The 288,358-nt window shown below is 38.7% G+C and overlaps 1 pseudogene; it reads left to right on the top strand.

Moving 5' to 3' along the window:
- Window positions 1-267,836: 267,836 nt before the first annotated feature.
- On the top strand, window positions 267,837-268,682 carry LOC129557090 (AP-1 complex subunit sigma-2 pseudogene; annotated as a pseudogene).
- The last annotated feature ends 19,676 nt before the right edge of the window (window positions 268,683-288,358 follow it).

The following is a 288,358-nucleotide window of genomic DNA, read 5'->3' as shown; positions in this document are numbered from 1 at the left end:
AGAAGGGTAAAAAGTGGAAGCAGTGACAGATTTATTTCCTTGGGCTCCAGAATCACGGTGGAGAGTCACTGCAGCCATGAAATTGAAAGATGCTTGCTCCTGGGAAAGAAAGCTATGACAAAAACCTAGACAGCATATTAAAAAGCAGTGACATCACTTTGCCAACAAAGGCCCATCTAGTCAAAGCTATGGTTTTTCCAGTAGTCATGAATGAATGTGAGATTTGGACAGTAAAGATGGTTGAGCACTGAAGAATTGATGTTTTTGAATTGTGGTGTTGGAGAATACTCTCGAGAGTCCCTTGGACTGCAAGGAGATCCAACCAGTCAATTCTAAAGGAGATCAACCCTGAATATTCACTGGAAAGACTGATGCTGAAGCTGGAGCTCCAATACTTTGGCCCCCTGATACAAAGAACTGACTCATTGGAAAAGACTTTGATCCTGGGAAAGATCGAAGGCAAAAGGTGAAGGGGTCGGTAGAAGATGAGATGGTTAGACAGCATCACTAACTCAGTGGACATGAATTTGGGAGATACTGGAGGACAGAGGAGCCTGGGGTGCTGTACTACAGCCCAGAGAATAGGACATGACCGAGTGACTTCACTTTCTTTCTTTCTATAGTTCCTCTTGGAGAAGGAAATGGCAACCCACTTCAGTGTTCTTGCCTGGAGAATCCCATGGATAGAGGGGCCTGGTGGGCTACAGTCTATGGGGTTGCAAAGAGTCAGACACGGCTAAGCAAGTCACACACACACATGCATATTATAGATAATCAGTCTCAAAATGTGTTCTATAGAACAAATGGAACTGATACGTACTGTGTACAAAGTTTTTATAGACTAACTAGATTATGAAATGCCACACACCATATTTTCCTCTAATAGATTCACAATGCACATTAAAATATTAGGGACTTATCTGGCAGACCAGTGGTTAAGACTCAGTGCTCCCAATGTAGGGGGCACAAGTTCCATTCCTGGTGAGAGAACTGGATTCATGTGCTACAACCAAGACCCAACAGCCAGATAAGTTAAAAAAAATACAAAAATAAATAAAATGAAGATGTTAAAAAAAGATTAAAATATTAAAATATAAGTACTCTTGTAAGGAAGAAGAAGAAAAAAAGAAAAGCCTGATTGAATGTTAACACAATGTTTTCCAGACTTATTTAGCTATGTAATACTTAAAAAAAAAAAGTAACACTGCTTTTCAGAATAGGTAAACCATATGAAATCACTTTGCTGTTTATTTGTCTTTATCAGACAAAATGAAATTCCCCGGGACAAGGCATTCTTGGCGTCAGTAATACAAAGCAGGTACTCATCTCAATAGGTAAAAATTAGTGAATAAAATACTACCAAGAAAGCTGATCGCCGAAGAATTGATGCTTTGGAACTGTGGTGCTGGAGAAGACTCTTGAGAGTCCCTTGGACTGCAAGGAGATCCAACCAGTCCATTCTAAAGGAGATCCATCCTGGGTGTTCATTGAAAGGACTGATGCTAAAGCTGAAACTGCAATACTTTAGCCACCTCATGAGACGAGTTGACTCACTGGAAAAGAGTCTGATGCTGGGAAGGATTGGGGGCGGGAGGAGAAGGGGACAACAGAGAATGAGATGGCTGGATGGCATCACCAACTTGATGGACATGAGTTTGAGTGAACTCCGGGAGTTGATGATGGACAGGAGGCCTGGCGTGCTGTGATTCATGGGGTCGCAAAGAGTTGGACACGACTGAGCAACTGAGCTGAACTGAACTGAAGAATATTTTTAAAATACTAGAGTTATTTAGAGTTGTGTTCAGAAATGGTTTTGACTAGAAGCTCTGAACATGACCTACTAAAGGTTGAAGCTTTTATTCTTCAAACCAACTTGATATTTTTATTGTTTGTTCACCCATTTGTTTTGTTGGTTATAAGTTCAGTTCCTTCCTGGGTTGGTTAGATTGCTCCTATCTATAAGGTACCTAAATCTTAGATTTCTGACCCATAAAATCACCACCACATACCTCATAAACACCCACAACTGATCTCCAGGAAAATAGAGGTGAATGCCACTGCTTCCTTGCTAAATCTGTACCTCTATTACAAAACAAATAAGACAAACAAGTACGCTGCCACTTCAAAGGAAAAAGACCTCCCAGAAACAAACAAAAATTATGCATCATGACACATTTGTTTCTCCTAATTGGTGTGTGTGCTTGCTAAGTTGCTTCAGTCATCTCTAACTGGGAGTGGGTATAAACATGGGGATCTGAGACACCTTCTATGAAGAAAGCATATTATTTTGTGGTTTGCAGTCAAGTGAGAGATACTCAGGGAATTTAAAAAATTACTAGTAATAAAGGGGGATATTAAAATTCTCAATTATTGATCTGAATTTTAAAATGCAGGCAATGTGAACTGCAGCTATTTCTGGACAAAGGGTGAAACTAACATATTCAATGCTTTCTCTCATAACATAAAAAAATGAATAAATGCTGAAAATTAATCCCTGATCATTCTTATAGAGTCAGGAGTCACTTTGATTATCTCAACTTTATTTTACATTCACTACTATACCCAGTTATCCACTATTTTAAGTGATTGCTTATTTCCTCCAGAATATACTAAGGCACACTCACCTCTGAATATTCTAGTTTAAACCCATTTTGGAAAAATACTCTTCACATTCATCAGAAACTTGTATCTATATTACCTTCTGTAAAATGTACTATGGGTTTAGTTTTGAGATATGTTATGAATCCCACTTCAAAAGGGAAAATCCAGGGGCATGAATATATTCATTTCAAAAATAAAAATGAAATTCTCAGAACAAAGAAAGACAAAACAATATACCTGAACCCATTTCTTGTTTGATTAATTATTCAACAGTAACATTTTTGTGGCAGAATTGTTTCCCCATTCAATAACTTTGAACCCAGTTCTACTCTGATAAAAAAACGTGGTAAATGTAAGGAAGCACTGAATATTACTTTTTAAATATTGTTGTAACTTGGTATAAGTGTAATTTAAATACAGCATGAAAATAAATGACATTTTCAGGTGTAATATGACATTGTTCCTATAAAATTCCAGTCTAAGTCATAAATCACAACTTTTGAATCAAATACCTAGGTGCAATGATGCATTTCTAGCATATAACTCATTTTAACAATGAAAAACCCATTGGCATGCAGGATTTTGTAATCAGAGGTTCTCAGCTGCTCACCTTAGAATTAAAATTTGAGTCAGGTACGGGCAAAATGAAGAAATCAGCATTGCCTCAGGTTTTATTTTAACCAAGGCACCTTCTGAATCTAATCAAATTTAGGTATTTGTTTCTTTGTCTGAACCACCAATTCCTATAATTGGGGTCCATTTAATTTATTTGAGGAGGCCTTACAAAAAGCTGTGAAAAGAAGAGAAGTGAAAAGCAAAGGAGAAAAGGAAAGATATAAGCATCTGAATGCAGAGTTGCAAAGAGTAGCAAGGAGAGATAAGCAAGCCTTCCTCAGTGATCAATGCAAAGAAATAGAGGAAAACAACAGAATGGGAAGACTAGAGATCTCTTCAAGAAAATGAGAGATACCAAGGGAACATTTCATGCAAAGATGGGCTCAATGAAGGACAGAAATGGTCTGGACCTAACAGAAGCAGAAGATATTAAGAAGAGGTGGCAAGAATACAAAGAAGAACTGTACAAAAAAGATCTTCATGACCCAGATAATCACGATGGCGTGATCACTCACCTAGAGCCAGACATCTTGGAATGTGAAGTCAAGTGGGCCTTAGGAAGCATCACTAACAACAAAGCTAGGGAGGTGATGGAATTCCAGTTGAGCTATTTCAAATCCTGAATGATGATGCTGTGAAAGTGCTGCACTCAATATGCCAGCAAATTTGGAAAACTCAGCAGTGGCCACAGGACTGGAAACGTCAGTTTTCACTCCAATCCCAAAGAAAGGCAATGCCAAAGAATGCTCAAACTACCACACAATTGCACTCATCTCACACGCTAGTAAAGTCATGCTCAAAATTCTCCAAGCCAGGCTTCAGCAATATGTGAACCATGAACTCCCAGATGTTCAAGTTGGTTTTAGAAAAGGCACAGGAACCAGAGATCAAATTGCCAACATCCGTTGGATCATCAAAAAAGCAAGAGAGTTCCAGAAAAACATCTATTTCTGCTTTATTGACTATGCCAAAGCCTTTGACTGTGTGGATCACAATAAACTTTGGAAAATTCTGAGAGATGGGAATACCAGACCACCTGATTTGCCACTTAAGAAACCTATATACAGGTCAGGAAGCAACAGTTAGAACTGGACAATGAAAAACAGACTGGTTCCAAATAGGAAAAGGAGTATGTCAAGGCTGTATATTGTTACCCTGCTTATTTAATTTATATGCAGAGTACATCATGAGAAATGCTGGGCTGGAAGAAGCACAAGCTGGAATCAAGATTGCTGGGAGAAATACCAATAAGCTCAGATATGCAGATGACAACACCCTTATGGCAGAAAGTGAAAAAGAACTAAAAAGCGTCTTGATGAAAGTGAAAGAGGAGAGGGAAAAGTTGGTTTAAAGCTCAACATTCAGAAAACTAAGATCATGGCATCCAGTCCCATCACCTCATGGCAAATAAATGAAGAATCAGTGGAAACAGTGGCTGACTTTATTTTTGGGCTCCAAATCACTGCCGATGGTGATTTCAGCCATGAAATTAAAAGATACTTACTCCTTGGAAGGAAAGTTATGACCAACCTAGATAGCATATTAAAAAGCAGAGACATTACTTTGCCAACCAAGGTCCATCTAGTCAAGCTTATGGTTTTTCCCGTGGTCATGTATGGATGTGAGAGTTGGACTGTGAAGAAAGCTGATCGCCGAAGAATGGATGCTTTTGAACTGTGGTGCTGGAGAAGACTCTTGAGAGTCCCTTGGACTGCAAGGAGATCCAACCAGTTCATCCTAAAGGAGATCAGTCCTGGGTGTTCATTGGAATGACTGATATTGAAGCTGAAACTCCAATAGTTTGGCCATCAGTTTGAAGAGCTGACTCATTGAAGACCCTGATGCTGGGAAAGATTGAAGGCGGAAGGAGAAGGGGACGACAGAGGATGAGATGGTTGGATGGCATCACTGACTCAATGGACATGAGTTTGAGTGAACTCCGGGAGTTGATGATGGACAGGGAGACTTGATGTGCTGCAGTTCTTTGGGTCACCTAGAGTTGGACACAACTGCATCACTGAGCTCACTGAACTGATAATTTTTTTAATAAATATTTAGAGAACTCCATATGTGCACAAAAAACTGAGTAGAATGAACGATAATTAAGATCAATCCCTGCAGTTAAAGAGCTGAAAGTTCTAGAAATGAAGAAAAGTCATGTACATAAACAGCATAATATTCCTGTTATACCATTAGAAGTTTCCAAAATTAAGGTATGAGGTGAAGGAGATATCATATACTTTTAAAGTAGGTAGGCTTCACTAGATAGAGTTGACCAAGGAGGTATTCAGGGGAGCAGCTGCAGTATGACCAATTTGGATAGAGGAATAAAATTATCAGGTATTTCTAAAGAAGTGGACAGTTCAGTTGCAGGATAGTGTAATGGCTTGAAGACTAGAATCACCTGAAAGGGAGAATGCAAAGAAACTGGAGTAAGAGGGTCTTGATCTAAGTTGAGGAACTTGTACTGAGTCAGGCAAGGAGCTACTGTTGACTCTTGCAGCATCTGGACTACAGGACAGACTGAAATGATGCTGTGCTACAGAAACGAGAACAGGATGATGGAAACAAAAAGAAAGGTTTAAAGATCAAACCAATAATCCAGACAAGGTTTCAGGAGAGCATGAACTCTGGCAGTTGTTATGACAGTGGAAACAAGGGGATGGATGCTGGAAACTTCAGAGAACTTAAAGCATAAAGACCTGGCTGCAGATTGTATATAGAAAAAGAGAAAGAGGTTGGTTCCAACACTCTGAATTTGGATACATATTGTAATACTATTAAGCAAAATATGGAATTCAAATGTATTAATGTATCCTCAGAAATAAGATAATGAGTTTGGTTCTGGATATTTTGAGTTTGGGAGTGCTAATGGTATCTGGTAGAGAAGACTGCAGGGAATTATAGATATTGATTGGGTTAATGTATAAATGTGGAAGTCATCTATGTACAGGTGATAGTTGCAATCATTGGGATAGGTGAGACAGCACAATTAGAGTACAGGAAATCCTACACCTAGAGTTTTATAAAAGTGTTTTAACATCTACTTTTGATGGAACAGAGAGAAGATCAAGAAAAGAGAAGGGCCAATAAATGAGAAAGAAACTAGCAAAAAAAAGAAAATACCTACAAACTGATTTAAGAAGGAATATGTTAGATGCTTTTGAACTGTGGTGTTGGAGAAGACTCTTGAGAGTCCCTTGGACTGCAAGGAGATCCAACCAGTTCATCCTAAAGGAGATCAGTCCTGAATATTCATTGGAAGGACTGATGTTGAAGCTGAAACTCCAATATTTTGGCCACCTGATGCAAAGAGCTGACTCACTGGAAAAGACTCTGATGCTGGGAAAGATTGAAGGCAGGAGGAGAAGGGGATGACAGAAGGTGAGATGGTTGGATGGCATCACTGACTCAATGGACATGGGTTTGGGTGGACTCCAGGAGTTGGTGATGGACAGGGAGGCCTGGTGTGCTGTGGTTCATGGGGTTGCAAAGAGTCAGACACGACTGAGTGACTGAACTGAACTGAAGCATGTACTGAAGGATATAAAATATTATTGGGAAATACTTAAAAAAAAACATAATTACAGGGATACATTGCAAGCCTGTGTGATGAGACTGAATATTTAAAGAATAACTACAGATGTCAAATGTCTTCAAACTACAGTGTATGTCAAAATGCAATGCAGATCAAATACCAACAGGACTTTTCTAGAAATTTGATAAAATTATGAGGATAGTTTAACTTGTTAAACGTAACACCAGATAAAGGATAATACTGACAGTTTAAATGCAGTGAAAATGAAAATTTCTTAATAAGAGAAAGCAAAACAGGCAGCCACAGAAAGAGGGATGATGGAGGAGATTAAACCTAAGGACCAGAATTAAATCAAATGACCCAGGAACAGTATGGTTAATTAACTCATTGGTGGTTTTCACCAGAAACAGAGAATTCAATGTATAATTGACATTAGTTAGTCCAAGGTCAATTTCTCATAAAATTTTCGACCTAGATTTGGTTTTTACTATTTACATTGTTTTCAGGTATATAGATTTGCTGTCTGGCAGACCAACGTTCTAATAGTAGTATCAGTTGGATCACATCTCTAACATATGGGTTGTTGCGAAGATTAAATGAAATGATACATATAAAGTGCTTAGCACAATGTGTGGCACATAGCAAGTACTCAATATAGCAACGGGTATTATTATTACATGCAATAGCCCCTCCAATTTCAGATAAGGAATTTGAAGCTGTGGTAATTAACAAAGATCTAACAGGAGCTGGCAGAACAAGAACTAAAATCCAGAAATTCCCTGAGGTCACAGGCTATATTTAAATCCTAGTAAGCTTTGTGAAGAAAGCTGATCACTGAAGAATTGATGCTTTTGAACTGTGGTGTTGGAGAAGACTCTTGAGAGTCCCTTATACTGCATGGAGATCCACCCAGTCCATCATAAAGGAGACCAGTCCTGGATATTCATTGGAAGGACTGATGTTGAAGCTGAAACTCCAATACTTTGGCCACCTCATGTGACAAGTTGACTCACTGGAAAAGACTCTGATGCTGGGAAGGATTGGGAGCAGGAGGAGAAGGGGACGACAGAAAATGAGATGGCTGGATGACATCATCGACTCGATGGACATGAGTCTGAGTGAACTCTGGGAGTTGGTGATGGACAGGGAGGCCTGGCGTGCTGTGACTCAAGGGGTCGCAGAGAGTCGGACAGGACTGAGCGACTGGACTGAACGAACTGAACTGAAGTTTGTGGTCCTGCTTTACTAACACCATGAACTATGGTCACCCTCCTGGGCAGGGGAGATAGAACAGGAGCCCACGTAAAGGGTAAAACAGAAGCTCGGCTTTCCTCGCTGTCTCCCTCTCTTTCCCGCTCTCTGGTTCAGCTGTAAGCTGAGTGACAGTGGCACGTTACACACTGAGTGACAGTGTTCTAAAATGCAAACTCAGAAGCTGTATAGTTGTTCTGTTCTTCCCTTCCATGTAGTTGGTATGTGTTGTTTAACAGTGAAAGCCGTGTTCTTTTTCGTTGTGTTAACATTAAATATTTAGACTACCCACCAAGTGATATTCAGAACTCAGCAATTTTAAAAAAAGCATAAAAAGGCTCCTAAAAGAACTATTTAGAATTCCTCTAGTTAGTAGTCACATACTATGTAATAGAGTTACAAACAGATCTTCCACTAGAGGGCTTTTGCTCTGGTTACAAGCCTTTCGTGGATTTCAGTGTGAGCAGTATGCGTGCTTAGTTTAGCATGTCTGGTATTCAAAGCAGGGCTAAGGAAAGACAGCAGCAGAGGAGGCCCGTCTACTGAATACCTGAAATGCAAGCCACGCCTCCCTGAGCCACGCCCCTCCACCATCCATCATGCAGCAAAAGCATGAGACACTATGATGGCAACAGGCTATTAATTAACCAAAGTAACCAAGGCTTTATTTTTTTCTCAAAAATAGGTAAATAAACACACAATTTATGTAAAGTCTCATATTGATGGTTCCATCTGTTTACAGTTCACTAAACAATATATCAGCCTTGATAAAAGAGATGGATCCTCTAGTTTTGAGGCAGGTACCTACCTCAGGGAAAGTTCCCTACTCTTAAAACAATCTAGTATAAATTCCCCCTGCACAATATCTTAAGAAGGAGGCGCAGAGTCACTGGAGGAAAACTTGTACTACATTTTATGACTTTGTAAGGCGGCTCTGCCTCTATCTTTAGAACACTCTCTGTGTTAAAGAGATCAACTTTTTATTCCTCCAACTTTCTATATAGCTTCTACCTTTGATCTTGGCTTTGCCCTGTGGAATTACACAGATTCACTCTGATCCCTTAGCACACAACAATATCATGACTTCACTCCACATATATAGTCTTTCTTTCGGTTTAAATATCTCTTATTCCTCAGGGGAAAACGTTGGGATTTAAAATTTATACCTAGGCCGTTACTGTTTCTATTAACAAGCAACACAGTGATATTCACAGAAAAAGTCAGTGTTCAGAAAACATTAAATCTATGTGTCATTCTTTAAAATACTATCTGAATCTATGTTTAAGTACCTTGATATTTAAATTTAAAGAGTGGGAAGCTATGTTGCAAACTTATTTATGATCAATATCAATATCGCTTAGTTATAAAGTTAAATAAAAAAAATAGCTGAAGATGTATTGACAGCATTAAAAGTGTGAAAAATTACTCTTAAACTAGAATAAGATTTAGAATAGAATATGATTTTAAAATATGTTGGAGTTCTATATACACATATTTAAAAAGAAAAGAATGGGGAAAATAAAAGTAAGCAAAATTCCTCCTCTTAACTATGTAGAAAGTAAAAACATACCATTTTGTTCTTATTTCACTAAAGAGGTGATTTTTAAAAAGTGGCAAAGTTCAAACAGTGTACACATAATTCCCAAAATGTTGAAAATAAAGCAAATAATCTTGGGTTATAGCAATAAATACATGGTACATTCCCAGTAAAATGTCTCTGATAACTTTACAAGGACAAATAAAATTCTAATATATATGGTTTACAAGAAAATCACTTAAAATAAAAGTAGAAACAAATATTAGAGTAGCAAAGAAGAACAAAAATTCCAGGAATGAGAGTACTAATTTTAGACAGAAAGTCAGATATGTTGTGAACACACACAAAAAAGTATCTGTGAGTAAACATAAAATATCCAGTAACAAACTTAACATCAAAGTGTACACAACAAAACTGTGAAAAATTCAATGATGATCAAACAGAAATACATCATTAGTAGGAAAATTCAACACATTCTTTCTCAGTTTTTTAATAGACAAAGTAAAAAAAATCAAAAATTAAGTCATAGGAATTTAAACAAGATTGATAAAGTAAACATAGAACCACACACCACCCTAATAGATAGTTCACCTCTTTCATGTGTTCATAGTTCTTTAATAAAAACTGATAACAGAAATAATTATAATTTAATTGACTTCCATAAAAGAACATCTTATACAGACCAATGATCAAAAAGAGGCAATCAAAGAAAAATAACAAAAATTCCAACAATGGACAAAAATTACTTCTCAATTCTCTTAGGTTTAAAGAGAAAATGAAAACTACAGTTGCACAACTGCGGGTTGTATTAGAAGTGAAAACAATTAAAATATCTCTTAGAAAAATACGAGATATTAACCAAATATACTCTCAACTTCACATGTATACCTTTAAAAGCTTTTTAAACAGACAATATAATAAAAGGAATAAAGAAAACTAAACTTTATATTAGAAGACACATGTACTCCAATGTTCATTGCAGCACTGTTTATAATAGCCAGGACATGGAAGCAACCTAGATGTCCATCTGCAGACGAATGGATAAGAGAGCCTTGGTACATATACACAATGGAGTATTTTTCAGCCATCAAAAAGAATGCATTTGAATCAGTTCTAATGAGGTGGATGAAATTGGAGCCTATTATACAGAGTGAAGTAAGACAGAAAGAAAAACATCAATACAGTATACTAACGCATATATATGGAATTTAGAAAGATGGTAACCTTAACCCTGTATACGAGACTGCAAAAGAGACATAAGTATATAGAACAGTCTTTGGGACTCTGTGGGAGAGGGTGAAGGTGGGATGATTTGGGAGAATGGCATTACAGTAGCACGTATATTATCATATGTGAAATGAATCACCAGTCCAGGTTCAAAGCATGATACAGGATGCTTGGGGCTGGTGCACGGGGATGACCTGGAGGAAGGATATGGGGAGGAGGGAGGTGGGAGGGGGGTTCAAGAAGGGGAACACATGTACACCCGGGGCGGATTCGTGTCAATGTATGGCAAAACCAACCAATATATTAATGTAAGGTTATTTGCCTCCAATAAAATAAAAAAAATAAAAAATAAATAAACTTTATATTAGAGACTTTGCAAACTATTCAACAGATTCAATAAAAGAAGATGAAAAATTATTTATATTTATATATACACAGAAATCAATTAATTCAAATGTGAAAAAGGTTGAATTCATAAATTAATTAAAAATTGACTCCAAAAAAATAAAAATAAAACAGGTAATCTCCACTAGGGAAGCTACTCGAAAATTAAAAGTGTAGATAGGTTTCTAACATTAGGAAAAGGGAATAGATCTCATGTCTGTCATACATGAAATTATTAGTTCTGTTTCTGAGGTCTAATGTCTTTTATAACCTAATATCTCATGTTTCAATTACAGTGGTTTTATAATGTTATTTGATATTTGATAGGGTAAATCCCTGGGCTTCCCTGATAGCTCAGTGGTAAAGAAGCTGCCTGCCAATACAGGAGACATGGGTTTGATCCCTGGGTCCAGAAGATCCCTTGGAGAAGGAAATGGCAACCCACTCCAGTACTCTTGCCAGAGAAATCTCATGGACAGAAAAGACTGGCGGACTATAGTCTACGGGGTCACAAAAGGGTCAGACGTGAGTGACCAAACAGCAGGGTAAATCACCACCTTAATAACTTAAAATACATTGAATATGACCACCAAGCTTTTATTTTTAGTAAATTTTAATTTGAAATTATTGAAAAACTCAACATTTATTGAGATTTTAACTGTGCAATAAATATATAAAATAATTTACATTTGTAAAGTTTCATCTTTCCACACAGGAAATGAATTTGAGGACCAATTTATTTCCACCTTCTTGTATGTTTAACAAAAATGCTTCGTTCTTTCTCTATAACATTCACCTATTTCTTACTACAGTCAACGCTTAAGTATGCATTACACATTTTGACATCAAAATTTTTCCCATCACAATTTCTTGCTTATTTTTAATGGTATGTAGCAGGGTTAGACTAACAAATCAAAAAGATAATAAATCAACTTTACTAGTGAAACAAATCATATATATATATTTTTTGACAAGTATCAGAATTTCAACTATGGCCATTATTTACTCATCACATTTCTTAAATTCCTATCATAGAAGACAATGAAAACACATAAAACGGAGATCTCAATATACTATTGGAAAAGTTTTGATCAGGATTGAACAGTGTAAAGCTTGAAGATAGAGAATAATGAGGTCAAGAGATTAGTCCTGGAGAGAAAGATGCTATCTCTATGATCAGAGAAAAACGGTAAAAGTATGCCAGGATATTATCGAATTAGAGGGTGAAGGGGGCCTGCAAGTTGATGGACTTCAGAAAATGAGCTTAAAATAGTACGTGTAGGAGAGAAATTTTCCCTGTATAGAAGTCATTCACTGATAAACCATTTCCAAGTAAAACTGAACTTTTAGAGGAATGATGTGGGAAAATTAATTTTTCTATTGAAATTAAAAATTATAGATATTTAAATTTTCTGAAACGTTAAAGGGATTTCAGATATTTTCATGAAAAGGAAGTGAGAAATTATTCTCACTTACAAAATTAAACAACAAATAAGATTAATATTTCCAGCCATGTCATACATTTGGAAACCTGCAAAAATAGTATCCTCAGTTCTAAGACATAGTACTCTCTTCCTTAATGTGTTTCAAAGGACATATTCCCATATAGATATAGTAAAACTTTCTATTTGTGTAATGATTTTGTAAGGCTACTTGCAAAGTTCTATTATCTTTCACCATATTCTGTGAGATAAGTAAGGAAAAGGGGCCATTAACTCCATTTTACAGATACCATCAAGACAGTTCCAATGACCCTTAGCATGCTTATGATGAAAAGGCCCAAAATATTCTGAATTCTGGGCATCTTATCAAGAGGATGCTTCTCTTGCTTTAGTTATATATCTAGCACTATCCTTTATACTAAAATGTTCTCTAATATTTTCAGTATTAGTATTTAAGGTTTATATTTCATGAAAAAAAATTAATACAAAACATCCTTACACTGTCAAATTCAAACCCCATGCTGCTAATGTCTATAAAACTATCTCTTACATATGACATCTTTTTCATGGAACTCAGAATGGAAAAAAGCTGAAAAAACAGCATTATTTGGAAAGAAGGCCATGCCAATTGCATTGCTGTGAATATTAATAACAAGCCTCCCATTTCAATGGAAAACACCTTAGGGTCATCCAAATCTGGAATGATCTCTTTAGTCTTTTAGGAGAACAAATTAAGGACTGGGGCTTCCCTGGTGGCTCAGATGGTAAAGAATTCACTGGCAATGCGGGAAACCCCGGTTCAATCCCTGGGTTGGGAAGATCCCCTAGAGGAAGGCATGGCAACCCACTTCAGTATTCTTGCCTGGAGAATCCCCACGGACAGAGGAGCCTGGTGGGTTACAGTCCATGGGGTTGCAAAGAGTTGGAGATGACTGATTGACTATGCAGCAGCATACTTCTCTTAAGACAGATAGTATAACAACTTAAGTATGTATGTTTCATATCTCCATTCATATAAACGACATGTACACTATAAACAACGTATATATCTTTGTCCTCTACTTCATCCCTTGTTAAGAAAAAAATGATAGATAACCTAACTAACTGAACAAAATTGAGCTACATTGAGTTTGGGCAGCTAAACATATTCTACTTCCTATTTGAAGAATTTTTATATTATAGCGGCCATTAGAGTCTTAAGTCAAATGATCAGAAGTTTAAGCATGTTTGGGGCAGAGGAAAAGCACTCCCTAAAACACCCAACATACAATAGTATGGGGAACAGAGCTGCCAATGGCCTGTGGAGTAGCATGCCTGTTTTATTGTGACTACTGTGATACATTCCTCACCCAAGTTCTGCATCTGTGAGAAAGGCACACTGCAGTGATAGAAAGCACAAAGAGCATGTGAAGGACTACTCTCAGAAATGCATAGAAGGGCAGGCTCAGAGCCTGATTGATAAAACAACTGCTATTTCAGCAAGGAAAGATACCTTCTATTCCATTCTCTGCTCCTCCTCCTGCAGGGGCAATGATCCAAGCTCGCCCCAGTCTCCCAGGACCTCCTTGCCCTGGGATGATGCTAGCACCCCACATGGGGGGCCCTCCCATGATGACAATGGTGGGCCCTCCTCCTCCTGGGATCATGTCAGTGGGACCTGCTCCGAGAATGAGGCTGCCTATGGGAGGCCACATACCTACGATGCCTGGGCCCCCAATGATGAGACCTTCTGCCTGCCTCATGGTGGTGCCCACCCAGCGAGGAAAGACCCGACCAGAAAGATAAAGAGATTGGGGAGACTCTTCATACCGATTTTTACATTACTTGCTTTACTTCATCAGAAGATCATGATGCTGTGACTTGGGGTGTTTTCTAAGAGCATAACAAGGAAAACTTGTTCCCCCTTCCTATCAAAGCAAGAGTGGTTTTGGAGGGAAGTAATGGGACCACAAAAAAAAAAAAAGCAATTTTCATTTGTATTGTGAAATGTGAAAATAAAATTTTCAACTCTCTAAAAAACAGTCTTGTGGGAAATCATGTAATCAACACATATATAAAAGCCTGACTTGATTAAAAAGGAAAACCAAAATGATAGGTATCACTGCAGAATAGTAGGGTGAGTATAAGTTTGACTGGCAGGGTTACTCCCATTTAATGCATATTAAAAGTTCCTGTGCTGATTCAGCCAGTGAAGGCAGCTTTCTTATTTAACAATGCTAGTGTTGAGAAATAGCAATTTTTATAAACAAACTAGAATTAGAGATCAGGCCTCAATCAACTTTGGCATACCAAGCTGGGAGATAGTTATTAATCATCTAAAAGGAAAAGCCAAATAATAAGCTTTCTAGAGCTACTATAGATCATGGTGTTACTTGGAACACCTCCTCCCCTCACCCAAAATATTTTTTGTTCAGTAGTTCAGTTGTGTCCAACTCTTTGTGACCGCATGGACTCTAGCACACCAGGCTTCCCTTTCCTTCACCATCTTCCAGAGCTTGCTTAAACTCATGTCCATTGAGTCGGTGATGCCATCCAACCATCTCATCCTCTGTCATCCCCTTCTTATCCTGCCTTCAATCTTTCCCAGCATCAGGGTCTTTTCTAAGGAGTCAGTCCTTTGTAATAGGTGGCCAAAATACTGGAGGTTCATCTTCAATATCAGTCCTTCCAATGAATATTCAGGACTGATTTCCTATAGGATGGACTGGTTGGATCTCCTTGCAGTCCAAGTGACTCTCAAGAGTCTTCTCCAACACCACAGTTCAAAAACTTTAATTCTTTAGCGCTCAGTCTTCTTTATGGTACAACTCTCACATCCATACATGACTACTGGAGAAACCATAGCTTTGACTAGATGGAACTTTGTTGGTAAAGTAATGTCTCTGCTTTTTAATATGCTATCTAGGTTGGTCATAGCTTTTCTTCAAAGGAGCAAGTGTCTTTTCATTTCATGACTGAAGTTATCATCTGCAGTGATTTTGGAGCCCAAGAAAATAAAGTCTGTCACTGTTTCCATTGTTTTCCCATTTATGTGCCATGAAGTGATGGGACCAGGGCCCAAGAAAGAAAATCTGTCACAGCTTCCACTTTTTCCCTTTCTATTTGCCATGAAGTGAGGAGACCAGATGCTATAATCTTTAGTTTTTTGAATGTTGAGCTTTTAGCCAGCTTTTTCCACTCTCTTCTTTTTCCTTCATCAAGAGGCTCTTTAGTTCTTCTTCCTTTTCTGCCATAAGGATGGTGTCATCTGCATATCTGAGGTTATTGATATTTCTCCCAGCAATGTTGATTCCAGCTTGTGCTTCGTCCAGCCTGGCATTTCGCATGATGTACTCTGAATATAAGTTAAATAAGCAGGGTGATAATATACAGCCTTGACATACTGCTTTCCCAATTTGGAATCAGTCCGTTGTTCCGTGTCTGGTTCTTACTGTTGCTTCAACATGTACACATGCAAATGTGCACAATTACATATATTAACTAACATGACTTGTGGGAAGATATTTTTTGGAAAAATAAGGTACAGAGTACATTTTACTTTAGAAAATACCTTTTCAACATTGTACCTATCAACCTATCTTCCTAAACTCAATTTGATTAATGTGGCTATTTATGCATAGGAAAAATCTCTGAAGCTTTACCAAAAGTTTTACTCAAAACCCTCTAGAGTAATGAGACCTAAAAATGTATACTTCTTCTGGTTAAAGTATATTTTCCTATGCTGAAAAGGAAGTTTAATGTATTTGATATACTCAGACCAGTGATTGAGTTTGGATAAGGACATTAATCTTTATTTTTCAAATTTTTTAGAATAACTGTGGCTATAAATGTGTCTAATAGGCTTATTACACATGAACTGCAGCAAGAATTGTTTAAAACTAAGAATGAAAGAAGAAGGGAAGTAATAGGATAGTCTTTCTTTTCTTCTTTTTTTCACAATCATGTGCTTTCCAAAAGAAGGTTCCTTAAAATAATGGGCCATAAGATATTTTTCTGGATTGAAGTAGGTTGATTGAATAATCAAATTCCACAGCCTAATGGAAATAATAAACCTGCTAAAGCCCAACTTTTCGAAAAAAAAACCAAAAACCACGAGCTTATTGGAGAGAATTTTGTTATCAGTGCTAAATGAGATCAGAGAAGGCAACGGCAAGCCACTCCAGTACTCTTGCCTAGAAAATCCCATGGATGGAGGAGCCTGGTTGGCTGTAGTCTGTGGGGTCGCTAAGGGTCGGACACGACTGAGCGACTTCACTTTCACTTTTCACTTTCACACATTGGAGAAGGAAATGGCAACCCACTCCAGTGTTCTTGCCTGGAGAATCCCAGGGACGGGGGAGCCTGGTGGTCTTCCGTCTATGGGGTCACACAGAGTCGAACACGACTGAAGTGACTTAGCAGCAGCAGCTAAATGAGATAGCAAGCATGCAAGAATAATTATTTTTACTTACTGTTCTCATTAAAGAAAAAAATGAGTTATCATTCTTTTAGTCAGAAATAAAAATTCTTTCCCTATCATTACCATTAACTTGACTTGTTTTATGATTTAAAGAAGAAATCCTTTAAAATTCTTTCTTGAAATAAAAGAAGGAATAGGTAATTTTAATCAAACAAAAGGGGGCACTTTTTCTTTGATCTAACAATTATCTTAAGTTTTTGACAAAAGCGCTACAAATATTCTGATGGGAAGGGCAATGTTTGGGTGCCATGACTATTATGCTTCAATTTAACATTCACTTTCAGACATGAAAAAATCTGACTATAAAGACAAGAAGAAAAAAAAAAGTTCTGTTTTCACACTGTGGTAAGAAACTGAAAGTTGACTAAAAGTGAGTCATACTCGAAGTCCCTGTCCTCACGGACCTTACAAACTGGTGGTAGGAAAGTAAAGGGTTTGGCATGTTGGTAACATCTCTTTGAGTTCTCATAACACAGTGACTTCCATGCCACTATTTTCAAAATATGCAGAGAGATGTTGATTTCTGGGAAGATGGAATGGATGTCCTTTCCCCTATTTCTCTCACTAAGTGCAACTAAAAATCCCATAGAGTATACACAAAGTGAACACAAAAGTTTGAAGGGCAAGATGGGTTTTCGTTTCCCCAATATATGCAGATTTGGAGCTGAAGAACCCAGTAGCATAGAAACACCAACAACAGGTGCAGACCCAAAAAAAGCCAACAGAAGTCTGTCCTCAGGGATGCAGGGGACACAGGTTTGATCCCTGGTCGGGGAACTAAGATCCCATATGCCAAGGCGAAACTAAGCCAGTGAACCACTACTAGAGCACCTGTGTGCTGTGAGGAAAGAGCCCGCGTGCCGCAACCAGGACCCGATCCAGGCAAATACATTATTTTCTTTTTAAAAGTCTGCCCTCCTGTGAAAGGGCCAGGCAAGGGGCTACTTAGCAAGACAGGAAATCTGAAGAAAATAATGGTTCTGCTCCAGGTAAAGACTACAGAAAAGCCTCTGACCCCACCTGTACTCATGCCAGCAAGGGCCGAATGGGGAGGCCAGGCGGCTATCCTGGAGGGACTGTAACAAAGCCAACACCCCCCCCAGAGTGGGGTCACACAGGGAGCTGAGGCTTTCATCTCTCTCAGTCAGTAAGGAGAGGTCAGTGGAGACCCTGTGAGGGGATGGTTCTTCCACCCCCACTGGGCAGTAATGAGGTGCATCTCCCCTTTGAGGGGTTGTCAGAGGAGGACTTGTGGAGAGTCAGGACATCTACCGTTACCCAGTGGTGGCGAAGCCATGCCTACCGTGGTGTCCGTGGAGAACACGTGGGGAACAGGCAGGCCCATCTCCATCCAGCAGGAGAGGAACCTACCCACCCATTCAATATATGCCTAGAGGTCACCTCCACCTAGAAGTAATAAGGTGCCTTCTCCCTTTCTCCAAGGGTAAACACAGATTAAAAAAAAAAAAAGAATTTTCCCTGGTGCAGAAGGGGACATTTTTCCATTCCCCTCCCTTTGCTTAGAGAATTTGCTTTAGAAAACTTTTATTTGTGATTCTTTTCTTGCCCCTTTGAGCAATATGTACATCTTTTTGAAAGCTAAATAAGCCTCTTGCCAGTGTTGAAGAACCTAGGAACTTTTTTTCCCCGCAAGGACCTGGCTGCCCTCTCTTTGAAACCAAATCATCAAAGAAGATAACACCTCTATCCCCAGTTTCCATGGAAGGACAGAAGCCTGAATTTCTCAGGATGGTGCAAAGCTACCTCCTGTCCTATAGATATGAGGAGTTTAATTCTCATTTGGATAAAGGCACTTAGGAAACACAGATTGTCACCCTAGTTATCAGGCCGATTTAGGATGAACTCTGTATGGCAGATATTAAGTCCTCTTATGTGAAAATTAGTTATCATTTATCCTGAAAACATGCAGGCTATGGATTGAACCTCCTGGTTATACAAAAGGCTGAGATTTCTTTCTGTTTTTGCAGTCTCAGAAGATTGCCTGTGATACGCATCACAGTCTGGTTTCAATTATTCAGTGACAAAACTGTTCTCTTGTCTCTCTTTGAGGAGAATTTTTTTCTGGCTTGGCAGAGTATTTTATTTTTGATTATATTTTACTAAGAGTAAAAGTAAAAATGATTATACTAACATACTGATGTTGAAGGGGCTCAGAGCAATCCTCCTCCCAAGTGTCACTTTTGCATATGAATTACATTGGCCTGAACTTTAGGACCAAAGACTCAGGAAACAGGTGTTTTGTTTTGTTTTTTATCTTCACCTTAACTGGCTAAAATAATTTAGATAGATGATCTGGTACAGGGAGAAAACTATCACAAGAGATTAAAAACACATGGGCCAGGTGTATTAAGCTAGGGGGAAGCCGGCAGGGCCTATTTGTTCAAAGTCCTCTCTGTGTCTACTGTCTCTGAATGGCAAGGCGAGCATTTGTTTACCAAATATTTGCTCTTCCCATCTTTTTGTGAACTGTCTTCCTTTCTCTTGAAACTGCACACTCCCGTCTCTTTTTCCTTAGCTCAGAATGGCAGATGAGCCTCAACTGCTTGCCTGTTAGGGAACCTCTCATCGTCTGTGGCTTTCCTGTACATACATCATTTTTTCATTACTTTTAGGTCAATTTAACTAACAGACCAGCCAAAAGAACCTAGAAGGGCAGAGGAAAATTTTCCTTCCCTGCAATAAATAAGTTAATGTATTATCTATTTATATCTGATACCTAAAATAAAGTAATATAATAGCACAATAATATATATTAATAACAGGGAAAATAAATCTCAAAATTTAAAAACAAATCAGGGACAGAGAGGGATAATATATAATCATAAAATGGTCAGTTCTTCAAGAAGTTGTAGCAATTTGAAAAGTGCCTACGTATGTGTGCATGCTCAGTCGTGTCTGACTCTGCAACCCTATGGACTGTAGCTCACCAGGATCCTTTGTCCATGGCATTTTCCAGGCAAGGATACTGGAGTGGGTTGTCATTCCCTTTCCCAGGGGATCCTCCCAAGCCAGGGACTGAACGTGAATCTCCTATGTCTCCCGCATTGGCAGGCAGATTCTTCACTGCTGAGCCACCTGGGAAGCCCCACAGAAAACAACAGAACTGCAGAATAGCACAGAGATTCTAGGTGAGATCTTATATCTGAAGTTGATCTCATTGGAGAAACATAGAGCGGAAAGAAGAGTGGAAGAGAGGATGGAATATTAAAGCAAGAGGAGATCTTGATTCCTACGTAAGTTCTATCACTAAATAGCTATGTGACCTTGGACAATTCGCTTAATCTTCTGAACCTCAGTTTCTGCATTTTTTGGAAAATCTACAGTTACATAGATGACAAGTTTCTTTCCAGTCTAAAAGTTTAGATCTCTCTGAGATTATGTAATTTTGTATGTTCTGGAAATGGATAATTTTGAGAACAAGCACAAATACTTATAATAAGAGTTTTTAAACTAAACTTTTTTTATATATTCTTAAAAGAATTTTGGAAATGGTTTATACAGAGATAATGATATAGATGGAATGGAGGTTAAGAAATCATGGTTAACAAGTTTTGAAACAAACCAGATTGTAAACATCTTACTCTGAAAATAGCATACCACTTTTGAAATGGCCTTAGCATAGACTAAAGAGCACCCTGAGCATAATGCCAAAATTCACACATGAATAGTAAATTATTTTAAAATGGGACCTATGGTTGAGAGAAATCAGCAGATTGTACTTCCATTCTAAGCCAACATTATTCTGACCTTGAATCATGAGTCATATTTCAAGAAAAACTCAGTCAAATTAGAGCAATCAGTGAAAATACATGTTCTATTTTACTACATATAGCATTATATATAGTACATATGTACTCACAGTTGTATATTATGCCACTATATATATTATAGTAGATATATATTATGCAATATAATAGTATCAGAAAATACTACTCTACTAAAAACCTTAGAGGGACTTCCCTGCTGGTCCAGTGGTTAAGACTTAGTGCTTCTGCTACAGGGGGAACAAGTTCAATCCCTGGTTGGGAAATAAGATTCCACATGCCCCATGGTCAAAAAGTTACATAAATAAATGGGCCAAAATATTTTTAAAAATTTATAAATAATTTCCTTCGACACCTACTTTATACTAGTGAGGAGATTAATAACAGCATTTGAGTGACATAGTGAGCAAAATACAAAATGAGGGGATCCTGGTATTTCATTATATCTATATCAGTTCGGTTGAGTTGCCCAGTCATGTCTGACTCTCTGCGACCCCATGGACTGCAGCATGCCAGGCCTACCTGTCCATCATCAACTCCTGGATTTTACTCAGACTCATGCCCATTGAGTTGGTGATGCCATCCAACCATCTCATCCTCTGTTGTCCCCTTCTCCTCCCACCTTCAATATTTCCCAGCAACAGGGTCTTTAAAAATTACTCAGTTCTTTACATCAGGTGGCCAAAGTATTGGAGTTTTAGCTCCAGCATCAGTCCTTCCAATGGATATTCAGGACTGATTTCCTTTAGGATGGACTGGTTGGATCTCCTTGCAGTCTGGGGACTCTTAAGAGTCTCCTCCAACATAACAGTTCAAAAGCATCAATTCTTCATTGCTCAGCTTTCTTTATAGTCCAACTCTCACATCCATACATGACCACGGGAAAAACCGTAGCCTTGACTAGACGGACTTTTGTTGGCAAAGTAATGTCTCTGCTTTTTAATATGCTGTCTAGGTTGGTCATAACTTTTATTCCAATGAGCAAGCATCTTTTAATTTCATGGCTGCAGTCATCATCTGCAGTGATTTAGGAGACCCCCCCCAAAAATAAAGTCTGTCACTGTTTCCATTGTTTCCCTATTTGCCATGAAGTGATGGGACCAGGCGTGCTGTGATTCATGGGGTCGCAGAGAGTCGGACACGACTGAGCGACTGAACTGAACTGAACTGATGGGACCAGATGCCATGATCTTAGTTTCCTGCATGTTGAGTTTTAAGCCAATTTTTTCACTCTCCTCTTTCACTTTCGTCAAGAGTCTGTCAGGAATATGGTCAAGTCAAGATGTAGCTGCTGCTATGCTGTGCTCAGTCATTTCTGACTCTTTGTGACTATGTGAATTGTAGCCCATTAGGCTCCTCTGTTCATGGGATTTTCCAGGCAAGAATACTGGAATGGGTTGCCATTTCCTCCTCCAGGGAATCTTCCCGTCTCAGGAATTGAACTTGCACCTCCTGATTCTCCTGCACTTCAGGCAGGTCTTTACCACTGAGCCATTGGAGAAGCCCTCAAGATGTAGATTGGGTATTAATTTAGAGTAACTTAAATAAATGGTGCCACGTTCCCTGTATTCAAAATAATTAAACAAAAGAAGCTAACATTTAAAAATAAAAGTTCTATAAGCTACGTGTTAACATTGAGATGGCTGGATGGCATCACCGACTCGATGGCCATGAGTTTGAGTGAACTCTGAGAGTTGGTGATGGACAGGGAGGCCTGGCATGCTGTGATTCATGGGGTCACAAAGAGTCGGACACGACTGAGCCACTGAACTGAACTGAACATGAAAAGTAAGTAACAAGTAAGTATTTTCAGAACAACTATCAAACCTAACTTCATGTTTCAACTTGCTAAAAAAAAATACATAGTTATTATTTTCCTCTATAAACAGGTGGGAAAAGTAAAGCAGAAAAAAATAAATGGATGTTTTCAAGTCATTATAGTACATATATTGATTTTCATGGAGCATTAGAACAGATGCACATTTCTTTCTTTGAGAGTACAGTTTCATTAAATCTTAAAAGTACACTGTAGGATATTGACAGATGCCCAATGAGAAATTCTGTCAACAAGCGTTTTTTGACCACTTAACTCTGCAGGGCTCTACACTAAACACAATGAGACGTCACAAAAGAAATGCAAGGCATGGCCCTTGGCTTTATGGAAATTAAAAACAAAGACTGGTGCATACTTTAGAATTTATGATAATCTGTTGTAGTAGGTGAGCAAAGGAACATTCTTATTTCCTTCACTCAGTCAAGAGGTAAATACATTCCTAGCTATTCTCAGCAGTAAGTTAAACGATTCCTCTTACTTGCATTATATTTTTGTAACCATGTTTTTAGTAGTTCCTCCTGGAAATTAAATAAATGTTAAATGAAGAAAATCTCTTCTCAAATTCAAACAACAGAATTGATTAAGATGGTAGGAATTAAAAATCCCAGGGTTTGGAAGCAGTCCAACTTGGGGCCAAACGGCATTTTCACCACTTTACCCACGTAGCCTGGGTAGCTTAACATCCCCTCTGATCTCAGATCTCATTTTCTTCATTTCTTAAACCAGGCTCATAAAATGCCAACCTAAGAGCATAATTGTAAAAAGTGAATTATACATAATTACATATTAAATTGTTTAGTATTATACCTAGTACATAATAGTTGCTTAATAAATTTTAGTCACCATTAACATTAATAATACTATTGTTATTTCTAAAATTTGGCAGAATATAATAAGGAACATTTATATTTAGGTATGGTTTCCCCTGTACTACTGGAATATGACAATAAAATGGGATTAAAAAAAAACTAAAATATGCAGAAAGTTTTCCCTAACTATTCTCTCAACACCTTATTAATATACTATATCCAGTTTTTCAGAATAAAGAGACTACTTTCAGGTCCCTTGTTTTATCTGCCTAGATGAAATATAGACATATATATTTATTTCACATCTAGTACAAAGAATATATCATCATGACACTCAATGAAGAAAAATCATAGAGTTTGTAGCGACTGATGACTTTCAGCAACACTTTAAATCCCATGAGAGGGCTCATTTCCAACATATCCATCTTGTAACTTATTTATAAAGGTTCCAGGAAATCTGTCCTTTTACTGAAGGACAGTTTTACTTTTGGCTAGAAAATAAAGTTCCCTGAAGGTTGCCACTCAAACAACCACTTTACAAACAACCAATAGGAACACCAAGTCTAATACATACATTCATGTAGAACCTAACTGTTCTACAGTTTGTCATTTACTGCTGCTGCTGCTAAGTCACTTCAGTCGTGTCCGACCCTGTGTGACCCCATAGACGGAAGCCCATCAGGCTCCCCCGTCCCCGGGACTCTCCAGGCAAGAACACTGGAGTGGGTTGCCATTTTACACTCCATTATTTGACCCGGAAACTGATACTTCTTCCTCTCAATTTTATGTCAAAATAGTTGTGAAAATAGATTTATATACAGCCCAAGGAAACTAATGAATTTTTTTGGTCTAGAGGCACTCGAGATTATATAACTATTTCTAGATTTAAAGTGACATCTGTACAGATGTTACAGATAGGAATCTGTTGCCTCCTTTATGCAAGGTAGAGTTCTAGGACCTGGGAATTTAAGGTAGGCAAGTTTTCTCATGCAGATTTCTTTAGTAATGTAATAGGCTGAAATGAACAAATAAATAGACTAAATAATAGACTAACAATGTAATTTCAGGTAGTATCATGAAGAAAAGGAAGCGCAGTAGTGGGATAAGAATGATGAAATATGGGGAAGGGGGCTGGGGAACTTTTGGAGAGCCACAAGAGCAGGAAAAGAACATTCCAGACAGAACGAAGAACAAGCATCGAAGAACACGACTGATACACTTGAGAAACTAAATTCATTAAAGTGAAACTAATACAGAAAAATCTTAATTCTTTTAGGTTAATTAGAGCAATATGAAAATTTTATTGTAGAAAAATTGGAACATACAGCAAAGTATAAAAACAAACATTTTACGTAAACTACTTAAAAAGTTTTGGTATTTGGGTATCTATCTTTTCAGAATTTTTAAATACTTACATAGAAAAGGGAAAAGCATAAAATACCCTACTGTATATAATTTTTATTCTACCTTTTTAAAAAACTTAACTGATTAGGAGGACCTAATCTATTCAGTCATTGAAGTAATTCATAGACATAGTTTATAGGGGCTGCATATTATTCCCTCATACAAAAGCAGTGTCTTTTATGCAATCAACTTCCCATGTTGGATCTTTAGGTTGTTTTTATTTTATTTTTCTATTTCTTTATTTGCTCCAAAAGAAATTCTGTAATCAGTATTTTTATGAAAATATCTTTTTCACAATTTTATATGGTTTCTCGGAAGTTGGAAGTAAGATTCATTTTTATCTTGACCATTAAAATAGTAAAGAGCCTGTCTTAGCCTCATTATACTCAATACACATTTAATAAAAAGCAAAATCTTTTAAACAGACTTTTTAAAATTTATTATTTTGTCTATCTGTCATTTATATACATTTGAATGCCCACTGGTCTTTTAAAAGAATTCATTAACACAGAAGACTGTTCTAATCTGCAGGAGAGTGGTCATTAAAGAAGAAAGGATTCTGTGATTTACAAGATATCACTATTGAAATGATCTCCCAGAGACTGACTAAAATTATGACTACCAGAAGTCTTTGACTCAGGATTTAGAAAAAAATGTTAGTTTCTTTACAATTCAGTAACAGAAAATAATTCTAAAGGTAAGATAAAATTTTAGCAATGATGTATCTATTGAAATTTGTACTCACAGCTTTACTTTGAGCTACCTTGACCTCCATATGTGTTTTACCAACTCTTTCTGATCCACATGCTTATTTATTGTCTTTCTAACTTATCCTAGAGCTATTTCTGCCCACTGGAGGAACAACATCAATAAACTGCAAGATTTTATTAGGTTTAGCCAACTAATGCTGATTTTTCCTGTTGGGTTTAATTTGTTGGTCTGCTACCATGTGGTTCTAATATATCATTTAGTGACCTTTCCTTCTCTATATTCTAGAGCCCATGTAACATTAATCCTTTTATGTACTTACATTGGAGGATGAATTCAGTGAAGAGGAACTAAAAAGCCCCTTGATGAAAGTGAAAGAGGAGAGTGAAAAAGTTGGCTTGAAGCTCAACATTCAGAAAACGAAGATCATGGCATCCGGTCCCATCACTTCATGGGAAATAGATGGGGAAACAGTGGAAACAGGGTCAGACTTTATTTTTGGGGGCTCCAAAATCACTGCAAATACTGATTGCAGCCACGAAATTAAAAGACGCTTACTCCTTGGAAAGAAAGTTATGACCAACCTAGATAGCATATTAAAAAGCAGAGACATTACTTTGCCAACAAAGGTCCATCTAGTTAAGGCTACGGTTTTTCCAGTGGTCATGGATGGATGTGAGAGTTGGACTGTGAAGAAAGCTGATCGCCGAAGAATTGATGCTTTTGAACTGTGGTGCTGGAGAAGACTCTGGAGAGTCCCTTGGACTGCAAGGAGATCCAACCAGTTCATCCTAAAGGAGATCAGTCCTGAATATTCATTGGAAGGACTGATGTTGAAGCTGAAACTCCAATACTTTGGCCACCTCATGAGAAGAGTTGACTCACTGGAAAAGACTCTAATCCTGGGAGGGATTTGAGGTAGGAGGAGAAGGGGATGGCAGAGAATGAGATGGCTGGATGGCATTACCGACTCGATGGACATGAGTTTGAGTGAACTCTGGGAGTTGGTGATGGACAGGGAGGCCTGGCGTGCTGTGATTCATGGGGTCGCAAAGAGTCGGACACGACTGAGCGATTGAACTGATAATTATGGCATTATTGATTAATGCATGAAAACAGACACAAAGCTAAGCAACCAAGGCAGTACACTAGAAGTTAAAGAATACCAGATTTTATTCCCTTGTGTTCCATTGACTTGGAAGACCAACTTGAATAGGCAACTTAACCTCCTTCCTAAGAAATAAACTCTTAACGGTGTTGCTTCTATGTTATCTGTCAATTGGGAATGATGCCTTGTATTGATTTTTTTCCTTAGATGATGAAGCATGTGTCTAATCAAGCTCATTTTAAAGCACTTCACAAATACAAAGGCTATAAAAATACTGAGTAAGGCTGCTATGCTCACTGGAATAAAAATGTTCCTGAAAAATATATTTCTAAGGGTTGTAAGAGAAAAATATCTCACTTTCATCCTAAGAGAGAGCTACCTCTGTGACTCTGCCCTTGTTTGTTGCCAAGGGTGAGAACTGAGCAAGAAATGTACAGGTACTAGGATAAATATATCTGAAGATAAATAGACACCTTATTTTCATATAAACATATTAAAAGACCATTATAGAAAACTGTGTGGGCCTAAAAATCATTGAAAACACACACACACACACACACACACACCCATCAAGACTCTTCCTTTAATATTCTGTTCAACTTGGGCTTCTTATATATGCTTCATTAAAAATATCTTCTAGGAATTTCTTCCAAGTCTGTTGAGACTAACAACTATCCCACCAGAGAACTCTCTCAGAGAGGCTTAGAAATAAATCTGAATTCCACAGTGTGATGGAAGCTGTGAACTATACCACAGAACATCTTTGACAGTCATTGGGGTATTTATTTTTCCTCCTCTCATCTGTACGTTCACTGACTTGCCAACTACACCAAAGCTTATACCATGTGTATAAGTCATATCCAAGAGGAATTACTTTTTTCTTCAAGCCTGGAAGTTTAGGCATGCATGGCTTTAACTTTTCAAACAAGGCAGTGAATATTTCATAAGTTAAGAAATTTAAAGAAAATCGCAGGAGGATTGGTCCCAGATCACCTTTATTTGTCTTTTGGCTATATATGTATGGGTTTTGTTTTCATTTTATTATTTAAAAATGCTTGTGCTTTTTTTAGAATTTGTCTGTATGCATGTGCAAAGCACAGCATGCCCTGAATAAGAAAAGGCTTTGTTCAGGTACTAGCCTGTGAGTGTTGTTTCCTGGTCCCCCTAGTCTACGTACCAGGATTCTGAAATTTAATAGACTCTGCCATTGAGAATACACACAATTTTTCCTTATAATGCCTACCAACTGGCATTATAGATATGTGACAATCCATGTACAAAATGTAAAACCAACAAGGACCTGTTGTATAGCACATGGAACTCTACTCAGTGTTATGTGGCAGCCTGGATGGAAGTGGGGTTTGGGGGAGAATGGATTCATGTATATGTATGGTTGAATTTCTTCACTGTTCATGTGAAACTACCACAACATTGTTAATTGGCTATGAAAGCAAAACTGAAAGTCGCTCAGTCATGTCTGACTCTTTGGGAACCCAAAGAGTACACAGTCCTGGAGAAGGCGATGGCATCCCACTCCAGTACTCTTGCCTGGAAAATCCCATGGGCGGAGGAGCCTGGTAGGCTGCAGTCCATGGTGTTGCGAAGAGTCGGACACGACTGAGAGACTTCACTTTCACTTTCATGCATTGGAGAAGGAAATGGTCACCCACTCCAGTGATCTTGCCTGGAGAATCCCAGGGACAGGGAGCCTGGTGGGCTGCCATCTATGGGGTCGCACAGAGTAGGATATGACTGAAGCAACTTAGCAGCAGCAGCAGCAGCAGACTATACAGTCCATGTAATTCTCCAGGCCAGAATACTGGAGTGGGTAGCCTTTCCCTTTTCCAGAGGATCTTCCCAACCCAGAGATTGAACCGAGGTCTTCCACATTTCAGGCAGATTCTTTACCAGCTGGGCCACAAGGGAAGCCCAAGAACACTGGAGTGGGTAGCCTATTCCTTCTCTAGCAGATCTTCCCGACCCAGGAATGGAACCGGGGTCTCCTGCATTGCAGGTGGATTCTTTACCAACTCAACTATATACCCCAATACAACATAAAATGTTTAAAATTTGAATAAAAAAGACAAATATGTGACAATCAGAATAAAATGAATCTTTGCTGAGATTAATTTTACCCAAAATACATGATTGTTGTAGGATATACATACACATTCAGACTCTTAATTCAATTTTCTTTTTCTTCCTTTTTATGTAATATAGGAAGGAAGGTACTGGAAGAAGAAATTGTTTTTTTCATATCCTGGAAAGGTTTGGGGATGAATTTCTCCCAGCTGTATATTAGAAGGAATGATAATTTTGCTTGCTAATACTTTGTATCTGGGTTTACAGGTCATATAAGGTCTACAAGAAAACAGAAGGTTTGTGAGAGAGAAGGAAGAGATAGAGGGAAGGAGAGAGAAGGAGAAGAAAAAAGGGAGGAGAGAGAAAGATGAAGAAGATGAAAAGAGTGGGGAGAGGGGAAAGAGAGACAGACTCATTGGAAGGAAAACAAAACAAGGCTTTTTCCTCAGATTAAAAGGAAACCATTTGAGGTTGATGGAGTAGGAAAGGATATAAATTGGTCCCAAAGATCTCAGAGGAATTGTTTAAGAAGGAAAAAAGGAAGTGAAGTTCAAAGAAGAACATTGAAAGAGACATTATCTGAAGGTCCAGAAACCACACAGCCCGGCCAGTATGTATCCACCTCCAACTCTGATTAGAGCAAGACTCTCCCTTTCCTGATCCCAAAGCCTTGGACAGTTAACCCTCCCATCTGCATCTGGAACTAACATCCTACATCCTGACTTTCCAGCAAAAATGATGGTCGTCTTTGCTACAGAGTTTAGCAGCATATCAGCAATATCATGTGATGTGGGCATCATATTTTTAAGATGCCTCAGACACTTGTAAAAGCAAGAATGAACAGGGGGCCCTCACACCCACCAATACTGAATGTGGGATGGACCAGACCTGAAAAAACTCCAGGCTTCATAAACTCAGAGCAGATAATGATAAACTCAATGGATAATGAATATGTTAACTGTCCTAAAGAGTGAATATTATGTATGATCATACACACAAAGATGACATATACTATTCAGAGTGGATCAGATGGCAACTTAAATTGTTCCCACTTGGAAAATGGTAAAACAGGCTGAACTGCCTGTGGGAACTAATACTGTTCTTGAATCTTCTCTGTATCATCAGCTAAATCTTTTCTCTCTTCCATCTTGCTTCAAACCCTATCCTGCTCTGTGTCAGAATGGTGACTGAATTAAAACTTTTCATACTAACTTCAGAGATTGCTTAGCCTCTAAGACACTCAATGAAACTATGAGCCATGTTGTATAGGGACACCAAAGATGGATGTGTCATGGTGGAGAGTTCTGACAAAATGTGGTCCACTGGAGAAGGGAATGGCGAACCACTTCAGTATTCTTGGCTTGAGAACCTCATGTACAGTAAGAAAACGCAAAAAGATAGGACACGGAAAGTTGAACTCCCCAGGTTGGTAGGTGCTCAATATGCTACTGGAGATCAATAGAGAAATAACTCCAGAAAGAATGAAGAGACAGAGCCAAAGCAAAAACAACACCCAGTTGTGGATGTGACTGGTGAAGGAAGCAAGGTCCGATGTTGTAAAGAGCAATATTGCATAGGAACCTGGAATATTAGGTTCACGAATCAAGGCAAATTGGAAGTGGTCTAACAGGGGATGGCAAGAGTGAACGTCAACATTTTAGGAATTAGCAAACTAAAATGGACTGGAATGGGTGAATTTAACTCAGATGACCATTATAACTACTACTGTGGGCAAGAATCCCTTACAAAAAATGGAGTAGCCATCATGGTCAACAAAAGAGTCCAAAATGGAGTACTTGGATGCAATCTCAAAAACGACAGAATGATCTCTGTTCATTTCCAAGGCAAACAACTCAATATCCCAGTAATCCAAGGCTATGCCCTGACCAGTAATGCTGAAGAAGCTGAAATTGAATGGTTATATAAAGACCTACAAAATCTTTTAGAACTAACACCCAAAAAACTAACACCCCTTTTCATTAGAGGGGACTGGAATGCAAAAGTAGTGAGTCAAAAAACACCTGGGCAAATTTGGCCTTGGACTACAGAATGAAGCAGGTCAAAGGCTAACAGAGTTTTGCCAAGAGAACACACTGGTCATAACAAACACTCTCTTCCAACAACACAAGAGAGAATCTACACATGGACATCACCAGATGGTTAATACTAAAATCTGACTGATTATATTCTTTGCAGCCAAAGATGGAGAAGGTCTATACCAACAGAAAAACAAGACTGGGAGCTGACTGTGGCTCAGATCATGAACTCCTTATTGCCAAATTCAGACTTAAATTGAAGAAAGTAGGGAAAACCACCAGATCATTCAGGTATGACCTAAATCAAATCCCTTATGATTATACAGTGAAAGTGCGAAACAGATTTAAGGGTCTAGATCTGATAGATAGAGTGCCTGATGAACTCTGGACGGAGGTTCATGACATTGTTCAGGAGACAGGGACCAAGACCATCCCCATGGAAAAGAAATGCAAAAAAGCAAGATGGCTGTCTGAGGAGGCCTTACAAATAGCTGTGAAAAGAAGAGAAGCGAAAAGCAAAGGAGAAAAGGAAAGATATAAGCATCTGAATGCAGAGTTCCAAAGAATAGCAAGGAGAGATAAGAAAGCCTTCCTCAGTGATCAATGCAAAGAAATAGAGGAAAACAACAGACTGGGAAAGACTAGAGATCTCTTCAAGAAAATGCGAGATACCAAGGGAACATTTCATGCAAAGATGGGCTTGATAAAGGAAAGAAATGGTATGGACCTAGCAGAAGCAGAAGATATTAAGAGGAGGTGGCAAGAATACACAGAAGAACTGTACAAAAAACATCTTCACAACCCAGATAATCACGATGGTGTGATCACTCACCTAGAGCCAGACATCTTGGAATGTAAAGTGAGTGGGCCTTAGGAAACATCACTATGAACAAAGCTAGTGGAGGTGATGGAATTCCAGTTGAGTTATTTCAAATCCTAAAAGATGATTCTGTGAAAGTGCTGCACTCAATATGCCAGCAAATTTGGAAAACTCAGCAGTGGCCACAGGACTGAAAAAGGTCAGTTTTTGTTCCAATGCCTAAGAAAGGCAATACCAAAGAATGCTCAAACTACCACACAATTGCACTCATCTCACATGCTAATAAAGTAATGCTCAAAATTCTCCAAGCCAGGCTTCAACAATACATGAACCATAATGTTCCAGGTGTTCAAGCTGGTTTTAGAAAAGGCAGAGGAACCAGTGATCAAATTGCCAACATCAACTGGATCATCAAAAAAAAACAAGAGAGTTCCAGAAAAACATCTATTTCTGCTATATTGACTATGCCAAAACCTTTGACTGTGTTCAAAAACTGAACTGAAAACACTCTGATCCACTTTAAGAACAGATTCTTATCACAGGTGAACAGGGACATTCAGTCTTGTGAGACAGACTCTTTGAAGTCACATTTCAGTTCAGTTCAGTCACTCAGTCGTGTCTGACTCTGTGACCCCATGAACTGCAGCACGCCAGGCCTCCCTATCCAGCACCAACTCCCGGAGTCCACCGAAACCCATGTTCATTGAGTCGGTGATGCCATCCAACCATCTCATCCTCTGTCGTCCCCGTCTCCTCCTGCCCTCAATCTTTCCCAGCATCAGGTCTTTTCTAATGAGTCAGCTCTTTGCATCAGGTGGCCAAAGTATTGGAGTTTCAGCTTCAACATCACTCATTCCAATGAACAACCAGGACTGATCTCCTATATGATGGATTGGTTGGATCTCCTTGCAGTCCAAGGGACTATCAAGAGTCTTCTCCAACACCACAGTTCAAAAGCATCAATTCTTTGGCACTCAGGTTTCTTTATAGTCCAACTCTCACATCCATACATGACTACTGGAAAAACCATGGACTTGACTAGATGGACCTTTTTTGGCAAAGTAATGTCTCTGCTTTTTAATATGCTGTCTAGGTTGCTCATAGCTTTTCTTCCAAGGAGTAAGCATCTTTCAATTTCATGGCTGCAATCACCATCCGCAGTGATTTTGGAGACCAGAAATGTAAAATCAACCACTGTTTCCCCATCTATTTGCCATGAAGAGATGGGACTGGATGTCATGAAGCCACAGGGCTTTGCAAATCATCAGGACTTCCATGTCCTCACACCAGAATGCAGGTCTGAGAGAAGTACTCAGGTTTATATCCTGGTGTTAGAAACATCCATTCAACAGATCTGCACCACAGAGTCCTCTCTCTCGCTGGCTATCTACCCACAAGCTGTGGCACAGGCGGATTTATTTCTTGAGTTTCTCTCCTCTAATGAATGCTCTGAGAGAAACTGATGCCTTGTCTCAAGGCAGCTTCTCTCTTAGTCTTATGTTCTGTTTTCTCTGGAATGTTGTTGATGTCTGGGGTTTCATAAACCAACTGGGAGTTTAATGTTCAAAAATAAATTCCACATTGAATGCTGCCTGAACAGAATTTAGTAATACTCTTGTGGCACCATCAAAAATCCTATGTCACCATTGGAAATCCTGGGTCTGTTTGTTTAAGGATTTAATGCAGCCATCTGAGTATCACATGTAAATATGCAACATGATGCCCTAGAACAGACTGCTTTATCAGCGGCACTTTATTTAACACTCTATTATGTATAGCTTGGCGACTATAAGATTAAATTCTTCTATGGAAACAGTAAGAATTTCATACAATTTGATGATCATGTTAATTTAGGAAATGCAAGTAATTTAGGAAATGCAAGTTATACTTGTTCACAAAGGTAAATGCAATAAGGGGAGCCTTCTATATTACTTAAAAATGAAATTTAGCATTTAAAATTATCTAAATTGGAAGGGATTTTTAAAGTCTTCTAGGCAAAGATAAATTCAATTTCACTTTTCCCTGCCATGCTTAAATCCTACCAATAACACTGACATGACAAGTCAATAAGAAAGCTCACAATATTTCTATTGTATTTACAATTATATTTGAGTCATTACATCTATCTTTGGGTTTGAATACAATAGGACTTTCCTCTACTGTGTAGATTTGTATCCACAAAATCTCACTATAGCTAACTCTGGGGAAAAAAAAAAATCTGGATGGGCCTTTCCATGTTCCCCAAAGGATTCCTTTAGATTTCAGTTTTTTCAGACTAAGGAATTGCCATTCATTTCTTACCAAGTGAAAAACACACCTAGAGAAAAAAATAACCTGCCTTAAAATTGAATGACACCATGTTACTGAAGCAAAGAACCAGGCCACTGCCCAGTGATGGTGATTATAGACTGCAATATAGAAAATTAGTATTTATTAAGAAGTGGAATATTCGATATATTAAGCTGTCATTAACAGTGGGTTTTATTATGAAAAGCAGTTTAATGGGCAAACTTTGGCCTCTAAAAGGTATAAATTAATTTTCTAATTTGGCAACCATTTTGCTAGTGATCAAGGGCAAGGCATTTAATTACTTTGCTCCTTCATATGTTGATATATATACACTTAGATTTTTAAAGGGAAGTATGAATTATATATAAAACTAATCCATTTATGTGAAGATACCAAGCAAAAATCAGAAAACAAAATATCTACCTGTACATCATCTGAGTAGGATCTTACTTTTAGGACTATTTTATCTTCCTGTGCTTGCTCCATTTTCTTAAAATGGATACAGTTATAATATGTGCTTCTTTGAGTTGTTAAGAGGAAGAACTAGATATGTTTATAAATCACTTAGAAAAGTATCTGATACCTAATAATGCATAGTGATTACTTGTATGATTATCATCTATTACTTAAAGTGCCCTACAAAGGATGAAACTTTTTCCTAATGTTGAGGATAATTGTCAAGAAAAAACATGGGATTTGATTCCAATTTTTCTGTAAAGTAAAAAAGGGAAAGAAAAAATGAGCCATGAAGTCATCCTTGGAATAAGAGTATAAGGAAACAATTCACTTATTGAAATATATAGAGTTATATTTTTTAAAAGTTATATTTACATAAAAGTCCTTTACAATTGCTTTCCAACTGCACGACTTTTCTCTGAAGTCTCATATTTTTCTCAGTGACCCCTTAACAGATCTGCCAAATAGTAGAACTACTTTGAAATGATGTTTTGAAAACTAGAAATAATGTAGGCTCCAGGGGGGAAAGAGAGGGGTACAATTGACCTGTCTGTTCTGATTAGAGCTACTAATTGAAGGTGGAGGTATATGTGCATAAAAATGCTATGCTCCAATAAGAAGGGAAGAAACCCAAAATACGTTTTAAAAAACTTGATAGAGATTCATAATGGCCAACGAAAGTTTAAAAACCATCTAGTAGAGAATTTTATTTAAGATTTGAGTCGTTTTTGGAATATTCTTGCTAGCTGGCCATTCAGATTATATTTTCATACCATCATATGAAACTGGAAATTTGCATGTGTGCTAAGTCACTTCAGTCATGTCCAGCTCTTTGCGGTCAGAGAGCTGTAGCTTGCCAGGCTCCTCTATCCATGGGATTCCCCAGGTAAGAATACTGGAGTGGGTTACCATGCCCTCCTCCGGGAGATCTTCCTGACCCAGGGATCAAACCTGCATCTCCCACAACTCAACGTAGATTCTTAACCATTGGACCACTGGGGAAGTACTAACTGGAAATTTACCATTTCCCAAATCACCTCAGGCTAAAGTTAGGCATGAGGAATGCTGTGGAAGTAGCCCAGGTTTGGGGTGTAGGACACCCTGGGTTCATATTCTGGCTCAGTCATACACATTGAGTGTCCTCCATAAAAACAGTGGTGCTAAGCGTTAGATTCCCCCCGTGTAAAAGATGAGTGGTGAACTCCACCTCTGATAGTTGTGTCAAAACAGTTAAGCCAGATATTTGATTAAACACTGATCCAGATGTTGATATGAAGGTGTTTCGCAGATGTGGCTAGCATCTGTAGTCAGTTCACTTTAAGTAGATTACCTTAAAAATGTGTGTTGATGTTCAAGACCACAGCATCAACTCCTGCTGAGTGGCAAGCCTACTGGCTTATTCTATAGATTTCAGACAGACTCAAGACTACGATAAACTCCCAGCAAAGTTTCCAGTCTGCTGGCCTACCCTACTGGTTTTGAACTTGCCTGCCACTAACTCATTCACTCTCTCTCTTTCTGTCTCCATCCATATAATTATTTGTATATGTATATGTGTATAATATATATACACAAATATATACTTACATACACACACATATATGGGGCTTTCCTGGTGGCTCAGATGGTAAAGAATCCATCTTCAATGCAGGAGACCCAGGTTGATCCCTCATTGGGAAGATCCCCTGGAGAAGGGAATGGCAACGTACCCCAGTATTCTAGACTAGAGAATTCCAAGGACAGAGGATCCTGGCAGGCTTACAGTCCATGGGGTCACAGAGAGTTGGACACCACTGAGTGACTATATGCATTTATATAAAGGGATTTAAAAATGTGGGCAAAAATAAATTACATTATTTTGTCAATGGTGCTTAAATGAAATTGGGAAGAGTGACCTCATAAGTTTCTATGAAAGCTCATGAGGTTTTCATTGTTTATAATAATATTTGAATTGTTACTGATCTCTCTCTCTTCGAAGGAATACTGTCTCACTGGAATAGCTCTTCTAAGGATACAAAGGTACTCAATACATCTGACTCCTCGATGGCCCCTTCCCAAACATTATCTGAAAATTATCTCCCCGTAGCCTCCCTTTTAGTCAAAGTTCTAATACAATAAAAACAATATCTGACCCTAGCTTGGATCTGGTTCTGTAAATAGTACGATTAAGTCAAGTGACAAATTTGATATGGAATGTAGATTAGGTAAAAGTAGATAAAAGTATCACCCTTAATAAATGCACTGCATTTATGTAAGAGAATATTCTAATTTTTAGGAACTACACACTGAAGTACATGACATATGAAACCTACTCTCAAATGGGTCTGGAAAACTTGTGAAAAAATAGATAATCATAAAGCAAGTACAGAAAATGTTAATGATTGCTGCTGATTCTGGGTAAAGAGGACAGAGAAACTCTGTTTTATTCTTATAACTTTTCTGAATGTTTAAGATAATGTTAAGACAAAAACTTTGGAAAATCCAAAAAAAAAAAAAAGGAAAATGGCATAGATGGACTCAAACCAAAACCTTGGCCTGATTAGCACCCCTTTCAGGGCACCTGAACTAATTGGTAGCTGACAACATATTTGTGTGTGCTCAGTAGTGTCTGACTCTTTGTGACCCCACAGACTGTAGCCCACCAGCTTCCTCTGTCCGTGGGATTCTCCAGATAAGAAGAAGCTGGTTGCCATGCTTTTCTCCAGAGGCTCTTCTTAACTCAGGAATTGAACCCATGTCTCTTCTGCATTGGCGCCACTCGGGAATCCCCAGTTGACAGTACCCTTTGGCTAAGTTTAAAGGCTTGAGCCTGTCGGGCTCACCAACAATCCTGTTCCTCCGACACTGGCTGAGCCAGAGTCACATTCCAAGTGGAAAGAGGGCGTGAGCATATGGGATGACCATAATGGAGGCTGAAGATGAAGAAGCACATGGTCATTCTGCCATCACTAGCTTATGTTCTCGTATGTGAATGATTTAATATTGGGTTTAAGACCGGATGTAGTTTATTAAAAAAAATGTCTTTTTTCTTTAACATACTTGCCATTTATGTATCAATTCAAGATGCTTCTTAAGTTCTAGCTCATTAAAACTCTGTCTTGAAACGAGACACCAAGATTACCCAAAAGGACCTGTTTGATGGAATAACCCCCTGGGGCCATTTACTTTGGGGCGCTGTAAAGAGGCCGTCATAAATGCAGTCCATCACTTGAACTGGAACCTGTTCCATGAAGAATGAACATTACTCAGAGGATTACTACAAAAAGCTTTACAACTTCCAGACGAGCTGTCCTGTTGTTTTCTCTGTGCAACTGATTGGGACCCACCTAGTGGAAAGACTCAATGGACACGAACTTGAGTAAACTCCAAGAGACAGTGGAGGACTTAGGGGCCTGAAAGGGTGCAGTCCACGGGGTCGCAAAAGAGTAGGACACGACTTAGCGACTGAACAACAGTGGAAGGGCAATGTTACGCAGACCCTGCTGTTTTAGAGCTAACCTGGAATCTTCAAGATCTCTCAAAACTCAGCTTCCTAGGAAATATGCATCTGGTTACACACCCTACAATTTCAAGTTCAGTTAACAAAACTAACAAGGATTTGCCTTGTCTTTTGTTTACTTCAGAATTCTGTCTGGATGTCCATCCATCTCACGGGATCTTACTTCTCTTTTTCTTGCTGTCTGAGGGCTGTGTCCTCATGAGGGACAGGTAGTCCAACCAGAAAGATAAACCCAAATCAGGTTCAGAACCTTGCTTTATTATGCTTCTTCAGAAACTACAGGAACTTGGGTAAGAATGTCTGTAACTGGCTGAAAACCTTTCCCTGCTCAGTCGTTCCTGGTTCCTGTGCCCTGAGTAAGCTATGGCCATTCTTCATGCCTGTCCCAGAGTAGCACAGACATCATTGTTCCACACCCCAGGACAGCCACGGACATCTGAATGTGATGTACTTCCTGTGCTCCCTTACATCTATATTGGGCAAACCTTTCACCAAAGTACAGAGGAAAAGTTAAAAACTGTGTTACTCGTGGTTTCAGAGTACAGGGAGGAACTAAAGAATGAATTCTTCTTCCAGAGCTCCAGATGGCGGAAAAAGTCCTGTTTGTGTAGAGAAGTCAAGGTGATGTCGTAACCATACCTTTTCTGCTGTAGCAAAGTTCCTGCCTGTCTGTTTCAACTTCAGAGTTAAGATGCTTCACAAGTCTCTGTTTTTGTTTAATTTGGTTTTTGTTGTTCTTGCAAAAGGGTTTATCCATTAGAATACTAACCATTTCTCCTTTTAAATCTTTCTCATTCTCTGTCTGGCGCTTCCCAGGTGGCTCAGTGGTTTAAAAAAAAAAAACCTGCCTGCCAATTCAGGAGATGCAAGAGATATGGTCAATCCCTGGGCCAGGAAGATCCCCTGGAGGAGGGCATGGCAACCCTCTCTAGTATTCTTGCCTGAAGAATCCTAGGCACAGAGAAGCCTGGCAGGTTACAGTCCATAGGGTTGCAAAGAGTCGGACATGACTGAGCAGTCATGCATGAATTCTCTGTCTAATCAATTTTACACAAAGTTGCTTAATTCCTCTTCCTTCATTTTACGCCTTTGCTTTAAAAAATAACTAAATAATAATAATAAAAGCATAGACCTTCACATACAGAAGGCATTTCAAATTTTATCTGGGCTTTAAACTTCTCTGGAAACTGCTGTAACTTTCCTTCTAGTAACTTTCTTCCTGTCCTTTTCCATGACTCTCCACTCCACTCCTGACACAGTGCCTCACATGTTCTTTTCCAAGCACACCATGTACTCTTCCATCTTGCTATCTTTGCTGATGGCAATCGCGAGTCTGCAGTGTCATTTAAACATTCACCTGAGAAAAGTCCACTAATCCTTAGGCTCAGTTTCAATGTTCCTTTTATGAACACTTCATGATTACCCCAGGCATACACTTTTCTCCTATTCTGTATCTCCAAAGTAGTTTTCACATGATTACATGCCTTTTCTTCCCATCGTGGGCAAGGGAATCCTAGTTTCCTTCCAGCACCTGGACTCAAGAGCCAGATAATAAAAGTCCAATTCTTGACTCCTCCATTTCCTGGCTCATGATCTGAGCAAGTTACTTATTAATCTCTGTGAGCCTCAGCTTTCTCATCTATAAAACATGTATTTTAAAAAGTACCCACCTTATATAAACAAAAACTAAATGTGTTGATATTATAAAAAGCACCTGGACTCATGCCTTGTGGCACAGTATCTGTCATATGAGTATCTGCCAATATGAGTGTTACTGGCATACACTCCTCCACACGAGCACATATATAGTGTTTTGAATATTGGTACTCTAAAAATACAGGTCAAACAAATATAAAATGAATCAAGGTAGATTTTGAAGATGTGTTCTTGACTTTATACAGAAATTCTTCTAAAGAAGTGACAGATTGGGGTAAACTGATTTTTAAGTGGATGATTTCCAGTTAATGATTTTTGGGGGTGGGTAAAGATGAATAAAAGTTTAAACTGCAAAAAGATCAATCTGTGAAGCTATCTGAGTTAAGGAATGCAAAATCTCATATTCATAAGATATTCAAAGTCATGCAGGAGAAGTTGATGACACACAATTCTCAAAAAGAGTGCATGACATAGCAAAGAAGATAAACCACCACCTTCCAGCTTAGAAGGCTATTGCATTTATTAAGCTGGGTGGTCTCATATGAAAGCCAGTGTGCAAAAAAGCAGGGGTCCTATATTTTAACTCTGATCTTATCAATGAATCCATTTTGAGTGTAAAAAGATTTCCTGTGTTGCCTAAAATAAAACCATAGTGAACTTTTTTCCAAGATTTTTTTTTTATGGTTTGTAAAATAATACATATCAAATTGACTCAAGGGTATAAAGTTAAATCATATTATTATGTTTTTCATCAATTGCCTTTACCAAAAGAATGAAAATACATGAGGTCAGGACTACATAAACATACAATACACATTTTTCCCAGCTGTCCAAATAGAATGCAAAGGACTCTTTGGGCATTCTACCTCAGTATTTGGAAAAGTAACAATGATTACTATATTCTTCAGTTACACATCATCTCCATGGAATAATAAATTCTGAATCCAGAGTTTGGTGAAGTCCTTTGAGTTTTCTCACTTATCTTTCTGATCTCAGCCACTCACTTCCCTCACCCACAGAGCAATGTAGTGGTCATGCAGAAGACCTGCACTCCTTAGAATGTACCTGCTTTTCCTGGACCTTCTATCTTCGCACAGGTAAAACCTCTTTTTCCCTCCTGCCATAGTCAGTTCTCACACATCCTTCAAACTTCAATTCAGGTATAATGTTTTCTCCTCTCTAGATTTTTTGGAGCAAAGTTGACCATGTCCATCTCTTAACAGTGCCACCATCATACCATTGCTTTCCTCCACTAACAATTACTGATTTACGTGTTCTTTTCTTGATCTAACTATGAAGCCCCAGAAGACTGAGTCATGGACCAGTTCATCCCTTAATCCCTGTGTGTAGGACAAAGTAGATCTTTAATAAATACTGTTTCAGTGAATTCATGGATAAACTCCTATCACTTTTTCTCAATGGAATTTTAAGTTCCATGTGTATGTAAATCCCCTACATATTCAAACTATCTTACCTTTACATAAACCAGATCTGTCTTATGTCCATTTAGAAAGTCACAAATGTTCATATATACTTTTGAAAATGTTTTTTTTTTTCATTCTAAATTCTCCGCAAAATTACTTGGGGGTTTTAGGGACAAAGTAACTGCTCTCAAACTTAATATTAGGACCTGAAGTTTGACAGCAAAGCAGGTTTTCTGAACTTGAGAACTGTCTCTAATCAACAATTCCTCCCACCAAATAGCTGATAACCAAAGTGTATTCCCATATGCACCGCCATCTATGGTACTGGAGTATTTTTTTCCCCCATTCATTCTTTCATGAACCCATTCACCCTTTCATGAACCCATTCACCAATCCATCTATCCATGTAGCCAACAATTGCTGTGTAAACACAGTATACCAGGCACTGCACTCAGGACTGGAGATCCAATGATTAAAAAGGCAGAGGACCTGTCTTTACATAGCACAGAGCACTCAGAAGAGAGGCAGGCCCATAAAAAGCACCACAGCCAAAGATTTCACAACGAGTTAAGTGCTACTAGAGAAGTGTGCCAGGCACGATGGTTGAAGTGCAACAAAAGCAGAGACCAGGAGAGATTTTAAAGAAAAATTTGAAACTATTTCATAAGCCATACCTCTCAGGGTCTGAAGAAACCCTGGCGTCATGCCAAATCATCCTTTCCACTGATTTCAGCCAAGGACCACGAACCGCATCCTAACTTTTCCACCGTGTCTCTCAGTTGTTCTCAGTGATCGCTGGGGAACACTTTATTTGAAAACCTGAGAGCCCTTTCCCCTTCAGCCAGCCTGCAGGGTGGCGGGAACATGGGAGCTGAGCGTATCAGTGCTCCTATCAAGCAGCTGAAAAAGTTGTAGCCCGTGAGTCATGGTTCTTTTCATGTGCTTCCAGGTCTGTGGGAGGCGAGGCCTTTGGCTGGCAGCACTGGCAATCCAGCACCTATGCCGATCACTTGGGGAAAGAAAGATGCTAACACCACCAGAAGAGCTACAGAATCCTCCTACCTCTCTCAAGTGTGCCTCTCCCCAGTGCCACAGGGAGGCCATGCCTCGAAATAGCGTGAGAGCCAAAACCCACATTTTCAGAAAAAAAAAAAAGGAACAAATAAATTAAGCTTCTGCCACCCACCTCCCTTCTGTACAGCTCAGGAAAACCAAGTGAAATAAACAAGCAAATTAGAGGCTGGTACGTGAGCGTCAGATCACGAATATGTTTTGAAGGCTCTGCCAACCATTTCTTCCTGAATTGGGTTTGTTCTGGTGGGGAAGATAATTAGTGATAATACTACTAATATTGATGCCTAAAGTCTATTGAAAATTTACCGCATACCAGACACTAGGCTTACAATTTGCACGCATACCTATTTAATGATACAAACAGAAAGTACTATAATCCAGACTTTTATCTGAGGAGTCTGGAGCTCGGAAGGGTCAAACAAATTTGCCAAATTTCACAGGTGTCATAGGTAGTTGAGCAGACCCTGTGACCACTAATATCTTAAATCTGTTGCTCTTAAACAATATGTGTGTGTGTGCTAAGTTGCTTTAATCATGTCTGACTCTTTACAACCTTATGGACTGTAGCCCTCCAGGGTCCTCTGTCCATGGGGATTCTCCAGGCAAGAATACTGAAGTGGGTTGCCATGCCCTCCTCCAGGGATCTTCCTGACCCAGGGGTCAAACCTGTATATCTTATGTCTCCTGCATTGGCAGGCGGGTTCTTCACCACTAGATTCACTAGGGAAGCCCGGTGAATCTAAGGAAAGCCCTTACCAATACGCTTTCCTTAAAATGAAGGAAAATATGAAGGTAGGATTGTCAGAAGCATAGATATTATTCCCTATCATAAAGTACTAAGCAACCTATAAATCTGTGTGATGTTTTTGCAATTCAACAACATAATGCTCTTGACCTAGAGTCATTCCCCTTAGTTCGAATTTGCAGGAGAGAACAAAAAATACTTAGGACTTCTAATATAATTAAGCACAGAGGAATAACACTTTTCCCAGTTACTGCGAGTTTGCTTAGGCAGTGTTTTAGTCAAATTACCACCTTTACGTACATGCACTTGCAAATACCCTTTTTACCCACTAAGAAATCAGTTTTAAGTTATTTAGCAAACTTTAGAATTCCCCAAGCCTAACGGGGGACAAATACTCTGTGTCTGTAGTCTGCAGTCTAACGGGCTCCCAAGTGAAGGAAAACACAGCTCTATAAGTAAATAAGAAATCGGGTATTTTTCATTTAACAGTTATTACTGTTCCTCAGAGACAACATAGAATGTGTAAGTAGTGTATGATAGAATAACTTCAAAAAATTATCATACCTGAAGGGAAGGTGATTTAACTGGCTTTTACCATTTTTTTCTATTTGAATTGGAAATTTAACAGGAACCAGCTCTCTAAGGAGACAGCAGGAGTGGCAAGTGGGGAGAAAAAGGCTTCCCTTGGTACTGTGAATGGCAAAGAAGAAAGAAACTCCAACAAGGATGCACTCATTCTGATGCTTTAAGTACTGGAGGGAGTTGGAGAGGAGAGAGGGTCTCCACAAAGCCCCTGAAACCTTTCTACTCAGGGTGCTCACACGTCATCAGCATGACCCAGGAGTTCTTTAGACAAGAGAATCACAGGCCCTATTTCTGGGCTTTTGAATTAGAATCTACATTTAACCTAATGGGGGCTTCCCTGATGATTCAGTGGTAAAGAATCCACCTGCAAACGCAGGAGACACAAGAGATGCAGGTTCAATCCCTGGGTCGGGAAGATCTCCTGGGGAAGGCAATGGAAACCTTCTCCAGTATTCTTGCCTGGAGAATCCCATGGACAGAGCAGTCTGATGGGCTACAGTCCATGGGGTCACAGAGAGTCAGACACAAATGAGCACGCAAATGATTTCTAAGCACAGTGATGTTTGACAACCACCACTCCAAACACACCAACAGAGTCTACTCTAAGTATCTGCCAGAGGCAGTGAGGGCTGGTGCCAGCTCAAAAAAACTGCAATCAGGTATGAACTTCCCTGCAACCCTACTTCTCCTCCCCACCCCCAATGTCATCAAATACCAACACCTGCCCTACAAACCCTCTAGCTGGACCTTGTCTCCAGTAGCTCTCTGCTCTTTCTTCTCTGCGGACATGCTCAGCTTACTCCTGCTTTCCAGCCTCTGTAGTTGCCCAACCTCCCGTATCTTTCTCCTTCTCACAGGTCAAGTTTCAACTTGAATGTCTTTTTCTAAGAGATGTCTTCCTAACAACTCTCTTTCATACTTTTCTGAATTTACTTTATTGATTCAACTTACAAACACTGAATACAATTTATTGATTGGTAGACTTTCTGCCATTGGAAGGACTGATGGTAAAGCTGAAGCTCCAATACTTAGGCCACGTGATGTGAAGAAATGACTCATTGGAAAAGACCCTGATGCTGGGAAATGTTGAAGTCAGGAGGAGAAGGGGACAACAGAGGGTGAGATGGTTGGACGGCATCGTTTAGTGGACATGAGTTTGAGCAAACTCTGAAAGATACTGAAGGACAGGGAAGACTGGCAAGCTACAGTCCATGGGGTCACAAAGGGTCAGACATAACTTAGTAACTTGAACAACAATACTTAGTATAAAAAGAATGAGGAGAGCCTTTGACAGCTGCCTCTCTAGGTTTTGATTCTTTCTCCTTTGTATGCCTATGGCCCCTGCCTCCGAACCTTGACTAAGAACAAATCACAAAGTGTATAAAAACAGGTTTCAGAAGAAGTGTTCTGGCCCTGTTTTGGATGATATTACAAGCAGCCCAAGGACCAGAAACCCTCCTGTTATTCCAACAAAAGCCACAGCAACTGGAGACGGGAAGTGTACTTGAGTCAGACCATGAAGGTTGGCACCCTCTCCTTCTCTCATCCTATAGAATCCCAACCCTGCTTCAGCTAGGAGAGGCACCTGGTCTCAGGCGCTGCCTGAGCACATCACTCGAATAAAGCCTTGAACCTCTCTGAGTTGCTTCTTTTGAGTTTTGTTAGATGCCTTCTCCTGTTAGAGTTATGGCCCTTTTCATTACTCTTGATCTTTCCAGTTCTCCACCATCGTCAGAACTTAGGGCTAATGCCTCTCACATGGCAGTGGCTCAATACATATTTATGGGATGACTTTTATTTCAAAAGGGATACCAACTCATTGTAAACTCCCAGTGTCACTGGTTTTTGTCTGTCATGTGAGCTGACCACATTTCCTCTTGCTCTTTGACCTCATTCCTTGGAAAGGATGATTTATTTCATACCCACTAGTTATCTTGCTCTTGAATGCAGCCCTAAAAAGTGACGTTCTTCATGATACTATTTGCACTGGTTTAATCGTCTTCAGTTCAGTTCAGTTCAGTCGCTCAGTCGTGTCCGACTCTTTGCGACCCCATGAATCACAGCACGCCAGGCCTCCCTGTCCATCACCAACTCCCGGAGTTCACTCAAACTCATGTCCATGGAGTCAGTGATGCCATCCAACCATCTCATTCTCTGTTGTCCCCTTCTCCTCCTGCCCCCAATCCCTCCCAGCATCAGAGTCTTTTCCAGTGAGTCAACTCGTTGCATGAGGTGGCCAAAGTATTGGAGTTTCAGCTTTAGCTTCAGTCCCTCCAATGAACACCCAGGACTGATCTCCTTTAGAATGGACTGGTTGGATCTCCTTGCACTCCAAGGGACTCTCAAGAGTCTTCTCCAGCACCACAGTTCAAAAGCATCAATTCTTTGGCGTTCAGCTTTCTTCACCTAATACTGTCAGTGGAAAAAGCAGAGTGGCTCTTTTGTACAGACAAATGAAACTGGGCTAAAATTTAACACACCTGAAAAAGAAAAGCCACAAAATTCTCTGGAGTCTTTCATTCAAGGAGAAAAAGATTGCTTTGAGTATTGGAAACTAAACTCCTAACAGTGAGCACTATTTCACAAGCCCCTAAATACACCAGAATGCAGGGAATTCAGAGAACCCCAACACAAAAATTTCTAAGCTACCCATCAGACAGAGCACCTTAGCCTGAATTCTGCCATATTGTGTCTATTTTGCTTTGCTCTCTACTATTTCACTTATTAATCATTTCTCTGCAAGAAGAGGTTGGGTTGTTATGACTTTGGGTAACCTAAGTCCAGGGAAGGGAGGAAATAGAAATGCCAACACTAGGACTTAATCCCTTAGCAGCAGCTGCACCTCAGGGAGTAGTTCCTGGCATCCCTATTAAGGGAGTAAGCCTGACAGAAAACGGTGCTCTTCCGACATGGTCATATTTAGACTAATAAACCTAGACACCAGGGCTAGAACTAATTTCCTTAGCAAATGTACCAGGCATAGCTATTAACTCCCCATGTAGAGAGCAATGGACAAAAGGTGAAGCCCACTTTCCTTCAGATACTAAACCTCATCTGATGGCAAACAGACTGAGCAGGGCCAAGACCTGAGCTACAGAGAACAGTTAAGAATCCATTACAACAAATCAGGGGCAGAAAAGATGGGGAGAATTGGATAAATTTGAGAGCTTAATGGAGTTACAGTTAATACTTACTGCAAATGGTGGAACACATGAACATACCTATAGAATTCATGTTACAATATAAGCTCAGTGATCTAAGTATAAAAACATAGTTCCAATTGTAAATATAAAATATTATTTCTGGGAGACTCGCTTATTTTCAATCATACCTCTGTTCTACCACTGTACGTTATCAAACTTCTATTGTGTTATTCCAAAGCCCATTTCTGAAAGGACTTTTTAAAGAACTAATGTCTCATTTATGAGGATTTTTTTTTTCTTCTGGAGATCTGAAAATGCATGGCTAATGTTCAAATCCCTTATGATTATACAGTGGAAGTGAGAAATAGATTTAAGGGACTAGATCTGATAGATAGAGTGCCTGATGAACTCTGGACGGAGGTTCGTGACATTGTACAGGAGACAGGGACCAAGACCATCCCCATGGAAAAGAAATGCAAAAAAGCAAAAATGGCTGTCTGAGGAGGCCTTACAAATAGCTGTGAAAAGAAGAGAAGCGAAAAGCAAAGGAGAAAAGGAAAGATATAAGCATCTGAATGCAGAGTTCCAAAGAACAGCAAGGAGAGATAAGAAAGCCTTCCTCAGTGATCAATGCAAAGAAATAGAGGAAAACAACAGAATAGGAAAAACAAGAGATCTCTTCAAGAAAATTAGAGATTCCAAGGGAACATTTCATGCAAAGATGGGCTCGATAAAGGTCAGAAATGGTATGGACCTAACAGAAGCAGAAGATATTAAGAGGAGGTGGCAAGAATACACAGAAGAACTACACAAAAAAGATCTTCACGACCAAGATAGTCACGATAACGTGATCACTGACCTAGAGCCAGACATCTTGGAATGTGAAGTCAAGTGGGCCTTAGAAAGCATCACTACGAACAAAGCTAGTGGAGGTGATGGAATTCCAGTTTAGCTATTTCAAATCCTGAAAAATGATACTGTGATAGTGCTGCACTCAATATGCCAGCAGATTTGGAAAACTCAGCAGTGGCCACAGGACTGGAAAAGGTCAGTTTTCATTCCAATCCCAAAGAAAGGCAATGCCAAAGAATGCTCAAACTACCACACAATTGCACTCATATCACACGCTAGTAAAGTCATGCTCAAAATTCTCCAAGCCAGGCCTCAGCAATATGTGAAGCATGAACTCCCAGATGTTCAAGCAGGTTTTAGAAAAGGCAGAGGCACCAGAGATCAAATTGCCAACATGCATTGGATCATGGAGAAAGCAAGAGAGTTCCAGAAAAACAGCTATTTCTGCTTCATTGACTATGCCAAAGCCTTTGACTGCGTGGATCACAATAAACTGTGGAACATTCTGAAAGAGATGGGAATACCAGACCACCTGACCTGCCTCTTGAGAAACCTGTACGCAGGTCAGGAAGCAACAGTCAGAACTGTACATGGAACAACAGACTGGTTCCAAATAGGAAAAGGAGTATGTCAAGCTTGTGTATTGTCACCCTGCTTATTTAACTTCTATGCAGAGTACATCATGAGGAACGCTGGGCTGGAAGAAGCACAAGCTGGAATCAAGATTGCCGGGAGAAATATCAGTAACCTCAGATATGCTGATGACACCACCATTATGGCAGAAAGTGAAGAGGAACTCAAGAGCCTCTTGATGAAAGTCAAAGAGGAGAGTGAAAAGGTTGGCTTGAAGCTCAACATTCAGAAAACAAAGATCATGGCATCTGGTCCCATCACTTCATGGGAAATAGATGGAAAAACAGTGGAAACAGTGTCAGACTTTATTTTTTTGGGCTCCAAAATCACTGCAGATGCTGATTGCAGCCAGGAAATTAAAAGACGCTTACTCCTTGGAAGGAAAGTTATGACCAACCTTGATAGTATATTAAAAAGCAGAGACATTACTTTGCCAACAAAGGTCCGTCTAGTCAAGGCTATGGTTTTTCCCGTGGTCATGTATGGATGTGAGAGTTGGACTGTGAAGAAAGCTGATTGCCAAAGAATTGATTCTTTTGAACTGTGGTGCTGGAGAAGACTCTTGAGAGTCCCTTGGAGTGCAAGGAGATCCAACCAGTCCATTGTAAAGGAGATCAATCCTGGGTGTTCATTGGAAGGACTGATGCTAAAGCTGAAACTGCAATACTTTGGCCACCTCATGCGACGAGTTGACTCACTGGAAAAGACTCTGATGCTGGGAAAGGTTGGGGGCGGGAGGAGAAGGGGACGACAGAGAATGAGATGGCTGGATGGAATCACCGACTCTGTGGACATGAGTTTGAGTGAACTCCGGGAGTTGGTGATGGACAGGGAGGCCTGGCGTGCTGTGATTCATGGGGTCGCGGAGAGTTGGACACGACTGAGTGACTGAACTGAACTGAACTGAATGTTTGGGTTAAAACTGACATCAAAGTATATTTGATAGCACAGTCTAATTTTTTTCACTGATTCCATAAATAACTTGGAAATTTTTCCCCAGTTTCTATTATCATGTTTAATTTGCTATTTGAACTGTAGAAATTGAAGATTTTCTTTCATTTGCCTCTTAAAATTGTATTTATATACCAATTATTTCAACTCCCCCAAAAATTTCATACACATTTTTATTAGAATATAATTTTTTGGGGGGCTATTCTTGCTAAGTCACACTGATTCAGGAAGATGAAGTGAAGTTAAATTTATGTTTTACATGAAGCAGTGAAAAGGGGCAGCAACAAGCCTGTTTCTTCATAAGTGCCCCCCTTTAACAACTTCCAACACAGACTGGTGCTTCTGTCTTCCAACCAACCTCAGGAACAAGGCTGTCCCCATTACTACTGTGATCCTTCCTCTGTTTGGGTCATTACAACAGTAGCTTATGCCCTTGGCACTTCTCCACTGTCTTCATGGCAACTTTAACAGAGTCTCTGAAACTAATTAAGTTAGGTGCTCACAAGTATTTAGACTAGAAAGAAGATTCCTCCTCTTTCAGTAGTAGAGAAATCCTTTATTGATTTCCTGTCAGGGGGTACCTTCACCTCTAAGCCCCAAGTCATGTCAATTCCCAGTCCAGGAGGCTGGTCTTGTCTACTCTGAAGTCCATTTTCTAAGTAAACCAAGCCAAGCCTAATCGCCCCAGTCTCATCTGCCATCAGAACTTCCTTTGCCAGCCTCATCCTCCTTCATAAAACCTATCTCCCTCTCCCTTCTTATCTCCTTAACACTTAAACTCCTAGGTCACAGAAGGCACAAGGATGTGTCATTTGTTAAAGTACAATGCCCATTATCTCCCACAGCAGTAACACAAAAAGGTGAACCACACAAGTATATATGATATTGGCAGATTCATCAAAACCTAACAAAATAAGAAAAAAAATAGAAATTTCCAGGCCAGCGTCTTCAAAAATATAAAGGTAAAGTGAATATCATTAAAAGAACTAATTTCGAGAAGTGAGAGATCACCATTAATGTTCTATCTTTATTTAATACAAAACCACCACTATTTTATCCAAGGAAATAGACAAGAGAGGGGAAAATACAATGGCAACCTGACCCCATTGTGATCAGGTCACTGACTAAAACAAAATTAGAAAAGGTGAAATGTTGTATTAGTTTGTGACCCACATCCAGACTAGAAGTCTGAAATCCTGGACCAACTGTTACTGAGTCATGTTGGGCAAGTTACTTAAACTCAGAGTCTCAATCTTGATTTAAGGAAAATAAACATAATAATACTTCCTCACAGAGCTTTTTGAAATTAAAAATAAAATATCTAAAGTGCTTACACTGTGGCTATGGGTCACGGTGTTATTACTATATGAAAAATTCTGAAATCTTCATACCAGGAGCCTTCTATTTTTAGAGTTTTGAGATGATGGAGATACAGGTTTCTTAAGTTTTGACTCCAGTATTCATTTATAGCCCAGCTGCTCACTGTCCCCTGATGTCACAGAGCTATCGCCAGTCACGGTGCTGTGTCCGTGGTCTCCCAAGAACCACGGACCAGAGGCACTTCTTCTTTGTCTTGGCTCATCTTCATCTTTCAGTCCGGCCACTCCCCACTGCCTTCCCTCCTGCTAGGTCTAGATCTAGTGCTTCCTGCTTCGTGAGGAGTTCCCAGATTGTGCTGCAGTTCTGTTAACTCACCTCCTGTAAATGTCTGTTAAACATGTAACCTGTTGGAAAGATGCCCTGGAGAAGGAAATGGCAACTCACTCCAGTGTTCTTGCCTGGGAAATCCCATGGACATAGGAACCTGGAAGGTTACAGTCCACAGGGTCATAAAAGAGTTAAGTCAGCGACTAAACAACAACAAACCTGTCACTTGCTATTCCCTGTGTTGAATCTTTCTACAGGTATTTTGTAGGGCAGAAAATGGCAGCCCACGCCAGTATTCTTGCCTGGAGAATCCCATGGAAAGAGGAGCCTGGTGGGCTATACAGTCCATGGGCTTGCAAAGAGTCAGACACACATGCGTTGAGTATTTCGAGTATCACCAAAGGGAATCAACATGGATTCAAAAATATGTCTAGCCACTACTATCATCTTCTGTTCCTCCTTCATCTTTGTTAGTAACACTGAGAGTTCAATTAGCAAGCCTAACTCCACTGGTTATTGATGTCTCTGTTAGACACCTGTGATGCTTCCAGGTAAGCATCTAGGTATCATATTATTCATTGGTTAACTGCACCCTTCAGTTCCCACACTGGACAATATTCCCAAGGCAGAGTCCAAGACAAGGCTTCCATCCTTTTTCTTATCTTCTATTAAAGGACAAAGGGCTTCTCTGGTGGCACTAGTGGTAAAGAACCTGCCAATGCAGGTAGATGTAAGGGACACGGGTTCCATCCCTGGGTTGGGAAGATCCCCTGGAGGAGGGCACAGCAACCCACTCCAGTATTCTTGCCTGGAGAATCCCATGGACAGAGGAGCCTCATGGGTTAATGTCCACAGCGTCGCAAAGAGTCAGACATGACTGAAGCAACTTACCACACACATTAAAGGATGAAAGCTTTTGCCAATAACTTACAGGATTGACAGCTCATGAATATTAATATCTCACCCAGTAATTTCAGTTTTATGTCACTGTTCTTCGTTTCTCCCTAAAACTCTCATATGAGTCAGTGGTGAAAGGAAAGGCTACGTTAGGGATTCATTCAAGTCACTCATCTCATCATGCCTCACCTGTGATGACTAAAACTTACTTACTGGGTCAGGTTTCTCTACTGATTCTCTTTGTTTAAACTGTATCCTTCCAGTAGGCCCCTCAGTCCTTCAAAACCACCAACTCTGGCTGCTGCCCCCAAAGAATATCATATTTCCAGGTATGAATCATGATCTTAAAACACACTACATTCACATCATTTATGAAATTAATAATTTACTCCTTCATTTTGTAATTTAACCTTTGTATGTGATTTTTATCTCCTCTCTGCATCTAGACCATAAGTCCTATCAGGACAGTGAAGGGAGTATGAAAAGCCCTTAGAAGCAAAGCACTGTCATGACATAGTAGATATTAATACATGTCTTTTGAATTTTGAAGAAATGTTTAATGGAGTAATAGAATCACACAGTTATATCAAGATGTAGATGAAAGTCAAAGAAAAATTTTTGAAGGTGATGCAGAAAACTCTCATTACTTCATTCAGCATTTATTGAGGAGCTACTAAATATTCAACACTTCAGCAGGCACTGGACTGCAATGTACATAAGATACACCAGCACTATAAGGAACCCTCAGTCTAAAAAAAGGAGTTGTTGCTGTTTAATCACTAAGTTGTGTCCAAATCTTTTGCGAACCCATGGACTGTAGCCTACCAGACTCCTCTGTCTATGGGATTTCCCAGGCAAGAATACTGGGGTCAGTTGCCATTTCCTTCTCCAATTAAGGAGTTAAATATGTTCCAAAGTATAACACTGCTTTAGTGCTTATAACAGACACAGATTTAGGGTAATATGAGAATACAAACATGCAAAGAAGCCCAAGAATGTTAGAAGTTAGTGAAATTTGATTCTTACAAATAAACACTGATTAACTCAGATCACCTGATGTATGATCACCTATGTGTGATTTCTCTTTCAAGTTTAGTTCCAGTAAAGACAAACTTTCTTTTCTCTTCTTCCAGGCAGAGGGTTCAGAGTGGAAATAAAATATCAAGAAGCTATTCAGATAACTGAATGAACTCAGGGGTTGGTGATGCTTTGGGGGCAGGTCCTTATGTACCCGGAGAAGGCAATGGCAACCCACTCCAGTACTCTTGCCTGAGAAATCCCATGGACAGAGGAGCCTGGTAGGCTGCAGTCCATGGGGTCTCGAAGAGTTGGACATGACAGAGCGACTTCACTTTCATTTTTCACTTTCAAGCACTGGAGAAGAAAATGGCAACCCACTCTAGTATTGTTACCTGGAGAATCCCAGGGATGGAGGAGCCTGGTGGGCTGCTGTCTATGGGGTTGCACAGAGTCGGACATGACTGACGTGACTTAGCAGCAGCAGCAGCTTTATGTATTCAGCAGTAATTATGCATGGCAATCTCGCCCATATCACAGAGAATGAAAGAACTGGGTCATTCTCCCTGCACAGGTCAAGCAGTGGTGAATAGTTAAATGCAATGCTCCAGGTCAGTGCCCAGTTTTACAAAGTGACTCTTCTCTCAAACAACCATGACCTATGTTTCTCTGAAAGCCACTGATTCTTCTCATGATAGAACCTGAGTTGACTCAGATTAGAATATTAAAACCCAGTGATTACTTTATGTGTAATAACCCTAATACTTATTTCCTTATTTTCATTAATAACAGTAACAGACACAACATGATGTTTATTATAATTGTTTATGGGTTTCCCAGGTGGTGCAGTGGTAAAGAAGCCTGCCAAGGCAGGAGATGTAAGAGACGGAGATTCAATCCCTGGGTCAGGAAGAGCCTCTGGAGAAGGAAATGACAACCCACTCCAGTATTATTGCCTGGAAAATCTCATGGACAGAGGAGCCTGGTGGGCTACAGTCCATGGGATCCCAAAGAGTCGGACATGATTGAGCATGTGGGCAAAGGGAAGGGATGAATATCTGCAGGAGTCCTTTTCAAGAACTTCATTACAATAAAAAAGCATCTAATCTGACCTGCCACCTCTGAGGAGTAGCTGCCTAAATTTATTATCAGACATGGGGAGACTTACTAGAAAAAAAACATAAAGTTAATGTAGACACAAGGGCACAACTGGGTGAAATGTACAACTAAACGACACTACAAAAGTCACTTCGTACCAGTAAGAAGATAATATTATTTTTAAAATAATAGAGTATTTGAAAAAGATAGGAATTTTACCCTAATGTTTGAAATATAATTTCAAATTTGAATTTTCAGTTTGATTTCTATAATAAATAAGAGATGGTATTCCCATCTTCAAGTGATGGGGGTACAAGACCACCTTGCTTGTCTGCTGAGAAACCTCTATACTGGTCAAGAAACAACAGTTAGGACTGGACATGGAACAGCTGACTGGTTCAAAACTGGGAAATCAGTATGTCAAGGCTGTATATTGTCACCTTACTTATTTACCTTCTATGCAGAGTACATTATGTGAAATGCCAGGCTGGATGAATCACAAGCTGGAATCAAGATGCAGGGAGAAATATCAACAACCTTAGATATGCAGATGATACCACTCTAATGGCACAAAGTGAAGAGGAACTAAAGAGTCTCTTCATGAGGGTGAAAGTGGAGAGTAAAATTGCTAGCATGAAACTCAATATTCAAAAAACTAATTTCACGGCATCTGGTCCCCTCACTTCATGGCAAATAGAAGGGGGAAAAGTGGAAGTTATTACATTTTCTTTTCTTGGGCTCCAGAATCACTGTGAACGGTGACTGCAACCATGAAATTAAAAGATGCTTGCTCCTTGGAAGGAAAGGTATGACAAACCTAGACAGCATATTAAAAAGAAGAGACTTTATTTTGCCAACAAAGGTCTGTATAGTCAAACCTATGGTTTTTCCAGTGGTCATGTACAGATGTGAGAGTTGGATCTTAAAGAAGACTGAGTGCCAAAGAACTGATGCTTTTGAACTGTGGTGCTGGAGAAGACTCCTGAGAGTCCTTGGATTGCGAAGTCAAACCAGCAAACCCTAAAGGAAATCAAGGCTGAATATGCATTGGAAGGACTGATGCTGAGGCTGAAGTTTCAATTCCTTGGTCACATTATGTGGAGAGCTGACTCAATGGAAAAGACCCTGATGCAGAGAAAGATTGAAGGCAAAAGGAGAAGGAGGTGGCAGAGGATGATATGGTTAGAGAGCATCAATCACTGACTCCATGTAATTAAATCTGAGCAAAATCTGGGATATAGTGTAGGAAAGAGAAGCCTGGCATGCTACAGTCCATGGGGTCACAAAGAGTCGGACAGGACTTAGTGACTGAACAGCCACAACAATAGTAAATAACAGATTGCATATCTTGTTTTAACCACTGAAAGCCTGTATTGACCACTAAACATTTTCAGGGTAATAAAAGGCCACATGCATGTTATTTTCTCAGTTCATCAACTCATTCATTTATAAATACATTATACACATTAAAGGACTATTAGATTTGTTTTTGTTTTCATGAGTGAATTTACTACAATAGAAAAGACCAGTGCCCAACCTAGGATGTATATAGTCTTCTGAAGATGGGAAAAAAGATGTGGACAGCCTTTAATACCGAGAAAGTAACATCAAAAAGATGCTCTGATACTGAGTCACGCCATCTGAAGCCAGATCTGCATGACTTGATTTTGATTTGTGACACACTTGTTTCTAGACTTAAATTCCAAGTGCCTTCCTGGCCGATTCAAACCACAGTTACTGGATTTCTGCAGGTAAAAAAAAAAATGTACATTTGAACCTATAACTGTTTCTAAACAGGAAACAAATGCCTTGTGGAAAAGGTAAGCTGAATTTCCTCTTGATCTTTAAAATCCAAACATTTGGGAGAACAACAATGTCTCGTTACAGGGTTCCATTTAAAGCATGCACCTGATTAAATTTCAGAAAGCATGTTAGATCCAGAGGCCAGTCAAAGACTCACCTGGGTGGAATATGATTAGACTTGGCAACTAGAATGGTACTTAATGCAATTACCTTCTGATTAATTAAAGACCATAGTTTGAAACAGTCAAGCTATTTCTAAGATATGAATCTTTTAGTAGTAAATACATCATATTGACGAGAATGAATTATGGGACACATCTCACCAGGGTGAGAGAAATATAACTCATAGGTGAACGATGTACAGAATTTAGGACAAATGAGATCAAACTGTAATTTACTATCCTTTCAGGACAGGTTTTTTTGGAAGGTCTCCAAATCATGTATTTCAGACGGTTCCAGCTTGATTAAGAATTCTATTTGATGAAAGATTAGATGGAGAAATCACTACCCTTTCTGCTGGTGAAGCGTGTTTTCATTCTACTACAAACTTATGCCAGGAAACAAATGTTATTTTTCAAATAAAAATTATTATGAGTTAGCTAAGATACTGTACTATAATAACTGTACTTCTCTGACTTATATTGTATCTGGTTTGATAATCAGATTTGCCTTAGCTATGTCCAGGAGATGCTTGGGAATAGAGTAGGAGACTTTCTATTAGGTACAGATTTGAGAATTTAAAAAGTTAGGATTTGGGGCTAGGAAATTCTCTGATGCCTCTTACAGTGTTTCTCATTTGCCAGCCACCAGCTATAAAAACCTAAGTGCAATGCATTCACTTTTGCATACCCATAGCGACATGTATCCAGAGAAGGCAATGGCAACCACTCCAGTACTCTTGCCTGGAGAATCCCATGGATGGAGGAGCCTGGTAGGTTACAGTCCATGGGGTCGCTAAGAGTCAGACACAACTGAGCAACTTCACTTTCACTTTTCACTTTCATGCCTTGGAGAAGGAAATGGCAACCCACTCCAGTGTTCTTGCCTGGAGAATCCCAGGGACAGAGGAGCCTGTTGGGCTGCCATCTATGGGGTCACACAGAGTCGGACATGACTGACGTGACTTAGCAGCAGCAGCGACATGTATCATTTTCAATTTTTAAAATCTAACACCTAGTAACTCAAAGAATATATGTACTCATTTGTACCTCAGTTATTGCATACAGACTAATTTTGTTCTTCTTGTGATTCCATTTATTATAGTTTCTTACTTGCATTGCAGGAGCAGGTAAATTATGTAATAGGGAAAAAAATGTTGAAATCCAAGATTTCGGGTACACTTTATTTAAGGCATGAAATGAAGAGAACAAAAGTGTTCATAGGTATATATAATATTGTGAAGGGTGTAGGATATACAGAGGGAAGTTTACTAAGCTTTAGAGCCCAGATGAATTCCAATAAAGTAGAATCCTAAAAAGCATTTAAACTCTTAAAACTTTCCTATCAAACTTAGTATTCAATCTACTTTGAATTGTTCATGTAAATACCATCACTTTTATGAAATCACATTTTCAAGTCACATTTCAATACCATCTGTAATATTTCCAGTGCTGGAGGTAGAATTTTTGTTTTCAATCCCAATAATTCACATCATATTTGCCAGCCCACATCATTTTTACTAGCTATTCTAGAACTCACTGTTCTTTTTAACCATACCATAATGGCATTTCAACAAAATAAAGGCAAAGGGGAGTCTAGAGTGTGATTTCCAGTCTTCAAAACTGACAAAGCATTGAGTGAATCCTGATATAATTGATAAGAAAAGGCATATGTTCATGCCTGCATGTCGCCTCTGTGAGATAAAGACATTCTGAGAAAACAAAGATGATGAATAAGAACTGGTCTCTGCCTTAGAGAACTTATATTCTCGTGAGAGAAACAGGTGTCTTATAAGTATGTTCTAGGAGTCACAATATACACAATAGGGGATGAAAAATAGTGTGCTCAGCTGTGAGGCCAAATAAGGGAGGAAGTGTGATGCACACGAAGTGTGAATCTCACAAGATAAACAGTCTGATCACAGAGAACTTCCCCATATATGATAAAGGGTATGGGAAAAACATATTGATGCTTACTTTTGCGTTTCGTTTTTTTAAAGAGGCCAAATACCAGAGAGATTTTTAATTGGTGAGCTATCTACACTTTATTGCTTAGATGCCCCCTCCTCATCTGGCCAACACAAATCATGTGCATCTTTATTTATTTATCTATTTTTGACCTCACCACATGTGGGATCTTCGTATCTTGACCAGAGATTGAACCCACACCCCTTGCATTAGAAGCACAGAGTCTTAACCACTGGGTTTCCAGGGAAGTCCCTGCTTTTGCTTTTGTTTTTGTTCAGACTCCATGAACTGCAGCACACTAGGTTTCTCTGACCTTCACTATCTCCCTGAGTTTGCTCAAAGTGAAGTGAAAGTCACTCAGTCGTGTCCGACTCTTTGTGACCCCATGGATTATATAGTCCATGGAATTCTCCAGGCCAGAATACTGGAGTGGGTAGCCTTTCCCTTCTCCAGGGGATCTTCCCAACTCAGGGATTGAACTCAGGTCTCCTGCATTGCAGGGGGATTCTTTACCAGCTGAGCCACCAGGGAAGCCCCAGGCTCTACTACAAAGCCACAGTCATCAAGACAGTATGGTACTGGCATAAAGACAGAAATGCAGATCAATGGAACAAAATAGAAAGCCCAGAGATAAATCCACACACCTATGGACACCTTATCTTTGATAAAGGAGGCAAGAATATTCAACTGAAGCCAGCTCTTAACAGGAATGTTGTCCAGGCTTTATTAAAAAATAAATTATATAAACTTACAAGTAGAGACTGGGCAGTATGGCCCGACAGGTCTCTGTGCCTACACGCGGGAATGCGCACAGGCGCACTGTGTTTAGCGGCGTCATTTAGCTACGACTCTTCTGGGCTGAAAGACTGGAAACCACGGAGCTTCCCAACTGGGATATTGTAGGGGGACTGCTTAGGTGCATCTGTAGCATTAGTATTGGGTTTCAGGGACTGTGAAGAGCCGAGGGGGAGGTGAGGTGTTTTTGAACCTCGTGGACTCTGTGCTGAAAAAGATTTTTGGTTTTGGGAGTAAGAAGGGCGAGTCGCCCTTAGGATCCTCCATCAGCCCGGGGAGAGATGGCGGTAATAGAATCAACTTCCAACCTGGGTATCGCATCCGAGACAAGGACCTCAGAAAGATCCAGAAAACTGCCTTTGTAGGAAACGTAGCCAAAGTGCAGCAGATTCTGTTGCTGGGGAAGAACAGCCTGAACGACAGGGACAAGGTGAACAGGACTGCCCTCCACTTGGCCTGTGCCAATGGCCATTCAGCCATTGCTCAAACTCATGTCCATTGAGTCAGTGATGTCATCCAATCATCTCATTTTCTGTCACCCCCTTTTCATCTTGCCCTCAATCTTTCCCAGCATCAGGGTCTTCCAAAGTACTGGAGATTCAGCTTCAGCTTCAGCTTTACTTTTAGTAAGATAATTCTTACTCTTTCTTTGAGGCTCAGTTCTGGTTCATCTCCTTCATGGAGCTTCCTCGAGGTTTCAGGTCCACCATGACTTTCTTCCTCTGAATCTCTGCAGTTCTTCTCATTCACCCAAGTTCCTGCCTGACACTTAAAAGTACTGCCTTTTCCCTTTTTTGATAATATTGCATATCTGCTCTGCTTGTTATTGGCATCATAAACTCCTTGAAGACAAAGCTAACATTTAAGACTAGAGATTTACAGAACTGCATTTAGTTTCAGATGTATACAAAGTGATGCAGTTATATATATCTGTATAACCTATAATGGAAAATAATCTAAAAATGTATATGTTGTTGTTTTTCAGTCGTTCAGTCAAGTCCGACTGTTTGCAACCCCATGGACTGTAGCCTGCCAGGCTCCTCTGTTCATGGGATTCTCCAGGCAAGAATAATAGAGTGGGTTGCCATATCTTTTTCCAGGGGATCTTCCCGACCCAGGGATCAAACCTAGGTCCCCTGCATTGCAGGAAGATTCTTTACCATCTGAGCTACCAGGGAAGCCCATGTATATGGTATATATATAAGTTTTCAGATTATTTTCCATTATAGAGTATTACAAGATACTAACAGAAATTGAGGCTGTAAGCCACTAAGCTATCACATTTAAAGAAATTGGGTAGAGACAGTCTGTAACATATGTGGAAAGGAAAGCGACTGAAATTAAGACTGCTTCACCAGGCCCAGTGCCCCTGCAAAAAAGACTAGCAAAAATCTCCTACTGATGGTGCTAATAATAGAGTCTGACAATAACTGCCTTTGGCTTCATAATTAGGCTGCATTTTGAAGGTGTAAAATATAGCCTGTGCCTGGAATTCTATCTACTACCAAGAGTGTGAAAGTGAGGTTACCCTAGAAAAAGTAATTTCCCGGTAAAAAGCACTCTGTCTACAGGAGTCGCCTTAAAATTGTAATGTCTCTTTCATTAGCAAGGAGAGGGAGAACACGGCCAGGTTTTGCTTGAACAGATGAAAAAAAATGATAACTTCAATGATGGGAGTAATATATCGGGGCTTCCCTTTGGTTCAGATGGTAGAGTCCACCTGCAATGCAGGAGACCCAGGTTCAATCCCTGGGTCGGGAAGATCTGGAGGAGGGCATGGCAAACCACTCCAGTATTCTTGCGTGGAGAATTCCAAGGACAGAGAAGACTGGTGGGCTATAGTCCATGGGGTCACATAGAGTCAGACAGACTGAGTGACTAACACCCACGCACACACACAGCATATCTAGAGAAGAGATGTCACTGGACATAATGATCTGTTTTAATTGAAATGTGGAGAAACCCAAAGAGAGAAATGTTAGCATGTTCTTCAGGCAAGGGGGATGGAGAAGTGAATGTAAGGAGCAGAGGAGGGGAGGAGGAGAAAGGAAAAGAAAGAGACCGTGGAAGGAGAGAGGAAAGGGGAAAACGGAAGAGGAAAAGAAGAGAAAAGAGAAAAAGAGAGAGAGAATGAGCATTTATCTGTCCAAGGTCTGTGTTCCTAACCCCAGAATTGTCATCCGGGGGAAAAGGAGGCTCAAAACCATTCACTTTCCTCTGCTTATCAATAATCCTCCATTCAAGGAAAAATGTAGCCCACGTGGTAGGCAAACCTAAATTCTTTCTTTTGGAGCCAGGTCTTATCACAAATAAGACACCTGCAAATGCATTTGGTTACAAAACTCTTCACACAGGGTACACATACCTCAAGGCCAGTTTTCCATAGAATACAAGTTAGAAAACAATCCATTTAAAGCAATCCATGTAAATGCTCTGTTAGGGGAAAGAAAGTCTTATATAGATGAAACAAAATATTATTCAAATGATTTTAACTTGGTCATTCAATAAGTTATAGGTATATGACTTTATATATACAACATCTATGCCAAGAAATATATATGAAGTGTGTACATATATTCATCTTTGTAGAAAAGGGGAAATCAGTTTGTTATTGACATTATCGTGAGCAAATATTTGTTCAGAATCAGGGCCTATCATAGCACCAGTAGTAATAGGCCTTCTGTAAAATGAAACACTATGGGTTCTACCTCTCAAATCCCTTTCAAATTCATGGAAAAGCAAAATACACACACATGTAACAAGAAGGAAATTACATAATATTATAAAAATTTCTTATACACTAGAGCAAATTCACACCTATGTATAAAGGCACAGAGATCGGAGTGTTAGTTTAAGAACTGAAAATCTGGATAATAATATAATGGAAAACTCACTCATGTTTATAAAGAGGAGATCTTTGGAGAAAAACTCACCCTGACACACATTAGCTGTGTGAGCCTGGGTAAATTACTAACCTTCCTAAGCCTCAGTTTTTTTCATCTTGAATATATATGTAATTTTGTCTACACTGCAGGGTTATTGATATAAACGACCTGTATTGATCCAAACATTCAACTTAGGGTGCTTGTCATTACTGCTTCATTGCTGTTGTTGCTGCTCGATTCAACAGGAAGAGACAGGACACATCTGTCTTCGTTACCCTTCCGTTCCCGTTTCCGCAGAAGGGACTTTGTAAAGATTGTCTCCAGCAGTATCTTAATTTCATGCTAAATCTTATCCTCAGGATGAATGAATCCTTTCCTCAGGGATTTCCTACCACTCAGTCCAAACCCTCTTGCACACATTTTGTCAAGCTGTTAACTCCTGGCCGGACTCCCCTCAACTTGCCAGTTAACTCCGCAATCCATCACTTCATTGCTACTTCTGTCACCACAGTGCCTCCCCAAATTTCTTTTATTTCACCATGGACTTCCTCTGCCCCTCACTGAGGGCGAGAATGAGCTGCTGATGGAAACTGAGCTGCTCTCCAGTCCTGGCTTGCAGCCGACACCCACGATCCAAACTTAAAAGGCCCTTCTGCCGAAGCCTGGTTTTATTTGCCCTTGGTTGATTCATTTTCCACGGCCCATTGCTGCCTTCTCATCTACACTGTCTTCCTTCATGCCCTAACTGATGATCTGGATTCTGCCTTTTACTGACAAGGCCAGGGTCACTCAAAACCAACAGCCTACAAAGCACTGACCAGAAGAAATTGCCTAGCATTTATCCCCACTAATCACCTAGTCTGGTTCTAAGATTAATCATGATAATTAAGCTTTGAAGTATTATTGTACTGTGTAAAATGCAGTATTAATTCTAAATTTTCATTTCAAAATTCATGGCTGTCTGTCTTATAAAACTCATGTAATACAGAAGAGGTTAAAGGCATAATTATATATACCACTTGATTAATGGCAGGGTCCTCTAAAGACAGTCTCTATGAGTGTGTATTAAAGAAGTATTCCCAAATAGAGAATCATGTCAACAGACAAGGACGATCAGTTTGCTACTGCAGGATACAATAGGCCTTCCACATTTGTGGATCCAATCAACAGTGGATGACATTTCACTGTACTACACCACTTTATACAAAGGACTTTGTGTGTGTTAGTTGTTCAGTCATGTTTGACTCTTTGTAACCCCATGGACTGTAGCCCGCCAGGCTCCTCTGTCCATGGAATTCTCCAGGCAAGAATACTGGAGTGGGTTGCCATTTCTTTCTCCACAGTATCTTCCTGATCCATGGATCGAACCCAGATCTTCTGAATTGCAGGCAGATTCTTTACCATCTGAGTCACCAGGGAAGCCCAAAGGACATTTAGCATCTGTGGATGTTTTTTATCTGTTGGGAGTAGACAGTGTCCTTATTTCCAATGTGTGTGTTTTTTTTTTTTTTAATTTTAAAGACTATAACTTGGCATGGAAAATCACTTTGGTGATCTTTGGTTAAAAAGAAAATGATATTTACTTCAATATCAGCAACATGATTACAACATGACCAATAACCGTGATAAACAGGATTTTATCTCAAAAAGTGTTTGAGAAACTTTTGAGTATCTCAAACCCATACTCATAGAACTGTCGTCATTCTAAGAAGGACCTTGTTGCTATAATTAGACCAAGATCTCTTCAAAAAGCCTAAGGAAGATAAATGCAAATATAAATAAATAATAAAAACCACCACCATCACAATACGTACTGAGTGCTTATAGGTATCAGGTACTCTGCTAAGCACCTTTACAACTCATTTACTTCTGGGAAAACTGGGTAAAATATTCTGACATTTTGCTGAAAACAAGTGGATTTCTAGACAGAACTGCTACACATATAGATTGCAAATAATAATAATTGGAACAATAGTGTTAAAATAATTAGAACATTGTGTGCTAAGTCACTTCAGTCGTGTCCAACTCTGTGCAATCTTATGGACTACAGCCCAACAGGCTCCTCTGTCCATGGGATTCTCCAGGCAAGAATACTGGCATGGGTTGCCATGCCCTCCTCGAGGGGATTGTCCCAACCCAGGGATCGAAGCCTCGTCTCTTGTATCTCCAGAATTGGCAGGCGGGTTCCTTATCACTAGCGCCACATGGGAGTATCCTCAATTAGAGCAATAGCTTTATTAGCTTATTTATAATGGATCGGATATTCTGCTGTCTTAGAACATGGTCTCATTTAATCCTCATGATAGCCCATGGAACCCCTACTGATAACTTTATACTTCCTATTGGAAATCAAAGTTCTGAGATAATAAATAACCTGTCCAGGATCATATAACTGGTAAGTGTCAAAGTTTGGATTCAAACTCAGCTCTTAATTAAAGCCAATGCTGATAAATATGATAGTATATTTACAGCCACAATTTGCTATATTCTGCCTCCTCAAAGTAGAAGAGAGTAGCTTGCTAGCATGGCAGTTTTTCAGTGAATTCTACCCAGAGAAATCCACATCCAAGAGCACAGAATGAGCTTCTTTCTTTCTCCCTAGCATTTGAAATCCATAAAAATAAAAATGCAAAGTCTGTGATAGCTTGTAAAAGAGAACCATGCTTCATTTATAAAGGCAAAGAGATATTTAGTAAAAGTTTTTCTCTTTTTTTCTGGCTTCTTACTGTCAGACTAAATCCTCCAAACCCCTAGACCTTGGGTACTATTATAAGTCACTGTGTGATTGAAAAAGAGCTGTTAGTAAATAATGGCAGTATTAAAAACATGGAACACTAAGATGCCCTTGATGTAACAGTAGACAAAAAAAAAAAATCAAATACCAATGGCCCCACTAACAAGAGAGAGAGATTTCCAACTCTTAAAGACACTGAAGTTACGAATTTGATTTGAAGCCCAAGTTTTGATATTCACGCATTCACTCAGCAGATAAGTTTATTGAATTAGTATGTGGCTCTGGAAATAAGATCCTAGAGAAGAAAGACAAAGACCCTAGTAACAAGAATATAACGTCTTAGTGAATCATATCCTCATTTCCTCAAGTAGGCATATTTAGAAAGAAATTCTTGTTTTGTTTTGTTTTTCCCCAGACCATAAGAGAAATTCTTTGAAAGACAGGTAATTCAGTCATGCAAAATGTACTGAATTCGGTGTATGACTGGGGAGCTGTATAACAACAGTAATGTTATGTAAAATAATTGGCGTGAAAGTGATGTTGTGAGTTAGGGGTTTCCTACAGCAGAGGTGTTAATGCACCCAGGCTCATTAAAGGGTTGCATCAAAGACTGTTGGGCTGCAGCTTCTTTTCACTCCCTTTGTGTCTTCTTCAGGCTCCCTTCCCCAGTTATTTTCCATAGCTTTAAAGTGTCCCCTATTATTTTGACTAAACGTGCCCTGTGATGGAGAGGACGTGATACTTTCAGCAGAATTACTTAATTAGGTTTAAGTAAGCAGTCTGGGCCAAGCAGGGTAGGTTTGCTTTCTAGCCATAAAAATGTGCCTGCCACGCATGCTGTGTTCCCAAGGAGTGAAACAGTGATTGATGTGATGATAAAACGATGAAGGGAAGGATAAAGCCTGAGAGATAAAAGTCTCAAAAGGGAAATAAAAGAGGGAAGCAGCTGCCCCCATCTTAATTGAAGCATAAATTTCAGGAACAGGATCTGAGGTTTAATTTCAAGCACATACTGGGGGCAGAGAGTGTGTGTGTGTACTCCTGTATGTGATGAAAACCATGGAAGTTAAATTATTTTCATCCTTTTATGAAGAGTTCTCATACCATTTTTAAAGCAGGAAAAATTGCAAAGTTAGAGGTTTATGGATTATCACAGAGAGGCGTTCATTTAGTCAGCATTTAATAGAGACCAACAGAATCAATGAACGGCAGGAACTTAGGCACCGGTGATACAGCAGACTTGAAACCATAACTTTCTGCACTCAGGGAGCTCAATGGTTTCAGTTTATCTCTTTTCTCTGCATATACTTTCCCTGCTTGTTCCCCTACCCTCTATCAGAATTCTTTTCTTCAGTTCAGTTCAGTTCAGTCGCTCAGTCATGTCCGACTCTCCGCGACTTACATTGCTTTCATATTTTTTATCCAAGATAGCCGTGCATGCAAAACACTACAGTCCAGCCCCAAACTGTATGTCCCACCTCTTTGTGCATTCACCCCTGCCCTCCAGTATCCAACTTCCATTCTCCAAACATAACATTTATTTTTACACCATGGTGACTTTGCCATATTTGCCCCTAGAATGACTTCATACACATTTCCTATCAATTAAAATTCTCCTCACTTTTCAACTGTGCAACTGAAGTATCTCTTAAGCCTCAAAGACCTTTTAATACTCCTATCAGTTTTAACAATTCTTCACTTCAGTTTCTAGAGTATTTTGCTTGAAATGCACCATTAAACTTTTTAGTTCATTTTGCCTGGAGTGAGCCATTTAGTGTCTGTTTTACTTTGTGTGAACTATTTGAGGACAGGGCTGGGAGGATCGCTGATTTGTTTCTGGCCACATACTGTTTTACATGTGGTTGAGGTTCAAAGGGCTTCCAGGTGGCTTGGACTGTAAAGAATCTTCCAGCAATGCAGGAGACCTGGGTTCAATCCTTGGGCTGGAATGATCCCCTGGAGAAGGGAATGGCTACCCACTCCAGTATTCTTGCCTGGAGAATTCCATGGACAGAGGAGCCTGGTGGGCTGTAGTTAATGGGGTTGAAAAGTTTCAGACATGACTGAGTGCCTAACGCTTTCACTTGACACTCAAAACATGCTTGGAGAGTAAGTAAACTTATAGCAAAAAATGTTTAACATTCATATGAGGCTTTTCATGATGGAAACAGCTGCATCCCTGAATTCTTAAAATTTTATTTTCAGAAGACCTCAGATAAGAATGGTGGCACAGATGAGAATGTCCACACTCTCTGCAGGGGGTAAAGGGCATACTGCCTACACAGGTAGGACTTAAATGTTTTCATGAACTACCTTGGAGACTACAAATTCCATTACAGGGGGCATGCTATTATCAGAAGTGCTTTGCAAAATCTGACTTTTTATAGCCTGTCTTTATAGCTCTATATTGCTTCTCTGTACAAGCATTCAGTAATGTAACATTGAGATTAGGTAAGCTTTTACTTTAAAAATGCTTTAAGAACTAGTACAGCCACTATGGAGAACAGTGTGGAGATTCCTCAAAAAACTGGAACTAGAACTGCCATATGATCCAGGAATTGCACTCCTGGGCATACACACCGAGGAAACCAGAATTGAAAGAGACACATGTACTCCAATGTTCATTGCAGCACTGTTAATAATAGCCAGGACATGGAAGCAACCTAGATGTCTATCTGCAAACGAATGGATAAGAAAGCTTTGGTACATATACACAATGGAGTATTATTCAGCCATTAAAAAGAATGCATTTGAATCAGTTCTAATGAGGTGGATGAAACTGGAGCCTATTATACAGAGTGAAGTAAGCCAGAAAGAAAAACACCAATACAGTATACTGACGCATATATATGGAATTTAGAAAGATGCAAATGATAACCCTGTATACGAGACAGCAAAAGAGACACAGATGTATAGAACAGTCTTTGGGACTCTATGGGAGAGGGTGAGGGTGGGATGATTTGGGAGAATGGCATTGAAACACGTATGTTGTCATATGTGAAACGAATCACCAGTTCAGGGTCGATGCATGTTATAGGATGCTCGGGGCTGGCGTGCGGGGATGACCCAGAGGGAGGATAAAAGGAGGAGGGAGGTGAGAGGGGGGTTCAGGAAGGGGAACTTATGTAAACCCGGGGCGAATTCATGTCAATGTATGGCAAAACCAACCAATATAATATTGTAAAATAATTTGCCTCCAATAAAAAATAATTACTTTAAAAATATGCTTTAAGAAAGAAAAAGTCCTTTTACGCTAAGGAACAGTGCAAATTTTTATGATTTTTTACAAACTTCTGAGAACAGAATTCACAAGCCTTGACATTCTTTTAACTTTATGGAGAAGCTGACATGCATCACCATTAAAAAAAAAAAATGCAACTGCCATTCTTACAACAGAGAACGAAAAGAAATTTCAAACTAATATAAGTATAAATCCATAATGTATACAATTTCTGTTCATTTTAAGACAGTCAACCTTTAACTGGGAAAATATTTGAATTCAGTCAAATCTTTTATGTCCAGAGGCCCCTTCCAAAGTTTTCATTTTTATATAGAAAAGTGGAATTTATTATCTCTGTATATCCTAATCAACAGGACTCCTTTAAAGGACTCTCTAAGAGAAGTTATGTTTCTTTATGATTCTTAGATCAAAAGTATTGCTGTACACTTTTCTCTATATATTGATGACATTTCAAAAAAATATTCTAAAGAATAAAAACACTTGTCTCACAAATAGAGAAGAGCTCTTTCTTTAATAATCACATTAACATGAAATTATTGACCTTAAAAATAGATTTAATTGTATCCCTCCCCTTTGTGTCTTTCTTCAAAGTCTGATGTTTTAACATACAACCCAGTTTTAATGAAAATATTGAAATAAACATAATTATGATCAAATTCATTTTGGACTAATAAGCTTAAGAATATGGAAGCCTATCATGAAGTGTTCTTGCTGTAATTTTTTGCTAGATAACAATGTAATGAAGCATGAAACTTTTTGAGGTTTACCCCACAAATGCATCCTGCTTGTTGATGTCTCTTTTATCTACAGACTTGCAGAACTCTTCCAAGTATGGCTAACCCAATTTCGAACAAAACAGGACAAATAGTTACACACTAACCCAGTTCATCAAATAAGGATTTGTGCTATGAGTTTGGTGATCTATATTATTTCTAACAAATTCAAAAGCCATGACTAATTTGAATTTCAGACTCTCAGGATATCATCTGATAGACAAAGAAGTTACTAGGAGATTGAGAAGAAATATGTATTAAACTTTAGAAAATCAATTATTTTCAAGCACTATCAAAGTTCTTATATCCAAATAATTATCTTTGCCTATAATATATTAACTGAGTTCCATTTGCTTAATTTTCAGAAAATAAAAAAGCTGCATTTTTTTAAAAAAAAACACCAACTTAAAAAGTTAAAGTTTTCTAAATGATTATATTTTACATCTATTTTCTGTTTCGATAATTGAACTTAAAGGAAGTCTTGATTTGGGATTCATAAAATTTTGATATAAGAGCTCTGATAGTCTTAAAATCAGAAGTTAGGAATAATGTAGTTGCCCCAGGTAATTGTTACTAACAAATTTTAATTATGTTCTAGAGAAGGAAGAGAGTTAAAGAGAAAGATAAGATCTCATAGTTGAAAAGAGGTTCCAGAATGAAACAGACAAAAGTGGCAGAGACTAGTTGAATGAGTGTTACATTTTAAATTCCAAGAGCCACAATGGACTAGGTCATTATATTACCATATTAAATAACACTTAGATGAACAGAATTTAGAATGATAAATACTTTCAAAAAATAAAAGGCAAAATAATGGTATACCTTCTAAATTGGAATAACTGAAGCATGTATGTAAGATCATATGCTATAAACTGCAACACTTTCCCTACTTAACCTTCAAAAAGTACAACTGCTTATTCCATTATTGTTCAGAGTAGTTCCTTAAAGAGGAAACTGCCTTAGCTTGCAATCTGGAGCTACTGCATTAAACTATCATGCATAGTATCTTGTGTCTGCTTTACGTGTATCTTAAAATAACTCCTCCCCTACTCTTGAGAAAAAGGAACTCATTCATTATTATATCCTTTCTCCTGAATTCAAGCGAGTACCATTCTTCAACAACCTGTTGAGTGAACTTAGAAAGCAAACAGAGAAGTTACACATTATTCAATACACCTTGGCAGCACTCTAAAGCCCTTAGAAATGCCTAAACAAATGATAAACGATCAGACGACTCCCTCAAATCTTACCTGGTTTACTCTTTTTAAAAATCCAACCCTTGCTGTCTACCATGCAAAGCTCTTGACCACTGAGTGAAATCCAAAATGGGTAGTAGATCATGATAATTCCAACATATCATTGGCAGCAGCATCTCTCAGAATCGCACATGTCATCTCCTTGAAACAAACCTGCAACAAACAAGGCATTTATTTCATTCTAACTGAAAAATAGGGAACCATGTCCTTGGTCCAGGAGGCATCACTACTTGATCAATAAGGGAATCATATAGGAGTGTATGAGGAGCAATAAATTCCTCTCAAGATGTGGATAAACATTAAGCCAATAGACTGACATTTATGTGCTACAGAAGGTGTTTTGGCAGAGTGCATGTTCCTCTCCATGTTATTATAGATCTATTTAAACTGTCGGTGTAAATAAATATTATTGATATTAAAACTCACACATTTTATAGTGCATACCCCTTCTCCTTCATGTAGGTGACCACTTGGAGTACTCAAAACTATTTTTCTGACTCTATTCGTAATATTCTCAGGGTAACTGGTAATGAGGTTCAACAGGACAAAACTCATCAACAGCTAGAAGAAAATCCACATAATGACCTAGATCAAGGACAGTTACATCTGTGAGTTCTGATGTTCCACTTCAATATTCCCAACATAAAAATTAAAACATGTCTGTATGATAGTGTATGAGGAATACCTCTGATGAACATATATAAGGGGCTTCAAATTCAGCAGCCTCCATGATCCAATATAAGATATAGACCACCAGACAGTCACCAACACAAACATGTGGTAGCCAGAGTCTGTACACAACGGAATGACCAATAACCAGGAAGTACTTAGATAACTAATATTGGGGCAATCTACCACACATTTAATGCTTAAACTATTTATACCCATATGAGTAAATATGGTAACTGAAGTATGTTTAGCTTCCATTCAAGGAGATAAAACTCCATGTATATCAACAACTCCTGATTGTACGATTGCATGGATACCTGCCACAAATAACTGTGTTCAATAGAAATTTAGAAGAATTCTAATGTATAGATTTCTTTATTGGTCTTCCCAGGGTAGGCTTTAAGAAAGACTAGATTTTTGTTTTAGCTACCACAACCGAAGGGGACGACGGAGAATGAGATGGCTGGATGGCATCACCGACTCTGTGGACATGAGTTTGAGTGTACTCCGGGAGTTGGTGATGGACAGGGAGGCCTGGCGTGCTGTGATTCATGGGGTTGCGGAGAGTCGGACACGACTGAGCGACTGAACTGAACTGAACTGAACTGAACCACAACCATATTTAGCTATGCATATACAAAAAAAATTTATTATTATTATATTTTCTAAGTGGTACAGCAGAAATGGTTGGGAGGTTGTTCTAAGCCAGTAAGGGGATTGATGTGAATGGTTATGTGTGGCAGATTCATGAACACAGGTGCAAAGCCTGGCTTTAACAAGATACAGAATGATATATCCTCATGGATTTGTGATTAGAACTTCAACTAATATTCCCAGAAGTCCATGTGGAAACTTTACTAGAAGACACAGTTAGTGAGATATCCTATATTTGTGCCATTTCAGTAAGAATGGTAAGATAGCAAGGGGTTAAAGTCAAATGCATACATCAGAATAAAATGCAACACTTCAAAGTAAGTCCTTAAAAATCAAGACATGTGTACCTGGACACTAAGTGACCATTGTGCAATTCAAAATTCAAGTGTTGTGTTCATGCTATTCATGTCAAACATAAATACCCATACACACACATACACATAACAGTTGAAATTATCAAAGCTACTGATTCAAGCTCTGGTATTCATGAAGCTAAAATTTTAGTTAACTTCTGGACACAAATGTTCCTATTCATGCTCTCAATTATTTTACTTTTCTTCTTAGAGGATATTCTAAGAGTTATCAAATCAAGTCTTTTATAAAACAGATCCGTTTCCATGAGTAGTAATCCTTTCCTGTCTCTTGGGGGACAAGCAGGGTATTGGAAGAAGTCATATACAGGTAGGCTAAATGTCAGGCAAGTGGAAATTAAACATAATCTTCAAGCTACCAAACTGACTTTGAAGTGAGGGATCTTTGAAAGCTAGTTGGTTTGGAAGGACTCACCTGTGACCTAATGTGATTCCTAAAACTTCAGTTCTGCCACTTACTATACAGGAGTGAACCTAAGTAAATCAGCATAACTATTTGCTTTCTAAAATGGCTTTATCTCACCATACATAAATGATGTTATTGATCCCTTCTTTGAATGGATAGGTTTTCTGTGTATGTTTTAAGTAGTGAAGGAAAAGATTTTCTACTGACCACTGAACTCTAATTCATTCATTAACCCACTTATTCATTCCACAGATTTTAACTGAGCACCTGAGTTGTGCCACCTAAGGGGTTGCTGCTACTGCTGCTAAGTCACTTCAGTCGTGTCCGACTCTGTGTGACCCCATAGACGGAAGCCCACCAGGCTCTCCCATCCCTGGGATTCTCCAGGCAAGAACACTGGAGTGGGTTGCCATTTCCTTCTCCAACGCTAATTCATTCATTAACCCACTTATTCATTCCACAGATTTTAACTGAGCACCTGAGTTGTGCCACCTAAGGGGTTAGGTACCCAAATATACAATGAAACCACACTTATTCTTCCCATAAAATTTTTACTATTTATTCTATTCTGACTTGCTGACATATACTGGTACCCAAGAAAGGCAGCAACATTAGACCAAATTAAAACAATTGGTTTTATTTTATATCCCAGCCACTATATGATCAGATAAAGGGGTTATTAAGTTTGCCAGTGAGCAAACCATAATAGACCAAGGGCTACAACACAAAACGACTGACTTATCCAGTCAACTTGTATACAGTTTGTACCAGATGTGAAGATTCTGTGTCACTCTCAAGCCCACTAACTGAGTGAGTCACGAAGATTCAAAAAAATCCAACCAATCAGGTTCTGACAGTACGCTGACATTTCTGGCATCCAACACAGAGTCAGAGCCTCCCACATGTGTGTGTTAGGCGTTGCAGGACAGTTTTATGTGGCCTATGTCACAAGTCAACAGATTTTGCTGCAGGTACTGTTATATAACAAATTGCTTCACATATTTTTTGTATTATTATTCCATTTATTTTTCTCAAAGAGGATATATAACATTAAATGCATGTATTTTCCTCAAAGAGAAGTTCACGAGATGTTCAAAAGAAACACTAATTCCACAACATTGGCTTGAATTTTCAAGACCAATTTTTAGAGTGAAAAAAAATAAAACTTTTCACTTCCCTCCCTTAAGATATGATAGTGAATAGGAATATGGAAACAAAAGACACAGATTATACTTCTAAAAATACTCTTTAGAAGTTAAGGAAAAAAATAAAGATATTTTAATAAAATCAATATGGCTCCCAAATGGTTTCATTTTCTTCTGTTTTCTCATCTTTTATTTTTTGGATCTTTGCTTATACTGAAACTAGTCTGAAAACAAGCCTTTTAAAAATAAATATTATTCTTATTTTTGAGAGATTTGTATTCTTTAAAAATAATTTTGAACGAGTACATTATATTGTATATAAGTTATACCTCAACAATGTTGTCTTACAATTTTTAAATGCATTTTTGCAAAGAGGTTCTAGATAGGGGCATGGGATATAGAACCTATTGATAAAATACTGTTGTATGTGAATCTAAAATAAAACAAGTCCGCAATAAATTTTTTATAAAGTAGAAGAAATTCAGCATTTGCAGACCCTACTCTCTTGTTTCTTGGTCTGGCTTGAAGTGCTCTGTAATTGAATCTTGGTCTTCTTTGGCTTTCTTTATGCATACTACTACTGTCCTTTTAGTTTATCTTATTGCTTGGAAGAAAGCTTTCCCAAGGATCCCTCTAGCACTGAGGCACATATTTCACAAGACATTGATGTGTACTTGTTGATATGATGCTTTTTAAACTTTATCTCAGGGATGCACTTCATGATCCCCATGGACACGTTGCAAAGCCCTCTGGTAGCCAATGAAACCACAGAAATGCTCAGCATTCTATGAGCTCAGTGCATTTGTTAAATGACTGTTTGGTGCATTTTGCAAGCCTTGTATCTAAGTTACTCATTTTCCTGCATAAACCTCAAGATTACAAACATCAAGAATGTAGGAATAGGTAGGTTATCAGTGATTAAAGTTATGAAGCTTTTGGCCTTACATATTTCAAATCTGTACCCTTTGAGCAGTGATATTGGAAAAGGAAAGATGCCACTATTTTTTAAGTAACAGATTTATTGCTTCTAGCTTCTTTTCTTTTTCTTCATTTAGTCAAATGTAAACATTATAGATTATTTCCCAGCAGGCAGGGGTGGGTAATTAACAAAAATCACTGTTAACTGCTCTCTGCTTTATATATAGTTTCTCATTTAATTGTCTCAAAAACCATGTGAAGTAACTATTACAATAATGTCCATTTATGGTGGTGAAAATAAAGATCAGAGATTTTAAATGATTGCCCAAGGGCATAGAGCTTTTGAAAAAGAGATCTGGGTTTGCAGTTAATTGATAGTGTGGTACTGTCAGTTTTAAATTCTTTTTTTTTTTAATTTTTGTTTTTATTGGAGGCTAATTATTTTACAATATTATATTGGTTGGTTTTGTCACACATTGACATGAATCCACCCCAGGTGTACATGAGTTCCCCCTCCCGAAGCCCCCTCCCACCTCCCTCCTCCCCTTATCCTCCCTCTGGTCATCCCCGCATACCAGCCCCGAGCATCCTGTAACATGCATCGACCCTGAACTGGCGATTCGTTTCACATATGATAATATACATGTTTCAATGCCATTCTCCCAAACCATCCCATCCTCACCCTCTCCCACAGAGTCCCAAAGACTGTTCTATACATCTGTGTCTCTTTTGCTGTCTCGTATACAGGGTTACATTTCCATCTTTCTAAATTCCATATATATGCGTTAGCATACTGTATTGGTGTTTTTCTTTCTGGCTTATTTCACTCTGTATAATAGGCTCTAGTTTCATCCACCTCATTAGAACTGGTTCAAATGCATTCTATTTAATGGCTGAGTAATACTCCATTGTGTATATGTACCAAAGCTTTCTTATCCATTCGTCTGCAGATGGACATCTAGGTTGCTTCCATGTCCTGGCTATTATAAACAGTGCTGCAATGAACACTGGAGTACATGTGTCTCTTTCAATTCTGGTTTCCTCGGTGTGTATGCCCAGGAGTGCAATTGCTGGATCATATGGCAGTTCTAGTTCCAGTTTTTTGAGTAATCTCCACTCTGTTCTCCCTAGTGGCTGTACTAGTTTGCATTCCCACCAACAGTGTAAGAGGGTTCCTTTCTCTCCACATCCTCTTCAGCATTTATTGCATGTCGACTTTTGGATAGCAGCCATTCTGACTGGTGTGAAATGGTATCTCATTGTGGTTTTGATTTGCATTTCTCTGATTATGAGGGATGTTGAGCATTTTTTCATGTGTTTGTTAGCCATCTTTATGTCTTCTTTGGAGAAATGTCTGTTTAGTTCTTTGGCCCATTTTTTGATTGGGTCATTTATTTTTCTGGAATTGAGCTGCAGGAGCTGCTTGTATATTTTAGAGATTAATCCTTTGTCAGTTGCTTCATTTGCTATTATTTTCTCCCATTCTGAAGGCTGTCTTTTCACCTTGCTTATAGTTTCCTTTGCTGTGCAGAAGCTTTTGGTTTTAATTAGGTCCCATTTGCTTATTTTTGCTTTTATTTCCAATATTCTGGGAGGTGAGTCTTGGAGGATCCTGCTGTGATTTATGTCAGAGAATGTTTTGCCTATGTTCTCCTCTAGGAGTTTTATAGTTTCTGGTCTTACATTTAGCTCTCTAATCCATTTTGAGTTTATTTTGGTGTATGGTGTTAGGAAGTGTTCTAGTTTCATTCTTTTACAAGTGGCTGACCAGTTTTCCCAGCACCACTTGTTAAAGCGACTGTCTTTTCTCCATTTTATATTCTATCCTCCATTGTCAAAGATAAGGTCTCCATAGGTGCGTGGGTTTATCTCTGGGCTTTCTATTTTGTTCCATTGATCTATATTTCTGTCTTTATGCCAGTACCATACTGTCTTGATGACTGTGGCTTTGTAGTAGAGCCTGAAGTCTGGCAGGTTGATTCACCCAGTTCTGTTTTTCTTCCTCAAGATTGCTTTGGCTATTCGAGGTTGTTTGTATTTCCATACAAATTGTGAGATTATTTGTTCTAGTTCTGTGAAAAATATCGTTGGTAGCTTGATAGGGATTGCATTGAATGTATAAATTACTTTGGGTAGTATACTCATTTTTACAATATTTATTCTTCCAATCCACGAACACGGTATATTTCTCCATCTATTAGTGTCCTCTTTGATTACTTTCACTAGTGTATTATAGTTTTCTATGTACAAGTCTTTTGTTTCCTTAGGTAGATATATTCCTAAGGATTTAATTCTTTTTGTTGCAACAGTGAATGGAATAGTTTCCTTAATTTCTCTTTCTATTTTCTCATTATTAGTGTATAGGAATGCAAGTGATTTCTGTGTGTTGATTTTATATCCTGCAACTTTACTGTATTCATTGATTAGCTCTAGTAGTTTTCTGGTAGAGTCTTTAGGGTTTTCTGTGTAGAGGATCATGTCATCAGCAAACAGTGAAAGTTTTACTTCTTCTTTTCCAATTTGGATTCCTTTTATGTCTTTTTCTGCTCTGATGGCTGTAGCCAAAACTTCCAGAACTATGTTGAATAGTAGTGGTGAGAGTGGGCACCCTTGTCTTGTTCCTGACTTTAGGGGAAATGCTTTCAGTTTTTCACCGTTGAGGATAATGTTTGCTGTGGGTTTGTCATATATAGCTTTTATTATGTTGAAATATGTCCTTTCTATTCCCACTTTCTCGAGGGTTTTTATCATAAATGGATGTTGAATTTTTTGAAGGCTTTCTCTGCATCTATTGAGATAATCATATGGTTTTTATTTTTCAGTTTGTTAATGTGGTGTATTACATTGATTGATTTGCGGATATTGAAGAATCCTTGCGTTCCTGGGATAAAGCCCACTTGGTCATGATGTATGATCTTCTTAATGTGTTGTTGGATTCTGATTGCTAGAATTTTGTTAAGGATTTTTGCATCTATGTTCATCAGTGATATTGGCCTGTAGTTTTCTTTTTTTGTGGGGTCTTTACCAGGTTTTGGGATTAGGGTGATGGTGGCCTCATAGAATGAGTTTCGAAGTTTCCCTTCCTCAGCTATTTTCTGGAAGAGTTTGAGTAGAATAGGTTTTAGCTCTTCTCTAAATTTTTGGTAGAATTCAGCTGTGAAGCCGTCTGGACCTGGGATTTGTTTGCTGGAAAATTTCTGATTACAGCCTCTAGTTCTGTGGGTCTATTCAGATTTTCTATTTCTTCCTGGTTCAGTTTTGGAAAGGTGTACTCTTCTAGGAATTTGTCCATTTCTTCCAGGTTATTCATTTTATTGCCATATAATTGCTGATAGTATTCTCTAATAATCCTTTGTATTTCTGTGTTGTCGGTTGTGATCTCTCCATTTTCATTTCTAATTTTATTGATTTGGTTCTTCTCCCTTTGTTTCTTGATGAGTCTGGCTAGTGGTTTGTCAATTTTATTTACCTTCTCAAAGAACCAGCTTTTGGCTTTGTTGATTTTTGCTATGGTCTCTTTTGTTTCTTTTGCATTTATTCTGCCCTAATTTTTACGATTTCTTTCCTTCTACTAACCCTGGGGTTCTTCATTTCTTCCTTTTCTAGTTTCTTTAGATGTAGATTTAGGTTATTTAGTTGACTTTTTTCTTGTTTCTTGAGGTGTGCTTGTATTGCTATGAACTTCCCCCTTAGCACTGCTTTTACATTGTCCCAGAGGTTCTGGGTTGTTGTGTTTTCATTTTCATTCATTTCTATGCATATTTTGATGTCTCTTTTGATTTCTTCTATGATTTGTTCATTATTCAGCAGCGTGTTATTCAGCCTCCATATGTTGGCATTTTTAATGGTTTTTCTCCCGTAATTGAGATCTAATCTTATTGCATTGTGGTCAGAAATGATGCTTGGAATGATTTCAATTTTTTTGAATTTACCTAGGCTAGATTTATGGCCCAGGATGTGATCTATCCTGGAAAAGGTTCCGTGTGTGCTTGAGAAAAAGGTGAAATTCATTGTTTTGGGGTGAAATGTCCTATAGATATCTATTAGGCCTAACTGGTCTATTGTATCATTTTAAGTTTGTGTTTCCTTGTTAATTTTCTGTTTAGTTGATCTATCCATAGATGTAAGTGGGGTATTAAAATCTCCCACTATTATTACATTGTTGTTAATTTCCTCTTTCATACTTGTTAGTTATTGTCTTACATATTGCGGTGCTCCTATGTTGGGTGCATAAATATTTATAATAGTTATAGCTTCTTCTTGGATTGATCCTTTGATCATTATGTAGTTTCCTTCTTTGTCTCTTTTCAAGCCTTTGTTTTAAAGTCTATTTTATCTGAAATGAGTATTGCTACTCCTGCTTTCTTTTGGTCTCTATTTGCATGCCATATCTTTCTCCAGCCCTTTACTTTCAGTCTGTATGTGTCCCTCGTTTTGAGGTGGGTCTCTTGTAGACAACATATATGGGGTTCTTGTTTTTGTATCCATTCAGCCAGCCTTTGTCTTTTGGTTGGGGCATTCAACCCATTTATATTTAAGGTAATTATTGATAAGTATGATCCCGTTGCCATTTTCTTTATTGCTTTGGGTTTGAGTTGATACACCCTTTCTGTGTTTCCTGTCTAGAGAAGATCCTTTAGCATTTGTTGGAGAGCTGGTTTGGTGATGCTGAATTCTCTCAGCTTTTGCTTGTCTGTAAAGCTTTTGATTTCTCCTCATATTTGAATGAGATCCTTGCTGGGTACAGTAATCTGGGCTGTAGGTTATTTTCTTTCATCACTTTAAGTATGTCTTGCTATTCCCTCCTGGCCTGAAGAGTTTCTGTTGAAAGATCAGCTGTTATCCTTATGGGAATCCCCTTGTGTGTTATTTGCTGCTTTTCCCTTGCTGCTTTTAATATTCGTTCTTTGTGATTGATCTTTGTTAATTTGTCAAGTCACCCGTCCAAGAACCTGCCTGCAGTGTGGGAGATCAGAGTTTGATTCATGCGTCAGGAAGTTCCCCTGGAGAAGGAAATGGCAACACACTCCAGTATTCTTGCCTGGAAAATCCCATGGACAGAGGGACCTCACAGGCTATAGTCCATGGTGTCTCAAAGAGTCAGACAAGACTGAGCGACTAACACACTGAGCTTTCTGTGGCTTAGGAAGGGATCCTATAAATACCCAGGATTTACGATCAAATTTCTCAGGGTCAGTCACATGACTCAAAGATGAACACAGCTTGGTTGACTACAACCAGAAGCCAAATGAACAGTCAATGTTGAAGTGAAGAAATCTAGCTTAGCCTAAGAGCATTATAAACAGATTAAACACTGCTTTTCCAGAGAGAACACTCTTATTAACAGGTGTTGGTCAGTTGTCACCAGTTTAAGATGCTGCTTTACAACTATTGAAGAGTCACTGCCCATTTCTGTCTACATGTTGGTCCCATTTCCCCAGCTACTGGCAAATCCACAGTAGGTAAGGATTTCTCAAGAAATCTTTCTAGTGGAGGAAAAAAGTCCTTTGTATTAACTTGTTAAAATCATCAAAAACTGCATTTCATAGCAGATTCTTGGGCACCACTCCAGAATGAAATTCCATTTTTGGAGTGAAATTGGAAATTCTACAAATGACAGTTCCCTAGATTGTACAAAGATACATTAGTGTTTAAGAATCACTATTCTAGAACAAAGCCTGTTTTTGACATTTCTAAATATGGCCCCACAAGTTTTAATTTATAACAGCTATTTCTCATTTACTTTCAAATAAATACATTTTGGAAAAAAAATTCTTCCTTGAATTAAATAAATTGAGAAATTTCCCTTAAAGATCCACCCTTTTTCTTCAAATATTTAAAAAATGTATTTTAATGTTCAATTTGTATGTAATCTTCATCACTCTTCTTATTTAATATAACTTTAATTTTTGATAACTGAAAAGTCTTCCTAAGGATAGAAAGAAACCATTATCGGCATCTGAAATTATTGTAGATAGTACAGATTAGTAACAATAAGGAAGGAGGAATCAAGTTCTATTTGATATAAGGTAGCACTGTACCTGCAATGGGAAATGAGAAATGAAGGGAGCATAGTGATCTCAGGACAACTTCCCTCTCCTCCTCTCATGGAGGAGGTTTATGTCTCTCCACATGACCACCCTCAACAGCAGTCCACAGATGGCAGGAGTCTGACAGCAGTTACTGATGGGGTCACACTCACTTCCTGATGGGACGCACTCAGCATTTTGGAGATTCCATAGCTCCTTTCAGAGGAGTGGTAGTGCTGTTTGTAGGGTATTCCAGGAGTTAGAGAGCATTTGAGAAAGAAGGGTTAGGAAAAGAACACGTATTGGCAGGTAACCACTGTGAATTAATGTGTTGTTGTGGATGCATTACACACGTGTTCATTTAATCATTACAGCAAACCAGGAGACAGATGTGATTATTCCTACTTGGTGACCAAGAAAACCTAGAATCACAGGATAAACAGCTTGCCTCGGGTCAGAAAGCCAAGAGGGAGAAGCAGAATTTAAACTTCTGACTTCTTAGTTGCATAGGCCATGTTTTGTTCTAACAGAATATGTTATAGATTGTCCTATCAGTTTGCTTTTATAATCACTTCAAGAATAAACCCAGGTAGACCATTTCTCTCTTTTATTAGTATTTCTAGACTTTCCCCTTTCTGAACACTTTTCCCAACCAGTTTTTCTCAACATCAGGTATATACACATAAAATATGAGAGAGATAATGCCACGTTTGTTTGTTTGTTTATTTTTGGCTGTCCAGGAACCAATACATTCCTCTTCCAATTAGGTCCCTGATTTTTGTTAGGAAAGTAGGACAGAGCTTGAATGTTGCATTATTATTGCATTCTGCATTATTAACATAAGGATAATCTTGAAGGGAAGGGAAAGCCTTCTTTCTATTGCTGCCAGGGCATGAGGGGGGCACAGATGTGATATAAACTTGGATGCTTAAGGAAATGATACATAAATAAATATATGACATATATACACATATTATATATATAGTTACATACATATTGTGTGTGTGTGTGTGTGTGTGTGTGTGTGTGTGTGTGTATGGCTCAGTGGTAAAGAATCTGCCTGCCAATGCAGGAGACACAGGAGACGAGGGCTGGATCCCTGGGTCAGGAAGATCCCTTGGAGGAGGAAATGGAAATTCACTCTAGCATTCTTGCCTGAAAAGTCTCATGGACAGAGGATCCTGGCAGTATACAGTCCATGGGATCACAAAGAGTTAGACATGACTAAGCAATTGTACACACACATGTTTTATATATATATATAGTGACTAAAAAAGTAGGTTTTCCTGCAATGTGACTTTTTATTTTTTCAGCTCTTAGCTTCCCTTCCACATTCTTGTCCACATGCCTATTTTGTCAGGTCTGAATCTCCTTCTGCTAAGTTCATTTTAATGTTTAAGAGAGCCAGCAATATTTTCCAATACTTGTAACTAAAAATCCTGATTGACACAGAATTTTGCTTTTTAAAATTGATAGAAAATCTACTAGGACTCAGCTAGGACAACTGACCCAAAGTAATATGAAGTATGTCAAAGGGAATAAGAAAGAGGAAAGAAGATCAGAAAAAAAAAAAAATACTGTGAGACTGTGACTGAAGTTACGATGTATTCAGAAAAATTACCAAAAACAAGTACAAAAACAAAAGCCAGAAAGACTGTGTCTGGTAAATTTCAAATCAATGTTTTAAGGAGAATGTTGAGAATGATTTCCAGATACAATTAGATAGCTAGCACAACTATTCAATAAAGATACGTTAAATTTAAAGTGATTTGCTTCACAAACAAATGGAAAGTGAAATTTAAATAATGATGGTACTGATGCACCTGTCTACAGGGCAGCAATGGAGACGCAGACATAGAGACAGACTTTGGACACAGTGAGGGAGAGAGAAGGCGGGATTATTTGAGAGTCACGGTGAAACATGCACATTGCCATATGTAAAGCACCTAGCTAGTCTGGGGCTCTATGACCAGCTAGAGGGATGGGATGGGGAGGGAGGCGGGAAGGAGGTTTAAGAAGGTGGTGCGATGTGTATGCTTATGGCTGATTCATGCTGATGTATTGCAGAAACCATCACAATATTGTATATTACTTATCCAATTAAAAATAAAATTTAAAAATAATATATTATTGCATCACAAAATATAGTACTTAAAGAAATTCATCAAAAAATGTGTGTAATCAGGCAGAATTCGAACCCAACCTCCATGGTTCATGCCTCTTGGGGTAAATAGCCATACAGTCCCCTCCCTTGGAATGTGGGAGAGACCTGTGAAAATGAGTTGTTGCTTATGATTAGATTACTAGTCAGTTGCCACTGAGTTAAGCAAAAGGAAGATCATCCTCGTTAGACCTGACCTAGTCAGGTAAGCCTTTAAAAGAAGGTGTAGTTTCAGAGAGATGCCTTTAGTCGGCCTTGAAGGCATAATATTCATGAGTTCTACAGTTCAAGGAAATGAATTCTGCCAATAGCCAGCTGAGCTTGAGGGAAAAAAAGCCAAAACCTGAGTTTCAGAAGAGATCTCAGACATGTCTGATACATGATTTCTAAGCTGTGAAAGCTTAAGCAAAGGACTCAACTACACTAAGTCTAGACTTCTGACCTACAGAAACTGTGAGATATTAAACGGATGTTGCTTCAAGTCATTCAATTTGTGGTAATTTTTAAAACATCAGTAGAAAACTAATACAACCTATAATGTCTCTACACTGAAAACAATAAAATATTGTAAGAAAATTAAAGATAATTTAAATAAACAGAGAGATACACCATGTCTATGCATTAGAAGACTCAATGTTTTAAAGACACTAAGACCCTTTGAGCTGATTTATAAAGTCAATACAATATAATTACAATCCCAACAGGCTTGTAAAAAATAGAAATTAGGAAGCTAATTCTTTAATTTATACAAAAATATAAAGGATCTAGGCAAAGCCAAAATAAATTAAAAAAGAATTAAAATTAGGTAATTTACTGTATTTGGCTTCAAGACTTCCTATAAATTCACAGTAATTAAGACGGTGGGTTACTGATACAATGATACACAAATGGATCAACGGAAAAGAATGGAAAATCTAGAAATGCATCCACAATGATACCATCAATAATTTCAACAAAGCATATAGAGTAAAAATGTAGTCATAAGAGATACACAGCAAATGTAGGTCACTGGTTACATGAAGGGCAGGAAGCAGAAGTGACTGCAAAGGAAGATTCAGCATCATCTATAAAGATCTGCTTCTGACACAACAAAAATGAAAACAACAAAACTGAACAAAGTATGACAAAATGACAAAAATTGTTAAACTGGGTAGAGGTGGATTTACAGGCTATGTTTCACTATTCTTTAGACTTTTTTATGTTTGAAATCTTTCTTTCAAAAAATACTCTTTCCTTATGACACAATTTCCACAATTTGAGTTCACACAAACGACCTATATTGACTTAAAAAAATTGTTTTGTATCTTTCTATTCAATATCTTTCCTACATAAGAGGAGGAATACACTTTCTATATAATAACTGATTATCAAAATGAGATATCTTCTCTGTGAAGTTCCAAGTTTTCTTGGTATTTTTCATTCTGCACAAAGGATCTATTCCTACACATTACCAACAGTCGATGACTGCTGCCATGCAGTGATGTTTAATGCTTATCTCACAGGGAACGATCAATCACTGCACTTCTGATCTTATCCACATAGACACTTCTCTGCTTCGGGTATGGCCTTTACTTGAGTGTACATTCAGATCTGCAGAGCTGCGTGAAGCAGCGACATTTGTGGTTGGATCTGATGCACTTTAAATATTCTCAGATACAGCACTGGTAATTCACAGATCTGTAACTTGGGACATCCAATCCCTTTTGGACTTGAGACCATTACTTCCACCTGGCTATGCTTCATGTTCCCTGGCTATGAGATAGGCACCTCGGCTTCAGGCAATTCACAGTTAAACTAAATAACTCCCTTTATGAGACGTCTCTTCTCTTTCATGTTTTCAGGTCAATGAATGGTGTTGCAACCCACACAGTTGCAGAAATCAACAAAACAGGTAAGAACAAAAAACAACATTGAGAAACACATGAAATGATGGAAATTACATTTTATTCCTCTTCCTTTCTTACTCCCATCTCTAGTCAGCAATAGGTCATGTTTACTATAACTCTTAAATATTTTTGAACTCATCCCCTTGTCTCTTTAGACTGCTAAAACTACTTCCAAAGTGGTATTCCAGGCCAAATCCAGCTTTCTCTAAGCAATTGATCTTTGAAATATAAATCTCAACATCACACCAATAGGATAAAATCAAAATTTCTTGACTATGACATACCTTTCATCCTTTATTTTATGAAATCCGTTCATTGTCTAACATACTCTGGTAACTTGCAAAACATGACATACTGTTCTTTGTTTACCTGATTTTGATAGGCTACTTCCTCCTTGAAAACTTTCCTTGCTTCGTTTATCTGGCAAACTAGTCTTAACTTCAGGATTACATCTTTGACTAAAGGAATTCCTGGGGCTTACGAGGTCGTGCTAGTGGTAAACAATTTGTCTGTCAGTGCAGGAGATGCAAGAGACACAGGTTTGATCTCTGGGTTGGGAAGATCTTCTGGAGTAGGAAATGGCAACCCACTTCCACATTCTTGCCTGGAAAATTCAATGGACAGAGGAGCCTGGCAGGTGACAGTCCAAGGGACCCCAAATAAGACATGACTGAGAACACACACACATACATACACACACAAGAATTCCTGTAGTAAGTTATCATACTCAGTTACCAGGTTGAACGTGAATCATTTGTAATATGTCCATTTCTTCCCAGTAGACTCAGTTCAGTTCAGTTGCTCAGTTATGTCTGACTCTCTGTGACCCCATGAATCACAGCACGCCAGGCCTCCCTGTCCATCACCAACTCCCGGAGTTCACCCAAACTCATGTGCATCGAGTCAGTGATGTCATCCGGCCATCTCATCCTCTGTTGTCCCCTTCTCCTCCTGCCCCCAATCCCTTCCAGCATCAGGGTCTTTTCCAATGAATCAACTCTTTGAATGAGGTGGCCAAAGTATTGGAGTTTCAGCTTCAGCATCATTCATTCCAATGAACATCCAGGATTGGTCTCCTTTAGAATGGACTGGTTGGATCTCCTTGCAGTCCAAGGGAATCTCAAGAATCTTCTCCAACACCATAGTTCAAAAGCATCAATATTTTGGTGCTCAGCTTTCTTCACAGTTCAACTCTCTCATCCATACATGACCACTGGAAAAAGCATAGCCTTGACTAGATGGACCTTTGTTGGCAAAGTAATGCCTCTGCTTTTTAATATGCTATCTAGGTTGGTCATAACTTTCCTTCCAAAGAGTAAGCATCTTTTAATTTCATGGCTGCAATCAGTATCTGCAGTAATTTGGAGCCCCCCAAAATAAAGTCTGACATTGTTTCCACTGTTTCCCCATCTATTTTCATGAAGTGATGGGACCAGATGCCATGATCTTATTTTTCTGAATGTTGAGCTTTAAGCCAACTTTTTCACTCTCCTCTTTCACTTTCATCAAGAGGCTTTTAATTCCTCTTCACTTTCTGCCATAAGGGTGGTGTCATCTGTATATCTGAGGTTATTGATATTTCTCCCGGCAATCTTGATTCCAGCTTGAGCTTCTTCCAGCCCAGCGTTCCTCATGATGTACTCTGCATATAAGTTAAATAAGCAGGGTAACAATATACAGCCTTGACATACTCCTTTTCCTATTTGGAACCAGTCTGTTGTTCCACGTCCAGTTCTAACTGTTGCTTCCTGACCTGCACATAGGTTTCTCAAGAGGCAGGTCAGGTGGTCTGGTATTACCATCTCCATCAGAATTTTCCATGGTTTATTGTCATCCACACAGTCAAAGACTTTGGCATAGTCAATAAAGCAGAAATAGATGTTTTCCTAGAACTCTCTTGCTTTTGATGTTGGTAATTTGATCTCTGGTTCCTCTGCCTTTTCGAAAACCAGCTTGAACATCCGGAAGTTCATGGTTCATGTATTGCTGAAGCCTGACTTGGAGAATTTTGAGCATTACTTTACTAGCATTTGAGATCAGTACAATTGTGTGTTATTTTTAGCATTCTTTGGCATTGCCTTTCTTTGGGATTGGAATGGAAACTGATCTTTTCCAGTCCTGTGGACACTGCTGAGTTCTCCAAATTTGCTGACATATTGAGTATAGCACTTTCACAGCATCATCTTTCAGGATTTGAAATAGCTGAACTGGAATTCCATCACCTCCACTAGCTTTGTTCGTAGTGATGCTTTCTAAGGCCCACTTGACTTCACAATCCAGGATGTCTGGCTCTAGGTGAGGGATCACACCATCATGATTATCTGGGTCGTGAAGATCTTTTTTGTACAGTTCTTCTGTGTTTTCTTGCCACCTCTTCTTAATATCTTCTGCTTCTGTTAGGTCTATACCATTTCTGTCCTTTATCGAGCCCGTCTTTGCCTGACCTGTTCCCTTGGTATCTCTTAATTTTCTTGAGATCTCTTGTTTTTCCTATTCTATTGTTTTCCTCTACTTCTTTGCATTGATCGCTGAGGAAGGTTTTCTTATCTCTTCTTTCTTTGGAACTCTGCATTCAGATGCTTATATCTTTCCTTTTCTCCTTTGCTTTTCACTTCTCTTCTTTTCACAGCTAATTGTAATGCCTCCTCAGACAGCCATCTTGCTTTTTTGCATTTCTTTTCCATGGGAATGGTCTTGGTCCCTGTCTCCTGTACACTGTCACCAACCTCCGTCCATAGTTCTTCAGGCACTCTATCAGATCTAGTCCCTTATATCTATTTCTCACTTCCACTGTATAATCATAAGGGATTTGATTGAGGTCATACCTGAATGGTCTAGTGGTTTTCCCTACTTTCTTCAATTCAAGTCTGAATTTGGCAATAAGGACTTCATGATCTGAGCCACAGTCAGCTCCCGGTCTTGTTTTTGCTGACTGTATAGAGCTTCTCCATCTTTGGCTGCAAAGAATATAATCAATCTGTTTTTGGTGTTGATCATCTGATGATGTCCATGTGTAGCATCTTCTCTTGTGTTGTTGGAAGAGGGTGTTTGCTATGACCAGTGTGTTCTCTTGGTAAATCTTTATTAGCCTTTGCCCTGCTTCATTTATATTCCAATGCCAAATTTACCTGTTATTCCAGGTGTTTCTTGACTTCCTACTTTTGCATTCCAGTCCCCTATAATGAAAAGGGCATCTTTTGGGGGTGTTCATTGTGAAAGGTCTTGTAGGTCTTCATAGAACCATTCAACTTCAGCTTCTTCATTGTTACTAGTTGGGGCATAGTCTTGGATCACCGTGATATTGAATGTTTGCCTTGGAAATGAACAGAGATCATTCTGTTTTTGAGATTGCATCCAAGTACTAGGTAGACTGCTGCTGCTGCTGCTGCTGCTGCTAAGTCACTTCAGTCGTGTCCGACTCTGTGTGACCCCATAGACGGAAGCCCACCAGGCTCCCCTGTCCCTGGGATTCTCCAGGCAAGAACAATGGAGTGGGTTGCCATTTCCTCCTTAATATCAAGGATTCTAGGCAATGTTCATCTTTGATAAGAGCACTGAGATTGTCAGTAATAGCTACACAATAATTGCGGTGTGGAAGAAATAAATCTTTACAAGTATTAGGGAAAGAAAAGACAGAGAAAATGAGACTGAGAGAGGTATTCCCTTAATTAAAAAAAAGATAGGCAATAACTATCATATTTAATATGGTAAAACTTGAAACAGAAGAAAATCTCTTTCTGACCTGATTGGGACAGAAATTTGGGGGATACCATAATTCACATCCAAAATTTTAGCAAATCAAGTAAAAAAACATATAAGAACATAATACATAAGTTTAGGTTAGGTTAGGCCATGACAGAAAAGAATTTTGTTAATTGATGGTGGGAATGCTAGATGGTACCACAATGGAAGGTATTTTGGCAGTTTCTTGCCAACTAAACATAGTCTTCCCATATGATCTAGCAGTTGGTTTCTTTGTTATTTACCAAATACAGTGAAGACTTATATTCCCATAAAAACCTGCATGTGACTATTTCTAGCATATCTTAGTTCATATTTGCCAAAATATGGAAGCAATAAAGAGGTTCTTCATTAGGTGAATGTATAAATACACTGTGACATATCTATGTAATGGAAGATCAGCACTAAAATGAAGTCCTATGGTTCAGCACTGCAAAACAAAAACAAAATTATCCAGAATCAAAGAGACATGAAAGAAACTTAAATGCATATTTCTAAGTGAGAGAAGGCAATTTTAAAAGGTTATATACTATATGATTCCAACTATATGACATTCTGAAAAGGTGAAACTACAGAGGCAGTAAGAAGATCAGTGGTCACCAGGAAGGAAAGAAGGAAGGAATACATGGAGCACAGTTGATTTTCAGGGCAGTGAAACAGCTCTGTATTATCACATAATTGTGGGTACAGGTCATTATACATTTGTCCAAATGCAGAGATTGTACAACATCAAGAGTGAACTCTAATGTAAACTATAGACTATAAGTGATTATGATGTGTCAATGGATGTCATCATTTGTAACAAATGGACCATATAATGGGGTGTGTTGATGGTGATAGAGGCTATGAAAATGTAGAGGCAGGACATATATGGAAAATCTCAGTACCTTCTGCTCATTTCCACTGTAAACTTGAAACTATTCTAAAAATAAAACACTAAACATAAACACAGAGGATAAGATGGTTGGATGGCATCACCAACTTGAAGAACATGAGTTTGAGTAAGCTCTGGGAGTTGGTGATGGACAAGGAAGCCTGGCGTGCTGCAGTCCATGGGGTAGCAAAGAGTCAGACACAACTGAGCAACTGAACTGATTGACTGATATATATATATAATATATGTAATACATCAATATTAAGTCAGGTTTATCCCCCCAATTCTACACACTAACAAGAAAATATCTGGAAAAGAAATAAAAAAAAAACAACAATCACAATCACATCAAATACAATAGGTTGTTTCCATGTTCTAGCTATTGTAAATAGTGCTGCAATGAAAAATGGGATACATGTGTCATTTTCAATTTTGGTTTCCTCAGGGTATATGCTGGAGAAGGCAATGGCAAGCCACTCCAGTACTCTTGCCTAGAAAATCCCATGGATGGAGGAGCCTGGTAGGCTGCAGTCCATGGGGTCGCTAAGGGTCGGACACGACTGAACGACTTCACTGTTCACTTTCACACATTGGAGAAGGAAATGGCAACCCACTTCAGTGTTCTTGCCTGGAGAATCCCAGGGACGGGGGAGCCTGGTGGGCTCCCGTCTATGGGGTCACACAGAGTCGGACATGACTGAAGTGACTTAGCAGCAGCAGCAGCAGCAGCAGCAGCAGCAGGGTATATGCCTAGGAGTGGGATTGCTGGGTCATATGGTGGTTGTATTCCTAGTTTCTTAAGGAATCTCCATACCATCTTTCATAGTGGCTGTATCAATTTACGTTCCCTTCAACAGTACAAGAGTGTTCCCTTTTCTCCACACCTTCTCCAGCATTTATTGTTTGTAGACTTTTTGATGATGGCCATTCTGACTGGTGTGAGGTGATATCTCATTGTAATTTTGATTTACAATTCTTTAATAATGAGTGATGTTGAGCATCTTTTCATGTGTTTGTTAGCCATCTGTATGTCTACTTTGGAGAAATGTGTGTTTACATCTTTTCCCCACTTTTTGATTGGGTTGTTTGTTTTTCTGGCATTGAGTTATATGAGCTGCTTGTATATTGTGGAAATTAATCCTTTGTCAGTTGTTTCATTTGCTATTATTTTCTCCCATTCTGAGGGCTGTCTTTTCACTTTGCTTATAGTTTTCTGTGCTGTGCAAAAGCTTTTAAGTTTAATCAGGTCCCATTTTTTTACTTTTGTTTTTATTTCCATTACTCTAGGAGGTGGGTCATAGGGGATCTTGCTTTGATTTATGTCATTGAGTGTTCTTCCCAAGTTATCCTCTAAGAGTTTTACAGTTTCTGGGCTTACATGGAGGTCTTTAATCTATTTTGAGTTGATATTTGTGTATGGTGTTAGGAAGTGTTCTAATTTCATTCTTTTACATGTAGCTGTCCAGTTTTCTTAGCACCATTTATTGAAAAGGCTGTCTTTGCCTCATTGTATATTTTTGCCTCCTTTGCGAAAAAAAAAAAAAAAAAAGACTTCTCTGGTGGCTCAGACAGTAAAGCATCTGCCTACAATGTGGGAGAGCCGGGTTCGATCCGGGTCGAACTGAACATATTCGATCCTCTCCAGAGGATCTCCATTTCCTGGAGAAGGAAATGGCAACCCACTCCAGTATTCTTGCCTGGAAAAATCCCATGGGAGGAGCCTGGTAGGCTACAGTCCATGGGGTCGCAAAGAGTCGGACACAATTGAGCAACTTCACTTTGTAAAAAATAAGGTATCCATAGGTGCATGGGTTTATTTCTGGGCTTTCCATCTTGTTCCACTGGTCTATGTTTCTGTTTTTGTGCCAGAACCATACTGTCTTGATGACTGTAGCTTTGTAGTATAATCTGAAGTCAGGAAGGTTGATTTCTCCAGATCCATTCTTTCTCAGGACTGCTTTGGCTATTTGGGGTCTTTTGTGTTTCCATATGAATTGTGAAATTTTTTGTTCTAGCTCTGTGAAAAATGTCTGTGATGTTGGTAATTTGATAGGGATTGCATTGAATTTGTAGATTGCATTTGGTAGTATAGTCATTTTCACAATATTGATTCTTCCTACCTAGGAACATGGAATATCTCTCCATCTGTTTATGCTATCTTTGATTTCTTTCATTAGTGTCTTATAATTTTCTGTGTACAGCACTTTTGTCTCTTTAGGTAAGTTTATTCATAGATATTTAATTATTTTTGTTGCAAAGGTGAATGGGGATTGATTCCTTAATTTCTCTTTCTGATGTTTCATTGTTAGTATATAGAAATGCAAGTGATTTCTGTGTATAAATTCACTGATTAGCTCTAGCAATTTTGTGATACTATCTTTAGGGTTTTCTATGTACAATAAGGCCTCTTTTGAAATTAAGTAGCCAGTTCATTGACTATCAATCAGGTGTATAATGCTCTTTATCTGGATGTTGTTTTTCTTTATATCCATATAGTGATGATTACCTAATCAATTATTTGACTGTAAAAATATATTTTCCTAGAATGACTATTCTTTCAGTTGGTCAGTTTTGTCCCCTCCCTTTGAAGATTTTGAAATAAAACGGTGATATAGGGCCTTAACAAATTTGATTAATTTGTTTTTATTTTTTAAATTTTTATGTAATAAATGGTACAAAAGTTTTGAATCATGAAAATAAAAATGATAAGGAGGAAAGGAGGTGGACGGGAGAGTGGAGGAGAGGCTTGTCTAAGAGAATGGGAAAATGATGAGTAGAAACAATAAAATTTAAAGGAGAAAATTTTCAGCTATGAAATTAAAGCATAAGATTATGAATTAGATTTTGAAGTTGATGAAAAACTTGAAGAGTATCTGCATAAGAGGATTATAGGAATAAATTTATTAACATATATAGGGTACTGTGTAGTATTATAATGTTCTATTCTGATTAGGGGACTTTGTATTATTTTCAGAATTATTAGGTTAGATTCCTATAAATCCTTCTCTCCTTTCCACCAAAAACATATTTCTGCCTTCATACAAGATTGAATACAATTACTATAGTTCCAAGAAAATGTTAATAATTTTCTTAACATGTGCTAATGTGAAATAAGCTCACATGTGGCTTATTGCTGTTGCTGTTTCCACTTGAAATAATCACCTACATTACTCTCATCCCATAGGAAGTTTCAAAGTGGGAGATATCAACTTGCACCTTTACAGTTAATCAGAGCTCTGCTGTGTCAGGAAAAAGGAAAACCTGACCTTCTTATTTTTAATGACCCAAAGGGAGTTATCCATTACATTAAATGCCACAGCAACTCACAAAATATAAAGGATTTAAGGCAGAGACAATATATCATCCCAACTTTTCATACAAATAGATTAATAGTCCAGGTACCAAGCAAAATACCAATAGAGAATAATCCTGACACCTGTTCCAAGGACTGATGAAGAAACTACACTGAATGGAATTTTAATCACTGATTTCCTATGGCACAGTCAGTTTCCTAATGAGAACACATGATTACAAGTGAGAGGATTTATATCCTTGGCTAAGACATAATTATATCTGGAAGCATAACTGCTAAACTAGGAAACAATCATTTCAAGAGGATGCTTTTCACACACAAAATAGATACATATTTAACAAGGGGGACTTCGGGTTCCTATTTATAGATTTAAAATCATAGATAAAATTTAAGAAATATCCAAAAGCCCCAATAAAATAATTTACCTATGTAAGAATAATTTTTAAAAATATATTTTATGGAGTACAGTTGATTTGGGCTTCCCTGGTGGTACTAGTGGTAAAGGACCCCCTGCCAATGCAGGAGACATAAGATACAGGACTTTGATCCCTGGGTTGGGAAGATCTGCCGGAGGAGGGCATGACAACTCACTCTAGTATTCATGCCTGGAGAATCCCATGGAGAGAGGAGCTTGGAGGGCTACAGTCCATAGGGTCGCACAGAGTCAGACACAAATTTAATGACTTAGCACGCACGCACATAGTTGATTAACAGTGTTGTGTTAGTTTCAGGCATATAACAAAGTGACTCAGTTATACATGTACACTTATCTATTCTTATATAAATTCTTTTCTCATTTAGATTACTGCAGAGTATTGAGCGAGTTCCCTGTGCTATACAGTAGATCCTTGTTGGTTATCTATTTTAAAAATGAGCAATGTGTATATGTGAATCTCAAACACCCAATCTATCCCTCCCACCCCTACTCCCCTGTGCTAACCGTAAGTTTCATTCTCTGAGAGTCTGTTTCTGTTTTGTAAATAAAAGATGGTTTGTATTTTTTTTTTAAGAGTCCACACATAAGCGGTATCATATAATATCTATCTTTGTCTGACTTACTTCACTTATGATAATCTCCAGGTCCATTCATGGTGCTACAAATGGCATTATTTCATTCTTTTTTAATGACAGAGTAATATTCCACTGTAGTGTATATATGTACCACATCTTCTTTATCCATTTGTCAGCTGATGGACATTTAGGTTGCTCTGCTCCCATGTCTTGCCTATTATAAACAGTACTGCCATGAACATTGGGTGTATCTGCTGCTGCTAAGTCACTTCAGTTGTGTCTGACTCTGTGCGACCCCACAGAAGGCAGCCCACCAGGCTCCCCCGTCCCTCGGATTCTCCAGGCAAGAACACTGGAGTGGGTTGCCATTTTCTTCTCCAATGCATGAAAGTGAAAAGTGAAAGTGAAGTCGCTCAGTCATGTCTGACTCTTCGCAACCCCATGGACTGCAGCCTATCAGGCTCCTCCGCCCATGGGATTTTCCAGGTAAGAGTACTGGAGTGGGCTGCACTGGGTACATACATCCTTTCAAACTTTTTTCTCGGGATATATACCCAGGATTGGGATTGCTGGATCATATGGTAGCTCTATTTTTACTTTTATAAGGAACCTCCATACTGTTCTCCATAGTAGCTGTACAAATTTACATTCCCATCTACAGCACAGGAGGGATCCTTTTTCTCTATATTTTCTCCAACATTTATGGTTTGTAGACTTTTTGATGATGGCGATTCTGACTGGTGTGAAGTGATACCTCACTGTAGTTTTGATTTGCATTTTTGGATAATTAGCAATGTTGAGCATCTTTTCATGTGTCCCTTGGCCATCTGTCAAAGAAATGTCTATCTAGATCTTCTGTTCATTTTTTGATTGGATTTTTTTTTATACTGAGCCATATTTCAACATTCAAGAAATGAAGATCATGGCATCCAGTCATCACTTCCAGTCCCATGGCAAATAGATGGGGAAACAATGGAAACAGTGACAAACTACTTTTTGGGCTCTAAAATCACTGCAGATGGTGACTGCAGCCATGAAATTAACAGACACTTGCTCCTTGGAAGAAAAACTATGACCAACTTAGACAGCTTATTAAAAAGGAGAGACATTATTTTGCCTACAAAGGTCCATCTAGTCAAACTCATGGTTTTTCCAGTAGTCATGTATGGATCTGAAAGTTGGACTATAAAGAAAGCTGAGCACTGAAGAATTGATACTTTTGAACTGTTGTGTTGGAGAAGACTCTTGAGAGTCCCTTGGGCTGCAAGAAGATAAAACCAGTCCATCCTAAAGGAAATGAGTCCTTAATATTCATTGGAAGGAGAGTTACTAGAGCTGAAGCTCCAATACTTTGGCCACCTGATGCGTAGAACTGACTCATTAGAAAAGATCCTGATGCTGGGAAAGACTGAAGGCAGGAGGAGAAGGGGATGACAGAGGATGAGACGGTTGGACGGCATCACTGACTCTATGGACATGAGTTTGAGAAAGCTCTGGGAGTTGGTGATGGACAGGGAAGCCTGGCGTGCTGAAACCCATGGGGTCTCAGAGAGTCAGACAAGACTCAGTGACTGAACTGAACTGACTGATATGAACTGTGCCTCCGTAAGTAGGTTTATTCCTAGGTATTTTATACATTTTGTGTGTATTGTGTATGTGCATGCTCAGTTTTGTCTAAATCTTTGTGAACCTTGGGACTCTACCCCACCAGGCTCCTCTGTCCATGGGACTTCCCAAGCAAAAATACTGGAGTGGGTTGCCATTTCCTTCTCCAGGGTTATCTTCCTGACCCACAGATAAAATCTGCATCTCCTGCATTGGCAGGTGGATTCTTTTGCCACTGAGCCACCTGGAAAGCTGTTATTCTTTTTGATGCAATGGTAAATGGAATTTAAAAAATTTTCTGTCTGATCTTTAGTTATTAGTGTATAGAAATGCAACAGATTTCTGTTTATTAATTTTGATGTACCTTAGGCAGACTCATCAAAAAAAAAAAAAAAGGAGGGGAGGGCTCAAATTAATATACTTAACAATATAAAAGAAGTTACAATGGACTCCACAGAAATACAAAGGATCATAGGAGACTACTATAAGAAAGTATATGCTAATAAAATAAACAACCTAGGATAAATCAACAGATTCTTAGAAAGGTACAATCTCCTAAGTATGAACCAGGAAGAAAGAGAAAATATGAACAGATCAACCATGAGTACTGAAATTGAATATGATTTTTAAAACTCCCAATAAACAAAATTCCAGGACCACATGGCTTCATAGAAAAATTCTATCATACATTTAGAAAAGAATGGATTCTTATGCTTCTGAAACTACCTATCTTTCTGAAATTATTCCAGAAAATTTCAGAGGAAGAAATACTCCCAAACTCATTCTATGAGGCCATCATCACCCTGATACCAAAACCAAACATATACAACAAAAAATAAATTATAGGCTAATATCACTGATGAACAGTGTTGAGCAAATTAATAGAAATAGTCCTGTTCAGACTTTAGAGGCAACAATAGGCCTTTCACTGAACAGAGACCCTAAAATGAGTTAAATGCTAAGCTGCTGATCAGCAAAAATGGGAAAAGTAGGTCTTGGGAACCAACACACAAGGAAGGGAGTAAGTCAAAGGGAAGGGAGTAAGTCATGGAGCTTTCTGTACCTTGGGAATTTGGCTAGTCCTACTTTGGCCACCTCATGCGACAAGCTGACTCACTGGAAAAGACTCTGATGCTGGGAAGGATTGGGGGTGGGAGAAGGAGGCGACAGAGAATAAGATGGCTGGATGGCATCACCGACTCTATGGACATGAGTTTGAGTGAACTCAGGGAGTTGGTGATGGACAGGGAGGCCTGCCGTGCTGTGGTTCATGGGGTTGCAAAGAGTTGGACACGACTGAGAGATTGAACTGAACTGAACTGAGATCAGCAAACATTCTGAGACTTTGAACTAGAGATACAAGCATTTAGCATAATAGCCAGAGCTGCATCTTTTCATGTAAGCCGATGATTATCAGCTTGCAGCTTGGCAATAAAAGCAGGATTCCTCTGGATGGCACTCTGGGTCTCACCTGTGGGATGGAAGCACTGTCTGGGATTTTCTAATTGGGAACTCCATACTGCTATTTGAGGGATCTCCCAGCATTTCTCAAACCTGGATGTAAGTTTCCTCCAATTTGGTGATGTGCCTTTAATTTCTTGGTGTGTTGCTTATGTATCTTTTAATTGGAAACTCCAGTTTGAATCTGTATGTGTTTCCCCAGTTTGGTGATATATAAATCTGTTTCTTGATATTCTAGTTACATATTGGGAACTATTTTTCCAATTTGGTAGTGTGTGTAAATATATCTATAGTGCCTATATGTGTGTGTGTGTGTGTCTGTGTGTGTGTATATATATATATATATGTATGTATATATATATATATAAAATTTGTTGTTGTTGTTCAGTCGCTCAGACAGATATACGATGCTTTGTGAAGGAAGCATTTGCTAAGCTTCGACTCTAAAAGGTTTATTGAATTTGGGAAAAAGTAGACAATATTGATTTTCCTAAGGATGATTCAAATTCCTAATGTTGCACATGTAAAGACTAGAAGACACTGAAATCTGTCAATCATTGCTATCATCATCTTTAAGGCAGTTCATTCTTAGACTGTCAAGCTCAGAAGATGCACACTCTTGGAAACACTTTCAAACAATTTTTATCTCAAATTCTATTTTGAGGAAAGTTGCTTCTCAAGTTCAAGCTTTTAAATAATATCAGTGTCAAATAATACATATTTTCTCAAATGCAAATTGAGAATTAGGAGAATGTAAGGAGCGCCAAGTGAAAGAGGAGAGTGAAAAGGTTGGCTTGAAGCTCAACATTCAGAAAACAAAGATCTTGGTATCTGGCCCCATCACTTCATGGCAAATAGATGGGGAAACAGTGTCAGACTTTATTTTTTGGGGCTCCAAAATCACTGCAGATTCTGATTGCAGCCATGAAATTAAAAGATGCTTACTCCTTGGAAGGAAAGTTATGACCAACCCAGATAGTATATTAAAAAACAGAAACATTACTTTGCCAACAAAGGCCCATCTAGTCAAGGCTATGGTTTTTCCCATGGTCATGTATGGATGTGAGAGTTGGACTGTGAAGAAAGCTGATCACTGAAGAATTGATGCTTTTAAACTATGGTGCTAGAGAAGACTCTTGAGAGTCCCTTGGATTGCAAGGAGATCCAACCAGTCCATTCTAAAGGAGATCAATCCTGGGTGTTCATTGGAAGGACTGATGCTAAAGCTGAAACTCCAATACTTTGGCCACCTCATGCAACGAGTTGACACATTGGAAAAGACTCTGATGCTGGGGAGGATTGGGGACAGGAGAAGAAGGGGACAACAGAGAATGAGATGGCTGGATGGCATCAACGACTCGATGAACATGAGTTTGAGTGAACTCCGGGAGTTGGTGATGGACAGGGAGGCCTGGCGTGCTGTGATTCATGGGGTCGCAAAGAGTCGGACACGACTGAGCGACTGAACTGAACTGAATGAAGAAACCTAACCATATACTTTAACTCCTCCCCTCCACCTTTCTCCTGTTCCTTTTTCAGGAAGTAATTGAGTACGTTCTATATTCAAGGCACTGACTTCATTTTACAGCTAAAGAAAGTGATATTGAAAAAGAGAAAATTGTTCTCCCAAAGTAATTTATCTGAGCTGGGCATTTCTTTATGACCATCACAAAATTTAGTTTGACAGTCTGCTGTTCTTTGGATATGTCATGTTGTTTAATCGCTGTAATGTCCAACCCTTTGCAACCCCATGGACTATAGCATGCCAGGCCCTTCTGTCCTCCACATCTCCTAGAGTTGACTCAAATTTATGTCCATTGAGTCAGTGGTACTATATAATCATCTCATCCTCTGTTACATTACATTAAAAATTAGAATTTATGAACCTCAATATAAAACAGTGGCAAAGATTAAACTATAGAAAAATGTTAGGAAAGAAAAGAATAGTTTATGATATTCAAATAATTTCCAAACAACCAGTGACTACACAACCTGAGACAGATCAGTATACACTCTTTATCTGATGTATGTAATATAGCTTTGGTGTATAACTTTTCATAGAACAAACATTTGCATTCTAAATTTATTTCCTGTGCCTCTTTTATTTCTCGAAAATTCCTGACTGGTGAGCAGTTTTCATTTTCTTTTTTTTTTCTGAAAGGGTGTAAACTATCTTTATCACTTGAAAAGATATGTTTATAATGTCTAGGTTTTAACAAAAAGAAAATAGAACGCTTAAATTAAGCATTAATAGAACTTAGCTAGTGTTGTTTGATTTTTTACAGGTTTATATCATCTTACCAGTACTATCAAACTGGACTGTGTCACTCCCCAGAGTGTATGAGAATGCTTACTGGAGATCAGCAAGAAGATTTTAGAACTTCATTTATATTTTAAAATTTGACCATTTTCTAATTTCTATTTTATGTGTATGTGTTAGCTTCAAAGTACCTAATTCTCTTTATAGGGTATAATAAAGGTAAATGATTCACAAAAATGTAGAGTAGTTTATAGGTTAAGTGTAAAGTTGCTAGGGCCAGGGTGAATCTAAATTTAAAATAGCTCTGTTACTTACCACTTGCCTGTATGGTACTTGGCCAAATTTATAAACCTTTCTTTGCCTCAAATTCCTCATCTGAAAATATTGGTGATAATAAATAATGGCATTTCTCACTTTATAGAATCACCATAAACTTTAAGTGAGCAAATATATATGAATTATTTAGTATAGCACTTGGCAAGTAATAGATATCTGATAAATGTTAGTTACCAAAAGCAATAACTACTATGCATACATACTTTGCAAATAGTATAAAAACTTTATATTTTTATAAATGTAAACAATTAAATATATATGGAGATGTAAACAGATATGTGAAAGTATTAGTTGCTCAGTTGGGTCTGACATTTTGTGACCCCATGGACTCTAGCTCTCTAGGCTCCTCTGTTCATGGAATTCTCCAGGCAAGAATACTGTAGTGGATAGCCATTCCCTTCTCCAGGGGATCATCTTGATCCAGGGATCAAACCCATATCTCCTGCATTGCAGGCAGATTCTTTGCATTGCAGTCTGACAATCAGTCTGCAAGCCCACACATAAGACAATAAGTATTTATGTTAAAACTGAACATCTATTGAATCAAATTCTATGCTCGAACTGGAGGGAATTCACAATTAGGAGGACACGAACTTTGCCTTTTAGGGGTTTAAGTTCTTATAGAAGTCAACAACAGAGTCCTAGGAAGACTTAAAAGTGGCTGAAAAATGTTTCCACCTTAGATTACACATATTGTTTTGTAACTTTATTTTATTAGTAAAATTTTTACAGACCATTGTGCATGTGTGTTCAGTTGCTAAGTTGTGTCTGACTCTTTGTGACCCCATGGACTGTAGCTTGCCAGGCTCTGCTCCTTTGTCCAAGGAATTCTCCAGGTAAGAATACTGGAATGGGTAGCCATTCTCTTCTCCAGGAGATCCTCTCGATTCAGGGATCAAACCTGGGTCTCCTACAACACAGGCAGATTCTTTACTGTCTGAGCCACGAGGGGAGGCCAAAGATCCACCAAGGTAAAATATGTCAAATAGTTAAAAGTAGGGCTATTCTAAGTGAGATAAGGTTGAGGTAGCCCATGAGAGTTCTATGAAACATAATTTCAAATTTTAATATTGTGAGGTTGAAATTTTAATGGATTGAACTGTCATTTCATTACTCTAAAAAACAGATCTTTTGAAAAAGAAATATTTTCAACAGGCGCTAATAAGATTTGCCTTCTCCCTCTCTGCTGTCCTTATTCACATGAAAATGGGTTGATGGTAGTGATGAAATACTATCTCAATGCACACAGAGTACAAGAACAACTAGCTGTATTAGCAGTTACTAACTTTCCCAAAGCTCCCAGTCTACTAACTGAAGTCGCATTTTTGTCTGCCATATAGAGTGTGGGCCAACTTTCAGAGCCTTGATAATGAAGCCCCACCAAATCGAGCTCCAGCCTTTGTAGGCCTAAGCATATCAAAACAAGAAGAGATAAAGAGGCAGCTAGAATGGCCAGTCTCTCAGACAGCTGTGCACTGAGTTACATTAAAAGCCCATCAGCAAGTAATGAACATATGCTACAGTCATATAAGAAGCAACAAGAGTTGAAACAGGTACATGGTCCTTCATCCCACCAAGATTCCCATGTTCTTTCAAGGTTCAGTGAATTAATACCCAGCTACAACTAGACTAATTTGATTTACAATCAGAACAACAAAGACTCAAAGCACTTCGACCCTCATAAAACTCCTAACAGATGCAATGAAAAAAAAAGTTCTTTAATATCCCTACACTCAGGACACCATAAATTGAGTCAGAACTCTGCAATGCAAATTAGAACTTGGAAAAAGTTAGGCACAGAGTATGAACATCAAGTCATACACATATTTCAATTTATGCTATTGATTTATTCATGATCATGTAACACATTGTTGTCTAAATCTCAAAATTTCTTCTTTGGAGGAGAAAATAAATATTTGCAAAGTATGTACCATGTTCGTCTTGGTAGAAGCCTCACAATAACTTTGGGAGCCAGAGATTATTTTTACCAAGTTCAAAGAGGTTAAACGACATGCCCAAAGTCATAGGACTTGCAACAATCAGCAGCAAATTATGACACTTGTTTGGCTGGAGCTAAAGCTCAGGCTTTTCTACAAGTATAGTCAAAATTACCTGTTTAGTTAGAAGCTTCAAAGGGCAAAAGCTTAGCTGTTCTAGTGATGAGACTCTGTCTGGCATAACTGCTGATGAGGTGTTTAATTAGTAGCTGTATCCCACAAGAGAGCCTAATATTTGAGAACATGAGGTCATAAAAAGCTACCTTCGGAAATGTTCATGTTACTAAAAACTGTAATAGTAATAAAACCATCATTTCTTGAATGCTTTTTCTAATCCAGGCAATGTTCCAAATAAACAGTTAAGAATACAAGATTTCATTTAACCTGGATAAGAAGCCTTATTATTTTCCACCTTCTACAAACTAAACACTTAGAAGTTGAGCAACTTGCCACATTCAGATGGCCAGTGAATGACAGAAACAGCCTTAATACTAAAGACTTAGAAGCACATTCCTTTAGTGAATAATTAAAAATTCCTTACAGTGAGTGACAACTTACCTTTTGTATTTATTAGGAGATTAGAAATTATTAGAAAGTATTATTGGTTAGAAAGTATTAACTGATGAAGAGACAGAGGCTAGGGGTTTTCCCTGGTGTCTCCATGGAAAGAAGAGAAACCATCTGCCAATGAAGGAGATGTGGGTTTGATCCCTCAGTCAGGAAGATCCCCTGGAGAAGGAAATGGAAACCCACTCTAGTATTCTTGCCTGGGAAATCCATGGCCAGAGGAGCTTGGTGGGCTACATGTCAGTATATGATTTAGTAACTAAGTCAGGCATGACTTAGTAACTAAACAACCACAATGACACGGAGACTGAGAAATATTTAAAGCAAGAGACACAGATGAATTCAAATTTAACATAACATGATGTGTAACTGGTGAACTGTGACTTCTATATGGCTTTTGAAAGAACAGGGATGGCCAGCCATCTCCCTTGGGTCCTCTTCTCCTCTGACCTCAGATCTAGCAATGGTGGATTGAGTCTATCTTATGGTTCTAATCTCTCCTCCTTCCTGCATCTCATCTCCCTGAAAGGATAATATCTCATCTCGAGGCTTGTAGTCTTAAACATATCAGCAAAATTCCTATGCAATATAAGGTAAAATATTCGTGGGTTTCAGGGATTAGGGTGTGGAAATCTCTGGGGCATAGAAGGGTGTGTATTTTTCTGCCTATCACGTGCCTATACTGATACAACACAGATGAATCTCAAATTATTACCCTAAATGAAAATGCAGCATATTGCATGATTCCATATACATGATATGTGGAAAAGGAAAAAGTATAGATGCAGAAAACAAATCAGTGGTTTCCAGGGACTGAGGATGAGAGGAGAAGATTCACTACAAAGGAGCCTGAGGCAATTTTTTGGAGCAATGTAAACATTTTAGATCTTTCCTGTGGTGGCAGTTATACTACTAAACACATTTGTCAAAATTCACAGAACTGAACTCTAAAATTTTACACTATGTAAATCATACTGCAATAAACATGATTCAAAAAAATTAAGAAAAGAAAAATACACTATTGCTTCACCAAGACATTTTAAATATCAAGATGCGAGAATTTTAGAATTATAGGGTAATCTCTGAAAATTAGACAATTTCAGGAAAATTTTAGGAAATTTTCAGGAAAATCTCTGAAAATTAGACAAGGTCCCTAATTTTCAGAGATTTTCCTGATTTCAAACATTTTCCTGAATATATTCTGATTTCAAGCATTGCTCCCCGGGAACTTCAAATATGTCAATATTTTAGCAGGCAAAATATACTTCTTACACCCAGAAAAAGATCCCATCATATTATCAGTTGTTCCAGTCTGGGATTCGATACATAACTGTCATCATTCTCAAAGGTCACATAGCCTATTCCCATAATTTTTAAAGAAGAAAAAGCCAGTGAGATTGAGTAATTTGCTTGAGGTCACATATCTCATTAGTTTGAGAGCCAGAAGTAGAATTCAGGTCTCCTAGAAGGCAATGGCACCCCAGTCCAGTACTCTTGCTGGGAAAATCCGATGGATGGAGGAGCCTGGTGGGCTGCAGTCCATGGGGTCGCGAAGAGTCAGACACGACTGAGCGACTTCACTTTCACTTTTCAGTTTCATGCACTGGAGAAGGAAATGGCAACCCACTCCAGTGTTCTTGCCTGGAGAATCCCAGGGACGGGGGAGTCTGGCGGGCTGCCGTCTATGGGGTCACACAGAGTTGGACATGAGCAGCAGCAGCAGCAGCAGCTCCACTCTAATACTCTTTCAGTGAACTGAAGGATGCATACAGGTCTAAGAGAAACTGCAATTGTTTCTGTCAATCCCTATATTTATGCATTAATGAGACACCTGTGCAAGTACACACGTTGTGAATGGCATTGGAGTTAGCACACACAACTGGAAACAATTTTAGCAGTTACCTTTACTTTTTAAGATGTGTCTACTGCTCTTGGGGCCTCCCTGGTAGCTCAGTTGGTAAAGAATCTGCCTGCAGTACAAGAGACCCGAGTTCCATCCCTTGGTTGGATGGTCCCCTAGAGAAGGAAATGGCAAACCTCTCTAGTATTGTTGCCTGGAAAATGCCATGGACAGAAAAGCCTGGTGGCCTGTAGTCCACGGGATCTCAAAGAGTCAGACATGACTGAGTGGCTAACACTTTCATTTTCACTGCTCTTGGACCTTTGAGGAATAATGTTAGCATTAGACTTAGGACTTGGTCAAACTTTTGGTGTTGGCTTTAACAAAGTGCTATAGGAATATGTTGGGGACAGTAGCTTTGGCACAGGGCACAGAAATGGAAAAGGCAGAGACAGTGCTATACTGCATAGTTTAATGAGGAGAGCCAGATCATTGCATGAATGGCAGTTCATTGTCTTCAACATATCTCTTCTCAAAGATGAAATTCAACAGAGGACTCTCAATCCAGATTGAGAATAGGGTTTGTTTACCTACCAAGTCCTTCAAACATCTGTTCCCCTTCTGTTTCTTGTGGTTAAAAACCCTGTTTCATCATGGCAGGACATTGAAACTCAGGGATTACTTTCAGCTAGCTTCAAGTAATAAGCAGATTTTTACAGGACGGAATTATAGTATGATCTGATTGACAGCATCAATAATGGAACGTACTTTGTCTTGCAGCTGCCAATCCGTGGCATAAAAGCTCATTTAATCACATTTCTTAGGATGAATGAGTTTAGGTTGCTTTAATTTTTGCTACTTTAAAGCCAATTTTAATAATTTAAAAAATCCATGCATTTGCACTCATTCACACCCTTCTCCCACTCAAACACTCACTTTGATTAAAGAAATGCTTAACCGAGAGCTGAACATGAATTATTCCATGTGTTTGTTTATATCTGTCCTGAGAAAATACCCAAACAAATTGCCTACTGAGATTTTAGAATAAAAAATCTGAGATTTGCTTGGGAAGTGAAACATTTGGCAAACATGCTGTCACAGTAAGCAATAGCAGGCTTCTTTGGTGGTTCAGATGATAAAGAATCCGCTTGTAATGCAGGAGACCGGGGTTCAATCCCTGCGTTGCGAAGATCCCCTGGAGAAGGGCATGGCAACTCACTCCAGTATTCTTGCCTGGAGAATCCAATGGACAGAGGAGCCCGGTGGACTACAGTCCATGGGATCTCAAAGAGTCAGACACAACCAAGCAACTAAGCACACACAACCCAAAAAGCCTAATGTGTTCTAAGCAGAGAAAACTAACTGCTGATAGCCAAGTAGAAACTACCTAAAAGACATATAGAAGCTAGTTTGATAGAGATTGAAAGTTAGGAAGCCTGAATTCATGTTTAGTCTACCATCGGTTATAACATTCCATATGATATGCAAAAAATTTGTGTGCTGTATTAATTAAGGCTCTGGTTGAAAGCAATCTGAAAAGTCAACTGTCCAATGGGTAAAGAAAATGTATTAGAAATATATTGCTGCTGCTGCGTCACTTCAGTCGTGTCCGACTCTGTGTGACCCCATAGATGGAAGCCCACCAGGGTCCCCCGTCCCTGGGATTCTCCAGGCAAGAACACTGGAGTGGGTTGCCATTTCCTTCTCCAATGTGTGAAAGTGAAAAGTGAAAGTGAAGTCGCTCAGTCGTGTCCGACCCTTAGCGACCCCACGGACTGCAGCCTACCAGGCTCCTCCATCCACGGGATTTTCTAGTCAAGAGTACTGGAGTGGCTTGCCATTGCCTTCTCCAATATGAAATATATTAGGAGGTGATAAACTCAACGGGAATGATGGAGATGCAGATCTCAAAACTAGGAACACTATGGGTAGGGCCAGGATAGAAACTATAGCAAGTGTCTACTCAGTATGATCAGAAACCAAACATCATAAATTCCATTATTAGTCTGCTTCATATTCAATCCGCATATTGGATGCATATGCTCAGCTTCTGTCAGGACATCAAGCCAGTTATGTAGGGAAGATTAGCCTCACTCAAACACATCCACCAAAGAAGACAGAATTTTCCCAAAGGAATTTCATTGATGTTAGGATGAGAAATGAAATGCCAGATGAGGAAAACAAAAACAAAACTGAAAAGAACTATTTAAATTCAATGCATGACCCTTCAAATATCCTCCTAAAAGATTTATTTTATAAATAAAGTTAAATTACATCTCTCTCTGATGGCTTTTCATTCTACTTCAGTTCAGTTCAGTTGCTCAGTCGTGTCCGATTCTTTGCGACCCCATGAATCACAGCACACCAGGCCTCCCTGTCCATCACCAACTCCCGGAGTTCACCCAAACTCATGTCCATTGAGTCGACGATGCCATCCAGCCATCTCATTCTCTGTCGTCCCCTTCTTCTCCCGCCTTCATTCTGTCCTAGCATCAGGGTCTTTTCAAATGAGTCAGTTCTTCACATCAGTATTAGAGTTTCAACTTCAACATCAGTCCTTTCAATGAACACCCAGGACTGATCTCCTTTAGGATGCACTAGTTGGATCTCCTTGAGGTCCAAGGGACTCTCAAGTCTTCTCCAACACCACAATTCAAAACCATCAATTCTTCAGCGATCAGCTTTCTTCACAGTCCAACTCTCACATCCATACATGACCACTGGAAAAACCATAGCCTTGACTAGACGGTCCTTTGTTGGCAAATTAATTTCTCTGCTTTTTAATATGCTGTCTAGGTTGGTCATAACTTTCCTTCCAATGAGTAAACATCTTTTAATTTCATGGCTGCAATCACCATCTGCAGTGATTCCGGAGCCCAAAAAATTAAAGTCAGCCACTGTTTCCACTTTTTCTCCATCTATTTGCCATGAAGTGATGGGACTGGATGCTAAGCCAACTTTTTGAAGCTCCTCTTTCACTTTCATCAATAGGTTTTTTAGTTCATCACTTTCTACCATAAGGATGGTGTCATCTGCATATCTGAGATTATTGATATTTCTCCCGGCAATCTTGATTCCAGCTTGTGCTTCATCCAGCCCAGCATTTCTCATTATGTACTCTGCATATATGTTAAATAAGTACAGTGACAATATACAGCCTTGACGTACTCCTTTTCCTATTTGGAACCAGTCTGTTGTTTCATATCCAGTTCTAACTGTTGCTTCCTGACCTGCATACAGGTTTCTCAAGAGGCAGGTCAGGTGGCCTGGTTTTCCCATCTCTTGAAGAATTTTCCACAGTTTATTGTGATCCACACAGTCAAAGGCTTTGGGATAGTCTATAAAGCAGAAGTAGATTTTTTCTGGAACTCTTGCTTTTTCGATGATCCAGCAGATGTTGGCAATTTGATCTCTGGTGCCTCTGACTTTTTCTAAAACCAGCTTGAACACCTGGAAGTTGATGGTTCACATATTGCTGAAACCTTGCTTGGAGAACTTTGAGCATGACTTTACTAGTGTGTGAGATGAGTGCAATTGTACATAGTTTAAACATTCTTCAGCATTGCCTTTTTGGTGATTGGAATGAAAACAGACCTTTTCCAGTCCTGTGGCCACTGCTGAGTTTTCCAAATTTGCTGGCATATTGAGTGCAGCACTTTCATAGCATCATCTTTTAGGATTTGAAATAGCTCAACTGAAATTCCATCTCCTCTACTAGCTTTGTTCATAGTGATGCTTCTTAAGGCCCACTTGACTTTGCATTACAGGATGTCTGGACATGATCATCTGGGTACTGAAGATCTTTTTTGTACAGTTCCGTGTATTCTTGCTACCTCTTGTTAATATTTTCTGCTTCTGTTAGGTCCATACCATTTCTGTTCTTTATTGAGCCCATCTTTGCATGAAATGTTCCCTTGGTATCTCTCATTTTCTTAAAGAGATCTCTAGTCTTTTCCATTCTATTGTTTTCCTCTATTTCTTTGCACTGATCACTGAGGAAGGCTTTCTTATCTCTCCTGCTATTCTCTAGAACTCTGTATTCAGATGGGTATATCTTTCCTTTTCTCCTTTGTTTTTTGCTTCTCTTCTTTTCACAGCTATTTGTAAAGCCTCCTCACAGAGCAATTTTGCGTTTCTGCATTTCTTTTTCTTGGGAATGGTCTTGATCCCTGTTTCCTGTACAATGTCAGGAACCTCCATCCATAGTTCATCAAGCACTCTGTCTATCAAATCTAGTCCCTTAAATCTATTTACCACTTCCACTGGATAATTGTAAGGGATTTGATTTAGATCATACCTGAATGGTCTTGTGGTTTTCCCTACTTTCTTCAATGTAAATCTGAATTTGGCAATAAAGATTTCATGATCTTAGCCACAGTCAGCTCCTGGTCTTGTTTTTGCTAAATGTATAGTGCTTCTCCATCTTTGGCTACAAAGAATATAATCAATCTGATTTCAGTGTTGACCATCTGGTGATGTCCATGTGTAGAGTCTTCTTTTGTGTTGTTGGAAGAGGGTGTTTGCTATGACCAGTTCATTCTCTTGGCAAAACTCTACTAGCTTTTGCCCTGCTTCATTCTGTACTCCAAAGCCAAATTTGCCTGTTACTCCAGGTGTTTCTTGACTTCCTACTTTTGCATTCCAGTCCCCTATAATGAAAAGGACATCTTTTTTGGGTGTTAGTTCTAGAAGGTCTTGTAGGTCTTCATAGAACTGTTCAACTTCAGCTTCTTCAGTATTATTGGTTAGAGCATAGACTTGGGTTACCGTGATATTGAATGGTTTGCCTTGCAAACAGAGATCATTGTGTCGTTTTTGAGGTTGCATCCAAGTACTGCATTTCGGACTCTTTTGTTGACTATGATGGCTAATCCATTTCTTCTGAGGGATTCTTGCTGACAGTAGTAGATATGATGGTCATCTGAGTTAAATTCATCCATTTACAGCCCATTTTAGTTCAGTGATTTTAAAATGTCAACATTGACTCTTGCCATCATCTGTTTGACCACTTCATTCTACTTAGACTAATGCAACTTATTTCCATTGGTTTACCAAACTCCTCTCCCATTTTGTCTTGTAGGAGTCTCTTTTTCAACACTAATCTTGACAAACACTGGCCTTTTTCCTCTTCTTTAAAAACACCAGGCTCATTCTATTCTTGGGCCTATCAACTGTACCATTTCCCTGGAATGTTTTTCCTGCTTTACTTTTCATGGGTGAATCTTTCTTGTGTTATGGACCTCAGCCCAAATGCTTTCTCCTCAGAGAAGTCTTCCCTGACTATCCAACTTAAAATTAATCAGTAATTTCTATCATACCACACTTCTTTTATTCGCTGCTTTAAAATATAGAATTTTTGTTTGTTTCCAACTAAATCAAAGGAGTCCATGAGAATAGGAAACCTCTTAGCATATTGGACAATTTCTAGATCTAGTAGGCACTCAGAATATATTTACTTTATGAACAGTTCTAACAATAAATATTTGTAATAGGCTTTACTATTTTTACTCTATAGAAGAGGAAATAAAATTTATATAAGATAAGAAATTTGCATGCCATAAATTTATGTGCAGCATCATTCAAAGTCAGATCCATCTATCTAGATCCAAGGCCACGTTCTTGAATGCTGGTGTATATTGATCCTGTACCATTAGCTGTGTGAATTGAGGTGAGTCACTGGACAGAAAAATAATTTCCCAGTTCTCTAGCACCGTAATCTTTTTTTTTTCTTCTCTAAATAAAATCATATGTACAATCTTAATCAATTGCTCCTTTCCTATGTTAAAAGATATAATGATTACTTATTATGAAATCAACCAGTGGAAATCATAATGTCCTGTGAAACACATTTTAAAGACTTATTCTGGTTGCATATGTTGAGAAAAATCCCAGTTTATACATATATAGTGGCAAATGGTGAACTTTTAAAAACTGACCTCCTTGAAATCTCAGGATATTCATCAATTAGTGATATGAGAGGAAATAATTTACTGTAACTGTGCCCTGAAAGAGGTTAACCTGGAAGCACGTGCTTATGTATTTTGGGGCTCCAATCTATTAAAATTTGATGTATAGCAGTACTCTAAGTGTGGGCTATTAATTGTTATAACCTCTAAAAGATATTTTTTACATGCTATATATGTAAAGAAAAATATGTGAAATTCTGGAAACATCCTAAAGGAATTTATCATTTAAAATGGGTTGGCCTAATGGTATTCAGCATTATCTGTAAATCACATACTCTGTAAGCAAATTCTGTCTTTTGATAGAACTATATTCACTCTGACAAAAAAATAAATAGGAAGCAAGCCCCAAAGACCCAAAACCAGGGTCTTGAAATAAGCTGTAAATACTCAAGGGCAGCATCAAAGCAAATATGCTTTCAGAGAACTATAGCAGAGAACTTTCAGGCTCACAGATGCAGGGCAGTAACCAGTCACAATGAATCACCATTATCTGCTTTAAAAAATAGAAGGGTAATAGCACCATACCTCAGAATAAGAGGATGAGAAGTAATAATTTGACAAATACTTTGTAAAGGAACTGACAGAAATAATCCATGGCATTATTAAAAAAGCATATGCATGTATGTGCATGTGTGTATATTACTAAAATACTAACTGGTGATTACTTTGCCAACAAAGGTCCGTCTAGTCTAGGCTATGGTTTTTCCAGTGGTCAGGTATGGATGAGAGTTGGACTGTGAAGAAAGCTGATCGCCGAAGAATTGATGCTTTTGAACTGTGGTGCTGGAGAAGACTCTTGAGAGTCCCTTGGACTGCAAGGAGATCCAACCAGTCCATTCTAAAGGAGATCAATCCTGGGTGTTCATTGGAAGGACTGATGCTAAAGCTGAAACTGCAATACTTTGGCCACCTCATGCGACGAGTTGACTCACTGGAAAAGACTCTGATGCTGGGAGGGATTGGGGGCGGGAGGAGAAGGGGACGACAGAGAATGAGATGGCTGGATGGCATCACCGACTCGATGGACATGAGTATGGGTGAACTCCGGGAGTTGGTGATGGACAGCGAGGCCTGGCGTGCTGTGATTCATGGGGTTGCAACGAGTCGGACACGACTGAGCGACTGAACTGAACTGAACTGAACTGGTGATGAAAGCAGACAGACAGGTTAAGGAAGTGAACCAGAAAGCTGAATGATACAAATATGTTTTTAAGTATTTTCCTTTCTTTGTATGTTGTATAAAAAGCCATAAGCACTTATATAATCAAAAGCACTGGTGTGATATACTGCAGAAACTTTAAAAACAAAACTTTAGATGGAGACAAATAATTAGGGGCACAATGATATTAACTATCAAACTAAGGAAATTTAGGGTTCTAAGCCTTTCACTAGCATGGGGCCCTGTCAAGGGCAATTCCTAATTATGTATTAGTAATTTTTCATGAATTTTCTTGTTAATAGCACCACTGCTGCTACCTCTGCACATTTTATAAGCTTCAGACCCCATAAAACCTGAATCTGTCTCTGGTTTCAGTACTGAGTTTCTAATCATGACAGAATCTGGCATAATTATTAGTATCAGTATGAGTAAGAAGGGGTAGTTGAATTTCATATGTCTCTCACACTTCTGATCAATATCCTTCTCTCCAGGCTATTTTATCCCTAAACACTGTATTTCCTGTCCCCTTCAAATCTCGCTCTCTCAATGATTTTTCTCTCTCCCTCCCACTCTCTTTCTTAGTTCTCTCTTTTTCCATTTCTCTCACACAGTTTTTCAAGCTCTTGCTTCTTCTGGCTTTCTGTCCTCTCTCAACCTTCCTCCTGTCTTTGTTTCTCCGTGTCTTTGCTTCTCACTCTATCCCTCCCCTCTCTTTATCTCATTCATACTTGCTAAGGCAGCCTTACATTTCCCCTCTGCTTGACTAAACTTCATACAGTCAATTTCCTCCTGACTATAGATCCCTGACCCCTCTTTTCCTGGAGCATTTACTTTAGAAAAATTGTAAATTCCTTCTCTGCTTCTATGAGATGTAAATCTTCTCCCAGCCTCTTGTTAGTTTTATACTCAGTAAATGCAGGCCTGGCGTGCTGTGATTCATGGGGTCGCAAAGAGTCGGTCACGACTGAGTGACTGAACTGAACTGAACTGAAAGTCTTTCTCTAGAACCTGGAAGTTACGTTTTGAAATGAAATCAAGGAAGATTGTGCCCATAGCTCCCAGTCTACATGGGAGGGTGGAAGCCTAATATGCACCAGTGAGCAAACACAGATGGCCTGATCACTCAGACCAGCCGCCAGCATGTCCTCCAGTACTTTTCCACCAGCTCACCTTAGGGCTTAAAAAGTCCTACACCTTTTGTTTCAATAAGTTGAGTTCAGTCTCTCTCCTCTATTGCAATAGTTTGGAATAAATCACCCCTGCCAGTTTGGCTCCATCCAGTGTAACTTTTCTTTGACAGCTGTTGCTGTTGTTGTTCAATTGCTAAGTCATGCCTCACTCTTTGCGACCCTATGAACTGCAGCATGCCAGGCTTCCCTGTCCTTCACTATCTTCTGAGTTTGCTCAAATTCATGTCTAATGCATACATAAAAATGATTTGTATGATGTGGCAGATAAAGCATTTAGTTCCAGCACATACTAATGTCTTTCTTTCCTCAGACTCTTCAGCTTTGCTGTTCTAGCCTCCCCAGTTCTTCATTTCCCTTCTGTGTTCATTAAAATCTTACTTTCTTTGATATTCTTATCTATAAACATTTACCCTCTGTATCACTGTACCTTGTTTGTTTCTTACACAGCTTTTGACTACAATTAGTAATCACTTTATTTTTTGTTGTTCATCTATTTATTGCCTGGTTCTTGTTGGAGAAGGAAATGGCAACCCACTCCAGTACTCTTGCCTGGAGAATCCCACGGATGGAGGAGCCTGGGAGGCTACAGTCCATGGGGTTGCTAAGGGTCGGACATGACTGAGCCACTTCACTTCACTCTTGCATTAGACTGTGCATTCCATGTGATCAGGAGCCATATTTGAATTGTTCATTTTTTTTTTTAATCCACAGACCTTCATTATAACATCCTAACACATAGTGCACACTCAATAAATGTCTTTAAAAAAATGACTGAGGACTTCCCTAGCAGTCCAGGGGTTATGACTCCATGCTTCCACTGCAGGGGTACAAGTTTGATCCCTGGTCGGGGAACTAAGATTCTTCAGTGCAGTGTGGTGTGACCAAAAAATAAGTAAACAATCACTGGACATTAAAAAAAAATGACTGAATAAAACATATCAACAGTATATTTTCTAATCCTAAATACAGTCTCTTTGATTTACAAATATTAGAAAGGTTTAACATTCCTTTGGGGATCATATTCAGAAGCATATTGGCACAATATGTAACATATATGATAATTTTGACATGATGGTAGCATTTTTCTTCCCTGGGCACACAGATGCCAATTCTGAGAAAGGCACCAGGGGAGGGACCTCATTTGCTCTCCACACTCGTTAGCCAACTGCCTCCATCCCCACTCACAGCTGTAATTAGGTGAGCAGGAAGCTCAGGACCTCCATGCAATGCAGTGCTTTCAGGCCTGTTGTTCAGTTGCTAAGTCATATCCAACTCTTTTGTGGCCCCATGGACTATAGCCCTCCAGGCTCCCTGGCCACGGGATTTCCTAAGTAAGAATACTAGAGTAGGTTGTCATTTCCTTTTCCAGAGGATCTTCCCAGCCCAGCGATCAAATTCAGCATTTCAGGCAGATTCTTCACCACTGAAGCACCAGGGAAGCCCGCTTTCAGGCCTGAGGAAGTGCTTTTCCAAGCTCATTTTGTGAGCTAAGATGGAAAATGACTCTCATTTTTGTCTCCTGTCTAGCATAGTCTAATACCACTTCTCACTCAGAGGAAGGTCCTGAGGCTGGAAGATTTTTTTGCCCCAGAGTTTAATAATAACAGGCCATAATTCCTTTTATAGTCAAACCAGCAAACTTTCTCTCAGAATTTTATGTCTCCTTTTCAAAAATAGCAGAAATAAGCACTCCTGCTTCTGCCACCCTTATGTTAAGTCTTCACTGATATTAGACAGGCATGGGGTTTGTGTTATAATAAAATAATTGGTTACTTTTAATCATATCTGATAAAATGTACCAGAATGTCTTCTTTTAAAAGATGATGACAATGCCAAAATCGCTTGTAAAGAGAGTTAGATAAATACACGACATACACTCTCTAGGGTCCTGCATATTCCTTTCAAACTTTCTGATTCTATTCATATGTGCATCAAAAAGTTCTTACTGGGAGAATAATAAACAATGTGAAGTAGGAAGTATCACAGTGGAAGATTTGAAGAAAGGGGAAAATTATGTTGGGGATCCAGGAGATATCACTGAGAAAAGGCTCTGGAGTTCATAAGATGAGCAACAGGAGCAAGACAATAGTTCTCAGGCAAGCATGAAATGAAAGTTTGAAGAAAGCAGTTACTTGCCTTTTGATAGGTAGAGAATGAATGTTTTTATTTATTTATTTTTGTATAGTTCTGATTTTATTTACATTTGGTTCAAAACAGGTAAAACCAACATATTTGTAACAGACGTCAGAATAGCATTTATTTCCGGGGAGTGTAATTACTGGGAAACCTTGACAGAAATTCCTCCAATACTGGTACTATTCTATGTTTAATTCAGTGGTGGTTATCCACATAGATTCATATGTAAAAACACTTCTAGCTGTACCATCAAGATGAGTACACTCTACATGTGTTACAATATTGCAATTCAAAAGTAAGCAAAATTAAAAATTAGATTTTAGAATGAATGTTAACAACACAGCATTGAGAAAGGAAAAGGCTGCCAGTGATACTATGTAAGCCAATTAGTATGGAAAAACCTAATGTGTTCTGATAACTAGATAAGAGTTGTGAAGCAAGGACAACAGTAAATAAATAACAAAGGACATAATGAGATACTTTCGCTACCAAACACAGGCCTTCAGAATTCTCATGAAATAACTGACTTTTATCACTAAGGTGCTGGCTATTATTTTGAGAACCATGGAGGGCAGAAGACACTTCCAGAGATTAAAAAAGGACAAAAAATCATCTTTGGAAATGAAAAACAAAAAACGGCATTGTGATAGCAGTTATTTAGAATACTAACACATGGGAAATAGATGCGGAAACAGTGGAAACAGTGTCAGACTTTATTTTTTTGGGCTCCAAAATCACTGCAGATGCTGATTGCAGCCAGGAAATTAAAAGACGCTTGCTCCTTGGAAGGAAAGTTATGACCAACCTAGATAGCATGTTAAAAAGCAGAGACATTACTTTGCCAACCATGGTCCGTCTAGTCAAGGCTATGGTTTTTCCCGTGGTCATTTATGGATGTGAGAGTTTGACTGTGAAGAAAGCTGATCGCTGAAGAATTGATGCTTTTGAACTGTGGTTCTGGAGAAGACTCTTGAGAGTCCCTTGGAGTGCAAGGAGTTCCAACCAGTCCATTCTAAAGGAGATCAATCCTGGGTGTTCATTGGAAGGACTGATGCTAAAGCTGAAATTCCAATACTTTGGCCACCTCATGCGACGAGTTGACTCACTGGAAAAGACCCTGATGCTGGGAGGGATTGTGGGCAGGAGGAGAAGGGGACGACAGAGAATGAGATGGCTGGATGGCATCACCGACTCGATGGACATGAGTTTGAGTGAACTCCGGGAGTTGGTGATGGACAGGGAGGCCTGGCGTGCTGTGATTCTTGGGGTTGCAGAGTCGGACACGACTGAGTGACTGAACTGAACTGAACTTTAATTTCAGTCATGGGAATGACATTAAAACAAATCATTAAGAACTTAAGGCACTAAGCACAACATTAGGAAAATCATATTATGCCAGATCCCTTTAATTTTCTTCATTAAGGAAGTAATGCGCTGCACATAAAAACACCATATGTAATCTTCACCCTATGTAATTCAGAACTCAAATACATTGCAGCATTCTATTAACTTTTTAGTAAGCTAAGAATATCATCTAAATATCACACGCTGCTCAGGTTACTAAGTGATAGGCAAGTCATGGCCCAAGGTTTGTTGTCAGACTACAAAAAAATGGTGAACAATGTTCCCCTGGGATCAACACTGGTGCCATTTGACAAAACAAAATATCTAATAAAAATCCTTTACTTTGTTGACCTAGGTAGCCTGATTGCACCAGTTACTGAATACTGATAGAATGAAATGAATGGTCCAGTAGTCATTTATGGATGTGAGTGTTGGACTATAAAGAAGGCTGAATGCCTAAGAAGAATTGATGTCTTTGAATTGTGATGCTGGAGAAGACTCTTGAGAGTCCCCTGGACTGCAAGGAGATCAAATCAGTTAATCCTATAGGAAATCAACCCTGAATATTCTTTGGAAGGACTAAAGCTGAAACTGAAGCTGAAATTCTTTGGCCACCTGATGTGAATGGCCGTCTCATTGGAAAAGAAACTGATGCTGGGAAAGATTGAAGGCAAAAGGGGAAGAGAGTGGCAGAGGATGAGATGGTTAGATAGCATCATGGATTCAATAGACATGAATCTGAGCAAACTCCAGAGATAGTGAGGGACTGGGAAGCCTGATGTGTTGCAGTCCACGGGGTTGCAAAGAGTTGGACACGACTTAGCAACTGAACAACAACACTGGTCTTGCCTGAAACTTCTCAGGCTCTAGTTCCCATCTATTTACTAGGCCTTAACCCTTACAAAATCATACCACAAATATTCCTTTGGTGTTTCACTCATGCACATGAATATTTTCCTATATTTATTTTCTCTAGGCACTTGCTAAGTTACAAAAAGGGCTCCCAAAAAAGCAAGTCCCCACTTGCCAAAGAATTCCAGATTTCCTTATGGTTTCATTTGTGCTCAAGTCATTTTGGTTACGTTCAAAAGTAAGGACAGCTCTCTTCTCCTCTTATGAGAATTCTACCTGATGGTCCAAAGCAATTTCTTACTTCCCTGTGTCTCATAAAGACCCTCTTGAAGGCAGTCCGTTTTGCTTCTTACAGAACCCTTCTCTTCATTGGGCTCAGACTTGAGGGAATGGGGCTAAGTTAGGGACACATCATTCTAGCTCTTCAGCTGAATCATTATTTCTGACATCTAAAAATTTTGGCTCCTTTTCAATCCTAACCCCTCATTCTCTGATGTAATACATGTGTACAGACATGTCTGAGGCAGACCTTGGGTTCAAGCCTGGATGTGCTAGCATACACACAAAGGCCCTGTACCATTGTTATTGCTATTCTTTCTTTCTGAAATAGCCCCTTTCCCTACCCTCCTCTCTTCTCCCTGACTTACTACAGCCCCCACTAACATTCACACATCCTTTGGCTAATTCCAGCTTATCCTTCAAGACTTCATTGACTCATGGCATTACTAGATATACCGTCTTTGTGATCCTATAACATCCTATGTATATCTCAACTGTTATTACTATCTATTTATATATTTAGCTTTTCCATTAGATAATCATTTTATAATTTTTATATATTTTTAAATAGACTTTACTTTTAGCATTCCATGCACTTAACTGTGTCTTCTCCAAATGTATATATTGAATCCTTAACTTTCCACATAATGGTTTTGGAGATGAGATCTTTGGGAGGTAATTAGGGTTCGTTCAGTTCAGTTCAGTCGCACAGTCGTGTCTGACTCCTTGCGACCCCATGAATCACAGCACACCAAGCCTCACTGTCCATCACCAACGGAGTTCACTCAAACTCATATCCATTGAGGCAGTGATACCATCCAGTCAGCTGATCCTCTGTCATCCCTTTCTCCTCCTGCCCCCAATCCCTCCCAGCATCAGGGTCTTTTCCAGTGAGTCAACTCATCGCATGAGGTGGCCAAAGTATTGGAGTTTCAGCTTCAACATCAGTCCTTCAGATGAATATTCAGGACTGATCTCCTTTAGGATGGACTGGTTGGATCTCCTTGCAGTCCAAGGGATTCTCAAGAGTCTTCTCCAACATCAGAGTTCAAAAGCATCAATTCTTCAGCGATCAGCTTTCTTCACAGCCCAACTCTCACATCCATGCATGACCACTGGAAAAACCATAGCCTTGACTAGACAGACCTTTGTTGGCAAAGTAATGTCTCTGCTTTTTAGTATGCTATCTAGGTTGATCATAACTTTCCTTCCAAGCAGTAACTGTCTTTTAATTTCATGGCTGCAATCAGCATCTGCAGTGATTTTGGAGCCCAAAAAAATAAAGTCAGCCACTGTTTCCACTGTTTCCCCATCTATTTCCCATGAAGTGATGGGACCAGATGCCATGATCTTTGTTTTCTGAATGTTGAGCTTCAAGCCAACCTTTTCACTCTCCTCTTTCACTTTCATCAAGAGGCTTTTGAGTTCCTCTTCACTTTCTGCCATAAAGGTGGTGTCAGCTGCATATCTGAGGTTATTGATATTTCTCCCGGCAATCTTGATTCCAGCTTGTGCTTCTGCCAGCCCAGCATTCCTCATGACGTACTCTGCACATAAGTTAAATAAGCAGGGTAACAATATACAGCCTTGACGTACTCCTTTTCCTATTTGGAACCAGTCTGTTGTTCCATGTCCAGTTCTAACTGTTGCTTCCTGACCTGCATACAGGTTTCTCAAGAGGCAAGTCAGGTGGTCTGGTTTTCCCATCTCTTGAAGAATTTTCCACAGTTTATTGTGATCCACACAGTCAAAGGCTTTGGCATAGTCAATGAAGCAGAAATAGATGTTTTTCTGGAACTCTCTTGCTTTTTCGATGATCCAGCAGATGTTGGCAATTTGATCTCTGGTTCCTCTGCCTTTTCTAAAGCCAGCTTGAACATCTGGAATTTCACGGTTCACATATTGCTGAAGCCTGGCTTGGAGAATTTTGAGCATGACTTTACTAGCATGTGAGATGAGTGCAATTGTGCGGTAGTTTGAGCATTCTATGGTATTGCCTTTCTTTGGGATTGGGATGAAGACTGACCTTTTCCAGTCCTGTGGCCACTGTTGAGTTTTCCAAATTTGTTGGCATATTGAGTATAGCACTTTCATAGCATCATCTTTCAGGATGGAAATAGCTCAACTGGAATTCCATTACTTCCACTAGCTTTGTTCATAGTGATGCTTTCTAATTAGGGTTAGACTAACATTCAGAAAACAAAGATCATGGCATCTGGTCCCATCACTTCATGGGAAATAGATGGAAAAACAGTGGAAACAGTGTCAGACTTTGTTTTTTTGGGCTCCAAAATCACTGCAGATACTGATCGCAGCCATGAAATTAAAAGACGCTTGCTCCTTGGAAGGAAAGTTATGACCAACCTTGATAGTACATTAAAAAGCAGAGACATTACTTTGCCAACCAAGGTCCGTCTAGTCAAGGCAATGGTTTTTCCCGTGGTCATGTATGGATGTGAGAGTTGGACTGTGAAGAAAGCTAATCGCCGAAGAATCGATGCTTTTGAACTGTGGTGTTGGAGAAGACTCTTGAGAGTCCCTTATACTGCAAGGAGATCCAACCAGTCCATTCTAAAGGAGATCAATCCTGGATGTTCATTGGAGGGACTGATGCTAAAGCTGAAACTGCAATACTTTGGCCACCTCATGCGACGAGTTGACTCACTGGAAAAGACTCTGATGCTGGGAAAGGTTGGGGGCGGGAGGAGAAGGGGACGACGGAGAATGAGATGGCTGGATGGCATCACCGACTCTGTTGACATGAGTTTGAGTGAACTCCGGGAGTTGGTGATGGACAGGGAGGCCTGGCGTGCTGTGATTCATGGGGTCGCGGAGAGTTGGACTCGACTGAGCGACTGAACTGAACTAAAGGCAAATAGATGGGGGAACAGTGGAAACAGTGGCTGACTTTATTTTTCTGGGCTCCAAAATCACTGCAGATGATGATTGCAGCAATGAAATTAAAAGATGCTTACTCCTTGGAAGGAAAGTTAGGACCAACCTAAACAGCATATTAAAAAGCAGAGATATTACTTTGTCAACAAAGGTCCATCTAGTCAAGGCTATGGTTTTTCCAGTGGTCATGTATGGATGGATGTTAGAGTTGGACTATAAAGAAAGCTGAGCTCCAAAGAATTGATGCTTTTGAACTGTGGTGTTGGAGAAGACTCTTGAGAGTCCCTTGGATTGCAAGGAGATCCAACCAGTCCATCCTAAAGGAGATCAGTCCTGAATATTCATCTGAAGGACTGATGTCGAAGCTGAAACTCCAGTACTTTGGCCACCTGTTGCGAAGAGCTGACTCACTGGAAAAGACCCTGATGATGGGAAACATTGAGGGCAGGAGGAGAAGGTGACGACAGAGAATGAGATGGTTGGATGGCATCACCGACTCAATGGACATGGGTTTGGGTGGACTCTGGGAGTTGGTGACGGACAGGGAGGCCTGGTGTGTTGCAGTCCATGGGGTCACAAAGAATTGGACATGACTGAGTGACTGAACTGAAATGAAAGCCATGAGAGTGAAGTCCTTGTTATGGGATTAGTGCTCTTTTAAGATGACACATGAGATAACTTGCTCTCCTCCTCTCCCTTTCTCTCCACACACACACAAACACACACACACCCACAAGGTCATGTGACCACACAGTGAGATGATGTCACCTTCAAGCCAAGAGACCTCAGGATGAAACTTAACACCTTGATCTTAGATTTTACAGCCTCCAGAACTGTGGCAGATAAATTTCTTTTGTTTAAACCACCTACTATGGTATTTTGTTGGAAGGAAAGTTATGACCAACCTAGATAGCATATTAAAAATATTACTTTGAGATATTACTTTGCCAACAAAGGTCCGTCTAGTCAAGGCTATGTTTTTCCAGTGGTCATGTATGGATGTGAGAGTTGGACTGTGAAGAAAGCTGATCACTGAAGAATTGAAGCTTTTGAACTGTTGTGTTGGAATCTTGAGAGTCCCTTGGACTCCAACAAAGTCCAACCAGTCCATTCTAAATGAGATCAGTCCTGGGTGTTCATTGGAAGGACTGATGCTAAAGCTGAAACTCCAATTCTTTGGCCACCTCATGTGAAGAGTTGACTCACTGGAAAAGACCCTGATGCTGGGAGGGATTGGGGCGGGAGGAGAAGGGGATGACAGAGAATGAGATGGCTGGATGGCATCACCGACTCGATGGACATGAGTTTGAGTGAACTCTGGGAGTTGGTGATGGACAGGGAGGCCTGGCGTGCTGTGATTCATGGGGTCTCAAAAAGTCAGACACGACTGAGCGACTGAACTGAACCAATAGAATAATTTAGCAGAAAGGTATAGAGACTTCCTAAATACCCTCTCATTACTCCCCCACAAGTTTTTCTAATTAAAACACCATATATTAGATGATACATTTGACACCATTGATGAGCTAATAATACTTAGTTGCAGATGGTAATTTTTTTTAACCTCCATATCTAGTTCCTATGGTTGTGCTTGATACATTGTAGGTGCCAATTTTTATTAAAATAATGAAAAACTAAAAGAATGAATGGCTCTGACACATATGACTTAGCTAAAATGTGATCTATTGTTGTGAATTGCTGATTATCTTGCCTCTGTCACCTCCCTGGATGTGGGTAGACAGATGTACACTGTAGCCTGACTTCACAGCATCACATAATGTCCTCTATTATGCCATGCCTTGCAGTATGCTCCTTCCCCATCATCACCATCTAGTAGTATTCAAATTTCACTAATTATTACAATATTGAGAACAAATTTGGTGCTAGGAAGTAATTTAGGTAAGCTTTAGATATGAACTCTCATAATGAAGTCTACCTCATTCAAAAAAATGAGACAGATTTTTCAAGGAGCATCCAGATTGGGTAGTCTCCTGTTCTTATTTCCAATCCTCTTTTAGGTTTCTCTCCTCTTAGCATCCACTGCTTAAGACTTAAACTGTTTTTTTTTTCTTTCTTCTGTCACCTTTTCTTCCCACTGCTCCCAAAATCATTGCATCATGGGCCGAGGGAGAGCTTAGAGGGTTTCTTATTCTTTGTCACAGACAGCAAACCAAGACTGACTTGTAAACACAAGATTAAGAGTGATGATAAGCATTACAGACCACCACAGATAGTTACTTCTGGAAGGTTCTGGAAGAATGTCTGTTAACATGTTCATGACTCTAAAGTAGCATTTTACTTTCAGCTCTGGCATATGAGAAAAGCACAGAGCCTTAAACAAAGTAAGCAACTCTTATACAATTGTTGTTAATTGGATCATTAAGAAATATAATCTGAGTAGCACAATGGCCCTCTTTTTCAGAAAGGCTCTTCTTGGAAGAAGGTCAGATATATAATGGTTTCCCAGATTGCTCTAGTAGTAAAGAATTTGCCTGCCAATGCAGGAGATGGAAGAGAAGAAAATCCCCTTGAGTCCAGGAACATCCCCTGGAGGAGGAATGGCAACCCACTCCAGTATTCTTGCCCAGAGAAACCCATGGACAGAGGAGTCTGGTAGGCTAAAGTCCATAGAGTCACAGAAGGGCTGCTGGACACAGCTGAGCTGCTGCTGCTAAGTCACTTCAGTCGTGTCCGACTCTGTGTCACCCCAGAGACGGCAGCCCACCAGGCTCCCCCGTCCCTGGGATTCTCCAGGCAAGAACACTGGAGTGGGTTGCCATTTCCTTCTCCAAAGCATTAAAGAGAAAAGTGAAAGTGAAGTCGCTCAGTTGTGTCCGACTCTTCGAGACCCCATGGACTGTAGCCCACCAGGCTCCTCTGTCCATGGGATTTTCCAGGCAAGAGTACTGGAGTGGGGTGCCATCACTTTCTCCGGACACAGCTGAGCAGAGGGTATATAATTGAACATTTAGTGATTATATCAATAATGTGGGTTTTACCAGTGATAAAATATTTCTTACCATTTAAGGAGCTACTAAATGAGATGGATTTTTAAAATTGAATCAACACGATTAAACGAATATTGCAATTTTAACAGTATTCCATGAGGTCTAATGAAATACATCTTTAAAATGAGTCTTCCAAAATATAATTAATCTAGTAAATAATCTAGTTCTTTCTTGACACTGAAATGATGTAGGATTCAGAGCCACACTGTCTGACATACTACATTTTATTTCAGGTCGGGTTTCCAGTGTAAGTATTTACAGTTTTAGGGAAGGTTAAAAATGCTGAGAAACAAAATGAAAGCTGCTACATTAAGTAAGATTAAGTAGATTTTATTATTGTAGGCCTTTCCAGAGCTTGCAAAGTCTAAAGTGAACTCAAATATCTGAAGGGGGCTAGATGACATTCTGAAAAAGGCAAAAGTAAGGAGATAGCAAAAAGATGAGTGATTTCCAAGAGGTAGGGAAGGAGAAAAAGAGATAATAGGTAAAGCAGAAAGGATTTTTAGGACAATGAAACTGTTTATGACATTATAATGGTAGATACATGTCATTATAAAGTACTTTTTATGATTTTTAAAAGATGACTTTTTATGATTTTCTAAAGTTATAGATGTACAACATCAAAGAGTGAATCCTATACTAATGCATGAACTGGAGTGATGATAACGTGTCAGTGTAGGTGTATAAATTGTAACGAAGGTACTACACTTAGTGCGACTGCTAATAACTGGGGAGGCTATGTATATGTGGCATTGTGTGTGAAAGTTGCTCAGTCACGTATGACTCTTTGCAACCCCATGGACTTTATGGAATTCTCCAGGTCAGAATATTGGAGTGGGTAGCCTTTCCATTCTCCAGGGGTCCTTCCCAACCCAGGGATCAAACCCAGGTCTCCTGCATTGCAGGTGGATTCTTTATCAGCAGAGCTATCAGGAAAGCCCTGTATATGTGGAGGAAAGGGCATGTAGGAAATCTCCATACCTCCCATCTCAATTTTGCTGTGACCCTAAAACTAAAGAATAAAGTCTTTAAAAAGCACTAACAAATACATTCTGGAAATGTTCATAAAATATTACATTAAAAAAGTAATGAAGTGGATGAAACTGGAGCCTATTATACAGACTGAAGTTAGCCAGAAAGAAAAGCACCAATACAGTATACTAACGCATATATATGGAATTTAGAAAGATGGTAACCTTAACCCTGTATTCAGTTCAGTTCAGTTGCTCAGTCATGTCCGACTCTTTGAGACCCCATGAATCACAGCACACCAGGCATCCCTGTCCATCACCAACTCCCGGAGTTCACTCAAACTCATGTCCATCGAGTCGGTGATGCCATCCAGCCATCTCATTCTCTGTTGTCCCAGTCTCCTCCCACCCCCAATCCCTCCTAGCATCAGACTCTTTCTGTTCTGTTCTGTTCAGTCACTCAGTCGTGTCCAACTCTTTGCGACCCCGTGGACTGTAGCCTACCAGGCTTCTCCATCCATGGGATCATCCAGGCAAGAATACTGGAGTGGGTTACCATTTCCTTCTCCAGGGGATCTTCCCGACCCACGGATCAAACCCAGGTCTTACAAGACAGCAAAAGAGACACAGGTGTATAGAACAGTCTTTGGGACTCTGTGGGAGAGGGCAAGGGTGGGATGATTTGGGAGAATGGCATTGAAACATATATATTATCATATGTAAAATGAATCACCAGTCCATGTTTGACGCATGATACAGGATGCTCTGGGCTGGTGCATGGGGATGACCCTGAGGGAGGATAAAAGGAGGGGGCAGGTGGGAGGGGGGTTCAAGAAGAGGAACACATGTACACCCGGGGCAGATTCATGTCAATGTATGGCAAAACCAACCAATATAATATTGTAAAGTAATTAGCCTCCAATAAAAAAATAAAATGAATTAAAAAATAATAATAATAATAAAACTTAAAAAAATAAAGTGAGAAAACAAGTCACACAAAAAAATAAATAAAATAAAAAAGTAGTGAATCACATAGAGCATTTTTGTTTTGAGGAAACAAAGATTTAGACCTTAAGAACTTGTCTGAAACTATGGTCAGTAGGCTACAAACTGGCTTTGGTTATAGTTTCTAGTTTAAGCCACTACATTGAGCTTCCTCTTCAAACCTCCCCTGAACTGAGACTCACATTTGGGATCCTCTAGACATGAAAATAGACCATGTTGTTAGCAGTAGAAATCTCTTAAAAGGGCACTTCTCATACCATCCTAACATGGTATTATCTAAGTTGGCACTCTTAAAATGGGATAAAAATTAAGTACTGCAAGGAAAGGGGATGGGGAACATGCATGGTAACTGCCAACCTCAATATCAAGACACGTTCTTATAAAAATATCACTGGTTTCTTCCATCCAAAGAGAATAAAACAAAAGGAAATTGCATGGATTTTGACTGAAGCAAGGTTCTTGCTTCAGTCAAAAGGAAGTGCATCATACCAGAAGGAATATTTAAATCCCTAAATGAATTTCTAAGAGGAACCTGGGTAATTCTGGCCCAAGAAAGCCCAAAGGAAGTGAACTGTGAAAGCACATATTAGCCTGGGGGAAGGGCTGACTCACAGACCTCTTGCCTTGTTTCTGAGCTCTGTGGTCTGATGACCAAATATAAGGGGAAATGAAAATCAGGTAGATGGTCTCACCCCTGATGTTTAAAGCTAGTTTTTTTTAGCAGGAAAATGAAAATGTTATGAAACAGAGATACTTATCTTTAATTTGTGCAGTTTTACTGATTAGAATCCAGGTGGTCTCTTAAAAAATCAGCCAGTGAGAAGTGGAAGCCTGTCTATAGGAAATTATTAAATATGAGCTTTCTTTTTATTTTCATTGAAATAGAGTTGATATGCAATATTATGTTAGTTTCAGGTACACTGCTAAGTGATTTGTCATTTTTATACATTACAAAATAAAGTACCACAGTAAATCTAGTAAACATCTGCCCCCCCATACGAATTTATTATAATATTATTGACCATATTCTTATGCTGTATATTACATCCCTGAGGATTCTTTATTTTACAGCTGGAGATCTGTACCTCTTAATCTCCTACATTTATTAAACCCACAACCCTTCCCTCTGGCATCCACCCATTTTTTCTCTTGTCTATGAGTCTGTTTTCACTTTTTTTTTTAATATGGCATTTCTTTTCTCTGTTTGACTTATTCCATTTGGCATAATATCCTCTAGCTCCATGTATAAGATTTCATTCTTGTTTATGGCTGAGTAATATTCCATGGTGTGTGTGTGTGTGTGTGCGCGCGCACACGTGTGTGTTTGTGTATACCACTTGTCCTTTATCCATTCATATGGAAGGTCTATTTTGAGTTTTTGAGGAACTTTCATACTGTTTTCCACAGTGATGCTGATTTACAATCTCACCAACAATGTACTATGGTTCCCTTCTATTCACATTCTTGCCAACACCTGATATGTATTATCTTGTTGATGACAGCCATTCTGATAGGTATGAAGTGGTATCTGACTATAGCTTTGATTTGCATTTTCCTTACGATTAGTGATGTTGTGCATCTTTTTGTGTGTTTGTTGGCCAACTGTATGCCTTCTTTGGAAAAAAAAATTCTATTCCAATTCTCTGACCATTTTTTTAATTGGGTTGTTTTTTTTTGATGTTTTGTCATATTAGTTATTTATATATTAACCCTTAATTAGATATCAGTTCAGTTCAGTCGCTCAGTCGTGTCCGACTCTTTGCGACCCCATGAATGACAGAACGTCAGGCCTCCCTGTCCATCACCAACTCCCGGAGTTCACTCAAACTCATGTCCATCGAGTTGGTGATGCCATCCAGCCATCTCATTCTCTGTCGTCCTCATCTCCTCCCACCCCCAATCCTTCCCAGCATTAGAATCTTTTCCAGTGAGTCAACTCATTGCATGAGGTGGCCAAAGTACTGGAGTTTCAATTTTAGCATCAGTCCTTCCAATGAACACCCAGGATTGATCTCCTCTAGAATGGACTGTTTGGATCTCCCTGCAGTCCAAGGGACTCTCAAGAGTCTTCTCCAACAACACAGTTCAAAAGCATCAATTCTTCTGCGATCAGCTTTCTTCACAGTCCAACTCTCACATCCATACATGACCATGGGAAAAACCATAGCCTTGACTAGGTGGACCTTGGTTGGCAAAGTAATGTCTCTGCTTTTTAATACGCTATCTAGATTGGTAATAACTTTCCTTACAAGGAGTAAGCATCTTTTAATTTCATGGCTACATTCAGCATCCGCAGTGATTTTGGAGCCCAAAAAAATAAAGTCTGACATTGTTTCCACTATTTCCCCATCTATTTCCCATGAAGTGATGGGACCAGATGCCATGATCTTCGTTTTCTGAATGTTGAGCTTCAAGCCAATCTTTTCACTCTCCTCTTTCACTTTCATCAAGAGGCTTTTTAGTTGCTCTTCACTTTCTGCCATAAGGGTGGTGTCAGCTGCATATCTGAGGTTATTGATATCTCTCCCAGCAATCTTGATTCCAGCTTGTGCTTCTTCCAGCCCAGCGTTCTTCATGATGTACTCTGCATATAAGTTAAATAAGCAGGGTGACAATATACAACCTTGATGCACTCCTTTTCCTATTTGGAACCAGTCTGTTGTTCCAGCTGCATACAAAATAAAGAATTTGGGCTAATTTTTTTCACATCATATGCAAGAAAACGATAGATTAAAGACATAAATACCTGAAACCATAAAACTTCTAAAGAAAAGTATAAGCTGATAAAGTATGATGCACTTTGACATCAACTTTTTTTTTTTTTTTTTGATCTTTCTCCTCAGGCAAGGGAAACAAGAAAAACAAACAAATGGGGAGTATACAAATGAAACCATCTTCTCGTTTCCCTTGCCTGAGGAGAAAATAAAAAAAAATTGATGTCAAAATGCATCATACTTTATCAGCTTATACTTTTCTCTAGAAGTTTTATGGTTTCAGGTATTTATGTCTTTAATCTATCTTTTTCTTGCATATGATGTGAAAAAAATTAGTCAAATTCTTTTTTTTGTATGCAGCTGTTCAGTTTCCCAACACCATTTATTAAAGAGGCTGTCTTTGCTTCACTGTATATTGTTGCCTATTTGAGAACAGATTCATTAAACATGTGAGTGTGGGTTTACTTCTGGACTCTCTTTTCTGTTCCATTGATCTATGTGTCTGTTTCTGTGCCAGTTCCATATTGTTCTGAATCCTGTAGCTTTCGAGAATAGTTTGGAATTAGGGACTGTGATACCTCTACTTTTGCTCTTAACTCTCAAGATTTCTTTGGCTATTTGGGATTGTGTTTCTTTGCATACTTTAGAGTTATTTGTCCTAGCTCTCTGAAAAATGCCATTGCTATCTTGACAGGGATTGCACTGAGTATGTAGATTGCCTTGGATAATATAGTCATTTTAAGGATATTAACTGTTACAATCAATGAGCACTGTATACCTTTCCATCTGTTTGTGTCATCTTCAGTTTCTTTCATCAAGATATTTCTCTAAGTAAAATTCTTTTACTTCCCGGTTAGATTTATGCCAAGGTATAGTGTTGGAGGTAGAGACCCTTGGATACTCTAACTTGCCAAGTAAAGTATTCTTGGTTATAGATTCTTTTTCTTTTTATTACTTTGAATATACCATGCCAGTCCCTTCTGGCTTTCAGGGTTTCTGCTGAAAAGTCAGCTGATAGCCTTTTGGGGTCCACTTGTAACTAGTTGTTATTCTCCTGTTATTTTTAAGATTCTCTCTTTAACCGCCCCCCCCCTCCGCCTTTCTGGGCCATTTTAGTTATAGTTTGTTGTCATCTTATAGATGACCTCTTTAAGTTCATCTTTCGGGACTCACTGTTTCCTGGACCTAGATGTCTGTTTCTTTGCCTAGGTTAGTAAAGATTTCAGCTTTTATTTCTTCAAATATGTTCTCTGTATCTCCCTTTTCTTCGTTTATGAGACTCCTACGAGACAAACATTAGTATTCCTGGTGCTGCTCCAGAGGTCTCTTAAATTGTCCTTCATTTTTTGACTTTGTTCTTTTTTCTAGTCAGTCTGGGGGATGTCCACTATTCCAAACCATCCATCCATTCCTCTGCATCATCTAATCTGCTGATTCTTTCTAGTGAACTTTTGAAGTAAAACTATTGTATGTTTCGGCTCTGCTGGGTTCTTCTTTATATTTTCTAACTCTTTGTTGAAATCCTCACCATGTTCATGCATTCTTCTCCTGACTTTGGTAAGCATCTTTATGAGCATTACCCTGAACTCATTATCAGGTAGCCTGCTTATCTCCAGCTCATTTAGTCCTTTTTCTGAGGTCCTGTCTTGTTCCTTTGTTTCTCTTTATTTCACGGGTTACATTGGTTGGCCACGTTTCCTAATCTTAGAGAACTGGCCTTGTGGAGGAGGCAGCCTATGCAGCCTAGCAGCCCACTCGCCTCTCACCCAGCACTCTGTGTTCTATGACAGGACCCTTCTCACATGGCAGGGAATGACACGCTGGGTGTGCTGAGTGATGGCACCAGCAGCAGAACTGGTCGGTGAGACTGGAATCCAGGCTGGTGAGCTATGAGGCCTACCTTTTCCACTGGCTGTGGGCCTCAGAGAAGACAGGGCAGGCTTCCAATGTGGTTTGCTGTTTGACCTGCTGATAGATGGCGCTGTGTCCATGAAAGACTGGCTAAACACCCCAGGGGACACACAGCTGCTGTAGGCCCACTTGTCAGTGGGACAAGCTCTAGTCGAAGAGCCTAGAAAAAGGATTTCAAACTGGCACTTGCCAGAGCCGGCGTCATTGTGGTAAAATGAGCTCTCCCAAAGGGCTGCCATCAGTGTCTCCACCCATAGAGGGAGTCCCACTTGCCTCTCCAAGACGGTCCAAAACCAGCAAGTGGGGTCTGACTCAGGTTCCTTTCAAACTGCTGCCTCCGTGCCAGAACTTAGAGCATATGAGAGCTTTTAAATGCCCTTTATCAGAAAAGTCACTGTTGTTTCCTATAGCCTTCTGGCTCTTCTGAATGTCAAAGCTAAATGTTCTGGGACCTTATATTCCCTGTGTAGGACCCCAAGGCTGAGGAGCCCAATGTGGGGCTCGGACCCCTTGGTCCTTGGGGAAAGTCTCTGTGGTTATGAGTTTCTGACCCAGGGGTGTGGTTCCTGATTATACCTCTTCTTTGTCCCTCCTACATGCTTTATCATAGCTCCTTCTCTATAATTTTAAGTTAAGAAGAATCTTTTCCACTAGTCTTCAGGACATTCTCATAGATAATTGCTTCATAAATTGTAATTTCAGCATGCCCCTGGGAGGTGAGTTTGGGGTCTTCCTACTTTGCCATCTTGGTCACCCCTTACAATATGGGGTTTCTAACAAGTCAGGAGTCACAGGAAAATAAGAGTGATTAACTTAGGTAAACATCATGACCAGGCCTTTGTATTTCAACCACTGAAAGCAAGGACTTCTATTTTGGAACACAAATGATTAAACAGGAAGACCCTTTGATTCAATAGAAAAAAATACAGCTGCTGCATAGCTTCTTTAAAAGAAAGAGACCTTTCAGGGTAAGGGTAATCTAGGTCAATCAGCAATTCTACAAGGACACAAGAGAGATTTTTAAAGGGCAGTTTTGTATAAGGTTAATCTATGTGGGAGTCTAAGGTACATTCAAATGTAAAACACTAAGACATTTAGGATAGCCGCCTGGAAAAGTCAAGCCACAATGGTAATCTGATAGAGCAGATAAGAGACTTTTTTCTTTCCAGTCCATTGCTAACAGACCCTTAGTTTTCAAAGTACATCAAATGAAAAATGTACATTGCTCTTCAGGAAATTAAACTAAATTGAAAACAAGCCAGTTCTCAAGTGTGCATATTAAGGCTATGATGTACTCTAAGGATATTGCTAATGAACTTTCAAAATGTTGTCATTTCAGGGTCTTGCCATATCCTTTGGTTTATGTATACATAGCTCTTTAAAACCCACACAAATGCTATGTAAGACACTGTAAAAGGATATCATTCTCACTGCAAATTATTTAAAAAGTGTACATGAGCAGACGTCCTCTCAGTGCATTAAACCTAACATTATATCCATTTGAAAAAAAGCAAAGGAAATGAAAATATTGCTTACAAATGACCTCATTATATAATTTTGTCAGCTCACTGTTTCATAAAAGAAAGAGCCATAATACTGGAGCACAGTAACATTAGAAAAATTATCAAGAATTTATGTAATGTTGATTTATATTTCAGGTTTGAAGATTTGAAGAAATGATTATAGGCTTCCCCTTGTGGTGCAGAATTTGCTTCCTTGCAAAAGCAGGAGCTGTTTTTTTCCCTGAAGCCTTTTTTGAACATAAAGTATTTGCTCTGACAGATGGATATTGTGGATACACATGTATGTTAAGTACTTCGAGAAATTAAATAGAGCATAAGTAATAGAATCACCTAAGAGCCTTCAATTGTATTAGGAAAATAAGATGCATAAGCTAAAAATCATCATATGACTGAACAACGTCTATTTTTACAACCTAAATCCATATTTCTATTTCTTTTGATAATTAACAAACTAAACCAACTATAAAATAAATACTATTTGACCAATTAAAATGTACATTTCTCAAACATAACTGGAAAAATATCCACAAGATACCATTCAATGAAATAGTACAAGTTTCTCTATCTAAAATTATATACTTGACCTCTGTCTGTGCTTGCTTTCTAATCTAGGAAATGGGATAATAATGGTATCTACTACATAGCATTTTGGTGACTTAACTACTTCTAAGGCACTTACATATAATATCTGGTATATAGTATATTTTAAATGAGTATTTTCCTTAGAGAATGGGCTTAGGCTGGGGTTGTAGGGTACAGTCGTTGAGTGGGAACTGTCTGTGGAATCCTTTGCCTGGCTTTCTGAAAGCAAGAAGCTGTTGTGAATCTCAAAGGAAATGAAATAAAGGGCCCCAAGGAGCTGGGCTTGCTCTTTCCATGCCCAGGGCAGGTAAAGGAGCATCGAGGGTATGAAAGGATCCTGAAAATTAGTACAGTGGACAACATGATAATATGCAGCTATGAAGGAAGGACCTCCTCGAGGCCTTCTTGTCATTCAGTCACTCAGTTGTGTCTGACTCTTTGCAATCCAAGGACTGCAGCACACCAGGCTTCCCCTATCCTTCACTGTCTCCCGGAGTTTGCTCAAACTCACGTCTACTGAGTCAGTGATGGTATCATCAACTTGAAACTTTGACACTATTTAAAACACCAGAATTCAGGTACCAAGACAGAATAGGAGTGGTGTTAGAAGGTGGATAGGGAACTTGGTGGAGGAACTCCAGGTATGACTGCATCAAAATTGCCTATCAAGCCAGTGAGATAAAGGCTAGGAGTAGAAGTTATTTAGAGATAGTAAAGAAACATATTTTGTGCCTATCTCTGTTGGTAGAGTGAGTTTCAGATCCACTAAAATTATTATTATTTTTATTATCTTTCTTACCCTTTAGCTAGTCACCAACTCTGATCTGTGCTCACAAGGACTTTCAAGACAGAGGACTTTTGCTGAGGTCTAGGAGGTGGAGGTTCATGACATTGTACAGGAGACAGGGACCAAGACCATCCCCATGGAAAAGAAATGCAAAAAAACGAAATGGCTATCTGAGGAGGCCTTACAAATAGCTGTGAAAAGAAGAGAAGCCAAAAGCAAAGGAGAAAAAGAAAGATATACCAATCTGAATGCAGAGTTCCAAAGAATAGCAAGGAGAGATAAGAAAGCCTTCCTCAGCGATCAATGCAAAGAAATAGAGGAAAACAATAGAATGGGAAAGACTAGAGATCTCTTCAAGAAAATCAGAGATACCAAGGGAACATTTCATGCAAAGATGGGCTGAATAAAGGACAGAAATGGTATGGACCTAACAGAAGCAGAAGATATTAAGAAGAGGTGTCAAGAATACACAGAAGAACTGTACAAAAAAGATCTTAATGGCCCAGATAATCACAATGGTGTGATCACTCACCTACAGCCGGACATCCTGGAATGTGAAGTCAAATGAGCCTTAGAAAGCATCATTACGAACAAAGCTGGTGGAGGTGATGGAATTCCAGTTGAGCTATTTCAATCCTGAAAGATGATGCTATGAAAATGCTGCACTCAATACGCCAGCAAACTTGGAAAACTCAGCAGTGGCCACAGGACTGGAAGAGGTCAGTCTTCATCCCAATCCCAAAGAAAGGCAATGCCAAGAATGCTCAAACTACCACACAATTGTACTCATCTCACATGATAGTAAAGTCATCTTCAAAATTCTCCAAGCCAGGCTTCAGCAATATGTGAACCATCAAATTCCAGATGTTCAAGCTGGTTTTAGAAAAGGCAGAGGCACCAGAGATCAAATTGCCAACATCCTCTGGATCATCGAAAAAGCAACAGAGTTCCAGAAAAACATCTATTTCTGCTTTATTGACTATGCCAAAGCCTTCGACTGTGTGGATCACAATAAACTGTGGAACATTCGGAAAGAGATGGGCATACCAGACCACTTGACCTGCCTCTTGAGAAACCTGTATGCAGGTCAGGAAGCAACAGTTAGAACTGGACATGGAACAACAGACTGGTTCCAAATAGGAAAAGGAGTACGTCAAGGCTGTATATTGTCACCATGCTTATTTAACTTATATGCAGAGTACATCATGAGGAATGCTGGGCTGGAAGAAGCACAAGCTGGAATCAAGATTGCTGGGAGAAATATCAACAACCTCAGATATGCAGATGACACCACTCATGGCAGAAAGTGAAGAGGAACTAAAAGGCCTCTTGATGAGGGTGAAAGAGGAGAGTGAAAATGTTGGCTTAAAGCTCAACATTCAGAAAACTAAGATCATGGCATCTGGTCCCATCACTTCATGGAAATAGATGGGGAAACAGTGTCAGACTTTATTTTTGGGGGCTCAAAATCACTGCAGATGCTGATTGCAGCCATGAAATTAAAAGACGCTTACTCCTTGGAAGGAAAGTTATGACCAACCTAGATAGCATATTAAAAAACAGAGACATTGCCAACGAAAGTCTTTCTAGTCAAGGCTATGGTTTTTCCAATAGTCATGTATAGAAGTGAGAGTTGGATTTTGAAGAAAGCTGAGCACCGATGAATTGATGCTTTTGAACTGTGGAATAGGAGAAGATTCTTGAGAGCCCCTTGAACTGCAAGGAGATCCAACCAGTTCATTCTAAAGGAGATCAGTCCTGGGTGTTCATTGGAAGGACTGATGGTAAAGCTGAAACTCCAATACTTTGGCCATCTCATGCGAAGAGTTGACTCACTGGAAAAGACCCTGATGCTGGGAGGGACTGGGGGCAGGAGGAGAAGGGGACGATAGAGGATAAGATAGCTGGATGGCATCACCAACTTGATGGACATGAGTTTGAGTAAATTCTGGGAGTTGATAATTGACAGGGAGGCCTGGCGTGCTACAATTCATGGGGTTGCAAAGAGTCAGACATGACTGAGAGACTGAACTGAACTGAACTGTGAACAGAGCTGGTATCACATCACAGTGCATGCCAAATGCCAGAGAGACACCACAGAAGTCTAGCATTTAAGGCATCATTAAGTTCTACACATATTTGTGTTAAAGGAGTTCTTTTTTTTTTTCCCCTACATCTTCTTATCTGAGAGAAGACTGAATATAGAAGTGTACAAAAACCGCCCCAGAGGTCTGGGCATGTAGCTCTGAGGGACTTAAAGCAAGACAGTTTTTTAATCATTAATCATGTGCCATAAAATATATGTGAAACTTACATTCTATCACACATTCTACTGTTTAATGCGAAAATTAAGCTCCTCCCAGATACCTACTATCCCAGATTTTCAAGTTAAACTGATTTCCAGGAAAACATGCTTATCCTGTAGGTTTGTCTGCTGCTTGGCACCTGGTGGTGGGGTTCCCTTAATGGCAATCTTACTCCAGTTTGAGAAGTGTGTTCTTTGTTTTTCTCTTAAAAATACTCACTAATGATTTTTAAGCTTGTAGAAACAGTATATGCTAACAGATAACAAGCTGAAAAGCATAAGCAAAATATTCCAAACATGAAAAAAAAACAAAAACTCAAGTGGAAAGTCATGGTTGATCTTTAGAAAAGGTCTTTCCTTGAGTTCTATGGGACAAAAGGCGTGATATTTATGAATGGTTCCAAACTAAGAGGGTTCTTCACTGTAAATTCAGAGTGATATTTTTCTCTTTCAAATTTTGTTTAGGGATTGAAGATAAGTATTTAAAACTACACTGGAAGAAAACCATTGAAAGGACAAGTGGAGACTATAGTTTTGTATGTAGCCATTAGTGTTTGAATATGGCTATTAACAAATCATTTAGAAAATACTGAAGTTCACCAATCATATTATTTTCTGTTAAGCCTCTATTCATGGTAATTCTTAAGTGTTTAAATGTCTCCATTAGCTAGTGGCTGTATCTACCCTCCATGAAACAGTAAAAACATGTTAATCAAATTAACACTAATTCATAAGTTTTAATAGCTGACTAACCTAATAAGAAATATTTCTCCAAGTATTACATTTCAGTTATATACTTTCAGTTCCCATGACTTTAATTTTGACAGACACTTCCTCCCCACCCCGACATACATACACAAACAAACAAAACTAAAAACCATTAAAATGATGCCAGACAGGAGTAAACAGGTCTTGAAGCCTGACCTAAAACATACTCTATAATTTGTCAAACTCCTTTCAAGTCTTTTGTTTCTTTCTAAAATCTATATAATGATATTCCATTTACTCTATTGATAACAACAAGGTGTCCCATTAAGAAGATGTCCTATTTTGACCTTTCAGTTCAGTTCAGTCGCTCAGTTGTGTCCGACTCTTTGCAACCCCATGAACCACAGCACGCCAGGCCTACCTGTCCATCTCCAACTCCTGGAGTTCAATCAAACTCATGCCCATCGAGTCGGTGATGCCATCCAGCCATCTCATTCTCTGTCGTCCCCTTCTCCTCCCGCCCCCAATCCTTCCCAGCATCAGAGTCTTTTCCAGTGAGTCAACTTGTCGCATGAGGCGGCCAAAGTATTGCACTTTCAGCTTTAGCATCAGTCCTTCTAATGAACACCCAGGATTGATCTCCTTAAAATGGACTGGTTGGATCTCCTTGCAGTCCAAGGGACTCTCAAGAGTCTTCTCTAGCACCACAGTTCAAAAGCATCAATTTTTCGGCGATCAGTTTTCTTCACAGTTCAACTCTCACATCCGTACATGACCACTGGAAAAACCATAGCCTTGCCTAGACAGACCTTGGTTGACAAGGTAATGTCCCTGCCTTTTAATATACTATCTAGGCTGGTCATAACTTTCCTTCCAAGGAGTAAGCGTCTTTTAATTTCATGGTTGCAATCAGCATCCGCAGTGATTTTGGAGACCAAAAATATAAAGTCTGACACTGTTTCCACTGTTTCCCCGTCTATTTCCCATGAAGTGATGGGACCAGATGCCATGATCTTAGTTTTCTGAATGTTGAGCTTCAAGCCAACCTTTTCACTTTCCTCTTTCACTTTCCTTAGACCTTATTATTTTGGAATAATAAAGTATACATTATCAATCAATTTTACAAAAAAATGAATGGATTTTTACTTCAATGAAACGTGTTAATAATAAACCACTATATAGTATTAATAACAAAACATTATTACAACTACTAACAAAAATCAGTTAACATTATTACCTTAGACTTAGTCTGTGTTATTTTTAACTTATTATCCATTTTAATCTCCTGAAAACTATTTATGGTAGGTAGTATTCAGAAATTGGAAACTGAGCATTAGTTTCTACTTATAAAAAATGGGACAGTAGTAGAACTCACCATATAGATCATTATGAGGTTAAATGAAATTACGCATTTAAAGTGTTTACTGAAATGACAGGCAAAATAGTAAGCCCTCAGTAAGTATTCATGGCTGCGTAAGTACAGAAGTGCTGTAGCTGCAAACATGTTGACTGGGAACACATTTTAATATTAACACATTTTCTGAACCTAATTTTACTTAGCCCCATTAAATAACAATTTCAGCATCTTATCAACTGAGAAACTATCTGAAGGCAAAGCTCTGAATTCAATGATGCTTTAAAATAAATTTGCCTTTTAATTACTATAATAAAATCTGCAAGCACCTGAAAAATGGTAGTGAATATTTATTGTTTCTAGGCAATGGTTGGAACAATGTAAGAGCTAAATACAAGAATCTCATCTTCCTACTTGTCAGAGGTGGGAAGCTCCACTCACTGCAGTGAAAGGTTCTACACTGAGCAACTCTGTTGAGTGGAGCCACTGGACCTAAGCTCTCCTCTTAGATCCTACAGTCTGTCTAGCCTCAGGTCCCTACAGGTTCTACTTTGCCTCAAACAGCCTCCTGAAGCCTGGCCATTTGAGCTCAATCAGCCTCTTCCCTGGCTGGACTCTGCTTCAAAAAAGACATGGTCTGTAAATCCGCAGCTCAGTAAAACAGGAAAACACTACATCTGCACAATGATTCGGAGAAGACAATGGCAAGCCACTCCAGTACTATTGCCTATAAAATCCCATGGATGGAGGAGCCTGGTAGGCTGCAGTCCATGGGGTCGCTAAGGGTCGGACACAACTGAGCGACTTCACTTTCACTTTTCACTTTCACACATTGGAGAAGGAAATGGCAACCCACTCCAGTGTTCTTGCCTGGAGAATCCCAGGGACGGGGGAGCCTGGTGGGCTTCCGTCTATGGGATCACACAGAGTCGGACACGACTGATGTGACTTAGCAGCAGCAGCAGCAGCACAATGATTTACACCAGGCAAAACAGCATGCTAGTGACGAGCACAAATCCTGATGACAGGGAGACCTAGGGTTGAATTCTGACACTCTGTGACCATGCGGATACATACAATAAACCATCTGAGTCTCAGTTCCTTTATGAATATAGGGTGGATAATTCCTCACTCATAGGGTTAGTGTGAAGATTCAATGAGAAAAATTATGCAAAGCTCTCAAACACAATGTCTGGGATGTAATAAGCCCTCAATCGTAGTAGCTGATTTTATACTCATAAAAACAGGAACAAACTCAGCAGGACATATGCTTCATGAATTGCACAATACTTGAAAACACATTATATACTCCCTGAATGGAGTATAAAGTATTTATAAATATATGAAAATTGATTTGAAGTCAGAATGGTATTATTCCAACATACATCACAGTGAAAGAAATAGAGCAATGGTTATTTTGGAATTCTATTGAGTAGAAAGAGGAAACCTGTTTTTTACTATCTTTTTTTACAAACTTTCTGAACAGGAGTGACCTAGTAAATGGCTTTGCTTTGTTGGCTTATTTAAACTCAAACAGTGGATACAGCTGAGAAGAATGTGGCTAATTTCTACGCAGTGCAAAATAATTCAAGGAAAAAAATACTCTATGGAATAGCAACTTGTCTTCAGAACATAAAGAAGAGTCATGGGTTTCTGATGCTCATTATAGAAAATAAGTGAAGTAGTGAGAACATTTTAATCAAAATATTTGTTATTAGGTCACTCAGTACTGTAATAGATGAAGCAATCACAAGGATATCTTAGTAATGGAATCATTCCATCATGCCATTTTGCTTTTTAGAGAATCTAGCTACAAGTTCAACAGAAGCATGAAGGCTTTATCTTCTCTCTTTAAAGGGCAAATATAATGTACAGCAATAAAATAACCTAATGAGTCCCTAGAGAAAAATACATTGGGAATTAAAAAACTAAGGAGAGCAAAGACTAATTTCTCATTACCTACTGTTATCTAGATTGTGTAATGAACAAAGAAAGTTCATAACGTAGAACAAGCAAGTTTTCAACTGAGATAAATCTTTACCCACTATAATAGATATGCCTGGGTTATTTAAAATTCATCTCTATCACATACACAAAGCTAAAATTGCAACTTTACTTTTGTAAAATATGCTGATAGCAGATATAACTAGAAAAAGTGTTGGCAACCTAATAGAAGACAGTGGGTATTTATTTCTATCTCCTACATTACCCATTATTTCTGCCAAATGTTACTGCTATATATGTTACCATTCATTTTCATCATGTGTTGCTGCTATATTTTGGTATTCAGATTCACTTAAATCAACCCTTTATTGTTGCAATAATATTGTTCCGTGAAATGCCAGTGACGGTGACTTCTAAAACACAGTGCAGACAGAACATTAACTGAGAAAAGACACACTCCATAGTGTGGAGGAGTCACTTCTCCATGGAAAGTAGCTAATAAAACAGTTGGAAAAATACAACAACAATGAACAAATGTTGAAAATAAATATACTCAGGAAAGATGTGACTGCATAGCATTTGCTGTTTTCTGGAAAATATATCCATCATCTGGTTTATAATTATGAGGTATATAATGCTCTATACTTTACAAAATTCTTTTCAAAATATAACAATATTTAAACAATGTTCAAGCCCTATAGTATTTGTAGCTTCTTCTCAGGCTCACACAGTAGACAAATACCTGAGACTGGTTTCCCAACCACAAATCCATAGCTTTCTCCACCCTACAATCAAAGTCACAGAAATGGGTCAACTTAAGTATCCCATCACTGCTAAATGGTAGAACGTGTCCTGTACACCCACGATGGAATGACACCTTTAAGTTTTTGTCAATTTCATACTCTCTCTGTGACATACATTCATCATTCTTTCTCTCTCTCTTTTTCTTCCCTGTGGGATAGAGTCAGGATGAATCACGAACAAGCACAAAAGCCACAAGTCTCCTCTGCAACACAGCTCCAACTACCCCAAAAGGAAGGAAATGTGTTCCTTAAAACTAAAAGGAAAATCTATATCTCACCTGAGAAATGGAATATTAATTCCTTCCCTCTGAAAAATGCTAGGTATAGAAATGATGAGTCTTCCAGTTCTAAATTTTAAGGCTCTGAAAGGCAAAATCTGCCACACAACTGTCTCTCTACCCGGCTGGCTTGTCTATGCTCTCTTGCCGGTTTTAACTTCATGTTCTGATCTATAGTTTCACTTGTCCTTTACTTTTTAATGTTTATATTCCCATTGTCAAAAAGGTATTTCTACTGTAAGCTGTCTTGAATCTTACATATATGCATAAATCTTACCTATATAGTACAGCAAACATGAAAACATCAGCGCTGTGTGCTACCCCCAACTTCCCATGCCCACCCCAATCAGAAATCTATAACTCTGACCTCAGCTACACAACACTGACCATCACCAATTGGTGGTACTAGAATCTCAAATCTGCAGTCAGGTTTCCTCTTGGCTGCTTTTGAATTTTAAGCTTTTGGTAAAATTCCTTCTTTTCTCTCTGTTTGACTTCTCAGTTAAAACTTTTAGAGTTCAGTTCTATGATATCAAAAAAGTTTTTCCATAACAAAATAACTTCAAGTAAATACTATATACCAGGAGAAAAAAACTGTTACTAATTAAAGCATATCCTCCAGAGGCTGTGAGAATAAGGGACTCACAAATGTAGTTTAAATAGAATTAATTTCATTTGCAAAGGATCCAGGATGCTTAAAACATGATTCTATTTGTTTTAAACGTACTCTTTTCTTTTATTTTTAAAGAGAAGGGACTAGAAAGAAGCCCCTTGAGTGAACATTTTCTACTCGTTAAACCAGAAAGCTTCCCCCACAACCCCTCACAAAAAAACAAAACCAAAAAACTAGCTAGAACTAATCTTGCTATTCCAGGCTATCAAATCCTTCCATTTGTTTCAGGCAAGTGGTTTTATTAAGGACGCTGGATGACAGCAAAAGGCTTTTGCTGGGTGGATGGAAATTTCCAAGGGATTGCAGAATGGATTTAATGTCGTGTTCTACTCACAACACAGAATTTCCATATGGTCATTTTACAAATCATATGACAATCACTTCCATCGGAGCTTCCCACAGAAAGTGAAAGCTGCTCAGTCATGTCCAGCTCTTTGCAATCCCATGAACTTGTAGTCCATGGAATTCTCCAGGTCAGAATACTGTAGTAGGTAACCTTTCCCTTCTCCAGGGGGTCTTTCCAACCAAGGGGTCAAACCCAGGACTTAGGAAATAAGGAAGCATGAAGTCAAGCATGAGATAAAACAGATAAATATTGTCTGTTTGGAAATTCAGTACACCATTCGGGATAGTCAGTGTAACAGGGCATGTAATGAAGGTATATAATGAGATATGACAAGTTAAATCCATTTTACTTATAGTCGATAGACAAAGCGCCAATAACAGCAAATACTGTTAATGGAACACACACACACACACCACAAACAAACAAAAACCAGCCACATCTCTTCCATTTCTTGTACTGCAGAGCTCTAGTTCTGCTTACTATGTAATGGAAATAGTATAAAGAGTAGGGTTGACAAGAAGGTCTGAGATAAAATATCTTGAGGGCTCTGGCAAATTAAAAAAAATGGAAGAAATATAAATTGTCTTGTACACATAATTATTTATAAGCAATATGCCAAAAAAAAAAAAAACACCACCTTGGGGGTGACATGAGGATTTAAACTCATGTTTGAGACTTAGGATATCCTAAACTCTGTCTAATTTCTCATTAGAATGACTCCATTGATATAATAAACAACAACAAAAAAAATCCATATACTTGCTGAAAACCAGATAAAGATCTTTCTTATGTACCTTTCTTCTTGAGACGTCAGACAAGAAACAGTGCGGCCAGAAACAAGTGTGGGGAGTTTGGGCCTCGGCCTCCCACTGACTCTGCAGAACACAAGGAGTTTCCACCTGCTGCCATCACCTGTGGGGGGTGGGAGGCACCGAGAGGCTCACAGCCAATATTGGGTCTGTGGGTTGTAAGAACCGTCTGGCAAACAAACCAGGAGACATTATAAATAAAATGTGTCCAACAGGGATCAAGGAGGAATAAGCATTTCTGACTCAAGCATCTTAAGGCAGTCAACACTAAAAATTTCAAATTTTCCAAAACTGTCAGCCAAGGATGAAAATTTCAAATTTTTCAAGATTTCAAAGAGAAATCTTAACTGCGGGAAAAAAGTTCTCTAACAACTGCTAATATCTCTTCCTGCCTATAGCCCTGTTCTCAGCTCTGTAAACTCCTGGGCACCAGTACTACTGGTACGATTCATTTGAGAAAGGGAAAGGAAAAAGTGTGATTCATTTGAGAGAGGGAAAGGAAGGCATTTTCAGATTCACAGCATTCAGATGATGTATTCCTCATGTGTCCTTTTGATGAAAATCAAACCCACTTGGAAAGGTATTCTGATCAACCAGTCAATGAAAGCAAGGTGCAGGAAAGAAAATATACCACATACAATGATGAAAAAACAAACCCAATACTAATTACAGATGTCTACTGCCGGGTACACAGAAAACACTCAATACAAATACTTAAATCCATAAAGCATGTACACATAGTTACTAACGTGGTGTTTTAACCTAATGTGCATATAAAGACATAATTCCTGAAGGAGATGGGTATGTAAAAAAGAAAAAAAGAACAACATTTTCAGGTTATTTCAATGATGCACGGGAAGATGGGAAGGTATTAGCTTGCTAAAATATTCACCTTACAAAGAAAGAATCCCCTGATAACATTTTCTTTCTGGAAGTTAATAAGGGAATATGAAAATATATATATTTAAATATGCAAATATATATACATTTAAAATTAATGGTATAAAGAATAGAATTAGAACGTAAAATCTCCAAGTCATGGGTCCAGCAGGATAATAGTTGGAAGTCATTAAAGACCAAGAATACTTGGCCATCATAGGAAAGGTTAGGACATCAAAAGAAGAAAACCCTAAGAAATCATAAAAATAAATAACATTAAACCAGATTAAAAGAATGAGATCAGTTATCCCAATACAATTTGACTAGCTTAAATTTTCCTTTAAGAGAAAAATTTAGTTTATGATCAAAAGAAAATGTTAGCTATTTGATATTAGCAAGAATCATACTAAAACAAAACAGTATTTTGAAAAGAGTAAGTTGTAGATATATGTGTTAGTCAAATGCAAAGCAAAAAGTGAACAATATTAATATCTGAAAACAGAACTCACAACTAAGATTTTACATTCTATTGTAAACTCTATACACAGTGGTCATGTATGGATGTGAGAGTTGGACTGTGAAGAAAGCTGATCGCCGAAGAATTGATACTTCTGAACTGTGGTGCTGGAGAAGACTCTTGAGAGTCCATTGGATTGCAAGGAGATGCAACCAGTCCATTCTAAAGGAGATCAATCCTGGGTGTTCATTGGAAGGACTGATGCTAAAGCTGAAACTCCAATACTTTGGCCACCTCATGCGACGAGCTGACTCACTGGAAAAGACTCTGATGCTGGGAAGGATTGGGGGCAGGAGGAGAAGGGGATGACAGAGAATGAGATGGCTGGATGGCATCACCGACTTGATGGACATGAGTTTGCGTGAACTCCGGGATTTGGTGATGGACAGGGAGGCCTGGCGTGCTGTGATTCATGGGGTCGCAAAGAGTCGGACACGACTGAGCGACTGAACTGAACTGAACTGAATACACAAGAATACAAATGCAAGCCATGGACCTTTATGCACATGGCAGAAACATATAAAATGTCAAAAATTATGTAGAAGATATCTAGAAAAACATAAAATTAAAAATTGTAAAGGGAGTTTAACAGAATTTTAAGACAAACAGATCAATTTTTCAAATTGATGCACAGTATCTAACAAACTTGATTTAGTACTATATGTTGAAACATGGACTGTATAAAAAATGACTATACACTTTATTCCATATATATATATATACACATACACATATATATGTATAGTATATTTATAAAATTATTAATTGCACTAGGCCTAAAAATAAAAAAAAATAAGATTTAATATCATTGGTAACACAAGAAAACAATTAGCAATACTTTAAAAAAAGGAAAATAGATAGGACACCAGGTCGGCAGGTGCCCAATATGCTACTGGAGATCAGTGAAGAAATTACTCCAGAAAGAATGAAGAGAACACCCAGTTGTGGATGTGACTGGTGATAGAAGCAAAGTCCGATGCTATAAAGACTAATATTGCATAGGAACCTGGAATGTTAGGTCCATGAATCAAGGCAAACTGGAAGTGGTCAAACAGGAGATGGCAAGAGTGAATGTCAACATTCTAGGAATTAGCAAACTAAATGGACTGGAATGGGTGAATTTAACTCAGATGACCATTACATCTACTACTGTGGGCAGGAATCCCTTAGAAGAAACGGAGTAGCTATCACAGTCAACAAGAGAGTCCGAAATGAAGTACTTGGATGCAATCTCAAAAACAACAGAATGATCTCTGTTCGTTTCCAAGGCAAACCATTCAATATCACAGTAATCCAAGCCTATGTCCCAACCAGTAATGCTGAAGAAGCCGAAGTAGAACGGTTCTATGAACATCTACAAGACCTTCTAGAACTAACAGCCAAAAAAAGATGTCCTTTTCATTACAGGGGACTGGAATGCAAAAGCAGTAAGTCAAGAAACACTAGGAGTAACAGGCAAATTTGGCCTTGGATTACAGAATGAAGTAGGGCACAGGTCCATAGAGCTTTGCCAAGGGAACACACTGGTCATAGCAAACACCCTCTTCTAACAACACAAGAGAAGACTCTACACACGGACATCACCAGATGGTCAACACTGAATTCAGATTGATTATATTCTTTTCAGCCAAAGATGGAGAAACTCGATACAGTCAGCCAAAACAAGACCAGGAGCTGACTGTGGCTCAGATCATGAACTCCTTATTGCCAAATTCAGACTTACACTGAAGAAAGTAGGGAAGCCCACAAGACCATTCAGGTATGACCTAAATCAAATCCCTTATGATTATCCAGTGGAAGTGGGAAATAGATTTAAGAGACTAGATCTGATAGAGTTCCTGATGAACTATGGATGGAGGTTCGTGACACTGTACAGGAGACAGGGAGCAAGACCATCCCCAAGAAGAAATGCAAAAAAGAAAAAATGGCTCTCTGAGTAGGACTTACAAATAGCTGTGAAAAGAAGAGAAGCAAATATGTGTTTTTCTGGAACTCCCTTGCTTTCTTCATGATTCAACAAATGTTGGCAATTTGATCCCCAGTTCCTTTGCCTTTTCTAAACCCAGCTTGTACCTATGGAAGTTCTCGGTTCACATACTGCTGAAGCCTAGCTTGAAGGATTTTGAGCATAACCTTGTTAGGATGTGAAATGAGCACAATTGTACAGTAGTTTAAACATTCTTGGCAGAAAAACATCTCTGCTTCACTGACTACGCTAAAGCATTTGACTGTGTGGATCACAACAAACTGGAAAATTCTTAGAGAGACAGGAATATCAGACCACTTTATCTCTCTCCTGAGAAATTTGTATGTTGGTACAGGAGCAACAGTTAGAACTGGACATGGAATAATGGACTGGTTCAAAATTGGGAAAGGAGTAAAACAAGGATGTATATTGTCACTCTGGTTTTTTAACTTACATGTAAAATATATCATGCAAAATGCTAGGCTGCGAACACAGCTGGAATCAAGTTTTCTGGGAGAAATATCAACAACCTCAGATATGTAGATGATACCACTCTAATGACAGAAATTGAAGAGGAATGAAACAGCCTCTTGATGAGGGTAAAAGAGTAGAATGAAGAAGTTGGCTTAAAACTCAACATTTAAGAAACTAAGTTCATGGCATCCAGTCCCATCACTTCATGGCAAAGAGAGGGAGAACAAGTGGAAGCAGTGACATATTTTATTTTCTTGGATTCCAAAATCTCTGTGGACAGTGACTGCAGTCATGAAATTAAAAGATGCTTGGTCCTTGAAAAGAAAGCTATGACAAACCTAGACAGGTGTTAAAAAGCAGGGACATCATTTGGCTGACATAGGTTCATATAGTCAACTGCTGCTGCTAAATCACCTCAGTCGTGTCCAACTCTTCGCGACCCCACGGACTGCAGCCTACCAGGCTCCTCCATCCATGGGATTTTCCAGGCAAGAGTACTGGAGTGGGTTGCCATTGCCTTCTCTGCCATATAGTCAAAGCTATGGTTTTTCCAGTAGTCATGTATGGATGTGAGAGTTGGACCATAAAGAAGGCTGAGCACTGAAAAATTGATGCTTTTGAACTGCAGTGCTGGAGAAGACTCTTGAGAGTCCCTTGGTCTGAAAAGAGATCAAACCAGTCAGTCTTAAAGGAAATTAATGCTGAATATTCATTGGAAGGACTGATGCTGAAGCTGAAACTTCAATACTTTGGCCACCTGATGCGAAGAGCTGACTCATTGGAAAAGACCCTGATGGTGGGAAAGATTGAATACAGGAGGAGAAAGGTATGACAGAGGATGAGATGATTGGATGACATCACTGACTCAATGGACATGAATTTGAGCAAACTCAGGGAGATAGTGGAGGGCACAGGAGAAAGAAACGGTAACCCACTCCAGTATTCTTGCCTGGAGAATCCCATGGATGGAGAAGCCTGGTAGGCTACAGTCCATGGGGTCGCAAAGAGTCGGACACGACTGAGCGACGGAACGGAGGGATGGACAGGAGCCTGGTGTCCTATAGTTCATGGGGTCACAGAGTCGTACATGACTTAGTGACTGAACAACAACAACAAAAGTTTATCACAATGAAAATGGGATAATTCAAAGTGGTACTTGAAAAATTTATATATACCCTTAAATGTTTTTATGTTTAAATAAGAACAATTTTAAGTCCTCAACTAATCATTTACTAAACTTAAGAAATACAAAAAATGACAATGAAGTACTTTAAAAATGTATTTAAGAAGGAATTAATAAAGTATAATTATATAAATAAACAGATAAAATAGACAAAGGTAGAGTTGATAACCAACAAAATTGTTTTTTTTAAAGGACAACAAATTAGACATCTCCATAATACTGAATAAAAAATAAAAGAATATTAAATAAAAGAATATTTAAACATGTATCATGTGAAAAGGAAGAAGCAAAATATAAAAAATAAAGCTTTATTAGAATACATTCAATCTTCACTAATTAATATTGAAATCTGGAAAATTGTGTCAGCCATGAAAAAATTGAATTATAAAATGTCAAGTTCCAGTTAAAATGTCAATGAGATAAACAAACATTACAAAAAAGAATGAACACTCAAAACCTATCCTCTTACAAGACAATTCGGTAAAGGCCCAGTTAATTTTTCTGTAAAACCTTCAAAGGATGGAGAAGTCCTGGGAAACTTCAATTATATTAGAGCAGCTTTTTCTATAAAAGGTCAGATAATAAATTACAGTAGCTTTGAGGACCAGGAAGTCTGTGCTACAATTACTGAACTCCTGCCATAGGTTAAATGCAAGACTAAACAGATAACATGCGATTCAATGAGCATGACTGTGTTTTAATATAACTTTATTTACAAAGCAGATGGTAGGCAGATGTTGTCCTGTAGGTTATAATTTGCCAATTCTTGCCCTAGCATAGAGAGATAGATAATTCTGCTCAGTATTCTGTAATAAGCTAAATGGGAAAAGAATTTGAAAAAGAATAGATACATGTATGCTGCTGCTGCTAAGTTGCTCAGTTGTGTCCGACTCTTAGCGACCCCATGGACTGCAGCCTACCAGGCTCCTCCGTCCATGGGAGTTTCCAGTACAAGAGTACTGGAGTAGGTTGCCATTTGCTTCTCTGAGATACATGTATAGGTATAACTGAATCACTTTGTTGGACACATGAAACTAACAACATTGCTAATAGACTATGCCCCAATATAAAATTTTTTTAAGTTAAAAAAAAGAGATAAAGATTGCCTAATTCATTTTATAAAGGTCATATAAAATCAGGAACTAAAATTTGATCATGATAAATCACTAAGGTAATAATATTAATCTCATTTGGGATTACATATGCAAAAATCTTAATTGAAAATTAACAAGTATAATCCAGTAATATACTAAAAGAATAACACATTGATTAGTAGGATTAATCCTAGCAAGACAATTTCTCTTAAAAGATCTGTTACATTAGTAACTCTTCATATTAAAAAGGCAAAGAGATAAACATAATCTTTATTTATATTCCTAAAACATTTGAAAAGGCTCAATATCCTTTCAGTAACTAATAAAATTTGAAAACTTTAATAACATAAATAGAAACTTTAATTAAATTGAAAGTATTTATCTAAAACTAACTGCTGAAGTATTTTTAATAATGAAATACAAGATTCCAGAATAAGATAAGGAATCTTGATACTAGTTTTATTATTTAGTATGCATTATGATCAGAGAAGGCAATGGCACCCCACTCCAGTACTCTTGACTGGAAAATCCCATGGACAGAGGAGCCTGGTGGGCTGCAGTCCATGGGATAGCTTAGAGTCGGACATGACTGAGCGACTTCACTTTCACTTTTCACTTTCATGCATTGGAGAAGAAAATGCAACCCATTCCAGTGTTCTTGCCTGGAAAATCCCAGGGATGGGGGAGCCTGGTGAGCTGCCATCTAGGGGGTCGCACAGAGTCGGACATGATTGAATCGACTTAGCAGCAGCAGCAGCATGATAATAAATAAGAGGTATAAACACTGAAACAGCAGTCTAGCAAGATAAATTGTTTAAAAGTTTTTAAACAGATTTTTCCACATATTAATTTTATCTAGGTATGATTTAAAGTATATTTAAAAATTATCTTCATAGAAAAACAAAATATAAATGTTTTATTAGACTTAATAGGATATATACATTAAAAATGGTAAAAGGAACATCAAAATAAGAAAATTAGTGAACATACTTAAGAACTTTCTGTGAATGAGCACTCCATTTTACACAGCTGTCTCTCCCAAAATTAATACATAAATGCTACTCAATTGCAACTAAGATCCTAAAAGTATTTTAATGAGGGATGTTGGTGGTGAGGAAGGTAAGTTTATAGATCAAATACATGAGAGATAAGATTAGTCAAGAGTACAATAATAAAATGACTTGGGGGATTAGTTGGATCTACTATATACTGAAATATGTTTTAAAGGAAAAGTAATGAAATGGTCATAGTACTGAATTCATCATAGACAAAGAGATTCCTGGAAAATAATTCAAAATTCAAAGAACTAAATAAATATAAACTACATATAATATGGTAAAAGTAACATCCTAAACAAGTGAGGAAAGATTGAATTATTAATAAATATTCTTGGGACCACCTGCTAACAAAGTTTATAAAACTTTTCTGGAAGAAAATTGGCAAAATATAGTTTCCAAGTTTCTATTCCTTAAAGTAGGTTGACTTTAAGAATCTTTCCCAGGAAAATATCAGATAATTGCTTGGTTACACTGTCTTTTTATAACATAGTGAGTTGTAGTAGGAAAAATGAAAAGTAATCTAATGTCTAACAATTGATTAAATGAAACAGTATAACCCAAAAGTAGAATATTTTTACAGCTATTGATTTTTTTCCATTTCTGTTTCATATTGGTGTATAGCCAATTAACAATATTGTGATTGTTTCAAGTGAACAGAGAAGGGAATCAGCCACACATATACACATGTATCCATTCTTCCCCAAACTCCCCTTGCATCCAGGCTGCCATATAACATTGAGCAGGATGAGGTGCCAATAGACTTTCCCAAGAAATGCTGAAGCTACCTCTAATAGAAAGAGAAATTCATTCTAACTTTAGCCTAGAGGATACTGACCTTTTAAACACATCAGTCTAATGGACAGACATCTACTATTCTACTTGCCTGTCTTTATATTTCATCTACTTTTCTCTCATTATGCTAGGATTCATTAGAAAACCTAAACCTCAAATGATTCTCTCTGTGTGTCTATGTATGGGGGTGTGTGTTGTTTTGGAAAAGTTACCATTTCCAAAATAACATTTGACCCCTAAATAAATTGCTAAATATTTTTTTCATTCTCTTTCTAGGTATACTAGATGCCAGCTGAAACATACATCCTTTTCTACTTCTGAAGCAACAAAAGGTTTCCTGAGGAGAATAAGTGAAGACAGGTCTGAAAAATTACATATGGACCCTTTCTCTCCACACAGATGGGTGGAGGTCCCTAGAGAGCTCTGTGGACTCCTCCGGAACTTAGTTCTGCATGCTAATCAGCCAGCTCTAGAAGGGTTCTCAGTGAAGGATCGAAACTGTAGGCTAAGAAAGACTAGTTTTGTGCAGTTTCAGCATGTAAGACTCACACTGCACTCTTTAAGGAATGTGGCTTCCATAATGGCATGTATGTGTGTGCATGAAGAGAAAACATCTTTTACCAATGATCTGATGTATTGTCACAAGTCTAAGTACCATTATGTAACACAGATTTGCAAGAAAATCTTTACTGGTCAGGTGAACTTGGCCTGGCAGAGAGTGATAAATATGAACTGAGAGATTATATGCTAGAAAGCAGATTTACAGGAAACTGTAGTTCTAGTGTTTAGTTAGATGTTCAATCACTTTTAGCATCTATAAAGGGCTATGAATGTAGCCAGAGATGATGGATGGAATTATCTCTGGAAAAAAGCAAACAATTATAAACCCCTCATCCTTGCAGTGGTAAAAGTGTCTTAACTGTAACACATTGGTCACAAAGATATTTGTTTCTGGCTACTATAAACTAAATATGCATCAAAGTGGTCCAGTGACACTACAGATTTATGGGTTAACACAAACTATGGAATATCATACTTATTTCCCTAGATCCCATCAGAGTTCATTTCTCAATCATTTCTCTCTCGGTCCTTTGAAAGACACAGCCTCCCAGGTCCTTAGTCCCAGAACTAAGGCACATTATGAACACCTGATACACATGAGGTACTTTAACAGGCATGCCCTCAGTCCATACCAGTCACAGATTAGAGATGGTTCTTCTTCTGTAGCTATACAACCTGTTCATGAGAAAGTCGGATGAGCTGAATAAGTCACACAGCTTGGTTGTTGGCAGCAAAGACCAAATCCCAGGTCTACCTGTTTTATCATAAAATGGATGTTTTTATCTACTACACTTGCAACTGTTTTAAGGAAAATAATTTAAAGCTAGGCAAGAACTTCTACATTTAAAAGTAAATTGCTAGAGTTGTAAGACAATTTAGAAATCACTTAATCAAATGGCCTACAACTAGAGCTACCCCTTTGTGCCATGTCCTTAAGTAATGATCACCCAGTCTCTGCCTGAATGATCCCAGGGAGAGGTGGTCATTACTTCACTGTTGGTCAGTTGTTTGTTTTTGCTTTTTGGTGTTGTTTTGGTGGGACATACCATGTCCATTCATTAGAAAACCATATTTTCCAAACAACAACAAAGCCTCCAGATTTTAATATTGGTATTTCCAAATTTGACCTATAGTTCAGTTCAGTGGCTCAGTCATGTCTGACTCCTTGTGACTCCATGGACTGCAGCACACCAGGCCTCCCTGTCCATCACTCCTGGAGTTTACTCAAACTGATGTTCATTGAGTTGGTGATGCCATCCAACCATCTCATCCTCTGTTGTCCCCTTCTCCTCCCGCCTTCAATCTTTCCCATCATCTGGGTCTTTTCCAATGAGTCAGTTCTTCACATCAGGTGGCCAAAGTATTGGAGTTTCAGCTTCAGCATCAGTCCTTCCAAAGAATATTTAGGACTGATTTCCTTTAGGATGGATTGGTTGGATCTCCTTGCAGTCCAAGGGACTCTCAAGAGTCTTCTCCAACACCACAGTTCAAAAGCATCAATTCTTCGATGCTCAGCTTTCTTTATAGTTCAACTCTCACATCCATACATGACCACTGGAAAAATCATAGCTTTGACTAGATGGACCTTTGTTAGCAAAGTGATGTCTCTGCGTTTTAATATGCTATCTAGGTTGGTCATAACTTTTCTTCCAAGGAGCAAGCGTCTTTTAACTTCATGGCTGCAGTCACCATCTGCAGTGATTTTGGAGCACCCCAAAATAAAGTCTATCACTATTTCCACTGTTTCCCCATCCATTTCCCATGAAGTGATGGGACTAGATGTCATGATTTAGTTTTCTGAATGTTGAGTTTTAAGCCAACTTTTTCACTCTCCTCTTTCACTTTAATCAAGAGGCTCTTTAGTTCTTCCTCATTTTCTGGCATAGGGTGGTGCCATCTGCATATCTGAGGTTATTGATATTTCTCCCAGCAATCTTGATTCCAGCTTGAACTTCATCCAGTCCAGTATTTCTCATAATGTACTATGCATATAAGTTAAATTAAGCAGGGTGATAATATACAGCCTTGATGTACTCCTTTCCCTATTTGGAACCAGTCTGTTGTCCCATGTCCAGTTCCAACTGTTGCTTCCTGACCTGCATACAGATTTCTGGAGAGGCAGGTCAGGTGGTCTGGTATTCCCATTTCTTTAGAATTTTCTGGAGTTTGTTGTGGTCCCCACAGTGAAAGGCTTTGTCATAGTCAATAAAGGAGAAGTAGACAATAACTGTCAATGTGCCAACATATAATTTGGATATTACAAAAGCAATTTTAGAGTTGATTTAGGAATACAGAGAAACAAAAATAGCTTAGGACCATGGTAGATTTTTTTTTTAATGGCTGAAGAATTTCCTCAACCATATTTTAAACAGCAATATCTTGATCTCTGTGACAAAAATTCCCCCAAAATAAAACACATTCTGATTATATCTAATACTAGAAAGTACTTAGAAACAGCTTTAATTATTAGAAAGCTCATTCTTATATTGACCTGCAATCTTTCTCCTAGAAGCTCTTACTATTTGACTACATTTCTAACCTCTGAAGAAACAACAGATATGTTTACTTTCTCTTCAACTGAGTGATGACATTACTTCTTGGAACAGAAATAGAGAAAGAGGGAATAAAAACTACTCCAAGATTTTTAAAAGTGTTATAAGCTAACTTCAAAGACAAATTGTTCATTAATTTTTTAAATATCCTTCAGTTCAGTTCAGTCGCTCAGTCGTGACAGACTCTTTGCGGCCCCATGAATCACAGCACGCCAGGCCTCCCTGTCCATCACCAACTCCTGGAGTTCACTCAAACTCATGTCCATCGAGTCGGTGATGCCATCGAGCCATCTCATTCTCTGTCGACTCCTTCTCCTCCTGCCCCCAATCCCTCCCAGCATCAGAGTCTTTTCCAGTGAGTCAACTCTTCTCATGAGGTGGCCAAAGTATTGGAGTTTCAGCTTTAGCATCAGGGTCCTATGTAATTAGTTTCCCTTACCATTGGGTTGGCCGAAAAGTTTGTTTGAGCTTTTTCCATAAAATGTTGCAAAAAAACCTGAATGAACTTTTGGCTAACCCAATAGTTAAAACAGATGAAGTACATTAAGCCTCTTTCATGCTTGTAAAGTGAGTTAAACTTACTTATCTCACAGGTTTTAAATTAATAGTTTGTAAAATGGGGACAATTAAAAATCACAGATTTTTACTGGTGAAAAATATATTAGTCCTTCAGTTACAGAAATAAAGCAAAACAAATCAACAAATCAATATTTTACATTGAGGGACAGCTATTCTTTGGTCTTCTCAATGATATAACTTCATTATATGGTGTACCCTGTGGTGAATTTAAAGAGAAAATATTAATTATCAGAAGCTTTATGTGCAACGTTGATCACAGACAGGTTGGTTTTTATATATAAAAAGTATTCACTCTCAAATAGAATCTTAAATGTGTTATGTTTTTGCAGTGAGACATCTCTTTGATTATAAATATTATAAAGTATTTAATATAAGCAAGAATTAGGATGCAGATAACCATATAGCAACATTTCATTTTAGATGATTTTTTACTCAACAAATATATTTCAATCAATAATAAAGTACTATTTGTTTTGTATTTTACAGCATCACTCATACATAGTTTAAGTGCTAATTAAAATTCACATAGCATTTTAAAAAAGATATCAAGTGGAAAAGAGTGGGAAACTATGCATGGAGCAAGGATTCTACAAATTCTGTGCAAAAGTTTTTCACCAACTATTCCCAACATCTATTAAGGAATCAATATATGTTAGATATATTGATTAGATTATGTATATCAAGTAAACAAACTAAGGAATTAAAGTATATTATCTATGCATTCCTTGGATGCAAAATAGTAACTTAATTAAAGCCTTTAACATTTGGAGATATTTTTATTAGTGCTTTAAAATCTCAACTAATTTCATTAAAAGGATAGATTCAGAGTAATTAATTTCTCTCTCCATTTAGATTATTAAAACTACATCAAAACCATTTTCTTTTTTTTAGCTTGAAAAACAGAATAATATTATAATAACTACAACAATAAAAGTTCTTCAGCTCTTTGTGCCAGACACTATCTTAATTGATTTGCATTAATTAACTCATTTAGTTGCCACAACAGCCCTTCAAGGGAGGTATTATTATTATCTTCAATTGTAGATCAGAAAACCAAGGCATATGAAGTTAAATCACTTTTCCAGGGTCACAACCAGGAAGTGAATTCTAATCCAGGAATTCGATCCCCAGGTTTACTTAGGACACAAAACAATATCTTCTGTCATATAGGATAGTACCTAGGTCATGGTAGATTCTAAATCATTATTCATTATTTTTCAACTGCTCAGTCATGCCTGGAAAGAAATAGTTCACCAGATACTATAGCAATGTGTGATGAAATGTAACCAAATCTTTCTCCATGGGTTTCAGGATGAGAACCCTTCAGCGAAGCAACTTAGAATTCAAAGATGGGCCTTGCAGGTCATACCCTGACAGGAGAGAGATACAGCAGGGGGAACCATAACCCCTGGAGCAGGGACATGGGCCACAGGCAGAAAATGTAATTTCTCTGCCCATTAGTTTCCTAATTTATAGCTTGAGGAAGATACTGACCAAGGTGGTGGTGGTGGTGATGTCCATGCCACTGGACTGATGTGGAGAAGACATGTCTGGTATGAAAGGACACACTCTATCGATCCTAGGTAGTGTAAGTCTACTGTGAACATGCCTCTGGTTCCCGCAAGGAGCCAGAACCTGTGCCATCAACGTCAGGCATGAATGAAGCTGCAGCTTGCCCTCCATCTCCAATAACTGATGATCTTTCAGCTCTGTCATCTCCCACCTCCACTCCCTCCTCTAGTCAGTAACTCTTCTTGCCTGTTCCCTTGATGCCAGACCCTGAATGCCAGCTGTTGTACTTTACTCCTGTACTTTTCAAGCTACTGTAAAGTTAAAAATGTTTTATTTTTGGTGTTTGATTTTTTATTATTTGTGTGAAATTATAAACCTATTAGAGAAAAGTACTATATAGCTGATTGTGTTAGCTGCACACCTAAGTTCACTGGACTTAACGAACGTGCTCTCAGAACAGCACTTGTTTGTATGTATATAGAGGACTTACTGTCTTATCATCATTCAGTTCAGTTCAGTTCAGTTCAGTCGCTCAGTCGTGTCCGACTCTTTGCGACCCCATGAATCACATCATTACTATATCCCAACTTTTTTAGCTGACTATCTTCTGAGTACACAACTGCTCAAGGCTAGGAGATTTTTTTCATCCATCTGAAAAAGAGGTTATTTGGGCTGATTTGCCTGTCTTGTAAGAGACTGAATCCAATACTGTAAAAGGGGAATCTGTGTAAGTCTGTTCATATTCATTAGCTGTTGTCAAGGTTTGCTAATTCCAGATTGTTCTGAGACACTAGGGAGAGAGAGGCGGATCACAGAATGCAGATTTTCATATGCTCGATGCCCTTGAAAATCAGTAATTCTGTTTCTGTGAAAGTGTTAGTCACTCAGTCATGTACGATTCTTTGTGACCCCAGTGGACTATAGTCCGCCAGGCTCTTCTGTCCATGGAACTCCCCAGACAAGAATATTGGAGTGGGTAGCTATTCCCTTCTCCAGGGGATCTTCCCAACCCAGGGAGTGAACCCGGGTCTCCCGAATTGCAGGCATTCTTTACAGTCTGAGCCACCAGGGAAGCCCTTCTGTTGCCTGTACCCTCTACCAAACCCCAAACTCCACTTCCAGAAACAGGGACTGAGAGAAGCTGTCTTCTGCACATTTCTGGGTTTGGAATAAAGTGAAGTTGCTCAGTTGTGTCCGACTCTTTGCAACCCCATGGACTGTAGCCTACCAGGCTCCTCCATCCATGGGATTTTCCAGGCAGTAGTACTGGAGTGGGGTGCCATTTCCTTCTCCAGGGGATCTTCCTGACCCAGGGATCGAATTTGGGTCTCCTGCATTATAGACAGACGCTTTACCATCTGAGCCACCGGGGAAGTCCGGGGTTTTGAATAGGGGGCGAGCAATTGCCCTCCTGTGCACTGGCAGGCAGAATTGGTGAGCAAGTCTTTCAGATTCTTGTAGTTTTGAAAGCCAGTCACTCTTTCATCTCAGCCCTCACCAGGATGCACACAGCAAACAGATTCAGTGCATAAGCTGTCCAAAGAAACTAGTCTCTCTCCAAAAGATACCTCCATCCACACTGTATTTTTTCTGGATCAAATTAACATCAACCCTCATGACTGTCAAATACAAAACAAAAAGACAACACGCTGATCCCAGAGTAACACCTCCTTCCCTTGACTCACACACACCTGCCCTAACCCTGGCTCTGAGATCCCAAAAATACATGGAACAATTCATTTTCTAACTATATTCCCTATAGGATCAGAAATACATCTTTAGCATGATAGAGTTTTCATCTCAATCACTGCCATGTGAGTGACAGAACACAGATTGATGGGACATGCTGCAAAATTAATATCTAAAAGAGAAAGAATATGCAGTTGCTCCCCTCCCCGCCACCCAAGTCCGTTTAGGATCTACAAAGGAAAAGCCATAATGCATTTACAATGAGCGTAGTTATAAAATGAAGATATAGCGACACTGAGACTTTTTGGCAAAGGCTGACAGGGTAATGCGCAACCCTGGTTTAGCCTCATTGCTTGACTTCACAGACACACTGGATACTCAGAATCAGTGTTCTCTGTGGATATGATCTCCCAGAACCAGCCGGTAAGCACTGGTTCACTCTTGGAACTGAGGCGGTGAGGTGCATGACTGCAGATAACTTAGGTATGAATTCTGCTTCTGTTATTTGCTACCCGTGTGGGTTGAGGTTATTTAATTTCTCTAATCTTCGGGAGAATCATCTATAAAGCATATACACTAAAAAATTTCTCCTAGAGCACTAGAAGAAAATGTCATTGTAACCTACTTAGCACAAAATTTAGCACACGGTATGAGCTCACAAAATGGTGATTATTAATGTAACCACTAAACAGCAGATATAACTTACGATTTTAACTATAACTACGGCGGAGCCTGGTGGGCTGCCGTCTATGGGGTCGCACAGAATCGGACACGACTGAAGTGACTCAGCAGCAGCAACTACTAAGTAGGGCAATATGCGCTTGTTAAGTTTCTTCAGTCATGTCCTACTCTTTGCAACCCTATGAGACCTTAGCCCACCAGGCTCCTCTGTCCATGGGATTCTCCAGGCAAGAATACTGCAGTGGGTTGCTGTGCCCTACTCCAGGGGATTTTCACAGCCCAGGGATCAAACCCGAGTCTCTTATGTTTCCTGCATTGGCAGGTGGGTTCTTTACCACTGGCGCCACCTAGTGAGCCCAATTATGGCAATGTTTTTTGTTAAAATGGGAAAACATGAATTTCAAGGTTCACTTTCAGATGTTAGAGCATCACTTCTTTAACCTGGCAGTCAGAAAAAGGCTTTATCTGTTATTACAACCCTATAATTTGGGTTCAGTAGAGGTAGTTGGGAAATAGAAAAGTAGGGGGTACACCAAAGAATAAGTAACTCTGCAAAGTACTATCTTTCCTTTGAGTTTGGTCTGTAGTTTACAAAGCTTGCCTATACAAACTAGTTGCTTATCGCCACTGACTTTCTAGAATCATAGTTTATAAAAAATTCCAATGAAGCTGGAACTTCTACAGACGTTCTTTCTATATGATCTGAGAAGCTGAGTGTCTTCCACAAGGTTTCTGAGGGTATTTGAGGTGCAGATATTCTCCTGTTTCCAAAGCCTCCACACAGCATCACCCAAGGATGCTGCCTGCTTGATATCTTGCTTCTCCTTCTCTCTCACCATGCTTGTCACTGCCTCATCTTCTTCATTGCTACGTATGATTTCCAAACACAATCAGAAACATATAGGGATAAACTGACAGGGCATTGGAGGCAGAGATGTAGTATAGCATGAAAACAATCAGATGCAAATATTAGACAATGTATTTTAAACTCGTTTTTCCTATGAGTGATGTGTTATGGTATTTTCTATTGTGTAGTCTGCCCTACCCTATCCTATCCTACCTTATCCTGTTCTGCCCTGTCCTGTCTTATTCTAGCCTATCCATTCCATTCCAGGCAGGATGGCTAAAATTACAAAGAACACAAATGGAGAAAGGGAACCCCTCACACTTTGTTGATGGGAATGTAAATTGGTAAAGCCACTATCGAAAACAGTATGGAAGTTTCTCAAAAAACTAAAAATAGAACTATCACATGACCCAGCATTTGTATGATTGTATATATATCTGAAAAAACTGAAAACACTACTTTGAAAAAATGTATGCTTCCACCCTGGCAATGTTCATAGCAGCATTTTTGACATTTGCCAAGATATAGAAGCAACTTAAGGATCCATCAACAGATGAATGGATAAATAAGATGTCTCTCTCACACACACACGTGCGCACAGTGGAATACTTCTCAGCTATTAAGAGTGAAATTTTGCCATTTGCAGTAACATATGGATTTGGAGGGCATTATGCTAAGTGAATGAGATAAAGAAAAATTCTGTATGATATCACTTACATGTGGAGTATAAAAAAATACAGCAAACTAGTAAATATAAGAAAAAAGAAGCAGACTTACAAATACAGAGGACAAACTAGAGGTTACCAGTGGGGAGACTGGGTGGGAAGGAATATAGGAGTGAGGACCGGAAGGTACAAACTACTGGATGTAAGAAAGCCTTAGGGATGTATTGTACAACATGGGGGAGAGATATTCTGTAATGACTGTAAATGGAAAGCAATATTTAAATATTCTACCACTTTTTAAATTTAAAAAATAAAAAATGCTGGAGCTATCACTAAACAGATTTCATAATCCTATAATGAATCATGAGCCATGATTAAGGCACTGTTCTAGATCCCCTGTATCTATTCTACTTAGAGCAGTCAGAGGTCACAGCTTAGGGCCCTGATTTTTCAAACCAGAAAAAGCTATCTGCTTCAGCTAAGCTATTTTGCTCCTTTCCTAGACTGTGAAACTAGATGGTTATTTAATAATTTTACAAATTCTTTTCTTTATGTTGCACCCATTATTTCATGAATTTTTTAACAGTAACTTTATGCGTTCAGTAAAACAGACTTTTGTAGACTTCTGTATCTTGTGAAGATGAAGAAACTGAATCTTAGGTTGAGTGATTTTTGAAGGTCACACATCTTGTGACTGGCTCTGCTTTAGAATCCAGACTCATGTTCATCTCTTCCCTATTTGCTTCTCCAAGAGCAATAGAGTATCACTTAAATCTCCATTTCCCAAGTAAATACTATTTGCTAAAAATACAGGTTTCTGGTTCCCCTTTGTACAGAAGCAGAATCTCTAGAGTTGGGCATGCGAATATGTGATTTCAGAACTGGTATAGATCACACTAAGTGTATATTCTCACCAGAGAGAAAGAGAGACAGAGACAGAAACAGAGACCTTCTTGGGGCTTCAGTAAGGATTCTGTCATATCGTTTCACAAGGATGTGAGGGAACACAGCTCCAATACTTTGGCCACGTGATACTAAGAGGTGACTCACTGGAACAGACCCTGATGGGAAAGACTGAGAGCAAGAGAAGGGGGCGACAGATAAGATGGTTGGATAGCAGCACTGACTCAACGGACAAGGGTTTGGGCAAATTCAGAGAGACAGTGAAGGACAGGGAAGCCTGGCATGCTGCAGTTCATGGGGCCACAAAGAGTCAGACACAAATTAGAGACTGACAACAAGAAGTCAAATACGACTGAACACCATACAAATTATAAATAAACCAGTAAAAAGACTGACTAACAAGAGCCAGAACACAAAAACCAAGCCCGTCAGAAAAGTCACTTGGCTTTGAATTGGACTCTAATTCTTCTAGCAGCTAAGATAAATGAAAAGTGCTTTAAAAAGATATTATATATATATGAATATATATATATATTTTATTCTGACAGTATTACTTTGGTTCTAATTCTTCCAGCATCTAAGCAAAAGAAAAGATGTCTGCTACATTTCATTTTCTAAGTCAGAACTGAAGGAAGTACTTAAACATATGGGTGCTGAGGAAGTCTACAAGTTTGGACACTATTTTCAGATCTCTTACTACAATTATGTTAATGCTGGGATGGGGTATCAGTACCAACCGAGTATCTATGCACAATAAACGTGATAAATAGATTTTTCTATTTCATATTCATAAAATTGTTAGGATGCATTTTCAACTTTATGGGTAAGGAAACAAAAGTTTAGAGATTTTAATTAATCTATCCAAAGACATACAAAGTAAGTGAAAAAACTGGGATTCAACCCCAGATAGTTCATCTCTAGAGCTTATATTCTGCTGACTCTCAGAAAAATGGTAAGTGAAATAACCATGACACACATGCATCAGTCCTTTGAGAAGGAGAATGAAAGCAAAGAAGAGAGAATAGAGAAAATCAGAAAATCAGGTTGAATGAGCCATTATCTACCAGGAGGGGGCGGTGCATCGTCCCCGTGTGTGTGCACTCGTGCATGCGTGTATGTTAAGTCGCTTCAGTGGTGTTCCGCTCTTTGTGATCACATGGACTGTACATGGGATTCTCCAGGCAAGAACACCAGGCTGGGTTGCCATGCGCTCCTCCAAGGGATCCTCCAGACCCACGGATCAAATTTGAGTCTCATGTCTCCTGCATTGCAGGCAGATTCTTTACCACTAGTGCCATCTGAGAATCTGTGCTGGGGTATAATTTGATTTGACCCAATACAGGACATGTAGACATGTCTTCCAAGTCCTGGATTATCTCTGGCTCCCAATGACAAGTGTTTAGGGAATACCCGTGCTAATTGAGGTCTGAGTTTCTTGAGAAATATGTAAAAACTCAGTTTAATTAGTTCTAAAATGTAGAATGTAGGGATTTATTTTTACTTGTCCTTTCTTTGGATCACATATTAACCATCCCCTTTCGATTCACTAGCATTTGCTAGTTAGAAAGGACCATGTGGGTATGCTCACTTGAAAAAATTCTTTATTTCAGACAAATCGTATTTAAAACAAGACAATTCTACTACTGTCTTCATGATTAGTTTCTGAAACTTCTGTTCTATATTCATTAGATATCTTTAGGCTGACAATGATTTTTGTGTAGATTTAAGCATAACATTTAAAGATTTTGTTATATGATAAATAACATAATTGAAATATAGTATGCAATTGTATACAAGCCATACTATATATCCATACCTATATTTTGAAGGCTAAGGAGTTTTGCACTCTTTGTAAACTCAGCTTCCTTTCCTATAAAGAATTGGACTCCTGGATTTGGCTCCCATGTCTAAGACCGGAAAATATGTCCAAAACTGTATGATGCGCTGCCTGAGTTTCTTGGGTATAAACTAAAAAACCCTTCTACATGTATTAATGCTTTATACATAAGATCAGCTTTTCCTACAATAACCTTCTGTACTTTAAACCCTGCTGTGTTGTTACCTTTGTATTATGCCTATTAGACAAAGGTATACGAAGATATATTCTTTGCAAAGCACTTAGCACAATGCTCAGTACTTACCAAGTGCTAAGAAACGTTTCTCTCCTTTCTTCCTTTCTAAACCCAAACCCTTCTCCACTGTACGGTCTGTGTCTGTCTCTTTGCTTTGTTCTTTCGGGCCCATATTCACACCATGTTTCCAGCACTGCCTCTATTACCCAACAGGAGATTGTTTTGAAATTGCCTTTTTGTTAAAGAAGGTTCAGAAGAGGAGATATGTGTTGTAATTATGTTCATTAGGCACAAAAATGTATTTTCTCTATTTGCTCTTGGTCATGTGAGTCACCAGGAGAAATATTACCACTTTACTTCTCTTCTGCTTTAAAATAGTAACTATTCTAAGCTTCCTGAGAGACTGAAATATACTGTGAACTATAGAATGCAGTCCCCCTAGACTCCCTCTGACTCACTGAGATGCTTTGCATGATTAGATGTTATAGTCTATTCTATGAGAGCAAAGGATGTACCATCCATGACTGAGTAGAAATATTTTTTCATTCTTTTGTGCAAGAGTTTGGTTTTTTCAGATACTGTCTCTCTGTTCTGAGAACCATCTACTGCTGTTTGCTTTATTTTTCCTCTATATTGTTTTCAAACTGAGATACTAGGTAAGATGAACACCACAGTCAAAACGGCACCACGCTGCTGAAGCTGACATCAAGCACTTTTGGTGGTCCACAGGAAACAGCATCACTTTATTCTGTGTTTAATGTCTAAGACGGGGAATCGGCTGAGGCACCTGCCATTTTATACAACTCTCTAATCTTCCTCTTTATTAGCTGTCTGGCAACATCATTACACTGACTGCATGGTTTAAATCTTGTTCACTCTTGTAATATAAAAAGACAAGGGAATGTCTCTGAAGAGATGAACTTAGTCTCTTCTACTGTAGACAGTTTTTTATCAATGTAATTTTCCTTGAAACAAAAATGCTTTTATATTTTCATAAGAAAAGAGACCATCTCTTTGCTTTCTGAGTAAGTATTTTGCATTACAATTGTCCAGATGTTCAAGATGCCTACTGAAGTCTTCTATGTTTAACAGCTAATTCTCTAGATCAGTTGTTTAAAAAGGCACATATTATAGTATATATCCTCATTCATTTACTTATTTATTTTATTCATTCAAATAACATCTATCGAGTTCTCGCTATGAATCACACACTAGTCTAGGTACCGTGAATACCAAAAAGAAAAAGGATACTTTTATTTGAGAAAACAAATAGGGAAGATAAATTTACAAAAAGATAAACTGTAAGACAACACATTAAGTGTTACAATGTGCGTATGAGCCGAATGTCCTAGGAACACACAAGGATTCCTGTTCAAGCTTGAATAGGAAAGTAGGAGATTTCACAGAGGAGGAAGAGTTATTTGAGCTCCACTTAGCCAGTGTGTGTCTGTGAGAAGACAAGGGAGAAGGGCATTCTTAATAGGTTAGGGTGGCTGGAACAAAGTAGCTTGGTAGGAGAACAGGACAGAAGACTGGAATGCCACTTGGATCACAATGTGAAAAATTAATTGGGATTAATCAATTGGAATCAATTGCCTAGGGAAGGGATGGCCAATGTAAATATGGCTAAAAGGTAAGACCTGGATCTGGGCTACAGAGGTGGTCCGGATCTTCAAACAGTGCATGATAAGTCACTTCAGTCATGTCCGACTCTCTGTGACCGCATGGAACTGTAGTGCACCAGGCTCCTCTGTCCATGGGATTCTCCAGGTGAGAATACAGGAGTGAGCTGCCATTCCCTCCGCCAGAGGATCTTCCCAACCCAGGGGTTGAACCTTTGTCTCTTATGTCTCCTGTACTGGCAGGCAGGTTCTTCATCACTAGCTCTACTTGGGAAGCTCCATCTTGACACAGGCTTCATAGCAAAACAAGAAGGGCCATTACTAGACAGCAAATCTGCAACATCCTGTAACACAGGATCCTGGAGCCACACTGCTGTCCTAAAGGGGGGCTCTGGTTGGCCTGAGTGAGGGGAGAAACAGCAATGGCATGGGAAGAAGAGGGCAGCTGAGGGAAATTGGGAGAAAGCTAAGGCAGGGAGGGCCAGACAAAGACGAGGCCACAGAAATGAAGAGTGGTTTGGGGTGAGGATTTTTCATCATTGTGGGAGTTTAACCTTCCCTGTCAGTGCTAAAGAATCAGAACAAGAGCTAAGAGCAGAGTTCCCATCAGTCAGGAGCCAAGTTTTTCCCTCCTCCTCAGCCTATGGAAAGTGTACCTAGTTTGAGACTAACCCAGGAGCCTTAGAGGGCTTCCCAGGTGGCACCAGTGGTAAAGAACCCACCTGCCAATGCGGGAGGCTTAAGACATGCAGGTTTGATCCCTGGATCAGGAAGATCCCCTGAAGAAAGACAGGGCAACCCATTCTAGTATTCTTGCCTGGAGAATCCCGTAGACAGGGGAGCCTGGTGGGCTGCAGTCCATAGGGTCACAGAGTTGAACACGGCTGAAGCAACTTAGCATTCACGCTGAAGCCTTAGAGCAGAGAGAGGAGAGAAAAGAAGGGTGTGTCCAGGTGGAGGAATTAAACATATCAGTTTCTGCTTGTGTATGTGATGAGGGAAGCATGGATTCCATAGCAAATGAGCGCGGGGTCTGTCCTTTCTCAAGAAAGCTGCACTGCTTTCAAATGAGATGTTAGACGTCTGCCCTTGAAGTTTATGGGAGTCTTCAAACTTTTTCAGTGTTAAATCTAGTGTTACATTTGGCTGAGATGGTTGCAATTCTGTCTTTTTTTTTTTTTTTTTTGCATTTTTCTTACTGCTGAAAGCAATCAAAGCCTATTGCTTTCTCTTAAATCTCTGCAGCCACTGTACTAAAAGAGCTATACCCCCCCTCCCTGCTGGTCTCTGCATTTGTGGAGTGGTCATAGGACAAAGCATCATCAGATCCATAGGAAAGAATGGAGAACATTAACTGGTTGAACCCCTAGTGTTAGCATTTCCTCTATATTTCACCCCTGTTCGTGATCCTCAGGCTATGTTGGGAAGACTACCATGGAGGAACTCACAAGTTACCTGTGCCTTGGGTACAACATGTTTTATAATAATGTTCCCCCTTATATTGAGCTGGATATGTTTCTGTGAACCTTCTGGCTTACTTTATCACTTGGTACCATAGGCTTGGAAGGAAAGTTATGACCAACCTAGATAGCATATTAAAAAGCAGAGACATTACTTTTCCAACAAAGGTCCATCTAGTCAAGGCTATGGTTTTTCCAGTGATCATGTATGGATGTGAGAGTTTGACTGTGAAGAAAGCTGAGCACTGAAGAATTGATGCTTTTGAACTGTGGTGTTAGAGAAGACTCTTGAGAGTCCCTTGGACTGCAAGGAGATCCAACCAGTCCATCCTAAAGGAGATCAGTCCTGGGTGTTCACTGGAAGGACTGATGCTGAAGCTGAAACTCTAGTACTCTGGCCACCTCATGCAAAGAGTTGACTCATTGGAAAAGACCTTGATGCTGGGAAAGATTGAAGGCTGGAGGAGAAGGGGACGACAGAGGATGAGATGGCTGGATGGTATCACTGAGTCGATGGACATGAGTTTGGGTAGACTCCTGGATTTGGTGATGGACGGGGGGCCTGGCGTGCTGGGCTTCATGGGGTCACAAAGAGTCAGACACGACTGAACGACTGAACTGAACTGAACTGAACCATAGGGTTAATCAGATCTCTCTTCTACCTGAGACCCCTTCATATATTTGAAAACAGTTAACACACTTCTCAGCTCCTTCAAGAAGGGAATGAAAATGGATGGTGGAAGACTCACTGCTTTCTGTCACATATTAAGCTGGGATCATTCACCTGACTTGGCTCCTTTATGACGAAGAACAACATGAAAATCAATAAATAAGCAAACAAACCAGGAAAAAATAAGAAGAAGAGAGAAATTAACCCCAAGGTAAGACCAAGATTTAATGCTAGAGTAAATTACACAATTAACTGTATCAAAAAATAGATTTAAATTTAGCAGTGCTATAATAACATAGTAGTATTACACTCGGAGAAGGCAATGGCAAGCCACTCCAGTACTATTGCCTAGAAAATCCCATGGATGGAGGAGCCTGGTAGGCTGCAGTCCGTGGGGTCGCTAAGGGTCGGACACGACTGAGCGACTTCACTTTCACTTTTCACTTTCACACATTGGAGAAGGAAATGGCAACCCACTCCAGTGTTCTTGCCTGGAGAATCCCAGGGAAGGGGGAGCCAGGTTGGCTTCCATCTATGGGGTCACACAGAGTCGGACACGACTGAAGTGACTTAGCAGCAGCAGCAGCAGCAGTATTACACTAATAATACCTCATCAATGGATTCAATTAGAAGTGAATCCATTTCTCTGCCCACTACACATGGTTCCTCTGCCTAACTGCTACTAATAGTGCAATTCTGAGTCTATCACCACCCTCGTTACTATACATGCATATATGTATACATGCACTTATATGTATATAAATGTATACTAACATACAGAATATAAATGGCTGAGACAAGATTTACTAACATGTGACTACCCTTAGTATTTCCAGAGTCTGTCTTGATTTTAATTTCTCTCACTGAAAAATCTGCATAATGTGCCAAGATAAAATCAGACTAATGGGAGAGACAGAGGGAAGGTTTAGGCAGAGAATCCATGTTGAACTACATAATCAAATGTTGGAAGAGGAAAAAGAGATATACACAACAAAACTGTGAGAACTGGGGCATACGAGTGGTTTAATATTTTGATTTGTGAGAACATTCAACATATTGCCTGTTGTAAATAAAGGAGAGATGGGGAAAAGGAGTTATTAATTTGATCATCTTAAATGATCGATGAAACAGTCAAGTGAATATCAGAATTCTCTTTAATTAATAATCATTATCTAATCTGTGCTTTTTGAATTACACTCTATTTAGAAGCAAGGAAAAATAGTTGTGGTTTTTTTTTTATTTTTATAGCCGCCTAAATTTGTGGTGTTCAAATCTAAACACAATGCTCCCGGTGTGAAAGAACCCCAGTACTATGGTCCTGGCACAGAAATAAGACCTACATCCTAGTTTTCACATACACAGGAAGGACAAAGGGAAAGTAGATTTAGACTCTGTAATAAAAAGGAAAATTTTTTTTATTTGCAATCTTTCTTCTATATTTAAAAAATATGGAGACTTTTCATTCTAATAATATTCAGCCTCTGGACTCCTCTTTGGAGAAGGAAATGGCAACACACTCCAGTATTTTGGCCTGGGAAATCCCATGGACAGAGGAGTCTGGTGGGTTACAGTCTACAGGGTCGCAAAGAGTCAGACACGACTGAGCGACTGAACACGCACGGAACCCTTCTTGCTATCTGCTCAAAGATACATCCACATCTTCTAAAGCCCTTTTCTATCTTTACCATTCGCTCTAATGATTCAGCTTATAAATCACTAAGCCCAAGTAATTTCAGCTCAATGGGATGGATTAAACATTTCTTTTTGACTACCTTCCCTACACTCATGTCCTAAAATATACATTTATGCAAGTACAGACTATTTCAATGAGTTAATTTTTTGATATGTTTATTCTTTCTCTAATCCCACAGTAAAGTTGGAAAACAAACCAACCCCCAAATAACCCCAAAGCAAAAACAAAAATCTAATCATATGTGTTTGCTTTTTGGTTACCTTTGGGGGGGAGGGTCTTCTACAAGTAATGTAAATGGAACTCACCAAGTTGGAAGAGGTAAGGGTTCAGTGCTCTTGACAAGGCTTAGATCAAAATAAGGGGTTCAAGATGGGGAACATATGTACATCCGGGGCAGATTCATGTCAATGTATGGCAAAACCAATACAATAATGTAAAGTAATTAGCCTCCAATTAAAATAAATAAATTTAAAAAAAACCAAAATAATCTGTATAATATTTACTGATTTAGAATTTTCTAAATATGGTAAAAATGCACAGAAATTGTAGCAATGAGCTCTACCCTTAGGGAACTCTTGATATTGTCAGGGAAGTAAGACCCTGTGAGAAGGGCTTAACAACAGAAAAAGAATGGCAATTTCAGGCCCCAGGATGGTACAGAATGCAGCATTTCAGAAATAGTTTCCATTCCAAACACGACCTTCCTATCTTGGTGAAGGACTGCTTGGTGGTCCAGATTAGGGAGTGAGTAAGGCAATGTGATTGTGGTCCTTATTTAGACACTAGTGTACTCCATGACTTAGGACAGTTAACTTCTGTGGGCCTGAATTTCATTATCTGAGGGAAAAAAAAGGCTAAAATGAATATCAGTTAAAAGTACTTTTTAGATATACAAGTCTGTAACTGATTCCTTTTCATGAGAAGGGCATGAGCAGACCTACAGGGGATCATACAAGTCATCAGAAACAACCGTGTATGTAAGTGACAGAGTGCTCAGGGGTAATGTAGGGATAGACTAGATGTCACAGGCAGGTTCAATCAAAATGTCAGTATTTCCTGGAGGTGGGTCTGGGACCATCAAGATTTTTTTCTTTCAATTCTTTCTGACCATTGTAGTTTTCACAGGATTAGAGATAATTGTTTTATCATGTACTGTGGAGCCAGTGTGAAGACCATACCTGCGTGTCACCCAGTGATGTTTCAGACACTGATGGATGAGACTACTCGACACTACAGAGCTATGCTGCCCCTTTATCCGCATGTGTTTATAAATTAGGTTTTGAGTCTTGCTAACTCAGAGGCCAGATGAAGACATTTCAGTACTATCCTGCTTTACTTGGATTATGAAATACCTGGCAATTTCTATGACACTGAATTAGAAGTGCCATTTTTTCCTGTTGGATCAAAGAGGGCTCTTTCCCTATAAAAGGTCAAAGTTTAACCTCTATACATATTTGCCAGAACATGTGTCAAGATGAATCCAAGGACTTGTGTGGGAAGCTGACAAATCTCCCCTCCTTATGCCATCAGTCCGGTAGACCTTGGGGTGTCTGTTGCCTCACCAAGAGAGACTGAACAAAGTAGGATCTGTTCACTCCAACCCCTTGCATTTGGGCTTACCCTGAGCCCCAGCACCAACAGGCTCCTGTTGGATGACCTTTGCATGTTGGTGATGTGATCTGGGGTCAGTGACCAGTCTCTGCTGAGGGAGGGGTGGCTTTCCTCTAATATGCATGGATGATAGCTACATAAAACACTCTGTAGGTCTCACCAAGAGCAAGGGGCTCTAGCTGCATTCTTTTATATGGTTCTTCCACTTTGCCATTTTTGTTGCCATGTAATAATAACTTCCAACCTTTCCTGCAGGTTTCCTCTCTTCCACCAATCTTCATCAGCCTCCTGTCCATCTATCAGGCCTCACATCACCATGAATGAAGGGGCTATCTGCACACAAAGGCACAGACAATGCTAGTTTCTTTCTGAGATTTGGAAGTTGGCACCAAATCTCTCCTTCTAATGACCTCTCATTCTCTTCTCCACTCCCACCCCACCTCCAGCAATCACTCAAATTGCTTACTTCTCTCACCTTTGTGATGTTTATCAAAATCTTATATTTAGAAAAAAAAATAGATACTGTTTGCTACTGGAAGATGCCCTAACTTGATAGACAGTCCCAGGTTATCTATAATTTCACCGGCAACCAAATGTGACCACAGGGTGAATACATACATCTCTGATGGGGAAAATGAAAGGTCACGTCCATAGAGAAGTTTATTTCAGAGAAGTGAAGATGCTGCCTGCCGCTAATAATAATGCTTTGTAATAACAGTAATCATAGAAAAGTAATAATAATGGCAACAATCATTTACTGTATTCTTACAATATGTCAAAGTGATTTGTAAACACACAATCTCATTTATTCTCTAACAACCTTATGAAGAATATAGTCTCATTTCTTTCATTTTACAACTGAAGAAAGCAGAGACTAGAGATGTTGATAAGCTGGCCCAACATGCAAAAAATATATGGGTAAATAACATTCAAACTCAGGCACTCTGATTTGAGAGAACTTCTCAACCACTACTCAGCACTTCCCAGTAAGTATTATAATTACATAGATTGATGACTGAGATAATTCAGACTTTAGATTAAATGAGTTAAATTAGATTGGCAGATAGTCACTAGAGTCCCCTTCCAGTTATGAAAGTTATGTTTCTGAAAACACCTCTGGCAGCAGAATTTTCTGTTGAGGACCTTAAGACGTCAGTTTTTTTTTTTTAATGCTTTACAGGAAGTCAATTTTAGTAAGGAAAATTAGAAAGCCTCTTTTACATAAATATAATAATGCTCATGAAAATAAAACAGGAAACTTCCCTCAAAATTAAAACAATATTTAGAGCATGAGTTTATAAATTTCTATTCACTAACCACGGCTGATTTAGCAGAAAAATTTCAGTTTCTGTTTCCCATGAAGTTTCGTTCAATCTATCACTGCCATTCTTGCAAAGGAGCCATTTCATGTGTATTTTGAATGCTTTGCTTGTTTTAAAATACAATGTAATAACACACTTTTTCCTGAAAATCTTTAAGATTGCTTAAACTGTATAGGGAAAGAAGGCCTATAGCTAGACTTTTGAGAAAAGATAACTGATATTACAGATTACAATAAATAGATTACTACTAAACTATGTTATAGTAATCTATAAACAGCAATGCAGTTCACACAATAATAAAAACATCATACAGCCTATTAGTATGCAGGGAGGAGTCATGTGCTCATTGTCACACTAATGGTTTTCTCTCCACCTCAATTATTTGGGACATATCTGAGTGCGAAACTGAGCAATGTGCTGGAAACACTGCTCGTGTATCAGATACAGCAAGTTAAATTGAAGACCTGTGATAATAGGTGAAGGTTTATTGTCAGAGATATCAAGGAGCATTGGAAAAATGTGTGGGATTGGAAACATGGTGAAGGTCAGCCAAAGAAGGTATGAACAGAGGAAAATCAGACCACAGGGCCTTGTATGCGGTATGTATGTAATAAGTATTCATTGAAAAAAAATGTGTATGGTGGATGGATGGCATGAGGAATGAATAGAGCAGAAAACCATTGACTATTTCGAATTTCACAATTTTGCCAAGGATTTTATCAGATTATATTCAATTGCTAAATTGTACTTTGTAACAATTTATGTTGTACTTCTCCATCCACGAGTGAAAAAGATAAAAGCATAACGACTTCTAATCACTACCTGTGAAAAACTAAGGACATATGTCACTTTGCTTCTTTCGTACTGTGTTTCATATTAATAAAAGGTGTTAAAACATCAGGAAAAGTACCAACCTTGAAAGCTGCATTCTGTTTTTCTCATATCACCTGCAAAAAATAAAAAAGACAGGGAGGAAAAAAAGAAAATTTAAGTGAAAGCCAATTAAGGCAGCAGCAGTAAAAAGAGCATTTGTTAAAAAAAAAAAAAAACTTCTAGCATTTTTCCCTTGACAAAGGATACACATTTAACTGTGAAGAGAGAAGCCCTCTGATGAAATTTTTCTCCCCTGAAACTATTTTTTAAAATATTCTATGCTTTTTGTATTTTGTTAGTTTGCTTTTTAAAATTTCTTAGGGGCATAGCAGTCACGAATGACAATGAGGAAAGATACAGACAGGATGTTTACTAAAAATGATTAGATATAAGGGAAAATTACACAGGCAGGCCCTAATCCACCTGTGGGATTCGGCATCATGAGAGGACTGTTCGATACATTCAGACAAGAGGATTTTAGGAGACTATTACAACTTATTCTCAGGTCCTGTGTTTCTACCCTTGAATGCTGGGTAGGACACGGCTCCTGCTACTTCTGTCTTCTCATTCCCCCGATAACCTGTTCTCCCTTATGGACCAAGGGATCATTGCATTGTTTATAATAACTGTTCTACAATCCTTATGGAAATCGTTAATTGTGACGCTGAATATTCAAACTGCAAGCCACTTTTCTCAGGGAAATTGTAATTATGATAATGCAATATTTACCCAATCGATGTTTTATAGTCATTGTTCTCTTTGAGGAATGAGGAGGTGAAGGAAAAACACTGAAATAAAACATCCTGTTGGAATTTCAGATATGTATTTTGGGAAAGCATAATAATAATAGCATTTGTTATATGGTAGACATGACACAATCAGGCTGCCATGCATATGACATGTGGGATATTATGTACAGTTATATGTGAATTACACACATTTCTCATTTACCCTACCTACCAAGTCCATGAGGTAACTAATATTTTTATTAAAATTTTCTAGAGTCCAGAAGTATTGAAGAATTTACCTAACATCACAGACCTAGTAAATCAAGAACATTGCAAAGTTAATACAAAAATTATGCCATTTCAAAAAACAAACAAAATTCACAGCCAATCACTAAATCTGATTATGTGAGCTCCTAGGAACATGGGACAGAGAAGGCAATGGCAAGCCACTCCAGTACTCTTGCCTAGAAAATCCCATGGATGGAGGAGCTTGGTAGGCTGCAGTCCGTGGGGTCGCTAAGGGTCGGACACGACTGAGCGACTTCACTTTCACTTTTCACTTTCCACTTTCACACATTGGAGAAGGAAATGGCAACCCACTCCAGTGTTCTTGCCTGGAGAACCCCAGGGACGGGGGAGCCTGGTGGGCTGCCGCCTATGGGGTCACACAGAGTCGGACACGACTGAAGTGACTTAGCAGCAGCAGGAACATGGGAAGTGGATCTCTACTAACTCATCTTATTTCTCTGACTTATTTCTACTTTGCCAGATCTCTACAACCAGTGCCCCAAACAAAGAGGAGAGGCCTATCATTTCCTCCTTAGGAATTAAGCAGTAGTTTGGGCTTCCCTGGTAGCTCAGAGGTTAAAGCGTCTGCCTCCAATGTGGGAGACCCAGATTCGATCCCTGGGTTGGGAAGATCCCTGGAGAAGGAAATGGCAATCCACTCCAGTACTCTTGTCTGGAGAATCCCATGGACAGAGGAGCCTGGTAGGCTACAGTCCATGGGGTCGCAAAGAGTCGGACACGACTGAGCGACTTCACTTCACTTTCTTTCACTTTAGGACTTTTTCAAAATTAAAAAGAAGTGATTGAGGACCTACCATGCACAGTACTTTGTAGATATGCTTTTATATCCCATAACTCTTCAGGCAAATATTTTTACTGTGATTTTATTAATAAGGAAAACAAATCACACCTAAAGTGATTAATTTTCCAAGTTAGTCTCTGTTCTTTTAACTTGGAAAATCAACTAGTCCACCAAAAAGTAATGAAGATGAAATGGAACCATGGAAATTAAGGGCAAACGAAACAGGAAATTAAAAAAGAATAATAAGTACATAAATTAGTGAGATGTTATTAGACCACATCCTAGCCACTGGCTTACCACCATCTTATGCAGCTTAAACAATTCTGGGATCTAGTCTTGTCCTTCCCTTAGCTTCTGAATCCTGTTTCTGATCCTTGCCCAAGAAGTTCCATTCTCCTCTTACATTTCTTTTCTAGGCCTTAGAATAACCTTCCCTTTTCTCTCTTGGTGGAGGCCATCTATTTGATTCAGGCCACACAATATATATTTCTATTTCCCCACAGCCTCATAAAGGCTGATGAGCTGCCCATCTTGGCAGTAATAGGGATCTGTGCTGAGTTTCAATTTCAGCACTATCCATAGGGAGACCAACCATTCACGTGATAGAAAGCTGATTGTGACATTGGACTCCTGCCACCTTAAGATCAGTGATTCATTTTTATCTGAACTAAAACCAGTTCTAAATAAGGGTTTGCTTATCTGCAGCAGAGCCTTATTCATCACCGTTATCCGAGGGCCTATAGAGTACCTGATTCATCAGTATATGACATGGCATAATATTACCTCTGACCAATGGAAATACAGTGGAAGTCAGCAGTGTATTTATAATCATGGGATCCACTCATCCTGATACATACTTCATGAGCTAGAAACTGCTGGCCTGACAGATGTATGGAATAGCCTTTTGGAGGGGCAGCTGTAGCGCCAGCTTGGAAATGAAGTCCTGTGATGATGGGTGCCATGTAAAGGGTGTGGGAAACACACTAAACCCATGACCATTCCTTTGGTACTTCATCTCCAATAGATAGGGCTTCCCAGATGATGCAGTGGTAAGGAATCTGCCTGCCAATGTGGGAGAAGCAGAAGACCAATCCCTGCACTGGGGAGATGCCCTGGAATGGGGAGTAGCAACCACTCCAGTATTCTCATCTAGATAATTTCATGGACAGAGGGACCTAGCAGGCTATAGTCATGGGTTCCAAAAAAGTTGGACATGACTGAGCACACACACATGCACACACTCCAACAGACAGATTACATGGGTCTAGGAAACAAGGAGAGGAAGTAGAAGTTGTCAAAACTGACATCCCAGTGGCCTAAATGGGGAATCTGTGCTTTGTAACCCACAAATTTAGACTCTCTGCATCTAGAGATCCTGGTTTTCAGAGGGAGTATGCTTCATGAGGGGCTTTCCTCATAGCTCAGTCAGTAAAGGGTCTGCCTGCAATGCAGGAGACCCGGGTTTGTTTCCTGGGTTGGGAAGATCCCCTGGAGAAGGAAATGACAACCCATTTCAGTATTCTTTCCTGGAGAAAGGCATGGACAGAGAAGCCTGGCGGGCTACAGCGTATGGGGTTGCAAGAGTCAGACGTGACTGAGTGACTAAGCACATACGCATGCTTCATGAGAGGACACAGGAGGAGTCTCATTGAACTTTAGGATATACCTTATATCCAATTACTTTGGGTTCCTGTCCTAGGAGACTGGCACAGAGAGAGGAGTCACACTACTAGGGATAAGTGATCATCATCAGGAGGAGGGGCTACTGTCAGATAACAAGGGCAGGGAAGAATTTGTAGTATTCAGGTGATCATTGGGAATTTCTTGGTATTTCCTTGTTTTTAATAATAAATGGACAAGTACAGCAGCCATGGCCTAAGAAGGGACTGGAGGAGGTGTTCAGACCCCTCAGGTAAGCCATATGGATCAACAGAAGTGCTGGTTAAGGATATTCTAGAACAGTTTGTAGAAGAGAACAAAGAATAAAGGGAGAGTGAGAGCAGTCCGTGGGGTCGCTGGGGGTCGGACACGACTGAGCGCCTTCACTTTCACTTTCACACATTGGAGAAGGAAATGGCAACCCACTCCAGTGTTCTTGCCTGGAGACTCCCAGGGACGGGGGAGCCTGGTGGGCTTCCGTCTATGGGGTCACACAGAGTCGGACACGACTGAAGTGACTTAGCAGCAGCAGTTATCAGCTGTGTCCTTGACTAGCTGCACTGGCATAGGATGGAATTCTAACCTTCCTCTTCTTGGCTTTGCCAGGAAACGAGACTTACTAGAATGCTGAAGGAGCTGTTCCAAGATGCAAGTGTAATACATGAAGCATGAAGAGCCAAGAGTCATGGGAATGGACATGGTCGATGCTGCAGGGACTGAACCCAGATCTCCCTCAGGTCAAGGCACTCATCCCCCAGCTGCCAGAAGTACTGGTTCCTGGTGGCTCATAGTGACTCTTTCTCTGGGGATTTTCCTCATTCCACCAAAGGGAAGTGCTTGACCCAAGATCATTCACCTTCCCACAGGCAGCTCACTTCTAATGACTGATCCTTAGACAGGTACAAGAGCTTCCTTGGTGGTTCACATGGTAAAGAATCTGCCTGCAATACAGGAGACCCAGGTTTGATTCCTGGGTCGGGAAGACACCCTGGAGAAGAGAATGACAACTCATGTCAGTATTCTTGCCTGGATAATTCGATGGACAAAGGAGCCTGGTGGGCTACAGTCCATGGGGTCCCAAAGTGACAAGCTAACTGCTTTGACTGAGTGACTAATGCCTTCACTTTCTTTCACTTATACGGGTAGAAAGACCAGGCCTCTCTTTTGCCTTCTGGGACACCTATAATTAAATACAAATACACTCTTCAACAAACTTCCTGCATCAAAACCTCCATCTCAGAGTCTGTTTCTCTGGAAAACTGACCTAAAGCAAGAATACAAACTCAGAATACATGGAACTGAGAATTGAACACAGATATGACTGGATCTAAAGTCCATATCCTATTCATTTGATCTTCCCATCTTTCATAGAGAACAGTTTAATTTAATTTTCAACATATTTTTGTCTAGGCAGTAAACACAGTTGATAATGATACATTTAAACCTGTAAATTAGAAAGCATTCTTCAGTGTTACCCAATGACTACAATTATACTGCTGTAGGAATGTTAATCTAATCTACTTATGTCTCTTAAATTCCAGACTGAGATAAATTAGTAGATACAGAAATCTCTATCTATATATCTACATTTATGAATTTATAACATTGAATTAAATATATGCACATATATGTATATATAGGGATTCCTTGGTGGCTCAGGTGGTCTGTCTGCCCGCAATGCAGGAGACCCAGGTTTGATCCCTGGGTCGGGAAGATCCCCTGGAGAAGGAAATGGCAACCTACTCCAGTCCTCTTGCCTAGAAAACCTACAAAATATAATTCAAAAAAAATTCCTAAGTATGCTCGTCTATTTTTGAAGAACAGTATTCTTCTAGTCATGCCATTTTCTAGGAAAAAAGAAAATCCAAAACTGCTCTGTTTTGGAAAACTTAAAAGATTAGTTACAGAACAAAGGCTTACATTTTCTACCATAAATGTAAGGATTTTATCAGGCATGAAATGTAGTCTGAACAATTTATGGTCCAGTAAAATATTACTTCAGGCAGGCTTTACAATCAGAACAGAGAATTCTGTTACCTAATTCTGTGTAATTTTGAGAGACTGCAGTTAGGATTTTACAACCGGTGAACAGTTCAACTCAGCAGTCATCACATTTCTGTAATCTCTTGTCTGGAAATGGTAACCCACTCCAGTATTCTTGCCTGGAGAATCCCATGGACGGAGAAGCCTGGTAGGCTACAGTCCAGGGGGTCGCATAGAGTCGGACAGGACTGAGCGACGGAACGGAACGGAACGGAACGGAAGCTGTTCCTAAAGAAATTCCAGATCACCAATTCCTGTATTTCACTTGCCCACTCTTAACTCTGGGTAACATTACTGTACTCTTCTTTTGGATATACGTGGTATTCTTGGTTTACTCATGTGAGTCCCCGGCAATGCGGCACTAAGGGCTTAGCAGGAAAAACAAACACAAGACAAAATCCGATAAACTGAGACAAGAAGGAAACTTGCCACAGTGAGGCAGAAAATAGTTGTTATACATCGAGGAAGAGCCTACCAGGCGCTGGTGCCTGCCACTGTAACCAGCAACGTGGAAAATACGTGATAAATATCTTTGTGTGAGTAACTGAATATGTACGTGGGAAGATCAAAGGGAGAGAACAGATGGGACAAAGATCACAAGTGACTGGGTGATGAAATAAAGGTAACACAATGCATCTGGTGAGAATCATTATCTAGCGGTAAAGAACCCGCCTGCCAATGCAAAGACCAAGAGACCCGGGTTCAATTCCTGGGTTGGGAAGATACCCTGGAGGAGGGAATGGCAACCCATTCCAGTATTCTTGCCTGGAGAATCCCATAGACAGGGGAGCCTGAAAGGCTATGGTCCATAGGGTTGCAAAGAGTTGGACACAACCTAAGTGACTTAGCAAATGAGATCATCAGTTCAGTTCAGTCGCTCAGTCGTGTCCGACTCTCCGCGACCCCATGAATCACAGCACGCCAGGCCTCCCTGTCCATCACCAACTCCCGGAGTACACTCAAACTCATGTCCACAGAGTCGGTGATGCCATCCAGCCATCTCATTCTCCGTCGTCCCCTTCTCCTCCCGCCCCCAACCTTTCCCAGCATCAGATTCTTTTCCAGTGAGTCAACTCGTCTCATGAGGTGGCCAAAGTATTGGAGTTTCAGCTTTAGCATCAGTCCCTCCAATGAACATCCAGGATTGATCTCCTTTAGAATGGACTGGTTGGATCTCCTTGCAGTATAAGGGACTCTCAAGAGTCTTCTCCAACACCACAGTTCAAAAGCATCGATTCTTCGGCGATCAGCTTTCTTCACAGTCCAACTCTCACATCCATACATGACCACGGGAAAAACCATTGCCTTGACTAGACGGACCTTGGTCGGCAAAGTAATGTCTCTGCTTTTTAATATACTATCAAGGTTGGTCATAACTTTCCTTCCAAGGAGCAAGCGTCTTTTAATTTCATGGCTGCAATCAGCATCTGCAGTGATTTTGGAGCCCAAAAAAACAAAGTCTGACACTGTTTCCACTGTTTTTCCATCTATTTCCCATGAAGTGATGGGACCAGATGCCATGATCTTTGTTTTCTGAATGTTGAGCTTCAAGCCACCCTTTTCACTCTCCTCTTTCACTTTCATCAAGAGGCTTTTGAGTTCCTCTTCACTTTCTGCCATAAGGGTAGTGTCATCTGCATATCTGAGGTTATTGATATTTCTCCCAGCAATCCTGATTCCAGCTTGTGCTTCTTCCAGCCCAGCGTTCCTCATGATGTACTCTGCATATAAGTTAAATAAGCAAGGTGACAATATACAACCTTGACGCACTCCTTTTCCTATTTGGAACCAGTCTGTTGTTCCATGACCGGTTCTAACTGTTGCTTCCTGACCTGCATACAGGTTTCTCAAGAGGCAGGTCAGGTGGTCTGGGATTCCCATCTCTTTCAGAATGTTCCACAGTTGATTGTGATCCACACAGTCAAAGGCTTTGGCATAGTCAATGAAGCAGAAATAGATGTTTTTCTGAAACTCTCTTGCTTTCTCCATGATCCAGCGGATGTTGGCAATTTGATCTCTGGTGCCTCTGCCTTTTCTAAAACCTGCTTGAACATCTGGGAGTTCACGGTTTACATACTGCTGAAGCCTGGCTTGGAGAATTTTGAGCATGACTTTACTAGCGTGTGAGATGAGTGCAATTGTGCGGTAGTTTGAGCATTCTTTGGCATTGCCTTTCTTTGGGATTGGAATGAAGACTGACCTCTTCCAGTCCTGTGGCCACTGCTGAGTTTTCCAAATCTGCTGGCATATTGAGTTCAGCACTTTCACAGCATCATCTTTCAAGACTTGAAATAGCTCAACTGGAATTCCATCACCACCACTAGCTTTGTTCGTAGTGATGCTTTCTAAGGCCCACTTGACTTCACATTCCAAGATGTCTGGCTCTAGGTCAGTGATCACATTATCGTGACTATCTTGGTCGTGAAGATCTTTTTTGTACAGTTCTTCTGTGTATTCCTGCCACCTCTTCTTAATATCTTCTGCTTCTGTTAGGTCCATACCATTTCTGTCCTTTATCGAGCCCATCTTTGCATGAAAAGTTCCCTTGGAATCTCTAATTTTCTTGAAGAGGTCTCTTGTTTTTCCTATTCTGTTGTTTTCCTCTATTTCTTTGCATTGATCACTGAGGAAGGCTTTCTTATCTCTCCTTGCTATTCTTTGGAACTCTGCATTCAGATGCTTATATCTTTCCTTTTCTCCTTTGCTTTTCGCCTCTCTTCTTTTTACAGCTATTTGTAAGGCCTCCTCAGACAGCCATTTCGCTCTTTTGCATTTCTTTTCCATGGGGATGGTCTTGTTCCCTGTCTCCTGTACAATGTCACGAACCTCCGTCCAGAGTTCATCAGGCACTCTATCTATCAGATCTAGTCCCTTAAATCTATTTCTCACTTCCACTGCATAATCATAAGGGATTTGATTGAGGTCATATCTGAATGGTCTAGTGGTTTTCCCTACTTTCTTCAATTTAAGTCTGAACTTCGCAGTAAGGAGTTCATGATCTGAGCCACAGTCAGCTCCTGGTCTTGTTTTCGCTAACTGTATACAGCTTCTCAATCTTTGGTTGCAAAGAATATAATCAATCTGATTTCGGTGTTGACCATCTGGTGATGTCCATGTGTAGAGTCTTCTCTTGTGTTAGACATTATTTATAAACTAGTCCTTCATATCACTCTTTTAAATTAAAATAAGAAAACCATGTAGTAAGAATATAAGAGCCTCTATTCAGTCTCTACTCCTCTCTACCCCCAAACACTACATAATATAGAGTGGTTTAGAATTCAGAAGTCTCCAACATTTTTGGCCACAGGGGACAATTTCATGGAAGACAATTTTTCCACGGACCAGAGAGGTGGGGATGGTTTTGAAATGATTCAAGTGCATTACATTTATTGTGAACTTTATTTCTATTATTACTACACCTCAGATTATCAGGCATGGGATCTGAGGGGTGGAGAACCCATAGTTTAGATAAGAGTATAGAGCTGCACTGTGAGAGTTCTGAACTAGCTACAGTATAAGTTCTCCCCAACAAATGCCATGGCAAGTTTCATTATTACATCTGTTCCATATAGAGTAAGGTAGGGAATGAGCTTGAACTGCTTCTCAGTAGTCATACCAATATGGTATGAAAAATCCATACTTTTTGTTTTGAAAAATACACAAACAAATAGGATACAATATAGGAGAAAGGCTAAGTTAGGAAAGAAATTAAAAATAACATTAATATAAAAAATCACTGAAAGAACTGAACGTGAGCACAGGAAGCATATGAGCTGTTTCAGCACATCAGAGAAAACATTATAATATTTTACCTAGAGATATTTGAAGTAACTAAGGGATAATACTAACAACTGTTTAGAGACGGTTTGTGCCTTAAGACAAAAGTTGGTGAGTTACAGACTGCCAAATCTGGCGGCCAAGTCTATGCTCTTTATTTAGAGACACTAAAAACACATTGTTTTCGTCTGTTTACTGCTATGGTAGCAGATGTGAGGAGTTGGGACAGAGATCGTACACCCCACAAAGCCAAATACAGTTACCACGTGCGCACTTACAGGAAATGCTTGCTGGCACCTGACTCAAGAGTCACTCATTCATTTAGCAAACATATTTCAAGAAAACATACTGTTTCTAAAATGGATCAGACACTGACAATACACAGGCAAGACACAGTTTTAGCCCTGATACTAATTTCCCTGCCACCAGACATAAATTATGTGACCGTTAACAAAGCATATTTTGGAGAGGAGCACATCACAAAATGTATTATTTAACTCAGCGCCTTCAAAGGTTTCTTTCAACTGTGAAATTCTTTAAAACGGGAATTATCATGGAGGAAAAGGTCTTGAAAAGCAGGTAAATGAAAACAGATGAAGAAATAGGGGGCTTGGGGTTCCTTTAGTTACGGGGAAGAGTCAAGGTAAATGATCAGAGAATAAAGACCAGTAAAGTTCTATCAGTATATGGGGTAGAGCGAGTACAGAGGACATATGTCTGGATAGACCAAAACACCATGTGTGAAAGATATTCTTTGTCAGGCTTGACGATTTTTCAGCTTATTTCAGACAACAGGAAGCTATAAAGTCTTTTTGAAAAGGGGTAGTATAAACAAAGTGAAATTCTGGGAAGATCAATTTGACATAGATATGTAGGATGGATTGGAGGTGAAATACAGAACAGTTGCAGTACAGGCTTAAAATAGGCACAAAATACTAAAAACTAGATGGGAAGAAAGAAGCAGGAATGCATGCGTATTTCACATGAATGGAGCATGTTGGGTCCACAGCAACTCAGGCTCATTAGGAAACAAAAAAGCAGGAGCTGGGTGTGACTAGGGTTCTGCACCTGGACGTGTTTTATTTCTTTCCCAGAGCCAGAAAAGTCCTCTGTCCATAGCCCAAAGGAACATGGTAAACTCTACTGTGCTTTGAGTCAAGATCCAAGAAAGTCCAGCATGATGGGCAGAAAGTAATGCTGTTCAGAACAGGATCCCTGACAGTGATGGTGACAAATGGATTATGTTTGGACTTTCAGAGAGGAAGCCATCATCTTCTCTAGGGCCCTAGTTAATGAACAACTGAGAAGTGGATTGCATCAAGCCTGAAAATAAAAGGCAGAGCAAACAAACAAAACAGTCCCCTAAAACCCAAAAAACAAAAACTCTAAGCTAAAAAAAGAAAAGCTGGAAACTCGACTGTAGAGTTATAATTAACATGATAGAAATAGGGAAAAGATGTGTCTCTGGATATTTGTGTTCCAAGGGCAGTGAGAGTAATTCCAGGCCCCACTGGTTGGTGAGTTTGAGGTCATTGATATGAAATGTAATGTGGAGCTGGGTGTGGCTCTGCATATAGGTAGCAAATCTCAGGAAATATAAGTACTTCTCAGGGAATAATTACAACTGTGTTTGTGTGGAAATCACACGTGCCCTTTCCAATTTGGACTTGACATATATATTGAATATACAAGACCATACTTAAGGTCTAAATGGGTATCATCAAGAAGGAAAAAAAGAAAAGGGCAATGATATTTTTCAAAGAAGTTCAGCTACTTTAAGGTCCTCATTAGTCTTAGACTAAAACCATGACTTTAAAAGAAAATCTTTACCTTCTGCTCAGAGTCCACTCAATTGTGTCTGATGAAAGTGTTTAGCTTAGAGAAAGTTGGCCATGTACTGACAACTGAGGAAATCACCTCGATGGCCATTTATATTGCATTTCTAACCTAACCATCCTATTGTACTGAGAAGAAGCTCACAGCTGCCAGTTTGAGGAAGACTATTGACCACATCACTAGAATGTTGCCTTGTGGATCAACAGACTCAGACCATCATTCAAATTTTGTATCTTAAGTGATTTTTTTCTCCTGTTTACATATCTGAAAATGTCTACATACTTTTATAGCACATAGTGATCATGTATTGATTCAGTTCAGTTCAGGTATTGATTAGGTCACAGTAAAAACAGCAGAATCTTTGGGGTCAGACACACCCAGGTTGGATCCCAGCATCACTACATATTTACAGGGAAATACCGGGCAAGTTCCATAACTTCTCTGTTTCCTTATCTATAAAATGGAAATAATTAAAAGATGCATGTCCCTTGGAAGAAAAGCTATGAGAAACCAAGATAGCATATTAAAAAGCAGAGACATCACTTTTCAACAAAGGTCCGTATAGTCAAAGCTATGTTTGTTTTTTTTTTTCCCAATAGTCACATAAGGATGTGAGAATTGGACCTTAAAGAAGGTTGAGAACTGGACCTTAAAGAAGGCTGAGAACTAAAGAATTGATGCTTTCAAACTGTGGTGTTGGAGAAGACTCTTGAGACTCCATTGTACAGCAAGGAGATCAAACCAGCCCATCCTTAAGGAAATTAGTCCTGAATATTCACTGGAAGGACTGATGCTGAAGCTGAGGCTCCAATACTTTGGCCACCTAATCAAAGAGTCGACTCATTGGAAAAGACCCTGATGCTGGGAAAGATTGAAGGCAGGAGAAGGGGACAATAGAGGATGAGATGTTTGGATGGCATCACCAATTCAACGGACATGAGTTTGAGCAAACTCTGGGAGATGGTGAAAGACAAGGAAGCCTGTTGTGCTGCAGTTCATGGGGTCACCAAGAGGTGGAGAGGACTGAGTGATTTACCTACCTCAAGATTTGTTTTGAGAAACAGTGAGATGCTATACAGATAGTGGGCTTCCCTGGTGGCTCAATCGGTAAAGAATCCACTTGAAATGCAAGAGACCTTGGTTTGATCCCTGGGGTTGGGAAGATCCCCTGGAGAAGAGGGTGGCAGCCCACTCCAGTATCCTTGCCTGGATAAGCCTCTAGGACAGAGGAACCTGGTGGTCTGCAGTCCATGGAGTAGCAAGAGTTGGACGCGACTGAGAGACTAAGCAGAGTACACACAGATAGTGCCCAGTATTTACTAGACATAAAATAAGCATTAGCTCCTTTTCTTCTTTGATAATATTACTGAAGTGTTAAACTATCAGTTAATTGTATTTATCATCTGTGTCATTCAAAATATAAAAGTATTATCAGAACATCTTCTCACATGAAATGATTCACATGAAAAACTCTTTATATATGTCTCTGTAAAACAATCACATCTATACATTCTATATTAAATGAGTTTCGCTAACTACCTAGAACACACTGTAGACCATTAATAGGTGTTCATTTATATTAAGGACAGAAGTAATATCCATAGAGAGAGTTAGCTGAAAGCCAAGTAAACACATTTAATATTTCCTTTGCTGTACATCAGCAGTATTCAGAGCAAAGCCCTGAATCTCAGAGGGCTCATTCATTGCTATCTCTGGCTCCTCAATGGCTGAAAACCTCATATAGGAAGATTATAATTAAGTTCTGCAAGCCACGTGCACATTTCAACGGAAAGCACTAAAGTGTAGTGGCTAATAAAGCTTCCTCTGCTTTGAGACAGCCCCCTCATGCTCTTCAACTTGCTGTGTGACCTTTGACAAGTTATTTAATTCCTATGCTTGTGTTCTTGATCTGTAAAATGGGTGTGGTAATAAAAGAGCATCTATCTCACCGGACTCCAGTAAGGATTGAATGAGAAACAGCAATTAATGTGTTTGATACTTTGGAATCACCAAATAAATACTATCATAGCTTCTTTCATACTATTTTTTCCCAAACAAGGTTTGTGGAGTTTTATATCATACATAACAGTTAGAAGAAAGACAAAAACAAAAAGGAATCCTTGGTAAAAGACAGAGAAGGCAATGGCACCCACTCCAGTACTCTTGCCTGGAAAATCCCATGGACGGAGGAGCCTAGTAGGCTGCAGTCCATGGGGTCACTAAGAGTCGGACACGACTGAGCAACTTCACTTTCACTTTTCTCTTTCATGCATTGGAGAAGGAAATGGCAGCCCACTCCAGTGTTCTTGCCTGGAGAATCCGAGGGACGGGGGGAGCCTGGTGGGCTTCTGTCTATGGGGTCGCACAGAGTCGGACACGACTGAAGCGACTTTGCAGCAGCAGCAGCAGCAGCATGGTAAAAGATCATAGTAATAGAGCTAGGGTTTTCTTTCTACCCTTCCTCCAGCCCAATCTAGAACCAAGTCTCCTGGTTAAAAATCTTAATTTGCACCTGCCTGGTGGCTTAGATGGTAGAGAATCTGCCTGCAGTGTGGGAGACTAAGGTTCAGTCTCTGGGATGGGAAGATCCCCTGGAGGAGGAAATGGCTACCAACTCTAGTATTCTTGCCTAGAGAATTCCATGGACAGAGGAGCCTGGCGGGCTGCAGTCCATGGGGTCGCAAAGAGTCAGACATGCCTGAGTGACTTTCACACACACCTGCCCTGTAAGATGAAGGCTATTCACTCAAGTGTGCACTTCAGGCCATAGTGGGGTGGCCTCTGTCCATCTTACAGGAAGTACTCAGCCTTTAAGCTGAAGTACTATAGGCCTTCAGTCTTTTCTGTGCATAAGAGCAGAGATTTCTGGGCTTCCTCTTATCTTTCGGTATAGCCCCTTTTCTACCTGGAATGCTTTTTCTCCCCTTCCTTAATCTCCCAAAAATGACCGTAGAGTGTGGGACAGGCTTATTAGGAAAGGAAGTATGTGGACTTCTTGGAAGAAGGTTTTCAGAAAAGGACAACATATTCAAAACAGTAGAAACTGGTGGGAAGGCCTGTGTCTTCCAGACAGTGGGAAGACAAGCTCCTCACTTGGAAGGAGGCAGTCCCTACTGAGAATCTCTCAGTGAGTGAAGCCATTAACATAGACAGGAATTTGGAGTTGAGGGAATAAAAGGGGGTTGTCAGCTCTAAGCCCCAGCCATTAAATTAATGTTGAATATTGATTTATGCTAATGACACTTAGCAATGTAATTCTCTGTAAGAGCATCTGTACAATAGCTCAGATATTCCCAGAGGTGTTTAGAGAGAGGGAATAAGTCAACCAGATAATATTGTGTGAAATTAATTAAACAGGGACTTTAATATAAGGATTCTCTGAATTGGAAAATACATCTGTTTTGTATAAACATTTTCTTTCACCTCACTGGCGGTGTTTAGGTTTACCTGGAATTCTCATGGGAGAAGAATATGGGGTAGAAAATTCCATGATCATATGCTAATACAGAAAATTTCATAAATCTTGACATTAGGACTGCATCTATGAAATCCTTCTCATATATTTCATATTCACTAAAACATTATACAATATTACATGTGGAAATTTACAAACATTAAATTAGTAGTAAGGGACATGAGTTTTGTACACTCTGGGAGTTGGTGATGGACAGGGAAGCCTGGTGTGCTGCAGTCCATGGGGTCACAAAGAGTCGGACACGACAGAGAGACTAAGCTGAACAAGAGTATTGAACTACTGATTTCTACTGCAAACGGTAGTGAGATAACTCAAAAACTATGTTTAGGCATTAATAATTAGTCATTTTTAATCATGCAATAAGCAAACGTCCTGTCAACACAAAAACTAGAAAATTGACAGTATGCTCTTCCTGAACCCCAAACATATGAACCCATCTCTTCAGGCAATCAGCATGTTGAAGTTCACATTTATTACTATCTTTCCTATTTTACAGTTTGATTGCATCTATAATTATTTATTTAAAAAGGTGTTTATGTATGTGTATGTTTATGATGTTTTTAACTTAAAACATGTTGCATTTAATCATTTTATCTTGTTTCTTTTCCAGTTAAATTTTTATGACAGTTTTTGATATTTTTGAACCTGCTGCCACATTTCATTTCAACCTGATCTTCTTTTCTATACTTTAAAAAATAATTATCCTCTCCATTTATTTTTTTCCCATTATTTTAGAAACAAATACTTCAGTACATATCATGTTCACTGACCTCTACACCCTAACATGTCTGATATTATCATTCTGGACTTGTAATTTTAGTGTTATTATGGCATTTTCATAACCAGAATTTTAATTTTGTATCAGCTTGCATATGTTTATTCTTGTTCTTTTCTCTTGGCAATTTTAAAACTATAATTTTTAACAAAGAATAAAAATTTTAAAATACCATATATTTCTTAAAACATCACCTAAGATTTATTTACTTTCTTATTTAAATATTGCAGCCATGAAATTAAAAGACGCTTGCTCCTTGGAAGGAAAGTTATGACCAACCTTGATAGTATATTAAAAAGCAGAGACATTACTTTGCCAACCAAGGTCCGTCTAGTCAAGGCAATGGTTTTTCCCGTGGTCATGTATGGATGTGAGAGTTGGACTGTGAAGAAAGCTGATTGCCGAAGAATCGATGCTTTTGAACTGTGGTGTTGGAGAAGACTCTTGAGAGTCCTTTATACTGCAAGGAGATCCAACCAGTCCATTCAAGAGGAGATCAATCTTGGGTGTTCATTGGAGGGACTGATGCTGAAGCTGAAACTCTAGTACTTTGGCCACCTCATGCGACGAGTTGACTCACTGGAAAAGACTCTGATGCTGGGAAAGGTTGGGGGTGGGAGGAGAAGGGGACGACGGAGAATGAGATGGCTGGATGGCATCACCGACTCTGTGGACATGAGTTTGAGTGAACTCCGGGAGTTGATGATGGACAGGGAGGCCTGCTGTGCTGTGGTTCATGGGGTCGCAGAGAGGCGGACACGACTGAGCGACTGAACTGAACTGAACTGATTTAAATATTAATGCAAACTGTTCCTGACATGGGTCTTTAGCAAAGTTTCAGAGGCTTTGTATGATAGAGAATATCATCCTCTCATTTAAATAACAGCTGGCTAGGAAACACTAGGTCTTCTGTGCTTTTAATACTCTAAATGCACTCCACTGTTTTCTGGCACTAAATGTTGCCTATGAAAAATCCAATGTTGCTCTGATGTTTGTTTCTTTTATTCATTCTTCCTTCATTCAGTTAATATTTACTAGAAAGCTGATCGCCGAAGAATCGATGCTTTTGAACTGTGGTGTTGGAGAAGACTCTTGAGAGTCCCTTATACTGCAAGGAGATCCAACCAGTCCATTCTAAAGGAGATCAATCCTGGATGTTCATTGGAGGGACTGATGCTAAAGCTGAAACTCCAATACTTTGGCCACCTCATGCGACGAGTTGACTCACTGGAAAAGACTCTGATGCTGGGAAAGGTTGGGGGCGGGAGGAGAAGGGGACGACGGAGAATGAGATGGCTGGATGGCATCACCGACTCTGTGGACATGAGTTTGAGTGTACTCTGGGAGTTGGTGATGGACAGGGAGGCCTGGCGTGCTGTGATTCATGGGGTCGCGGAGAGTCGGACACGACTGAGCGACTGAACTGAACTGAACTGAACTGAAGTAGTTACTATGTGATGCACTAAATTAGGCACCAGGGTCCAAGAGTGTACAGAGAGTCCCCTCTACAATAATTGTGGGAGGCTGTCCTCTATTGAAACACAAGAACATATATATACATATTTTTTTTACTTTTTAAAAACTTTATTTTTAATCGAAGGATGATTGCTGTACACTACTGTGTTGGTTTCTGCCAAACAATAAACATAAACGTTATCTACATTCTAGTAGTCATTCTATATTTGATATTCTTTGCCATTTAAAAAGAGCCACTAAGTGTTTGTAGAAGAGAAATATGGGATGTATCTGGGTTTTACTTTTACCTGGTCACCTAATTCTTACTCTGAATCTATATACTACTATTTTATAGTCAATTTTAATAAGTAAGGCTGACTTCTCATCTCACAAAACAGATGCTTTGGAAAATCACAAGTGAGTGGAGGACTCCTACAGACCAGCCAGTGAAAACAGTGTAGTCAGAACAGTCAATAAACCAATGTTGATGGGGAAAATTGAACAAAGGGAGACCACAGCAAGCAGAGAAACTAAATACTCAAAACACTGATACCCAAGGCCACTGAGTAAAGGAGTGGAGAATTGTAAACATTTTGACAGCTCCTGTGGGGCATCATTGACTTACAGGACAGCATAATGATAGATACAAAATCTTAGAATTGACTTAACTGTAATCTACCATTTCTCATAACTTGACAAACAGGAGGTGGCTTAGATCATTTCCACCACATCACAGCTATTATGGAAGTCTGTATAAGATGCTACCATTTCCTCAAATATGTTATTAAAGACATTGGCATTTCAAGGTAAACATGAGTATTAAGTAGACCTATTGTACGAGACCTCCTTAACATTTCTTGAATTATAAAGAAGGATATAGATAAAGAAGGAGGAAAGTGCTTGGGTACAAAGATAAAAAAGAAAGAAAGAAGCATGTGTCTTGGTGTTTAAGCTACTAATACAAAAATACCATAGACAGGATGACTTGAACAACCAGCATTAATATTTCACGTTTTAGAAGGTTGGGAAGTCCAAGGTCATGTCACTGGTAGCTGCGCTGTCTGGTGAGGCCCTCTTCTTATTTCAAAGATGATGGTTGTCCCAGTGTGTCCTCACATTGTAGAAGGGGTGAAGGAACTCTTTGGGGACTTTTTTTTTCTTTTTTAAAATTTATTTATTTTTAATTGAAGGACAATTACTTTACAATATTGTTTTGATTTCTTTTTTTTTTTAGTTTACCCATTTATTTTTTATTTTTTTTAATTTTTTTTTATTGGAGGCTAATTACTTTACAATATTATATTGGTTGGTTTTGCCATACATTGACATGAATCCGCCCCGGGTGTACATGTGTTCCCCATCTTGAACCCCCCTCCCACCCCATCCCATCCCTCTGGTTCATCCCAGTGCACCAGCCCCGTGCATCCTGTATCATGCGTCGAGCCTGGACTGGTGATTCGTTGTCTTGGTTTCTGTCAAGCATCACCATGAATCAACCATAGGCACACATATGTCCCATCCCTCTTGAATCTCCCTCTCACCTCCCTCCCCATCTCACCCCTCTAGATTGCTACAGAGCTCCAGTTTGAGTTCCCTGATTCATACAGCACATCCCCAGTGGCTATCTAATTTACACATGGTAATTAAGTTTCCATGTTACTCTCTCCATACATCCCACCCTCTCCTTCCTCCCCGTCCACCGTGTCCATAAGTCTGTTCTGTATGTCTGTGTCTCCATTGCTGCCCTGCAAACAATTTCACCAGTACCATCTTTTGAGATTCCATATATATGCATTAGTATATGATATTTGTTTTTCTCTTTCTGACTTACTTCACTCTGTATAATAGCAAATGAAATAACTGACAAAGGATTACTTTCCAAAATGTACAAGTGCTAGCTCATACAACCAATACCAGAAAAACAAACAACTCAACCAAAAAGTGGGAAAAAGACCTAAATAGACATTTCTCCAAAGACATACAGATGGCTAATAAACACATGAAAAGACGCTCAATATCGCTCATTATTAAAGAAATGCAAATCAAAACAGCCATGAGATATCACCCCACACTGATCAGACTGGCCATCATCATAAAGTCCACAAACAATAAATGCTGAAGAGGGTGTGGAGAAAAGAGAACCTTCTTGCACTGCTGGTGGGAATGCAAATTGATTCAGCCACTATGGAAATGGTATTGACATTCCTTGAAAAACAAGGAATAAAATCACCATATGACCCAGCAATCCCACTACTAGGCATGTACCCTGAGGAAACAAAAACTGAAAAAGACACATGTAATCCAATTTTCACTGAAGCAATCTGGATGTCCATCAATAGATGAATGAACTGTAGGTTCTCTACAGAGTTTAAAAAAAATACATTAAATATATAGTAACAAATATCATATATTAACACAAATACATGGAATCTAGAAAAATGATACAGATGTTCTTATTTGTAAAACATAAACAGAGACACAGACACAGAGGACGAATGAAGGGACACCAAGGGGGAAGGGGAGTGAGTTGAATTGGGAGGTTGGGATTGACATGTATACACTGTTGATATGTACAAAATAGATAACTAACGAGAAGTTACTTTATAGCTCAGGGAATGAGCTACAGCTACTCAATGATGTATGGTGACCTAAATGGGAAGGAAATTTTAAAAAAAGGAGGGGATCTATCTAACTATCTATAACTGATTCACTTTGCTGTACAGCAGAAACTAATATAACATGGTAAAGAATTATACTCTAATACGATTAATTAAAAATAATGTTTATAAACACTGTGTTAGAAATAAAGGTTTATGATTTAATAAGGACTGTGTACCTACCACCCAGTATAAGCAAGAGGACACATCCTTGACCTTGAAGGCTCTCACATGTCCGTCACTGATATCCGTTTCTGTCCTTCCTGACCCCAAAGGTAACTGCAAACACCAAATTAATGTTTTGCTGTTTCCTCACTCTTCTCTACAGTGTACCATACTGCTTAATATCGCTAAACATAATATCCTGGTCTTCATGGTTTTCAAGTTTATGAAACTAGATTTGATTTTTTTTCCCCCTCAGGGTTATGTCCCTAAGATTGATTCATGTTGTGCAGCTTATTTTATTCACTCTTATTTCTGGAGAGTATTATATTATGTGAATATACCACATTTCCCCCTCTGCCCATTGTTGATGGGCATTTGGGATTTTCCCAGCATTTTGCTGTTAAAAACATTGCCACTTTTAACATTCATGCATGAATATCAGGTTTGGGAGTCCTGGGTCACATAAAGAAGAGTTTCTCTTAGGTTTATAGCCAGGAGTAGAGTTCCCAAACAATGGAATGTCTGTGTTCACATTCACTATGATATGCCAGACTGTTTTCTAAACCTGTTAACTTGAACCATGGAGTTTTAAATATTCTGTTCGTTCCAGGCCTTTTAGTGTTTGCCAATCATGTATCTTACTCTTGATTTTAATGTATAATTTTTGGATACTAATGAGGTTGATGATACATGACTTCTCATCTATAAATGCCTATTCAAGGTATTGTGCGTTTTATGATTTTTTTTAACTCAAACCTCACATTCCTTGAGTAATTCTTTGATGTAGTAATTTCTTGATGCCTGAGCCAAATGTGGATTCACCCAAATATAATTTGCATTTCTTTCCTTCCATTCACAAAAAAGTTTTATCAAGGTCAGCAACTTGAAGCTAAAGATTAGGTTTGAGGGCTTGTTTGGAACCCCCAAGAAGAATGAATTCAGGCTGCAAACCACACATGAGGACCTGCTTATGGTTTTCAAATTTCTTGGGGATTTTTTTTTTCCTACACTGAATGTCAAGCTTCAAGGATGGCTATTATTCTTGCTACTCTCTGGAGTGTAGATATTCTATTAGTAACTTACATGAAAGCAAGGGCACAGCCCATTAAGTTACCAGATTCCTGGGCATGACAATCATGGCACAGAGGCATCATTTTCATTTACTCAGGACTTCTAGACCTCAGCACCCCAAAGCTTTTAATCCATCTCCTAGAAAATTTCACAGTCAACTCCACTTAATGATGTATCCTCCAACAAGGAGCCTATTCATCTTTCTAGACAACAAGCATCTCAACTCCAAAAAACAAACAAACAAAAAACAACCCTGTGATCAATTCATTAAGAACTTTGCAATAAGAAATGTCTAGAAACTGTTTTAAATTCAACAGAAATCTAAGATTTCATTGTGCAGTGGAATAAAAATTTTATTTTGAATTACCTATGGAGGGCACTAGATGTTTCTAGGTTGAGATGAAATAAAGTCTTAATCTATTCCTGGCATCATGTTCCACATTTCATATTCCCCTTTCTCTCTTCCTTTGTCAGAATTTGGAACAGTGCTAAAAGACCCTGAGTTAATTTGATCAGTTAATCAAAATATTTTAGGGGTCTGGACAAATTTGCATCTCTTGTAATCGAGCAATCTATTTTTATTAGAATCAAGCTCAGGTTTTATAGCTTGATAAACCACTTGACTAATATTAGCGACCAATTTTTTTGAGTGTCTACTATCTGCCAGACAATATGTTAGTGTTTTACATATATTTTAACCATTATGGCTTTCCATGATGGCCCAAGAATGCTTAGGTTAGTAAATGCCTGAGCTGTATTCTTCCACAGTCTCTGCCTTACCCTCTACCACCTGCCAACCTCATGAGAAAATAACACCCCCATTGTTCAAATCCAGCAGGTGACTACAAAAGCAAATTATCTTTTTCAGCACAAACAGGTTTCAAGTTGTTTGGCAAATAACAATGGAAGAACCTTTTTACTATGAAATCTTAATTCATACCCATACATAACAGGTATTTATTCTGAAGCTGTATATTATTAAATAATTATCTAGTTAACTCACTTTATATATTAATCTACCAAGTATTGAGTAAAAAATGGCACAGCAGATTTTTCCAGCTTTGGTGTTCATGAACAGCTTCCACTGGTCTCCTGCTATTAAAAGACTGATATATGCACAGCAGAACAGAAAAAGGTTTCCTTTGAATGCCATATAAATGAAAAAAAAAAAAAAAACACTTCACAATGGAACTTATGATCATAGACTGGTAGACCTTGATATATACATATATCTGCCATCTCTTAAATGTTCCTGTGCCCCAGTTATCTGTAAAAGGAGGATATGCATGTTTGAATTCTCTCAGGTAGAGAGGATTTAATGAAGACACGAATGCAAAGCAATTTAATTCTTCAGAGTTAAGAATTTTATAAACAAAAGGCATTGTCATTGATGCTTTTGCTATTATTCTCTCATGGTATCAAAAAACCTACCAAATGCAGCTAAAGTATAAAACTGATCCAACCTAACACATCAGTGAAAAAGCTTTTTTTCTTTGCTCTTCTATCTTAGCAGCATTAGTTTAAAAGATGCTTGAATTACTTGACAAGTCAGAAAGAACTATTGTTACAGACAGAAAAGTAATCTATATGCAGGTACGGGTCCAACAATATAGTACTCTAAGACATGTAAAACCACTAAAACACAGATACGGGTAATGGTCAGAGTAATTTTAATTCATCTTTCATTTGCTTGCTTATTGACCCATTAACTTAAATCCAGTTTTATTTTAAAATCAATGGTATATTGGTATAATGTATGTGTAATACAATTCACACAGTTTGACTGTGAAAATTAATGAGCTGTGACAAATTTAGAAATTCAAATAATAACTACCACACTGATCAAGACAAAAGAAGTTTCCATCTCCTCAGAAATTTCTCTCATGCTTCTTTGCATAGACCCAGTTTTAAATCATTAGAACTCAGATCTAGGTTAAATAGATGCTATTATCTTGGATTAAAAAAAATCCAGATCCTGGATTTCTGCCTGGGGATGAGGATTAGGGCAGTGGGGGATCATATCTGTTATCCTATTATTTATCAGTTATCATTTCCTCAGAAAGGCCTTCCCTACTCTTATCAGCCTTATTTTTCTCTCCTATTGCACTTTTTTTGCTTTATACTTTTTATTACAATTCATAACTCTCTATTTATTTGTGTATGTACGTGAGAGTGTGTGGTGTGTTTATTTAATGTCTCTACCACTCACTGGACTTGAAACCTTCCAAAATTAAGAATCATGTTTTCTTCTTTTTCTATTGTTGATATGTTCTTAATGATGCCTGACACTTTCCTGGCAAAAGATTGTGCTCAAAAATGATCTTTGAATGTCCTAATAGACAGCTAATTCATTTAAACAACATTTACTAAGTACCTGCCATAGGCAGGTGGATTGCATTGTACTGGAGATCTAAGGGTGAAAAAGGATTTTAATAAGCAGATCTTAACTTACGTTGAATCCATAATTATGTGGCTACAGAAAAAAACCTCAGCTTTTACCATCTTATTCATTACTATCACTAAGACTGTATGCATGGTACTAGGTGAGTTACTTGATGCATATTAATTTGAGAATATTTCAAAAGTAGCTACAGATAAGCCTAATCTAATAAACTTTTAATTATTTGAAGCTTTATTCCAAAAATGTAAATTTAGGAATCAAATACAAAATTCTATAATGAGTTATTTTCTATTAATTCAGAGCAGAATATCAACACAATAGAATGACTGCAACTGTTTTCAATGATAAAATGTGGATCTGACTATTAGAATTTAAATGAGTTGTTTAACAAGTTATGGGATTTTTTTTTTTCAGCTCTAGCTGGAGGGTATACTCACCCCAAGGGTGAAATTGTGAATCTTATTGAGGGAGAATCTATCATTAGGGCCAATCTTAATTAAGATAACCTTGTGAGAAAGCTGAGTGGTGAGTTTCAGAAAGGTCTCTTGGATAAAAACTTTGCCGGAAATCAAGCAGCCAGCAAATAGATGACTTTACATTTGAATTCAAGACAACCTACTCCAGTGTTTACCTTCTTTAAATGAGTATTTCTAATAGCTGCACTGCACCATCTACTATGTACTTTTCCAGGCACTGGGAACACAATAGTGAACAAAGCATGAACACTGCCCTCACACAGCTCACATCCTAGAACATGTGATAAGAAAACTGATATTTAGTAGCATCTGGTAGAGCACACTTTCTATTAGCTCATCATGTCCTCACAGTACCCTGGAGTTCAGCTTGCAAATGACATCATTCTCTTTTCATAGACATGGGAACTGAAGCTGAACAGCTAAGACTGGAGCCTACATCTTCTGACTCAAACCTGATGTTTTGTTGACTGCCAAATCAATGGAACCTTCAAATTTCATCCTTAAGGTAGCAGATGTGGTGATCGTACTAACATCAAGAGTAAAATACAAGGTAAGAACATTTATCAGGAAGACAGGAGTGGGTGGTGGTCAGTAACAAAAGACAGATATTAATAAATAGCTATAGAGTGGAATGCAAAGCAAGATCGACTGTCAGATACTAACATAGAGCCCTACCATGTAGAACACAAGAGCCTGACTTCCATCTTCCAGCAGCTTCCATCCCTCAGTGGCTTTATATAGCGATTGCAGGGCCCCAGTGTAGCAGGAAGGCCAGAGATACCAGGGAATTCACACTAATACCCTTCTTTCAAGCAACCGTAGGTTAATGACTAACAGGAGTTGGTAAATGTATATTCTTTGCTCCTTAGGTGGGTAACCCTGAGAAAGAAATCTTCCTATGCTGGCTGCCAAAGTTCAGCTCATCAAATTAGGTTCCAGTTACAGGAGAGCTGGGCTTCCCTGGTGGCTCAGATGGTAAAGAATCTGCCTTTAGATTCTTTACCATCTGAGCCTTCTTTACCAAAGGAGGCTCGGGTTCATTCCCTGGGTCCAGAACCCCTGGAGAAGGCAATGGCTACCCACTCCAGTATTCTTGCCTGGAAAATCTCATGGATAGAGGAACCTGGCGGGCTACAGTCCATGGGGTCACAAAGAATCGGACATGACTGAGTGACTAACACTACAGGAGGGCTAAGTTGATTGAGGTCACATCCTTTACTGGCTCCTTTTTATTCCTTGTCTCACTCCCCACCAACGATTCTTAGGATTAACTCTTGAATACATTCCCTTTGTATCAGATGCTTTCCTTGGGGGAACCAAGGCAAGTCTATCAATTGATTCACAAAAGTGAGGGCACCCAGCCAGTAGCCCTAGAATTAATGGATGAGTATCAAAGCCATCCTGATAAACCCAAAAATCTCTTGGAGTGTTTCACTCTGCACAGAATCGATGAATTTTCCCTTTGAGGAATTCACTGCAATATTCTCTAATTCTGAAAGCTGTCAGGGATATGAAATGTGGTTTTGCTTACAAATCAAATAGCAATTGATTCCTCCACCACCAAAACAGAATCATATCACAGTGAAGAATGCCCATCCTCCCCTTTTCTCCCCACTGCCCCCCACCAAAGTTTTCCTCTTTCTCCTCCACCTCTTTCTGCCTCCTCCCATCACTTCCTCCCTAATTTTATTATTTCCTTCCTTTCTTCCTACAGAATATATAATTTTACCTAAATCATAGCTTTTTTGAAAAAAGATGTTTCTTTAGGTAAGAAAGTAGGGAGATACAAAGAAACTGTTATTATCTTCCCTCCCTTGATATCTTTTGTTTTCTAAAACTCTCTTTAGAGTTATGGAGGTAGGTAGAGGTACTAAGTAAGAAAAAAAAAAATATTATTAGTCTTGAGCTGTACCTGGAGCTCTTTTTTATTACCCAATACAATACACATAGATTCTTATTAAGAAATAAAATCCTCTGTGAAGGAAATAATCCATTTCATTTTCCAAATGAGCACAGCACAGCTAAGAGAAATAACAGAATTAACAATAGAATTCTCAGCCTAAACCTCTTGTCATTTCCTTTAGTAAAATGAACACAGGTAGAGAATATATTAATTTCATTATAAGACAGAAGAACTAAATTCACCTTATCTTTTTGTATTTAACTCCTGTTTGGTATGAGGCTATTACTATCTCATTTATTAAATTATCAGAGCTCAAACAACTACCTCTCTTGGCACTTGGGAAGAGAAAGACTTCCTATTTTATTAAAACACATAGAATCATTGACACAGGAAACAATATTAACATGTCCTTCATAAAGTTCCTGCTGGTAGGTCAGTCCCAACTCATCACACAACCAGTAACTGTCCACACTTGAAGCCAACAGACGAAAGCCTTTCATTCTATTCCCTAAGTAAGCTCAAAAATCACAAATGAACCTTGGTCTATGTGCTTACAAGAAATAAAGGCGATAAAAGAAAACTATGTAAATAATTTATTAATAATCAACTTTATTTAAGAAATTCAAGGTGAGGTGTGTTGGAAGATATCTCTTTCTTAATTGTGACATTACTTCAAATTGGCATTCTCTCTCTTTTTCAATGCCAACATATTAGATGCTTACAAGAAAGAATAGGTATTCATTGCCAAGAATGTGGATATTGTGTAAAGAATATTTCAAAGGCATTTCAACTGTGATATTGAAGTAAAAGCCAAAGACATAGAAGTAAAGCCACTTCTACAATAACAGAAGTGAAACAATATTTAGGTTCATGCTGCTCAGAGTGGGAAGCCTGGTCCCCTTTGTACATCAGTATGGCAGGATTCATACCAAGTCAATGGACAAAACTGGTCCATGGCTCCAGTTCAGGGGTAGCTAAATCAGAGTATTATTTATATAAAAAAAAACAAATTGATACATATTATGGCACACTCTACTTCTGATACAAATTTATTGTTATGGTAAACCAGGCTGCAGAAAAAAAAAATAGCTGTTATAATGAACTCCATGCAATTAAATTTTTCTTATGAAAAAAAAAATCATATAGATACAGGTTAAAGTTGAATGCAAAAACTGACTGTATAACTTCTTGAGATAAAATATTAGCATTCAGTTAAGTCTTTTGATTGCAGATGGTCCTTTTAGTTTGTTGCCCAAACCTCTGTAGGGCAAGTTCACGGCTCTGGCATTGAGGATATTTTGATGGAAAATTCTGAAAAGCACTTATTAAGTTTGGTTATTAGTGGTTGTAGAAATTCCAGCAAACCTTCCCTGTTGGCACATAAAGAATTAATATTAGATCTTAAATTTGGCTGTTTGGTCTTTGATATTTAGACTCACATGGTAAAGCTGGAAATGTGCCCTTCAGCACATTCCTATCAGTTTGTCTCTGTTAAAAAACATACTAAAACTTAAAATGTTCATTGGGCAATAGGAGACCGAGGAAAGGGTGAGTTCACCACCACAATTCACACTGAGCCCTTGAAAACATAACAGAAAACTGAGGATCCCATCCAACTAGGTATATGGCACTTCACTTCTGAGTCTCCATTTCCTCTCTGCAAAATGTGGTAGATTATTCATTCAAAAGACACATAGAAATTACTGCAGGCCAAGTGCCACTCTAAGCAGTTTGCATGAATTGACTCATTTAATCTTATGGCAAATGTCTGAGTTATAAGTGCCATGAATAATGTGCAAAGTAAATCCAAGGAAGGAAAGAGAGAGAGAGAGAGGAGTAAACTGTTCTAGAGAGTCTGGTCAGGACATATTATTATCTTAATATTTTATATTATATATTTGGAGTTGAATACATAAAAAAGTGACATTTGAATCAGTAGTCCTGACTAAATTAAAGGGCCATCCATGTAACTTTATGGGAGAACAATGTTTCAAGCAGACAGATCAGCAAGTGCAAAGGCTCTGAGATGAAAAATATGCTTGAGCTGTAGAGAACTAGTAAGCTGGCCAGCTTTCCGGAGAGAAGTTAGTGAAGAGACGAGAGAGCAGAGACTACAGGAGTAGGAGATGAGATCAGAGAGGAAAACAGTTTGGGTTTACTTTATAGTTGGTAGTTTGCAAGTATTCTTCCAGTCTAGCCTGCTCCTGGATGTGTGTGTGTATATATACATATGCACACATACATTTGAAATAATGTACAGACGGCCACTCCTCAACTGGGAAAACTAAATCATGATGGAGTAGTGGGAAACATAGTAGCAGGAGAAAAGGAGGAAGACAGGAAGGAGTAGCACTCTGATGATATTACTGCCTTACTTAAAATTCTTTCAACAGCTCTGTGGTCTATCAAGGGAGGCAGTGCTGAGGGACTGTTGGCAAGACCAGCAGAGGTCAGACTGCTGGATCTACAGCATATTAGGGACATGTGATTTATCCAGGGACTGAATTATCTAGCTCACTAGTACTTGGATTTAGAAGGTATTTAATAAATGGGTTGATTTTATCAGTTGTCAAGTGCTAATGGCACTTTAATATCCAAATCCATTCATTTGACTTTCTAGTACAAGTTTAACAGAAATCATTTTCTTAATTTCGTTATGAATAAATCTATAGTCATTTCTTGCTTGGTTTTTTTTTTCTAGAAATTGGCTTAGATAATTGGGAGTAAGAACTGCCTTAGACATAGTTTGGCTAAAAGGAAAAGTAAGGTAATTTACTAACAGGGATTAAAATCTATTCGAAAAAGAGCTAAGCTATAAAGGTAGAAAGAAAGTGAAGTGTTTTCAACACGCAAATAGGGCCAATAGACTATTATAAAACCACAGGGCAAGCTGAGAAGCAGAAATCCACACTGTCGGTTTACTAGAACAGGTAAGAAGGTGAGTGAGGACCAGACATGGAAGGCTAAGGAGAGGCTATGCATCTTGCATAATCCTCTGCTTCTACCACCTGGATTCTCTTTATATTTTTATTCACTTAGGAAATTTCTTTCTTGAAGAAGACATACAAATTGTATCTAGGAGATTTATTAAGTTAAATATCTTAAGAACTGTCACTTCCAACGTTCTGATGATCAGATCATGGTGCTATTACTTGTAAAACTCCTATCTCAAATTCAATTTCTCTAAAACACAAAATTCAAGAAAACTCTAATTTCATCTTGGTTCTTTTAGTCATGGTCCAGCATTCAAAGTAGCAATCAGAGATATTTCTACCTGTGGACAAGAAATGGGATGATTATTGTTCAAATGCATTTGCCTGAACTCTGGAGAGTCTGGTAGCATCTTTTCTCACATCCTTCATTGTCAACAGGATTAGGTCATTTAGATATACTCCCCAAGAAGAATCTCTGTCAAAGTGGAGTTCCACAAGACTGGACCCAAAACAGTGACTACATATATATTCTTTTTCAAAGATGAGGAGTCCAAGAAAGTGGACACATAAGTTGGAAACTTGTGCAATATAAAGCAACAACCTTAGATGTTTATACAACATTTGACCCAAGTAAAATTCTAGGAATTTATCCTGGAGAAATAATAAAATATATGTGCACATTTTTTATCACAGCATTAACTGTGAAAGTGAAAAACTGGAAAGAATGTAAATACTGACAGTGGTAAACTGGATAAATAAGTTATGGCTGACTTACAGACTTTCATTATGAAATACATGTGTGTGTGTTAGTCACTCAGTCGTGTCCGACTCTTTGTGACCCCATGGACTATAGCCCATTAGGCTCCTCTGTCCATGGAATTTTCCAGCCAAGAATACTGGAGTTTGTTGCCATTTCCTTCTCTAGAGGAAATGAAATATAATGCAATCAATAAAAGAAAAATTCCCATAACTGCTGAGAACAATTACAAACAGAAATATGGGGTAAAATATAATTTGAAAACTTTATTAAAGAAGAAAGATACCAATGACCAGAAAATAAAGTGTCTGAAATGTACATTTAAACCAAGAGTGATATCATTTCCATCCTGATATAGATTATATGATACCAAAGGGTTAGTGTTTCCTGCGATGGGCAGGAAAGTTTCCTGATTAGAACTTTCTAATTTCCAGGAAGGCAGAGTGGGGAATTACGCTAATTAGTACATTAAATTATGGAATTTTATGTAAAGGCACTTAAGATTCACTCTGTTTCCAGAATTCTAAAAGACTTCTTTAGATATAGTTGCTGTGGGAATGTTTTAAAAATACTATCTAATGAACATATTAATAGTATTTATTGAAGAATTATTATTATAGGTAATGATTAGCCAATACCATAACTGGATTAGAACTTAGTTTATAAAATGGAAAGAAATGGTTTATGGCTCAACAAAAAGCTGTTCATTCAATCATGCAGCCTTATTCTGTTGGAAGTGAGTAGCGGTGGCAGGTCCATCCATGTGGACACAACAGCTAGACTTCAGAATGCCTTGGGGGAAGCTAAAACAGACTGGCTCTATTGTAACCCTCTAGCAGCAGAAAGACCAAGCTAAGATACAATCATATCTTTGAATGGCAGTCCATTTTGAGGAAGATAATTTATTCGGAGTCAGAAGGCCTGGATCCAAAGGTTAGCTCTGCAATTTATCGTCTGTGAGAGCTTACAAAACTCATGAATTTTCCTGAATTTCAGTTCCAGACTCATACTGGCTTGTGGGAGCCAATCATGAATACCTCCTCCCAGTTCAATGTTCAGTGATGCTACATTAGAAGTCTGAAATTAAGCATGATGGGTATGCTTGCATCATGGAACTAGCAAAAATCATAAACCAGGGTTCCTCCCATCCAAATGAGTTGGTTGTAAGACACTGCCAGTACATCACTGGTTTAAACAAGGGTTTTTTTTAATATTTATGAATGGCCACTCTGGTCTTTGTATTTGCATGCTTGTTTAGCTTGTCCTTTTATTTTGTTTATTCATTTTTTTTTTATATTCCACACATAAATGAAATCATATGTGTCTTTCTCAGCCTCACTTAGCATCATATCCTCACGGTTTGTTATCACAAACCGGGGTTGGGGGGAGCAAAATGGGTAAAGAGGCCAATTATATGGTGACTGATGGAAACAAATGTTTTGATTGTGAGTACAGTGTAGTGAATACAGATGTAGAAATATAATATTATACACTTAAAACCAATATAATACTATACACCAATGTTAACTCAAAAAAAGTTATTTAAAAATAATGTGGAGAAGAGGAACAAGATGGCAGAGAAATAGGACGGTGAGACCACTTTCTCCCCCACAAATTCATCAAAAGAACATTTGAACGCGGAGTAAAGTCCACAAAACAACTTCTAAATGCTGGCAGAGGACATCAGGCACCCAGAAAAGCAGCCCATTGTCTTCGAAAGGAGGTAGGAAAAAACATAAAAGATAAAAAGAGAGACAAAAGAGGTAAGGACGGAGCTCCATCCTGGGAAGGGAGGCTTTAAAAAGAGAGAAGTTTCCAAACACCAGGAAACACTCTCACTGATGAATCTGTGGCGAGCCTTGGAAACTCAGATGGCCACATAACCGGGAGGAAAAAAAAAAGAAACAATTAAAACCCGCAGATTACCTGCCAAATGGTAACTCCCAGCTAAGAAGCAGCGCAGATGCCTGCATACGCCATTAGCAAGTGGGGGCTGGGCAGGGAGGAACCAGCTGAACTGCTTAGAGAGAGGACAGGGCTTGAATGCCGCGAGACCAATCTGAGAGAACTGGGGATAGCAAAGCAGACTGGGATAGCTTCCCCACGAAAAGGTGGAAAGCTCTAACCTAAGACTCTGCCAGCCCTGCTCAAAGAACAAAGGACTGAGCAGAGCGAGCTGGCTGCAGTTGGCCCATCCCTAATCCCCCGCCGAGACAGGCAGGGAGGGCAGCCAGAACCGGAGGGGGCAACTGCGGCCCCAGAAAGGCATCAGATACAAACTGCAGGCAGGCTTGTTGCTAATCAAGACTTCTTGGGCTCAGGCTGGTCGATATCCGCCTGAGAAGGTGCGCCAGTTGTACACCCAGAAAACCCAGTGGCAGGGACTGGGGAGGCAATAAGTCGCAGCGACCGCACTCGCCAAACACCTGGTCACCTGAGCTGCTTGGACTGGGGAAGGCACAAAACGCAGACCCAGCTAAATCTGTGCCTTTGTGGAGTACCTGAGAAACTGAACTTGAGCCGCTCAGACCTGGGAAGTGCATACAACCCAGCGCCGGCCTCCGACAGTTCCCGGCAGAGCAACCTACAGCCTGTGCAGTGTAGACTGGGACAACACACACGCTGTGAGTGGGGGCAAACCCAGTGTGGCCGAGACGCTACGAGCACTCCCCACAGATGCCAGAGATATTTGTCTGCAGCGTTACTCCCTTCCCAGAACCGGACTAAACAAGTGAGCCTTAAAAAGTGTCCACCAGCCCCCTAATATCAGGGTGGAAATTAGACACTGAAGAGACCAGCAAACAGAAGCTAAAACAGAGGGAACTACCTAGGAAATGACAGATAGAGAAGTCTAGAGGCTGCTGCTGCTGCTGCTGCTGCTGCTAAGTCACTTCAGTCGTGTCCAACTCTGTGTGACCCCATAGAGGGAAGCCCACCAGGCTCCCCCGTCCCTGGGATTCTCCAGGCAAGGACACTGGAGTGGGTTGCCATTTCCTTCTCCAATGTGTGAAAGTGAAAGGTGAAAGTGAAGTCGCTCAGTCGTGTCCGACCCCTAGCGACCCCACGGACTGCAGCCCACCGGGCTCCTCCATCCATGGGATTCCCCAGGCAATAGTAGAGCTACTCCAAGAATAAGAACAAAAACCAGAGGCAAGAGGCTTAAGCCCGAATCCTGAGAACACCAGAGAACTCCTGATTCCAGGGAACATTAATCAATAGGAGCTCATCAAACGCCTCCATACCTACACTAAAACCAAGCACCACCAAGGGTCAACAAGCTCCAGAGCAAGACATACCATGCAAATTCTCCAGCAACACAGGAAAATAGCCCTGAGGTTCAATATACAGGCTGCCCAAAGTCACTCCAAACCCACTGACATCTCATGACTCATTACTGGACACTTCATTGCACTCCAGAGAGAAGAAATCCAGCTCCAACCACCAGAACACTGACACAAGCTTCCCTAACCAGGGAACCTTGACAAGTCACCCGTCCAACCCCACACACAGTGAGGAAACTACATAATAAAGAGAACTCCACAAACGGCCAGAAGAGGGAAAGGCCACCCAAGCAAAGCAATATATGCAAGATGAAGAGGCAGAGAAATACCCAGAAAGTAAAGGAACAAGATAAATGCCCACAAACAAAAGAGGAAGATACAGGGAATCTACCTGATAAAGAATTTCGAATTTTGATGGTGAAAATGATTCAAAATCTTGAAAGCAAAATGGAATTACAGATAAATAACATGTAGAAGAGGATTGAGAAGATGGAAGAAAGGTTTAATAAGGACTTAGAGGAAATAAAAAAGAGTCAATATACAATGAATAATGCAATAGATGAGATCAGAAACACTCTGGAGGGAACAAACAGTAGAATAACAGAGGCAGAAGACAGGATAAGCGAGCTAGAAGACAGAATTTTAGAAATAAATGAAACAGAGTGGAAACAAGAAAAACGAATTAAAAGAAATGAGGACAATATTAGAGACCACTGGGACAATGTTAAACGCTCCAACATTTGAATCATAGGAGTCCCAGAAGAAGAAGACAAAAAGAAAGACCATGAGAGAATACTTGAGGAGATAATAGTTGAAAACTTCCCTAAAATGGGGACAGAAATAATCACCCAAGTCCAAGAAACCCAGAGAGTCCCCAACAGGATAAACCCAAGGCGAAATACTCCAGTTCAGTTCAGTTCAGTTCAGTCGCTCAGTCGTGTCCGACTCTCCGTGACCCCATGAATCACAGCATGCCAGGCCTCCCTGTCCATCACCAACTCCCGGAGTACACTCAAACTCATGTCCACAGAGTCAGTGATGCCATCCAGCCATCTCATTCACTGTCGTCCCCTTCTCCTCCCGCCCCCAACCTTTCCCAGCATCAGAGTCTTTTCCAGTGAGTCAACTCATCGCATGAGGTGGCCAAATACTCCAAGACACATATTAATCAAATTAACAAAGATCAAACACAAAGAACAAATATTAAAAGCAGCAAGGGAAAAGCAGCAAATAACACACAAGGGGATTCCCATAAGGATAACAGCTGATCTTTCAACAGAAACTCTTCAGGCCAGGAGGGAATGGCAAGACATACTTAAAGTGATGAAAGAAAATAACCTACAACCCAGATTACTGTACCCAGCAAGGATCTCATTCAAATAGAAAGGAGAAATCAAAAGCTTTACAGACAAGCAAAAGCTGAGAGAATTCAGCATCACCAAACCAGCTCTCCAACAAATGCTAAAGGATCTTCTCTAGACAGGAAACACAGAAAGAGTGTATCAACTCGAACCCAAAGCAATAAAGAAAATGGCAACGGGATCATACTTATCAATAATTACCTTAAATGTAAATGGGTTGAATGCCCCAACCAAAAGACAAAGGCTGGCTGAATTGATACAAAAACAAACCCCCCATATATGCTGTCTACAAGAGACCTACCTCAAAACGAGGGACGCATACAGACTGAAAGTGAAGGGCTGGAAAAAGATATTCCACGCAAATAGAGACCAAAAGAAAGAAGGAGTAGCAATACTCATATCAGATAAAATAGACTTTAAAACAAAGGCTGTGAAAAGAGACAAAGAAGGAAACTACATAATGATCAAAGGATCAATCCAAGAAGAAGATATAACAATTATAAATATTTATGCACCCAACATAGGAGCACCGCAATATGTAAGACAATTACTAACAAGTATGAAAGGGGAAATTAACAATAACACAATAATAGTGGGAGATTTTAACACCCCACTTATATCTATGGATAGATCAACTAAACAGAAAATTAACAAGGAAACACAATCTTTAAATGATACAATAGACCAGTTAGACCTAATAGATATCTATAGGACATTTCACCCCAAAACAATGAATTTCACCTTTTTCTCAAGCGCACACGGAACCTTCTCCAGGATAGATCACATCCTGGGCCATAAATCTAGCCTAGGTAAATTCAAAAAAATTGAAATCATTCCAAGCGTCTTTTCTGACCACAATGCAGTAAGATTAGATCTCAATTACAGGAGAATAACTATTAAAAATGCCAACATAGGGAGACTGAACAACACGCTGCTGAACAATGAACAAATTATAGAAGAAATCAAAAGAGACATTAAAATATGCATAGAAATGAATGAAAATGAAAACACAACAACCCAAAACCTCTGGGACACTGTAAAAGCAGTGCTAAGGGGGAAGTTCATAGCAATACAGGCACACCTCAAGAAACAAGAAAAAAGTCAACTAAATAACCTAACTCTACATCTAAAGCAACTAGAAAAGGAAGAAATGAAGAACCCCAGGGTCAGTAGAAGGAAAGAAATCATAAAAATGAGGGCAGAGATAAATGCAAAAGAAACAAAAGAGACCATAGCAAAAATCAACAAAGCCAAAAGCTGGTTCTTTGAGAAGGTAAATAAAATTGACAAACCACTAGCCAGACTCATCAAGAAACAAAGGGAGAAGAACCAAATCACTAAAATTAGAAATGAAAATGGAGAGATCACAACTGACAACACAGAAATACAAAGGATTATTAGAGAATACTATCAGCAATTATATGGCAATAAAATGAATAACCTTTGAGGAAGAAATGGACAAATTCCTAGAAAAGTACAACTTTCCAAAACTGAACCAGGAAGAAATAGAAAATCTGAACAAACCCATCACAAGCACGGAAATTGAAACTGTAATCAAAAATCTCCCAGCAAACAAAAGCCCAGGTCCAGACGGCTTCACAGCCGAATTCTACCAAAAATTTAGAGAAGAGCTAACACCTATTCTACTCAAACTCTTCCAGAAAATTGCTGAAGAAGGGAAACTTCCAAACTCATTCTATGAGGCCACCATCACCCTAATCCCAAAACCTGGTAAAGATCCCACAAAAAAAGAAAACTACAGGCCAATATCACTGATGAACATAGATGCAAAAATCCTTAACAAAATTCTAGCAATCAGAATCCAACAACACATTAAGAAGATCATACATCATGACCAAGTGGGCTTTATCCCAGGAATGCAAGGATTCTTCAATATCCACAAATCAATCAACGTAATACACCACATTAACAAACTGAAAAATAAAAATCATATGATTATCTCAATAGATGCAGAGAAAGCCTTTGACAAAATTCAACATCCATTTATGATAAAAACCCTCCAGAAAGTGGGAATAGAAGGGACATACCTCAACATAATAAAAGCTATATATGACAAACTCACAGCAAACATTATCCTCAATGGTGAAAAACTGAAAGCATTTCCCCTAAAGTCAGGAACAAGACAAGGGTGCCCACTCTCACCACTACTATTCAATATAGTTCTGGAAGTTTTGGCCACAGCAATCAGAGCAGAAAAAGACATAAAAGGAATCCAAGTTGGAAAAGAAGAAGTTAAACTTTCACTGTTCGCTGATGACATGATCCTCTACACAGAAAACCCTAAAGACTCTACCAGAAAACTACTAGAGCTAATCAATGAATACAGTAAAGTTGCAGGATATAAAATCAACACACAGAAATCCCTTGCATTCCTGTACACTAATAATGAGAAAATAGAAAGAGAAATTAAGGAAACTATTCCATTCACTGTTGCAACGAAAAGAATTAAATACTTAGGAATATATCTACCTAAGGAAACAAAAGACTTGTACATAGAAAACTATAAAACACTAGTGAAAGTAATCAAAGAGGACACTAATAGATGGAGAAATATACCGTGTTCATGGATTGGAAGAATAAATATTGTCAAAATGAGTACACTACCCAAAGTAATTTATACATTCAATGCAATCCCTATCAAGCTACCAACAATATTTTTCACAGAACTAGAACAAATAATCTCACAATTTGTATGGAAATATAAAAAACCACGAATAGCCAAAGCAATTTTGAGGAAAAAAACGGAACTGGGGGAATCCACCTGCCGGACTTCAGGCTCTACTACAATGCCACAGTCATCAAGACAGTATGGTACTGGCATAAAGACAGAAATATAGATCAATGGAACAAAATAGAAAGCCCAGAGATAAATCCACGCACCTATGGACACCTTATCTTTGACAAAGGAGGCAAGAATGTACAATGGAGAAAAGACAGTCTCTTTAACAAGTGGTGCTGGGAAAACTGGTCAGCCACTTGTAAAAGAATGAAACTAGAACACTTCCTAACACCATACACCAAACTAAATTCAAAATGGATTAGAGAGCTAAATGTAAGACCAGAAACTATAAAACTCCTAGAGGAGAACGTAGGGAAAACACTCTCCGACATAAATCACAGCAGGATCCTCCAAGATCCACCTCCCAGAATATTGGAAATAAAAGCAAAAATAAACGAATAGGACCTAATTAAAATCAAAAGCTTCTGCACAGCAAAGGAAACTATAAGTAAGGTGAAAAGATAGCCTTCAGAATGGGAGAAAATAATAGCAAATGAAGCAACTGATAAAGGATTAATCTCCAAAATATACAAGCAGCTCCTGCAGCTCAATTCCAGAAAAATAAACGACCCAATCAAAAAATGGGCCAAAGAACTAAACAGACATTTCTCCAAAGAAGACATAAAGATGGCTAACAAACACATGAAAAAATGCTCAACATCCCTCATAATCAGAGAGATGCAAATCAAAACCACAATGAGATACCATTTCACACCAGTCAGAATGGCTGCTATCCAAAAGTCTACATGCAATAAATGCTGGAGAGGGTGTGGAGAGAAGGGAACCCTCTTACTCTATCGGTGGGAATGCAAACTAGTACAGCCACTATGGAGAACAGTGTGGAGATTCCTCGAAAACCTGGAACTAGAACTGCCATATGATCCAGCAATCGCACTCCTGGGCATACACACCGAGGAAACCAGAATTGAAAGAGACACATGTACTCCAATGTTCATTGCAGCACTGTTTATAATAGCCAGGACATGGAAGCAACCTAGATGTCCATCTGCAGACGAATGGATAAGAAAGCTTTGGTACATATACACAATGGAGTATTACTCAGCCATTAAATAGAATGCATTTGAACCAGTTCTAATGAGGTGGATGAAACTAGAGCCTATTATACTGAGTGAAGTAGGCCAGAAAGAAAAACACCAATACAGTGTGCTAATGCATATATATGGAATTTAGAAAGGTGTAAATGATAACCCTGTATACGAAACAGCAAAAGAGACACAGATGTATAGAACAGTCTTTGGGACTCTGTGGGAGAGGGTGAGGGTGGGATGGTTTGGGAGAATGGTATTGAAACATGTATATTATCATATGTGAAATGAATCGCCAGTTCAGGGTGGATGCATGTTACAGGATGCTCGGGGCTGGTATGCGGGCATGACCCAGAGGGATGATAAGGGGAGGAGGGGGGTGGGGGGGGTTCCGGAGGGGGAACTCATATACACCCGGGGCGGATTCATGTCACTGTATGGCAAAACCAATCAATATAATATTGTAAAATAATCAGCCTCCAATAAAAATAAAGATTAAAAAAAATAATGTGACTAAGGTATTTAAAAGCACCTTGTAAAACAGCATTCATTGGGAGGTTTTGTTAATAATATTCCTCTGTGCATCTTGCTTTGATAGCCTAAATCCAGAATAAAGAGTTAACAACAACATCCTTTACTTCTAACGGGAAAAAAAAGAAATAATTGAGAGATGAAAGTAACTAATGACACTGAAGTAGGCTTTCTAGAACTTAAAACTTTTCAGGGGTGCAGGAAAAAACATAAACAGAAAATGAAAGGTAAAAGAACAATCTGAATTCTGAATTAGATAAAGGGAACATTTTGAAAAAGAAAAAGGCCAAACTATGATAGTAATTAAATTTTAGGCAGAACTGCAAACAATATAAAAGATATATTATTTAATGTTCTAGAAAGGTCAGATGAGATCGCCTCAAATAATTTTTTCCTATTTCTTTCATTGATACTGAATCAAAGTGACTGCTCTTCCAATAAAATAAATACACAAAAATGTGTTTACACTAGGAACAATAATGTACACATTGTTTATACATTAAAAAATAAAATATACCATTGGGCTATTGTATTAATAATTCTGCATGTAAAGGGAATGTAGTGATAAATGTAACACTGTAAAGTGTTCTTTGAACTATGAAAAAATATAGTGAGATTTGAAGGGGAAGACAAGTATTTTTGCAATTAAGGGGTCAAAGTCCTCACTAGAGCATAGTTGCTTAGTAGCTCAGTCATGTCCAACTCTTTGTAACCCCATGAACTCTAACCTGTCAGGCTCCTCTGTCCATGAGATTCCCAGGGCAAGAATACTTGAATAGGTAGCCATTTCCTTCTCCAGGGGATCTTCTGGACCCAAGGATTGAACCTGGGTCCCCTGCATTGCAGGCAGATTCTTTACCATCACAGTTACCAGGCATAAGTAATCCTAAAATCCCATCCACAGGGATGGAGTCAGTGTCACACGACCTTGTCTATTTTCTCATTTTATGAGCACCTTCCAGAAAAACATCTATTTCTGCTTTATTGACTGTGCTAAAGCCTTTGACTGTGTGGATCACAATAAACTGTAAAACACTGAAAGAGATGGGAATACCAGACCACCTGACCTGCCTCTTGAGAAACCTAAATGCAGGTGAGGAAACAATAGTTAGAACTGGAAATGGTTCTGAATAGGAAAAGGAGAACGTCAGGGCTGTATATTGTCACCCTGCTTATTTAACTTATATGCAGAGTACATCATGAGAAATGCTGAATTGGAAGAAGCACAAGCTGGAATTGAAATTGCCAGGAGAAATATCAATAACTTCAGATATGCAGATGACACCACCCTTATGGCAGAAAGTGAAGAAAAACTAAAGCGTCTCTTGATGAAGGTGAAATAGGAGAGTGAAAAAGTTGACTTAAAACTCAACATTCAGAAAACTAAGATCACGGCATGTGGTCCCATCACTTCAAGGCAAATAGATGGGGAAACAGTGGAAACAGTGGCTGACTTTATCATTTTGGGCTCCAAAATCACTGCAGATGGTGACTGTAGCCATGAAATTAAAAGATGCTTACTCCTTGGAAGGTAAGTTATGACCAACCTAGATAGCATATTAAAAAGCAGGGACATTACCAACAAAGGTCCGTCTAGTCAAGGCTATGGTTTTTCCAGTAGTCATGTATGGATGTAAGAGTTGGACTATAAAGAAAGCTGAGTGCCAAAGAATTGATGCTTTTGAACTGTGGTGTTGGAAAAGACTCTTGACAGTCCCTTGAACTGCAAGATCCAACCAGTCCATCCTAAAGGAGATCAGTCCTGGGGGTTCATTGGAATGACTGATGTTGAAGCTGAAACTCCAATACTTTGGCCACCTGATGCGAAGAGCTGACTCATTTGAAAAGACCCTGATGCTGGGAAGATTGAAGGCGGGAGGAGAAGGGGACGGCAGAGAATGAGATGGTTGGATGGCATCACCGACTCGATGGACATGAGTTTGGGCAAACTGCAGGAGTTGGTGAAGGACAGGAAAGCTTGGTGTGCTGGAGTCCATGGGGTCACAGTAGTTGGACACAACTGAGCGACTGAACTGAACTGATAACCATACAACCAAAGAAAAAATAAAAACTTGACAGCAGCATTATAAAACCATGACCAAATTCTGTTATTTTTATTTATAATTCTTTCTCCCCCTACTGTTTATTGAAAAAAAAGTTATAAAATATGTGAAAAGTGGGATAGTACCTCTTGTCCTACCAGGATTCTGACTGATACAGTAATAATGATGGTGTTGGTTTGGCCTTAAATGTTGTTGTGATTTAGTCACTCAGTCATGTCCGACTCTTGCGATCCCATGGACTATAACCCGCCAGGCTCCTCTGTCCATAGAATTCTCCAGGCAAGAATACTGGAGTGGGTTGCCATTTCCTTATCCAGGGCATCTTCCTGACCCATGAATCAAACCTGGGTCTCCTGCATTGCAGGTAGATTCTTTACCAACTGAGCTATGTGGGAAGCCTAAAATGCCATTATTTAAACTCTTCAAAACAAACTGAGGCCCTACCTTATCTTTAAACAAAAATGAAATGGCAAAAATTTTGAGGAATTTTTCCAAAACTACCACTGCTTTATAAAAATAAAAAAGAGTGACCTTAAGAATTCTTCTCCTGAAATCCCAAAGCAATATGCTTGTATTTTAATCTATTTTGGCAAGTAGCAGAGTTTGCATAATAGTGATGAGATTCCTGCCTATAAAACTGTGAGCCTGCTGGAGATGAGGGACTGGGCATTACTCAATTTTACACCCTCTAAGCACTTGGCACAGTGATTTACACACAGAATATGAAGGTAAGACTTTATAAATTAAATTGAATATTTTTCTGGGCATGAGCTCTTTTCTTCCCCTAGCTTTGTATGCAGAGATTAATTTACCTTTCCTGCTTTCTTCAGTCATCTGACAATCTTTTTACCTAGATTTGGATGGATAGATGGATAGATCAGTATAGATACAGATGGATAAAGGAGAGTGCAGAAGCTGATTCAATGGGCCAGCATCTTTCCCCCTTAAAGAAAAAGTGAATACGGGCAATATTCATACAGGAACAACTTTTCTCTCTGGTGAACGTTCATAATTATGCCCACAGCATTTCTAAAAAAGTGCTCATATTACTCTTTATATTACTTAGTATAGTTTCCTGCATCATATTTTTCTTTTTTCTTTCAGACCACAATAATAACTGAACTTTCTTTCATTGCTTGAATATTCATTTTAACTTTTTATATTAAGCAAATAATACATTGCTCTTTTGTATCACAAAGGAATACATATATGATATGTATTATGTGATAGAAATATATGTGTGATAGAAATTTAAAGGACAAATCAGCTCACTTATTAACTAATTTTTTTCTTTTTTAAAAATATATTAAGCGTAACATGTACTCTATTTCAAATGTTTCAAAACTAAGAATATCATCAGGGATTCCCCAATGGCTCAGGGGTAGAGAATCTGCCTGCTAATGCAGGAGATGCAGGTTCGATCCCTGGGTTGGAAAGATCACCTAGAGTTGGAAACAGCAACCCACTCCAGTATTCATGTCTGAAAATTCCCCTGGACAGAGGAGCCTGGTTGGCTACAGTCCAAAAGGGCCACATGATTTGGACATGACTGAGCATGCAGGAATATAGCAGATTTTATTGATATTTCCTCTAAATTGTGTTACTGAAAAGACTATTCAAAGTGTCAAGAACAAATTCCTACAACAGATTATTTTACATTTATCTGTCACAATGAAATGAAGGAAACTACATTTAAAGGAAAAAAAAATAGATATTAAGTATAAGAACAAATGACACTTCCATGTTATTTCAAACTTGACTTGAGAAGCTAAATGTTGCCATCTTGGGATGCATAATTAGAAAGAACATGATTCTTTTGAAATAATCCAGGGGATTTTGTTTGAGTGCCTGCATTCAGGCTAAACTTTGACAATCAGCTGTTCATCATCACCTCACTTTGTGTATTGACATTCTGCCACTGTAAATATGACAAGGCTGAATCACTTTATCCACAGTGACTTTCAGTGACCTCTGGAGGATGGAGTTATAGCTGTTGAAATGTATGTAGGAGTATAACTGTTAATACAAGAAAGTGAGCTGCCCTCATTTTCACTGCAAAATTCCAGGAGGACCACACCTTTCAATTTGGCATAGGAACACTTGAACTGAGGAATTTCATATGGAGCAGGTCAGAGGAGATTGAATTTTTGATTAGATTAAGAGATTAACTCAATCAGGAGGAATATGCCTTTCTCTTCAAGAGGCATAAAAAGGTTCTTCGAAACAAATCCCTGCCTAGGAGAACTTGGTTAAGAATAAGAACTGAGTTAATTAAGAACTTGGTTAATACAGAAGCTCTTGGTTAAGTTTGTTGATATTTTAATATTGTACAGGCTTAAACCTTTGTAAGAACATCGATGTATATTAAAGTATATTAAAGTCAACCAGGATAAATATGCTTTCAGATGAAAAAAGATTGAGAAGGAGCTATTTTAATCCTTTCTACCCAACAACATCAGTCTTGAGGAAAGATACCAGACTGGTAAGAATAAACAATAATCAACTGCATTGTAAAGAACATCGATATATATTAAAGTAACTTGCAATTTAATTTAAACTATTTTATTTTTATTCTCCCTTGGGCTTTCGAAACACTGCATTATTATTCAACATTGCTATATAAGTAGGTGTATCCTTAACTGAAATACAATCAGGTTCTTCAAAATGAGTTATCCTTTTGAAATATCTATTGTGTTTAACTGTAAAGCTGTGTCTCCATTCTCGGTTTTTTTTCTGGGGAATTCAGAGCAATCACCTCAGTTTAACTCGGTATTTCTAGTACCATGCTCACCAGCTCCTTCGTTGGACAGATTTTCCTCAACTCTTAATTGAAAATCTATTAATTTCATCTCTATCAGAGTCCCTTGGGCTGCAAAGAGATCAAACCAGTCAATCCTAAAGGAAATCAACCGTGAATATTCATTGGAAGTACTGATGCTGAAGCTGAAGTTTCATTACTTTGGCACCTGATGCAAAGAGCTGACTCATTGGAAAAAACCCTGATGCTGCGGAAGACTGAAGGGAGAAGAAGGGGATGACAGAGGATGAGATGATTGGATGATGGCATCTTTGACTCAACGGACAGGAGTTTGAGCAAACTTTAGGAGATGGTGAAGGACAGGAAAGCCTGGTGTGCTGCTGTCCGTGGGGATGCAAAGAGTCAGACACAGTTTAGCCACTGAATAACAAACAACTATTACAATTAGCTTCACAGCATTGATGACAGTAGAAGCACAAACTCTTTCATTCAAGAGGGTAAAAATAAAGTACAATTACTGCATCATCGTTCAGTTCAGTTCAGTCACTCAGTCATGTCCAACTCTTTGCGACCCCGTGAACCGCAGCACAACAGGCCTCCCTGTCCATCACCAACTCCCAGAGTCCACCCAAACCCATGTCCATCGAGTCGGTGATGCCATCCAACCATCTCATCCTCTGTCGTCCCCTTCTCCTCCTGCCCTCAATCTTTCCCAGCATCAGGGTCTTTTCAAATGAGTCAGCTCTTTGCATCAGGTGGCCAAAGTATTGGAGTTTCAGCTTCAACATCAGTCCTGCCAATGAACACCCAGGACTGATCTCTTTTGGGATGGACTGGCTGGATCTCCTTGCAGTCCAAGGGACTCTCAAGAGTCTTCTCCAACACCACAGTTCAAAAGCATCAATTCTTTGGCGCTCAGTTTTCTTTATAGTCCAACTCTCACTTCCATACATGACTACTGGAAAAACCGTAGCCTTGACTAGACGGACCTTTGTTGGCAAAGCAATTGTGCTTGTTTTAATTATCCATGGAAAACAGCTTTAGAGACAATTGTTTTTGGATTACAAGCTATTTCTTTATATTAAGTTTTCAGCCATTGAATTCTAGGCTATTTCAGACTCCTCCTTTTCTATCAATATTTAAATCTCCCTCATTTGGTTTCTCCCTCATTTGGTTAAATGATCTCTCTTCCTTCCATTTCATTGTTTATTTCACCAACAATGTGGAGATTAAAGGCTAGTTCATTTCTTTACTCATTTAACCTAAAAGAATCTATTAAGTGGCAGCTATTGGCAAGGCACTGTGGTACTTTAATTTCTAATATGCCAACAGCTTTCTAATTATTCTGTGGCTCTACTTCTTCCTGCACTAGCAATGCATTAAAAGCCTTCTTATCTTTTTTATCTCTTTGTTTCCAAAATTTCAATGATGTACAATGATTGCCCATCAGTTTTGATTTACATTCAAGATTTCTCATATGTAAATTAGACTTCTACTAGCTACCTGTCCAACTTTGCCTTCCACGATTGCCAACTATACTTAATCTATGATCATTTCTAGCCAGGTATATTAGCTTGTTATTCTCTGCATATATTCTTTATTTCTTGCCTCTGAACAATAAAACCATATTTTTCAAATCAATTAAAACTACAGGTGAAAACAATACTCTCTAATCTAACTTCACTCAGATTCTTACTCTCCTTATACTTTAGAAAATTTGTTTTAGCATTTCTCAAAAAACAGGAGGCTATATGCAACATATCCTAAGCAAACTGTTCTTCTTTTAATATCCTATTTATTCTTTAAGGTCTGAATTAAATAGTCAACCAGGATAAATATGCTTTCAGATGAAAAAAGATTGAGAAGGAGCTATTTTAATCCTTTCTACCCAACAACATCAGTCTTGAGGAAAGATACCAGACTGGTAAGAATAATCAATAATCAACTGCATTGTCCTATTGAAACTTGTCTTCTAGAGTTCATGATGACTCTATAGTCCAAACAATCAGAACTGCCACTAGCAAAAACCTTATCTAATCTCTTCATCTCTGCATTGAGTGCAGGTTACTCAATTAATCTCTGGTTACAGGGGCTAAGTATTACAAGAGGATATGGTACCTCTTACCTTGTTTTGTTTGTTTGTTTGTTTCTAGGGATGTGTACGTGTGACCGCACACACACGTATTCTAAAATGTATTTGTGATGGTTTTGCGGAATGGAATATCTCCTGCCGGATCAATAAACAAAGATGTAACAGCCATCAGTGACTCGGGGCCTCCAAAAGTGAATAAGGGTCCTCAAAAGGGAAAACAAAGCCTGTGATCCAGCAGATGCCACCCCTACCTCACCCCCAGTGACTGCTGAGGAGCTCTGAGGAGGTCCAGAGAATGTGAAAAAAAAAAAAAAAAAAAGGATGCTGGCCTTGGATAGCTGAGATGCATATGAAAGGAATGACTTCAGTAATCCCAGACTCTTGTATCTTTCCATACATAGAAGAGCACTAAATTCCTTGAGATGTCTGTTTTTCCTTAATAAATGGTAATCTTTGATGTTCACACTGCTTGCTCCCCTTTGTTACAAACTCCTATATATCCTGACTCCATCCTCTGCCTCCTCAAAGCAGTTTCTCAGGGCTACCTGAGATTCTGCCTCCTGGGCTTGAAGTCCTAACATTCCCATCAAATAAAACACCCTCTACTTTCAGGTATTTTTTAGATGACAGTAATGATTTATAAATGATCAGGATTAGACAAATAGTAAAGAAAGAAGGAAAAACAGGATAGAAGAGAAGGAAAAAGAAAGAAAAAATAAAGAGGAGGAGTGATAAAAGGAATAAAAATTGAGACAAATACATAAAAAAAAGAGTAACAGCCAAAGTGAGGTTATAAAACTAATCATTTATGATATAGAAAATCAATTTCCTTGTAACTCAGCAAGTTATTGCAGAAAGGAGAAGCAACCATGCATAAAGGTGCTATTCAAAAGCTATGATTACTCCTTAATGAATGCCTCTATCTGGGGACAGATGGTTAAACAGAATTAAAGAGAAGGACTCAGGTTCTGCAGCACACCCAGTTCCCTATACTGGGACACGCTCATCAGAGAGGAGAGGTTTCTAAAGCCACAGCACAGCAAACAACTTGAGAAATGAAACTTGGATTTGGTGCCAATACTTGCAAATTTTCTTAAGGGTTCCTGCTAATTTGCAGCAGACAGCAAAACAAGTGTGAAAGTGTGAAATAACACTTGCTAGAGGGAGGGGTGGAAGCTGGGAGAGAGGAAGTAGAGGAATAGGAAGCATCCTATTTCAAGAGGATGCTTCATGTCTATAATTAACTGTTAGCCTTTTTCCTTACATTATTGTTTACTACTCAGTTCAGTTCAGTTGCTCAGTTGTGTCCAACTCTTTGACTCCATGGACTGCAGCATACCAGGCTTCCCTGTCCATCACCAACTTCAGGAGCTTGCTCAAACTCATGTCCATTGAGTTGGTGATGCCATCCAACCATCTCATCCTGTATCATCCCCTTCTCCTCCTGCCTTCAATCTTTCCCAGCATTAGGGCCTTTTCAAATAAGTTAGTTCTTCACATCAGGTAGCCAAAGTATTGGAGTTTCAGCTTCAGCATCAGTCCTCCCAATGAACACTCAGGACTGATCTCCTTTAGGATGGACTGGTTGGATCTCCTTGCAGTTCAAGGGACTCTCAAGAGTCTTCTTCAACACCACAGTTCAAAAGCACCAATTCTTTGGCACTCAGCTTTCTTTATACTCCGACTCTCACATCCGTATAAGACTACTGGAAAAACCATAGCCTTGACTAGACGGACCTTTGTCAGCAAACTAATGTCTTGCTTTCTACGTCAACTAATGTCAAGCTGTCTAGGTTGATCACAGCTTTTATTCCAAGGAGCAAGAGTCTTTTAATTTCATGGCTGTAGTCACCATCTGCAGTGATTTTCCGTTCCGTTCCGTCGCTCAGTCGTGTCCGACTCTTTGCGACCCCGTGGACTGGAGCCTACCAGGCTTCTCCGTCCATGGGATTCTCCAGGCAAGAATACTGGAGTGGGTTACCTTTTAGAGCCCCCAAAATTAACTTTTTAATTTTACTACTTTTTGATGTTTACTCCAGGGTTGCTCAAAATGTTTGTTCTGGATTTTCCATAAGCTCTTGTGGAAAAAGCAGAGCGAACTTTTTGGTCAATCCAATAAATAAATGTGTTTCTCAGCCATAAACCCCCGCAGAAACAAGACTATAATATTCACTCTAAAGAAGCCTTCTTATTTGGCCAAGTCATCCTAACAGAACAACAACTTGGAAAACAATGTGCATTTGGATATAGTGTAGAGGCAGCTGATTCTCTACATTATAAAAAATATATTTATAAATAAAATAATTTATTTGGCAAAATCAGGATGGAGTAGTGGGAGACACAAAAGTAGGGGAGAAAGGGGAGAAAGACAGGATTGAGAATTAAGCTGATTATTTCACTACCATGCTTAAAATTCTTTCAGCAGCTCGGTGGTACATAAAGGGAAGCAGTGAAGAGTGACTTTTGGTAAGGCATTTGTCTTTGGAACTATACAGCCTGGGTTCAGGTCTGGTTAGTAACTCATGGGAGACCTTGGATACATCATCTGTCCTCTTTGCTGCTGCTGCTGCTGCTGCTAAGTCACTTTAGTCGTGTCCGACTCTGTGCGACCCCGTAGACAGCAGCCCACCAGCCTCTTTAATTTTTAGTTTATTCATGTGAAAGCAAGGAGATATTACTAATATTTACCTACGGTTGGTGAGATCACTTTATCAAGCATTTTGTACACTGTTAGAGTGTGTACTCCGGAGAAGGCAATGGCAAGCCACTCCAGTACTCTTGCCTAGAAAATCCCATGGATGGAGGAGCCTGGTAGGCTGCAGTCTGTGGGGTCGCTAAGGGTTGGACACGACTGAGCGACTTCACTTTCACTTTTCACTTTCCACTTTTACACATTGGAGAAGGAAATGGCAACCCACTCCAGTGTTCTTGCCTGGAGAATCCCAGGGACAGGGGAGCCTGGTGGGCTTCCGTCTATGGGGTCACACAGAGTCGGACACGACTGAAGTGACTTAGCAGCAGCAGCAGCAGAGTGTGTACTCAGTTGCTCGGTCGTGTCCTACTCTTTGCGACCCCATGGACTATAGCTCGCCAGGCTCCTCTGTCCATGGAATTTTCCAGGCAAGAATACTGGAAGGGGTTGCCATTTCCTCCTCCAAGGGATCTTCCTAACCCAGAGACTGAACCCCGCAGCTCCTGTATAACATATCAGAAACACTCAAAACATCTTGAGTATCATCTCTATTATTACTTGGAATATAGATTGGAAGATTTGGAAAAGCCTTCATTATAGATGCGGGGACTTGGGCTCACAGATGTTTTCCAACTTTCTGAAAGTCATCCAAATAGGAAGATGGCCTTTCATTCCACAGCCCATAGCCCTTGTATGTGACAAAAAAATGCCTGCTTTGAAACTCATAAATAATAAAGAATTTGGAGCATTTGCATCATAGGTGGTGGCTGAATTTCTAACATTTTCTCCAAAAGATTCTGTAAACACTATTAGAAATTTCTTTCACTGTCTTTAATGTCTTGTCTTCCTCATTACTGAATGACATGAGGAACACGAGATAGATTTCCAGTAACCAGCCCCTTCCTCATAGACCTTAACTCCCACTGGGTACCTGTTTACAAATTTCTTTTTATGTTGCCATTTTTCTAGAAATCATGGTTCATGTGTTCAAATTAATACTTTCTGAGAACAAATAGGAAAAGTTTTTGTGTGTGTGCAGTTACTAATGGTACTTATTTTCTGTGCTTCTGCTATGAGATAATTTCCTTGTCTAGGTTCTCACTCAAAGGACTTATACAGAGTTCAGCCAATTCCATCTTTCAGAATAATGGGCCAACATAATTTTTAATACCACTATCAGCTTTCCTTTTGGGAAGAAAACACCAGACCCATCCAATTCATTTCTTATTGATGTATTCATATTGAACTTTGCTGCTGATAGTGGAGTTCCTGAATGACTTGACTTGAACCTGATGTGGCTTTCTTCAACAGTGTTAAATGGTTAAATATATTTCCTAATGAGATTCTGAAATATAGAATTCAGATTTTGATGAAGGCTTAAAATTCAGATTTCTTATTTAGAAACTGACTTGACAGATATGCAAGTGTGTGTGTGTATGTGTGTGTGTATGTATGCACAGGTATATGATATTTTAAAGCCATTGTAAACAGAAACAGCACCAATGATCATACGGTAAGGGTGCCCAAGATACCATAAAAAAGAGCATGCTGGTACAGTTGTTACCCTGCTCCTAGTGGCCACTAGAAACAGAGTCATCGATCGCATGCCAGAGTGGAATGGATGTCAGATTTCATCTGGTCCATCAGTGGTATTCCACTGATGGTGAAACACACCCAGGGAGATGAAAAACACACATTTTGCTGCTGAGAGAAGGGAAGAGAGAGAGAGGAAGAAGAGCAGATGAGGAGAGGAAGGGAAGGGAAGGGAGGAAGGAAGGGAGAAACTATCGAACAAAGCATAGAAATATAGAAAAAGGGTGAAAATTCAATTCAGCTGTCTTAAACATTTATTCTTCATTTTATTTTATAATATGGATATGATCAAATTACTAAGCAGATAAGCTAGGAGCTACAAGGACCACTCAGAGTTGAATAGTTTTTTTTTTTTTTTTAATAGATAAAAAAATAAGATACTGCTCGTATTAAAAGTGCTGAGTCATTAGCAGGACTGCACAGGCCTAAAGATAAGAATGTCCCCTCAAACCAGCTGAAAGGCTACTTAGATTTTTTTGTTCAACTAAGAAAACAAGCACACTATAAAAAACAAAACAAAGAGTGTCAGAGGTAAGAGTCCCATGAGATTTTCTATGACTTAAGCCCTGGCATTAATGAGAGCATGAGGCTGCTGCTTCAGGACTGCCAGTGGCTCATTATTTCCAAGATGAAGACCCAAAAAATACAGTAAGGGGAAGTTTGATTAGAATTTATACTAGAAAATTCTGAACAACAAGCACGATAAGTGGGAAATGTGTGGTGTATATTTTATTTGCTTTTTCTCACAACATAAGCTCTGGCAGTTTACTCAGATAGCTTGAAACTCCAATTATTTTTCTTCTGATATCAAACTGAAAAGTAAGTTGTTGGGCAACAGTTTCAACATGTGTCTTAGAACAGTTCTGAAAATGAAGTAAATGTCCACTGCTTCACAGTAATTAATTGCTGAAACAGGCCTGGTGCTCTTACAAATGGCTTTCCCCTCAGTGTCACACGCAGGGGACCCAAACACTGGCCGAGATTCAAGAAACTGCTAAGAGTTCACAGGCACACCCCTCTGAAGGCTGCTAGCTGCAAGAACAAATTCTCAATGCAAGCTGTTCATCTCTAGGAATTTTCTTTATTCCTTTAAATATGCCAGAACGTTATTATGAATCAGGTGTTTGGGGAGAGAATTAAAAAAAAAAGTATGAATTTATAACTGGCTATATAAAAACATGCTCAAATCAGTAATTTAAAGACTAGATTTTCCTGAAGAAAATGAGATTTAATGAACTACATATTCTGTTTTAGGCTTTATGGCAAAAATCTAACAATGACCCAAAGGGGCCAAAGAATTTCTCCTTGGCTTTCTTTTGCCCCAATTTTTTACTGTGCTAGAAATCATATAACATAAAATTGACCATCTTAGGCATTTCTAAAACCACTTGAGATATAATTGATATGTAAAATGCTGTATGTATTTAATGTATACAACAACTCAGTGACTTGTTATATGCCCATGAAACCATCACTATGGTTCTTTGACCATTTTGGAATCGGGTTGATTTTTTGTTGTTGAGTTTTAGGAATACTCTATATATTTGGTATGCTGCTGCTGCTGCTAGGTCACTTCAGTCGTGTCCGACTCTGTGTGACCCCATAGACGGAAGCCCACCAGGCTCCCCCGTCCCTGGGATTCTCCAGGCAAGAACACCGGAGTGGGTTGCCATTTCCTTCTCCAATGTGTGAAAGTGAAAAGTGAAAGTGGAGTTGCTCAGTCGTGTCCGACCCTTAGCGACCTCACGGACTGCAGCCTACCAGGCTGCTCCATCCATGGGATTTTCTAGGCAAGAGTACTGGAGTGGCTTGCCATTGCCTTCTCCGATATATTTGGTATAATAATCCCTTATCAGATATGTGATTGGCAAATATTTTCCCCCATTCTGTGGCTTGCCTTAGTAGCCTTGGGGGGCACAATTTGTTTTTAAATTCTCCTGAAATCCAATTTATATATATGCGTGTATATATATATATATTTTTTTCTCTTGTTACCTATGCTTTTATTGGTCACATCCAAGAAATCATTGTCAAATTCAATGTTATGAAGCTTTTAATCTTATGTTTTCTTCTATGAGTTTTGTTTTAGATCTTACATTTAGTTTCCTGATTCAACTTTAGTTAATTTTTTCATATGGTGTTTGGTAAGGGTCCAACTTCATTCTTCTATATATGGATACACAATGTTATCAACACCCTTTGTGGAAAAGATTGTCCTTTCCCTATTGATTGGTCTTAGCATCTTTGTCAAAAATCATTTGGCTATATATGCCAGGGGTTATTTCTGGAGTCTCTATTCTATTCCATCTGTATATATGTCTGTCTTTATGCCAGTACCACACTTTTGATTACTACAATTGCAGTAAGCTTTGAAATGAGGAAGTGTGACTCCTCCCAAATTTGTTCTTGTTCTCAACATTGTTTGGGCTATTTGAAATCCCTTGAAATTCCATATGAATTTTAGGATGAATTTTTAGGTTTCTGCAAAATGTTATATTGGAATAATTTTTGCAATCCATGAACATGGGATACCTTTACATTTCTTTGTTTTTTTAAAAACTTTTTATTTTGATAAAATATATCAATGTTTATATCAATATTTAACACAACAGTTATCATTTTATCATTTTTAAGAGCACAGTTCAATGGCAATAAGCACTTTCACATAGTTGTGCAACTATCTTCACTGTTCATCCACACATATTTTCATCTTTCCAAATGCCAGGGAAGTCCTTGTTTTTTATTTATAATTGTACAAGTCTTTCTTCCTTTGTTAATTTCTAAGTAATATTTTGGATCCTATTATAAATGAAACTGCTTTCTTAACTGGTAAACAGAAATCGCCCCCAAAAAGGAAAGCCTTGGACCTGATGGCTTCATTGGTGAATTTTCTAAACACTTAAAGAATAACTAACATCAATCTTTCTCAGACTTTCCCCTCAAAATGAAAAGAACATTCCTTAACATATTCCATGAGCTCAGCCTTTTCCCTGATGTCATAGCCAGACAAAGATACTATGAGAAAATAAGATTATAGACAATATCCTTTACAAATATCAATGCAAAATCCTCAAGAAAACTAAATTCGGTAGCATATTAAAAGGATTATACACCATGACCAAGTGACTTTATCCCTGGAATTCAAGAATGGTTCAACATATGAAAAAAATTAGCACAATAATCCACATTGACAGAATGAAGGAAAAACAGATTATAATAATTTCAACTGTTGCAGAAAAAGCATTTGACATGTTTAATACCCTTTCATGTAAAAAACACCCAACACAGTAAGTAAAGGAGAAACTACCTCAATATAATAAGAAATTATTAACTATAAGAAACATAATAAGAAATTATTAAATATAAGAAATATAATAAGAAATTATTAAATATAAGAAATATAATAAGAAAAACACAGCAAATAACCTATTCAATGATGAGAGACTGAGTACTTTTCTTCTAAGATCATAATAAAGGAAAGGATGCTCAATTTGGCCACTTATTTTCATCAGAGTATTGATGTCCTAGCCAGAGCAATCAAACAAAAAAGAAAAGGAAAAAAAATATCCAAACTGGAAAGGAAGAAGTAAAATCATCTTTACTCATGATTTTATGGTGATGCTTTATATGTAGAAAACCCGAAAGACTCCACAAAAACTCTTAGAACTAATAAGTGAATTCAGCAAAGCCGCAGGATACAAAGTCAACACACCAAAAAATCAGTTACATTTCTCTATTATAACTACGAACACTCTGAAAAGGAAATTAAGAAAACAGCATCTTGGCTTTTTAAGAATTAACGTAAAAAGTATTTTTGGAGGCAAAAATGAGGAAATTATATCAACCTATGCATTAGGAAATTTGAATTGTCATTTAAAATATAACATTCATAATAAATTTTTAATTCACTTTTGTCTTTTTCTTAAAATGATAAATATGATAATTTAATTTTAGATATGTTGGGGGTTTCTCTGCAATTTAAGCTTCCATTTTACAACTGGAAAGTGACTTGCCCAAGTCTTCACAGCTAGGGTTTTATTCATATTCTATGCTATCTTTGCATAAAATTTACATATACAACTGCATATAAATGTAATTGAGGAAGAGTAGAAAAAGAACTCAATTAGGCTTAAACCCTCTTTCCTTTTAGCCCTCCTTCTCATAGCTCTGTGGTAATGGATAAATCATTGCTCTCACTGGGTTTGATTTTCCTCATCCAGAGAAAATACAGAGGGGACTCTATTCATTTCATCTGGCCTGCACAGATTGCTACAGTGTTTTTCTAGCTATGCAACACTGCTGAATGGTTCAGAAGATACTTGAGGGACAATAATTGAGAACTGGGGGCTCAGATATGAGTTAGGTTTGGGGTGGCAGTTGCTCTGCAGGTAGAGAGTGGTCCAGCCATTCTTATTTCCATGTACTTCATTGTAGAGTCTAAGCTTATGTCTGTATTATAATTGACACTCAATTATAAGATAACATTTGAAGTCAGAATTCTGCCACTGTTGATTATTATGATGATCAAAAGGACTAGCACTTTGAAAAGAGGATTTTAAAAATGTAAGAGGTATTAATATTATAATTTAATCAGCATTAACTTAATAATAACTTGAATCCAATATTAAGAGTCTCTTAATAAAGTGAATTATAAAATGGCCCCTTCCAAGACATATTAGCATGGAATCAGAGGCGCACATAAGCAAAGCAACAACTTTTCTTCTTTTTTACAAGTAATTTTGACTAGTGAAGGGAACAGACTTTACAAATTTTACCCCATGGTTTCCCATTCTAGACTTCCAGCTATCAGATATAAAAATAATATCTTTAAAAACTATGCTTTGCTTTTGTTTTGGGGGTGGAGAGAGTCCCTAAATTTTTCCAGAATTTTATTAATGTCTAAAGTTGATAAGATTGTTTGATTCACCCCTATTTATTCTGATCCAGCCCTTGAAGGAGATAGAAACACATAAAATTATTGATGAGTTGAAAAATCTTATATATATAATATATGTCTATGCTTATTTAAACACACATGCATATACAGATAGGCTTCCCAGGTAGCTCAGTGCTAAAGAATCCATCTGCCAATGCAGGAGACACAAGAGGCGCAAGCTTGATCCCTGGGTCAGGAAAATCCCCTGGAGAAGGAAATGGCAACCCAGTCCAGTATTCTTGCCTGGAAAATCCCATGGACAGAGGAGCTGTCCAAGAGTCAGACATGACTTAGTAGCTGAGCATGCATGCATGAATATAAAGATAAATATATAGAAATGTTTCAGAATAGTTTCCCTTACCAAGTGCTTCCTAGCTTTTGAAATCTGCTGCAATTATCTTAGACAGTTTGGGCTACTATAACCATTTACTAGAGACTGAGTTGTTTAAAAACAAATATTTATTTCTCATAGTTCTTGAAGGTAGAAATCCAAGATCAGGGGTCCGTCTTGGTCAAGATCTTAGTTAATGACCAGTTTCTAGTTTATGGAGGACTGTCTCCATGCTGTGTCTTGGTGCAAAGAGCGCTAGTAAACTCTCTGACTTCTGCTTACACAGACACTAAACCTATTCATGAGGGCACCATCCTCATGATCTAATTACTCCCCCCAAAATCCCACCTCCAAATAGTATCATATTGGGATTAGAGTTTCAATGTATGAATTTGACGGAGGATATAACATTCAGTGAATTGAAACAGTTTGAAGGGGCTGGTGTTTGGTAATGGTTTTCCAAACCATGAACTGGTATAGAATAAGGAGATGAGAGAAAGCATACCTTAAAAATCATGGATTTAATATTTACAGGTGTATTTGCTAAAAACCCTGCAAGTGCCTGACATGTAATAATCTATTAGACTGCTGATTTTGAGTCATCTTCTGATGGAGGGATAAGGAAGCTGGGGCATTCCTGATACCGGGCAATGAATCATTTACTAAAGAGTGAACCATGCTGACTTACTATAGCTTCATTGCTGCTCAGCTTCACTGTTTTGTGGGTTTTGCCACAGAAACGATGAATGCTTGTCTCTGAGAAACTGATGGTTTTACACCAATAATATATCTTTAGAAAGTCATTAAAGATACGTATTAAGATTTGCAAGTAGAGAATTATTTTATTGAAAAGTTATTTATTACATGATAGCTTTGAAAATAACTCCAGAGTCCAAAAATAAGGAACTATTTAAATAAATGCATATCATGTCTAAACAGTGAAATTCTGCATTTTAAATATGACACTGTAAGATAGCATTTAATGATATGGGAGGTTAGACATTAACTATACTCTAAAGTGTCAAGAGCACACTATATTATCAGGAAGGAGCGATAAACATTAGAACAGAAGAAAACATTGTTATGTGCCAAAATCCCTCATAATAGTAAATTTTTCAAAATTCATTTAGAATATAAATCAGCTCAAATGCTAATTCTTTCTGTTTTCAGCCCCCAGCCTGTTTCCTCTTCGACATATTAAAAACTTTTTTGAAGGCAGCCAGCCAGGATGATGCATTTAACCTGAAATTTGAATGTTAACACTTCCCAGAATGGCATCCCATCCCATTGATGGTAAATCCCATCAAATTTAACATTGCCTGCAAGGCCCTGCATGAAACACCACTGCACTTGCCTGTTCTCTCATTTCATGATGTTCTCCCTGAAACTCACTCAACTACTGTCACATTAACACTCTTCCAAGATTTCCCCCAACTAAGGGTCTCTGAATATGATGTCCTTTTCCTTGTAATACTCTCCAGTTTATCATCTTTAAAGTTCCAGCTTAAATGATATTTCCTCAAATACACTCACAATCTCAGCTAAAGTAGGTCATTCTAGAGCCTACATTACTTTCTGTAGCAACAATTTTATTAGTTTTATTTATTTGTCTGTCTAGCCTTTGGAGAAAACGTACCAGACAATAAATTCTGTGAGAGTTGTAACCTTACCTGTTTCACATTTACCATGGATGGCACAGAGTAGGTGCTCAAAATAACTGTTACGTGAATGCATGAACAAAAACCTTATCATTTTTGGTAAAGTCACATAAATTGTGGTTATGACCTCTATTACAATCAGAAAGATCAACCACAGTTTAAGACTGTTCAGGTTTTAATTTTTGTAGAATACAATACACTCTATTAAGTCAAAGTCTTGAACAAAATTAGCTCCATTTATCTGTATAGCTTTTACTTTATCCAAAAGTGATTTTAAATATTGAGGATTTTTCACATTATTCAATGAGTGTGTCCAAATCTTAGGCCAAATGCTTATCATAGTGATCACAGGAGCTGCAGCAGATATATAAACAATCTGGCTTCTCTGTTTGCCAAACTAAAGCCATAAAATTATATTCTTTTCAGTAAAATTAAACATTTCCTGTTAAATAAATACTCATCATCATTATCCACTTTAATTAAAGATTCTAGATTAATAAGCTTGGATAGGAGTTATCACCATAATCAACAGCATTCCTGAAAAAGAACATAATTACTATGGTTACTCCCCTTTGTGGTCGTTCCTGAATTTAAAATATTCACACACACACACATCCTGTTTCTCAGAATATTTTGAACATGCACCACTTACTGAAGTATGTCATCTCCTCACTATCACTTAAAACAGATTTTTAAATTAAATTTGCTTCAAGAGATATTACCTTTTGTGAAGTATTAATTATTTTTAAAGAGAGATAGGGAAACTCAAGATGAACTACAATGAGTGGTTGTCTCCCATCCCAGCATATACAGCTCGGAATCCCATATGCAAGACCCTCAACGTGTCTATCAAGAAAAAAAATTTCAACATTATCTCTTCACATCAAGTATCTTAGACAAGATCAGACTCTTATCTGGAAAGCAATGGACAGTGGAGTGGTTTTGCTCAGAGGACTGCAGTCAAAGAAATTGCTTTTATTAGATTATATTTAAGCTATGAATGTTAAGATAAATTCAGGTAGTATACCATAAAGTTCTTTGTAAATTTAACTTTTCCTACTATACATTCAGAGAGTAGGATTATATGTACATATTTATTTATATGCATGCACTCAATTAGTTGTACTCAATTGGACAGAAGAAATACATGGACATACACATATGGATTTATTATATACCCCCAAATTTTTACAAATTTATTTCAAGTATCAAGTATATAAATGTATTGGTTGCAACTGTACCTCTGACCTAGCAGGGGAAGTAATCATTGCTAAAAGAAATTTTCTTTTGCAATATAGTAGAAGGTTCATATAAACAGACTGTTTCAGTTATGTACTGATGCAAGATTTATAGAAAAGAGTCAATTGAGAAAATGGTAAGTCTGTGAAGGACTTTGGCAAGGCCAAATTGTCCTTCATTTTCTAGGGCAAGGAATGGTTAGGGAAGGAAATTTCAGGTCAATGGAGTAGGCTAAACGAAGCTCTATTAGGAATGGCTATAGCTCCTTGGAGTTTGGTTCCACTCCATTAAAACACAAACCACGAAAATCAACATGGTGCTAGGCTCTGGTATATGGGGACACATAAGTGCCAATTCTGGTCTGCAGGAATTTCCAGTCTCACAGGAAGAGCTGTAAGTAAGAAAAGATTATTATAATGTAGGGCACCACACAATGAGGTAGTGAATTGGAATCTGGAATTTAGCCTGGAAAGATGAATTTCAGGGATAAATTTAGAACTAAAAAGAAAGTTATCAACACTTGGAGAGATAAAAGAGTTAATTTGTTCCCATAAGGTTGCTCTGCATAAAGTTATTTATATAAGGTCCTTAAAGGGACAAATGTTATTAGTTGAGGTGTTAGAAAAAGTGTATCCATGCAATTACATACTTGGTGAAGAAATGCTTCCACTTTCTCAGCATTCATTCCAAGGAAGGAAGAAAGTTACTGAAGGACTGAAAAGGACTGGGATGCTACTCCTTTTCAGTGATTCCAAGAATGTCAGAGAAAAAAATAAAATTTCTGATATGTTGCTTCTACTTGGGAAAGAAAGAAAACGAGAGGGGAACAATACATGAAAAGCATGAATGCCAGAAATCTCTGCACGTTGATGATTCAGCTACTTAGATCAATATGGAAATTTTAGATCTGAAATTTGTAATTTAGAATCAAAGTCTTTAAATACCAGCTGTATTTTATTTATTATCTCATACAGTACCAAACTCCAAAGTAACTGAGTTGAGTGTTAGCTCACTGTCACTCATTCATAAGCCACCGTCAGGTCTTGAAGACGTCAGTGAGGATGCTGTGACAATTCTGTGAGCTCCATGACCATGAGAGTGAGCTAAATGTGGCCTGAAAATGATTATTTAATAATATAGAAATGCATATATTGCAGAATTATTAAGGGATGATGATTCTGTAAAGTAAGAAAAAAAATCCCTTAATTATGTAATTTATGGTGTGTAATTCCCTGAAAAAAATGTTAAGCTATTCCAAGTTTCATCATGAACTCTAACTGACCTGTCAAAGCCCTACTCCAATGCCAACTTCAAGACTTCCTTAAAGTAACCAATCCATACCTTCACTTTCAGATGCTTTATCAATCTCTGTGATACTGTGTATCATATATGATTTCCACTGTTGCATGGATCATACTGTGTATTGTTTACAGTCCTATTTAGCCCTCTAAACTAGGAGCATCTTCAAGAGGAGAGGCTCAGTTGTATTTGTCTCTGTATCCCTCATCCTGAAGAAAACATGTAACATAAGGTGGATTCTGAATGGATGTTTGTGAATGAACACATATGAGTTTACATTTGTCTTCTTAGAGAATTGTACTTGTTAATACTTAGAGCAGGAGCAAGGGGAATGAATTATAACCTTTGACTTAAAGCACTGAAAACTATACTGAACCATCATTCTAAGAATGTCTAAGCTGGTTCCCACTTTTCCCTCATTATGCTTACTATTTTAAACTGGCAAATATCAAATTCTTTCAACAATGTATTTGATGCTTCTAATCATCCATTAGTGCCCTAAACATCCATTTTTCAGTGTTACAAACATCCATCTAGTGTTCTTGCTGGATATGAAAGCCCTGAGCATTAAGGAGAATAGTCCTAAATTGAGGACTTGAGTCCTAACTCCCATTTATTAACTACAGAATGTTAGGAAAATTATTTTATTTCTCTAAGACATACTTGCCTCATTTTCTCATCTGCAAAACAGGGATAGAAACAGTACTTACCCTTTCAAAGTATGTGAGAGGCTTAAAACAGAGCTCTTAGATTCAATACTTAGCATATAGAAAATATTTAATAAATGTAAATAACTAGAGTCTACAAACTTTTGGTTTTAATGAAAATGTTTTGATTACAAAGAATCTTTGATTATAAGAGAAAATGCCTGCACTATTCCATCATACAAACATTTTTCTGTCATGTTAAATGCTAAATTATCTTTTAAAAAACTACAATGAATATTGTTGATTTCAACAAATGCATTCTTAGCACCAATACAAATATTCATATGCATTTTTCCTTTGATCTACAAATGTGATTAATTTACACAAGTTATTTCCTAATTTTAATCAACTCTTAACATTTACAGAGTAAATTCTTCATGATTAAAGTACATTATTGTTTTATAAAATTGATTAATATTTTTGTATTATTATTTTATTGTCTCCTTTTGTATTATTTTTATAGGTTGCTGCTGCTGCTGCTAAGTCACTGCAGTCGTGTCCGACTCTGTGCGACCCCATAGACGGCAGCCCACCAGGTTAGGTTTGTATTATTCTTATAGGTTTGGTATCAGGGTTACTGAAATGAACAGAAGAGATTCCATCTTTGTCTCTGATTAGCCATTAGTATAAACACTATTTGCTCCTCGTGTTTTGCTTATTTTAAAAACCTTATTCATGACTTCTTGTTTTTTCCAAATTTATTTATTTCCAAAGAAATGCATATTTAATAAATATTTACTGATAGACTTTTCATATATATTATTTCATTTTTGTAATACTCACTTGTAGTTAGTAAGTATATTATATTTAGTATCACTAGCCTCATTTTTTAGATGTGGAAACATATTCAGAGGGGTTATTGGCCTAAACTGGACTGTTGAAAAGATATTTATATAGGCCAATCTGACTCCATTAAGACATCCTACAGCTAATCACACAATGCAAAGGAGAATGAGGCTGACTAATATGTTTTAATGTCCTTTAAAAACAAAAATTAAAATGTGGAGATAGATGGGAAAAAAACATCAGTTTGCAATCTTATAATTCTGAAATAAATGAAATTTAGCAAAAAGGATAAATGCAGCAATTTAAAAATGATATTCAGGAAATAATTTTAGCAGTTTTAAAATTTACATTCCTTATTGTTTCAGGCACATAAAGGTTAAAGGGGTAACTTATTTTTATTAAATTTGAATATAAATCTCAATGGATAATTGAAAAAAATAAATACAGTTTATAGTCTAAAGAAACCAAACTTGCAAAATTACCAATCAAATCAATATTATAAGAGAACAAAATTAAATAAACAAATGTCATATATATACATATAAAATTCCTTTCAAAATTTATTGAAATATGGGATGAAAAAGGAAATGAATAATAAAAATTAATAAGTGAGCCATCAATATATAAGTTCACAAGTCATAGTTTAAAATATATATATAAAGTGATTACATTGTAGAAAAATTATAAAGGAAAAATTTAAAATATCAAATGATACATTTGCAAGTTTGCCAATGGTAGCAGCAAAAGTTAGGGAGTCCCTGGCCTCAAACTGGGAGGGGTAAATAGTTCAGTCCTTTGATCATTTACTATAGTTCTCATATTTCCATATTTGTAACTTCACAAAGAAACCTCAGACATGCAGATGGTACCACTCTACTTGCAGACAGCAGAGGAACTAAAGAGTCTCTTGATGAAGATGAAAGAAAAGAATGAAAAAGCTGGCTTAAAACTCAACATTCAGAAAATCAAGATTATGGCATCCAGTCCCATCACTTCATGGCAAATAGATAGGGGAAAAAAATGGGAACAATGTCAGATTGTATTTGCTTGGGCTCCAAAATCACTTTAGAGAGTGACTGCAGCCACAAAATTAAAATATGCTTGCTCCTTGGAAGAAAAGCTATGACAAACCTAGATAGCATATTAAAAAGCAGAGACATCACTTTGCTGACAAAGGTCTGTATAGTCAAAACTATGTTTTTTCCAGTAGTCATGTATAGATGTGAGAGTTGGACCATAAAGAAGGATGAGCACCAAAAAATTGATGCTTTTGATTTGTGGCACTGGAAAAGACTCTTGAGAATCCCTTGGACTGCAAGGAGATAAAACCAGTCAATCCTAAAGGAAAGCATCAGTCTTACATCGGAAGGACTGATGCTGAAGGTGAAGCTCCAATACTTTGGCCACTCATTGGAAAGTTGAAGAACCAACTCACTGGAAAAGACCCTGATGCTGGGAAAGATTGAGGGCAGGAGGAGGAGAGGACAACAGAGGATGAGATGGTTGTGTGGCATCACGGACTCAATGGACATGAGTTTGAGCAAACTCTGGGAGACAGTGAAGGAGAGGGAAGCCTGGCATGCTGCGGTCCATGGGGTCACAAGGAGTCAGACATGACTTAGCGACTGAACTACACAAAGAAAATCTCACTGGCCAAATAAAATTACAGCCCCAAAATATCCAAATAAAATGACATGAAAATACAAATCAGACAGTGACCAAATACTCTAGAAGTAATCCTCTATTTTTTAAAACTGTCAAACTTCTTATTTAGGCCTACCCACTAATAGGGCTCTTTTTCATTACAAAGTCCATCTTAGGAATCATAGGTGACATTTTCTTCTTGATAATTAGCAACACTATTGTATAGTTACAGTAGGACTAGTCCATCAAGGTTAAACAATTTTCAATTTAAACTTATTAGCTAGCTATACGGAGAAGGCAATGGCAACCCACTCCAGTACTCTTGCCTGGAAAATACCATGGATAGAGGATCCTGGTAGGCTGCAGTCCATGGGGTCGCTAAGAGTCGGACACGACCGAGCGACTTCACTTTCACTTTTCACTTTCATGCATTGGAGAAGGAAATGGCAACCCACTCCAGTGTTCTTGCCTGGAGAATCCCAGGGACGGGGGAGCCTGGTGGGCTGCCGTCCATGAGGTCGCACAGAGTCAGACACGACTGAAGCGACTTAGCAGCAGCAGCAGCAGCTAGCTATAAAGCCTTGCTTCATCTATTAGACAATGATGTATTTTTCTATATATTGATTCCTGCTTAGCACATGTGTGTCACTGTTTGTAGGGGAGACAGAATGACGGACAGCAAGGGGATTATTTACATTCACTGCCATTGCTGGGGCTGGGGCAGGAATTACTGATGGGCCATGGGTCACAGGACAGGACCATAGTGTCCTTGTTCTCTATGAAAGTGAAAGTTAGTCAGTCATGTCTGACTCTTTGGGACTCCATGGACTATACAGTTCATGGAATTCTCCAGGTCAGAATCCTGGAGTGGGTAGCTTTCTCCAGGGGATCTTCCCAACCCAGGGATGGAACCAATGTCTCCCACATTGCAGGTGAATTCTTTACCAGCTGAGCCACTAGGGAAGCTCAAGAATACTGGAGTGCGTAGCCTATCCCTTCTCCAGCAGATCCTCCCAACCCAGGAATCAAACCAGGATCTCCTGCATTGTAGGAGGATTCTTTACCAACTTAGCTCAGGGAAGCCTGACATGTTCTCTCTGAAGGACATATAAACCATATTTAAAGGGAGTAGGTATAAAACTTTATTTTGTTGTTGTTCTTAAGTTGCTAAGTTATGTGCAACTCTTTGCAACCCCATGGACTGTAGCCCTACAGGCTCCTCTGTTCTTGCCTGGGATTTCCCAGGCAAGAATACTGGAGTGGGTTGCCATTTTCTTCTCCAGGGGATCTTCCTGACCACAGATCGAATCTGCATCCCCTGCATTGGCAGGCAAATTCAACCACTGAGTCATGCAGGAAGCCCTTAACACTTTACTAGAGTTCAGGAAATTTTACCCTCACCCCTTTGTTCTCTTTGTATGAAATTCATAACCTGGTGCCAAGTACAACAGCCCTGCAGTATGATATTTATGGGTTTGGACTATCTTTTCCTATATTCATCTTTATTTTATGGCCATATTGAAAAGGATTGAATTTTTCCATCTGGTATATAAAGTCTCTGTGACTTGAGATTTTGAGATATGAATGCTAGAAAATGACTATAAAACACTAAGTGTATTTTAAAGGCTCTGTAAGGCTATGGTTTTTCCCGTGGTCATGTATGGATGTGAGAGTTGGACTGTGAAGAAAGCTGATCGCCGAAGAATTGATGCTTTTGAACTGTGGTGTTGGAGAAGACTCTTGAGAGTCCCTTGTACTGCAAGGAGATCCAACCAGTCCATTCTAAAGGAGATCAATCCTGGGTGTTCATTGGAAGGACTGATGCTAAAGCTGAAACTGCAATACTTTGGCCACCTCATGTGACGAGTTGACTCACTGGAAAAGACTCTGATGCTGGGAAAGGTTGGGGGTGGGAGGAGAAGGGGACGACAGAGAATGAGATGGCTGGATGGCATCACCAGCTCAATGGACATGAGTTTGAGTGAACTCCGGGAGTTGGTGATGGACAGGGAGGCCTGGCGTGCTGTGATTCATGGGGTCGCGCAGAGTCGGACACGACTGAGCGACTGAACTGAACTGAACTGAATGATTGAAGATGATATAGTTGGTGGTGATACGCATCAACAAATTAAAATTTAAGATTTCTCAGGGTAAATACCAAATGTCCTTTCTCCTGCTCCAATTTTCCTGATCACTATGGAGTAAAGGTAATTACAGTTATAGAAAAGTGCAGACTTTAAAGAAAATTTGGAGATGATACAGCAATCCATAAAACCTTTGTAAAACTGTTCCTGAGTACAGTAGAGTTAAGGTTGGTATCATGGACTCATGCTATTAATTTTCATCAACCGTTTTCTTTTATACATTGCTTGTCATGCCAACTTCTAAGGAAATTAAGCCACTTGGTATCATCACTTCCATATAATCCATGGTCATATGGCAAAAAGAATGACAATATTTATACAGCTCCTCTTATCAAGAAGAGGAATATCTCGTCCTACCATTGACATTGGCCTGGCTTTGAAACTTACTTTGTCTGAAAGACAGTGAAGAAAGTGAGGCTGTGCAAATTCTTACCCTAGTCCTCAACAGCCCTTTCTTAGATTTCTGCCACCATATGAATAAGCCCAAGTTAGATGATAGAAAAGAGACCGAGTGGAAGAGAACCAAGGCCCTCCAGCCAACAGCCAGTTAACTGTCAACCATGAGAATGAGGATGATAAGTCCCCATTTATCATACCGATGACTATACACAAGATCAGCAGAGCCCAGCCAAGCTGAAAAGAACCACATGGAAGAATTGTGAACTACATTAATGGTAGCTGCTGTTAAGCCACAGCATTTTGGAGTAATATTCTATGGAGCAACAAATGACCCTTAACTTCAAGCCATTTTAGCACTGCTAGTACACTAGTTATTTATATGTTTGTACCAAAGACTCTGATGCTGGGAAAGGTTGGGGGCGGGAGGAGAAGGGGACGACGGAGAATGAGATGGCTGGATGGCATCACCGACTCTGTGGACATGAGTTTGAGTGAACTTCGGGAGTTGGTGTTGGACAGGGAGGCCTGGCGTGCTGTGATTCATGGGGTCGCGGAGAGTCGGACACGACTGAGCGACTGAACTGAACTGAACTGAACTGAACCATAACTAGTATCTCTGTAATTACAATCAGGCTAGATTTCTCTTTCAAGGGCTTTGTAAAATATGGGGCTAAATACACCTATATGCATTTTACTGTGCTCCACATGTAAAGATTGGGGTTGCACAAGAGGCAGCCTCAGACAGAAGTTAAGTGGTCAGATCGTGGCACTACACAGAATTTTTTTGAGCCCTTCCCACCACATGCTGGTTCTTTTATTTTAGACAAATGGATAAATTTCTCCATTTTTTTCTTATAAAATAAGTATAATAACATCTCTCTTATAAAGTTGTAGTAGGGAGAAAATAGCATAGTTAATGTCTCGTGTGTAGTTGGCATTCAATGGATATTTATTTTTAAAATTTGTAGCACACTGCAGTAACCTTGATGTTTTTGATTAATATATAATTCCACCTCCTTCAATTCCCATGGCTTATCTTTTAACGTCTTTATATTCTGTAAATTTGTAATGAGAAAGAAACTCATAGAGCTCACTATGTGAAAGAAACTATTGTAAATGCTTTCAATACTGCATGAGGCTGCAGGTCTTCTCATTTTATCATGATCTGGAACATTTCCATCACATGATCACATTGATATGGGTCTAAACCAACATTCAGTTCAGTTCAGTTCAGTCACTCAGTCGTGTCCGACTCTTTGCGACCCCATGAATCACAGCACGCCAGGCCTCCCTGTCCATCACCAACTCCCGGAGTTCACTCAAACTCATGTCCATCGAGCTGGTGATACCATCCAGCCATCTCATTCTCTGTTGTCCCCGTCTCCTCCCACCCCAAATCCCTCCCAGCATCAGACTCTTTTCCAGTGAGTCAACTCGTCGCATGAGGTGGCCAAGAGCCTTCTTATTTGTTTTTTCTACTCAGAATCAAGTCAAAAGGAAAATTATGTTTAATGATTCAAAACAATAAAATCAGAAATTGTGTCTACTAAGACATCTTCTCCAGGGAGTAATGTCTTAATACCCAGTGCCCTAGCTACCTACCACCTGTGAATCAAATTCAGTTTCACAACATGATGGCTGGACAGAAATGTCAAAACAGGAACTCCTTCAATGAGCAATTTCTTTTTCTTTTTTAATTAATTTTTTAATTGGAGGCTAATTACAATACTATAGTGGTTTTTGCCATATATAGACATGAATCAGAGTCTGTCTATGGGATTTGTCACTGCTAAATGCAGATAAATCACTTTCTTTTTGAGATCCCTATTCAGCCTGTTCTTTTTGAGATTCACTTTTGCCATATTTTCATTTCAAGATTAAATTTATCTGTAACTAGAAATTGCTTTACTTTAGGAGAGTAAAGTCATTTGTTTTGAAGTTGAACACATTTAAGACACTGAATTGTACCACTGAATCAACTACTTAAAATTCTTCTTGTTGCCATTATGAAGGTCAAATGGAAGATGAATACACAAACACTATAATGTAATAATAAAACTGTATCCTATCAATAAATATTTATAAAAACTAAATAAAACATGTCCCCAAATGTCTATACATATATGGCTAATATGAACACATGCATCTTAAAAGATGTGATGTATGTAAATAGCTATTACAAAATAGCGGACAGGTCACTAGCTAGATAAATAGAAAATATACCTAAAAAGCTGCCTCAAGTCAGGAATTTAAAGTATCTCCTCCTAATTTAAAAAGCTGAACTTAGGAAAATGAACACAGTTGTTCATTAAATTCAGACAATAATAGAGGTGTGTGAGGCATATTAGAAAGCAGATAGCTGACAGTTTCTAAATCCACGAATACAGTCTATTTTCTTTAATTTCTGGAGGATAAGTAACTGCCTAGTTTACTAGAAAAATGCTGCCATTTGAAATATACAGGGGATTTATAATACTAGAACTGATCTCAAATATCTGAAAAATAATTATTTAACTGATGTTTTTAAATAAAATAGTAATTTCAGTGAATCAAAGCTTGTATTTACAGCCATATTAATTTGGAAAATGGGAAAGATGGTAATACTTTGTATGAAATAGCACAATTCTATCACCATTGAGAGAAAAACAATTTCATATAACATTTGGCTTTGTATAGTTCTGTGTTCAGCTTTGGAGAAACACTATCAATAGAGGTCTTAAAATATATAGTATATTGCTGGAACTTTCGTGAGGGTCCAGTGGTAAACAATAAAACATAAAAAAGCAATGTTGTCACAGAATAAATGAAAACTGAAAACAATAGTCATTAAAAATGACCATTTATTAAAAATGGTCCACATAAAAATAAATCTTTTAAAAAAATAGAATATATAGTACATTGTAATGATGTTTTTATATCCCTTGCCATATTTATAAAAGATGAGAGCATAGATGCTGCTCCTGAGAAGCAGAGGCCTTAAAATGGAGGTTTAAGGTCCATTGGAAAGGATGAGGCTCCACAGATACTGTCTGAAGGTGTTTGAATGAGAGGAAAATGTCCCAAGCATCTTCTTGCTTTCATTCCTGCATTGTTTCTGTCCATTGCAGCAAAAAGCACAGACAATCATCGAACTCTCATCAAACTCTTCTTTAACAATCAAGATCCAGTTCAGATGCTACTTCTTGCTCTCTCTCCTCTATGACCTAATGGTATGAGGTTGAGATTTTTATTCTGACTGTTATTATATTTTACTATAATTTTCTTTTAAAAGGTATCCTCTCTCTCACTCTCACTCTCTCTGCCATATTGGTATCCTTTCAAAGGGAAAGGTCATTAAATTTTCATCTCATTCATTCATCCATTTATTCAACAAATAGATGGGTACCTAATATAAGCCCGATATGATACCAATGACTAATTATACAAAAATAATTAAGATACCAATCACAATTTCTACTATCAAGAGCCATTGTATCTAGTTGGGAACACTGAGTAGTACATATATGATTACTGTATTACCTTATATAAGCTATGAGAAATAAAGTGCTATGAGGTCATGTAGGGAGAACCCTTAAAATAAATCTAGGGAGTTCAACAAAGGTTTCTCAGAGGACAGGGCACTTCATGTGAGGTTAATGAGATGAATAGGAGGAAAAAGTGTGTTTATAAGCTTGTTGGTGATCTACAGCAAATTAGAAAATAGGAAAAAAATACCACCGTGGCTGAAGCACTGAGTGAATGCCATCCCTATTATTTTTACACAGGGATTGAGGTAGTAGGACCTCAATAAATGCTGAATAAAGACTGAATAAAGCTTGGAAGACAATGCTGTACAGTTGACAGATCTGCAGAATGGAACATCAGTCTACGTGATGCTCGGAGGTAGAGACAGAGAATAACAGCAAGTGAGTGTAAAGTCTTCCCCTCGCCATCATCAGCCCAACAATGTCAAGCGGTAAAGTCTGTCAGTGACATGTCAACGTGTGCTCTGTCTGCAGGGGAGAGGAGTCAAGAAGAGCCTATTAGCAATCTTTTGAACAGTCAAATACTGCAACAAGTAACCAAAGACTGGGACACAGGGGGATTTTAGAAAACATGTTGAGTGATTCCCTATGTCTCACATGCTTTGGATTTCAAAGAAATCTTTCATTTTTCAATTTATTTTTCTTTCATTAAAAAAAAATAAAAGATGCACATATGTAGAATTTAGGAAAAGAATAGCCCAGATGAACCTATTTGCAAAGCAGAAATAGAGATGCAGATATAGAGAATAATTCTATGGACATCAAAGAGGGAAAGAGGGGAATAAATTGGAAGACTAGGATTAACATATGCACACTACTATGGAAAATCCCATGGACGGAGGAGCACGGTAGGCTACAGTCCATGGGGTTGCAAAGAGTCGGACACGACCGAGTGACTTCACTTTCACTTCATGTTCACTTTCATGTATAAAATAGAAAACCAATGAGAACCTACTGTATAGCACGGGGTTGGGGGAGGAAGAAGGTACCATCTGTTTGTAGGATATAAGTTAACCTTAAAAATGCATTCCAGTATACAGTAGGTGCAGACAAATACTGTGATTCCACTTATATGAGGTATCTCATTGGAAGGACTGATGCTAAAGCTGAAACTCCAATACTTTGGCCACCTCATGCTATGAGTTGACTCATTGGAAAAGACTCTGATGCTGGGAAGGATTGGGGGCGGGAGGAGAGGGGACGACAGAGAATGAGATGGCTGGATGGCATCACCGACTCGATGGACATGAGTTTGAGTGAACTCTGGGAGTTGGTGATGGACAGGGAGGCCTGGCGTGCTGTGATTCATGGGGTCACAAAGAGTCGGACATGACTGAGCAACTGAACTGAACTGAACTGAGAGCAGTCAAATTCATAGAGTCAGAAAGTACATTGGTAGATACCAGGGGCTAGGGGGTGGGGAAGGGAAATGGGGAGTTACTGTTTAATAAGGACAGAGTTTCAGTTCAGGAACGTGAAAAATTTAGGAGACAGATGATAGTGAGAGTTGCCCAGCAGTGTACATGTACTTAGTGCCACTGAAACGCATAGTTAAATATCAGTGAAATAGTATGTTTTATATTATGTGACTTTACCATAATTGTATGTATATGGTTAGTTGCTCGGTCATGTCCAGCTCTTTGCAATCCTCTGGACTCTAGCCTGCCAGGTTCCTTTGTCCATGAGATTTCCCACGCAAGAATACAGGAGTGGCTTGCTATATTTTACTCCAGGGGAATCTTCCTGACCCAGGGATCAAACTGGCTTCACCTGCATCTCCTGCATTGGCAGGAGGATTCTTTACCCACCGAACCATCGGGGAAGCCCCTACCACAATTAAAAGCACATTAAAAACACTACAGAAGGATCCTTCCTGTATGCCAGACACTGTGCTAGATACTGAAGATACCAAAGGACATAGACCAGAGAAGACAAACTCACTAAGTACTCTCTTCTTCTCAGGGCTCTGATATAGATGAATAGCAGGAACCTTGGGTGGGTTTCTTACAAGTCAGATAACCCAGCTGCTACTCTAAGTGTTCCTTCTTAAGAGATATGTAAGCTGATATGAATGAATAAGATCTCTTCACTCAGGCACAGAGCTGCTACTGTTTATTGAACGTCCATTATATCCTTTGCATTTGACGCAGATTCTCTTCTTAGCCCTCACCATAACCCTATGGAGTAATAATCTTCATTTTGCCTCTTAGGAAACAGAGACTGCTTATTTATGAAGGTTAAATCATTTGCACAAATTCATATAAGTGATTAGTGACAGAGATTGATTCTGCAAATGTTTGTTTCATTCTAAAAGCCTCAATTGTGAGTTTCTACCCCCCAAAATGCTTTCTTGCCAAGCATATCATGATTCTATTCCATAGATTGTTTTATGTGAATGTAAAATCAGTCCAAGATAAGTATCTTAATAATACATTCTAGATTATATTCTACACGCCCCCAAACAATATCACTTCTGTGCTCCCTCTGCATTGACTCTGAGGGTGTAACACAATCAGGCACACCCAGGACAGGAGCAGCATGAAATGTATATATTTGTTTCCCCAGGATCTCCTAACATGGTGAAATATTCCTTAATCATAAAAAGGTAACGGGTTGAAACCAGTTATAGCCATGCATCACTTCCTAATTTAAAATGATGCCTCTCCTAATAATGTAATTTCACAGAACAATAAACAAAACAGCCATCTATTTGGTTTTTATATTTCATCTGTGGATCAGGAACAAGGGTTTCTGATATGTGAGAGGATTCTTTGGGCAATCTTTGAGAAAAGTGTTTAAGGCAGTCACAGTGTGAATAATAAGCAAGGGCAGAATGGGGGTCTTGTCTGCCTTCACTCTCTGCTCGATAAAGCAGCATGGTTGCTTCTCTATAGAAGGAAGCTATGGGGAGGTTTCAGTGTTCTCATTTCCCCAAAGAAGGTTATTTTCATGTCTAATCAATTCTCTGGTTCAGCTGAATGGTTAATTGCGGAGAAAGTCATCTGATCAAAGTGACTGGACCTTATCAACTACTTGACAATGCAGTAGGGTTTTCCATTATCAACCTCAATTGACTCAAAAAATGGATGATTATTTAGCTTTAATCAGAGCAGTGAGGCTATTATAAAGCTTGACTCTGCTTTTCATCGGGGTTGCAGTGGACTCAAATGGAGTTGCCATGGATTATAGTAGAAGGGACACAATCTTTGGAATAAGATGTGAATTTGAAACTACCTCTGTCATCTATGAAGCCTTCCCTGATGGTTCAGTGGTAAAGAATTGGCCAGCACTCCAGGAGATGCGGAGATGCAGGTTCAAACCCTGGGTTAGGAAGAGTCCCTGGATAAGGAAATGGCAACTTGTTCCAATATTCTTGTCTAGAAAATCCCATGGACAGAGGAGCCTGTCAGGCTACAGTCCATGGGGTCACAGTCAGACACGACTGAGCACCCACACACACCTGTCATCTATGAATGATTTCTGACAACTGACTTAAGGATATGTACCCTCAAGTACACACTAATGAAAATATCCACTGAATGTGGGGAGAACATAAAATAGAATTAAATAGTTAACTATTAGTGCATCATAGTTCTGTTCTATTATCTGCAATCAAAAAGCAATCCTAGCAATATGAACAGGTAGCTGGAGAGAACATGACTCTTTATCATGCCTTAACTTTCTGTCTAACTTGTTAAATAACTTTGGTGGAAATAAAGCACACTATTTACTTACATACTTTTCTGACAATTGTATCACAGCAGTGGAAAATGGAAACAGTACTATTCTAATAAATCATCTTAACAGCTCAGTAAGTTCTTAATGTTGGCTTAGCACTTTTATCTGTTTAAAGAAAAATGAGATAGAAATAGAGTATTCTATTATTCTACCTCTGCAAGCTTGCAGAATACACTGCAAAGGCACTGTGCATTAAGAATCCATTGTGTACCCTGCACTTTTTCTTCCCAAAATCTCACAAAAGATTTACATGTTAGACCAAAAAAGTGATAGTTATAATAAAGCCTTTTCTCCCCACCATGGCCTAAAGGCTACATATTAGTTCCAAAGATATGACTTTGGGTTATGAATCAGATTAAAAAGTTGCATCAAGAAACATTCTTACTCAAGTGGATGAGGTCCACTTTCCCTTAACTAGTCCATAATATGCAGTGGCAAACTAAAACTATGGAGCTCTGCATAGCTGATAACATTATTTGGAGATGTTCAATATGCCAATGTCCCCTACCTTTTGCAATTGGGAGTTTTGAAATGCTAGAAATTTGTAACAACCCAAGGATTTTGCCTGGGAAATTTCATGGACAGAGGAACCTGGCAGGCTACAGTCCATAGGATTACAAAGACTAGAATACAACTGAGCACACGCACCCACACACACACAAGGAATCCTTTAGCTTTAGAGTAGAAAATAGTGGTAAAAATAGTCTTCAAGTTCTTTAGACAAAACTCAGTAATAACTAGTCCCACCGCCACTAAAGGCCTTTGACTTTATCTCCTCTCAGTCTGTTTTTTGGTGGCTTCTTAACCTTACCAAAGATGTTGCCCATGGTGTTCAATTGTCCCTGAGTTCATGCATTTAAGTTGAGAAGCGAAATAAAGAGGAAGAGAGGAAAAAAATTGAGGATAGCCTAGAAGGTGTTGAACAAGATTTGTGGTTCGATTCAACAACTAGGCATTGAATCACTGCTTTTTCAACCCCCTGAGGTACCTACAAAATGAGGTAGATATAGCTCCAAATTGTTCACACACTGAGTTGGATATATATGTCTGATTTCCAAAAGCCACTAGAAAGGTCTAAGTTATCTCCAAGGTGGGAGAGGAGGGAAGATGGTTTCCTCCAGTGTGTGTGTGTGTGTGATTTTAGGTAGTTTAAGTCTCAAAGACTTATATGCATGTATTTTATTCCAGTGCTCATCAATGGATAACAGTTGCCTGGAACACAGTGTAAAAGAGGACCCTGAGGTCGTTTGTAGGCTTGACAGAAGAGGGGCCAGGTCAGAGGGTCAGTGATATGAACAAGGTGGGTGAAAGGAGCAAATTGTGTTTTCAGTGGATCATACCAGGGCCAACAGGATAAAATTCATGCTTACTAGTATGGCATAAAAGATGCATATTCCATATTGCATCCCGTATTCTGGTACCATACACAAGGATGACAGAGTACTTTACATGCCGTACTGTTCCACATTTTTGAACCTCTATTTATACAACTCCCTTTTCTTGGAATAATTTACTTCCATTTCAAGATCTTTCTTTTAGGGAAAATCTCTTTCAAGTTTGAACTCAAAAGACTTCTGACACCATAAGCATCCTAAGTAGATCTGACTTCTTTTGTCTCCCCACATTATCCTACAAGAGGACTTCAGCATACAGTTATAAAAAAGGGGTTTGTTTTACATTCATTATCATATTAGTGATCAATTTCTGGGCATCAGATTGCCCTAAAACTTAATAGTTTAAAATAACAACAGCTGTTCTTCAGGTGAGTAGTTTAGGACGGTCTCAGTTGATGGTTCTGGCTCAAGATGCCTCATTAGGTTGTGGTCAAGGTGTCAATGGGATTACTGTCATTGCCAGACTTAATGGAAGCTGAAAGTTCACTCCCAAGCACACTCATATGGTTGTTGTCAGGTCTTGGTTTCTTGAAGGCTATTGGACCGAGGGCCTTGGTTCTCCACCGTAACAGTTAGCCTCTCTATAGGGCTTCTCAAAGCTGGCAACTTGATTAGCTCAGAACAAATAGTGTGAAAGAAAGAAAGAAACGCCAAGGCAGTAGCCACAGTCTTTTTAAATAACCCAGTCTCAGAAGTGGCACTCATCATATTTGTCAAATGTTATTTATTTGAAGCAAGTCCAGTAAGTTCAACCCACACTGATGGGGAAGAGATTCCACAAAGGCATGAAAATTGTGTCAGGAATCATGGCAAATCATCACAGTCAGTCTATCACATTCAGTATTTTCCCTAACTGGGTTGAAACCACAATTAATTGCTCTGTGTTTCCCTAGCATCTGTCTAGTATTTGGCACAGTAAACAATGAAGAAAGGAAGAAAGGAAGGAGGAGAAAGATAAGGTAAGAGCCATCAAAGTCAAATCATAAATTAAGTCCCTTAACAACTGGAAATGACCAATCTAGACAATTATTGTTTAGGAGAGAGAAACACAATTTGAATATCTTAGCCAAGACTGAAATTACATGGATTTTCTAGCATTATGGCCTTTGATTATGCCATTTAGCAAAAAAAGAATTTGTAGTTTAGAACTGCTATATAGGTCTGGAAAAGAATCTCTGAATTTAGAAATATAGAGACTAATTATATTCATTTTCCTGGTTCATGGAGGTTCCTTGTAGTATATTTTATGACCAAAAGGCCCTGTGGCTGAAACTCTGACATTTATGGATGCAGTTTTATGTAATAAACAGAAGTTCAATTATCTTAAATGGGTTTTCTTAAGTGCTATATCCAAAGTGAACTCTAATTTAGGCTGATTTCTCTTCAAATGATAGATGGAGAAATGTCAAGTCTCTTGCTTTAAAATACTTGATATGACATTTTTCTCTTTGAAATATAGCTCTCAGTCCATCCCTCCCTTCTTCCTTCACTCTCTCCATAAACATGTAGGTGATATGAAAACACAAGTGATTAAAATCTGGTGCCTACTCTCAGAATCTAGCATATGTACATCCAGATATGCATGCAATCAAATAATCATAATATAAATGTGAAATAACAATTATATAATGTGAATAAGCTATAATGTGAATGTAATAAACAAAATACTGTAGGGTCATAGGAAAAGAGAGATCAGCTTTGTCTGGAAGAGATCAGAAGGTAATAGATGAGATATGCTATAGACTTTTAATGATGAAATAGATTGTATACAATGGTTTGTTATATTCCTTAAAATAAACCAGTTATAGGAGGTAGATAATTTAGTTATAGGTCAAACTTCTTGGAGAAGGAAATGGCAACCCACTCCAGTGTTCTTGCCTGGAGAATCCCAGGGACGGGGGAGCCTGGTGGGCTTCCGTCTATGGGGTCACACAGAGTCGGACACGACTGAAGTGACTTAGCAGTAGCAGCAGCAAACTTCTTGAAACTTATTTAATTCTAATAAAAGCCCTCTTTGACATTAAAAGACTTTATTTGACATGAAGTTGTATAGGATTTCAATAAATTATTCTGTCCTAATGAGCATCAATTTATTTTTTTAATAAAATAAATTAGGAGCATTTCAACTGCAATTTCGAGAAAAAGAAAAGGAATTAATGACGGAAGAATCACAAAGCAAAACTTTTCCTGTCACTGTTCAGAGAGGCAACTGTAATAGTTTCCAGTTCAGCTTAACTGTGATTGATTTCGTGGCAATTAAAGTGTACAAACAATACATTTATTCACACGAGTTAATTTGATTGCAGCTTCAGAACTAACAAAGGGCAGTTTGAACACTTTCAGACCTGAATTCTGTTTCAATTTTCTTTGCTTTTATGGTCACATTAATCATTAAATTAGAATAGAAAAATAATGTTGTTATAAGATACAGTTTGACTATATTAATTGTACTTTCAAGATAAAGGATTCTGATGTTTGTATTTAATTTTGATTAATTTCCATAATAGAACATTGCAACTAAAAGAAACATTAACTTCAGCTTAACTATATTTTCAATTTATTATCAATCAAATATACTGAAAATTAAACACAGTTCCATTCAAAGAAAATAAATGTTATATGAAGTCTTATTTTAATTGAGCACTAGAATGAGTGTGAAATGACATGCATTAACCAAATTAAAATATGCATTTTTTAAATCTCAATCTTGGGTTGTCTTGAAAAACTCTGGTGTCAGAAAGTCTAGACATAAGTTAGCATCCTGAAACATAACAATTTAGCATTCAAAATGTCTATCAACTCTCGGAAAAGAAGTGGATTATAAAAAGGTGGGATAGGAAAGAGGGGGGATGGTTTGTTGGAAAGACATCATTGCATACAACTTAGAGTTTGGAAAGTGTATAAATATGATCTAGTAGACAGACTTCCTCAATTTAAAAAGTCAGGCTGGTAATCTGTCTCCTCCTCTCCCAGCTCCCGTACTCCATGCCTATATTAAAGGGAAGATTCAGATCACTGAATAGAGACTAGTCTATAAAGGCATTTCCTTTCTTAATCATTTCACAGATAATATTTGTAAATCTTCTATATGCAAGAAAGTCAGATAAATTAAAAACAGTCCTTTTAGCTAAGGCCTTATGACCCAGTAAGAGAAGACAGATCTCATTAAGTCTGGAATCATGTTGATGACGGAGAAGGCAATGGCACCCCACTCCAGTACTCTTGCCTGGAAAATCCCATGGACGGAGGAGCCTGGTGGGCTGCAGTCCATGGGGTTGCTAAGAGTCGGACACGACTGAGTGACTTCACTTTCACTTTTCACTTTCCTACATTGGAGAAGGAAATAGCAACCTACTCCAGTGTTCTTGCCTGGAGAATCCCAGGGAGGGGGGAGCCTGGTGGTCTGCTGTCTATGGTCGCACAGAGTCGGACACGACTGAAGCGACTTAGCAGCAGCATGTTGATGAAAAGGAGGGAAGAGATCTGAGACATATTTATAAAGCTGTGCTGTGCTTAGTCATTGGGTCATGTCTGACTCTTTGTGACCCCATGGACTGTAGCCCACCAGGCTCCTCTGTCCGTGCGTTTTTCCAGGCAAGAATACTGGAGTGGGTGGCTGTGCCCTCTTCCAGGGGACCTTCTTAACTCAAAAATCAAACCAGGGTCTCCTGCATTGCAGATGGATTCTTTACCAGCTGAGTTACCAGGGAAGCCCTATTTCTAAAGGGGCTGCTGCTGCTAAGTCACTTCAGTCGTGTCCGACTCTGTGTGACCCCATAGATGGAAGCCCACCAGGCTCCCCCGTCCCTGGGATTCTCCAGGCAAGAACACTGGAGTAGGTTGCCATTTCCTTCTCCAATGTGTGAAAGTGAAAAGTGAAGTCGCTCATTCGTGTCTGACCCTAAGCGACCCCACGGACTGCAGCCTACCAGGCTCCTCCATCCATGGGATTTTCTAGGCAATAGTACTGGAGTGGCTTGCCATTGCCTTCTCCGGGGCGGGGGTAGGTAAATCTCAAATAGAAACTTGAGAAATGCCATTTTTTCCCCTGTGTTAGGTTTCTTCAAGCTAGAGGTCTTCTGTTTCAACATTCTCCATAAATGGTTTATTCTCTTCTCTTTTGTCCAAAATCATCATAATTTCTTCAAATGAGAAGACTAAAATAAACAGATACGAACTTTATTTTCTGTTTCTTCTCTAACCTATCATTTAAACTCCTATTTTATTTTATACTTTCATTCATAGCTTTGATAGCCTTTCCTGTTTTTCCTTTTTGAATTACTTAAATTACATATGAATTACATATGAATTACATAGCTTTTTTCTATGCAAATGTTCTATAAGGAATATAACATTTATACAAAAAAAGAAAAAGAAGAGGGAACCCATTGAGCAAACCTACCAAGAATATATTTTATAGACAGACAGCTTAGACTCAACCCACACTCTTTCCTGAGCCAATGTGACCTCTATATTTTTCTCTTCTTATATTTCCATTCACTTAAAAACTATTTCCCTTTATAAATGCCCACTTTTTGTTTTCCCTCAACAGATATAACTTTTGGGAAAAAGTATATCACATGTAGATTTGTTTATAGTAAAAAACACACAGTGAACATTCAATGCATAAATACTAAAACAAAGACACTAAGGAAAAGAGTTAGGCACTAGAGACCAAATGCCACAGGGTATAAGCACTAAGAACCATTAATTAAAAGAAAAACATAATTTTATTGTAAACTAACTCCGTTATAGTTTATCATAAGTTATTTTAAATGTATTGTAATTTGGTGATCCTGAAGTTTTAAAATGACATAACCTAAGAATTACATCTATTACATCTATGGCAGGGATGTCATTAAGCATAAAAAGAAGCACTATTGTGCTTTGCTAGTCAAGACGATCCCTAAATTAACAAAAGTTGTGATGCTTCATCTTCCAAGTCAAAGAAATGCTAAATAAGACAACAAATAATACAGGGGCTGCCCACAAAAGTTATGATGAGCTCAATCATGACGTTTGTTTCCCAACTGTCATTCCATCTCACTTCAAGATTTCTGCAGAAGACTAATGAACACAGAATATGAATGTAACAGAAGACAATGCAAACTGGTTGCTGGAATGTAGGCTTGTATATCTATCCCTTGATCTTTATTCTTAATTTATAGGGTTATAATGAGAATATATTCTCTATTTTTGTGCATGAAATAGCTCTCTTCTTGAAGAATGGAGCATCAGACTAGGGAGGAAAGCAATAAAACAAAAGACCAGCAATATTGCAGTTATCATGTGCAGTAGGTTCAATAAAGTGAAAGTGAAATTACTCAGTCGTATCTAACTCTTTGTGACCCCAGGGACTGTAGCCTACCAGGTTCCTCCATTCATGGGATTTTCCAGGCAAGAATACTGGAGTGGGTTGCCATTTCCTTCTCCAGGAGATCTTCCCGACCCAGGGATTGAAGTCAGGTCTCCCGCATTGTAGCCAGATGCTTTACCATCTGAGCTACCAGGGAAGTCCATAGAGGATCCATATAGGGTCAACAGAGAGTAATAAAATCAATATAAAAGATAATGGAACAAAACTTGAAAAAGTACTGGATAAATCTACAGAAATAGTGGGCTTGGGAGCAAGTGAGGTTTTAGAGGGGTAAATATGTAGTGACTGACAGGCTGGTTAACATTCTTGTCATTTATTTTATTCTTAGGTATACTGTCTATGTCTGTCAGCAGTGATTCTCAGTAAAGAGCAGTTACCAAGGTTTTAAACCTGGAGTTTTATCCATGCCTAGTTCCACTTTCTGTTCTTAACATAATCAATAGCCTGCTTTATAGTATCTCAGAAACATTTGAATGAATTATCCAGAGCAATAACATGCAATTACAAGGACTTCAAATATTTTTTTTTAACTTGATAAAGTCAGGACTTAAATTCATTCTTCAAGTAATAGTGGTGATTATCCCCTCACTACCATTTTGATCTCTTTAGAAACTCTTGGGACCATAGCAATATGAAATATTAATGGAGATTATTTTCTGCTGAGATCATTGTAACCTTGTCATTCTGATTATTGACTTTGGATCTAAACACATATCAAAATACCTGGATAGTTACTGGATTAGTCAAGACCATGGCAGGAAACAGGCATGACTGTTTAATGGGAGAGATGAATAAGAAAAAAATATTTATAAATGTGGACAAGGTGTGAGAAACAAACAGGATATTGCAACACTTCTGGAATAGCAAGAGCAGGAAGTCCTTGCTACCACAAGGCTTTACCCAAAGGAAATGGTCACTGAGACATTGAAAGCATAGGTGCCTGTATGAACAGGGCCACCTGACAGGAGTCTTTAGTAAAGAGACAAGGCCATCCTGTGAAGACCTGGTAGAAAGTGAACTGGGGATTCAATATCCCAACCTCATCTATCTCCCCGCTGTTCATACCTTGACAGTGTCTTCATTATCTAAACTCAGAAAGCCAAATAAGCAAACCACACATGCCAGCCTTCTAGGACCTATTGAAAGGTGCTTGCGTACTCAGTTGCTCAGTCATGTCTGACTCTTTGTGACCCCATGGACTGTAGCCCACTAGGCTCCTCAGTCCATGGGATTTTCCAGGCAAGAGTACTGGAGTGGGTTGCCATTTCCTTCTCCAGAGGAATATTGCTGACCCAGGGATCAAATCTATGTCTCCTACTTGGCAGGCAGATTCTTTACACTGAGCCACCTGGGAAGCCCTTAATGATAAAGAGGGGTTCTGGAGGACAAACATAGCATATTTGGCACAGAAGATCCTCTCATAATTTGTTAAAGCATCAGGGTAAACTCTGGCAGGCAAATTCATTTTCAACAGTTTATATTTTCACTGCTATCACTGTAGAGCTATTTTCTCCTCTCTCAAATATATTGAATATAATGAAAAATGTATTTTTTTTCCATATAAGAATTAAAAGAATCGATTCAGGAATATTATAAAGTTGGAAATATTGACTTTGGTTCCATTCATCTAGCTTTCTCCTTTCCTTGTTCACCAAAGTCTTGGTCTTTCGTGATGGTCCCCTCTCCCATCATATTGGCCTCTAGAGCTGTTGAAAAATGGTATCACTGAGCTAGTCTTTTTCTCTCCCAAACCAGCTATCAGCAAATAGTGCAAATGATATAAGCTTGCAAATCTTCACTAATGCCTTTGAAGCTTATCAAAGCACAACACTTTGCCTGACATTTCAAAAACCCAGGTATGGAAGATAGTTTTGATGTCTGGGAAAAAAGAAAGAAGACTATCATACAAATGCCCTGTGAGCCATGCCCAGTACGTGAGATTCCTTAGGGTAGTCATAGTGCTGTTGGTCAAATATTTGTGGTTCTCCTAGACATGTGGTGTCCTCACACTTTCTTGTCCATTGTGGTTTGGTATGGTCGTGCAATTTGCTTTGTCCAATAACAAGTACTGATTATGGGAGGAAACTTTAAAATCCAATGCCTGATTCATATTGTTAGCTCCTTCTCCCTATCACAGTACTAAGTAATGTTCAGATAGTGACTCCTCTGACAGCCAGGATCCTGAACTGAGTATAACTTGATGGAAATATGCCATCAGTAAGCAATACATCTCAGCTGTTTTCAAAACTGAAATTTGGTTATATGTGACCATGGCATAACACAGCCCATACAAATTGACACAATCCTCAGGGCATTAATTTACATCACTAATATCTTCTTTGTATACAATGATACTCTGATTTCCTCCAAACTCTGAGTTCTAATATTTTGTTTTTAAAGTCCAAAAATGCACTCAGGAGCATGTACATTTTGTGAACAGATTTATCTGATATATATATCTGATACATTAGGGAAGGCTCAAGAAATTTCTGGAATATTAAATGCTCATACTTAAGTGATTATTTTATATTTCACAAGTCAAAGATACAAAAATTGTGTGAATAGTGTAATTATACAGTGTAACAGGAATGCTATCAATAGAACACACAAGGACATTTCTTAAATATGTGCTTTTAGAAAAATGTCTTATAGCTCCTCAGAAGAATTTGGAAGTATTCCCACTCTGAAAAATAAATCCCTAAATTATGAGGCTGGAAGGTTACTTCTGATATTCCTATATTATTGGTTTCTTGAGCTCTTTGTTTATTTTGCTTCTTAAACCTTCTAGAGTTTTTGTTTTTTTCCCCTAAGTTGAAATTATGTCTTTTAGAAATACTATAGGAAGGAAACAAGAAAACAAACAAAAAACCCTGAAAGTAAAAGTAATTTAACTTTGGATATAACTAAACAGACATAAATATCTCAGAGAATGTTTTCTGTTTCAACCATGACCATTCAGTGGAGTGGAGAAAAACACAGGAATCACATTAAAGTAAAATTAATCAGCTGAAACATACAACATATGCCTCAGTGATTAACAAGAATATTTTCTTTCTATCAGTTATGCAAATTGAGAACAAGGTATTTTAAGGTTTTCCCAGTTCACATATTAATTCAGAATATATGAAATAATTTGAATGAAAATGACCTAGAGGCATATCTCAAAAAGTCCATATACAAGCACAGAATTATAAACTCATTGGCCTTTTTGTGTTATATTATCCATCCTTGTCAGAAAGTTTACCATTAAAACAATGTTCAGTTAAATAAAGAAGCCTTTTACTTTTAAAGAGAAACATGAAATCTTTGTTAATGATTGATGGAGTTTACCTTAATGTTCTCAAACCTCATGAATGTCAAATTTACCTTGGGCACTTATTGAAAATTCAGACCCCTCTGTGACTCCAAAGAACTTGATTTGGTGGTCAGAGGTCAAATTGATCAGGTTATTTCTGATGTAAGCCTAGTCATTGACCATTGAGAAACAGCCAAGACAGAGCCCTTACAAGGGTATTGGACATTGATTTTGTCCATTTGCATCACGCAGTTTTAGTTAACATGCTTTCTATAAAATTCTCTTCTCTAACAACAAAGGAGAAAGGAACATATTATCCTATTGATTTAGTTTCCTTGATGAAGAGTAAATTATTCTTTTTTTATTAAATGAATAAACCATTGACTTATTCTAATCACATATTATTGGACATTTTTACAAGCAAATAACTTCTTAGAAATTCTGTGATTTTGAAAATTAGACTGATAACTTGCTGTACTTAAGATTGTGTTAGCTGTATCTGACTTCATTGAACACAGACACCCCCTAATTTCATCCATTGTTTCCTATTGAGAATAATATTCAAACTTTACATGGATTAGACTATTTTATTATTTTATAAGAACTTTCTCACCATTGGCAATGCCTTTGTAAGAGTATCTCTATTTGACTTGTATAAATTCTATAAGCTCTTTTATTTTCCCTGGGAACCTCTGAGACATTTCCTGAACATATAAAAATATTGTTCAGTTGTACACATTACAAAAATAAATGGATTTTACAAATTGTCACTTGGTCAGCTTACTTTGCATTTCTGTTTGTTTCTTCTTTAAAAAACATAAGAAATACATGGTGTAGTAATTGAAAAATAGCAAAAAAAAAAAAAAATGAATAAATGAATGACTACCCCCAAATCCATCCACTAAGACACAACTACTGTTAAATTTTGGCTTTGTATGCTTTTATAATTTTTTATCCTATGTGCATATAATTAAAACATTAAAAATCAGGATAAATATAATTAACACTATTGTCTGTTATATATGAAAGTCAGTGAGAGAGTAAATCCTAAGTGTTCTCATCATAAGGAAAAAACATTTTCTATTTCTTTAATGTTGCATCTACATTAGATGATCGATGTTCACAAAACTGCGGTAATCATTTCACGATGTATACTCAGATCGTTATGCTATGCACCTTGTGCTGTGTGTCAATTACATCTCAATAAAACTAGAGGAAGAAAGAAATAAAAACAAACAGATCAATCATCAGTTATGCAACCTGCTTTTCCCCCTATTAACCTGTTTCCTTCTTCAATGCTTACCACCTATTCCTCTATTTCATCTTCCCTGTTCTATTGTTTTGCTGCTTCTAGGCGGATTGAGCTATAACTGACCTATAGGACTGTATAAGTTTAAGGTATACATCTGTGATGATTTGATACATGTATAGACTGCAAAATGTTTACCACAACAAGGTTAGTTAAACATCCTTCATCTCAAGTTTATTGCCTTTTTATTTGTTACTGTTATGGTGAGAACAGTTAAGATCTACTCTCACAGAACTTTTCAAGTACACAGTATACAATTGCTGGCCCTAATCATTATGCTACAGTCCATATTAGATCCCTGGGTCTTATTCTTATAACTGTACATTTGTATCCACTGACCAATATGTCCCAATTTCTTCCCCCACCTCTAGCCCCTGGAAATGTATTCTCTGTTTCTATGAGTCTGGTGTTTTTAGATTCCACATATAAGTGAGGTCATACAAGGTTTATCTCTCTTTGACTCATTTCACTTATCATAATGCCTTCAAGGTCCATCTACATTGTACAGATGGAAGGATTTCTTTCTTTTATATGACTGAATAATATTTCATCACACACAATACACACAACACACACACATACCACACTTGTATCATCTATTTATCTGTTGATGGACACAAAGGTTGCTCTCATGTCTTGGCAATTGTGAATAATGCTACAATGAACACAGAAGTATAGATATCTCTTAGAGGTAGTGATTTCATTTCTTTTGGATATATGCCAGAAGTGGGATTGCTAGATTATACAGTAGTTTTAAGTTTTTGAGGAATCTCCATCCACACTGTTTGTCACAGTGGTTATACCAGTTTACATCCACTAACCATGCACAAGTTCCTTCTTTCTCCATATCCTTGCCAGCTCCCTCTTTTTAGAACCAAAGAAGCAAATGCTTCAGTTAGATGCATTTACATTCTTTCCTTTCTTTAAACATACACTCTTCTTACAAGGACAACCAAGAGATTTTGTTCAGGGAGCCAGGGTCCTCTGCTGAGAAGAATGAGGCTCATTTATATTTTTTTAGAATCTTGATCACTGTCACTCTTATGTACATTCTTGTGTCAGTGATATATTCTCATTACAGTTCATTGTCTTTCATTAGTTGAGATCATAATCCCACGGTTTTAAAGGGATGATGAATCTTGTGGTAGAGGATTTGCTTCCTTTGGTGGAGCTTCATTACATGGTATGTATTCTCAATATACTTGGTATTAAAATGATGAACTTGAACAATCTAGTTTTTAACAAATGAGGATTTCTACAGGAGTGATCCCAACATGCATGTTCTGATAAGCTTCAAAGTCAGGACTACCTCAGTTATAATTTTAGATGGATCATGGCATATACACATGTAGACTCATATGTTAATGAGTCAAATAGACAATGGATGTACATATGAAAGAGAAGGGACAGAATGGCAAAGTGTGAACAAGGTTTCCTCTACCAGTTGTCCTATTTCTTCTACTAAGCAGTTATCACTGCTTGTTAAAGGATCTAACTGGGTACGTGCATTAAAGTAACAATAATAATAACAGCAAACATTTCTCCAGTGGTAACCATTTACCATGCATTGTACTGAGCTCTTTATGTGTCAAGTCATTAAGCCTCCCAACACTCCGAGATTAACTCACTGAAGTTAAGTAACTTAGCCACAATTACAAAGGTAGTAAGTTATGTCTCTGGAGGTGAGGGTCCAGAGGCTGTGCTCTGAACCACTCCATGGTGATAATGTTATTAATAATAATATGTGCTCTGAAAATGCTGCTTCTTAGCCTTTACTCTCAGAAACTATCATTAGTTCTTGATTCACTCAATTCTGAGCCCCTTGTCTACAGGGATGATGAAGTTTCTGTTCTGCAAAACAACTCACTATTTCTTAAATGGTATTTACCACTTTCTGCCCAATATCCCCCAAGGACGGAAATTCATGGCCTGTGCACCGTATCCTGACCATTCTGAGGATTGCAATTAAAGCCACAGATCGAGCTATCCTCCACAGACCCAGCATAACATGGTATAATTTGGATTTGCCTCTTTTGGAAAAGGAAATAACTGGAGAAATAGCTATGTACGCCGTAGTAGGCTTGTAAAGGAGACAAAACCATGTCACCATCTGTGGTGCTCTGGAAACATTTAAGATAATTAAATATTTTATTACTCACTCATTTCATCTCAGTAAAGTGTGCAGTGTTACATGCAATTACATCTTAAAAAGCATAATATATCACATAATATCCTGAGCTGTCAAAGAAACATGAAATTCACTTTTGGAAGGCAAATCTCAAACAAAAATTTAAGGATGGGAAGGAAAAGAAAAAAAATGCACCAGCCTCACCACAAAGTTACCTCCTGGTGGCAACATTTTTTAAGATGAAATCCTATGGTTATAATTAATTCCTTGATTATCTTTTAACCCAAAAGGGAAAAGACCATGATTAAGGATTACAATTTATTACTTTATATTTCTAAAGGTATTTACATTCAAAAAAGGAGAGAGATTCTACCTGATCTCAGATATGCCTAACTGTCCTGATCTGCACAAATATATAGTACTTGAGAAGAGACACTGAAATTTTAGTATTATTCAATAAGACAGAGTAATATATAAAATAATATGAAAAATACATGATTTGGGGAAAAAGTTTTTCTTTCATGTGAGGATCCTAGGGAACACATGCTTTTCATTTTATCTTGAGTAAACTCACTATGATTACTATTGCGAGTGCTAGGCTACAGAACGAAGCACAAGGGAGATGGCCTCACATTTTGCAGCTAAAGAGTCAGAACAGCAAATCTCGAACCACAGAAACTGAACCTTTTCCACAGTCCATTTTGCATTGTACACGTCTCTCTGGCATGTTATTTCACATGTGCAAGTATTTATATTGTGGAACATATACTGCAGAATTTCAGATACTGAAATGGTTGACCATTTAAGCTGTGTTGCAGAGGATCATAATGTTGAAAACCCACATTTTAAACAAGGTCCAAATCCCTAACACTCATTAGCTATTTATCCTTAGGCAACTATTTAATTAACATACATCCATCCAGTTGAATGATTGCAGCCATGAAATTAAAAGACGCTTACTCCTTGGAAGGAAAGTTATGACCAACCTTGATAGTATATTTAAAAAGCAGAGACATTACTTTGCCAACAAAGGTCCGTCTAGTCAAGGCTATGGTTTTTCCCATGGATGGATGTGAGAGTTGGACTGTGAAGAAAGCTGATCGCCGAAGAATCGATGCTTTTGAACTGTGGTGTTGGAGAAGACTCTTGAGAGTCCCTTATACTGCAAGGAGATCCAACCAGTCCATTCTAAAAGAGATCAACCCTGGGTGTTCATTGGAAGGACTGATGCTAAAGCTGAAACTGCAGTACTTTGGCCACCTCATGCAACAAGTTGACTCGCTGGAAAAGACTCTGATGCTGGGAAAGGTTGGGGGCGGGAGGAGAAGGGGACGGCAGAGAATGAGATGGCTGGATGGCATCACCGACTCTGTGGACATGAGTTTGAGTGAACTCCGAAAGTTGGTGATACACAGGGAGGCCTGGCATGCTGTGATTCATGGGGTCGCGCAGAGTCGGACACGACTGAGCGACTGAACTGAACTGAACTGATCCAGTTGAAAAAGCCTTGACTTTTTTCTCATCGTCTCACTTGATCACTACTAAGTCTTGCCAATTCTATTTCCTAAACTTCTTGACCCCATTCACTTGTCTCTGTCCTTTGTATCATTACCTGCTCTAAAGCACTTCGATCTTTCTCCTTCACTCCTACAAAAGTCTCCTAAGTGATACCTATCCATCCTTTTGTGTTGTTTTCTAGTCCAGTACCTAAAGAGCAACCAAACTGACCTTTTACAGTACGAATCTGATTCTAGTTCACTAAACAAAATACAAATAAGCAAATAACACTTTTGTTTTCCCATTTTCTTTAGGCTAAAATCTAACATTAATAGGTGGTCTGCAAGAAGGCCAGTCACTAGCCAGAGTCTCCTTTCTCTACTCCTTTTTCCTTGTACTGAAATCACATAAGCCATCTTTGATTTTTCTAAAATGTGTCAGACTCCTTTCCCAGGTCAGGACCTTTGCAGACATTATGATTCTCTTTCTGATTCTGTCCTCACCTCCCCCACCCCATTGCCAACCTCTCCTTGGCTGTCAAATTCTCCTTCAGGACTCCCTAAACTTCCGTTTCAAATCAGGTGTACTACAGAATCTCATACTGCCCTGATTTGTCTATAGCACTTGTCACAGTTGCCACCAACTAATTTGTTCCTTAATCAGCTGCACAGGATTTCTCCAGTGAATTAATGGAAACCCCATACCCCATCAAAATACCGATTCGATGGACAATACAAATCAGCTCTGCAAGAGACATAAGAGGCAGCTGGTCAATAATTGTTGAATACATGAGTGGAACTCTGACTTTCAGATTCCCTTCTGTGCAATGGGATAGTAAGTATGTTTATTTCATAAGATTTTAATGAAGATTGATGAGATATCATCCCTAATGCAGAAAGCATAGTGCCTTTCACACAGTAAAGACTATCATGTTTGCTTTTTAACCTGATAGGTTTTAAAAAAAAATACTGGAGGATAATTGCTTTACACTATTATGCTGGTTTCTACCATATATCAACACGAATCAGCTGCAAATATACACATGTCCCCTCCCTCACAGAGCACTGGGTTGAGCTCCCTGTGTCACACAGCAAATTCTGACTGGCTATCTATTTTACAAATGGTAATGTATATGTTTCCATGCTACTCGCAATTCATCTCACTCTTCTTCCCCTACTGTGTCCACAAGTCTGTTCTCTATGTCTGCGTCTCCATCTCTGCCCTGCAAATAGGTTCATCAGTTTCATCTTATATATGTCAGTTCCTGTGATGATACAACTTATATTATTTATTTATTTTTACTTTTTTCAGTAATAATAATTAAAATTACGGACAAAAAAGACCAAATGAATTACTTTAAATACTTAGAAGCTTATACTAGCAATGGAAGATTAGAAAGAGAAATTAAGGAAACAATCCAATGCATCATCACAAGAAGAATAAAATACTTAGGGATAAACCTATCTGAGGAGGCAAAAGACCTTTACTCAGAAAACTATAAGGTATGGATGAAAGAAATCAGAGAGGATACAAACAGATGGACAGATATACCATGTTCTTGGATTGGAAGAATCAATATTGTGAAAATGACTATCCCATCCAAAGAAATCTATAGATTCAACACAATCCCAATCAAATTACCAATGGCATTTTTCACAGAACTAGAATAGAATATTTTTACATTTTGTATGGAAACACAGAAGACTCCAAATAATCAAAGCAATCTTGAGAAAGAAAAAATGTAGCTGGAGGAATCAGGCTCCCTGACTTCAGACAATACTGCAAAGCTACAGTCAACAAGACAATATGGAACTGGACAAAAACAGAAATACAGGTCAATGGAACAAGATAAAAATATCCAGAGATAAGCCCACACAGCTATTGTTACCTAATCTATGATAAAGAAGGCAAGAATATACAGTGGGGAAGAGACAGTCTCTTCAGTAAATGGTTCTAGGAAAACTACACAGTTACATGTAAAAGAACAAAATTAGAATATTTTCTAATACCACACATAAAAATAAACTCAAAATGGGTTAAAGTACTAAATGTAAGGCCAGATACTATAAAACTCTTAGAGGAAAACAGCAGAACACTTTTTGACATAAATTACTATAAATCTTTTCAGATCCACTCCCTAGAGTAATGAAAATTAAAAAAAAATTAATAAGGAAATGGGATCTAACTAAACTTAATAGCATTTGCATAGCAAAGGAAACCATAAACAAGACAAAAAGACAACTTTCAGAATGGGAGAAAATATTTGCAAACAAAGTACCACCAAAGGATTAATCTCCAAAATACACAAAGAACTCATGTAGCTCAATATTAAAAAAAAAAAAAACAAAACCCAAACAAAATATAGGCAGAAGATCTAAATAGATATTTCTCCAAAGAAGACATACAGATAGCCAAAAAACACACACAAAAAGATGCTCGAATTCACTAATTATTAGAGAAATACAAATTCAAACTATAACGATGTGTGTGTGTGTGTATCAGTGATTTACTGTACACTTTAACACAACATTTTAACACAACAAATATACCCTGATAAAAATTTAAAATATTTAACTTTTTAGAGGAATATTTAATATTTAGATATTTAGAGGAAAGTCACTTATTTCTTAAAAACCTAGCATATTAGATAAAAACTATCAGTTTTTACTATTTTTGAAAGGATTAACAGGGCCTTCTATATTGTCTTTAAGTTACTTGATTGGTCTAGTAAATCCTTTTTATTGTGATACCACTTTGAGAAAAATAAAAAGAATACACATTGATTACAGTAAAACAGTGAAGTGCTCTCATGATATTTTTATGGATAAGATAGAGGATTATGGTCATATTGGAGGATTCATAATGTGCTGATTTCAACTGATGCCAATCAGAAGAGTTCTCTATTATAGTTCCTTTTCTATTCATTTCTATTAATGCATTCCTTAAAGACAGAGAAACTAAGCTCCTCCTGTGAGATTATTACCTGGAGCTAAGGATGCAAAAAAGCAAAATGGCTGTCTGAGGAGGCTTTACAAATAGCCGTGAAAAGAAGACAAGCGAAAAGCAAAGATATAAGCATCTGAATGCACAGTTCCAAAGAATAGCAAGGAGAGATAAGAAAGCCTTCCTCAGCGATCAATGCAAAGAAATAGAGGAAAACAACAGAATGGGAAAGACTAGGGATCTCTTCAAGACAATTAGAGATACCAGGGGAACATTTCATGCAAAGATGGGCTCAATAAAGGACAGAAATGGTATGGACCTAACAGAAGCAGAAGATATTAAGAAGAGGTGGCAAGAGTACACAGAAAACTGTACAAAAAAAATCTTCACGACTAAGATAATCACGATGGTGTGATCACTCACCTAGAGCGAGACAACTTGGAATGTGAAGTCAAGTGGCCCTTAGAAAGCATCACTACAAACAAAGCTAGCAGAGGTGCTGGAATTCCAGGTGAACTATTTCAAAGCCTGAAAGATGATGCTGTGAAAGTGCTGCACTCTATATGCCAGCAAATTTGGAAAACTCAGCAGTGGCCACAGGACTGGAAAAGGTCAGTTTTCTTTCCAATCCCAAAGAAAGGCAATGCCAAAGAATGATCAAACTACCGCACAATTGTACTCATCTCACACGGTAGTAAAGTCATGCTCAAAATTCTCCAAGCCAGGCTTCAGCAATATGTGAACCATGAAGTCCCAGATGTTCAAGCAGGTTTTAGAAAAGGCAGAGGCACCAGAGATCAAATTGCCAACATCTGCTGGATCATGGAGAAAGCAAGAGAGTTCCAGAAAAACATCTATTTCTGCTTCATTGACTATGCCAAAGCCTTTGACTGTGTGGATCACAATAAACTGTGGAAATTTCTGAAACAGATGGGAATACCAGACCACATGATCTGCCTCCTGAGAAACTTGTATGCAGGTCAGGAAGCAACAGTCAGAACTGTACGTGGAACAACAGACTGGTTCCAAATAGGACAAGGAGTATGTCAAGGCTATATATTGTCACCTTGCTTATTTAACTTATATGCAGAGTACTTCATGAGGAACGCTGGGCTGGAAGAATCACAAGCTGGAATCAAGATTGCTGGGAGAAATATCAATAACCTCAGATATGCAGATGACACCACCCTTATGGCAGAAAGTGAAGAGGAACTAAAAAGCCTCTTGGTGAAAGTGAAAGAGGAGAGTGAAAAGGTTGGCTTGAAGCTCAACATTCAGAAAACAAAGATCATGGCATCTGGTCCAATCATTTTATGGGAAATAGATGGGGAAGCAGTGGAAACAGTGTCAGACTTTATTTTTGGGGGCTCCAAAATCACTGCGGATGCTGACTGCAGCCACGAAATTAAAAGATGCTTACTCCTTGGAAGGAAAATTATGACCAACCTAGACAGTATATTAAAGAGCAGAGATATTACTTTGCCAACCAAAGTCCATCTAGTCAAGGCTATGGTTTTCCAGTGGTCATGTATGGATGTGGGAGTTGGACTGTGAAGCAAGCTGATCGCTGAAGAATTGATGCTTTTGGACTGTGGTGTTGGAGAAGACTCTTGAGAGTCCCTTGGACTGCAAGGAGATCCAACCAGTCCATTCTAAAGGAGATCAATCCTGGGTGTTCATTGGAAGGACTGATGGTAAAGCTGAAACTCCAATACTTTGTCCACCTCATGCGAAGAGTTGACTCACTGGAAAAGACTCTGATGCTGGGAAGGATTGGGGTCAGGAGGAGAAGGGGACAACAGAGAATGAGATGGCTGGATGGCATCACCGACTCGATGAACATGAGTTTGAGTGAACTCCAGGAGTTGGTGATGGACAGGGAGGCCTGGTGTGCTGTGATTCATGGGGTCGCAAAGAGTTGGTCATGACTGGGCAACTGAATTGAACTGACTGAAGGATGAGAGAGTGGGGGAAGTGAGGGAGACAGTTACTCTGTTTACTGGCAGAACTGATTAAGATCCAAAAATAACTTGAAAGGATAGAATAAAAGGACAATTAAAAACAGCATTAAAATGCTGCATGGGTTTGAAAACTGTACAAATACAAAACAGGGAGGACTTGCCTGGGTAAACAGAAGCTGGTATCAGGATAAAACCTACAGCTTTTAATGATTAATGATATGGTGGTGGTGGTTTAGTGGCTGAGTCATGTCTGACTCTTGCGACTCCATGGACTGTAGCATGTTATTCTCCCCTTCCATGGGATTCTCCAGGCAAGAATACTGGAGTGGATTGCCGTTTCCTCCTCTAGGGGATCTTTCCAACTCAGGGATCTAACCCAGGCTTCCTGCGTTGCAGGCAGATTTTTTACTGACTGAGCGCCAAGGGAAGCCCAGCTGCTAACACAAGGAAAATGAATTTTTCCAATAGACATTTCATAAAAAATTAAAAGAAAGAAAGGAAGGACTGCCAAACCTGACTCTTTTTCACCCTTCCAAATTCATCCTTTTTCAAAAACCCCAGCTTCACAGTTAAACAATAGCAGCCACCAATATATATATATATAAAATTTTAAAACAACAACAAAATTTTAGATTTATTGAAAGACATATATACATGTACTCAGTTAGAAAGCATTTTGCCTATACAATTTCAAGTCTCACTCTTTTAAAGTCTTTTTACTAAAATACTTACTGAAGAAGGAGGACATCCATTAAAAATGTATTGCAAACTAACCATACATATAAACTTATGTGCTAAGGGGAACTTTAAGAGGGAAAAAACATATTTCTTGATTCCAAGAAATTTATAATTTTGAACAGGAGAGGATCCATATGCAGATAAACATAACATAGTTGAGAAATGACAATGAGAAAAGAAGGGAATGCTAAACATGCTGATACTGAAAAGGAGGAGATTTACTTCCTTCTGATCATGAAGAACAGATGACTTCCAGGTGGAGGTGGCTTTAACTTATGCTCTGAATGACTGGTAGTATCGGACATGGAGGGAACAGTATATCAGATGGAAGGAAGAGTGTGAGAAAAGTATAACTATGGCAACCCACTCCAGTGTTCTTGCCTGGAGAATCCCAGGGACGGGGGAGCCTGGTGGGCTTCCGTCTATGGGGTCTCACAGAGTCGGACATGACTGAAGCGACTTAGCAGCAGCAGCAGCAGCAGTAACTACAGTGATTATGGGAATAGTGGATAGTCCAGTTCCACTGAAATGCAGGGCAAGTGAAAGGAAGTGGCAAGAGAAGGGAGAAAAGCAACATCACTGGCAGTTAAAATCATTAATGGTATGTCAAAGAAATAGAACTTATTTTACAGGCAATGGTGATTTTAGATAGATAGATATAAATGTATACATATTTGAGGTGTTAAAGTCTTGCTACATATTTTACAGCTATAATCTTGAATGGGAGGAGTCTCAATTCTGAGATTGACTTTAGAAAAACAAATTATATAACCAGCTGAAATGTCTTATCAGTTTCTACCTGTATTAGAAAGCGGGCTGTGGCTGAACCTTTTTTCCTTACACCCTGGTCACTGGGTTGAAGGAGGAAGGGTGGGACTGTTTTTTAATCTTTAGACACATAGCAACCACCACGCCACATCACTTGTGCATCACACTCGTGAATTACACTGTCACCTGTATACCATTTTCTATGGAAGCTGCGCCAATTTACATTTCTGCCAACAGTGCATGAAGGTTCCCTTTTCTCTACATCCTCATCAGTACTTGTTAACCTCTATTTTTTTATAATAGTCATTCTAACAGGTGTGGGATGATATTTCATTGTGGTTTCAATTTGAGATGATTAGTAATGTCGAGCACTTTTCCTGTACCTGTTGGCTATTTGATTGTCTTCTTTCAAGAAAATTATCTTTCTGCTATCATAAATTCATATATTATGTACATAGCACAGTGAGGGCTGTCAGTTGAAATGCTGTTATTAAAACACAGGACAACTTTTATTTTTTCATGAATGTTTAACTATGTATAACAACTCTGCAAGAAGATATTCTGGATATTTTTATTTTATACACATTTTATGTTAAAAAAAATGTTAGGGAATTCCCTGGTGGTCCAGTGGCTAAGACTTCATGCTCCCAATGCAGGGGGCCTGAGTTCATACCTGGTTCGAGACTATATCCCACATGCCACGACTAAAACTCCATATGCCTCAACTAAAAGGTCCTGCCTGCCACAACGAAGACCCAGCAGAGTCAAATAAATAAATAAAATTTTAAGAAGTTAAGCCATATAAAAATAAATAATCAGTTCAGTCGCTAAGTTGTGTCCGACTCTTTGCGACCCCATGAATCACAGCACACCAGGCCTCCCTGTCCATCACCAACTCCCGGAGTTCACTCAAACTCACCTCCATCAAGTTGGTGATTCCATCCAGCCATCTCATCCTCTGTCATGCCCTTCTCCTCCGCCCCCCAATCCCTCCCAGCATCAGAGTCTTTTCCAGTGAGTCAACTCGTTGCATGAGGTGGCCAAAGTATTGGAGTTTCAGCTTCAGCATCAGTCCTTCCAATGAACACCCAGGATTGATCTCCCTTAGAATGGACTGGTTGGATCTCCTTGCAGTCCAAGGGACTCTCAAGAGTCTTCTCCAGCACCACAGTTCAAAAGCATCAATTCTTCAGCGATCAGCTTGCTTCACAGTCCAACTCTCACATCCGTACATGACCATTGGAAAAACCACAGCCTTGACTAGACGGACCTTGGTTGGCAAAGTAATGTCTCTGCTTTTTAATATGCTATCTAGGTTGGTCATAACTTTCCTTCCAAGGAGTAAGCGTCTTTTAATTTCATGGCTGCAGTCAGCATCCGCAGTGATTTTGGAACCCCCCAAAATAAAGTCTGACACTGTTTCCACTGTTTCCCCATCTATTTCCCATGAAGTGATGGGACCAGATGCCTTGATCTTTGTTTTCTGAATGTTGAGCTTCAAGCCAACTTTTTCACTCTCCTCTTTCACTTTCATCAAGAGGCTTTTTAGTTCCTCTCCACTTTCTGCCATAAGGGTGGTGTCATCTGTGTATCTGAGGTTATTGATATTTCTCGCTTAAGTCTTGATTCCATAAATGATTAATACCTATGTTTAAATACTCCAATCTTCTCACTGATTCTATCACTTAACTGCAGTGAGTAGCATGAATAGGCCCAAGTCTTCTCCTTGATTTTGAATATAAATGGTCTTATGAAACTGTCATGTGTTGAATAGGGCATCTGGAGTGTAGTTTTGGAGATAAGTATAACTTCAAAGTGAAAAGAGACACAAATTTCAAATGGAAGTGTGACATTGTATCAAATTGCTTAATAAAAATACTGACACATGCACCTAAGCAATAAGGATCAATCATTAATTCCAGGTCTTTAACGCTCCTCTGTTTCATAAGTACTCTACTTTTGAATGAGGTTTCAGTGATCCGTATGATCATGCTCCTTTGAACACTGCTGTCAAAATTATTTTCCCTCAGTATTTTAAAGTAATAACTCAAGAAAAACAATTATACCATTGAGGGTAAAAAAAGAAGAGGAGCAATGATAACAAAATGCTTCTCTGACATCCCAGGCTAGTCTAACTCACTACAGGAAAATATGTTTAAAAGGTGGGATAGAATGTCTACACAAATAATTTTTCCAAAATTTTATTTGTTTTAATTGAATGATCTAGTGAGTTCAATAAAACAACCAAAGACATTCCTTCCAATCACTTAATATTCACCAAATAGACAAATTTCTTGGAGAAGGCAATGGCAAGCCACTCCAGTACTCTTGCCTAGAAAATCCCATGGATGGAGGAGCCTGGTAGGCTGCAGTCCGTGGGGTCGCTTAGGGTTGGACATGACTGAGCGACTTCACTTTCACTTTTCACTTTCACACATTGGAGAAGGAAATGGCAACCCACTCCAGTGTTCTTGCCTGGAGAATCCCAGGGACGGGGAAGCCTGGTGGGCTTTTGTCTATGGGGTCACACAGAGTTGGACACGACTGAAGTGACTTAGCAGCAGCAGCAGCAGACAAATTTCTATTTAAAATAATTAAAATTGTTTTAATTTTAATATTAAAATCTTCATTTTCGCCACCAACTATGTTAGTTTTGAGGAGGAAGTTCTCAGTCTATTTTAAACCCGATGCTCATTAAATACATGAGAACAGACCTTCGTGAGCAATATGGATGGTGTCTCAGAATGGGAGACAGCTAAATATAAATGTGTGTCTATGTTTTCACGTGGGCAGAATTTTGCTGTTCATTTGTATGAATATTCTGTTGTTATGTCACATACTATAAAGAGACTTCTTTTAGAGTGCAAATTCAGAAACATCTATTCTCTCAAATCCTTCATTGGAAGGACTAATGCTGAAGCTGAAACGCCAGTACTTTGGCCACCTGATGTGAATAGCTGACTCATTTGAAAAGACCCTGATGCTGGGAAAGATTGAAGGCAGGAGGAGAAGGGGAAGACAGATGAGATGGTTGGATGGCATCACCGATTCAATAGACATGGGTTTGGGTAAACTCTGGGAGTTGGTGATGGACAGGGAGGCCTAGTGTGCTGCAGTCCCTGGGGTCTCAAAGTCGGACATGACTGAGTGACTGAACTGAACTGATACTCTCAAACATAATAAATATATGTTTAACTATAAATGTCCAAAATAATAATATAACATTAAGCAATTTTCAAGATTAAATATTTTAGATATTTATAAAAACCTAATTTCAGTGTAAATTACCTTTACATTTCTGTAACTGTAAAAATATACTGCAATGGTGAAATTTAACAGATGAAAATCTGTAACTTCTAGAAAGGTAGAATACAAGAGAAAAAAAAATGTTAAATCTCCACATAAATTATAGAGGAAGCTCTGAAATTTTTTTTCAGATAAGTAAAACAGTTCAATTCACATTTTAGAAATTCATAGCAGATTTCTTATTAACACTAGAACATCACCATCCAGTTGAGTGCTGAACCCTGTATTTAATCTGTATTTTCATTTTCTTTACATGCTTTACTTAATTACTAATTTATCCAGTGTTTACATCTACTGTTTCAAATACAATCACAACAAATAAGATAGATGAAATGAATGAATAGATGTGAATTTTTGGTCTATCTGTAATGCTTGAGAGTAAAATTTTGGATTGTTGTTTAGTCGCTAGGTCATGTTCAACTCTGCAATACAATGGACTATGGACCGCCAGGCTCCTTTGTCCATAGGATTTCCCAGGTAAGACTACTAGAGTGGGTTACCATTTCCTTCTCCAGGGGGTTCTTCCCAACCCAGAGATGGACCCCAGGTCTCCTACTTTAGCAGGTGGGTTCTTAACCACTGAGCTACCAGGGAAGCCCCAAATTTTGGATCCAGCCTATTAAATTATGAATTGAATGGAACATTCAGATGCAATTTTAATTCCAAGACAAAGAAATTTCATTTATGTTTCTTTAATTTCAGATTTTTACTTCTACAAAGGATTTTACTTTTAAAAAGTTTAAAATCACTATACAGTTCAGAGGAGAAGCTTGATTTTTTTCCCAGAAAGTAAAAAGTCCATATTTGAAAGAAATCATCCCAGATTTCTTGCTAATGCTAGAATAGATTTATTCAAATGTGTGTTGAGTCCTCTATTTTACCGATATTCCTGTTCCTCAAGATATTTTTGGAACTATTTTTGGTAACTAACTTCAGAGCTCATGGCACATTATTTAAATAACTTCCTAATTCTGTGTTGAGCATCAGTGAGATTACAGGTTTTGTGTGTGTGTGCGCGCACTAATTTTTTAAAAAAAATCCTTCAGGTGGCTTTTCCGGCCAATGCAGATATAGAATATTGAGCCATGCCTTCATTCTTTACTCCAGCTACCCACAGTCTGTCTGCATTCATGGCAGCATGGATAAAATGAGAGGACTGAGAAGACTAAGGTGGACTAAGAGCTAGGAACCAAGCTCTTCCTAACACTTATCAAAATCATTCTTGTGCACACACACACAATACTTAGTGCAGATTTCTGATCATGAAACTTCAAGATAAAGACACTTGAATTGAATGAGATAAAATGAAAGTGTGGGAAGCAATACTGCAAAAGGAGTAAATTCAAAGCAGTGAATTATCATGGCTAATTCCTTTAAATAGGTTTATGCACTTGACAGAAATCATAGAAAATGGATTTTTTTTCCTCCATAATAAAGGATCAAAAACATTTCTGAAACTACTTTTTTCCCTTTGGGACAATTTTAATACAGATGAAGGAGCTTTAGAAGAATGAGTTAACAAAAAACACTACTTAACCATCTGCTAGAACACAATGTGGAGCGTTTTCAATGCCTCTCAGCTTCCTTAACTGAATTTCAGAATGCAAGCATTAGTATTAAGAATAAGAACTAAGGATTTCCTGAAATCATTTGGTTTTTATCCTTCCTGTGTCTAGTATACTTTGCAACCCCTTCACTAACTCTCTCTACTGCTTTTCCATTTTCTGAAGTTTAAACTTAAATTTATGTTTATTTGGCTTATAGAAAACCATAATGCTTGTCACATGGAGAGAATATGAGTTATAAAAATAGTCACGAGGGGGCATTAGTTTAGGGACAACATACATTAACATTTTTTGCAGAATATGAGGGTTGTGCCTCTGCTATTGTATACTGGTCTATCAAAGGAGTTCTTTCTTTGTCCTAACTGATAGACACTATTGGTAAAAGTGGATACATTTCTAATATAAATCTAATGTATTTTAATTAAAAAAATTATTCACAAAGTCATTTGAACATGAGCATGATTTCCTATCTAAATGCTTGTGTGAGGACAAATCTACTTTCTCGAATGTGCTTACAGGAAAATTATAATCATATAATAGGCAACCTAAAGAAGTCTGTTGTTCGCCTTCCCTCCGCGAACCGGGTCCCCTCCCCACAGCAAAACGGCTTCTCTTCCTCAGCTCAGCGACAGGGGCTTCCCCTCAGTCGCCGCCGGCCGAGCCCCGCCGCACCCGCGGCCACCGTGCAGTTTGTGTTGCTTTTTAGTCGTCAGGGAAAGCTTCGACTGCGGAAATGGTATGGCCCATTATCAGACAAAGAGAAGAAAAAGATCACAAGAGAACTTGTTCAAACCGTTTTAGCACGGAAACCTAAAATGTGTAGCTTTCTTGAATGGCGAGATCTGAAGACTGTTTACAAAAGATATGCCAGTCTGTATTTCTGCTATTGAGGACCAGGACAATGAACTAATTACCCTGGAAATTATTCATCGTTACGTGGAATTACTTGACAAGTATTTTGGCAGTGTGTGTGAACTTGATATCATTTTTAATTTTGAGAAGGCTTACTTTATTTTGGATGAGTTTCTTTTGGGAGGAGAAGTTCAGGAAACCTCCAAGAAGAATGTCCTTAAAGCAACTGAGCAGGCTGATCTACTGCAGGAGGAAGCTGAAACCCCACGTAGTGTTCTTGAAGAAATTGGACTGACATAACTCTCCTCCCCTGTTGATGACTTCCTGTGGCATTTCACACACTGTAGATGGTCACTACCTTCATGTCCATGTTAGCTAATGGTGTAAGATGATGTCTTGTCGGTATTACTGTTCTGCTAAGCTGCTTCATTCAGGCCTACACAATTTTTTTTAAGGGAACTTTGGTTAATCAAGTGATAACAAGGGACTTAAATATGAATTAGAATGAATGCAGGGAAAAAAAGGTACTTTTTTCTGGCTATTTTAAAGTTTATAGGTCTGTTTCTCTTGAATAGGTTATTATCATTACTTTTGATTATGTGTATCTATGAGTATGACACAATCAGGCAATATACATTTATTATTCTCTTTGGCAAAAAAATCGTGTGAAAGAAACCTGGTTTTATGAAACCAAAGACTACTGCATTTCAGTATATATGCGAATAAAGGGAATTGACATGTCACATATCAAATGAATGAAAATTTCACTCTATGTTGAAACTTAAATTATACCAAAGACCCTTATTAGAAAATAAACACCTTGAAACAAAGGGATTACACAAAAAAACTAATGGAATGATGCTGTTTTACACTAAAAATTATTTCATAGGCATTCCAAACCTGGGACGAGGAACAGAGATCAGCTGCTTCATAATAGTAAACATGCTATTTTTAAGGTAAAGCAACATTTGACTCCTGACATACATTTTTTTGTGGTCATAATCATTTAGTCACTTAGTTGGATTGTTTTTGATGTCTCCCAAATAAAATGAAAATGTTGACTTACCAGGGATTCTTAATAACAGTATCTTATGGAAAATGTGTTGCTCTTTTCACAAAGTGTTGCATAAGTCATTGTTTAAAGCAGGAATATTCCTTCTGGGGTGCTTGTTACAGCCAAGTTTATTTTACTCCCCTATTGCTTCCCTCCACTTAGAAGTGCGGTAAACTTTAGGGCAGCTTCCTTCCCTTCCATGGCACTGCGTAGTAATTGGAAGTCCTAAATATAAAAACAGACACCACCTCTCATGAAAGTGTGAGTTGAATGAAGTAAAATGGCATTGCTGCTGCTGCTGCTAAGTCACTTCAGTCGTGTCCGACTCTGTGTGACCCCATAGATGGCTGCCCACCAGGCTCATTAGTGGGCGCTATATTTTTTAAGGATATAGTCGTTTCTATACTATACATACTTTTATACATACTTCTAAGTATGTAAACGTCTTCACAGTTTACACTTTTCATTTGTATCTGCTGGGCTGGATTAAACTTTGTTGTGATTGTGACCAATATTGAGGCCACGTGAGCACTGTCTTACCACATTGCCAATTAGTTGTAATAAATGTTCAACGTACACACACACACACAAAAGAAGTCTGTTGTTAAATGACGAATAACAAAGACAATCAAAACCAATGCATGAGTACAGGATGCAACTAAACTCAGGAGTCAAAGGGGAAAAATGGTGTAAATACCAAAGTGGAAAATAATAGTAACAGCAAAATAAAAGTGTTTCAAGAAGGAACTATAAGAAGAGTAACATATTTATTATTTATATCTTTGCTCTCATTACAGTCTAGGAGAAAAGGGCATGCTATTTTTTGATTACAACCCATCAGTGTTATTCTATATAATACAAAGGGGCAGGTACAAATTTCTTACACAAAATATTAGAGCGCTCTTGACAGCCTTTACCTAGTTCTGAAATCCCATCTCCCACCTCCCCCTGCCTTGCACAGTACACTCTCGCAGTACTAACCATTTTGTAATTCCCTACCCACACCATGGAATTCTTGATCCATACGCTAATCTCTCTACACATGCTGACCCAGTATCTGGAAAGCCCCTGTATTCTCAGGTGCCAGACGTACACATTCATCCTTAAAGACTCATCTCAACATGTCCTTCCACATCCCATATTCCCCATGCATTTTCTTCCCTTTCATTTTTATCCTCAAACTCTGTTTCTCAAATAATAATGAACATTTGTTAGTACATTTCATTCATGGGATAATGGCTAGTAATTTTTGAGTGTTTCTTTTACAATGGGTGCTGTATTAAGTGCTTCACAAACATCATGCTTTTCAATCACCACATCAACTTTATTAAAGTAAGTACTATTATTACTGACACTTTACAGATGAGCAAATAAAAATATCAATAACTGAAGTCACATGCTGATTTGTGTTAAGACCAAGATTCAATCCACACGTGGCTACAGAAGCTGGCACTGCTCCTCAGTCTATTTATTTACCTCTACCTATATGGAAGAAAGTGAAGAGGAACTAAAAAGCCTCTTGATGAAAGTGAAAGAGGAGAGTGAAAAGGTTGGCTTGAAGCTCAACATTCAGAAAACAAAGATCATGGCATCTGGTCCCATTACTTCATGGGAAATAGATGGGGAAACAGTGAAAACAGTGTCAGACTTTGTTTTGGGGGGCTCCAAAATCACTGCAGATGCTGATTTCAGCCATGAAATTAAAAGATGCTTACTCCTTGGAAGGAAAGTTATGACCAACCTAGATAGCATATTAAAAAGCAGAGACATTACTTTGCCAACCAAGGTCCATCTAGTCAAGGCTATGGTTTTTCCCGTGGTCATGTATGGATGTGAGAGTTGGACTGTGAAGAAAGCTGATCACCAAAGAAATGATGCTTTTGAACTGTGGTGTTGGAGAAGACTCTTAAGAGTCCCTTGGACTGCACGGAGATCCAACCAGTCCATTCTAAAGGAGATCGATCCTGGGTGTTCATTGGAAGGACTGATGTTAAAGCTGAAACTCCAATACTTTGGCCACCTCATGCGAAGAGTTGACTCACTGGAAAAGACTCTGATGCTGGGAGGGATTGGGGGCGGGAGGAGGCGGGGACGACAGAGAATGAGATGGCTGGATGGCATCACCTACTAGATGGAAATGAATTTGAGTGAACTTTGGGAGTTGGTGATGGACAGGGAGGCCTGGTGTGCTGTGATTCATGGGGTCGCAAAGATTCGGACATGACTGAGCGACTGAACTGAACTGAACTGAACCCCTAACTCAAGCGTCACTTCTACAGTAGGCTGCCTCACTTACAGCTCCACCAGACTTTGCTGGGAGTCTCCATCTCTCTGTATCTACTACCTCAGAGGCATGGTAATATAACTTTTAAATGCATAAAATGAAGAAGGAGAGAAATAAGTCAAAAATATGGAGAAGACCAAAGGAGAAATTTGGACTTTCTGAAGTCTCATTTCACATCAGACGCTTGCTCAATTCTGATTGCTCCCTTTCCAGAGTACCATATGGACAAGTGAGTGTTTTGGAAGTTCTGTGAGAAACTGTCCAGTGATGCACATATTTGAACCAGGGTCATCTTTCTCTGCCCCAAACTGTCACTTTGGAGACCCATGAAGACTCTTCTCTCTGATATGCATAACACAAACTGGACATACAGATATATGTAATATTCATTAGTCTAAAGCGTCTAATTCAAGGAATGTCTGTGAAAAATATAAGGAACGATCTGGAATAAGGATTTTTGGGAGCAGGCTTTTCCATTATGAAGGGTCAGCAGTCTTTATACACAACTTCTATGAACCCTCTTGCATCCATTCCTCATGGGTATTTATTCAAAATAATCTGAACTCTTTCTACTCTAAAAGTCTTTTCATCACTTCCTGAGTTTGGGAGCTTCCAGAACTTTGGGAGCAGGAATCATATTCTACAGTCTATAAGGAGAGGGCACTGGCCTGAAATTGCTGAGGTGCTGTTATGTAGCTTTTTGTTGTCGTTTAGTTGGTAAGTTGTGTCCAGCTCTTTTTCAATCCCATGGACTGTAGTCTGCCAGTCTCCTCTGTCCATAGGATTTCCCAGGCAAGAAGACTGGAGTGGGTTGTCATTTCTTTCTCCAGTGGATCTTCCTGATCCAGGGATCAAACTTGCATCTCCTGCATTGGCAGGCATATCCTTTACCATCAGAGACACCAGTAGCTACTTAAAACCATAAGTGAACATAATCTACTGCACAGCTAATTCCAGATGCAAAACAGTCAAGTATTCCATTACGGAAACACAAACCGTGAGAGAGATCAGGAAGAAACCTTGACCTGTTGCAGTGATTAAAAAAGTGCTGATGGTCTCTGTTTTTCTGGTACTCTCTTGCTTTCTCTATGAGGCGACAGATGTTGGCAATTTGATCTCTGGTTCCTCTGCCTTTTCTAAATCCAGCCTGAACATCTGGAAGTTCTCAGTTCATGTACTGCTGAAGCCTAGCTTGGAGAATTTTGAGCATTACTTTGCTAGCGTGTGAGATGAGTGCAACTGTGTAGTAGTTTGAGCATTCTTTGGCATTGCTTTTCTCTGGGACTGGAATGAAAACTGACCTTTTCCAGTCCTGTGGCCACTGCTGAGTTTTCCAAATTGGCTGGCATAGTGAGTGCAGCACTTTCACAGCATCATCTTATAGGATTTGAAATAGCTTGGCTGCAATTCCATCACCTTCACTAGCTTTGTCCATACTGATGCTTCCTAAGGTCCACTTGACTTCATACTCCAAGATGTCTGGCTCTAGGTGAGTGATCACACTATCATGATTATCTGGGTCATTAAGATCTTTTGTGTATAGTTCTGTGTATTCTTGCCACCTCTTCTTAATATCTTCTGCTTTTGTTAGGTAAATACTCTTTCTGTTCTTTTTTGGGCCCATCCTTGCATGAAATGTTCCCTTGGTATCTAATTTTCTTGAAGAGATCTCTAGTGTAGAGAATTCAAGAAATACATTTACTTCTGCTTCATTGACTATATTAAAGCCTTTGATTGTGTGGATTACAACAAACTGTGGAAAATTCTTAAAGAGATGGGAATTCTATACCACCTTTTCTGCCTCTGGCAAAACCCGTATGCAGGTCATGAAGCAACTGTAGAATTGGACATGGAACATTGGACTGGTTCCAAATCGGGAAAGGAGTACGTCAAGTCTATATATTGTCTCCCTGGTGATTTAACTTATATGCAGGGTACATCATGAGAAATGCAGGGCTGAATGAAGTACAAGCTGGAATCAAGATTTTGGGGAGAAATATAAATAACCTCAGACATGCAGATGACACCATGCTTATGGCAGAAATGGAAGAGGAACTAAAATGCCTCTTGATGAAGGTGGAATAGGAGAGGGAAAATCTGGCTTAAAACTCAGCATTCAACTGTTGCTGGATATCTAGGTTGCTTCCATGTTCTAGCTATTGTAAATAGTGTGTTAATGAACAATGGGATACATGTGTCATTTTCAATTTTGGTTTCCTCAGGGTATATGCCTAGGAGTGAGATTGTTGGGTCATATGGTGGTTTTATTCCTGTTTTTTTTTTTTTAAGAAATCCATCAACAGATGAATGGATAAAGAAGCTGTGGTACATATACACAATGCAATGGAATATTACTCAGCCATAAAAAGGAACACATATGAGTCAGTTCTGATGAGGTGGATTAACCTAGAACCTGTTATACATAGTGAAGTGAGTCAGAAAGAAAGATAAATATCATAGTCTAATGCATAATCTAGAAAAATAGTACTGAAGAATTTATTATAGGGCAATAGTGGAGAAACAGACATATAGAATTATGGACATGGGGAGAGGGGAGGAGAGGATGAGACGTATGGAAAGAGTAACATGGAAACTTACATTACCACATGTAAAATAGACAGCCAATGGGAATTTGCTGTATGGTTCAGGAAACTCAAACAGGGACTCTGGATCAACCTAGAGGGGTGGGATGGGAAGGGAGATGAGACTGAGGTTCAAAAGGGAGGGGATATATGTATACCTATGGCTGATTCATGTTGAGGTTTGACAGAAAACAACAAAATTCTATAAAGCAATTATTCTTCAATAAAAAATAAATAAATTAGAACATTCAAAAAACAAAGATCAGAGGAGGCGGTCCCAAGATGGTGGAGGAATATGATTGGGAGACCACTTTCTCCCCTACAAATTCATCAAAAGATCATTTGAAACTTGAGCAACTTCCACAAAACAACTTCTGAACATAGGCAGATGACACCAGATACCTGGAAAGGCAGCCTATTCTCTTCAAAAGGAGGTAGGAAAAAATATAAAAGACCAAAACAGAGACAAAAGAATTAGGGATGGAGACTCATCCTGGGGAGGGAGTCATGAAGGAGGAGAAGCTTCCACACAGTAGGAAACCCTCTCACAGGTGGGCCTGTGGGGAGCTTTGGAACCTCAGAGGGCAACATAACTGGGAGGAGAAAAAAAAAAAGAACAACCCACAGAATAAGCACCTAACCACAACTGCCAGCAGTGAGAAAGCCCAGAAGTTACCATCTGCCATAAGCGAGTACGGGCTGGGCAGGGAGGTACGGGCTGCATCATTGGTGCTTAGGGTAAGGAGTGGGCCTGAATGCCCTGAGGACAATCTGAGAGTGGTAACTCAGTGAGATAGCAACTCTGGAGAGTTCACAGGACAAAGGATTGAGCCAGTCCAAAGGAGAGCTGGCCTGCTGCATATAGGCCCCTCCCTGCCCTGGAGGCAGAGATGCAGGTGTGCAACATCCAGAGCCAATAGGTGAGGGGCTACAGCAATCTCTGGCCGCAGAGAGGGCACCATCCACCAAACTGTGAGCAGGCTCCCAGTTGCTAACCATGTCTTCCTGGGATCCTGGACTGTTGACATCTGCCAGGAGTGTTGCAGCCTGAGATCATCTCCCCAGAGGAGACAGACGGCATACCCGAGCCAGTGCTCTCACAGCGCACCTGGAAAGCTGAGTGGCCAGGACAAAAATTAAGGCACATGGTCCACCTGGGACAGTGCACTTGCCAAGCACCTGGTCACCTGAACTGCTCGGAAGTGCAAAAAACGCACAGCTCATCCTGGTCTGTGCCCTTGCGGAGTGCCCAAGAACCTGAGCGGCTTAGACCTGGGAAGTGCACAAAACACAGGGCCCACTTGGACAGTGCCCTTGTAGAGCACACTGGAGCCTGAGCAGTGTAGACCTGGGAAGCACATGCCACCTTGGGCTGTGGCAAATCCATTGTGATCCATATACTGCAAGCACTCTTCACGCACGCCAGCACTATTTGTTTGCAGTGTCCCTCTCTCCCCGCAACACAACTGAGCAAGTGAGCCTAAATAAGTGATCACCTTCACCCTTTGGTGTCAGGGTGGAGATTAGACACTGAAGAGACCTGCAAACAGAGGAAGCCAAAATAAATAAAGAAGAGGGAAGCACTCTGGAAGTGACAGTTGCAACAAATTAAAACCCTGCAATTAATACTGACTGTGCATTGGAAGAGGACCTATAGACCTTGAGAACAAGTATAAGCTGCTGCTGCTGCTAAGTCACTTCAGTCATGTCTGACTCTGCGTGACCCCGTAGACGGAAGCCCACCAGGCTCCCCTGTCCCTGGGATTCTCAGGCAAGAACACTGGAGTGGGTTGCCATTTCCTTCTCCAATGGAACAAGGAATTATCTGACACTGAACTGACCCCATACTGCCCACAACAGCACCAGAGATATTCCTAGATATATTTTTACTATTATTACTTTTTAATATTTAAAAAAATTTAAGTTCTTTATTACTCCTTTAATTTTAATTTTTATAACCTATTATTACTTTGCAAAAAAAAACACTATTTTTAAAGAAAATTTCATATGTACATATTTTTTGTGATTTATTTTGTTTTGTATTTCAAATATTGTATATTTGAGAGTCTAACCTCTGTTCTAGATTTTTAATCTTTGATTTTGGTATTTGTTATCAATTTTGTACCTTTAAGAATCTAATCTTCAGTATCCATTTTCACTTAGGGATTTGATTACTGGCTTGATTGCTCTCTCCCCTTTTGACTTCCCCGCTTCTCCACCTGGTCCCCTCTATCTCCCTCCCCTTCTCTCCTCTCCTCTCTGTAACGCATTGAATCTCGCTGTGTATTCCTTGCTGTGGAGACCTGTTTCAACACTAACCTAGACATTTTATCAACTATGCTGTATGGATGGAGAAGTCTTGAGGCTTGGAGAAGGAAATGGCACCCCACTCCAGTATTTTTGCCTAGAGAATCCCGTGGACAGAGGATCCTGGTGGGCTGCTGTCCATAGGGTCACACAGAGTCGGACACAACGGAAGCGACTTAGCATTCATGCTTACATTGGAGAAGGAAATGCCAACCCACTCCAGTATTCTTGCCTGGAGAATCCCAGGGACAGAGGAGTCTGGTGGGCTGCCATCTATGGGGTCACACAGAGTCGGACACGACTGAAGCAACTTAGCAGCAGCAGCAGTCTTGAGGCTACTTTAAGAGCAGGACTGAAAGTCAGAGGCAGGAGACTTAACTCCAAAACTTGAGAACGTCAGAGAACTCTTGATTCCAGGGAACATTAATAGACAAGAGCTCACCCAAAAGTCTTGATACCTACACTGAAACCAAACTCCATCCAAGATTCAACAAGTTCCAGAGCAAGACATACCATGCTAATTCTCCAGCAAAACAGGAACACAACCCTAAGCATTAAAAGACGGTGCCCAAAGCCATGTTAAACCCGTAGACACTGCAAAACTCACTACTGGACACTTCATTGCACTCCAGAGAGAAGAAATCCAGCTACACCCACCAGAATACAGATGCAAGCTCCCGCAACCAGAAAATCTTGACAAGCCACTAGTTCTACCCTACCTACAGGGAGTAGAATCCACAATTAAGAGGAACCATGAACTTCCAGCCTACAGAAAGGGCACCCCAAAACAGTAATATAAACAAAATGAAAAGGCAGAGAAATATTCAGCAGGTAAAGGGATATGATAAATGCCCACCAAACCAAACTAAAGAGGAGGACATAGGGATTCTAGCTGAAAAAAAAAAAAAAAATCAGAATAATGATAGTAAAGATGGTCCAAAATCTTGAAAATAAAATGGAGTTACAGAAAAATGGATAGAGACAAGGATTTTGAAAATGCAAGAAATGTTTAACAAGGACCTAGAAGAAATAAAGAAGAGTCAATCAATAATGAATAATGCAATAATTGAGATAAAAAGCATTCTAGAGGGAACAAAGAGTAGAATAATTGAGGCAGAAGAGAGGAAAGTGAGGTGGAAGATAGAATGGAGGAAATAAATGAAGCAGAGAGAGAAAAAGAAAAAAAAAGAATTAAAAGAAGTGAAGACAATCTCACACACCTCTGGGACAATGTTAAATGCCCCAACATTCAAAGCATAGGTGTCCCAGAAGAAGAAGACAAAGAGAAAGGGCATGAGAAACTACTTGAGGAGATAAAAGCTGAACATTTCCCTAAAATGGGGAAGGAAATAGCCACCCAAGTCTAAGAAACCCAGAGAGTCCCAAACAGGATAAACCCAAGGCAAAACACACCAGTTCAGTTGAGTTCAGGTACTCATTCATGTCTGACTCTTTGCGACCCCATGGACTGCAGCACGCCAGGCCTCCCTGTCCATCACCAACTCCTGGAGTTTACTCAATCTCATGTCCATTAAGTTGGTGATGCCATCCAGCCATCTCAGCCTCTGTCGCCCCCTCTCCTCCTGCCTTCAATCTTTCCCAGCAACAGGTCTTTTCAAATGCTCTTCACATCAGGTGGCCAAAGGATTGAAATTAAAACTTCAAAATCAGTCCTTCCAGTGATTATTCAGAACCGATTTCCTTTAGGATGGACTGGTTGGATCTCCTTGCAGTCCAAGGGACTCTCAAGAGTCTTCTCCAGCACCACAGTTCAAAAGCACCAATTCTTTGGTGCTCAGTTTTCTTTATAGACCAACTCTCACATCTATACATGACTAATGGAAAAACCATATCTTTGACTAGATGGACCTTTGTTGGCAAAGTAATGTCTCTGCTTTTTAATATGCTGTCTAGGCTGGTCATAGATTTTCTTCCAAGGAGCAAGTTCATGTTAATTTTCTGGCTGCAGTCACCATCTGCAGTGATTTTGGAGACCCAAAAAATAAAGTTTCTTACTGTTTCAACGGTTTCCCCATCTATTTGCCATGAAGTGATGGTACAAGATGCCATGATCTTAGGCTTCTGAATGTTGAGCTTTAAGCCAATTTTTTTCACTCTCCTTTTTTCACTTTCATCAAGAAGCTCTTTCGTTCTTCTTCACTTTCTGTCATAAGGGTGGTGTCATCTACATATCTGAGGTTATTGATATTTCTCCCGGCAGTCTTGATTCCAGCTTGTGCTTCATACAGCCCAACATGTCTCATGATGTGCTATGCATATAAGTTAAATAAGCAGGGTCACAATTTACAGTCTTGATGTACTCCTTTCCTGATTTGGAACCATTCTGTTATTCCATGTCCAGTTCTAACTGTTGCTTCATGACCTGCATATGGATTTCTCAAAAGGCAAGTCAGGTGGTCTGCTAGTCCCATCTATTTAAGAATTTTCCACAGCTTGTTGTGATCCAACAGTCAAAGGCTTTGGCATAGTCAATTAAGTCGAAGTAGATGTTTTTATAGAACTCTGCTTCTTTTACAATGATCAAGTGGATGCTGGCAATTTGATATCTGCTTCTTCTTCCTCTTCTAAACCCAGTTTGAACATCTGAAGGTTCACGGTTCATGTACTGTTGAAAAGATTGACTATATATAGCATATATATAAACCCCTATATATGCTGTCTCCAAGAGACCCACCTCAAACCAAAGGACACATACAAACTGAAAGTGAAGGGCTGGAAAAAGATATTTCATTCACATGGAGACCAGAAGAAAGCAGGAGTAGAAATCATATCAGATAAAATAGATTTTGAAATAAAGACTGCGAAAAGAGACAAAGAAGGACACTACATAATGATCAAAGGATTAATCCAAGAAGAATATATAAGAATTATAAATACATGCACCCAACATAGGAGCAGGTAAGGAAAATGCTAAGAAGTATGTAAGGGCAAATTAAAGGTAACACAATAATAGCGGGAGACTTTAATACTCCACTCACACTTATGGATAGATCAAGACAACATAAAGTTAACAAGGAAACACAAGCCTTAAATGATACTAGGACCTGTTAGACCTAGTTGATATCTATATGGCATTTCATCCCAAAACAATGAATTTCACCTTTTTCTCAAGGGCACACAGAACATTCTCCAGGATAGAGCATATCCTGGGCCATAAATCTAGTTTTGGTAAATTCAAAAAAACTGAAATCATTTCAAGCATCTTTTCTGATCACAATGAGGTAAGATTAGATGTCAAATACATGATAAAACTACTAAAAATACAAATATATGGAGGCTAAACAACACCTTTCTGGATAATCAACAGATCACAGAAGAAATAAAAAAGGAAATAAAAATTTGCATAGGAAAAAAAATGAAAACAAAACAACCCAAAACCTATGGGATTCAGTAAAAGCAGTGCTAAGAGGAAGGTTCATAGCAAAATAAGCTTACCTAAAGAAATAAGAGAAACAACAAATAAATAACCTATCTTTACACCTAAAGCAACTAGAAAAAGAAGAAATGAAGAACCCCAACATTAGTAGAAGGAAAGAAATCATAAAATTCAGAGCAGAAATAAGTGGAAAAGAAACAAAGGGAACTAGCAAAAATCAACAAAACTAAAAGCTGGTTCTTTGAGAAGATAAATAAAATATAGAAACCATTAGCCAGACTCATAAAGAAAAAAGGGAGAAGAATCAAATCAATAAAATTAGAAATAAAAATGGAGAAAGCTTAACAGACAACACAGAAATACAAAGGATCATAAGAGACTACTATTAGCAACTATATGCCAATAAAATGGACAACTAAAAGAAATGGACAAATACTTAGAAAAGCAAAACCTTCCAATACTGAACCTGGAAGAAATAGAAACTCTTAGCAGACCAATCACAAGAATATAAATCAAAACTGTAATCAAAAATCTTCCAACAGAAAAAAATGCCAGGACCTGATGGCTTCACAGGTGAATTCTACCAAAAATTTAGAAAAGAGTTAACACCTATCCTACTCAAATTCTTCCAGAAAATTGCAGAGGAAGGTAAACTCTCAAACTCATTCTATGAGGCCACCATCACCCTAATACTACAACCAGAAAAAGATGCCACAAAAAAAGAAAACTGCAGGCCAATATCACTGATGAACATAGATGCAAAAATCTTAAACAAAATTCTTGCAAACAGAATCCAAAAGCATATTAAAAAGATCATACATCCTGACCAAGTGGGCTTTATCCCAGTGATGCAAGGATTCTTCTGTATTCACAAATCAGTCAATGTGATACACCATATTAACAAATTGAAAGATAAAAACCATATGATTATCTCAACAGATGCAGAGAAAGCCTTTGACAAAATTCAACACCCATTTATGATAAAAAACTCTGCAGAAAGAAGGCATAGAAGGAACATACCTCAATAAAATAAAAGCCATTTATGATAAACCCACAACAAACACTATCTTCAATGGTGAAAAATTGAAAGCATTTTCTCTAAAGTCAGGAACAAGTCAAGGGTGCCCACTCTCAACACTAGTATTCAACATAGTTTTGGAAGTCTTATCCACAGCAATCAGAGAAGAAAAAGACATAAAAGGAATCCAAATTGGAAAAGAAGAAGTAAAACTCTCACTGTTTGCAGAGGACATGATTGCCTATGTAGAAAACCCTAAAGACACCAGCAGAAAATTACTAGAGTTAATCAATGAATATAGTAAAGTTGCAGTATACACAATTAATACACAGAAATCCCTTGTATCCCTATACACTAACAATGAGAAAACAGAAAGAGAAATTAAGGAAACAATTCCATTCACCATTGCAACAAAAAGAATAAAACAGTTAGGAATAACTTTACCTAAAGAAACAAAAGAACTATATATAGAAAAGTATAAAACACTGATGAAAGAAATCAAAGATGACACAAATAGATGGAAAAATATTCCATGTTCATGGATTGTAAGAATTAATACAGTGAAAATGAATATAGTATCCAAAGCAATCTATAGATTCAATGCAGTTCCTATCAAGCTACAAATGGTATTTTCCCCAGAACTAGAACAAAAAGACTTCACAATTTGTATGGAAACACAAAACACCTCGAATAGCCAAAGCAATCTTGAGAAAGAGGAATGGAACTGGAAGAATCAACCTGCATGACTTCAGACTACACTGCAAAGCTACAGTCATCAAGACAGTATGGTACTGGGACAAACACAGAAATATAGATTCAGTTCAGTTCAGTTCAGTTCAGTCGCTCAGTCGTGTCCGACTCTCCGCGACCCCATGAATCACAGCACGCCAGGCCTCCCTGTCCATCACCAACTCCCGGAGTACACTCAAACTCATGTCCACAGAGTCGGTGATGGCATCCAGCCATCTCATTCTCCGTCGTCCCCTTCTCCTCCCGCCCCCAACCTTTCCCAGCATCAGTCTTTTCCAGTGAGTCAACTCGTCTCATGAGGTGGCCAAAGTATTGGAGTTTCAGCTTTAGCATCAGTCCCTCCAATGAACATCCAGGATTGATCTCCTTTAGAATGGACTGGTTGGATCTCCTTGCAGTCCAAGGGACTCTCAAGAGTCTTCTCCAACACCACAGTTCAAAAGCAGATTAATGGAACAAAATAGAAAGCCCAGAGATGAATCCATGTACCTATGGACATCTAATCTTTGACAAAGGAGACAAAAATATACAATAGAGAAAAGACAATCTCTTTTAACAAGTGGTGCTGGGAAAACTGATCAACCAACTGTAAAAGAATGAAACTAGAACACTTCCTAACACCATACACAAAAATAAGCTCAAAGTGGATTAAAGATCTAAATGTAAGACCAGAAACTATAAAACTCCTAGAGGAGAATATAGGCAGAACACTCTCTGACATAAATCACAGCAAGATCCTCTATTGCCCACCTCCCAGAGTAACGGAAATAAAGCAAAAATAAACAAACGGGAGCTAGTTAAACTTAAAAGATTTTGCACAACAAAGAAGACTACAAGCAAAGTGAAAAGGTAGCCTTCAGAACAGGAGATATAATAGCAAGCAAAACAACTGACAAAGAATTAATTTCCAAAATAAACAAGCAGCTCATGCAGCTCAATACCAGAAAAATAAATGACCCAATCAAAAAATGGGCCAAGGAACTAAACAGACATTTCTCCAAAGAAAATATACAGATGCCTAACAATCTCATGAAAAGATGTTCAACATCACTTATTATCAGAGAAACACAAATCAAAACCACAATGAGGTACCATCTCACACCGTTCAGAATGGCTGCTATCAAAAAGTCTACAAACAATAAATGCTGGAGGGTGCAGAGAAAAGGGAACCCTCTTACACTGTTGGTGGGAATGCAAACTAGTGCAGCCACTATGGAGAACAGTGTGGCTGCTGCTAAATCGCTTCAATAGTGTCCGACTCTGTGCAACCTCATGGACGGCTGCCCACCAGGTTTCCCCTTCCCTGGGATTTTCCAGGCAAGAACACTGGAGTGGGTTGTCATTTCCTTCTCCAATGCATGAAAGTGAAAAGTGAAAGTGAAGTCACTCAGTCCTGTCCGACTCTTAGCAACCCCATGGACTGCAGCCTACCAGGCTCCTCCGTCCATGGGATTTTCAGGCAAGAGTACTGAAGTGGGGTGCCATTGCCTTCTCTGGAACAGTGTGGAGATTCCTTTAAAAAATGGAAAAAGAACTCCCATATGACCCAGCAATCCCACTGCTGGGCATGCACACTGAAGAAACCAGAATTGAAAGAGACACGTGTACCCCAGTGTTCATCACAGCACTGTTTACAATAGCCAGGACACGGAAGAAACCTAGATGTCCATCAGCAGATGAATGGATAAGAAAGTTGTGGTTCATATACACAATGTAATATTACTCAGCTATTAAAAATGCATTTGAGTCCGTTTTAATGAGGTGGATGAAACTGGAGCCTATTATACAGAGTGAAGTAAGTCAGAAAGAAAAAAACACCAATACAGTATATTAATGCATATATATGGAATTTCGAAAGATGGTAACAACAACCCTTTATGCAAGACAGCAAAAGAGACACAGATGTAAAGAACAGACTTTTGGACTCTGTGGGAGAGGTGAGGGTGGGGTGATTTGAGAGAATAGCATTGAATCATATATTAGCACATTTGAAATAGATGACCAGTCCAACTTTGATGCATGAAACAGGGCACTAAAAGCAGGTGCACTGGGGCAACGCAGAGGGATGGGATGGGGATTTGGGACGGGAGTGATTCATCACACCCGACTGATTCATGTCAATGTATGGTAAAAAAAAAAAAAATCACTATATTGTAATTAGATTCCACTAAAATAAATATAAAAGAAAAGTGATGGCATCCAGTCCCATCACTTCATGGCAAATAGATGGGGAAACAATGGAAACAGTGACAGACTTTATATTCTTGGGCTCCAAAATCACTGCAGAGGGTGACTGCAGCCATGAAATCAAGACACTCCTTGAAGAAAAGCTATGACAAGCCTAGATAGCATATTAAAAAGCAGAGACGTTACTTTGCCAACAAAGGTCTGTCTAATCAAAGCTGTGGTTTTTCCAGTAGTCATGCATGGATGGGAAAGTTTGACCATAAAGAAGGTTGAGTGCTGAAGAATTGACGCTTTTGAGCTGTGGTGTTTGAGAAGACAATCCCTTCACTGCAAGGAGATCCAACCAGTTAATCCTAAAGGAGATCAGTCCTGAATATTTGATTGGAAGGACTGATGTTGAAGCTGAAACTCCAATACTTTGGCCACCTGATGCGAAGAGACAACTCACTGGAAAAGACCCTGATGCTGGGACAGACTGAAGACAGGAGGAGAAGGAGATGACAGAGGATGAGATGGTTGGATGGCATCACCGACTTGACAGACATGAGTTTGAACAAGCTCTGGGAGATAGTGAAAGACAGGGAAGCCTGGTGTGCTGCCGTCCATGGGGTCACCAAGAGTCAGATACGGCTGAGCGACCGGACAACAACACAGTCTCTGTGTTTGATAGTTCTCTTGCATGAAAACAGAAACTTTTATCTGACCAGGTAAAGTTATATATCTGATCACATAGTAAAATGAAAGAAAGGTATTTTAAGGACTAAAATGATGCTTTTGAACTGTGGTGCTGGAGAAGACTCTTAAGAGTCCCTTGGACTGCACGGAGATCCAACCAGTGCATTCTAAAGGAGATCAGTCCTGGGTTTTCATTGGAAGGACTGATGCTAAAGCTGAAACTGCAATACTTTGGCCACTTCATGCGACGAGTTGACTCACTGGAAAAGACTGATGCTGGGAAGGATTGGGGGCGGGAGGAGAAGGGGACGACAGAGAATGAGATGGCTGGATGGCATCACCGACTCGATGGACATGAGTTTGAGTGAACTCTGGGAGATGGTGATGGATAGGGAGGCCTGGCATGCTGTGATTCATGGGGTTGCAAAGAGGTGGACACGACTGAGCGACTGAACTGAACTGAACTGAAAATGATGGTAAAGCACAGTTAAGTCCTCAGATATATTACTGAGACTAAATGATACATCTCAATCTTAAGTCCTCGATTTTGTCACCAAGTCCTGAAGAAAATTTTTACCGAAATGCTATTTTAAGAAGTATAAAACTACCTTTCCCACCAGGAACAAAAAAAACAACATTATACACAGTTTTCATATTAATTTCTGCCCCCTCGTCCCCATCTTGAGCCATAACTACTTTCTTTGTCCCTCAATGAAAAAGTTGCTAGGAGGCATATCTTTTAACTAATTATACAGCTCAGCCCAAGCAATCTCATTGAAAAAAAAAAAAAAGCAATCCAAGCAGGGTACCACAAAGGGAATCTTGAAAATATTTAACAAGGTAAATTACAGAGACTATAATTATCAGTTTCTTTCAATGTGCTTCAGGTTTATAGGCTGTAAGGAGAGAACAACTGGGAAAATCGAATTGATGTGAATTTATGATTTCATGATTACTTTAAAGAGATGTGCAATAAATTGCTCTTTTAGCTTTAGCTCACATAATGCAACAGATGTCATAAACTCAAGGGCAAACAAACCACTTTGTCACAAATAATTCTCTGAAATTTTTTTTAACATTTTCTTCTATAATGAAGAATGGTACTTCTGAAGTGAAGTGAGTGAAGTTGCTTAGTCGTGTCCGACTCTTTGGGACCCCATGGACTATAGGCTACTAGGTTCCTCCGTCCATGGGATTTTCCAGGAAAGAGTACTGGAGTGGGTTGCCATTTTTTTCTCCAAATTATAATTTTCTTGAAGGGATATTCTACTACATTATTGTAGCTTTCTGGGCCTAATGTAGTGTGAAATACATGTTTAGAACTCAAAAACCACTTGCTGATTAACCATCTATTTTTTTTTAAATTTCAGCCTTGTTATTTGTCCTGGTCAAACTCTTATCTTACGCATCATGAGAAATGTCCTGTATTTCAGTTATATTAACTAAATCGCTGTTAATACAGCTGTACTGTTCTTTTCATATCTAGAAATATTACCAAGAATTTGAGAAACTTTGTAACTAAAACTCTATTACTCCCCTGATACACTTAGGATCTGAACTTCCCTCTCCAAAATCCATTTTCCTGTATGTAGCTGTTGTTACTTGTTTTCTGATCTGTGCCTGCTGGTACTTGGTTGATGACCACTTCCAGGCTCACCTAACTTCATAGACAAACCCTCACATTTTCCTCCGTCCTATTCTTTTTTTTTTTAATGGTAAATTGTTTTATTTGTTTGATAGATAGCAAAGTTCAGTATTTTCTCTTTTTTGGCATTTGTCTTTTTTCTTTAGTTAATTGCTTATGTTTGAGCAAGGTCCAGGAGTTGGTGATGGACAAGGAAGCCTGGTGTGCTACAGTCCATGGAATTGCAAAGAGGTGGACACGACTGAGTGACTGAACTGAACTGATTATCAATTTTATTTTTCTTAGGGCTCTTGATATATCAAGGTATCTCTGCCGTATTTCAAATGCTTTTCCTGATGGTGGTTTGCCTTTTGATTGTGTTTCTGATGTTTTATTTTGAATTAATTTTTCATTGGCAGTATAGTTGACTTAAATGCTGTGTTAGTATGAGGTGTAAGTAAAATGAATAATTTATACATATACATATATATACTCTTTTTAATATTATTTTCCCAGAGCAGAAATTCTACTACAGAGTACAGAATAGAGTTCCCTGTGCTGTACAGTAGGATCTCATTAGTTATTTATTTTATATATAGTAACTAAAATGGCACATGCCTACTTTGTGTATGTGTGTGTTTAGTCGCTAGGTCATGTCTGACTCTTTGGCTTCCCCATGTACTATAGCCTGCCAGGCTCCTCTCTCCATGGGAATTCTCAGGCAAGAATACTGGAGTGGGTTGCCAGTACCCCCTAAGATTTAGAAACATGGTGAAGGTCAACAGGGATGGAAGGTGGTAATTTTTGCCTTATTGGGTTGTTGAGAAGAATAAATGGAACCGTGAGTGGAATCGATATCGACAAACATTGATTGAGTCTCTCTCAGGGGATGTTCCCAACCCAGGGATCAAACCCACGTCTCCTGCTTTGCAGGCAGATTTTCTTTTTTTCAAATCACTGATACACCAGTGATGCCCATGTGCCTACATTAGGGGACTCTGGATATACAGGCAAGCTGACACAATATAGAGCCCAAATGTGAATTATGATTCTGCTTTATAGAATCCCAATGCAACAACCTGGATTTTTTTTTAATAAGCATAAGCAAAATAAAATCTTAGCACCACTGGGCACTTGTTCTATTCCAATGCTACCAACAGGACACTGCAAGATTATTTTTCATTAATTTGCAAAAAAAATAAAAAATGATGCTTAAAATATGAAAATGACTTAACTAAACTCCAAAGAGCAAACAAAACAGATTCCAACGTGATGTTCTGGCTCATTCATCTGAAGCTCTGGAATTATGCATTTAAAAGGATAGGAAAGAATATTCAACACAAACTGTGTACTACATATTTCACATATGTATTTCATTTTTTATTGAATCTTCACAATAACTCCATAAGTTAGGTATCTGTATATCTATCTTACAGTTAATGAATCTGAGTTTAAGAGATTTAGCAACATGGTGAAGGTCAACAGGGATGGATGGTGGTAATTTTTGCCTCATTGGGTTGTTGAGAAGAATAAATGGAACCATGAGTGGAATCGATATCAACAAACATTGATTGAGTCTCTCTCAGGAGGAACAAAATTCCATCTATGTTATCGCATTTAGTGGTTTTAAGTGGGCAAAAGGACATTCAGTATGACTACCAGTGAGGACATAGGTCCTATGCAGACTTTTGTTCTTCCAGGTTAGTATTAATATCTTATTTACAGTTGCACTCAGTTTTAGACAATATTCCCGACCCACATAATAGATGTTCAGGAAATACTGTATTTATCAAAGGAAACGTCATCATGTGATGTTCTTGAAATAGGGTTACCTGGAAATATTTAAGGACTTAAAATGTTTATATCATTATCATAATACTATTTTATGCACTTTCTAATTTGCAGTGAATAAAATATGTTTGCATATTGTTACTTGCATATTGAAGAAAATATCTGAAGTCACACCAGAAAATTTATAAACATGAAAAAAATATCCAGTAGAAACCAGCAAGTGACTGACAAAGTTCATTTTTAAAATTTATCACTTAAGACATTCATATCTTAAGTATAATAAATTGAACATAAATTTATTTTTCTGAATATAAGGAATTTACCTCAATGTCAACAATAATTTAATTTTTTGTAAATTCTTTAATCTGTACATTTGAGTGTGTCTCTTACTTTATCAATTGCTGTTCTGTCAGCTCTCCATTTTGGACACTGCCAGTAGACCTGATTTAAATG

This window comes from Moschus berezovskii, chromosome 7 (assembly GCF_049115385.1).
Source record: "Moschus berezovskii isolate FMDL1 chromosome 7, NW_MosBer_1.0, whole genome shotgun sequence".
NCBI lineage: Eukaryota > Metazoa > Chordata > Mammalia > Artiodactyla > Moschidae > Moschus > Moschus berezovskii.
This window is presented reverse-complemented; position numbering and strand designations above follow the sequence as displayed.